A 287,443-nucleotide genomic window follows, 5' to 3' on the forward strand; every position below is an offset into this window, starting at 1 on the left:
AATGGAGAAGAACTGGAAAGCTATCTCCTTAAATCCAGTTCAGACCAGACGAAATGCAAAAATCTGGTAGGCAGAAAGGTAAGGCCATAGTAAGGCAGCAGGTTTTCGGGGGCACTGTCAGGGAAGAGATATTTGCAAATCAAATGTCCTTTGGTGAGGGCATAACCCCATCTTTATTAACATCCAGACCCCTTGATAATGAGCGGCGCCTGGTACACTGCAATCAGTGAAGAAATAGGGAAGGAATGAAAGAAAGCTTTTTCAAAGAGTTGGATTTTCTTTCTGGGGTGCACAGAAAGTGCTGAGTCTGCCCTGTATGGGACTATCCCACTGTCTTCATAATCATGGTTTTTAAGACCTCATAAACACCAACGTGCTGACACGTTGTAATTTACGTATTCACTGAAATGTGATTGCTTCTTCTGCTTTTCTGACTCAGGCCATGCCTACTGAACATTTTTGATACACAGCCTTTTTCTGCAAACATGCTGACAAACTGCATTCCCACAGCCTGGGTCTCAGTCCGTGTTGACTTAGTCATACTTGGGAAATCAGAACCAGACAGGAAGTTCTGACTAGGTTGGGTTGGGCCCATGTTCTGAATGAGAGCCTCAGAGAAGCTCGTTGTGCTTGTGCATGGATGGGTCACTGGATGCATAGTCTTTCTGAGGTCCTCTCAGACAACACTTACTGTTGTGCAGAAAACACAGAAAGGCATTCAGGAATTTTATGGTCTGAAGAGAGGCACACACTTGCATGAATGCTATGCTAGAGATGTTGTAAGTTCTTCCAGACTATAAGGTCACAGCATCCAGCCCTAACTTGAAGGAAAACCACAGAGATATCATATTATTTTAGGTTCCATAGACACTCCTTCTGCCTGACTTCCTGGGTCTCCGACCTTGATGAATTCTGCTAGGATGCACAACTACCCTCTCTGGGGCAATTCTCACTCCCTGTGGCCAGACGCATTCTGAAGTTTGTGTTTCCAACCCAACAGAGTCCTGAGGGTGCCTGACTTCAGACACAGGACCCCTTGTCTGCCATGTCTATGCTTTGCTAGGCACTGGCAAGTAACAGAATTAATTCCCTTTACTGAGGGAATTTCAAATACATTGGCAAATATCTGGTGGGATCTTAAATGGGCCTTGAGAGCTGATGCACAATTAAAGGCTGTTTAGGTTGCACTGAGGCATGATGCTTCCCAGGCAGGCAAGAGTGATGTAGAGAGAGGTGTTTACTTACAGATTTGGTTTTGGTGCTCGAGGCATCTGCAAGTGACTACTCGGCCTCAGCTGGCAAGTGGCTGAAGCCTGAGTCAGGAATCTTCCAGGAGGAAGGCAAGCTGAGAGTTGAGGAGTGTCCCTTAGAGAAGAAAAGAAGCAATAAACAAATGGTTAGACCAAAGAGAGTCCCAGGGAAGCCTTGCCCCAGCTCCTATCCTTGCACCCAAGGCTTGTCTGGGAGGCCAGAGCTTCAGTGGTCTGTAAGACTGAGCCCTGCTGTGATGGGGCTCAGGAGTAAGCCCCCAAGATGGGTTGACTGCCTTCTTGCTAGGCAACCAGTGTCATGAAACAGATATCCCTGGGCTGTCAGTGACCCCCTTCCCAGTGTCCTGTCATCCCTTCCCTGATACCACTCTCTGCTTCCTGTCCCTTTTCTTTCAACTTCATTGGGTTCCTTTGCAAACCAAACAGCCATAATCCCTGTTGCATTTCTAGCTTGGCCTCTTCAAGAATTTCCTGAAGATTCTGACACTGCCTCTCCATCTTTACCCCTTCCTCCATCTCTGCAATAAAATTCCTCCATCATCTGACAGATCCTTGGGCTACTGTGAGAGAATATGACAGTGGAGTAGGAAAAGTTTAAAAAGATGCATGCAGTTGCACAGGCAGGAGGAGTTGCAGGCTTGTGGGGGCCAAGTGAGCTGATTGGAAGTCAATGATGATCCAGCCTGATGCTATGAAGCCTGGCTGAGGTTGCCATGCCAACAACTGACTCAGATTCAGAATATCAAGCTCTGTATGGCCTGATGACCCACTTCTTCCAGGAAAGCACAAGAGCTGCATTCCAGGGCAAAAGCCAGAGGTAAAGGTGGCCCAGAATCAGCTGCAGGGGCTCCTGGGATTCCCCAAACCATGAGATCACTGTGGGACGCTCATTGGGGTGGGAGTAAAATGTAGGGGGTGGAATTCACCCGTTATGACAACTGCTACAATTTGCCTGACCAATGCCCATTACTGAGCCAAGCATTGGAGGCTCCTGAAGGCTAACACAAAACAAATGAAGACCAAGTCAGAAGAAGAGGCTGGGGATGTGTGTCGAATAGTCTCTGAGAGACTCACAAAGCAATTCACACCTCTACCTGCAGACTCCATGATGGTGCTTGGGTAGAAGGTGATGGAACAAAAATCTTAAGTTGCTGCACCCCCAGTTCTGCCCAAGCCCCTAGGACCTGTTTATCAAGCTGCATCTCAGTGGGGTCTGATTCCTTTCTTCCTGCTCTGCTACCGTGGTCACTGTTTCTTCCACTGAGAGCTTGGAGCTAGATGATGGAGATGGAAGGACTAGAGACCAAGGAAAGACCTTTAGGGATGACAGCACATGGATGGGTTCAAGGAGCTTTTAATGCCAAGCCCAGTGGAGCAGCAGCAGTGAAGACTATGGCATCTCCATAGACCATTCCTCCTCCATGGGCCTGAAGAAGTACAAGCAAAGAATGCAATTGTGTTGTGTGTGCTGCATTCCTTTTTTCCACAATATTGTTTTGGGGATAGAGTCGTGGTGGCTCAGGCTGGTGCCATGGCATAGTATGCTAACCTTCCACCTGTGGCGCTAGCTTCCCATATGGGTACCAGTTTCAATCTCAGCTGCTTTATTTCTAATACAGGTTCCTGCTAAAGTACCTAGGAGAACGGCAGAAGATGGCCCAAGTGCTTAGGCCACTGTGGCCATTAGGGGAATAAGTTGGTACCCATGTGGATGATCTAGAAGAAGCTCCTGGCTCCTGGGTTTGGACTAGACTGGCCCAGCTTCAGCTATTGTGGCCATCTGAGGAGTAAACGGCAGATGAAATATCTTTCTCAGATGCCCTTTCTGCTGTACCTACTCCCTCATACTATAAACAGAAGAGGCCTTCAAAAATATTTCAAGAAAAATGTGTGCTCCGAAGAAATGATACAAGGGTTTCAAATCTTTGCATTGAATTCATTTTTTAATGTTTCCTAAGATATTTTTTATTTGTTTGAAAAGTAGTTACAGAGAGGAACAAATATATAGAGATCCATTCACCACTGGTTCACTCCCCAAAGGATAACAATGGCCTGGAACCAAGAGCCTACTACTCCACCCAGCTCTCACACGTGGTTGGCAGGGGCCTAAACCCCTGAGTCATAGTTTGCTGCTCTCAAAGCTGGATTAGCAGATTGTCGGATTGGAGTCAAACAGGGCAGCCTAAACCACTGTACCACGACGTACCCCTTTAAAAAAACCACTCTGAAATTTGTTAGACACGCAAACAGAAAACAGTGGAGATGGACAAATGAGAGATCTTGTCTACTAACTTACTCCTCAAATGGCCACAGTGGACAAACCTGAAACAGGAAACTGGAGCTCAACTCAGGTCTCCCACGTGACTGCTTGAGTCATCACAGCTGGGCCCCCAGGTCTGTATTAGCAGTTAGCTGCAGGCAGAAGGCAGAGCCAAGAATCAAAACCAGTTCTCCCTAGTGGGATGCAAGCACCTTAGTCACTGGGTCAAACAGCTGCTAAACTTATTGTTTTATTTCATCTCCCCATCAATTATGTGAAAAATCCTCATTAGCAGATTCTTCTCATCCTTCCCCAAGGAAGAAAAAAAAAACAAAAACAAAAACAGTATTTGGCTTGAACCCCTGCTAAGGGTGAAGCCAAGCATCTCTCCTCTTCCTCCCTCAGCACCCTGTGTATCAACAGCTGGCCTTTGCCCACATGTGGCACCAGGGCTGTTCATGGCTTCCTGGCTTTCTATCAGCCTTTGATTGCCCTGAAGGCAGAGTCATGTGCTGGTTTCTCTGCAGGCCCTGCCCCATCCCAGCCCTGGGCCTCGACTGCAGTGGATGTTGGTGCTGCTGCACTGAACTCAGTGTCTAGGTTGGTCGCTGTGTGGCTTGCTCTCAGAACTCTCCCCACCAGGCCCACATCAAACCTCCCCATGGCTACCTCTTCAAAGGCACAGCCTTCCTTGCAGATGAAAGTCCCCGAGCCACTGTCACCAGCTCTTATCCTCTCTCGCAACACACAAGTTTCTACTTCTCTCATATGCTCCCCTAAGTGGGAGTGCTGCTCTGGTTTTCAATAAACTGAAAGTCACCTGACACCAGAAGTCATCGGGAATGACCTCTGTTTGATGGAAAAGGACTCAGTGGGAGTCAGGAGACTTGAGTGACAGCTGCTGAGCATCATATCAGGAAGGAGGTCAGGGTCCTTGCCTCACTTACACGAGGCCCACGTGGAGAAGCTCAGAGCTCAGCCACAGGTCTATCCTTGTCTCAGGTGTCAAGCACCTCTTTGATTTGTGATTTCCCTCTCCGGGACAAGCAGGAAAGTGCAGGGGAGAGTCTGGACATCAGAGGTTGATGAGGAGGGTACAGGAATGTGCAGCAGGACTCTGTCCTCACCTCTGGATGAGTCCCAGGGCAGGGAGGCTCCAAGGAGACGCCTGAGACTCCAGCTCGCATGGCTCCCCAGTGCACTTGAACCCTTGGATCCTGCCCAGCACAGAATCTCGTTGCCATGCCTCACCTCCTTTAAAAATGCTCTTTCCAAACACTGACTGTGAGGCCTTCACCGTACTGTTACCAAGGACCATGAACCAGAAGTGGTGCAGCCGTGGAAGTCACAGCCGCCCATATTCTCCCTCCGCGGGCCTGCACACTCCTCCCTCCCATAGTCAAACACCAAGACACATGACGGCCTAGAGGAGACCCTCCTCCTCATCTTCCTCTTCTTGCTGCTCCTCCTCCTCTTGGGGCCAAGGAAGGAAAGGGTATTTGCCCAGTGGAAGAACTTCCAGCAGCAGCAGCCATTCGGGAACTGATAGTGGAGGCAGAGGAGAACCTAGTCTCAGAGTAGTGGTAATCACAATTTTGCAAAACTCCTCATTCTGCACTGTTCCTGATCAGGAGCCAGAACATTCCCCACCCACAGCTGTCAGCTGTCCCACTCACACCCCAGACAGGCTGCTTGGAGGAACCAAGAGGATGGAGAACATACAGGACTGCACACAGAAACGCAGACAGGATTTGTGCATGCACTGGGAGCACAGAAATCCTGGGGCATCACTCCAGATCTGCAGTGAAATGCACAAAAGGAAACTAGTGTTCACTTACTTGAACCCACAACCCCAACCTGAGAACCACGGATGGTCAATTTCAGACTCAGGAACATGTGATGCCCAAACACCTGAGAGCATGTTTCCCTTGACACTCTACCTTTCCAATAAATTAATTAAATCTCCCTTTTAAAAAGTTTACATGCTAGCAGGCTGTCTCCAGTGCAGTGGTTTTGAGGGGTGGTAGAACTTTTTTAAGATACAATGGAACCAAAGTCAAGTCATCAGATCGCTGGGAGCCTCACCCCCAGCAGAAATGACTATAGATCTTGGCACCTGGTTAGTTTCCAAGACAGGGAATTACCATGGAAAGGACAAGCCTGTGCCTGGAATCCCTCCGTCCTCCCAGCTGGCCACGTGCTCTCCTCTGCACCTGCTCCCAACACTCCGATACCATCTGCCACGAGCCCCTCTCAAAGCACTGAACAGATGGGGCCACCTGATCCTGGCCTTTCAGCCCGCAGGACTGTGAGCCAAAGAAACTTCTCCTTCCATGTTTTTCAACTTCAGAATCTCTGATACTGCAACAACAAACAGTCTAAGACACCACGTTACTAGCACTGTTTAGCTATGAGTAATGTTTTTAAAAGTCACATATATCCATCTTTCTTTAAGAGTTCTGTGAAATCCTTTTAACTACTCTTTCCACTTTGAGCTTTTAAATTTCTCCTCTACCTGTTTGCTTCTAGTCCCTGCTAGTTTTCCATTTTTAAAAGGTTTTAGTATTCAATACGTTGAGAATTTTTTAAGATATAAAAAGTGAAGTAGAAACCCGACTTGATTTTTCCCAGGTTATTACCTGAGTCAGTTCCTTAATCATGAATGCTTTCAAAATTGACTCTGAAGCCTTATTGTGGGCTTTTTCTAAGGTGGCTTTATTAGACCCTTACAATGCTTCCTCATTGCTCTCGGCAACAAAGAACAGATTACGCCAACAGACAGCTCCAGACATCTGATGCTCTCTTCCACCTTTTGATAGCTGTTCTGAAAGGGACACCGCATGAAGGAAGTTGAGATGATACCTCGGGCAATCAGCCAGATGGTCAGAGACTGTCCACCAGCCAGAGGAAGGGGAAGAAGGATGGAATACCCGCCCACCCAATGCACCTTCCTAACAGGAGGAGGTTGTGCTGACCGCAGGGGAAGCCACACAGAGAGCAGCCACTGTCAGAGGGCTGCAGTGACAGACTCAGCTTGCTTCCTTGCCCCCACAGTGTCCTTGCAGTGTCTCAGCCATGTAAACCAGATGTCTGTATGGGTTTGGTGCTCAGTTGTTTACTGGTGTTACACCGGTCAGCAATGGATGTGGGCTGGGCTTTAAGAATACAGCAGATACAGAATTGATGCGCATGACTGCCAGAAGTGGGGCAGGAAGCAGCACCTGGATCCTCAGCTTCCAAAGGGAAAGGCAGGCAAGAAACACAGCTACCCAAAGGGAAAATGAAATCTCCAGTGTCCAGGTCCCTGGAAAACTGGTATTTTAAAAACCATATGCTTTTCTTTCTCATTTGAATTACAAGAAGCATAGGGTCCACAAGCCATGAAATGAAGCAACAGGGATCTGCTTAAAGGAAGAAAAATGTTGACAGACCATATTGGAATTTAATATTACCTTGAAGGTGGAAGAAGAGGAAATCTATGAAGAGGAAGAAAGGCTCAAGTGCCTGACCCTTGATGCAGAGAACAGCCAGGCAGATGGATGCTGTGAGTGCTACAGGATGAGGAGCACATGGCCAGACAGGAGCAGGTGCACCTGAGGGGATCAGGACCCAGGGAAGGTCAGCACCATCAGAGACACAAGAAAAGAGCCCTTTTCCACACAGAACCATAATGTTGAGATCTCTGGTCAGAGTTGCTCTCCAAAAACCAAGCACAAGTGAGATGTGCCTCCTTCAAGAGACTCTGAACGTAATAAGAACAAAGAGAATCCATTCACATGAATCAGGGGAAAGCTGATGGAACTGGCGCGGGGGCGGGGGGAGAAGCAATAAATATCAGGCTGACCCAAATTTTCCCTGTAAGCACGACTAGATGATGGGTATCTCCTTGGACCCACAGTCTCAAAACACTGGAGTTGATCTAGATACATAGAAAACTGGGATGTCTGAAAACAGACAAAGCAAGATACAGATATATAGGTATAGATATAGAGCAGTGGATAATGAGATTCTATACATACGTATTTGTCTGAATATGTGTTGTAGGGTCCAGAGTTGTGGTATAGTGGGACCAACTTTCACTTGTGATGTCAGCATCCATATGGCCTGAGCTGTGGCTGCTCCATTTCCCATCCAGATCCCTGTTAGTGCACATAAGAAGGCAGTAGAAGGTGGGTCAGGTGTTTTGTCTCCTGCCATCCGCATGGGAGACCTGGATGGAGTTCCAGGGTCCTAGTGTCAGCCTGACTCATCTGTGACTGTTGCAGCTATGTAGGAAGTAAATCAGGTGGACTGAAAATCTCTCTTTGCGGGCCCGGCGCGGTGGCGCAAGTGGTTAAAGGTCCTCGCCTTGCACGCCCGGGATCCCATATGGGCGCCGGTTCTATCCCCGGCAGCCCCACTTCCCTTCCAGCTCCCTGCCTGTGGCCTGGGAAAGCAGTCCAGGACGGCCCAAAACTTTGAGAACCTGCACCCATGTGGGAGACCCGGAAGAGGCTCCTGGCTTCGGATCGGCATAGTATCGGCCCGTTGCGCTCACTTGGGGAGTGAATCATTGGACAGAAGATCTTCCTCTCTGTCTCTCCTCTCTGTATATCCGCCTTTCCAATAAAAAAATAATAAAAATAAATCTTTAAAAAAATATTTTTGAAAAATATGAAGCTTAAGCAAAAGCACAAGTATGTTCCTCCTTTCTATTTAATTTTTCATGCTGATGAATAAAGCAACTACAGTGAGGAGTTATCTTTAAGGTTTGGGTATTTGATAAGTCTGCGCCAGGACAAGGCCAAGAGCCAGGAACCGCACCTTGGGCTTCTATGTGGATGGTAGGGTCCCAAGTACCTGTGTCCCCAAACTAGTGGGAAGGCTGAACAAAAGCAGAGGGAGGACTCTATCCTGGGCACTATAATATGAGTCAAAGGCATAAGACAGCCTGCCTCCCCATGAGGTGTTTCCAACTAAATACATTTAGTTGCAGAATTCGAAAGAAGTTATAGCATCTATAAATCACTATCAGGGAAAGAAAAAAAATCAAATAAAGCAAGTACATGCAGCAAAGGAATAGGCATGGTAAATCTTGGGGCAAAATGAAAATAAAACAGAAAGAAATTAGATTGGATGAGCCTCACAGCAAAGTAAAATCATTCCATTATTATCCTAAACCAACAAGACCAGCAAATCATTGCCAGGATGAAAGTGGAGCTATGAGCTGTTTTACAAACTCTACAACAAAGTTAACACAGAAGGACTAAGACTGGGAAACCAGCTAACAGTACTAGGATGTGTGGTGCTTATGTCGGGGCTGTGTGTCTGCCTTATTACAGCACAAATCCCAAGTACAAACTCCCAAGCAACAAACAGGTCAGTCACACTCCAGGCCAAAGCACCTGGTTCAGCTAAACCAAGATGAAGTGAATATAATGCACCTTGGATGTGATACATTACACAATGACACTGTATTTTTTTTAAAGTTTGTATACCAGATAACAGAATTAATTAAAACAAAGCACAAATCTACTAGAAATAAATATTATTGAAATGACATTAGATTCTATACCACTTAAAATCTTTGAAAGATAAAATAGAAAAATAAACAAGTGAAGCTGTCAATTCGTATCTTCAAAAAAAAAATGTATTGTAAAGGCAGATTTACAGAGGTAAGAAGAGACAGAGAGAAATATTTTTCATCCTCTGTTTCACTCCCGAATGGTTGCCATGGCCAGAGCTGAATCGACCTGAAGGCAGGAGCTGGCAGCTTCCTTCAGGTCTCCCACGGTTCATATCTCAAGGTTTTGGAACATCCTCCACTGCCTTTCCAGGTCAGAAGCATGGAGCTAAATGGGAAGTGGAACAGCCAGGACATGAACCAGCATCCATATTGGATCCCATCACTTAAAGGGCAGAAGATTAACCAGCAAAGCTATCTTTCTGTGCCCCTATTCATAGCTTTCAAACTAAAAGTAGCTGTGAATAAGGGCACTGGAAGAGGGCAAAAAGCAAATCTCAGACCTCCATCCTGCCCAGATCGCTCGACCCTGACCTTGCCTTTGAACAGCTGTGAGAAGGTAACATGGTCCAACTCTGCTTCCATTGTGTCCTATAAACCTCCCCAGTACTCCAAAAGCCAGGTCTAACCTCAGCATAGGTCACCACTGACCTTGGATAGTCCCGATGTCCATTCACAAGCCCTGAACACCACACAGGAGATCCATGTCACTGACTCCATGCTCAGAACCCACCATGCCAAGACTTCTGTGCTGAAATTCTGTTAGCAAATTTCCATCATCCAAGTTATCAGTCAGCAACTGATGTCAAATACTCAGAAGGTAATGTGTTCTGATTAAAAAAAAATAACCTGTAAAAATAAAAAATATTCTTAAAAATATTTATTTAATGATTTAAGGCTTATTTTGTTGTTCCCAGGGTTGGGGGATATGCATATGTGGGGAATATTCTAATAGGCATATATTGTTTTCAGTTGCAAAATCCTGGAAGGGTGGTACACATTTCATGCTCTTTTTAATTTTTTTTTAAATTTTCATTTTAAATTTAGAATTTTATGTTACAATTCTGTAGAGTCTGGGATTACTCCCTCAATTCCCACCGTCTGACTGATTTTTTCCATATTGCTACAATAGTATAGTCCTTCATAAGGAGCTACAATTCCATTAGTAAGTTATTTAAGTGTGCCCTGACATTGCTGGTACAGATAAAGTCGGACAGTCCAGCATCCCATTGTCTAGGTATGTCCAACATCTTCATTGGGAGTCCATCTTCAGTAGTGAAGATGCATGTTGCATTGTGTCTTCATATCTCTATTACTCCATCACTATACCTTCCAATTTGCTGTTTTCAAAATGTGCTTTCTTTAGCACATGATTTTTCAACAGTAACTATTTCCTCACTTGTTCAAATGTTACTTTTGCTTTAAGGAGACAGAGTAAATGTGTTCATTTCTTTAAAAAAAATACCTGCTTGGATTAAACCAAGGCATCAACATTGAATAATCTTGAAAAAAAAATGATTTATCTGACAGAGTTATAGGATGTGGAGAGGGAGAAAGAGAGAGAGAGAGAGAATCTTCCAGCCACTGGTTTGGTTTGAGTTGGTTGCAAGGATTGGATTCAGGCCAGCCCAAAGTCAAGAGCCAGAAGCTTCCTCCAGAGTTCCCCTGTGAGCGCAGGGGTCCATGCACCTGGGCAATTCTTGACTGCTTTCTCAGGCATTTTAATAGAAAGCAGGATTGGAAATGAAGCAGCCAGGACTTGAGCCTGTGATCATATGAAATATGAGCATCACAGGCTGTAGCTTAATCTAGTGTACCACATGCTGGTCCCCAGGTAACCTTTCCAGGTGGGAAAATACTGTGTTTCACTTGAAGCTGAGAATCTTTGTATCCCTTGCCAGAGATGTCCTTCTCTCTTCTGTTAGGGGAAACCTCTGGTCTCTACCATCTCAGTGGTCCTGCCTTCTTTTTAAACCATCCTGGTGGTCCTCCTAAACACACCTTAGAGCATGTCCTTTCCTGCAGTGGAGGTAATGGATGAGCTCCACGTGTGGCACAGCCCTTTCTGCTCCAGCTCCAGCTGTAACCAACACTTCCCTTGGAGCTTCACTGACACAGTTTCCCATTCTCCACCTCACATTGTAAAATAGCAGAGTTTTAACAGCGCAATGAAAGAAGTGATGCACTATAGACAAACGATCTCTCTAGAGCATTTAGAGCACGCAATGGAGTGACTCAACATGAATGTACAGAAGCACACACGTGCAAGCAAGCATGCATACACCTAAACACATATGCACACACATAAACACATATGTATATCCATACAAACATATGCACACATGTATACACAGGTATACAATGTGCATATGCATAAATGCAAACACACACCCACATGTATACACACAAGCATTTGCACAGATAGATGTGTGTACACATATGAACACATGCAAATACACCTGCTTACACACACATATACACACATGCAGTGCACTGGGCAATGAGCTGCTGAAAGGCTATCTTCCCTGGTTTAAAAAGAAACATCTCAGAGGCACCTGCACTTATGCCCAACAGCACAGCAAGCCTTCCCTACCAAAGAGCTTGTTCTTCAAAGGCATGACAGATTGACCTGTGTTCAAATATATTTTACTGACAAAGGAATGTCCTTTGACCTTCCCAACATATGACTTCCTATATCAATTCAAAGACTTTTGCCAAGAAAGGAAGATTGTGCTCCATATTACGGGGGCTGTTTGGGGGAGTTTTTGCTTTTTGTTTTTATTATACAAAAAAAAATCTCAAAATGCATTCCGTATTCTAATGTATCTGTGTTAATGCTCATGAGGCTTATGCATGGCACTAATACTAAGGGACACATCTCTTCAGGGTTGGTGGCTAGGTTCCCACAGCCTCTGCTGTCCTGAGGTTTCTCCCTGCCTGCAGCCGGCATTGCAAGGGCAGCAGGGTGCATGCTTAGGCATGTCACTGCTTGCACCTCTCACCTTGACTGAGGAAGACCCACCTGGGGGTGATGCAGGGTTGCCCTTGTATTTTACTTAGTTGACTTGTGTTTCTGTCCTTAGGATCAGCTTCCATCAGGGATCATTTTGCAGGAATCTTTATAATCCTCTTCTCCATTTGGGAGGATTGAGTTTTGTTAAAGCCAGAACATTATCTAAAAATCCACCAGCTGAGAGCAGGTAAACTGCAATGCATCACAACAGGTCAGAAGCTGATAAAGGCAGGGTGGAGATGTGTCAAAACCCCCTGCCTGGAAAAGTCCATGGAAAAGGGAAGATGTAAGATGGGTAGTGAAAACAGAGCAAGACAGGGCACCAGAATGATGTTAAAAATAGAAAAGATGACAAAGAAATGGAGGTTGTTTAAAAAAGAAGAGAGAATTACACCTTTTAAAGCCTATGTATACGTACTTAGAACTATTAAGGCATGAGAAAATTTGAAAAACAGACAGAAATGGGCAAAACTGACCCATGATTAAGTGAGAAAATTTGAAATGTTTCACATAAAGGAGAAAATGTAAAAATATCGCTAACAATTAAGTCCACTCACCATCGCTAATAATTAAGTCTGGACACAGATAATTTTCTTTTTTTTTTATTGATTACATTGCATTATGTGACACAGTTTTATAGGCACTGGGATTCCCCCCCACTTCCCAAACCACCCCCATGGTGGATTCCTCCACCTTGTTGCATTACCACAATTCAAATTCAGTTGAGATTCTTTCATTACAAGCATCTACCAAGCATAAAGTCCAGTATCTTATTGTCCAGATAACTTCAACTGTTTCTTGGGGAGACCATATGTGGTCTGAAGGTAGAGCTGGTAGAGGATCATTGTGATCAATTAAAAGCTCTGACATTACATCAATAACAATTTATAATGTTATGGAATTAGTTGACATGGTATTGAGTAACCAACATGTTAAAAGAGAGAGAGGGAAAAAAAAGAATGCAAGTTCTGAACCACATCCTGTGACTTCTACATTGACATTTCAATTATTAGTTTATATACAACTGGGTTCTATACACCTTAAAGTGGCTATTCAGCTGTCTCATGTCTATTTTAATTTTAGTATTTAGAAGTTTAAAGCGTTGAGGCATGATTTTGCAGAACCTGGCTGTTTTTCGGGTAGTCTAACTCTACAACTCTAGCAAGACATATGTCATCAGTTTAGGTGAACAGTTTTAGGTGAACAGTTTTATTGAAGATTCAGATAAATCTTCAATACCCTAGTGAGGAGTAACTAATCTTTGTGGACACAGATCATTTTCTGGATAAGTTCTTTCAAATCTCCCACTTTTTTGAAAGGCAAAATCTCTCTCTCTCTCCCTCTCTCTCTCTCTCTCTCTCTCTCTCTCACACACACACACACACACACACACACACACACACACAGTGAGACAGAGATCGTGATAGAGAAAAAAAAAAAACCTTCCATCTGTTGATTTCCCCCCAAATCCAGGAGCCAGGAGTTTCATCCAGGTCTTCCACATGGGTGACAGGAGTTGAAGTACTTCTGTATCTTCTTCTGCTCTCCCAGGTGCATCATCAGGCACCTGGATCAGATGCTGGCCTTGCAGGTACTGGCTTCAACATCTGCATAATTCTTTGAGGTGACAAACATGCTCTGCCTCAATCCCAGCTGAGAGAGTGTGCCTTACGACTCAATTTAAAGGAGTTTCTGCAAATTCAAGAGTAACATCTGCCACAATCACCATGCGTGTTCCAAGATACTTTATCTATGTGTTTGTTCGTTTGAAAGGCAGAGAGAGATGGAGTCTGAGAGAATCTTCCATCCAGTGGTTCACTCCTCAGATGGCCACAAAAGCTATGGCTGGGCCAGACTGCAGCAAAGAGCCAGGAGCTCCATGCTGGTCTCCCATGTGGGTGCAGAGGCCCAACCACTGGGGCCATCCTCTGCTGCTTTCCCAGGCTCAGCAGCAGGAAACTGGGTATGAAGCAGAATGGTTGGGACTCCAACCAGTTGTCCAATATGGCATGCTGGCATCACAAACAGTACCAATTGTTGTTGCTTTCAAAGAACAACCCCCAAAGAAGAAGAAGAAGAAGAAGAAGAAGGAAGAAAAAAGAAAGAAACTACCAAAACTGGAAAGAGAGCTCAATAAAATGGATAATTACAGGAAAAAAAAAGACATAAACCATTAGGGTTATTCTTATACACTAGAAAAAAAAGCAGATAATTTAGTGTTGGTGAGAGTCATTCATACCAGCAAATACAATGAAAAACACCAAATATTCAATTAATATGTGACAAAATTATGTGAAGAAAATTGCTTAATGTTCTATAAAAATTAAACCTGAAATAAAGAAGGCCATATCACAATCACATGGAAATTAGGTGCAAATGATTTCGTCTTTTAATAAAATTGTGGTGAAGTATTTGAAGAGCTCACTGAAATGTATTTCAGCATAAGAATTAAAAAAGAAAGGAAACTTACAAAGAAGAGAATCATAGGTATCTAGTCACATAAGGATAGCAATAACAAAGAATTAAGACATATTAGGGCAGGCAAAAACGAAAAAACTCAGAACATGACCCATGTATCTATAATACTGATTGCATGGTGAGAGAGACATTAGGGATCAGTGCAAAAGAGCTTTTAATTAATAAATGATGCTGGCATAATTGCTTCAATGGTTAAAAATAACACATCAAGCCCTACTTCATCCCACATCCCACATACTAAAACAAATGTCCTTCTTAGCTAAAGCTAATAAGGCAGAAGTGCCCACGGAGTCCAGAGTGTGGGGTTTAGCAAGGGGCCAGGGGCCCCAGAGCCAGGAGCAGGTTCCTGACAGATTACCACCCGAAGCTGGTTTTGCAGGGTATGCTGTAGGAAGCTGTTTATAACATTGTGTTCCTGGGATCCAGAACCCTACAGACAAAGAAAACAGCAAGCAGTGACCTACCTCTCAGCTGCCAGGGACAATGTGCTTTGCTTGAACCAAGAGGATCTGTCTTCTCCCACGGCTGCTCCATCCTGGACATTCCCCAACCCTTGCAACAAGCCTTGCTGCTCATCAGTGAATAAAGTTCTGACAGCTCTTGCTGGAGACTGATTGCTCTCAGGGACCCTGCAAGTGACCAGGCCATTGCATCTGCTAACAAATTGCTCCAAAAGCTCGTTGTCATCAAAAGAGGAAATGATAGAACCATAAAGTCTGGCTCATTGGCAGCATGGGACTGGAGTTCTACGTGATGCATTTTCTCCAGCTTGGATCTAGATGTTAAGTAGTGCCTTTCAAAACAGAATCAAATCCTTCATTGTTTCTACCGTTATGATCCATGATGATCTGTCTGTCAGCCAAGAGGAGCTGGAAGTTCTGAAATGGTCGTTCTGGACAGATGGCCACAGTCTGTCTAAATGAGTAATGGATTATATAGGAGTGTTGTGAAGGTGGTAACCATGAAGGACAATGTGCTTTAGAAAATGTTGTATGTTGTTTTTTCCCACTTGCATTTACAAATAAAATCTATATTCACTGTAAAAACTGAAGGGTAGAAAATGGAGCTTGGAATGAAAGTAAAATCGGGCATACTTTCTGTTTTGCTAAGTCAGCCTCTTTCTCCCTTCTTTCTCCTTTGGTAAGCCCACAAGAAACGGACAGGGCCACACATATGCAGTTACCTTCAGCGATTTAACATTATCCCTTGAAGCAGATCTGACCTCACTAAGTAACCTTCCACTGGTAACTATGTAGCTGTTCCAGCCCATAGCTGTGCCACCAGTGATTGAACCTGTCCCTCTCTGCTGTGCGTCCTGTTGCTGGGTATTTATGTTGTTGTTCTTGGCTTCAATGTTACAGACTGTGATGGGGTCCAACTGTTGATGGCTAGCACCCACTTGACAGGTTAATTGCCAGGTTAACAGCATACCAAAACAGTTTCCGTATCTTGTCCTTCTTACCTCCTCTCAGACCATTCAAGTTAATTGAAGGTGCGAAACCAGCTTCAGAGGCTCCTTGCATGCACCCCAACCCTCCTGCCTTCAGCATCATTCAGGACAACTGACAGCATGAAAATGACTGCAGGTACCATGACCTGGCACCTCCTGCCTCCTGTTGTACTAGATTTTTTTTTAACTATAGGAAAACTTTGGGCTCTGGCAGCTCCCTTCCTGCCTTCTGGTCACTTATTAATCAAATGGGAATTTTGTTCTGTATTGCTCTCAATCTGATTGGAGGATAAGAGCTTAAAACACCCTGACTTTGGTGGCTCAGTGCAGTGCCTCCTGGAGTGTAGCAGGAACTGCTGTCTCCAAGTTTGGACAATAAAGACTCCTGCTGACATCCTGCACTTGGGTCCAGTGTGATCTCTCTTGCACTGCACAACAATATATCCCTGCAATGAACGTGACTCACGAGTGTCTCTTGCACCCCTCTATTAGTTCCTTATGATCGTCCCTAGAGCATTGAGCCAGATGAGATGGGGGGCGGGCGGTGTGTCTGTGACTCCAAGTGCCTCCCAAAGAGGCAGCCCTGTCCAGCATCCTCCCCTCTCCACCAGAGACCCACAGTCCTTCTCAATGTCCACTAACCAGGATGCAAAACCACTAAAACAAGGCAAACAGATGCAGCAGCAACGGCAGCCCAGTGTTCAGGTTGGATCATCAAATTATCGCGTTGGGCTTTATTATTTTGATTTCACCAAAGTTGGATGTTTTATATAGTGCTTATTTTTCACTGACATTCTTATGAGTTGATTTCTGGTGCCCTTTGCCAGTCTGTCCATTGGCACATTCACTGCATCGCAGAGTGCCCTCTCATATATGGGAGAAGAAAATCCTGGAATGTTTGTGTAGGGGTCAGAGATCCAGATGGAGTTCCAGGCTCCGGGTTTTGGCATGGTCCCATCAACTATAGCATTTGGAGAGTGAACCATCAAGATGAAAAATGCATTCTCTCTCTTTAAACTATGCCTTTTAATTAAACACAATTTTTAAATTAAAAATAAGTAGTAAAATTGAGTCTTTCCTTTAGTCTGTTCAGGAGAATGTAATAGAACAAAATGAAATAGGCCACCAGGACCAACAGTCCCCAGCAGAACCATGGACATTTCCTCCACCAACTTGCCAGGGAGCCACAGGAAGCATGGGTGGAGGCAACTGCTCCTTTCTCCCAGCTTCCAACATCAGAGGGCAACTCCAGGCAAGGAACAATTAGTTTTGGGGGCAGCAGAGCTTCAGAACCAGGGAAGCAGTCATTGAGAATCCTCAAAGCTCCAATAGCCATTAGACCAAATGATCAAAAAGGAATAAACCAAATGGTGGAATATAGAGGGACAAGTGGAGATGACTGTAAAAAAGGACCCTGAGCTTACACCCAGAGGAATAAGCAAAGGGAATACCTGAATTTAGGCTGTGTACCAAAGGAAATAATACTTAACAAATTTATTTGTTTGTTTTGTTGGTCGTTTTGTTTGTTTTTTTACGTGACAGAGTGACAGACAGACAGAAGTACCCATTGGTTTTCTCCAAGAAAATGTAGCCACAACAGTCAGGACTGGGCAAAGCCAAAGCTGGGAGCCAGGACCTCCATCAAAGTCTCCCATATTAGTGGCAGGTGCCCAAGAACTTGAGTTATCCTTTGCTGCTTCCCAAATGCATCAGCATGAGCTGAATCGAAGACAGAGTACCTGGGATTAAATGAGCACTCTAACATGGGATATGGCTTAACCTGCTGAGCCAGAACATCTGCACTTTCCACAAACCTTTTTGCAGGACCCTCACTCAGTTCAGAACGTGAAGATGATGAACACGTGGATACAGCCACAGAAATAGAGGCCATCCTCTGAAAAGGAGGTAGCAAGAGCAGATGTATGTAAGAAACACCATCCTTAGATCCTCTTGACCATACAGATGAACGAGCCTACACGAGGGAGGCAAAGATTTCATCCACAAAGAATTATCTTCTTGTCCCAACTTCCTTTAAGCACCAGGGCCTCCTTATAGAATTTATTTTAACATCTCATGAAATCCTGGGAATACAGTCACCAGCTAAGGAGCATGAGTTGAGAAAGGCTGAATTCTATTCCTAGTGGTAGTATATGAGCATGCTAGTAGACGCCCCAAGAATTTGCCAACTCTGGCCATTTCCTTGCTCTCTCTTGTTTTTCAGTTGTCTGGTCAGCCTCTCCCCTAGCCCACATCAGGGCTGATCCTGGCCCCACCAACCAATGGACAGGGAGATGTGAACTTCAGCAGACACCAATTTATTTATCCATGTCAGGGAGGAGTCAGCAAACTTTCCTAGGCACAAGATTGCTTACCTGTCAAATGAATATGGTGATAATGCCTAAACCCATAACCCACCTGACACACCTAGACCTAAGGAATACAACTTCCTGAACACACAAGCACAATACACACTCTTCTCACCCACCTATCCTGGGCTGCTCTCCTCCATCAGGACTGTTACACTTCCTACTGTGAGACTTTATCCTCCATGTCTAAAATTAGTTCGAGTTCAGCCCTGCAAGCACTAACTCAGGCAAGTCTGAGTCGATTTCTTGAGCTATTTCCATTTTCCATTTGTTAGCACCAGATGCTTGCAATTACTGGAACTTCCTTCCAAAGCACTCTGCCAGTATCTTCCACAGACACCTCTGGTTTCTACAAAAGGGTGGAGGATTAGAGCTGTTGACGGTCCTACCTGTAAGAGAAGAGCTTCCGAGTGGAATTTTCCTAAAAACTTCCCTGCTTAAGATTTCAGTGCTCAGTGACTGAGTTCCATATCCTATCCCCATCCCTCCATTTCCCTACAGATTTGTTTAAAAGCTGCACCTCTTGCCTTGTGTTTGCCGTGCCTTCCTTTTGCAGCCAATACTCCCTGAGCACTTGCTCCCCTCAACAACAGCCTTGGCAGTGGTGAGCCACATTGCAAGGTGCAGTAGCTCATCTGCACTTTGATCTTGGAGAATACAACACTGTATGTCATGACCCAGAGTGCCCAGAACTTGGAGACAACAATTACATTTTCCTTGTTATAAATGAGAACAAATGAAACTTTATCTAGCTCTCTTCTGCACCCCAAGTCCTGACATTTCCACTCCAGCATGAATACCAAGACCCTAATCTCATCACCACGTGCTCTGGGGTGGGAAAACCCCACTCTCAACAGAAGCCCGGGTTTTGAAGCAAATGTGGAGGCCATAGACAAGTTTGAAGGGATGGAGGAGCAGGGGTTAAGGCAAACAAGACTTTTATGAGTGCACATGCCCCACTCTATTACCTGAAGGAACCCAATCTAAACAGGAGTTTTTAAATGACCAGATTCTTTCTTCCTCTTGAAACCACTCACTGGATCTCCATCACTCCCAGCCATCACCACCTCCACATGCAGATGTCTCAGAGTCCAAGGTGAGAGAAGCTCATTCCTTTATGCTGGGTACACTAGAAGCCTGGAGCAGGAGACAACCCTTCATGTCACATGGAGTTGACCCGCCTCCTTGTGCATTCCTGAAGCACACTCAGTGCTGGGCAGGTGAACAGAGCAACCAGCAGCTGCAAGAGAGACTGGTCCAACCCCTAGCTGACTATGCACATGGAAAGGGAGACTCCCATGAGCAACCACGGTCCTCCTTGGGGCTGGCTTCTGAGTTGTTCTCCAAGACCCACCCATTCCTTCCTCCCCACACTCACCATTGAAGCTGTGCATACAATTCACCCCGCCTGGATGTAGTTCCTTCCTCTCAGCCTCATGCTCCTGCAGGCCTTGCCTCACTGGCCCAGGCAGCATTTCAAGAACAAGAACCTGGTCTTGCTCACACTCACAGGGATGGATGCCCTAGTGTGCCCAGGCACATCCACCGTGCTATCCTTACTTCTTCTCTTGCCAAGCCTCATCTTCCATCCTCCACACAACAGAGATCAGATCTAACAGAAATGAGGTCCTATCACCATCTCCCAGCTTCAGCTCTCTCACAAGAGAATTCAGGTCAGAGGCCCTATGAAAGCTTCCTTTTGACCACTACATGGATGTTCCCTGCTCAGCTCTTGCCCCTGCCTTCCAACCACCTATGCCCGCTTTCTATTTGTGGCACCTATTCCATTCATCCCAAGACTTGAACTTGTTGCTTTTCCATACTGGAACCCACTTCTCAGGTACAGCATGGCAGATTTCCCTTCTCTCCAGCCTCTCGGTAGAGACCTTCCATGGATGCTGGAGGCCAGCTCCAGCCGAGGTCGGAACTCAAGAAGGGTGTGTGGCGTGGGCATAAAAGGAAAAGAACAGACCACAACAATTTCAGGATCATAATGGACCATGCAAGAAAGCTGTCCTCTATTTATACAGAAGCCCTCACAAACACTTGCACAACTTTTCACACCATGGTCAAGTGGGTGTTCCTAAAGATAATTCTGCCAATTGTTTCACCTTGAGGCAGGATATTATCCATCCTTACCTTGTGGTCAGGAAGTTCTCAATACACAGCAAATATCGATCAGTAACACATTCTTACTACAATCCTCATACTACAACTTAAATCAGTTAAGTGAGGAAACGCATCATCTAAGGGAGGAAACGTACACACTAAAGATCAAGGGAAAAAAGGAAAAAACCCTAAACATAGATTCCCACTACACCTATGCACTTAACATTCTAGATTAGCATGGTTTTCAATATTAGTGTAAACATTCTCAAGCACTTCCAGCCATATGGACAGTGGGGGCAGCTGAGACAGCAGGAATTGTTAAAGGCCCTTCTGTCAAGACGTTAGCAGCAACATCAACTTCTAAGCTCACATACATAGTAAAACCCAACTCCACGCTGGCAAACAATGCCTAAATAGATTACAGAACTCTCAGTGGGGTGGTCCGGTGTTGACGCAAAAGGGAATGGAAGTGCCTTAAGAGACATCTGCCTGGCCTGGCCTTGCAGCAGGGAGCTCCTAGGGCCTTGCCAGCAGGGGAGCGGCTCTTCTCACACCTTCATGTCTTCCACGCCCACTGCAGGGACCCCAGCACATGGACACTCTTAAGTTGACATCCCCAGGGAGGTGACACAGTGTATTTTTCCCTCCCCTAGTTACACACCTGTCTCATTCACCCTTCTGTTCATAACTCTGAGGTTAAGTCCTGGGCACATTCAATGAATATTTGATTGGACAGGTGGGTAGGTGGGTAGAAAGACAACTGAATGGACAGTTGAGTAGGTGAATGAGTGAGTGAGTGAGTGAATTAAGAAATGAATGCTATTTTGTCTAATCAAAACCAATCAGTGACTAGGATGAGGTCCACATTCCTTGGCACAGCACCTACACCAGCTCTGGCTACCTTACCAGTCTCACCTCTGCTACCAGTCTCTCCCTATCTATACCTTGCAATATCCATGGTATTTTTATAAGGTAAGTGTGCAAATAACTCTTCTGGTGTCTTCCATTGCCATGCTAGCTCACTGTCCAGCAAGTTCTCCCAAAGATCTCTTGATGTTCCATGGGAAAGCTATTTTATTTGAATTACCATGGACTACTGAGTAGGACTTTTTGTCAAGGTAGATGTTAATTTTAGCATATTGACAAATTACAGATGATTTTTATTGGGTGGGATGAATTTATCCTAGATGATCAAATAACCAAAGGTCACATTTCTGTCATCAGTCACAAGTTTGGATCCACACACTCCCGCTTCCAGCTTGTTTCCTTGACAACACATTTCAGGGTGTTAGACTCGCCTTCCCACTGGCTTTCTGGTTCTGCTGCTTTCTTGTCTAACATGTTAAATCAATCTATGACATGCGCTCACTGTGTGCTTTGGGATACAATGTATTCACCCGGAGTTACTCATATGCAACTGGTTTACTTCTTACAATTCTCAATTATTTGTTCCATTTGAGGACACAACACCTCACTCCCTAATCCCACCTTCTAACCCTGGCACTCAGCTTTACATCTGTTCTCTAAACATCTCTTATTCATCCCAACCAGCTAAGCTAAATGTCAGCTCACTGGCAGCCTTTTCCGAAACACCCTGGCGCGCACACACACACACACCCTATAAAACAAAGCCTTCTCTCTGGACGTTCTGGGATCAACTGGAAATGAAGAAATATAGGTTGGAAGACAGAGGACCCAGCAGGCAGGCATTGGGCCCTTCCCCTGTGATCCAGCTTCTTCTTGGCCATTGCACATCTTGCAGAAACAGACAGCTTGCTGGTTTCCCTTGAAAAATGTCTACTCTTCAGAGTCCCATTGCAGACCCATGTAGACAACAAGGTCTTACCACTCAAAATACTGCAGTGTCAGGTGCAAAGCTTCCAAAGCCACAGGCTCAACTCCGGGCTCTGCTGTTACCATGCCTACCACCTGTGTGATCTTGAGGAACTTTCTTTGTCTCTCTGAGCTGCAGTATTCCTCCCTAAAAAGTAGTGTGTAACCTTGTCCTTAGAGGCTATCACAAAACCAGATGTACAGGGACACCTCCAGGTCACAGAGGAAGGAGTGGCATGTGAGGGGGTGACTATCATGATGCTCTGGCTATATTCTAACACCAGGAAAACTCCCTCGGGCTTACCTCTGGGACTGCATGGACAACTGGTAATATGACTGACCAACTAAGTGGCAGAGTTAGGGTTATGCCATGGAGATGAGTCTGTGTAATCACATTTCAAGCACAGCATGAACAATTGAAGCCTGGAGCTTCTACTGCAGTCCCCAGCACAGTAAGCACTCAACAGATGTCACATCTACCTTTGTTGTCCCTGCCCCGCTCACTCCGGGGTCCAGTCTTAGCCATACAGGTAAGTAAACTCCCGGATGCTCTCAATGCTTTTGTGGACATTGACTCTGAAGCACAGGTTGTTCCTGATCATTACTCACTGTTTCATTACTGTCATATATTTCATTGATTTTGCAATGGAAGTGTTTTTTTCTAGGATTTTCCAATGAGACTCTGGCTTCAGCAAAGCCCATACCTTCATCTCTGGTGAATTACAAATGATTGTATATTCTTTCTCTCCTTAATTTTAATGTAGAAAAAAATCGATAAGTCATCTGAGATGCTTTTCAAAGATATTAACTAACATAATCAACCTAGAATTTATTGTAAAATTGGTATTTTTAACGGGATCTGCACATGAAACTATAGGATCAGTGAGACCTTGAGGGGTTGGGCTTTCTGGAAAATATCACATCAGGATACAGCATAAAACAAAAGATTCCCACAGATAGCATCCAGACCAGCAAAATTTTTCCTAAAAATAAATAAATGGAAGTTGAGATTTGCTGGGAACTAACTCTGCTAATCAAAATGGAAAAAAGCTTTCAGGGCAATTTTAGCTTTAAAAAGAAATATTTCTTTTAAAGACAAAGTACACAAATAAATCATCCATCTGCTACTTCACTTCCCCAATGCCTACAAAGGCCAGAGTTGTGCCAGGTGAAACCAAGAGCTAGAGACTCCATCCAGGTCTGCCACATACGTGCAAAGGCTCGAGCACTTCAACCACCTACCACTATTTCCCAGGTGCAGCAGCAGGGAAATTGATCAGAAGTAGAGCACCTGGGATGTGAAGCAGCACTCCCATGGGATGCTGATGTCTCAGGCAGCTGCTTAACCCATTATAGGACAACCCTTGCCCCCCAAACAACTCTGAGTTTACCCATGATTTAATGAATAGAAGAGCATCAGAGAGAATAATGATGCTGCTTCCAGCCATTGAAGTACTTTCAGCAAGTCAGGGGAGAAGAAGCACCTGTATGCAGCCCTGCAACAGATGGAGATCATAGGGCAGAGGCTGCAAACGGGGAGCAAGTAGTTCAGCATTCTTTGGGGGCAGCCCAGCCTGAGGAAATGTGAAATCTGAGGCTCAGAGTCTTGGAGAAGGCTGGGACATCCATGAACTTTCCTGCCCTCATGAGGCAGGGCCAGGACAGACCAAGCCTCTGCCATTTCCTGCCAGCAGCTTTCCTTCTTGCTGCAGATTAAGTATGAAGAAGCTCTGTCACTTGGCACCTGCAGGGAGGCAGCTCCTGGCAAGGAACTCAGGCTTTCTTGGGGCTTGTTCTGTAGCTGGAGGCCAAGGCTGAGGGCAGGGCTCCCCTGAGCTCCTTCAGAAAGACAGTTTCAAATTTGGAAGACCTGGGACAACTGAACAATGAATTCAGTGGCCCCTGCTCTACAAAGCTGCTGGCTTGCAGCTAGGACAAGAGATTATGCATGGATGCACAAACATTTTCTCTACATTTTTGGCTTGTGTAACCCACTGAATGACCCTTGCTGAACATATGGTACGTTCCCAGCCAGACAGAAGGCAGGATAAGTCTTTGTCTCTGTTCCAACTTTACTAACGCAACCTGGAGCCCAGCCTAAGACAATTCACTGGCTCAGGCATTACAGGGGGGACTCCTGATGGAATTCTAACCTCTGATTCTCTTCAGAGTGATGGTCTAACCCCATCAGCTCCTGGCAGCACCCAGCTCTATCAGCACCAGGCAACAAAAGCCAAGGGAGCCAGTCTTGGCCAGGTCTCTGTAGCCGAGACAATACTGACATCTTGTGGCTGGAATTCCACCTGCCCCAAACACCACAGGGCAGAGTGGAACCAACTGTCAGGATGGGGCAGTGTCTCCCAATCCTACAGGTGGGTGCATCCCTCCTATGTGGATCCTATCTGCAGGGGGTTCACAATACAGGTGGACACTCAGGTAACCACGACCTCCACAATTTTCTCTGCTCCCAAATCACACACATATCTAACAACAAATACTTAGATGTGATGTAGGGGATTCATAAGGCATGGAGCCCATGGTGTCAAGGTAAAGGCTGATGTAGGTTATTAATTCCACCTGAGGGAGGGAACTGTCCCACACCAAGATTTCCCTTTGATTTCCTCCAGCACTTCTCACACTGTGCTCCAGGGACCCAGGGGTGTCCCCCTGACCCTCTCAGGGAGCCTGGGAGGTCAAAATTCTTCCAACCAAACACCACAGGTCCAGCCTGCCTCCTTCACTCTCATTCTCACCTGAAGAGGTTTTCCAGGAGTGAAGCAGGTTGCAGGATAGAGGCAGATGCTGATAGGGCAGGTGCACAAATCTCTATCCTGTCAAATCTGCTCCAATGACTGCACAAGCAGAGGGGAGTGCTCCGCTGTCCCCCATCAAGCAAGGCTTTAGGGAAAAGTGTAAAACTATGACAAAACTCCTTTTTGCCTCTGAGAACAGTTATTTAAAAACATTAAAGGCATGGGCTTATTGTCTTAATGTTAGTGAGTTCATAAATAAGTACCTAGGAAAGGGCTCAGCTCTAATCTTTCACATGGCAAATATTAGCAGGTGGAACTCACATCAGCAGAAATTCAGTGGGCTCCAGTATTTTGTAAGACTCGATTGAGGTCCTTTTTCATGGAATGCCAATGAAGGACTAGGAGTGGACTAGGAGTGGAAGGGGAGCCCGGGGCGGAGCAAAGCCACGGTCCTTGCACATAGTCTCCTTCTCCCTGACCTTTCACCTCAGTTCTCGCAGAGTAGTCCTACCATACTCTAATTGGTCTGGCCAGTCAGACCTGTGGCCTATATCACAGACCAGTGCCCTCAGGGAGATGGAATTAACCTTCTTGGCATACCGGTGCCCAGGCCTGGAGAATGGGATGCACTGGGTGGCTTAGGTCAGCTTCTCTGGCAGGGCTGAGTCAGCAGAGCACCTGAGAAGCTCAGGTGGTGACACTTCCCATTTGCCCATCAGGGCAGGATTAATGGGTGACTGATGTCTGTGGCAACCTCGCCTTCCCGCCCTCATCTCCAAGTGTTTCTCTGTTCCTGCACCCAGCTTGCCTCACCTGCTCACAAGGGGCTCCTATGTTCACAGCACTGAAGATGAGGCTGGGAGTTCAGCTTGAAGCACCTTAGCTCTACCAGGGACTCCAGACACTCTAATTCCTGATTTACCTTTTTGGTCAGGTTGTGTGCAAGAAGCTGAGTGTTCTATCCACTCACCACTCAGCTTGTGGGCACCCAGCTCACACACACCTATTATGGGCAGCTCTCCTCAGAGAGGACCTGCTTCCCCTCCACTGGCTTCCCCCACTGCCACCTGGTACCCCATCCAACAAGATCCTGCTGGCTCCAGAATCCATCCTGGTCCAGCTGTCTCTCTCCCACAGTGCAACTCGCTGGGTCCCCATGGAAGCTGATGGGTTGTGCCCCCTGAGAAGTGCCAGATGGCTTTGTGCAAGGACAGATGCAAGAGTTACGGCATCATTTGTGGTCCTGGCCAACAGCAGTGGGCAAAGCAGGAGGAGCTTTCCCACACTCTGGGCCCTGGTCCTCTGGGAATCCTGCACCTAGCAATTTCTGGTGCCCAAGAGGTGGAGAGCAGTGGGCTCCTTTTTTGGCTGGATGGCCACTCAGAGGCTGCAGTTCCCAAGGAGAGGGAGTTGCAGACCGCCTGGTAAGGGAAGGCTCAGACTCTGGCTGCTGCAGTGCCAGGGGAATTCAGGTGAGCCAGGAAGCTGGAACAGAAAGGCAGGATAGCAGACACAGCTGCCCACAGTGGTCACCAAGGCTTTCCTTGTACTCATTCCTGTGTGGCAGACTCTGCAGTGTGACCACCCTGTGACCCCACTACCTTTGAAGTGCACAGGGAGCGGGCAGTGATGCTGGCTGCAAGCCACAAGCAAGCCTTAGGTCTTTTTGCTTTTTGCTGCAAAGCAATGCATGGCTATTGTGGAAAATTGTGAGATACAGCAAAGTCAAAAGAACAAAACAGGCAAGCAGGAACCCAATGTCCAGAAATAACCACTGTTTGCAGTGGTGACTTTCTGGCTTTTTCTCCATGGTCCTTTTATTTTTTCCACATTGCTGGTCTTGTGTCATGCACACAGAAATGGGTCCTTTATCATTTGCTTTACACACATGCGATTAATTCTATGGCAGTAAGATATGATTTTTAAAGCTCATATATTTTATTTCCAAACAAGCTACTGTTTGCTGAAGGTTGACCAACTGGAATTTTTCAGTGCGCCCTTGGTGCTGACAGGCCCTGAAGAACAGGGGAGTGTGTATGGGCAGGACGCACCGATTCGGGCATGGGAATTTGTGAGAGACTGGCCAACGTCCTGCAGCAGCTGGACAAGACCAGCCAGAAGCGCTGACACAGAGGACAGGGCACAGGCTGAGGGAGGCTGGCATTCTGTCTGTCACTGTGACAGGATGTAGGACTTTGGACAAACTACCCACACCTTCTGAGCCTCAGTATTGACATCTGAAATGTGGACTGACATCTGAAAATATGGGCTGATAAATAATTACGTGTAAGATTAACATCTAAGACATGTTCTAAAACCAGCAAATATGTAAGAGGCACCATGAAGCATATAACATTATTTAAATGAGTAAACAGATATAATATAAATTGTAAATATACCATATGTATGTATGTATGTATGTATATAAAAACTCTTGGACTGTCACGTAAACACACATGTGTACAAAATGCATACCATCACACACATGCCCCATACACACAATCTTGCATATCAGTGCCCAAATTCCACAGGTGCCCCCCCCACAGGCACATGTGTGTGCACACAGGCACACAGGCATTCAGTACATGTGAGCATATGCACCCATGAATGCAAATAAGAAGTTCTATAGAGTTTGTGAAACCAGGAAATAGAAAGTCAATTTTATTTTGGTGTAAAAAGTTTTCTTGATATTTTTATCACATACATTTTCCATGAACCTTTTGCAGATACCTCATAGACATGGATTCCAAACTTTTTGTCCCCCAAACAAATTCGTTGTTCAATTCAGTTTGTCATGAATTTTTCAAGCTCCTTCATACACATGCATGGGTGGCCATAGGTCTGTCCACAGATACACAGGCAAAGCCATAAGCTGCATATACAGGCAAGCACACATGCACACATGTGTATACCCACATACAAGCCCACATGTGTTCATACCCACACATGCACAATCTCATATATCCTATTAGCCTTTTCAGCTCCCTAATCATACTGTGTGTCTTGTCATTCCTGCACCTGGGAAGCCTCCCCCACCTTCCTAGGGAAACATCTCCAGTTCTTCACACAGTAAGCCTCTTCTCATCTTGCAGGATCCACGTAAAATGTCACATCATCTGTGGAGCATTTCCTGGCATCCCTAGGCAGAACTATTGCTTCTTCGTGTCCCTGGGAAACTGTGAGCAGGTCTGGGGGATTGTTCTTAGGCATTCTCACAGGTCTGGCATCTAAGGGCGGGAGCACCTGAGAGGGTTGCTCACTAGTAAAAGAGCAGGTGCAAACGGAGTTCTATCAGGCTCTGCAGTCTGCGATCGCTTTAAAGAGGGCTGGGGATCATTTCTCGGGAGAGAAAAACTTAAGAAGTATTTGGAAGGAAGGCAAACGGGATTTGAAGGAGGCAGATTCAAGTTTGTCCACAAGTGGAGAGAAGGCAGGGGAGAGGAAAGATCACATTCTACTTGTGTCTGGAATGTTCTCACATCAGCCCTGTAGCAGGGCGGATGGCAGAGCCTGAGTAGGAGGCTATGGGGAAAGGGAGGGAGTGGGAGAGCAGAGAGGAAGGGTAAGAGAAAGATCTGGTAAGGAGGAAATGCCACATGAGTGTCCTCAGAGTGTCAGGGGAAAATCTGTTTTTCTCTTTTCTCTCTCTCCTTTCTCTCCTAAAGCTGGGGTTAAGTTTCTGCTGCTCACAACAACAAAAAAAGTAGAGCCCCAGCTTTGTCTAGAAGCAGCTGGGAAAGTAGGTGGTGTTATGGGGCCAAGCACAAGGCAGCCAAGGATAGGAGTTCGATTGTGCTGCAGAAGCTCAGATGCTGCTCAGAGACAGTCCCTGCTGGGAGCCCCGTCATAACCTCTTCTTGCCAGAAGCTAAGGATGCCCCAGGTAGACTTCTTCCAGTCCCTGCTACTCTCCATTCCTTGACCCCTGTCATGGTCTGCCCGGGTGTTATTCATTGCTGTGTCTTTAGAAATCTGGATCTGCAGAGGATAGAACCCAGAAGTACAGCAGCTCATCTGACAATCCCTAAGTCCTCAGATCTTACTCCACCTTCCCATCACCTGCACACCCACCCCTGCATCCTCAGTTCCTTTCCCCTGAGCTCAGCGGTGTGGCAGGAAGAGACTCCTCCCCTCCAAGGTCTGGGATTCCTGAAACACCATCTGTGTTCTCATACCAGAACAGGGATTTTAGCAATAATGCAACATTTTTAGGTTGAGCGATTTTTTAAATTGTTTTTAAAAGGTCAGTAACCCTGGAGTAGTAACAAAAGCTCTGTGGGAAAATGACCTGGTCCCATGAACATCAAGTCTGGGGAGATGTGGATTTGACTGTCCCACAACGACAGCCAGGAACCCCAGAATCACAGCCCACAGCTTGCTGAGCCAGAGAAAGTTTATTTGTGGCCAGCACAGGGGAGATCTTGGTTTCTATATTCTTAATTAAAAAAAAAAAAGTGAGCGCTTCAGTGCCTGAAACTAAACTGGAACCTGATTTAAACAAAAAACCAGAAAAACCTGTTAGAAAGCTACTGGGAGCATCTGACTCTGACCTGTGGTTTAGATGATGTCGAGCGTGATTAATCTTCTTACGAGTGAGCGTGATGTTGTGGCCATGGGGGAGAAGCTACTTGTTTTTATTACATCCGTGCAGAAGTGTCCAGAGGTGAGGTTTTAGGATATCTGATATTTCTTTGAAATGGTTTAGGGGAAAAAAACAGAGGCAAATTCAGTGACATGTTCACAGCTGTTGAATCTAGGAGACATGCAGGTGCTCGCTGTACTCCTGAAACACTTCATTTGCTGAGTCCTGCGCAGATTGAGGAAGAAGACAGATCAGAGAAAGCCACGTGCCTAAGAATAGACATGGGAGAAAGGCTAGCCATTGCTACCCCAGATCTGCCTTTGACTCACCCCCGGGCAACATAAGGGGACCCTGTCCTGGGGAATAAGGAAACTGCAACGTTCAGTCCCACCCATGGACTGGCCTTTGAGTTCCTGGAATTCCCAAAGCTGTTTGAGTGTTAGTGTCTCCTCCAAGCTTCACATTCAAACTGAATCCCTGTTGCAATGCTATCAAGAGGCATGGTCTTCAAGGTCATGTGGCTGCACACTCAAAAATGGAGATACTGAACTTACAAGAAGGTGTGACGGAACCTGTTGGGTCCCCTGTCAATTCTGCCATTCTTTCTACATGTGACTGGAAGCAGACACCAAACCAGTACCTTGATTTTCATCTTGAGTCTCTCAGCCTGCACAATTCTCAGGTGGTGAAAGCCATGGCTTCTTGCATCCTGGAATCTCCTACAGACTGCGAGCTCAGCTCACTGAATTTTCTTTGCATTTCCAGCTCTTTCAAGATACAGCTGTAACTGCTATCACCTGGAAAGCCCACTGTTCCCAGCTCCTAGGCTGCTGCTAAACAAGACTCAGAGTACAGGGGTTGCTGAATGACATCTGCATGCCCATCCTCACTTCCCCGTCTGATAGCGGATGTCTTTGGGGAAAGAGATGATATGGATTTTACCCTGTACTACCTTTCAGCACCAAGGACAGTGGCCTGTCGACCATGAGACAAACATTACTTAGAGTAAATGCTATCCAATGTGTTCATGAATAGCCCAATGTATTGACCAGTGGATGGATACATGGATACATGGATACATGGATTCATGGATGAATGGGTAGATAGAGTGATCCTACAAATTAAAGTCAAGATTAGCTTTGCCTGACCTAACTTTTTTTTTTTTTGGACCCATGATGCATGAGGACTCAGCAGCAGCCTGATGCTACTGACACAGAAAGCCCAGGCCACAGGTTAAATGGGTTTGTCTGAGAGAGTGGCCTTTCAGCACATCCTGCACTGTGCTTCCAACACATTCCTGGATATCTAACAAAGAGTGGAAAAGGAGAACTTACAAATTCCACAGAGACCATAAAGCTGGTCACTCCCATTCTGTATGTGATAATTTCACTGACAGACATATCTGGGGACCGATGTTTGGTTTTCATGCAAGATTGATGTCACCATTTAGAATGCGTACATCCCACACATGGCTAGGTTCAGGTGCTGGATCTACTGTCCATTCCATCTTCCTGCTAAGGTACACCGTGGGAGACAGCAGGTGACAGCTCAAGTGATTGGGTCCCTGACACCCAGATGGGAGGGCTGGATAGAATTCCACGCTCCTCACTTTGGCCTGGTCCTGTGTCAGCTATTTTCAGCATCTGGGAAGAATCAATCAATGGGAAATCTCTGTGATATTCTTAGGTACTCTCTCTCTTAAATACATAAAATAAATCATTACAATATTTAAAAGTTAGAGTGTATCCATATCACTATGCACTATTTGGCCCTATTCAACTTCAAAAGGGGAAGCAGAGTGGAGAGGAGGAAGGGCTAGCAGAATCAACACTAGGAGAAAAAGGTAAAAATAGATGAGGAGAGGTGGTAACAGAGGGGAAGAGGGCTTTAAAATGTTTATTTTCATATACTTGAAAGTCAGAGAGAGAGATTGGACTTGTAGCCAATGGTTCATGCTCAAATGCATACAACAGCTAGGACTGAAGCCAGGATCCAGCAGTTTCACTGGGATCTTCCACATGGGTGGGAGGGGCCTAGGCACGTGAGCCATCAATTGCTGCTTCCCAGCATGCATAGGCAGTGAGTTAGAGCCAAAGCAGAAATGTTGGACTCAAGCCTACCCTCCAATATGTGACATGAACATCCCATGCAGTGTCTTATCCCACCACAACCAGAACACCCACCCAAACAGTCTTACACACCTGCCTCTGACTCTTCCACAGCTAGATCAGTGCTCTCTGGCTGGGCTCCTGGCTGTATTTAATAACTCAAAGACTTCCCATACTGATAAAAATTCATTGCTGCCGAGTGTCTTGCTGGGCGCTAAAAGCCATGAACCCCAAGGACTCTGTGAAGCAGATGACTTCCATGTCTGTAGATAAGGAACTGAGATATGGCAAGGTCAGTTGGTTTACCCTTAGTCGTCCAGCCAGAAGGGGGCAGTGTCAGAAGTCATATCCATTCTCAGTCCAAACCGCCACAGTAACACAGAGGTACCTTGTCCACAACTCATTATGGTCCAACCTATAAGACTTGATGTGATTAGATAACTGCTTTACCATTAAAACCTTGCTGCTTTTTAATATAAAAAGAAAGGTAAGGGCCAGAATCCTAATGTTCAACTGCTATCGGCTCACCAGCATCCAATGTGGGCTCTGGTTCATGTCTTAGTTGGTCCACTTCTAATCCAGTTCCCTGCTGTTGTTCCCAGGAATCCAGTAGAAGATCACCCAAATACTTTAACCCCCTGCCATCCATGTGAGAGACCCAGAAGAAATTCTTGGCTCCTGGCTTCACCCTGTTATAACCCCTGTTGTTGCAGACATTTGGGGATTGAACCCAAAGCTGGAAAATCTTTCTCTGTGTCATCCTCTCTTTCTGTGACTCGTTGTTCAAGATAAATAAATACCAAGATTGGTCATCGTTAATCATTGCCGAGGCTGAGTGGTGACCACACAGAATAGGAATGCTCTCTCCCTGCTTTTGTATGCACTCTGAAATTTTCATAATAAAAACTTTGCTAAAATTTACCAAAGCTCATCTCTTCCACTTTTCAATGTTTGCCTCTCCTAGTGTGTTGTTGACCTAGATATATTTGTCTGGTTCCGCTGAATTAATATTCTCGTTCTATACCCAAAAAATATAATGTACAAAGTGTTTCTAATTATAAGCACCTGACAAGATTATTTCCCATTCACTCACCTAACCTAGAATTCCCCTTATTTAAATTCCTTTTGTGATTAAGACTCCCATCACTTGCATGCCAACAGCTGCTACAGCTGCCTTCCCAAATGTCTGATCTTTCAGTCCCAGGCACCAAGTGCTGAACAGTGCCCCCTACCACTCTCCTGAGTGACAAGCCCTACAGCTAGAAGTGTCTCTCACAAAACAAACTTTTGGATAAACAGAGTCAGGAACAGGAGATAAAAGGGATAGCTCACAAGTTTGGTTCTCAGGCCCACCTGTGTCTCCACTCTGCCTCGCACCAGCAGGATCCCCTTGACGTGGGTCTACCAGCCAGACTCTGCTCTTCCACAGCACATCCTGCTTGCTGTTGCCGGCTCCCAGAACCCACCTGTTCTGCACTGCCTGGGCCTTCCCGGGATGCCATTGCCAGGCATACTTCCTTCTTCCCAGGAGGCAGGAATTCCAGGTAAGGACCCACAGGACTGCCAGGGTCCCTGAGGTTACTGACAATCCAGGGAGGTTTGTTTTGTGACAATGGCACTGAGCGGGAAGAGAATCGAGACATCTTGGGGACTTACTCATGAGTCCCAGCACAGCAGGGCTCAATCTCACAGACCACTGGGGCTCTGGCCTCCGGACGAGCCTGGAGTGCCGGGGCACAGCTTCCCTGTGGCTCTCTCTGGTCTCACCATTTGTTTACTTCTACCTTTCTGTCCCTCTCTGAGGGACACTCCTCAACCCCAGCCTGCCTTCCTTCTGGAAGCTTCCTGACTCAGGCTTTACCCATTTGCCAGCTGAGGCCTGGCAGTCACTTGCATATCCCTTGAGGACCCTAATCATATGTGTAAGTATGCACCTCCCTCTGCATCACTCTTGCCTGCCTGGGAAGCATCATGCCTCAGTGCAACCTAAACAGCCTTTAATTGTGCATCAGTTCTCAAGGCCCATTCAAGAACCCACCCGATATTTGCCAATGGATTCGAAATTTCCTCAATAAACGGAATTAATTCTGTTTCTTGACAACGCCTAGGAATGCAAACCAAGACAAGGCAGGTAGGGGGTCCTGTGTCTGAAGTCAGGCACCCTCAGGACTCTGCTGGGTTGGAAACACAAGCTTCAGAATGGCCACAGGGAGTGAGAATTGCCCCAGAGAGGGTAGTAGTGCATCCTAGCAGAATTCATCAGGATTGGAGACCCAGGGAGTTGGCCAGTGGGAATGTCCATGTCTGCCCTCTGCACCTGGGTGCTCAAAACAGAGACGTACTACTACAAGTTGAGCCCCTCAAGTCCTTGAGCCAGGCCAGTACCCATCCCACAGTGGCAGGTGCAGCTCAGAGCCATACTGGCACCAGTTATACCTTGCCCCCCTGACCTAGGCCAGTACCTATCTGAAGTGGCTCCCCAAACCAGGCTGGTACCCATCCCACATGGGCAGGCACAGCCTCAAGCCTGGATTGTACCTGCAGCACATGGCCAAGAGCAGCACCTGAACCAGGCAGGTACTCCATCCACCCACCTGGGACAGCCCATGAATCAAGCTCGTAACCATCCCACGGGGACAGGTACAGCTCATGAACCAGGCTGGTACCCATCCCACCTGGGGGCAACAGCTTCACAACCAAGCTAGCTGATACACATCCCACCTGGCAATGGGCAGCCACTGAGCCAGTACCCATCCCTAAAACGGACACAGCCCTTGGTCTAGGCTAGGAACCATAGAACCTGGCCATGTGTAACTCCCGAGCCAGGCTGGTACACTTCCCTCCTCACCAGGCACATCACCTGAGCCAGACCGAAAACAACCCTCCCTCATCACCAGGTGCAGCCCCAGAACTATGCTGATATAATTACCACCTGGCCAGGCAAGACCCATAGCAAGCGTAGCACCCAAACTACCTGGACAGGCACAGCCCTTTATCCAGGCTGGTACCCATTCCACCTGAGCGGCCACATTCCCTGACCAATCCGGAACTAATTCCACCTGTTTGATTGGAAAATCAGATATACAGAGAGAAGAGACAGAGGAAGATCTTTTATCCGATGATTCACTCTCCAAGTGGCTGCAACAGCCAGAGCTGCGCCGACCCAAGAGCAAGGAGCCCAGAGCCTCTTCCAGGTTTCTCACAAAGGTGCAGGGTCCCAAGGCTTTGGGCCATCTTCTACTGCTTCCCCAGGCCACTAGCAGGGAGTTAAATGGGAAGCAATGCTGCCGGGATTAGAACCAGCACTCATATGGGATCCCAGTGAGTACAAGGTATCCTAGTGTGTATAAGCTGAAGACTTTAGCTGCTAGGCTACTGCGCCAGGCTCCATCCTATACATTCTTTTTAAAAAGATTTTCTTTTTATTGGAAAGTCAGATATATGGAGAGAATTAGAGACAGAGAGGAGGATCTTCCATCTGATCACTCCCCAAGCAGCTGCAACAGCCAAAGCTGCTCCAATCTGAAGCTAGGAGCCAGGAGCTTCTTCCAAGTCTCACATGCGGGTGCAGGTCCCAAGGCTTTGGGGCATCCTCGACTGCTTGTGCAGGCCTCAAGCAGGGAGCTGGATGAGAGGTGGGGCTGCCAGGATTAGAACCGGCGCCCATATGAGAATCCAGCAGTGCAAAGCGACGACTTCAGCCACTAGGCTACCACTCAGGGCCCCATCCTATGTATTCTTAAGGGACCAGTGGGATCATGATATGGGATGTATGGCAAGAATTAAGTCTCTTGACATGAAGATACAATCTAAACTGTCCCTGCATTAAAATACGTAAGAACTGGAATGGTGCTGCACCCAGAGCTTCCAGTAATATTCATCTATCGCATGCTATCTCCTGAGCTTCTCCCTAACAGTCATTCTCTCATATGTTCAAATATTGCTTTCATCATGAACAATATGCTTAATAACCTTAAGAAATGATTGCTGTGGTGGAAACAATCCAGAAGCAGGGTACTGATTTTGATATATATAAATATTGCTTTTACATTTTAACAGCTTGGTATTATGAAGTCATGTACATCGATCTCTGTCCCTGGCTTCAGCTAACTCCCCGGGACAGGTTCTAGAGGCGGCCCGTGCTCGGCTGTGAGCGCATCGCAGCACACGACGCACGCAGTGGCACGTGAGGCTTCCCTTCCGTCACTGTGAACACTGAGAGACAGCCGTCTGTCCGCTTCTTAAACTTTTTTTTTTAATTTATTTTATTTTTTTATTTATTTTTATTGGAAAGGCGGATATACAGAGAGGAGAGACAGAGGGGAAGATCTTCCGTCCGATGATTCACTCCCCAAGTGAGCGCAACGGCCGATACTATGCCGATCTGAAGCCAGGAAATCTTTTATAAATACAATACCGTAAGCTCTGGGATTTCCCTTACCTCCTCTCCACAATCCCCCCCCCCACACACACAGACACACTAATTCCCCCCATAGTTTACAGTAGGATAGTGCTTCATGACCAGTCGGAAGTCCAGCATCCTGCCGTTTAAGAGCGTCCTGACATCGTGGGCACAGATTCTAACATCCTAGCATCGAGATACATTCAACAGTTTCATTGGGAATGCATCTTTGATTTGGAAGTAGAGATGCATACTGCATTGTATTTTCACATCTGGATATGGTTGTCTCTATTACACAGTTATTATACATGCCTTTAAATGAAAATCCATAAAACAAAATCAACAACAGGAATAAAGTTACACTGCTGAATGACCATTGTGTCCCTGAAGAAATAAAAAAAAAAATAGAAATAAAAAAGCCTTCTTGGAGAGAATGACTCTATGACTAGTGAATCTGTCTTTAAAAATAAATAAATAGGGCCCGGCGCCGTGGCCTAGTGGCTAAAGTCCTTGCCTTGAACGCGCCGAGATCCAATATGGGCACCGGTTCTCATCCCAGCAGCTCCACTTCCCATCCAGCTCCCTGCTTGTGGCCTGGGAAAGCAGTTGAGGACGGCCCAAAGCCTTGGGACCCTGCACCCGTGTGGGAGACCCGGAAGAAGTTCCTGGATCCTGGCTTCGAATCGGCATAGCACTGGCTGTAGCACTCACTTGGGGAGTGAATCATCGGATGTAAGATCTTCCTCTCTGTCTCTCCTCCTCTCTGTATATCTGACTTTCCAATAAATAAATCTTTTTTAAAAAATAAATGAATAAATAAAGTTATATCCATGGACAAATTTTTTATTACTGTATAATTTTGCATTTCTTTTTCATTTTCATTTATTTGAAAGGCACAGAAAGAGTTTTTCCATTGATGCATTCACCAACCCTCCCCAGGGTTGGCAATAACTGGGGTTAGGCCACATCAAAAGCCAAGAATTTGTTCTTTGTTTCCCGTGTGGGTGGCAGGAAGGCGAGGAGTTGAGAGCATCATGTGCTGCCTCCCAAGGGCACACAGTTAGGGGAAGCTGGATCAGAAACAAAAGCGGGCTCCTGCGGTGGCTTAGCCTGCTGTGCCACAATGCATGCCCCGTTACTTCTTGGATTTTTACCAGTGATGTTGAATGATGTTTTCCATTATTTAGGTCCTTTGTGTGTCTTATAAAATATACTTGCTATCCTGCAGGTAGTGTGGCCTTAGGGTGCAAAAGGCAAGATGAATGAAGTCACACGTGATGGAGAGGACCGCCCCCTGCTCCTCCTGCTCTGGCAAGCTGGCCTATCAAAAACCCTTTTACAACAGTTGGAGAGTATGCACCGAGGTGCTGTGCATGTAAGCTACAATACACACATGTGAATATGTGTAATCTACACACACCATTTTTAATCTTTATGAAAAGGTAGGATATTATAGATTGTTTTGAAACTTCCATATAAATTCAAATCGCTTTCCATATACTAGCATAAGGCAGATATGTCATTAATTTTTAACATTAGTACCACTCAGTTATTATGACTAATTTAATCAGTCAACTATTAATGGTCCTTTTAAGCTGGTTCTCATTATTATAAACCATACTGGAATCAATAACTTCATAATAATTAATTTCCCAAGACATGCATATTCCTAATGTAGATTTATGAAATTGTCAATGCTTAAGTGCAGGGAGTGTGGACTTTAAATTTCAGTACATGTGGCATTATGAGTATGTTTGGCAACCTTAATAAGAAAAATAATGCTTCATTCAGGAAGCCTAGTTTTCATAAAATTTCATATGATGTTTTCTAAGCAGTATTATTATATTTAGTTTATATCACAAAGTCTCTTGTGTTTGTAATGGGAGTAAAACAACTACCTACTTTCCCTGGGTTCATGCAAGGATCACAACCTGAGAATTATTCCAGTGGTGGCATCTGGGTATTCGGACTTGATCCTGGGATGCCTGTTTAAATATGATGTCCAGGATGTGTCTATGGGTGAAATTAGCATTAAACTCAGGGGTTCACAGACATAGGAGCCCTCCCTAGGGGAAGGGGGGCATCTTGATGGCCCAAACAGAGCAAAGCCCAAAGAGGGACTTTACCCCTGTTCTGCCTGGGGCAGCCAACCTCATTTTCTCCTGCCCTGAGCCTATAAGTGACACCACTGCTGCTGTGGTTCATGGGCCCTGTGCTCAGATTCCATCACAGCAGCTGGCTTTCTTGGACCCATGGCATACAGACAACACAAGGAGGGGGCTTCTTACCCTCATGTTGCTTGAGAACCAGCTCTCCATAGCAAATGCCCTTTCTTATAGGATGCTATTAAAATGAACTTTGTGGAAATCAGAATTAAAAGCTAATGTCATTTTGGTGTAAAAACTTGGGTTTTAAATCTTTGCCTAGGTAGACTCTTTGTTCAAAAAGCTCATGAAAATGTGTATGATGAAAGTTTTGAAAGTTTTTACACCTAAATGCATGTGTGGAGGCATTCTGTATCTCTTAAGGGCGGTTTCTTTGGAGAATCCTTACTCTCACCAATGATGGAAGATTATACAACTGACATGTCTGCTGATCAACACAATGAGAACATTACATGGAAATAAACACTGACTTGTTTTTGCAAGTCTGTGCATTGGGTCTAGATAAAAAAGACCTGCAGCTGGCTGGGCTTTGAGGGTCAGCCTCTTGTCTGAGCAGAATGTACCTGCGCGGTCCACTCAGGTCAGCCCAGGGCCCATGTGTTTCTGTCACTGAATCCTGTTCTATGAATCAGATACAGCACAGAATGGTTATCAGTTCCCAGGTCAACATCACCCAGGCTATTTCCATGTTTAATGATTGTGGACACAGCAGTGCACCCTGGCATGCAGGTTTCCTTTACAGTGATTTTCTCAATGGTTTGGGGGAGAGAGAGAGAGAGAGAGAGAGAGAGAGTGTGTGTGTGTATCTTTGTGGGAATCTGTCCTGCTGTGCTGCTGAATGCTGGAACCACTACACCCTCCTAGCAATGACCCAGCCTTGGGTCTGCATCCTATATTTCCTGGGAGCTATGGTCCACACTGGTTTTATTTCACCCTTTCTAACAGCATGCACTGGCAGCCCAAGTTGGTTCAGGCATTCAGCATGTGTTCATATGTTGAAGCAATGAATTGTCTGTGCTTTCCAGATATGTCCCTCTTGAACCCTGTGTCCCTGAGGTATTGAGGGCTGTGCATTGCTCTTGCATTGAGGTCAAGGATTCTTTTTATGTTCTGGAAGTAATGCCATTATTAGATGTGAGTGCAGATATATTTTCTTCCCTTGTTCTACTTTTCATTTCATTCTCTCCAAAATGTCTTTACAAAATATAATAATATAAATAAAGGCCTGTGGATCTGTTCTGTTTTTATCATAAATGGCCTGTGCTTTAGGTTTCTACCCATTCTCTGCTATGTAACTTGCTTCCCCCTACCCTCCATCTTCTGGGGTTTCAACAGCCCAGAGAGCTTACTTAATCTCATACTGTTCTCAGAACATCAAGTGATTTTAAAATGTCCCACACACCATAGAGTCAGTGTCATAGAATTTACTGGACTGCAACCTGGCCTGCTCCTTTAGCTCCTAAGGGGGGGGACACTGTGGTCAGCATCAGGCCAGGGGCTCCACCAAGGTCCCTCTGTAAACTCCCCTGCCTGCCCACAGCACTTCCCAGGAACAGCCTCAGCCTGGGCCCCAACCAGGCCTCAGATCCTTCCTCCTGGGGTCTCAGCCACACCCTCATCAACCTCAATGCTGCCCCTCTCCAGCAGGGCTTATCTCCATCCAGACACTGGGAGCCAGTTTTGGCTTTGACCTGACCCTGAGCAATCAGTTTCCCTAAGCCCAGCTTCCAAGAACAGCCCCAAATTCAACACTTAGGGAGGGCAGTATTGATATCCCCACGTGTGTGCTGTTTCATGATGGCAGTCTGGGACGGTAACAGTTGGTCATGTTGCCAACCCTTTGAAGTCCCAGATCCTGCATTGCCCTGTAGCAGCTGAGAGCAGTACATCAGCCACTTCAGAGAAGGACATTGTAGGGTGATATAAGGCCACATGAAGGCAGGCCCAGGTGAGAGCAGGCCATGCTGGTACAGATATTGTCAAAGATCAGGGTCTCATGTCCATGGCCTCCTGCCCATCACGGATGGACTCAGCCACTGCTCAGCACCTGTCCTGTGTCAAGCTGCCTCAGTGTACCGAATAGGGATAAGGGCAGGCCTTGGCCAGAAGCACAGATGTCCAGGCCTGGTTGAGTCTGGGATGAAGGCAGGATGATGAAGCAGCCCTGGATTCTAAAGCAGGACCACCAACCATGGAGGGTCCAGGCTCCTGATAAGACCTGAGCAGGTCAGGATGCTTGCAGCCTGGAGACACAGCCATACCTTAAATTTCCTTGGGTGCTGGGCCTTCATTGTACCCACATCAAGCATTAGCATCCACACTTCTCTCTGAACCTGGTTAGGGATGCCCTTAAAGAGAGAGATCTCCCATCTACTGGCTCATTCTCTGGATTGCCACAATACCAGGGGTTGGGCCAGGAAAGAACTCCATACATATCTCCCCTATGGGTTCAGGGCCGATGCTGGCATTGTAAGTACTCACTTAGCTACACTACAGCACCAGCTGTGGGAGTTTCTGAAACCCATCTCTGCCCAGAGATGAGCTGGGGTGTGAACAACCCACACAAAAGTATCCAAACTTGTCTGGGACAAGGTTATCTCTGTCTTTGTCCTCATCTTCAACATAAAAATGGAGTCCTCCGTGGGGTCCCTATAGCCAAGGCATAGGGGGAATACAAATAAGATGCCAGGGTGCTCAGAGTCAAGGACAGCTGAGCCATCCATCTCTCTTTTGTGTCCCAGGGATGCCAGAGTACAGAAATCACAGGCAGAACCAATGAGGCAAGAGACCCAACTCCTCCCCCAGCACCTGGTCTGTACCTCTTCATACCTGCAGAAGATCCTATCTCGCTCCTGGGCCCTCCGGATCCTCACAGTGGCCAATTAAAAACTAAAGCACACATGCAAACGTGACCCAGTGCAGGTAAATCAATAGGGATTGATGCCTCTTGGGATCTGTGCCCATGGTCAGAAAGGACAGTCCAACTGCCAGGCAGACAGGCAGGCACTTGGTGGCCAGTTCCCAGAGCATGGGGAAGAGTGATGGTGATTTAGGGACAGCCCCTGGCTTCCCAGGAAGGAAACTCACCCCTCATCAGGGTATCCAAAGCCAGGGGGTCATGGGCCAGGCTTAACTCTGGCCTTGTATATCTACGGAGCCCTCAAAGATCCCACCCCCCAATACATACATATAACCATTCCAAACAAATAGATAGCTGGTTGTGGGCTTAAATAAACAGACACATTCACACCTACTACAGAGAACAGTGTTAGAGTGAGACAGCTATATATGTACCCTGCCCACAGGTGCACTCTGAGAGCTCAGCGGTGTCACCCATGGGCACAGGTGTGGGTGACCAGGGCAATCCCATTGGGAGCGATTGTCCCCATGCCACAGCATAGGCAGAGAAAGTCCCACTCACCTCAAGTCAGAATCCATAACGTTTCCCAAAATGTCTCCTGCTCCCACTACCAACACACCTGTGCAGGTCAGTGGTCAGCAGGCTACTGGCCACTTGGGCCTAACCACCCAGAGGGTGCGCCTCCCAGTGACTGTGACATCATAGAATGCTGCCAGCCACTCACAAGTGGCGTCTCATGTGGCAGGAGGGTCAGAGTTCTAAGCCTGCATTTATGAAACACCGACAATGACTGGGCATGTGGCCTCTCCAAGGCCCAGGAAAAGACGACAGGGTTGGGTCTTGGATGCTGTAGATCCATAGGTTCCAGTGCCCTCTGTCACCTGCTGGAAAGGTCCCGTGTACTATTGACATGCGTCGGCTAGGTCTCCTCTGCTTCCTTCCCTGCAGTTCAATTCCAGAACAGCTTGGAAGGCCTCTTGACTTGAATAAAAGGCAGCACAGGGAGCCCACACATGGCTGTGCATTCAGCTGAGGTCCCCACACCCTGTACCTATTGCTCTAATGACCAGACCTGGGGACTCCAGGTCCTGTGAAAGGCCCCGCTATAGCACTGCCACCGCAACTTTTGTCCCCTCATGCTCTCTTCCTGCTCCTCCTCTACCCTGATGCTTTAGGCATTAGGCATTGGGATGGAGGGGAGGGGAGCAGCCAACTAAGCTCAGCCTGCCTGGACCTCAAGCTGGTTTGGCCTGACTATGCAGAGCAGGACCCAGGACCCAGCCCTGGTCTCTGATAGGGGCTCAGGCACCAATCACTAGGATTCCCCAGCACCAACCCTGATCCACAGGGCACTGGACAGCTGCTGACCACAAGGACAGGGCCAGCACATGTAGGCAGGAGAAGCCACAGGCCTCTAGCTCCTGGAGTGCTCACTGCCAGGATGGCCAGCCCCGGGGGATGCAGTGGTCACTGTCAGCAGCAGCTCAGCCCTGCCAGCACCAGAGACACCGTTACAGTCACCACTGGCTCCACAGAGGCCAGAGCCCCAGCAGGTTGGGCCCAGGCTCCTGGGCTCTGCCTTAGCCTGGCTGTCTGAGGCTTTCTCCCTGCCCTCTCTGTGAGCTGAGAGGGAGAGCTGCCTTCCATGTGGGATGCTCACATGTTCCTCTGTGTGCTGTGACACAGATGTGCCCAAGTGTTTACTAATTGGGCCTGGGGCTTCCCATCTAAGGTATCACAAGGAAAGTTCAGTGCTTTCTTTCCTCAACTTGGCATTGAAATAAAAATCCAGAAGGTAGGTGTGATACTAGTTGAAGATTGCTTTAAGTCAAAGTAGAAATGAACGTGAAGGCCCCTGGCATGACAGAGCTTGGAGGTGGAATCCTCTCTGGTAGACACGGGTGCTCCCTTCAGCACCTGCCAGCCGTGGTGAGCATTTTCCCTGCACTGTGAAAGCCTCGGGGGTTGTGCTTGGCAGGATTTGTTGCTCTGCTCCATGCTCAACTCTCCAGCACAGAATGTGCCATTTCTCCTGCTGTCTTAACTGCTGCCAGCGCCCCCCCAGGAGACCTTCCTGACCCAGCAGCAGGATGTGGGTGTCTCTCAGACCAAAGAGATCAGAGAGCCCTTCTTGATGGTCAGTCCCATGTGGGGGTCTGCTCCTAACCACAGTGCTTCTTGGCTCACAGGGCTCTCGACCTGCCCAGGGGCTGCTGGGAGGCTGGCACGACCCCTCTCTCTGAGCCTATCAAGTCTATACGAAAATGTCAAAGACCAAGGAAAGACACTTCTGAGGGCTGTACAGAAATCTCAGGGAGGTTTAAGAGGAAGACTTAAGTGGAACAACATGAGCTATTCAACATTAGAACTTAGAAAGCCAACATAGTTACAGCAGTGATTAAGCTGATGAAATAGGTTACAGAGCCTAGACGCACACCACACACCAGTACACAGACCAGTCAGTTTATAACAAGAGTTCTATTGTGCATAAGACGGAAAGCGATAATCTTTTAACAAGTATGATGCCAGGTTGAGTAGGTAAGCATTTGGAGAAAAAGAAAAAACTTCTTAACTTTGACTTCTTATCATCCACAAAAAACAAACATAGAACATGTGGATTATAGAATTAAACAGAAATACAAAATAATAAAACTCTGGGCAATAATACAGAATGACTTTTTACACTATCATGCGGTAAAGAAAAATTAAACGGAACGCAAGGGCCCAGCATGAAGGCTCAATTGTATAATCTTTTTATAAGAACCAGGATCCCATATGGGTACTGGTTCATGGCCCGGCTGCTCCACTTCCCATCTGCCTCCTGGTCATGGTCTGGAAAAGCAGTAGAGGATGGCCCAAAGCCGTAGGGCCCTGCGCCTTCATGGGAAACCCGGAAGAAGCTGCTACACTTGGCTTCACATTGGCTCAGCTCCAGCAGTTGTGGCCACTTGGGAGTGAAACAATTGGGGGTAGAAGATGTTTGTCTCTCCTTCTCTCTATAAATCTGCCTTTCAAATTAAAAAAAAAAAAACTGGTACTCAAAAAGCACTGCCTTTCAAATAAAAATTTAAACTGGCACCCCAAAATTTAAAAAAAAAAAAAACTGGTACCCAAAAGGCACTATCTATGAAGGAATTGTTAAATTAGATCTAATTAAAACTGAGGACTCTTGTGCTCCAGAAGATGCCACTGTGAGAATCATGGATTACACAATCAAAGAATCTTCTAAAAATGTTGCATGGGTAATTTTATAAGAGCTCGGGATCGAGCATATATAAAGATCTAACAGAAGTAAATAAGAATAATGGAACACAATTAGAAAATTGGGAATGATTTTTTTTTTGGCTATTTCATATAAACGAGAGAGACAGAGAAACACAAATGGTCAATAAATACGCGAAAATACACTGAACTACACTGGCCATTAAGAAATTGCACACTAGGGCCCAGCGCCGTGGCCTAGTGGCTAAAGTCCTCGCCTTGAATGCGCCGAGATCCAATATGGGCACCGGTTCTAATCCCGGCAGCCCCGCTTCCCTTCCAGCTCCCTGCCTGTGGCCTGGGAAAGCAGTCGAGGACGGCCCAAAGCTTTGGGACCCTGCACCCATGTGGGAGACCCGGAAGAGGCTCCTGGCTTCGGATTGGCATAGTATCGACCTGTTGCGCTCACTTGGGGAGTGAATCATCGGACGGAAGATCTTCCTCTCTGTCTCTCCTCTCTGTATATCCGCCTTTCCAATGAAAAAAATAATAATAATAAAAATAAATCTTTAAAAAAAAAATTGCACACTAGGGCCAAGCGCAATAGCTTAGAGGCTAAAGTCCTCACCTTGAACAAGCCAAGATCCCATATGAGTGGCAATTCGTGTCCTGCCAGCCCACCTTCCCATCCAGCTCCCTGCTTGTGGCCTGGAAAAGCAGTCGAGGACAGCCCAAGGCCTTGGGGCCCTGCACCCGTGTGAGAGACCAGGAAGAAGCTCCTGGCTCCTGGCTTCATATTGGTTCAGCTCCAGCCGTTGCGGCCACTTGGGGAGTGAATCATTGGACAGAAGATCTTCCTCTCTGTCTCTCCTCCTCTCTGTATAATTTTTTTTAAAGATTTATTTTTATTATTTTTTTTTATTGGAAAGGCGGATATACAGAGAGGAGAGACAGAGAGGAAGATCCTCCGTCCGATGATTCACTCCCCAAGTGAGCACAACGGGCCGAAACCACGCCAATCCGAAGCCAGGATAAATCTTTAAAAAATCAAACAAACAAACAAATTCCACACTAAAGCCACCGTTTTACACGCACCAGAATGTCTAAATGTAGGGAGTTTCGCAGCACGAGCTGCTGACAGGCACAGCGGTCAGGACTCCCTTCCGTGTCTAAGTCATGTGAGGTTCAGTAGAGTGACACCACTGAATAGCACGGGGCACTTCGGAGAGAATGAGGTATGTACGCGGGCTTATGCAGCAAGAACTCCAGTTGATGTTCCTAAATGGAAGGGGGAAAAGGGAGACCAGCCTGTGTCTCCCGTGGCTTTGAGAACAGACAACACAGAAGTCGGTGCTGTGGATCAGCAAGTTGAGGCGCAGCTTGACAGTAAGTCCTCCTGTCTGAGTGACGATCCGTGTCACAGGTGCTCTGCTTACCATTCAGCTCCCTGCTACTGCACCTAGAAGAGGGTGGCCCGAGGGCGCAGGCACCTGCCACCCGCAAGGGAGACCCACTTGTGGAATTCTGGCTCTTGACCTCTGCCTGGCCCAGCCCTGGTTACTGGGACTATTTCAGGAGTGAATCAGGAAGTGGAAGATTTTCTCTCTCTGTGTCACTATCCCACTCAGATAATTAAATACTTCAAAAAAGAAAATTGTACGGAGGTATACACACTCACACAGATTAATCACATAATTATGTAAACATTTTTAGAAATGTACTCAAGAAAATGATAGTGGCAGCTGATTTTAGGGCAGAATTCTGAGCATGCATTTATAGTGTTTGGATTTCCATATCCAGATACATCTGTACAGGTATTTGCTGAAATTATACTAATGAGTTCATATCAATTTAAAAATTTTTTATGCCAAAATTAAAATGTGATACGGTGTAGCAGTTGATGGCTAGCACCCACTTGTCGGGTTAACTGACAGTGACAGCACATGGTGGCAGAGTTTCCACACGCTGCCCTTCTTGCCTCCAATCACACCATTCAAGTCAACTGGATGCACAACAGTGGCTGCAGAAGCTCCTGGTGCGCCCTGCCCCTCCCCCCTCCAGCTTTCCGCACCATTTAGGACAATTGCAAGCATGGAAAGGACTCTGGAGGCTCCCACAGTTGGCCTCTCCTGCCTCCTATAGTGCTAGGGTTCGGTTAGTTAACTACAGGAAAACTTTGGGCTCTGATAACTCCCTTCCTGCCTCCTGCACATGGAAACTTGGTTCTGTATGGCTCTCGATCTGCTTAAAGGATGAGAGCTTAAAAAGCCCTGACCGGCCACTCAGTGCAGTGGCTCCTGGAGTGTACCGGGAGCCGCTGTCACCAAGCTTGGGCAATAAAGACTCCTCCTAACATCCTATGCCTGGGTCCAGTGTGATCTCTCTCACACTCATAAACAAAAGCTATCTTAATTGAATTTTCCATAAGCCTTTTCAAGTTTTCTAATATACTCAGAGAAATCCATATATACATGCACAATTCATGCACACACTCATTATTGCATTCCTTGCTTTAACATTAAAATGTTTAAACCTTTTTAAAGGGTTACTATGCACTCTTTGAAAATTGGTAGGCATTCATAAAAAGACGATGATAACCTAGGGTTTAGGAACCTGGGTCCCTACGACACTGACTGTGATCAGATAATGGGTCCAAAGTCCCACTGTGCCAGGCTTAGCTCCAGATGATGCAACATTTTACCCTGTGGGGTGTTGTCTTGCTCTGAGTAGGCCATCTGGCCCACAGAGGGAGTGAAGGTACTCCATAAACTGGACACCCACTGTGTGTCTAACAATCAGATACCTCTCCCCACCGCAGTCAGTACAGGTGAGCATCCTCGCGCCGCCTTGGTTTGATCTGAATTTTCTGCAATATCATGATTAAGTGAGTTCAGCACACAAATGCCCACACAGTTCTCTAGGACATGGCAGGTTTGCAATAAAGTCAGCTGGTAGTATTTATAACCATGTGGGCACATAATGACCTGACTTGATTTAGTGGATAAATGAATCTACATTTGAAGGCTTGAGCTTTCTTGTTCAATATGTGCACAGACGCCTGTCCCCAGCTTCTGCTGGTTCTGAATCGTTCAAAGTGGGAAAGGTGGAGCTAAAGAAGGACACTGCCCCATGGCCCTGTCCATCACCGTGAGTCCATGTCACATCCTCCAAGCTTCCGGAAATCCCATTCTTGGTAGCTGATGAAGTCGGTGATCTCTCTAGGCACTCCACCAAGAACAGGGAGCGATCACGGGGTGTCATTAATCTCACCACCATCCAAAGGTGCTGGCCATTGGGCTGACATGCAAAGGCAGGTCCACCATCCAAGGTCAGCCCTGTCTTCCTGAACCTTCCTAACTTCAGGACCAGCACACCTGAGGGTGGAGGCCACACGGCAGAAACAAGTAGCCTGAGTTACTGAAATTCAGAACCCATTTATGGGTGCCTGTGAGGCTGTTACTGAGAATTGATTTTTCCTTCCTTTCTTTCTCTCTTTCTTAAGGATTTATTTATTTTTCTTGCAAAGGCAGATATTCAGAGAAAAGGAGATACAGAGAGAAAGATCTTTCATCTGCTGTTTCACTCCCCAAGTAGCCAGAACAGCCAGAGCTAAGCCAATCCAAAGTCACGAGCCAGGAGCTTGAGTGACTATGAGGCTAAGTTACTAAGAACTGATTTTCTTTCTTTCTTTTTTAAGGATGTATTTTTCTTGCAAAGGCAAACATTCATAGAAAAGAAGATGCAGAGAGAAAGAGCTTCCATCTGTTGATTCACTCCCCACGTGGCCACAACAGCTGCAGCAAAGTGGATCCAAAGCAAGAGCCAGGAATTTCCTCAGGGTCCCCCACATGGGTGTAGGGTCCCAAGGCCTTGGGCCGTCCTCTGCTGCCACAAGTAGGGAACTAGATAGGAAGCAAAACAGCTGGAACATGAACTGTGCCCATAGGAGATTCCTGCGCAAGGTGAGGACTTAACGACTAAGATGTTGCACCGCCCAAGAACTGATTTTTCAACTAGTCATTTGAAAATCAGGATTATAGAGAAGGAGAATCTTATCTGATGGTTCACTCCCAAACGGCCACAAGGACCAGAACTGGGCCAGGACAAAGCTAGGAGTGAGGAATCTCTTCTGCGTCTCCCACATGGGTCCAGGGGCCAAGCACTTGGTATCATCCTGTCCTCCTTTTGTTTTGTTAACCAGGCTCATTAATACGGAGTTGGATCAGAACTGGAGCAGCCACAAATTCGAATTGGCTGCACCCGTATGGGATGCAGGCATTGCAGGCAGTGGCTCTACCTGCTATGCCACAGCGCCTGCTCCCATCTTCTTTATTCTTCAGAACATTTGATCTACTGTTAACCTTGGCTTCTTTACTTCCCCGGGTGTTCTTCCTCTGCCAGCCAAGGGCTGCAGCCAACACTCCCCCACCAGCCCCTACCCCCACACACGGGTGAGGGTATGACAATGTTCAATGGATTGTGTGGTGTGCTGGCTCAGCAAATTGATTTCCAGTGAAGTAACTCTCAGCAAGATGACTTTTGGCAAATTAGCCTTTCGATAAATTAGCTTTCATTGAATTGACCTAGATCCATGGGTGTTATAAGATCCCAAGTGATATTTTAGGATAGATTTACAGTGAGAGTCAAAGAATCACATTTTTCTTGCAGTGGAAGAAAAATAGGACTCACTAACCTAGTCAGTGTGTGTGTTACTATGTAAATGTGAGTCTGCTTTCTCTCTCTTTCTCTCTCTCTGAATCATGCAATGCTGTGCTGCAGGAGCCAGAGACTAATGGGATGATCTGGCAGCCCTGAGACAAAGAGGTGGGGATGACGGACTGAAGTCACCTGTTCTATGGCCACTGGAGACCAAGACTGGTAGAAGCTGAATGTATTAAAACTCAGGTTGCTACAGAAAAAAAAAATGCCTAAACCAAATGACAAGGCTGAGAATCAAATTCAGTGGTGTCACCCCAGATTACAACAGCCAACACACACTGTGCACCTGTGGCACAAGGGCACCACCTAAGGCTTACACCAATCCTGGAGGAAAACACAGCCGTGCCTGGGTATTGATTGGCAAACAGCACTCAAGTCTATTACACAACATGGCATGGTGTGTGTGTGTGTGTGTGTGTGTGTGTGTGTGTGTGTGTGTGTGTGTGTGTACGCATGCACTTGGTCTATGAACATCCTCCCATGAACTTGAAACTACCTCTTCATTGTTTACAATACTGCTTGTTATCCAGGTGCTGGGTAAGGAGAGGTTACACTGGTTAGGAAAGAAGACAAGGAGAGAAAGTCTCACATGCTTTCCGGTATTTTGCATGTGTGGCTGGAAGAATCCCCAGATGCAGCACCCAGAGATGTGCAAGATGGCTCTGTGACTATTCCCATGACACAGATGACAAACCCAAGAGAAACAGTCAGTGTCACACAGCTAAGGAATGGCAGAACCAGCATGTGGATCCCAGGCTCCCGGGGCTGGCACTGTGACACAGCAGGCTAAGCCATTTTGGCCATGTGAGGAGTAAACCAGTGGACAAAAGATATCTCTTTTTCTCTCTTTTCCTTTTTCTTTCCTATTTCCTTCCCTGCATCCCTCTCTATAACTCTATCTTCAAAATACGTATTTTAAAATCCCAAACTCAAGCCATGCTGCTTCTCCAATGGTCACAGACTCTCCAGACCCTGCCCCCTGGAGCCTTGGGAGAGGTGGTGCCACAGTCACATCCCCACAGATGGAGCAACCCCAAAGCCCAGGCCCAGGCAGAGGCCAGCAGCAGGGAAAGGTCCTGAAACACACTCAGCTCCTGCTCGCTGCAGGCACTGACCCAGCACGTCCCTCCCAACAGTCCTGAGACTCAGGCACTGTCCCTGCTGCACCAGGAAGGGAAAGGACAGCCGGTGACAGGGCTCACAGTGCCGAAGACTGGAGCTGGAAACAGTGATCGAGGCTGAGTGTGAATTGCATGGAAATGGGTCGAGAAGAGAGATGGAGAAGGGAGCATTGTCAGCATCCTCAGCAGGTGTCTGGGACATCAGGGCAATGATGTCTTTTCCCAGGAGGGAAAGACGGCCCCTGAAGGGTGGCAGGGAGCTGTCAGGAGCAGACAAGCCTTTTCTGAACCCCTGCCCAGCTGCCACACTCACACCACTGAAGTATTTAATTAGAGCAAACACTGCTTGCCATCAGAATGCCTATCAGATGTCAATTAGTTTGGCAGTCTGATTAGCATGCTTCTGCATCTGTGTCTAAACAGGCCTCTTTATGTTATGCTCACCCCACCCTCCCGCAAGACAATCACACATTTCCCAGCTCACTGACTTGGGAGTCAGTTGTACTGTGAGCCTCTGGGAATGAGGAAGCCCAGAGAGAATGCCTAGGTGGGTATTTAATTGACACACTTCTCTGATATGGCTAAAATATACCTAGTGCTTGTTCCTTTGCTGAGACATCAGAGTATTCATTTGTGGAAAGGTGAGACTCCAGAGGTGTGGGTTCCACGCTTGGCTGAACATGGACATCAGTGAAGAGCCAGACACAGGGAGTGTGGGAGGAAACGAAGCAGGGTCTAGGCTCTCCTCCCTCTGCCTAGACGGAGCATCACCTCGCTAAATGCCCAAGGGCTCGGTTTGCAGAATCCAGACATCAAGGCAGGTAGTGGTGGGTGTGTGCACATGTGCCCATTACGCCGAGTGGAAAGGATGGTACAGCTGGAAGAGGAACCGTGGCCATGTGCCATCGATGCTGCACAGGGCAAGCTACATGCAGTTCGGAGCCCTGAGAGCTGCCAGCGAGAGAATGGGGAATCATGAGAGATGAGGTGTCCACCATGGCCTTGGGAAAGCATGCCATGTGTCTTCACAGGACAACCCACCTCTGTCTCAGCTTAGGGTTGCTGAGGCTGGGATCAGGCCCAGCACAAACCCAGCTTTGCCAGTGGTTCCCTTGCTGTGCTACCAAGGGGCTCTGGAAGGAGATGGTGAGGCTGGAAGAGGGAGCAGGACTCGGTGCTTCCCATGAGCCCCAGGCTCCTGTGCAAAACCATCCCCTGCAAGACTGTTTCGCCTTCGGACAGGAGCTCCTTCTCAAGGCAGCCACTGAATTCACTCTGCAGTTTCTCTTCGAATGCGCCCCTGCCTCTTTCACTGGAGAGACCCAAACACCAGACTCTTACTGACCATCTGGATTCCAGCTCCAGCAGTCTCTCCTTAATTTCTTTCATTCATTCCTCCATTCCAGTGAGGAGCTGCTTCCCACAGCCAAGATCTCTTTAGTCCCTTTTCTGTCCCTGGAGCTAGAGCAGTAAGCAGTCTAGACCTAGTTCTTTATATCAGATGTTCTGCTCCAAGTACTGATGTGGTTTTGTGTCCTGAGGAGACCCTGTCTGGTAGGAAGGAATGGTCTGGGATGAGAAGGAAGCTTCATGAAGGATCATATGGTACACACTTGTACCAGGGGAGGACAGCAATGAGCGAGGATGACAGGGGAGGGGAGGATGGGGGTGGGAAGCCCGCCTGCATCAGTGGGCACCCGATGCAGTCAGAGTTCTGCTCTGACTTTTGTCCCCTGGGTGGCCTTGGGCACACTGCCTACCCTCTCTCTCTATGCTGTTTCTTCATCTATACAAGGGGTGACCCAGGCCCTAGCTCACAAATTTGCTCTGTGAATGTGAAGGCACATGACATAAAAGCACCTGCTAGTTCTCCATCACGATGCCTGATTGCAGGGCCACCACCACCATCTTCCCTAGACAAAGTAGGAGAAGAAGGGGGCGAGATGGATGCATACACAGCAAGACCACAGAGCAGGCACCTGCTAGATCTGGCCTTCCAAGTCAGGAAGAGATCTGCTCTCTATGCCTCACATACAGACCCTCTAACGTGATGGGGTGCAGCCACTGACTGTTCATACTTCCTTGTCAAGTTAACTGGTAACAGACAGAGCCCGGAAACAGTTTCCGCATCCAGCCTTCCTGCTTCCTCTCACCCCAGTCAAATGAACTGAAGGTGTGGAAAGCACACCCTGCCCCTCCTGCCTTCTGCACCATTCAGGACAACTGAGAGCATGGAAAGGACTCTGCAGGCTCTGTACACCCGGTCCCTCCGTCTGCTAGCGTACTAGATTAAGGTAACTACAAGAAAACTTTGGGCTCTGGTAATTCCCTTCCTGCCTGAAACTTTGTACTGCATGGCTCTCAATCTGATTGGAGGATGAGAGCTTAAAATCCCCTGACTTTCTCTGCTCAGTGAAGTGGCTCCTGGAGTGTAGCGGGAGCTGCCGTCACCAAGCCTGGGCAATCAAGACGCCTCCTAACATCCTACACTTGTTTCTGGCGTGATCTCTCTCTCACACTAACAAGGACTCGGAGTGTGGAGGAGCATGGGCAGCCACAGTGCACAGCCTTGGAAAGAGCCCCTTTTGCTCCCACAGCCCAATCACCTGCATTAGGAAGCTGAAGTGTGGTGACTGCTGGACCCCAACAGCCTGCTTAAGCTCTGTACCCTAAGCTCTTGCAAATACCCTGGAAGGAGCATCAGAGGCTTGAGAGTACGGCATGTTAGTGAAGGGAGATGTAGCTAAGACTCCGGGGGGAAATTCAGAGCATTGTGGCTACAATAAAGGCAAAACCTGCTCTGTGGAGAGAGACAGGGCAAAGAATAGAGATTGTATGGCGTGGCTCTTCTATGCTCATTATTTTAAATCCACTTCAGGAAGGGTTGAAGAAAAAGTCTTAAACTATAAAATGTGGCCTTGATATTTCAAACTGGAAATGCTCGGTGCGGACAAAGTCGGGCACAGCTGCTGTCTTTGTGTTTTTGTCCCAGGCCCCTTGTCTGTGTATTGGATAAATCATGTTGCAGGCCTCCCAGATGTCAGGTACTGAGACACTGGGCTGTGCCAGCTTTGACCGGTGCCCTTTGAATTCTATTTATCCAAAGGTGAGGGGGTTGAATGCTGGACACTACACTGCTGTGAGGATTTTTCTTTTTTTCTTGTTCTAATTAGGGAAATGAGCCCACAGGCTGAGTACCCAGGACTGTCCTCTCTCCAGCACCAATGTATGCTGCAATGGCAGGAGGGAGACTGGGCACCTGTTCCACAGCTCTGAGACATAGCAGGAGAGAAAGAAACCAAAATGAAACATCTGAGTCCCGAGCATGGTTGCTTAGGTGGAAGGGGCTGGATTCCCCTCTGAACACCAAGTTCAGGGAGGGCTGAGTTTCAGATTGCCCAACTGTGCTCCGAGATCCTTACTGTTCAAATCCCACACTTTGTGTTAAGGAGAGTGGCCCAGACAATAGCAAGCAGAAACCCAAGATCCAGGAGCTTCAACTCAAGACATTAATTGGAAGTGGGTGACATCTAGTGGTGCAGAAAGAAATGACAACCTGTGCTCTAGGGGCAACACTAGGACTCCCGGAGGAAAAGATGGTGCCTGGAACACTGGTTCCCCTCCAGGATGGCGCTCTGAATGCCTCCAATAAACAGGCCTAGTCTGGAAACGCCTTGTCCTTTCCCCAGCCCGCTTCATCCAGCAGACACGGAGACAGGAGCTGTTCCTCCCAGGGCAGGGAAGTCCCCACGCTCCCCAGGGACAGCGAAGCTGCCCAGGAGTTGGTGCTGTGACAGAGTTCTCCAGTAGCACCCCAGAGACCCAGGGTAGAGCTGCCACCCTGGCGGGATCAGACACTGAACCAGCTCAGCCTCCCTGCGTCTCCTCTTCCCTTGCAGCTGGACAATGGAAGAAAGAATGCATGACCGTGGAAGGGGCACAGAAGTGGGCTGGCTGGGCCTAGAGCAGGAGCGAGAGCAGTGAGAATCTCCCTTACTGTCTGCAGCCCTCTCAGGGGAGGAGCCAGCCTGCAATGTGGGAACCCTGGCTGTATCCCCCTAGCAGAGTGGGGCCTGGGGGTTCTTGGGGTGAGCATGGCCCTGTAAGACATACAGAGCAAGCTGTCCTCCACAAGTCCCGCAGAAGAGGCCCCACCTCCCTTCCTGCTCATTTCCTTCTTGCTGTGATCACAGGATTATTAGGGCTGAGAGAGCTCAAGGTCACATGACAGGCTTGACTTGTGGGCTCCAGCCTGATGTGGGGGTTGGGGGTCCCTCTCCACCTGGAACTTCGTGGCTGCCACCTCGACATCATTGGCTGGAATTCTTCCTTCTTGCTGTGATCACACAAATTATTGGGGCCACAAGAGAGTTCAAGGTCGTAGGATAGGCTTGACACATGGGCTATGGATCCAGAGCTCCAGCCTGATGTGGTAGGGGGAGTGGGGTTCCCTCTCCAGCTGGGACCTGCATCAAGCTGAGTCAGTCTACATCCAGGAGCCTTGATGGGCCAGGGGACTTAAGCAGCAGCCCTCACCAAGGTGTGCCAGTCCAGGCAGTGCCCCCAGGCCTCCTGAGCTCCCTGGGCAGCAGCATGACAAGCACACAGGTTTGTCCAAGACAAAGGGACTCCCTGCAGGTGGCGCTCTCAGTGCCAGATCCAGGAAAGTCTGGACTAGAATCAGGCTTAGAGCTAAGGACTTAGCCAGGGGCCTGGACTCCTGACTGTGTGCCCAGGACTGGGGCACTGGCCTGTGACTGGGTGGGCTCACTACACTGGCAAAGAGCCCTGACTTGCAGGGGTGCAGCGCATCCAGAGGCTCCTCCCTAGCCCCCAGCAGGAAGCACAGCTGGGACTCTGGCTGCACCTGCAGCTTCATACTGCCACCCCAACATCAGTGACTGGTACCCCTCCTGCCTTACACTAAAAGCATGTGGGGGCCAAGTGCAGGCTCTGCCACTTGCTCACCTGCTTTCAAGGGCTGTGCCCACTGGGTCTCTCACTGCCAAAGACATCACCATTGTGACCAGCGGCTCCTGGTGTTTCTGCAGATGCCAGTGCCAGGCTGCCCAAGGGCTCTTGCATCTGCATGGTCACCTGTGACTTTCTCTAGCCCTGGTGGTCATAGGTCTGTGGGTGAGGGAAGGATGCCAGGCTACTGTCCTCATACCATAGAGAGCACATACCATGCACCATACACATATATCAATATCAACACATATCAAATACCATAACCACACTCCACATATACCACACATGTCACATCACGAACCACATATACCATACATACAATGTACCATGCATGCACATATCAACATACCATGCGTACACATATAGTAACACACATCACACAGCACGCATTACACACACCACACGCAACATGCAACACACATATACACATCACACACACAGAGATGCACATTCATTGTCACACCCCATTTCCCCTCCATAGCATACATCACCATTCTCAAAGCCTTTACTGCCCTCACTCCCTGAGGTGCTTCAGGACTGTCCAGACACACGGCAGTAACAAGCACCAAGACAGGACATGGCCTGCTTGGCCCGTTCATGAACTTGCTGCTGCCCACCACTGGCCGGGCAACCTGAGACTCCAGGCTGTGCCCTCTCTAAGAGACTCTCCGGTTCAGCCCTAATGCTGGGGCCACCTACGCTACACAGCAGGGCCTGGGGGCCTTGGCAAGAATGGCCGCCACCTGAATACACCTGTAAGAAGGTGAGAGGGTCACTTGAAAGGAGACACACCCACTCTGCTAACATGGCTGTCACTGGCTGATCCAGGCATCCTGAAGGATGAGGCAACAAGAGGAAATGAGCCCTGCAAGGAAGCCCACCCCAGGCAGACCGCCGCCACGGTTTGGCTAGCTGTCCTGGAGCTGGAGGCTGCCTCTGGGATTTGGCCAGATGCTCCCACACTGATGGCGTGCTGTCCTGCAAGGACTCTGCAGCAATTCTGTCCTGTTTGGTCAAGACACAGAGCACAGGGTCCCGAGCATTGTTGCTCTTCAGCAGATATGGCCAAGAGAGTTGGTTCTGGATAGATTGGGGCAGCTGGAGAAATGTGACTGACAGACTGGGCACTAGAGCCCACGGTGCAAGGGGGAAGAAATTAGAGTCAGGTATATAACCCAGGGCTGGATGATGCGTGTGCCAGTATGCCTTGCAGTTCTATTTTGTTTCTTTGAAAGGCAGAGTGATGAGTGACAGGGCCATGGAAGGGGAGAGAAGGGAGGGAGGAAAAGAGAGGATCTTCCATCTGCTGATCTACTTCCCAGTTGCCTGCAACAGTTGTGGATGGGCCAAGCTGATGTCAGGAGATTAGAACTCTACTGGGGTCTCCCACATGGATGGAGGGGTTGGGCCATCTTCTACTGCTTCCCCACACACCTTCTCAGCGAACTGGATCAGAAGAGGAGACAGGACTGGAGCCCGGGGTGTCCAACCACCGGCTTAGCCCATGGCACCGCAACACCCACTTCTACGCCTGAGAGTTCGGCTTCATGCTTTCGTCTCCCAGTCTCAGACGCAGAAGGAAACCTGCAGGGAGAGCCCTCTGAAATCTATGCATAATGTAACTGCAAATCACAGCCTGCCTCACTCAGGGTAGTCTCTGGTTTAGCATGGTCCAAATTAGATTACTGAGCATCCCCTCCCAGGCCAGCCTGTGTCTCGAGGACCAGCCCCCCACCCACCACGTTAGTACAGAAGACTCTGGGGGCTCTTAGTCCCGCACAGTGCCGCCTCCTCCTTCTGTCCACAGCAAGGGAGAGGAAAGAGCTGTAGACCAGCACACTCAAATGGGGACATGGTGCCAGCTCTGTGGGCAACTTAAAATTCTTCACAAGCCACATTTCCAAAGGGAAGTTAGCTCTCCTGACAAATCTTACAATGGAATAATCTCAAAGGGTAATGGACGAAAGCCAGTGGATAACAGTCCCCTGAAGGCCTCTCAGGCAATTCCCATTCGTGAGTGACTGCCTGGGGACAGAAGGCTGAGACCAGGGTTCCGCTATAAGCAGCAGCACTGGGTGCTTTTCCAGGTAAATGAGCACCCCGGGGTTCTCAGCTTTGCTGTTGCTGACTTGCCAATGAAGCTCAGACCAGGAAATTTTCCATGAAAAACAGACCTGCTTTTGACTGGGCTGTGAGAACTGTGGAATTCCTGGGTTTACCTCTTTGCCTTGGCTGCCAGGAAACTCAGAGCCAAGTCAGCTTTGTTTCCAAATAGCTCTTCTTCTGGCACATTCATTATTACTTAAGTGCTCTTTTGTTCTTTAGTACTTGGAGAATTCTGCCAGGTTTCTGGCTTCTGGCATTTTAAGTAACTTCAACCAGTGTTAGAAATCAGCACGGTGGTGTACCTGTAGGAGAATTTGCCAGGCTGACCACTAGGTGGTAGTATAGCACTGTACAATATACCAGGTTCTGCCCTCACCAGGGGCTAGTCTGTATTTTAACAGCTGTGTGACACTGGGCCAGCTACGTTTAATACTCCAAGCCTTGGTTTTATGAAAAAGAGAGAGAGAAAGGAAAAATAAAATAAAAGAAAGAAAAGTGCTGTTGTACAAATGGGCTGAGGTGGATTACACCTAGAGAAGCGTAACGGCCTTACGATTAAGAGCATGGATGTTGACACACATGGCCTGTTCGCAAATTCTTTGGTACCGTTCTCTAGCTGTGAGCTCAGAGGAGCAACTTCTGCACCTTAGCTTCCTCTCTGAGAAAAGGAGCTGCGGCTGCCAGATCCCAGATCCCAGATCGTGGCAAGAATCAGAGGCCAGGGCATCAAGTCCTTACCCCAGCGTGTGGCTCACATCCAGCAAGCGCTGTTAGCTATCACGGTGGTGATTCACACACAGAACACCCGACTGCACCAAAAGCACAGGCACATGCAGACAGTTGCATCACACCACAGTGCTGTGGGTGCCTGTGATGCTTGTGTTGCTTTTAACTTTGAAAGAGAGAGAGAGAGAGAGAGAGAACGCTCCCCCATTCTCTGTTTACTTCCCAAATGCCTACAGCAGCTAGCTTTGGGCTGGTCGAAAACTGGGAGCCTGGAACTCATTCTGAGTTTCCCACCTGGGTTGCAGGGAGCCCACTACTGAAGCCACTGTCTCCTGTGTCCCAGGGGCACACTGGCAGGAAGCTGGATCCAGGAGCGCAACTGGAGCTTGCAGCCAAACACTGCTGGTGTTTGCAAGCACTGTCCTCCTCATTATGAAAGACAGCTGTTTTATTATTTTTTAGGAAGTGCCTATGTGCTTCAGTTCACAAGGTTTTCCTAAACTTCTAATTTTTAGCTAATTATAGGTTCACGTGCACTTCTAAGACCTAATTCATGGGAGTGGACCAGGTCTGGAGAACCTCAGTGGGTCTGGATTTTGGCCCAACACGTGTACCAGGAGCCTGAACTCTGGTGGGTGGGGAGAGCTTCAGATCAGCACACCACCTGCTGGGCTTCCAAAGGCTGGGCTGGAGAACCCATTCACCCCTGGGCACAAGGATCATTGACTGAACAGAGAAAGGAGCAAGGTGAAATGGGGTAGGGAGGACCACCATGGGAGGAATGACTCCTGAGACACTCCCAACGACAAGGCCACTATACTTGCAGGTGATCAAGGGGACTGAGACTTGGTGTTTTGGAAGCCAGAGACCAGAAGGCTTTTATGGGTCAGACCGGTGCACCAGCCCACATGGGAGACCTGAGCTGGGCTTGTTAGCATGGATCACTGCTGATCGCCACATGCCAGCACACACAAAAGCTAGGGCTGGGGACCTGTCTAGTAGGGCCAGATCTCAGCACCTGACAGTGTCATTCAGGGGACAGGTAACATTAGGCTGGGCCATGACACCAACCAGCACGCAAAAGAACCAGATCAGGGGGTAGAGTCTGTGGTGGATATGTGGACCCAATCCTATGGAACTATAAATCCCGCTGGTTAGCTTTAGAGTTGGAGTGGTGATGGGCCAAGTTAGGTATGATCATGAAACCTGCTGACACTCATGGGTACTGGGGCTGGAAACAGGCTGGGCAGGTCCAGGCTGCAGCACCCACATGCACATCCTAAAACTGTGTGAGGTGAGCTGCACCACAACATCCATCAGCTCATGCAAAGGCTGGGACAGAGGGACAGGCTATGCCAGGTAACGGACTAGCACCCACTGGCATGAGTGAGATCTGGGCCTGGGCCAAAATGGGAAACTTGGATAATTCCTTTGGTGGGCCACAGTTCCTGCTACTGAGTACATGGTCCAGGCCTAGGTGTTGGGCAAGCTAGGCAAGGTAGCTACATCCACTGATAAATGTGTGGGTTGGTTTTGGAGGGGCGGGGAAGACCAGGCAGGGCCAAGTAAATCTTAGCCCACTGACAAGTGCAGAAACCAGAATTGACTACAGGTCATTCATGCCAGGCTAGGCTATCACACCTACTGGTTTACACAAGCCAGGGATGGGAACAGAGTGAGCAAGGCCAGGTTGCAGCATCCACCAGTGAGAGATGGGACTGGGGGCCAGTCAGGTTAGGCCAGGCTGCAGCATCCAAACACAAAGGCCAAGACAGGTGAGGGGCTATGAAAAAGCTGGGTCAGAGCAACCACTGGCACATATGAGATCTGTGGATGGATACAGGCCTGGTTGGGGAGCAAAGGGGATGCCCTGGCTGGGTTCTAATCCCCATTGGAAAGTGCAAGGGCCAGGGTGAGGGCTGCAGTCTCCCCTAGCACAGGTATGGACTGGGTCTGGGATGCACCAGACTGGGCGAAACTTTAGTACCCACTGGTGCTCATGAGAACCAGGGTGGGCATGGGATGGGCTGCGCTAGATCTCTTTGACTGAGTTGCAGCTCCCACTGGTTTGCATAGAACACAGGGCTGTAGACAAAACTGACTCAGCAATTTCAACTACCAGTGTGGCATAGGCTGATTTGGGTGATGGACTGTGTCAGACCCTGTACTCGCAAGCACATAGCATACACAAGAATCAGGTCTGGGATCACCTCAGATGAGGTTTCTTTGGTGATTCTGCTCCAACTGAATCACTGGACTCAGAATTGCAACCATGGAGAGAGTTGCAGGTTCCATGGTCTAACCATGGAGTGCATGTGTCAGAGCAGGGCCTCCTCAGTGACTGAATATACAGTGGACAGCATACCCAGTTGTACATGGAGGACATGGCAGTACGCTGGAACCTGCTAGGACACCTGGCACCATAACAAAGGACAGAACAATTGATCAACCACCCCGGCCATGTGTTGACAGTGAATAACTGGGCAAATGGAGGCTCTAAGGTGGACATTGTCAACCAGTGGAGTCTGGAGAGATTTCATCATGACTGGAGGGGCAAGATGGCAGCAATTCAGAAATGTTGAACTATCAAACTTGAGCAGGACCCTAGAAGCATTCTCCACATTGGGGACCCTAGGATGGCTGGGAGTCTGAGCGTGGATTCTCCCCTTATCTCCTCCCCTCTCCCAGATGCAGGAAGGAAAAAAGAGAATGTGAAAACAATGGTCTCACACTTTGCTCTAGCCCTTGACCCTTCACACCCTCGTCCACTATGTGAAATCATTAAAAAAGTTTTTTTAAATAAACACTGATTCACACTACAACTTTAGTGCTAAGCAGAGGAAACCAGATTTAAGAAGACTACCTCCTGTATAATTCCATTAAAAACAATAGCAAGTAACCAAGAATGTCTCTGAGACTGTATCCAAGTGTGTTAGAGAGGAAGGGAAGGAAAGCCTGCACCTAAGGGTGAATGTCAAGGTCTAGATTAGGGCAGGCACCTGACCTTGGGGGGAGCCGAGATCCCACACTGAGTACCTGGGCTCAAGGGCTAGTTTGGGTTCCTGTTGCCAGCTTCCCAGCAATGTGTAATGGGGAAGGGAGCAGTTGAGGGTTCCTGCCACTCACAATGGGAGACCTGTATTGAGTTCCAGGCTCCAGGTTTTGGGCTAGTCCATCCTCAGCTATTGTGACTTTTGGGTAGTGAATCAGCAGATAGGAGGTATATGTGTTTCACATTAATAAGAATAAAACAGAAGACGTCAGAAAGATGGTATATCTTGTGGTGAGGGGTTCTAAAGGGCAAAGTAGCTTCCAATTGTTGAGAAACCTCAAAATTTAATTCAGAAAACCAAAGGCACAAAGCAGAGCATGTAATAATATTCTGTATGCCTAATGAGTTTATGAATATAATCTTATTATAAAAGACCAAGTGCTCCCAGGGAAATGAAGGCTTGCAATTCACCACAAGCAAATACAACACAGACCCAAAGAGGAGAATATGGAAGAGGAACTCACAGAAAGAGCTTTCCTGATACATGCAAAGGAAGAGGATGAACAGGGGACCCAGGGAAAAAGACTGAGGCCCAAGTGGAGGTTGTGTGCTGCTTAGGCAAGAACGTCAGCTTCCCTGAGCACAGGAGCAGCCAGTGCTGTGCCCCAGATCAGCTCAACCTGCTCTAAAGGAGGAACAAGACACAATTACTGAGCTCCACCTTAACTATCTTTCCTATGAGGAGGAAAGGTGTTCAGAATGGAAAATATATAACTGACAGTCAAATGATGAAGAAATGGATAAATAGAAATGACCAGTGACGACAAGAAAGGAAAATGTAGAGATACTCAAAAAAGAACTTGCTAATAACTCAGACAGCCCTATAGCTGCTACAGTTGGGAACATGCAGTAATCCCATCAGATTTATTGCTGGTGAAATTCCCTTCACACTGTCGGGCATCCCTGCAAGCATTTTGTTTCCACATGAACTAACACTTGACTCGCATTTTATATCTTACATGTTAGGTCTAACTCATTTGATTAAGTCCGAAAACAAAGTTACACATTCCTTATCTGTTCTGGTCTTACGTGAAATTCCATTCCACATTTCATCTTTTTGGTTTCAGGTGATTTTCTTTTTCTACACACAACATTTAGCACAATAAACAAATTCAAATCTCAATACTGTTTTCCTGCTCTGTATAGCATTCTAATACATAGCACTACTGTTTCTTCATTATCTGAATGCTCTTCCATGACAGATCAAATATTTTATTAAAATGGAAAATGGAGTATCAAACACTTACCAATCCAAGAAAATACAGCCCGATACTGCTCAACTGCTATTCAGTAATGCAGGTGTATGGGGAGGGGACCATGGGAAATTAAACAGCAAAGTTGAAAGAAAACAGGCGAACAGTATATTACAGCTTTGTGAAGAAAAATCAAATGTGGAAGTCAACGTGGAGAAGCACAAGAACATTTTATAATTATGAACTTTATTTGTATTTACTACGCCAACATTTTCAGGAAAGAGACTTTACATCTGGTTTTTATAATTCATTGTACAGGCGAGTTCTAATATACAGAATGTACTCCAGATGTATCTTAAAAATCAATGGGATAAACAATACTGGCAAATAGTACTTTTGTTTTTAGTTAGCAACAACTAAGAGATGTTAAATCCTTTGGATGTTAGTGTTACGGCATTGCTTGGCCAGGGGGAACATGGGTAGCTTTTCCCAAATAAGGTTCAAATATAGCAAATTAGTGACATACTTGTGGATTGTTGTCCACGGCCCACCATCAAAATCATTTATCCAAATATGTCTTTCTGGATTATTAGAGCAGGAAACATAAAGGGCAATGTGGAACAATCATCAGAAAATAATCAGCATCAGAATTAAGAAAAAACAGCAAGGCCATCATCCCAAGAGAAAGACCAGCTGTATGTACCACAGCTGTAACTTATTTTGGAATGTGTGCACAGCATGCAAATGTAACAACCCCAAAGAGCTCAGACAACAGCAGCAACAGAGTAAAGATGTAGAGCCAACCGAAAGGGGGTCACAGCCTTGCTGGACCTCATGGCAAACCTGCTGGCTGAGTCCCAGGTATGCCCCTAGGGCCTCAGAGACCAGCCACCAGTAGGCCAGCTCTGCTCAAGAACCAAGAGTGTACCTGTGTGCATTTGGAAGTGACTGCTAAGGGGGACCATGTGCTGACACACCAAGCCAAACGGGACGGATGCATAGGGGACTCTGAAACGTTCAAAGGAAATAGTGCCTTCCTGGGGGAAAAAAAGGACGTGTTGGGGATGTAATCTGGTGAAAGGATGTGCTGATCCCTTCCAACAGCAACCAGCAGAGAGGAAGTAATTCCAACAAACCTCACCCGGTAGGAGGCATTTGATATTTTAGGCACGACTCTAAGCAATTAAGCTCATTTAAAGTGCAGATCTGGCATTTTTCCTTCATTTGCAGATTTTTTACTTAGGACGTTCCCTAGTATTCATATAAATATCACAGACAGTAGTCTATATGCCTGAAAATATTGCACAACAACAAGACTCCAAAAGAAACAAACAAAAACCGAGGTGGTCCCAGTCATTGCAAACATTCTGAATGACCTAACTCTATAATCCTTTGTTAATGCCTTAAAATCATGTGCAACTACATTGATCAACTCCTCAGCCAAGCTTTTCCTTTATACAATTTGACATGCATCCCATTAGCCACCAGGTACATGCTTCTGCACACATTGATTTTCTCTCCCACAGACATGAAACTCAACCAACCCCATCAGAATTCTCCCTCAGGACTGAAAAAAATTCATGCATGTCAACAGCTTCCCCATCTCACAGGAACAGAGACAGTGAGCAGTGTGCGTTCCTGTGGAGGGGAAGTTGGGGCAGAGTTGACCTGTAGATAAAGGGGTGTGTGTGTGTGTGTGTGTGTGTGTGAGAGAGAGAGAGAGAGAGAGAGAGAGAGATCGATAAGGGCCAATCAGAGGAGTTCTGAGTGCTGAATCAGCAGAGCTTCCAGCTTCACGATCACTGTGTCACATACACATAAGGACCAACAGGAGAGTCCAGTCGTGTTCTGAGTCCAGAACACTATGGTGCTGCACAGGTGGTCTGGATGTTTTGCTCTTAGATATGTTACTCTTCATAATTACATTCATGAGCCTACCCTCTGCTAAGGCTCCTTCCAAAGGTACAGAAAAAGTTAAACTGATAGGCTTAACTTTTCTGCAAGTTCTTCAGGGAGGGGAAATAAAGAGCAAGAAAGATGTCAGGATAAATCAACTCCTGGAGTTTATGCAGCAGACAAAGAAGACATTTCCCTTGGCCTGAGGAGTTAACAACAAAGTTCGGTATTGAAACTTTTTGCAAGAGTCTATATCAATTTTGAAATCAACCAAAAGTCTACTAATTCACTAGGCTTTTACTTTGGGGAAATGGAGGATGATAGCATCATAGCTACATGCACTTTGGCATCAGTTTTCCTTCTCCACCAAAGTGGAAGACCACCATGCTGACTTTCAGCTGCAGCTGTTACGGCCCCCTCCATGGACAAAGGAGCAGGTGCTGCCATGTCTGACTCCCAGGATCTGCAGCACTGGAGGGACCAGCTGCACTGCAGGGCCTCACCTGCAGAAGTGCTGTCCTGCAAGGTCGAGATGCGGGTTTGGTGCTACCCATTGTTGCCCAAGCCCAACAAAGGCTCCTATCTACTGAATGGCTACTGAATGGCACGTTCACACAAGGAAGGGTGCTCTGACAGGCAGGAAGTGACTGTATCCAATTAAGACTGCAGCAGACACTCCCCCAGAAATTCCCACTAATGGACTTGGCTGCCATTCCTCTATTTAGCAAGGGACAGACAGAATCCCTAGACATCTGAATGACTCACTACCTTGGTTTAATTCTTTTTGGTATGTTTTGGTCCACGGGTCAAAACAGCACTTGACCTGGTTAGGTAATCTGCCTGCAAATGATTCACTCTGATGAAAGCAGCTGCAGAGGAGTGGCCTCCTCGTGGCGTGATTTGCGGGGACAGGAAGACAGGTGCACTGCCTGAGAAGTGGCCTAAAGCACAGACAGGGTCATACCCATGGCTGCCTGGCAGTTCCACAGCTCCCCTCTCTAGCACACTCGAATAAATAAGCAGATAGCCTTTGAAACACCTTTTAATAAAACACAACTCCTATCTCCAATTCTGTTTTCCTTTCCCAATGTATTCCCTAAGACATTGTCAAATATATACCAACCAAAAATGGGAAACCTAGAGAAATCCAGAACATATGAATTGTAGCTTCCTCAGATTTATAATTTAAATGTATAATTAAAATATTTTAACTTGTTTTGCTATAGAAAATAAATTTTAAATCCCTATCTCTCATCAAAGTTTTGTGCAAATACTTCAAGTCCATTATTCCAGTCTTCAGATATTAGCACAGTCAATAAATATAAATATTATAATAGATTTAATTTATGATACATACTGTGGAACCTTAAAAAAAAAACTACAATGAATCCGTAAGCATGAGGAGTTCAAAACCGAGTCAAACTCCGCTACTAACATATGTTACAAGTGGATACATCTGTAGGTAGAGATTTCAGGATGTAGTTCACTCTCCAAATTTCACCCAAGAGGCAATGTGAACACACAAAGGAGTGGAGGTGGGGCAGAACGTCTGTGTGTGTGAAAAACAAGATGTTAAAGCAACACAGAATTGCTTTGTATATACCATGAGCCAGTTTCAGTCTGTGGGAATTAGCTAAATGAATAAGCAGTAAAACTAGCTTGATGATCCTAATAGGCAAAGAATAAAACTTACATACACTTCCATGAAAAGCCCGTTCTCCTTTATTCATCACAAAGCTTTTGCATAGACCTTTGAAATATATAAAACACTGGCCAGAACTCTGTTTACACACGACCATCTTCCATGATCACCATGTCTTTAGTTCCAACGGGAGCCATATTCACAGGAGAAAGGTGGGGAGGGGTGAGGTTCCGACAAGCACAAGGAACACAGATCTTGACAGGACTCCATCACCGAAGCATACGCCTCCACCTGCTAAGTGGCGACTGTGATTGCTGAGGTGCAGGGGGTGGCGAACATGATTACAGCCTTTGGTGGACCTCTGGGATAGGGCAGCGAACTCGTGTTTACCTGAGACAAGATGCTCAAATGGTATGTACTTCAACCAGGCGATAAAATGGAAGAGCCAAGCTAGTAGAAACTTCCACATTTTAATTTTTAAGAGCTGCAGGCTTTCAATGGAACCTCCACCATGGTGGTATACTATATGTAAAGCTGTTACAGAAGACTGTGCTTCAAAACACAAAGTGGCAGATGATGGCTCTGTATTTAATGTATCTTTGGTTTAGGAAGACGAGAATATCGATTGGTGGCCAAACAGTCCCCGGAATGCAAGCTGCCATTTGGATTCTGCAGGATTTCTTTCTGTCGTGCGAGTGGCCTTGGGATGCTGGTCTTGGCCTGCAGGTTCTGAGGCTCGATTCGGGGGATACTTACTTGTTTCTGTTTGAAAGAGTAGGACGGGGGTCGGAGCTTAGACACTTTGGGATTATCTGCGAGATTTGTTTGACTAGATGTTGGCTGAACTTTCGCTGAATTACAAGGTGTGATTATTGGTGGCTTCTGAGATGGGGGAGGAGTCCTACTTGGAGATGGTTCCGAATCTGGAGGAGGTGCCAAAGAATTCAAGACGGATGGCTTTAAAAGCTGCAAGGACTTGAGATGTGGAGGGTTGCCCACTGGTGGAGATGGGTCTCGCCCCACTCTCCTAGCCTGGTCTACTGAACTTGACTGAGGAAGTGCCTGGAGAGAAGTAGGTGCCAATTGCCGGTCATTCATCTGATTCTTTGCGGAATGATGAGGCTCCTGAGCATTCACCATCACGTTCAAGTTTGCTTCAGGTGTCTTCCTAGCCACATCCACTGCCAACTGCGGGCTTGACGGAAAAGGCTGCTCTCCCACACCGGAGTTGCTTTCTTGCTGTTGTACGCTGTGTGAACAGGTGTCATCCAGAGCTGCGCTGCCCGGATGTGAGCCCCGGGTTGCACTTTCACTGCGGGCCTCGGGATGCTGTGGCTTTGTTAGCTTTCCCTGGGCGTGGTCTGTGGGTCTGGGAAGGCTGCTGGAAGGCTGTAGTACTTGAGGCTGTTAAAATTAAAGACATTAGCAACAATTTATCTGAAAAATAACACCCAGAGTTCATGCAAGTGAAGGTCTAATCAGGCTGTGTTGCACTTATGAACTGACACAGAAAGTATTTTTATTTTTCACAGTTAAAAAAAATGAACAATATTCAAGCAAATTTATGAGACAAATACAAGGATGATGCAAACAAAAAGTGATACAGGCAGTCAGCACTAAACAAGACTCAAAATTAAAGGGAGGACAAAAGAAAAACCATAGAAAACTGGTTTACTGTAAAAATAAAACCCAGCCTTAACACATATAATATTTACAACCTTATATTTTAAAAGAGTCTGACAAAATTTCTAAAGCACTTTGGTTTAATCTCAACAAAGCACTCAGGGGCATTAACCAGCGACTTTCAGAACAATGTCCATTAAATTTTTTTAACTTCTTAAACTAAAATTGTGTGCCACTGTTACCAAGTACTCTGCCTAAATGGAAAACTACCAGATCAATGCTGACATTCCAGAGAGCAGCCAATCCCCTCGCTCAGCTGCACTCCCTGTAACCTGCCTATGGGAAAGCCTTACAACGCTGCAAAGCTGACCCCGAGAGCCACCACGCCCAGCTCTGAGTGACCACTGCCTCCAAAGGGGACAAAAGCACAGAAAGACAGAAGAGCTCCTGAGCCAGTGTGTCTGCCTCTAAAGCCCACTGTGGGGCTCCAGAACAGACACCAGGAAGAACATGAAATTGCCATTAATGCCAGATATCCAGTTTAAAAAACAAACAAAAAAAGAATCTTAAAAGTTATTTATCACTCAGTAGCCCAGATAGTGACTATACGTAGAGTATGACATACAAACCCAACAGGGTGTGGTTGCTACAAATATTCTGGATGTGTTTATGTGCTTCTATTAAATAATGTGGGTGAAAATGTCACAGCGTTACACAAGGAGCTTCAAAATGAGATTTTTAAATGGCCATTTTTCACAAAGCTATAGTTCACTATGCTAATCCACGAATTACACAGCATCATGAGTTTCTTCGTTAGGAGGAGCACACAGCTCTGCACAGCATCATTTGTGTTTTTCCACTACTTTCACCTCCTTGACACCCCTGTGTAATGCCTTCCCAGGGCAGACAATCGGTAGTGAGACTGTGGCTGGGAAGGGAGTGACTGAGCACAGATTTACCACTTAGGGGAGCAAAATGGTCATGATGTCATGGGCTGACTCGCTATTAAAAAAAAAAATCAGGCCCAGCACATTGCCTCAGTTGGCTAATACTCCCCCTTCAAGTGCCAGGATCCCATATGGGGAACGGTTTGTGTCCCAGCTGCTCCACTTCCCTTCCAGCTCCCTGCTTGTGGCCTGGAAACCAGTAGAGGACGGCCCAAAGCCTTGAGCCCCACACCCCTGAAGGAGACCTGGCTGGCTCCAGTATTCACTGGGTTAAGCTTCCGCTCTTGCTGCCATTTGATTTAGATGAAAGATCTTTCTGTCTCTCCTTCTCTGTAAATCTGTCTTTCCAATAAAAACAAATCTTAAAAAAAGACAATAACTACTGAAAATTTGCAAACATACTTTACACATTGCCACTATGCATTGTCTTCCTGACAACATACCTGGGAAGGCAAAGGTCCAAGTACTTGAACCCAGCCACCCACCGGGGAGACCGAGATGGAGTTCCTGTGTCTTGGTTTTGATCTGGTCTACACCTGGCTATTGCAGCCAATTTGGGCAGTGAAAAACATTAATCTCTCTTTCTTGACTTTCAAACAAATAAATGATTTATCAGAAATAAAATCAAGAAGCAATAAGAGTGAAACTTAAAATTTTTCATTTTTTTTCCCTAAAATTTATCTCCAGCAAAGGAAAAAACGAAGGTCTAAACATGCTCTCACCTGATCTGAGCCAGAAGGTGGAGAAGCAATTAAATGTGCTATGTACACAAAGCATAAAAAGGTATGAGTTTCCAATTAAGATAAAGTAGTAAACTGATTATTAACTAAACCTCCAGAGAGGTTCATTGCAACCTCCAGCTAAGTGATCCCTCTGCGCTGTTCCGATTACTCACGTTACACAGCTTAGCACTGCTTGTTCGAGAAATAACCAGAAACACAGCAGTCAACAAGGTATGCTGATCACATTAAATGTAGAAACAAACTCTATTTCAAATATTAAAGAATTAAAAAGTGACCAATAACAAAATGCTAAGTCTATTAAAAGACACAAGTTCAACTGAATAGTCAAAGAAATAAAAAAGCCTTAACTACTCATTTAATTATATTAAATAAGTCAGTGCTTTGATACACTGAATAGAAAACATGGTTTTGTATCTTTATAACTTTAATGGTGTAACTTTCCTAGTCCTAAGTATATATATCTTGAGTTGTTATTTGAGAACTATGCTTTAGAAAAATCAATTCCTCTACTGTGAAGTGAAGGATCACTTTGAAGAATAAGAAAGGACCATGACGTAAGAACTAGGGAAATTACTTGATGATATGTACAAGGTTAACCATGGAGGAATGCACTGCCATTACTTAGTGGCAAGCTGAATAACATGCTCCCTCTTGAGCTCTACAAAGCAGATGTATGTTTCAATGGCTGCTACACTATGATCCAAAATTGTAGACTCCCACTGTGCAAATTTAAAGGTAAACAAGCCAATAATCAATCATAAGGTGTTCCTATCCACTACTGCTGCGGCCAGAATGGGATGTCTTTATACATCATAGAATATTAAATGTCAGAAAAAAATCTTCCATTGTCATGACCTAACAGGATGCAATAGCAAAGATGCTGAATTGCAGCAAGAGGTGTTTTGACACACAGACAGGGGAAGCACCTCTGGGTAGCAAGCCAGCATCTGCTAGGCAGAGGCCAAAAAGCCAACAGCACGTTCAAGGTCCTTCACATTGCTAGGCTGAACTGGGAGAGTCCAGTGCTGATGGGAAAAGCAATCCTGATCTTGTGCTATAAGTGATAGCTGACACAGGTGGATTTTAAGTGGAGAAACCGTAGCATCCGATGTGTTTTAGACTGATCCCTCTGGTACAGTCAGTGAGGGATGTGGGGCAACCACGTAGCAGCTTTTGCTAACAGCCCAGCCAACCAATCTGAAGGTTCTAATGCCCTGCAGGATACTGCATACAGAAAACAGGAGAGGACTGAAAGGAGTTTAGGTGTGGGGTAGGCAAGATGAGGTACTTGTCCTCTATCCCCAGAACAAAAGCCCTCTGCAGAAGTTGCCCACAAGCCCAGCACAGGCAGGCATTTCAAAGCCTCAGCAGCCCGCAATATCCAGGAGACAAAGGGATTACCCCCTTCACACACACACACACACACGCTCACACTCACACACACTCACACGGAGAGCTCCAGGAAACTCTGCAATCACAGATGAGGAGAGTTCTCAGTGCTTCTCTTGCAATCTAGGCACAAGCTGGTTACCAAGGCTTTGGGATTTACCCCCAGACAGCGAGGTGCCTCTTGCTGCACTCGGCCAGCTGAAGGCTTGTTTTAGTTACACACAGAACATCCTGAGAATTCTCAGGGTAACCTTGTCCAGGTCACAATGTGGATGTACAAAGGCCTGGTGCTCACCTTTAACGGGAACCCTCCATGTCCATTAGGGCTTGCTGACAAGGACCACTAGGGAACATGAGCTCCTCCCAGGCATGCTGCAGGCTTTACTCACTTTTTGTCTTGGTTGGTGTCCTTGCACATGTGGGTACTAAATATTTGCTATATAAACGAATGAGTGGGTGAACGGGTATTCTTTGCATATTGAATACTTTCCTGTTAGGCCTATTAGATCAATGATAATTAAACACTGAGCAGTTTAAAAACAATACTGATGAACAATCTGATAAGGAGGGGATTTTTTTCTCTGATAAGTTTGAGGTTAACTTAAATATTTCTGTACTTTAATCCTGGTAATTCATAGCACTGTGATTATGTGAGAGGTGGAGTCAGACTATAATCAGTTCTGCAAAGCAGAAAGCAGAAAATAAAGTGTAAAAGTGCTACAACAGACACAGGAATTCACGGAGTTCAATTTCTGGGGACATCTTCGGCTTATTATGAAATGTACTCTAAAGCCTCAAAGGATAAGGCAGAAATGGAGCCACCTCTCACATGCCTGAAATTTCATGCAGGCTCTGACATGCACCATGCAAACTGGAAGAAACAAAACAAGAACAAAAGTGACCACGAGGAAGGTGGTAGAGAGAATCTGAAATTGTACTGTACCACGCTTTGTCAGAGAAGTAATGGACTAACTTCTCAACTCCTTGCCAATGGCATAATGGGAGAGCAGAGACAAGAAAAAGACAGGACAACGGCATCAGAGACCACACTCAACACCAAGGACCGCCATGTCTGGGTGGCGGCTGCAGGCACTGGCTTTGCTGTGGTTGTGACTTCTAGGCAGTATTCATGATTTAATTTAACATGCTTGCATACAGCTAAAACATTTGTAATAATTTTCACTTCTTCTTCAAGTGGTTTCCAAGTAAGCAGAAGTTTCATGCCCACAGAAATGAAATTTTATGTGTAAAGGAACCATTTGAAGATTCCTGCCAAAAGAAACACTGAAATCTGACATAATTTTAAAAGGTTCATACTCTGGAGTCCTAAAATGGTTTTGGTCCTCTGTAATCTCTTATGAAGGATGTAGAAATTCCTTTCCTAATATTTTGGAATTTCCTGCATATCACAAAACTAAACTCCAGTATCTGTTAGTTTCATTGCTGTTACTGCACTGAATAGCATTAATGGTATAATCTGATCTTAAATATGGGATGAATTCTAATTGAGACTCCACATAGCACTCTACGGGTGGAAGACTTGATTAGTTCCATCTAGACTAAAACAGACTTCTCATATAGAGGTCACATGAACCCAATCACAGTCTCCAACAATTTTGAGAACCAGACTGTTCTTACTCTTCTAGCGCTTGGAAAACTTACAGAGAGTAGCTGAGTGAAAAGTGTAAATTATCTATAAAGAAATCCTGAAGGCAGGAGTTCAAAATGTTTTCTGAGTTGAAGACCAGTTAATTGCTTTCAAAAACTACCATAGCGATTAAGCGTAATTTAAATATTTACTACCAAGGCACATTCAGTGTGACCTCATTAAGTTCATGTGACTAGGTCTAAAAGAGACAGAATCCATTAGCATCTACCACACCAATGCAGAATATTTAAAAAGAAAGAAACTAAGTATCATAATAGTACAATTCCATTGCTGTAACAATATGCATGGTGTGTTTTTCCAGAGTAGTACCTTGCACACATTACAGCACAGTCACAAATACTAGCCTAAGGAACCAGGCCAACTTGCACAGCACACTGTTATAACAAACTTTATACAGAGAACACCAATCGCTGTATTTCTCATAATTGCAGTGAGAGAAACTGACCCATTTCTAGGTTTATGGGAAGGCCTACTGGACCATCAATTAGGTGCACATTTCCAGTAACAGTATCAGATAAGAATCAAAATTGGCTAGACAAACATACACATTTTCAATAATGTATTCTATACATTTTAATATTAACCGCATTTAAATAATAAATTAGCTTACTATAAAATTAGCTTTTACAGAGTTACTCTGTTTTCACTTCACTCAGGTATTTTACTTTTATGAAAAGTCACACCCAGAGAATATCTTTAAAGCACTGAAGCTAGAGCTATTCCTACAAATAAAACTGATTATACTCATATGCTTACATCAAGCAGAATGCCACTTTCTATCATATTAATTTGTACCTTACAAGCACACCTGACAATTCGCCAACACACATCAAGTGCCCATATAATATGTGTGTGTGTGTGTGTTACAATAAAACAAAATCCTTCTAGGAATCTGCCTAAGTAGAGAGAAGCTGACCCCAATTTACACTAACTGCTTTGTAAGAGAATCTCTACAAGCAGAAGTAACATCAGCGCCCAACAGGGCAAGGTTAAATTAGATGACACCTGCATAATAACATTATTGCTGCCATTAAAATGTGATTTTAAGGAGTTGTTTATGACATTTATAAACTAATACTATACATGGAAAAAACAAAACCAAAGGACTAAAATATGTGAGATTCCAACTTAACCAAATTTAAAAAGGCTAGGAGGAAATATTTTTTAAATGTTTCTAAGCTTCCAATTTCTTCATGAGACACTACATTAATGTTACAAATAGAAAAAAAACTGTAAATTTTAAAGAAAGAGTCAGAGTATTTACAAGAAATATTTAAGGCTCAGGCTCTGGGCTTAGAATGGAATTTAATTCTGGAAAGAAATGCTATTTGCCATTACCGTTATAGCATTCTACTTACCAAAATCAATTTGCCTCCCTTAAGGTAGGTTATTTATCACTGGAAATTGCAGTAGAAAGGTTAAACCAATGCCAGTTAAGTGAGCCTGGACAAAAATTGAAGTCCCTATCATAGCAGAAGGAAAAAAAATTCTTATATTCAAGTTTAAATGTAGATGTTTTCTGCCGATTTAGAGAAAAATTTAATTTGCGATCAGAACATAAACATAAAGCAGAGAACAGCAAATTGAAGCAAACAAAGGGAGGTCAAACATTAGAGAGAAAAAGAGGTAAAAAAAAGAAAATAAATAAGTAAATAAAATTCCACTAAATAACCTGGATCTTCTCTTTATCTACATCTTCCTGAAGCCACTTTTAAATTCCACATGAGCATTTTCTGGCCACTGCAGCTTTCTGGATGAGCCGAGTGAAGGACTCTTTGTAAATATTACCCATATTACTCTTGCATTTTTAGAGCATGTAACCTTTTTCCAGTGGCAGGGCAGCTTCTCTTTAACAGAAAAAAAATCTGCCCTTCCTGACCATCCATGGCCAAGCCAACCTGGGCGTGAATACAGCTGCCCAAGCGCATGCGGTGTCAGAAAGAACTGACGAAAAAGATGAACATGAAGAAGAAATCTCTCAACTAACCTACGTACACAATTAACACGATTAACCTCTACCTCACCAGGAACCACATGTAGACTGAATGTGAAGAAAAACACTAACTTGAATGAATCATCTGTGCAGAAAAATGGGAAGTCAACTCCCAAACACTCTTGAAAACCACTGGATTTACTCCTGTCACTGAATACTTTGAATTCAATGCAGGGGTGTCACTGGGTTAATCCTCCACCTGCAATTGTTGGCATCCCATATGGGTGCCAGTTCGTGTCCTGGATGCTCCACTTTCAATCCCACTCCCTGCTCGTGGCCTTGGAAAATGGAAGAGGGTGGCTCAAACCCCTGTACCCTCATGGGAGACCCAGAAGCTGCTCCTGGCTTTCAATTGGCTTCACTTCAATCAATGCGGCCACTTGGGAGAGTGAACCAGCAGATGGAAGGTCTTTCTGTCTCTCCTTCTCTATATAAAATCTGTCTTTCAAATAAAAATAATTAAATCATTTTTTTAAAAAGCCTTATAAACAAATCGCCTTGGAGTGAATACAAAGTACCATAGTCATTTACAGCATATTTTCCCCTCAAAAAAAAGAAAAAGTGCCAAAATCAGTACAAATGTTTGGTTATTACTGCCTACAAACCAGGCCCCACAAACCTCAATGATCAAGCTCCAGAGCCAGCTCTACTGGTTGCCTGGGCCACGAGAACCTCATCAGGAAAAGACGGAGGTGAACATGCTCTGCTACGCGGTAACACTTCCATCCCAACTATTGAGAAACAGAACTTTCTTCCTGCTAACCTAGGGATGCAAAACTTCACCCAGGAGAGTTAACAAGACAAGCCTACCACTGCGGCTGGCACACAGGCATTCCTTCATAGTTGGAAATGAGTGCTGAACCTGTGACGGAAGAAGGAAGCAGCCCTTGGAACTGGACACCCAGGGGCAGGGCTTGGCACAACAGTAACATCACCCCCTGGGAGGCCCACACTCTGTATATGAATTCCTGATTCCAGCTCTGGCTCCCACAGCTCCCATGCTTTCTGCTACTACGTACCCTGGAAAGCTGGAGATAAAAGGCTGAAGTACTGTCTCCCTGCTACTCAGGAAATACAGGTTTCCTGGTTTCTGCCTGACCCAGCCAAGGCTGCCGTGGGCAACTGCGAAATGAGCCAATGCATGGAAGATTCTCTCTATCTCTGTCTACCCTTCAAATAAAATAAAGTTAAATCAACAAATAAAAATAATTTAAAGAAGAAAACGATTCAAGGAAAGGACAAAAAAATGTAAAGCTATTAAAAAAATAGCAAAACAAATATTTCTAAATCTTAATATTTGTAATCCAAACAATTACCTCTAAACTGTAATTCCATATTCCAGCTGATGGAGAAGAAAGTGGAACTGGGGAGATACCGGCTGGGGAAAAGTAGAGGGGCTAGAGGCAGGGCTTCTGTAAATATAAAAATAGGCGTGCTGTCTTTCAAACCACGCAGGTCTACTATGCCAAAGACGACATGAGTGTTGGTTATTAGATCTGTCCTTTGAACTTTCAGATTGGCTCACTACCGTGTCTCTTCTGCACTTTGTACCAGGACTCTTCAAATAGAGGAGAAAGGCAAGCATTTCACACAAAGAAATGTCAGAGGCAGCGGGAGACAGAGGGGAACAACTTCTTACCACTTCCAACAAATGAAGCTGGTGCAAAAGCCTATCCAACTTCTCCATTTCTCACTGAAGTAAGTGCACAAGGGAAGGAGTTTGTCAAGCCCTCAGCTTCACCCCTCCCCCACTCCTAACTGCCTGACATTTCTTCCCCTTTGGGGCCTAAGATTCTTCACCCAGAGAGATTAGTGAGAACACAGATGGGTTACCCAAGGCAGGGCAAATCTATAGAAAAGGCAGAAAAATGACTCTGACTACACTTATGTATTTTTTCATTAACAATAGCTAGTTTGGGAGACTTTTCAAAAAAGATAAAATACAAGCAACTTACCAGGTACATTTAAGCACATAATATATAATATGTACTGTTTTAGACTTAATATAAGCAATAATTTTAGGATCAAACAATGACGAAATCATTACAATGTTAGTTAACCATGCATATTCATCTTTCTTGTGTGCTTTGAAGCAGCTGATAAATTACAAAAGACACATTAGTTTAAAAAAAGTTATAAAATGGTTTAAAAGAATTTCCTTTTAGACAAAAGTGAAATGCGATTAAAGCATCTGATTAGGAAGCATTTACAGAAATGTGCAATGGTCTAGTAAGCCTGCTCCCTAAACAGTATGCATCTGTCTGGCACACTGTGTAGAGTGTGTGCACACTTTCAAAAGGACTAAATTTTACCAAAAAAAAGAAAAAATGGAATTCATTTATCTCTCTATGTCTTGAAAAAAATGCATTTCGAGACAGATGCATGTCCAGTGGTCTAGGGTCACGGGCCTCAGCGTGAGGGTGGATTTAACGTGAGGCAGCTTTCTGGAGGCTGTAAGTAGAGGTGCGTTCACATGCATCACGGGAAGTGTTAAGAGACCACAGGCAGTGCCGGCTTAGCACAGGCTTGCAGCTCACTGAGGATGGGAGAGGGGGAGCCGGGAGTCATGCACTGGGGAAATACCATGAATGGGAAGCCAGAGCAGGAGAGGAGTGAGAGGCACAGACTCACTCTGTCTGCGGTGCAGCGGAACAGTCCGTGGGATCCCCTGGAAGGAGCCCTGCCAAGGAGAGAAGGAGGGAGCAGAATACCCACCCTGTGCAGAGAGAGACGGGAGAGGGAGGTATAGTAAAAAAAAAAAAAAAAAACCAAAAAAATAGAGAAACCAAAGTCATACAGTCATACTTTGTTGTTGTTGATTTTCTAATAACAGAGCAACAGTCTTCATGAGTAGACAAGATTTCATCTTATTTATCTAGGCAGCCCAAATTATTAAAAATACATCATAATCCAAACCTAGTTATTTTTCATAGTTTAAGAAAACATTTTTTCCCTAATATTTGTACTTAACATACGATAAGTATATATTTTTTCTTGCATACATTACATTCAGCATCACGTATCTCATTTGAGCAATAGTTTCTAGGCTTGGGCAAAAAGGGAGTGAGTTTAAAATGTGTTAAGCACACAGAAATTCCATTTATTTATTAATCAGGCAATTAAGAATTAACATATCAAAAAAGGTGTGTGTGGATGTTTATGTCACAGGTTTTCAAAGTGTTAGTAAGTAAAAATAAAGCCCATTAGCTGAAGTTAGTGGAACCAACGCAGCATAAAAACAGACTCGGGATATTGTGAGACTATATTCTTACAATATGACATGCAGGCTTTTCAATTTGAATAGCTTGTTCGTTTACGCAGCTTTACCTATTTCAACCACAAATTATCCTAAATTTTCTAACGTTTGAAATGTCATTTACTTCACTGGCCTCACTTCTCATAGAAGCCTGAGTCTTCCCAGAACGGTACACAAAGAGAACCTGACTGGTCTCCTGTCTGTTCCTAGCCTCCCGGAATGACTGACCGACTGACTGACTGATTGACTGACTGAAATATTCTTGTAAGTGGAACATCCCAAAGTAACTCTCAATGAACGTGAGCCTATAGCGTCATCACAGCCTATGGTGTCATCACAACTATGGGCAAAAGAAGCATGTATAACTTTCAGACCAATGATTCTGACACAGATATAACGTTGGATAAGAAATCTACTAACATAGGATATTGGCCTTCAGACACACTGTTAATAAATAACAATTTCCCTACCTCGGAATCCACATTTTTCAGCTCAGCTGCTTGCAATCAGATATCCCTTTAAACTTACAGAGTAACACTGGGGCTGGTGCTGTAGCATAGCAAAAAAAGCTCCTGACTGTTTTACTGGCAACCCATAGAGATGCCAGTTCATGTCCTGGCTGTCCCACTTTCAATGCAGCTCCCTGCTCACGGCCTGGCAAAGCAGCAGGGAAGGGCCCAAGTGCTTCAGTTCCCACCACCCACGTGAGACACCTGGATGAGGCTCCTGGCTTTGGCCTGGCACAGTCATGGCTACTGCAGGCATCTGAAGAGGAAACCAGTGGTTAGATAAATCTATTTCTTCCTCTGTCTTTAACTCCTTCAGATGAATAAATTTCTTTAAGAAATTAAAAAAAAAAACAGTAATTTCACACTGCTGAATATAAAGCAGAAACAAAAAAAATCCATTTTCTCTGTTGATAGGAAACACAGCTACAAGAAACAGAATTAATAATTTGAGCAAATAAAGATCTTGCTTTTTAATTATTATGCTTTCTTCGCTAATTTAGCCCCAGCTCTTTTACATCTTTTTTACCCCCTTACAGAGTAATGATCTCTGGACTCTCCTCAGATACTTCCTGCCACAACTCCAAGTTCACTGTTTGGGAAATGCTTTATTTCAAAGGCTTTATGCACAACAAGTCCTCAACTAAATCCCATCCCCTCCCCCCCAGAGTTTTACCTTAGAACTTTTGCACTGGAATAAGCAGAATTTCAGATGAGATGGGGACCACACAAGCTGAAAGGATAGCTAGTGACTGCATCATCAAAGAACACAGTGCGCGTGGAAAACAGTGCTGACTCGGAGCCAGCAGGCCTGTGTTTTTCCTTCCATCTGCCACAAGCCTCGAATTCTGAGAAAGCCAATGAACTGAGCCTCAGTCTGCTTACTTAGTAGATGCCAAGAGAAAGAATCAATGCACCTCTAGCTGTAATTCAGTTACTCACACATCCACCCTGTCCCCACTCCAGTCACTGCCATCTTTAAATTTTATATCTCTTTAAGACACTGAAAACAACCAAGCCTGCATTCAATTGCCTCTTTTGCTAAGTTTAAGGAAACCATCATCAGAGCACCTAGACCTTGGCAGCAACTTTAAAATATGTTGATGTTCTACCTTCTCCAGCCTCATGCACCTCAGCACATAATAAACTCGGGTGAATTTAGTAATTTAAACTGGATTAAGTTAGCACATTTGTCTAGAGGTGGAGTATATGTTAAACCCTGATCCTGTGTCACAATCACCTAAAAAACTTAGTGGGAAAACAGCAAACCATGAACACCATCTTCCTTTCCCCAAGACCGTCAAGACACCCTGTGCAGGGCAGACAGACACAAGCACCCAAGGAGGAAGGGGGCTGTCTGCATCTGAGCTTATGCCCAGAGAGGCAATGACAGCAACTGGCTTTATGTCTCCCCCTTACAAACCTTCCTCCACTTCTCCACCCACATGTCAAGCCTCCTAATCATTTCACTCTTTTCTAAGATCTTCCTGACCATAACTACATGAATTATGATCATCTCTGCTGATAAACATCCACAGCTCTTAATGAGTGCCTGTCTCAGGGAAGCTTTTTCACTTTTTTCCTGATGTTAACTGTAATATTTTTCAAAACTTCTGTGAAAGCAAATAATAGCTATTTGTTCCTGGCACCAACTATAGCTTCTTGCTGAGTGACTAACGAAGGAGTGGAAACAGCATACATAGTGGTAAAAAAAAGTCAAAATGGCTTCAGAGCAGAAAGAAAGAAAAAATTCTCTCCTGGGTCTCAGAGATGTTACTAACAGTGGTAAACGGTCAGAGACACCATGTCAGCAGCTGAGTCTGCCAAAGGCATGGCTGCCTGAAAGCAAAGACCATCTCAGGGCTTGAGAGGGATCACAGAGCAGGATCACTGGGCCTCTGGACTGGGAGGTTCCGATGGTGAAAGCTCAGCCCTCCTCATCTGCATCAGATCTGCCTCAATCCTGCCTAACACCCCCAAAGAATGCTAAACTCTGCAAACCCTCTTCTGGTTAAAAAAAATAATAAAAAATAATAATCAGTCTCTGCTGAAGCTTGCATTTTCCCAATGTGCAAAATTTGAGGGCATTTAGTTCTAAGATAGGACAGAGGAGACACACATCTCCTTTATTCTACAACTGGAAATCCCCGACATCGTTTATAAAACAAGCACAAAATTGAAAGGTGGAGATAAGAAAGTTGACTGGCGAGAGATCATGGAAATCTGAGGAAAACATGGTGCAGAGTTCCCGAAGTCTTTTTTTGTCTAATGTATTTTAAATAGGTAATGGAGACACTAAACTGCAAATGCCAATGAACACAAGGCCAAAAATGTGATCTTGAACTCAAGAAGAGTCAGGAATGAGCTAGCAATGTAGAAAATGTACCTAGTACCCTACCTAAAGTCACAAGTAACCTGCGCCCCAGCCCCTAAAACCATCAGAAAAGGTTCACTAAGTGGGGGGGCCCAGATTCTGCCATTGCCAAGGCTATGCTGTCATCTCACATAGCTCTTAAAACAGTTTCAGAAAATAAATGGGACAAAGAGATTTACAGAAAAACAAGGTTTCTATGTCATATATGGTTATGTATAGATAAGCAGTATTCAAAAGAAAAATTTACATCACCTGTCTAGAGCAATAACTCAAATATCTACATAAAAGAGATAAGCTTAAATGTTTTTGCATTAAAAATAGAACTCTTCGAAAAGTCCCATTTACACATAAAAACATATAAATGTTATGTTTATGTCTATTAAAATAGAATTCTTCAAAAAGTTCCACATAACATATAAACAAAAAATACAGCAGAAATCAAGCAAAATAATAAAATGATACTTAAAAATACTAACATGTAAATAAGCAAATAAACACCTGAAACATATCAACAGACTAGCAGAGTAGACCATGATACAGGTCTAAGAAACTCATCTTATGTGTAACATAAAACAACAGTGAAAGATGGGGAAAAAAAATCCTAAAGAAAACAGCAGTGTGAATAAGTAACTCCAACGACTGGCTTCCTGTGTGTGTTCCTGGCAGCCCCAGTTACCACACACTGACCTTCCCTTGCCCTGAAGAACCATCAGGGCAGCTGCATTTTTTTTTTTTAATTTGGGGACTGGGTAAGAGAAATGGTATTTCTTTGTAGTATCAGAAATATGAATGATAGTTTTTGAAGGAACCCTATGAGCATCCTCTAGGGGGGAAGAAACTGGTACAATTATCAAATAAAGAACAGTGAATACTTTTGGCATTTAAAATATGTGTCTTCTAAAACATCTATAGCCTTGTTTTTCTTAAAAAGGGAGAGAGAGAGGGCCTGGCATAATACCCTAGCAGCTAAAGCCCTAGCTTTGAACAAACCAGGATCCCATATGGGCACTGGTTCTAATCCCAGCGGCCCTCCTTCCCATCTAGCTCCCTGCCTGTTTAAAAAAAGAAAAAAAGGAAGCAATTGTTAGCGTTCTTTAGCCCTCCAGCTAATCAACAAGCAAAAAGCTTCAAGCATGCCACAAAGCCACTACTCCAACCCTTTGGACAGGTCCGTTGCTGCTTGAACTGGACTCCTTCCACTTCTTGGTACCCACTGTTCTGATTGCGCTTTGCCTTAAGGGTCACACTGGTAAAGCCACGCTTCCTCTCCTGGGAAAGCTTCTCTAAGTTGTGCTTCAGCATCTTGGTCCACTGTAACCTCCGCTTTGGACACTAGCAACACATGCAGCATTCACTGCACAGAACATCTGCTGCGCTTCCTTTTTTCACTCAGATCTGTGCAAACTGAGCCAGCAGAGATGCCTGTGTGCTAGCTACTTCTCCTACTCTTACTGGTCTTCTTCCGTTCAGTAGGACATGAACAAGAGTATCTTTTCTTCACAAACTGACGTGCATGGTGTACCACCGCAGGCTTCATCTTCAACATCACCTCATGTCTTAAAATGAGGTGCCAACTTCTACACTGCTGATTTCTTTGGGTACTGGCCTTACAAACTTTCTCTAAACTGTTAAGATGATGGCCACCGACCGCCCACCCACTGGTGGAATAATATCGGCAAGTTGTTCAGAGTTGAGATGGAAGCTTTATTGGAAAATCCGCTCCTGGGCCCCCTTCGCACAGAGGGGAAGGAAGAGGGAGGCGAAAAGGGCGTCTGAAATACGTGTTGAGGGGTTTTATATCCCTCTAGACACATGGGAGGGCAAAGGGGATGTCTGTGTCCCAACTATGCAAGGAATGTCCATTCAGGTGTGCCATTGGTCAACTGGAATCCCACCAGGTAGCTAACATAACTGGCTCCTGTGGCCCCTCCTCCTGTTCCAGGCTAGAGCCTAGGAAATCTGTCGGGGCGGGGCAGACCAGCCCCTATCTCCAGTGCCCTGGGCAGCCATCATAAACCATCAGTGATTTCGATGTTGTTCTACCCAGACTTTGCCAAAAAATTTGATGTGTACTTTGATTTTTAGCAGAGTTCAGGCTGCTTTCACAAACGCTCTTTACAAACTGATGCTTTATCATCTCTTTCTTAATGACTTAAACTAGATCCTGTTCAAACATGCTATTAGAATTTCGTATGAGTATATTTTGTTGCAAAAAATTCTGAGACTCAAGCAGAATTTTTAATAACACATTTCCCATGAGCTTCTTGCAAGAACCCATGTAGGTTTCTATCAGTTATGACAATGGACTGCTATTTCTATCATACAGGGTAAACCTGGGCGTGTGCTTTTCTACCTCAGAGGATGAAGTCCTTATCATGGCCACTCTCTAAATATCAAGCCACTCTCCTCCCTTCCTGATAGAGCCCTTTTTCTCTCTCTGTTCCTCCTTACCACCTCAGTTTTTCCTTCTTTTTCCACTTCTGCTGTTGATTTTGTCACTTTTACTTCCTTCTGGCTCTCTGCCTCACAGGTTCTCCACTCAAAGGTTTTATTTCTTACCCATTAAATGATAGCAAAATACCCTGGAATAAATGTATGAAGAAAATTTACCAAGGGCTAAATACATGGTTCAATCCCTATTGGCAGCCAACCACTCTGCTTCTGCTGGCAAACCCTGACTGGGGAGTCTTAATTTCTCTCTCAATATTTCTCTGAACCTCCTAAGAACACCCTTTCTTCCACCATCCGCCCCTATCTTCATGCACAGTTCAGAAGAAATGCTCCAATAGATATCATCAATCGCTAAGGTAGAGTCTACAATTATGTGACTAAGGCAGTATCAAGAAAGACATTTAAAATTTGCTATAATATACCACAAGGAATAGTGAAGAAAAAGACTCAGATACAGGCTTAGTTCGAGGTTAAACTTCTTTCACGTGTACTAGACAAGAGGATTTTTACTTTAACGTGTTTTTAACCACTACATTACTGCTTAAGAGTCAGAGTGTCACCAAAAAAGGAAGTACACTGCATTCCTTTATAGCCCTAATGAAAATTTCTTAACCATACTGGGTTTCAGGGTTGGCACTGTGGCATAGTACTTGCTATGTCAGCATCCCAGACAGGTGCCCATTTTTCCTGGCTGCTCCACTTCTGCTCCAGCTCCCAGCTAATGCTCTGAGCAAGCAGCAAATGATGGTCCACATAATATGGGCCTTATGTAACAGAGCCAATGAAGCTACTGGCTCCTGTCTTCAGCCTGGCTTCAGGTTGCAAGTCTGGTAATCTGGGGAAGTGAATCAGCAAAGCAAGATTTCTCTCTTTGTGTCACTCCTACTGCCTTTGTTACTCCGAGTTTCAAAATAAATTAATCATTAAAGGGATTTTTAAAAAGCAGAGTTTCAGCTCTAACAAAAAACACTATTGCAGTAATGTTTACATTAATAGCAAAAAAAAACTTTAACTTCTAGAGTGACATGATTCAAATGAATTCCACTGAGCCTAAAGAACAGAAAAATACGTAGAGAATAAGTTCAACATTTCATAACTATTAAGTAACTAAATATATTATTTGTTTGAATAAATACAACTCATTAGAACTATTTTCCAGTAATTCCTGAATATTTAAATGTTTACCTTAAAACAAATCTTAAATGAACTTTCACTCTCCCTAAATACATATCTGATTAGCGATAATCAAGTATCAACTATTGCCTAATTTCAAGTTCCAACCTGTTCTTAATTGTCCTGCTCTGTTTGACAAGGATATTCCTCCCTTCCTATCTGCAAGCCTGCCTTGCTATCAGGCTTCTTAGCAGGCTTAAGCAGAAGAGAACCTCAGACCAGCTGTCACGAGTCTTAAAATATGCGCTAAACTCCTTATTAGAGAAACTGCCTGCTGTTTAACCTCCCTGGATTTTATTGTCTCAAAGCCATTTACTAGGTGGCTCCTACAATATTAAACATCATGGACAGTCTGATTTTTTATGGGTGGTAAGCTGAAGAAATGATCTCCCAAGTCACAGTAAAACTGAGCATCATATTCCAGGCGCACTGGGTTTATTCTTTTCCTCTTACACCAGGTGTTTCGTCAGTGGGGAGGCACATTACCAAGCAGTGTCCAGAACAGCGAGGTTAGGGAAGCAGGGAAGGCACAAGGCCTTCCACAGAGCGTGGAAGCGGAACATCTCACAGCTCATGCAATCACCCATGACACTTCAGGACAGATCAAAAGGAGCAAACCAGTGTACAGGGAAAACGCAGACACCAGGAAAGGCCAAATCTTCATCTAGAACAGCACAAGTGGAAATGTCTGGCCTGCGGGTTATATGGGGAAATTGAAATCATTTGGTCTAGCCCTGCCAAGGCAACTGTGGGCAGGATGTAAATTTCAGCAAATCCACGGCAGTCTAATTTTTAAACTGGCAATGCTGTATGGCCTGCAAATGATGTTATACATATTCAGATGTTCCTTGGTGGAATCAAGGTTACCCATGCAGCCCTGGTCTGGAGGCAGCAGCCCAATCTTTCATTTCCCAACACCTCCGTAGAGATACTCTGCCACCTCCTTTGATATCACAGAAATAGTACGTCACGCCCATTGGTGTCGTTGCTTTCTCTGATTCACACTCTGCTTGCACCTTCTCACCGAGCTCCTGACTCCTCAACTAGACTTCCCCATCCTTTGAACCTGACACACACTTGCAGCGCTTCATGTCCATGAATGACTACCAGTTCTTTTAAAACTTTCTAAGTGGAACTCCCATTTGTCTGCATGGTTCTCTACCCTGTTCTACCTCAAGAGCCTATGATTTGGCCTGAGACAGGACCACTAAACTTCTGCTGAAAAATTCCTTACATTCCCACCTGACACACAGTACACAAGCAAGCACTTAATACATGAAAAGTGACAAGGTAACTTGTAAATTATAAATCGGTTTACTGATTGCACTGCTCATTATAGTTCCCTGTCCTTTGTGTTTCTAGGACTGTAGTGCTACATATACTGTGGAGCAAGGCACAGAGGCTGGCTTGTTAGGCATTCTCTTGCCAAGAAATACCTGTCCCTGACATTGTACAACAGAATGAGCTGACCAACCAGTTGCTGATTCTTTCGCACAAGCACATCTTGAGTTGAATTCAGACTAAATGATTCCCAGGGCATTTGTTATTCCTAAATTTGTCTTGAGATAGAGCATTACTTGAAAACACCAAACAAGCCTGGAATACAAGATTATTCTCCCCATTTTAGATCCTACTTTCTTAGCTCTTCATTATCTACAAGCTTTACACCCTCTACCTTTCCATGCAATATTTCCTGAAACCCTTAATAATAACTTGAGTGAATACATTAAAATGTACTTCAAAAACTTCTGCAGAAAAGCAACTCTATTGACATAATATATTTTCAAAATACTGTATATTGCTCAAGTGCAACTGCTGAACGTTGGCCTTCTGTTTCTTTGATGCCATGTGAAGATACTATTCTCATAGACACATGCAATGAGAGGAGAGCAGACATTCAAATAAAATGAGCTTCAGTGTGCACAGCGCAAGTTATTAGATACACATTCGCTTACAGAGAACACACAAGCAAAGCTTTAGAAAGCACATTAACACCTAAAAGACTATAAAAACAAACCCACCTCCCCTAAGAATAAAACTAGCAGCCATGGCAGATTCAAAATTATTAGTGATTAGGAGTAAGAGGAGCAGAAGAGAATATCCAACAGCAAATGGCAGGAAAGGAGGGCAGAGCAGGTGCTACTCACAGGGATTCTTCTCCAGGGAGTTTGGGTGTATTTGTCAGCAAATGTGCATTTCTCCTCCTTAGACTTCTGCTGGCACTCACAGCGAGTTGCCTGAACAAAAACACAAATTGTTACATTGCCTTCATTCTGCATACACACACAAATAAGAAAACCAGGAGCTCTCCTAGTGGATAGAGAAAAAACAAAACCAAGGACAAAGTTACACATTGCAAAATGATTCTAGCTATTTTTATGAAGAATAAAAACACTTATAGCAAACTTTTTTTAGTCAGTATTCGCTCATCTTATTCAAGGATTGGGTTTCAAAAGTTGGCCAGTTAGACTAGAATTTTCAAACAGTTCAAATTGCCCTTGGCAATCTCTTAAACTTTTCATAGGCACGTCACATACAATCAGTGTGTATTTAATGATAAAAGTATACAGTGTTAGGTATGCATATATCTATATAGAGAGGTATGGAGTATAGAAGGAATATAACTGCGAAACTCAGGCGTCATTTCCTAATGGTTATGCTGCTGCAGAGTGACCGTTGAACACTGGTTTTAGAGTGTCGGGGAGAGCCTCCTGGCTGCTGAGCGCCACAATGCACAAGTCCCGCTGTTTATTCACAGGATGTGTTCACGCTCCTGGATGGCAATATTTTGAAGAATCCCTGCCCTTTGTCAAGACCGACCGTCAATGTCGGTTCTCAAATGACTTCTCTACACACGATTCCTCTAAAGTATAATCAGTTACACAACGCAGCGTACCTTCTGTGTAAACTTTGGTACTTCCAAATCATCGCCAAATTCCAAAGCAGAATGAAACATGAAAGATTGGAGCTGATCAGTATAGAGCTGACACACCATCAAAGTATTTGTTGACCAGCCCCACTGAAGGTAAATATACTTCCATGAAGAAAATAACTAAGAAACCCTTGATTATTAAATTAAGTTGGAATTCCTAACTGAAAAAATTTACAAACGTAAAATTTTTTAACTGTACTCAGATTATCCCAATTTCCTTCAAAAAATAAAAATCCAGTTGAAAACAAAAAAGCTCTGTATTACATATTCTGCATTCCTAAGCGAAATCACATTACTACATAAGCAAGTCAACTGAGTCTCTTGAAATTCACTCTAATAGATTTAACTTTGAACATTCAAGGGAGGTGTGTAAAGAGGAGAAAATGAAATATTACTGATCACAGTGCAAGTATGTTACTTATGGCATCCAAATTATGGTTATTTCAGGTAAATTTCCTTTTGCCAGCACATGAAAAGTAACATTTGAAAAACACTATTTGAAGTCTGCCGTAACTGGAAAAGCCTAGTCTCTGGTGACACTTCCGCAGATGTAAACCAGCCAGCCAGATCACTCCCTCTCCACCTGCTTTCTGTATGGCTGACAGACTCGGTTCAGACGCTCATCTCTGGGGAAGTGTGTGTGTCCTCCCCGCTGTCCTAGGGGACAGAGCTGCATTAGTCTGCACCATTCTGTGCTGATGAAGGCACAAGTAATAAGGCATGAGGAAACAGCTGCGGCATTTCTTAGAAATCAGCTATGGAACTTAAGATCATCGAAAACGGGTTTTTCACCCACTTCTGAATATTGCTCTGTGAGACTGATAGCCATGAAACCACACTCTCTATGAAGGAAAGGATAGCCAGAAGCATTCAAGAAGAGCCAACCTAGAACTCCATTTATTAACCAAGCACCAGTAAGAAAGCACAGAACTGGATGGCACCTATACACTATCTTTTCTTAGAGTTTACAAATGTCCTTAGACTTCAAGTCACATAGTTAAGGACTTAAAACATCCTGAGGCATGTATTGATTTATGCTGGATCATTTCAAGCAAATCATTAAATATGAGTTACTATTTATCCCACATCCATGAGTCATCTATTAGGCCTATAAATTAAACACAAGTTTCATTAATTTCCACAACCATGTATCATCAGTATTTTTTTTTCATCATTATTTTTATTATTCCATTTACAGAAAAGCTTCAGGAGACATTATACAGCAACCCTAAGAGAATAGGGTCATTACATTTCAAAATCAAGATTTGAAACAAGATCTAACATGCATTTTCAAAGCCTGTGAAACCTAAGTTCCACTTTCTATGGATCCATAATTTAAATTCTACACTAGTAATATCACAAAATTTTTCTGGTTTCAGTGACCAAATATATATATATATATATTTATATATATATAAATTATTACTTTAAATATTAAATATAGATTTACTAATAATTATTAAAACCCTGTTGTGAGGTGAAAATAAATTGGCACTTTTTTGGGTTCAGATTTCAGTAGTCAGGTGGGTCTCAGGACGGGCATCTCATGCCTGGATCCCGGACGGCCGCCATGTGCACATGGTGAGCCGTTCCCTGGGCTGCCAGTGTGCCATTTGGTGCCAGGCTCCGCCTGCTGGCTGCCCAGCCAGGGAGCTCTGGGGATTTGGTTCTTTGAGTCACTGCTTAATTAGCTCCAGGTTGAACCCATTGTGCTTCTTGGACCTGAAGCAGGCAGTGACTCTTCCTTTGTAAAACTTGTAATCACTAATAATGCTGAGCACCAAATACCAGTCCATGCAGAAGCTATGGCTTGGGGCTTGTCCTGCAACAGACCCGGTTGGGGAGCAAAGGGAACAACCCTAGCTGGGCTGAGGTTCCCACCAAGAGGCGCGTGGCCTGGAAGGGGGGCTGCGTTCTGATCTGGAAACAGTTGTAGTCTCCCTTGGCACAAGTGTGGACTGGGATTGAATGCACCGAACCGGGCCGGACCCCGACCCCCTGGTGTCCTGGAGGACCAGGGCAGATGTGGGATGGACTAGGCTAGGTCTCAAACCCCTACTGAGCCATGTTGAGCCATACGTGGGTATGGACAAACCATGGCTGGGCTGGAACATCCAACAGCAAGAACCAGATTGGGTGGAAGGCCAGTCAGGAAAAGCCACAGTTCCTGCTATGACAGGAGGTGGACTGAGTAGGATTGGCTCATGGACTCACTGGTAAGCGTGAAACCTGGCATTGGCAGAGGTTCTGATGGAGGAGCCTGGGCAACTGCTCTGACAGGATACAGACCCGGAAGGTAAGCGCAAGAAACACGATAGGTAACAGCCCAGAAAAGGCCATGGAAAGCTACCCACTGGCATACAATTGGCAGACGTGGGGGCAAGACCAGGCTGAATCTGTCTACGTCATCCACTGGCAAATCCAGGCACCAGTGTGGGTCGACCCAGGGTCGGTCACAACAAAGACTAGTGCACAATATGGAATGCCGAGGTGAGGTTGCCTGTACCGGAGGGGACCGCAGCGCCCAACCAGCCTGAGAACAAGAAAGGAAGTGGACAGAGCTGGCAGGGGAATGAGGGAGGGTTCCTTTGCTGGACAGCCACTTCCGCAGGAGAGCATAGGCTGGGATGGGGACAGACCAGACTAGGCAGAGCTATCACACCTGTGCGCCTCATGTGGACTAGATCAGGGAAAAGCCGGGCCGGGTGGATTATTCCTACTGGTGCAAACAAAATTAAAGTGGCCGAGGGTTGTTTGGGCTTAGATGCAGCATCAACTGGAATCTGGGAGTGGGAGAGACCTGGGAGGGAAATAGTGGGCTCATCCCTCTTGGGTTACCACTTCCACAGGAGGACATAAAACTAAGATAGCGGCTTGGGTGGAATGGGGTGTGGGACAGACTGGATTACTGCTACGCTTACTGGCAAACCAGGGTAGGGGGTGGGCCTGGTGGGGGTTATTGTGGGTCGCTCCAACTAGGCTGCAGCTCCCACTGGTTTATGTGAGGGCCAAGTATGTGCTGGGCAGAACCAGGCTGGACTGCAACACCCATTGGTTCCAGTGGAAGTCGGGAGTGAAAACAGAACCAACCCAGCAATTACAACCACCAGCTGATTGGAGCAATGGACGGTGCCAGGCCCTGTACTTGTTAGCACATACAAGAAGTTTCTTTGGAGATCTTCCTAATCTAAATGCTGGACTCAGAACCCTAACGAAGAAAAGAGAGAAGACAGAACAGGTCAACCAACCATCTCAGCTATGATGGACTATGTCAATCAGTGGATTTTTCAAAGACCTCATAGTGCTTGGAGTGGCAAGATTAACAGCAATTCATAACTGTGGCAATATCAAAACCACTTGAGCAAGAACCTCAGAGCATGCCCTACATCCGGGACCTGGGGAGGGTGGGAAATTGGGTGGGCCTTCTCCCTTAATACCCCCCTTTAAACATGAAGGTAACAATATGGAAAACATACTAGTATTATCCACTTTCCTGTAGCCCTTGAACCTTCTTACCCTAATTAACTATGTAAAGAATGTCAAAATAAATTTTATTAAAAAAAAAAAAGATTTCAGTAGTCAAACCTGTACCCTTCATCTCAGAGCACTATCATCTAATTTAGACCAGCCTGCACTACATAAATATGAACACAATGTTTTATATTGTCATCTTTCTGAAAGTTTGCACGCAGACACAGGCTACGGTTGAAAGTATACCTTTTTTTCCTTTTAAAGTTTGTTTTTATTGAAAGAAAGATATACAGAGAGGAGAAGAGACAGAGAAGATCTTTCGTCCACTTCCCAAGAAACAAAAACAGCCAGTGCTGAGTCAATCTGAAGCCAGATGCCCAGAGCCTCTTTTGGGTCTGGGTCACCCATTAGGGTTCAGGAACCCAAGATCTGAGCCATCCTTGATTGCCTTCCCAGGTCACAAGCAGGGAGCTGGGTGGGAAGCGGGGCTGTCGGGATGAGAACTAGCGCCCATATGGGATCCCGGCACCTGCATGATGAGGACTTTAGATAGTAGGTTACTGCAAGGGGCCCTGAAAGTAAACCTTTTAAAATGTCAAGAAAGCACAAGAGGATAGAACTGGATGGACAAGAAAATTTTTGCATGCTGGACAAAGCAGTAAAGTGGTAATAGGATGTGCCAACGTCATTCAGCAAATTAATACTACAGACAAGAATAGCCACCTGGCTCCTAGCTTATGGCTTTTCACATGCCTTTCCTTCATTTATGGAAATTCGTCTAGAGAGCAAGGAAAAGACTTCTATATAGGAAGGCAACTGCAGTTTTGATACCACAAAAAACATCTTTTAAAATTCTATTCATTTGAATAAGTGACTTTCTACTCAGAGCTAAACATTACACCATTGTAACCATCCCGAGTAACTTCTAACACTCCCTAACACATGTGCTTCAGGCCATCACTGCTGTCTGTAGAGGCAGTGGACACTCCGCAGCCCTGTACCTTTACAGTGAGAACCTGCACCAGCGCTTTACCTATACATTCAAGATTGGGAACTACCAGGAGGTTTCACAAGGCTTGCTTGGTACAGGCCGCAATTTCCCTTCAATTCTTAAATGAGCTACATTGTTCTATGTTTCTTCAAACAACCTACTGGTAATTATCTTAAAGCATGTCATAAGTTTCACTATAATTTAAGCATAATAAAAAAAAAAGAATGATTTGGAGTTCATTTGTAGAAGGCAAAACATTCAATACTTCCAACTTCCTTCAGGATATTCCTCCTTACCTGCTTCCTTATGCTTTCTCCATTAAATCTAAATATTCTCAAAAATAGAAACTCGAATTCCTCAAAGTAAAAATTATTTCAATTTCAGAACCTAAAGTTATATAAATTCCCACATTCAAATGATAACATTTAATGCATAATTTGCATTAAATAATGAGCAGCAAGTTTTCACCAATTCTTTGCTCAGAAGTTTAACCTGCTCAGTCCCCCAGAGATGACTTCATTTATACTACTTACTCATTTTAATCTTCACTACCTTGCTTTGAGTTATTCTCCAATTTCAAATTCACATATTCAGAAGGCATCATTAAGTGATTTTTTGACAGTTAAAATATGGCCTATTTTATAAGACATTAAAGGCTGAAAAAGTACATCTGTACACAAATAAATGTCTAGAAATGAAATACAAGGATTATAATTCTTTTTCTGAAGTGCACCAAATTTAGTAACCTCTGGGATTCTGTAATAATTTACGTGCGCATACATGTGTGAAAACTGAGTTAATTTAATTGTCCAATACACATCTTTTTTTCTTCTCCCTAAAAACTGGCCTGCTGCTTAGCTTATACTGATTTTGGTTTTGTTTTCTGAACAACAGAGAGACATAGCCAAATGGACACATAGAGCAAGTTTCCACTCACTGGAGCACTCGCCAAATGTTTGCAGTGGTTAGGGATGGACTGGCCCAGACCTGGGAGAGGAGAACACTAAACAGGTCTCCACATTACAGGCAATGAACCAAATTATTTAAGCATGTTCACAGCTGCCTCCCATGGTGTATCTGACAGAAAGCTAAGTCCAGAATCCAACCATGCTGGACCATCATAAGATGCTAGGATTATCTTTAGGATTGAGAAACAAATGTGAGGTATTAGCCTTTTGCTCGTTAATTTTATGTTTGGTAGGACCTCAATTTCAAATATTCTTCAACTGGATTGATAGATTTTTTTCTATCTTTAGCTGATTTGTCTACTGTGACCACGTGACCTCATAGCTCTGGGATGAGTATGTTATATATTTCATATCCTGAGATTAACCTTTCATATTGCAGAATTGCTTGGTTCTACCAGAATGACTTCTAACAAAGATTTTCTGGACAGCTAGTTTGCTGAATTCTGCCTTTTTTTGTTTTTTAGCCTAGCCTTTTATATTATTGCAAGCTAAACCATATAATTAAATTCAAGACAGAACACATACTGGTTTCTTCTGGGATTATTACCTGACATCATAACAATTATAAAACTGCAAATATTCAAACATGACTCTAAGGGATCACTGAGTGTCATCCACTGGGACACATTTGACAGAGGCACCAGGTGCCCAAGCCTGAACTCCTAGTCTCGCTTTGCTCACAAAGGCAACGTCCTGTTCCAATTCGCCAGGCCTTGTTTCCTTATCTATGAAGCAAAGTCAATGAGAAAAGTGAATGCAAACCAGTTTATCTTAAATCCCCAAAACAAAGGCCACTGAAAATGAATTAACATATGGACAATATTTTAGAATAAAGATTAAATTACACACCTCTATTGGAAGGGGCATATAGTCAAAAAATAATATAATAGTGAAACTCTGAAACCCAACAGCAAGGCTTAATTCTGGATCAGGGTTTTACAAAAAAAGCAGTATTTTCCAGTTTGAAAAGCCTTCGTTTTTTATATTACATATTTCATACTTACAAGCTGATGTTCTAATAGTTGGATTTTTTCATCTTTTTTCTTTATTTCTTCTTTAAGTTGTTTTATTTCATTTAATAAATCTTCATTCTAAAATGTTAAAAAAAAATTATGATGAGGCCTTTAAAATACCCTAAGATATGCAGCATTATATCAATAATGATTCAATAATGAGCTATTTGATCATTAAAGGGAGAAACCATTATTATACAGAAAGTCATCCGAGGTCAGCATTGCGGTGCAGCTGGATAAGCCACCTTCTCAACACCAGCATTCCATATGGCACCAGTTCAAATCCCAGCTGCTTTACTTCCATTCCTATTCCCTGCTAATGTACCTGGGAACGAAGCAGAGCATGTCCCCAGTGCATGGGCCACTGCAGACACAAGGAGACCTGACTTTGGCCTGGGCCCCGTCGTGGACATTGTAACAATTTGGGAATGAACCATGTGATTCAAGATTCTGTTACTCTGCCTTTCATACAAATAAATCTTTTAGAAAAAAACGACTAAGTCATGTAAAATTTAACAGTCTACTAGGATATAATAACATGTAGATAATGAACAGTCACAGAAGCAACAGCAAACATGCACAAAGTGTTTTTATAAGTGTCAGAAACCAAGAACCTGAAGGCATTTAGGCATCTGACCCTGACTGTGTCTCATGTGCTATCAACCACACATAAGAATAAAATAAAATAAAAACAACTGCACACAAAAGAAACTTTGGATAAGATTTTAAGAGACACCTATCAGATAAAGAACATGGCATAATAAGCAGAGAATGTAGTACAATTAAAGCCACAAAGCTATTTCATACCTGGGTCAGGAATCAGCAAAGAGATAAATAGGCTTAAAAAGTAACAGAAAAGTTCTGGGTTGACCATGAACCACTTTTCGAAACTGCACTGCCCGAGTCAAAAGGGGGAGAAAATCCCATCAAGCTCAACTCTGAAAACTACCTAATCCCGTGAAAAGCAACCAACTACTGGTAGCAAATCTGGTCACATCTACAAGAGGTAAAGTATCATTAACCTACAGGCAGCTCGCTTGGACTATTTCTATTCACTTACTAAAAACACACACTGAAGTAGTTTAAGCATCATATAGATAATGCACCTTATCTTTTCAGAGAAACTTACAGGTTAACAATGCTGATGGAGTAGCTGCTGAGCAAAGTTACATTATCACTGTTAGATACACTGGCAATAACCAAAATATGAAGTCTCTACACAGACATCCTAAAAAGGTTTTATTGAACCTATCATATAAGCAACCCAAACAATGGGGAAGCAAAAATTTTAAAATGCTATTATGCACACTGTAATTGGAAAAGCCTGTCTTTTACATAATTTTTCAAATCTTACTCAAACTGTTTACAAAGGTGCATTGCAGAAAGATGCATTTTGAAAGATTTAGCTAAGCACATTTCTCAATGGCATAGCAAATGAAGTTATTAAAAAATCATAAATGTATTACATAAGACTTTCATCATATATACAATTAAGTTTTCTGATTAAATGTAAAGTCTCTAAAGCCTTTGTAAACATGGCAAAGGATTTATAGCTCAATGTTGTTTAAACATCATTTTCAATATACAAACAGTTCTCACAAACACAATCAAATGTTCCAGTTGATTCGTACTTAGAAAAACAAATTAAATATTGGAAATATTTATTTTGAAGATGTTAAATTGGAGGTGGAGTTGGCAATATGATTAATGAGATTACAGAAAAATGTAGCAACTCATTAGATGAAGCAATTAACCTTCTGGACAATCAAATGCCTTTAAAGTCGCAAAAATGGTTGCAACTCTGATCCAATTATCCCACTTCTAAGAAGCTATGCTGAAGAAATGATTCTAAGTATGAAAACGTAGACATTACCCAAACCTTTATACACTTAAAATTGTCCCATAATAGGACATATGAATTACAGTAATCTGATGGAACACTACAAGGCCAGGGGATTCCTATAGCTGTGGCTGGGTTCAACATATTACAGAAACAGACCCAAGATAGGAAAACCAAAATACAATGTTCTAAGAACATGAATGACCAACATGTATATAGTACATACTACTTGTAAGCACTGCTGCAAAGATTTTACACAAAAAGGCAGGCAATGGAGGACACTTTGGGAAATGCATGACTACTATGGGGTCTTACAGGACTAAGCAAAAGGTTCTGAGGATACAGCAACAAGGCAAACTCTGGATCTTAAGGTAAAGAATTCAAAGGGCTCTGCAAAAAATAGGGAGGGAGAGAGCAGAGCACATCTGGAGAAACAGAAGCAATGCAGTGCTCCGACAAAGGCTGCTGAAGGGTGAGGAACAAGCCAGTCTGCGAACAAGGCAATTGTCAGGCAGGCCAGACCTCCTACTGACTACCTGAGTCACCCAAAGAAATGGCAAGGTCAGGACAAAGATGTTCAAATAAATTGTTGGAGGCAGTTGTGGGGAGTGTAAAAATGTCTCATGGACAAATGAGTCACACAGTCAGAAAGACAGAAATGTTGTATACTATTAGAATGTATGTCTTGTTTAAAATCATGAAAGAAAAAAAAAAAAAAAAGAGGAGTGACCTGTGAAGTGGTACAGTAGCTAGTACCTTCCTGTGGCACCAGCAACCGATACAGGTACTGGTTCATGACTTGACTGCTCTACTTCTTTTTTGTTTTAGATTTTTTTTTTATTGGAAAGGCGGATATATAGAGGAGAGACAAGAGGAAGATCTTCCGTCCGATGATTCACTCCCCAAGTGAGCGCAACGGCCAGTGCTATGCTGATCTGAAGCCAGGAGCCTCTTCCGGGTCTCCCACGCGGGCGCAGGGTCCCAAAGCTTTGGGCCGTCCTTGACTGCTTTCCCAGGCCACAAGCAGGGAGCTGGATGGGAAGCGGGGCTGCCGGGATTAGAACCACTGCCCATATGGGATCCCGGGAATGCAAGGTGAGGACCTTAACCACTGCGCCACCGCGCTGGGCCTGACTGCTCTACTTTTCATCCAGCTTCCTGTTTGTGGCTTGGGAAAGCAGCAGAGATGGCTCAAATCCTTGGGCTTCTGTACCCATGTACGAGACCCAGAAGCAGCTACTGGTTACTGACTTCAGATTTGGGCTCACCTTTGGCCACTGTGGCCTTTTAGGAGCTGAGCCAGCATATGCAAGAGCTCTCTGTTTTTTCTCTCTCTCCTCTCTTCTTACTGTAATACTGCCCTTCAAATAGAACATAAGATAAATCTCTCTTTAAATAACACAGAAAGAACAGGAATGATCTACCTGGAGGGAAGAAAAAAGAGAAAACAAATACAACTCTTTAAAATATGCTTGTGAAATACTAACTATAGCCAAACAAGAAGGGAGTATGGGGAAGGAAGACTTCTCATGTAAATATCCTAGAATTAAAGTTTTGCTTTACAAATAAATCATTTATATGTAAGAAACTTTTTTACAGAAAAAAAAATCAAGCAAAAAGGTCAACTTTAAAAAGCATCAGTCACAAAACTTAAAATATGCAGAGGTTTCTCAGAGATTGCCACGCAGTGAGTGGGATTTCAACTAGAATTTTATGTTATACGTAACATAAGAAAGATTTTTATTTACGTTATTGGCCTGATGATGCATAATAATATTACACAGAAACTTGGGCGGAAGCTAACCAAGGAAAGAAATTTGGGAAAGGACATGTAGGCAAAAAAGTGGAAAATCAAGAGAGATAATAATCAGATGTGACTACTATGTCCATTCTTTTGATGTAACCATTTACATACACTTTTATCCCCAAAACGTTACTGTGCACCCTGTGACAAAGGCTCCTCTGCCCTTTCAGCATGATGCTGGGTCACCTGTTTCACCATTGGTTTTTAAGTTAGTTAGTTTGCTTGAAAGGCAGAGAAAGAGTTGTTTTCCATCAGCTGGTTTACTGCCCAAATGGCTGAGCCAGTGCCAGGAGTCAGGAGCCAGGAGCTTCATCATGGTTTCCAAGGTGGGTTTCAGGGCCCCAATACTTGAGCCATGATCTACTGCCTTTCCAGTCACGTTAGCAGAGAGCTGGATCAGAATTGAAACAGTCAGGGCTTAAATACCACTCTTATGGGATGCCAGTGTTATGGGTGATAGTCTTACCCAATTGTGCCATAAGCCAGCCCCATACCTGCATCGTCTTGGAAGTAACCAATGGCCACAGTGAAGCAGAAGTCACGTGTGGTTCTGACAAAGAAAGCTTTTTCCCGCTGGCACAACACATCCCCTTTGAAAAGTGCCAGCTGCCTCATAGGGTGTGCATTGGCAGAAGTTGGAATTAGAATTGGAGCCAAGACTCAACCAAGACATCCCATCCCACATGGGGTATTGGTATACCAAGAGTGTCATGACTGCTGCACCAAATCAGACCCTTATAACTACATAATCAAACATGAAAAAAAGGATAACCAAGTTGATCTCATATTTGAGTATCAATTTTCAACGTTGCAATAAATAACATGCTTAATTGCCTTACTCTTTCTTGCTAAAAACTGTTAAAAATTTTTTATTTTGTTAAAAAATTATTTTTGAAAGGATTTCACACCAGTACTGTTAACTGAAAAAAATCAAACAAACCAGGGATGTAATTTCAATTTAACAGTGTGTTAAAAGTTTAGGGCAGATCTGAGTAATACTTAAGTAAGCAAATCTCTAGACTTTTAATACACAAATTTAATGCAGTTCCATTGTTATAATTTCATTATTTCAGTCTTTAAAAATTTAAGAGCTTCAGCCTGACTACCTTATATATGTGATCACCATCTTCTGGTTCGGGACTGGATGGCGATGATAGTTGAATGTCATGTAACGAACCACTTCCGTCATGCTGTCAGAGAGAAAAGAAAAACATCCCATTAGTACCATAACTGCAGATATTCACTTCAATCTGAATTTGACTGCACACAAACTGCTAGTATGGGAAAGAACAAATGGGATCTAAGATTTCATTTCATTGCTTCCTTTTTCATCTCTCTTCTGGCAGAAGCAAACACAGAAGAGGGGAAAAGAAGTTGGGAGAACAATAACCTGTGCAAATAGTAAGAGATGCAGTATGCGTGAAGGAAGATACTCACTGAGCAAGTTAGAATGAGAAAAGAAAAGTGACAGATTTGAAAAAGTTTGACGACTTTAACAGCTAACAAGGATTTAGAAAATGGCCATTATGATGTGCAGAACAACACGAACGACAGCACTCCCTCTTTCTCCTTCTCTCCCTTTTCCTTTCTGCCTCTCAGAAACAGATACATCAGCTGCAGGAAAGCAGGAATCCTATAGAAGTGGAAACAATGCAAGCCCACACTGCTGTGTGTTAGACATGGGCACAGTTTTAGGAAGTACGTAATAGAAGACAAAAAATTGAGGGCACACACTGAGTAGCACGTACTTAGACTGAAACATAAATGAGGACCACAGCTGAGAGACTAAACTAGCATATAGAAGCCACACACAGAAAACAAGTTTTGAAAACAGAACTGCCACACTAAGCCCACTCCAAACGCAGCCAGTTAAAGCTTACAGACTGAATCCAACAATATTCTCCATTGGTTTCAAGAATGAGACGCTTCTAACACAATGTTGAAGCATAAGATACAATTCACTCAATCAACACAGAGGAAAAGTTACATTCACACACAACAGACACTAACACCAAACTCACAAAAAAATCACAAAATCACAAAACTATTCCAAGAGCTAAAACAACAACAACAACAACAAAAAACTTCCAAAATTAAGGGCAACCTGTTGGGCGGGGAAGGGAAGAGTCTTACTAAGAAAAAGAACATACAAAAGGGAAAGAAATGGAAATCTTAGAACTGCACGTTTAATAATCAAAATTTTTAAACATACTAGATGAACCTAAATATCAATATGAGATAGCAAAATCAACTTGAACACAGATCAACAGCAATCAATAAATCTGAAAAGAAAAAAAATGATAAAGAAAATGAACAGTCTATTTAATGATCTATGGGACAATCAACAGAATATTTTACATTCTTCCCATTGCTGTCACAGACGGAAGGATATGTACCAGAAAAGATAACTGAATAAATAAAACTGAAAATATTCCCAATCTGATGAAAGACATGGCGGCTATAGACCTGAGAATCTCAATTTAAAAGAACAGAAAAATAGGGCAGGTTGTGCTGGCTGCTGCCACAGTGATTAAGCCATTACTAGGGACACCTGCATGACATACACATGAGTGGCTGAGTTCAAGTCCCAGCTCTGCCTCTAATTTCACATTCCTGCAAATGATGACTCAGGGAGGCAGCAGGTGTTTGCTTGGGTACCTGAGTCCCTCCCACCCGCAGGAAGACTGAGTCCCTAATGACTGGCTTTGGCCTTGCCCCATCCCAGCAGTTTCAGACACTTGGGAAGTGGAACAGTGAATGGAAGATCTCTCTCTTTCTCTGTTTTTGCCCTTCCAATAAAGATAAATGCCCATATTCCATACAGGATCATATAAATTTGAGTTTTTGCTCCACCTTCAAGTTCAACCTCCCATTCATGTACAACCTGAATGACAGTTGGTAATGGCTTATAAATGGCTGGGTCCCTGCCACCCGTGCGGGAGACTTGAGAGTGAACCAGTAGATGACAGACTTCTGTATGTCTGTCTCCTTTTATCTTTGACTCTGCTTTTTAATTAAGTAAATAGAAATTCAAATAATAAAGAACATAGAATAACCAAAAAATGTTCTCCAAACTTAAGACAGTTCAACTAAAAATCAGTAACAATACGATAATCTCCAAACAGTTGAAAAGTGAACAGCAAACTTCTAAATCACCCATGGGTGAGAAAGAACATCCAAGTGAGCAAGAAAATATTTTGAACTACAAGAAAATAAGACATTATGTATGAAAATGTGCACAGAGCACTTTTGACAGCAGGGCTTAGAGGGAAAACTACGGCATACAGTGCTTTCATTGAAACACAAGAGTAAAAATCAGTAACTGGAGCAAGGCAAAGCTAGAATAAGCAGAAGGGAGATGACAGAGCAGAAATAAACAAAATTAAAAAAAAACAGAAAAATCAATGAAACCAAAAACAAATGCTGTGGAAATAGAGATGCAGCATTGCTAGAGTAACATTCCCATGCAAGCATACGATGTGTGTAAAACATCAGGGTAACTGGCACACCCACCATCTTATTTTTTTGTGTCACTGCCAGCTCTAAAAGAGGAAAAAGCATTTCTATCAGAGCACCAGAGTTTTAAAGATCATGACTATAACCATAAAATGGATCAATTAATAAACCTTTCCCACAAAGAACTCTGACATCAACAACTGGCAGTACTGTCTTTTGAACTTGAACTAAGACAGAAGTGGCTGTTCACATCAAAATTTCTTGAATTTAATGCTTCTATAAGTATTAAAGGGCAAAAAACAAACCCTAAAAATGAAAAGGATTTTTTCAGGATTATTGAAGAAATAACTTTCTGCATGTAATTTTCACGCTTCACATGACACTAAAGAGCTAACATTTATTCAGTGCCAAGCACTGTTTAAGCATTTTACATAATACATTTAATAAATGTGCAGCAGCAAAAGTAATACCCCCCCAAAAAACTCACACTAACCTAACAAAATACAAGATATTTATTGTTTTCTGATTCTCTAAATATCCTACAAATTTTACCTGAGTGAAGTGTCTTAGCAATATTTCAAGTCATACTTTTTGAACTTAAAATGCAGTTAGAATGCAAAAGCCTTCAGTACTTTCTTAAAGATGGATGGCCCTTCCTCTAGTCTGAGAGCTTTCTGGCATGGTAGAAAGGCAAACTTAGCATTCATGTGTTACCAACTTGTTGAAAGACCTTGTAACAAACTCTACCTTACCCAGGCAGCTCTTCCATTAATTTGCAAAAACTGAGATCTTCCTATGAGTTCCAGAGCAGCTGCAATGGACATGGACACTTGAAATGACTAAGAAAACAGTTTGGCAGTGAGGACCAATCCCTGCTGACAAGCATCATCAGTGATGTCAACAAAGCTGCCTTGTGTTTCAGAGAAGTGACCACACCATAGGAGGCCCACAGCAAGGTTAGCAGAGGGAGGGAGGGAGAGGACTTATCTTTTCAAAAAGCTATAATTACCAAAAAAAAAAATGAACAGTCACATTACCATCACAATACATACATTTCCCGAACGTGAACTAAGTGCAATTTTCCAGCAGCATTGTTATTTATCTGTGGGATTTTAAATTCAGTGAATTCAAGCTGCACTTGAGAGGAATTTAAAAATCAGATTTTATGTCATTAAGCCTGGTTTTTTGTAAGCACTTCATTTGAACAAAGGAATTTTAGAACACCGAACAATCTACTGACATACAAATTTATTGGAGTGTTGTTAAGGAAACACCCTTTGCAGAATTATTTGTTAGTAAACTTACTATTTGGTTTGCACAAATGCGAATGTGGACTCTCCTCCTTGAGATGGTCTTGTGTTTGATTTTGGTCATTTAACAGGAGGTTTCTAAGCCTAAATAGGTTGAGAAGCATAGCCCTGTGGCTAGGCAACTTACACACTGTCAGTCCCACAGAGAGGAACGTAAGCCACACAGGGCTGTGGAACAGCTTGATGAGAGCAGAGTCAAGCCTAAGAGGAAAGATGGCAGGATATGCAAAAAATGAGCAAGCCAGGATAAAGACAGGGTCCATGCAGGGCCATGTGTCAGATACAAACAGGGCCAAAAGGCTCTCTGAGTGTCCACAGCAACTAACATGTGGTGTTAGGGCCCAAGCATGGGAAAAATGCATCGATATGGAGAGGGAGACTGGTTAGGGACATCAGAGCCCAAGGGTTTGTGAGCAGTCAGCGCCTGTACGCAGAGTGCAGGCAGCCATGCATGGAGATTCCAACCTCAGTCGGGGGAGAACACACTCCAATATGCATGGCCCAGCACACATTATCAAGGTCCAAGGAAGCTGCACACCACAGAGGGAGTGACTGATATTAAGGAAACTGCTTACACCAAGAGCGGATCAAATGAGTAAACGTATTAACGTTTTCTGAGAAGTGATGTAGGGAAAAGCAAAAATGTTCCATTTAGACTAGAACTGAAGTTATAGGTTTGAATTCAGTTTCAACACATACAGATACAGAAATATGGTCACAAATAAGTATATAAATAGCCATAAATGCATACACACGTCATGCATACCTCAGAGAGCTTAAGGGCACCAAGCAGCAGCAAGCATCTAACTCCCAAATCTTGTTTGCAAACACCATTCTTCACTCAAACAAATCCAGGGTTCTTTGGGGAGAAAAAAAAAAATGGATGCCTACAACTTGGGGCAGGTAAAACAGTGATGTCTTGTATCACCAAAAAGCAAAGAAGTATTTAAGGAACGATGAGGACAGGGCAAGACAACGCAGAAGCCAGCCTGAAATGGTGCTCAACAGCCAAACATTAGATAAGTGTGAGTATCAAAATAAATTACAGTAACAGATGATGAATTATTCTGTAAAATTAGGAACCATGATACATACCAAATCAATCACTGATCTGAAAATTGAATGAGGAATCAGAAGTTATATAGTTATAAAATCCTTCCCTGCAGAATATAGCTACAGCAGACCAAACCAAACTGAGGGGCAGTCTGCACACAATGACCAGTCTATAATAATAACCCAGGTCAGTCGCAGACTGAGGCAAGTTACAGAGCACTATGCACTATGAGGTTCTAAAATAGACCTTTTCTCTATAAAGGATATTAGCAGAACAAGGGACGAAGCCTTAACAGTGTCTGAAGAGTACATGGTGACGATGCACCAGTGCTGACTTCCTGACTTCGATGACCTCCATGTGGTTATACACGGAATACTCTCACACCTAAGTGTTTGGAAGTGATGTGGGCAACTTACTTGCACATGCTGCACAAAAAAAAAAAGAAAAAAAATGGTATTGAAACTATGCTTGGGAGTTACTGTAAGAGTAAGAATGTTTCAAAAAACACAATACCAAACAATAAATAAAATGTTCTTGGTCTCACTGAAAGTATCAATAAAAAAGCATAGAAGCTATCACGTTTTAATCAAATATTGAAAGCATACCTGTTGAGCTTAGGAGCAAGACAGGACCAATTCAATACCTCACCTGAGTTCTAAGTCTTGAGTTCTAAGCCAAGAAAAATACCAACAGTGGAAAGGAAAAATCACTGTTATCATTACTATAGATGGTACGCTGATTTACATAAAAAACTCCCCCAAAAAGCTCTATGGATAAATTGCAAGAATAATTCTACCAACGATGCTATATTCAAATGGAATAAACAAGCCTATTCATGCTGCACATCAGAGCTATCCATTAGAAAACAGTAGTACTTAAAACAAAAAAACTGTAAAAAACCTTAGTGAAAAAAAAAATCCTTTAATGCCAGGAGATGGGCATCCCATGTTCCCATGTTCTTGGATATAAATCCTGAGTACCATAAATGACAACTTGCTGTAACTCTATTCATTGGCTGTAATGCCATCAAAAGTCCACAAGTTTGCATCACAGGAATCAACAATATAATTCCAACATTTAATGGAAAAGCAAAAGACTAACAATAGTGAAGATACTTCTGAGGAAGAGGAAGATAGGAGACTATGATGATGTACTAGTAAGCCACATTTACCCTGTGTGATTTGGCACCACAACATCATTACACGTAATCAATATCTAATTTTTTTTTAAAGAGCAGGCACTAAATATTACTGGGGGGAAAAAATGGACTCAATACTTTCAGCCCTGAACCCACTTATTATCAAACAAATGAAAGAAGATCTTTACATAGGCCAAGATCAGTTCCAAATTACCTGAGACTGAACTGCGGTCAAACCTTACAAGATCAAAATGTTTAGAATACACAACATTTTTTAAAACCTCAGAGAAAAGGAAGAATTTCTTAAAACAAGAATTCCTAAAAACACAAACCAACAAAAAACAGTCTGATAAATTCAACTACATTACAGGTAAGACCCTTGGGTCATCTGAAGAATACCAGAGTGAAAAAGGAGGGTCCACAACCAAAAAAGACATGTACAAGACACATACCCAACAAAACACCTACATTAGAATACACAAAAAACTCAAAATCTCTTGCACACAAGGATATGGCAAAATAACAAACATCCTAAAAGCATACAGACTCTCAGCTTTTCTGGTATTTAGAGAAATGGCAAACCAAAGCCACAATTAGATTTCCCTATATTCTAATCATACGACAAAAGTTATGTAGCAATAGAAAGTCTGTGCAGATGAGGAACAGTGGGAAACAACAGATTTTGATCTTTCTACAGTAGAATATTTCCACGCCTCATGACTCAGAAATTCCACTTCTAATTGGATACCGCAGAAGAACGTTTGCACAATGCTCTTAGCAACTGGATTTGTTAAGAGCAAACAAACAAGAAACAAACCAAAATAGACATCAAGACTGTAATTGACAAAGATCAAGCTTATTCACAGGATGGAATACCAACAAAAACTTATAATGAGGGAGAGCTACACCTACACATAAAATAAACTGTGAACAAAATGCTAAATGAAAGAAGTTGCAGAAAAATGTAGTATAATTTCATTTGTATGAAGTTCAGAGAGGCAAAACTGATCTATTCTTGTGATACAAGTAAAGATAGTAAAACTTGGAGAATAAGCAAAGAACACGCTAGGCTTCAGATAAAGAAGGCACTGCAGTAAGAAGGAACACACGTAAGGTGCTGATTTGTGTCTCATTTCTTAACTTGGGTGGCAAGTACAAAGTTGGTTCCCACTGCTCGTTAAGCCAAGCTCTCCCGCTGCATGGATGCTCTTCACGTCTATTTGAAAAGCTCTGCTTCTGGAGTGCTGACAAGACTGTGGGGACAGAGGAGTGTGAGTGTCCTGGGTTTTCTGTGGTTCTCTGTCACTACGTGGCAGTTACTGAGCAACTCCTAAATTTGGAGGGCTCCCACCCAAGAGGATATTGCTTTTAATCATCTCTCTCTCTCTCACACACACACACACACATACAGAGCAGGAGAACAGGACCATCAGCAAGGGGAATATCTTCCTGGTTTATTTTCATCATCCAATGTCAAAAACATGGATCGATGAAAACAAAATATTTACATACCACATCTGATTGTTCATAAAGCACTATTATATACACCCCCCATTTTTTGTTTTGTTTTGTTTTAATCTCCAAACCAAGTATCCTGAAGTAGACAGGGCCTGAATCAATCCAGAGATTCAGCATTCTGCAGCCTAAATAAAGTGATGGAAAGAGTTGTCACCATGCTTTCCCCTTACTGCATCTTAGGAGTGTTCATTTCCTACACCAAGGTCAAAATAGAATCTGAGCGACAACAGAATAAAAGAAAACAGATTCTGAAAAGAAATTACTTTGGAATACTGTTTTGTAATAGCTACTAAAGTTTGCTATTTACATACCTTAAGACAAACCAGCAATTCCACTGACACATACACACCAAAAAAAGCCATATACCAAAAGACATGCTAGATTATAACAGCAGTGCCATTCATGATAACAAGAAAGAAAGAAAGAAACAAAGGAAGAGAAAGAAAGAGAAGAAAAGAAAAAAGAAGAGCAGGAAGGAAGAAAACCTATGTGTCCAAATGCTGATCAACTGTAGAACAAATAAAATAGATTTTTGGTATATCCACACAATGTAATACTTCACAATTTGAGAATGAGTGTTAAAAACAAGTGGCATAAATAGTTGTTGAGTAAAGTTACATATGCATTTTTTTTTAAAGATTTATTTTTATTATTTTTTCATTGGAAAGGAGGATATACAGAGAGGAGAGACAGAGAGGAAGATCTTCCGTCCGATGATTCACTCCCCAAGTGAGCGCAACGGGCCGATACTATGCCGATCCGAAGCCAGGAGCCTCCTCCGGGTCTCCCACGTGGGTGCAGGTTCCCAAAGCTTTGGGCCGTCCTCGACTGCCTTCCCAGGCCACAGGCAGGAAGCTGGAAGGGAAGTGGGGCTGCCGGGATTAGAACCGGCGCCCATATGGAATCCCGGGGGTGCAAGGCGAGGACTTTAACCACTTGCGCCACCGTGCCGGGCCCAATATGCATTTCTATAGTATATGACTTCATCTCATTTCAAAGATCAGCTACAAGCACATTCACTTAAGTTTTCCAAAAGTCAGGTGGTCAGCATTTAACAACCAGTGGAATTCTGTTTTGATTCTTCCTGGGTGCTAGCCACCCAGGCATTTCACCCTGTGATAAGTCACTGAAACACTTTATTTCAAAATTGCATCCTTTGTATATACTTAGTGAAAACTGCCAGTCCCTAAAAGACAAATACTGTGTTTTTTCCGAAAAGTAGTATTTAATACAGGATGCCAAAAAAAAAAAAAAGCATAAGAATGAAACAACCATACTGTAATCTTGCTGTTGGCCATCATTTGTTCTGCTGCAGAACTGAGGTCTCCCTATATTTTATTTGTTGAATATTATGGTTAGTGGTGCAGTAAGCCTGTGTTTATAGAATGGATTGAAATTATGTTTTATAAAAATTGAAGAAAAAAATGAGGGAAGGACAGAAGGTGCATGGAGGAGGGAAACAAGAAGGAATGGTTATCTTCTCAGAATTGGACCTATGACACACATGAAATATATTCTCTTTATAATCACAAAGATTGTTTTAAATGAAGCCGGATCATAAATGGAAGCAGAACTCAATCCCAAACACTCCAATACCGGGACACATATGTCAAAAACACCTGCTTAACCAATGCAGTACAATACCTGCCCCTCAATATCCTTCAATAAATTCCTCTTCTGCATTATAAAAGGAGAACTGTATTTTCAGCATATATATTATGCTTCAAAATAAAATTTGTGAAACAGGGCATAAAAAAATAAAAGACATAAAATACCACTACAACACTGATTTGTTCACTATGGCCCCAAGTCTTCAAATCAGTATTTAAAAAGTTACCATGATTCTCTTAAAAATTTCTGCATATAAAATGTATTCCATATTGAGAATACAATTTAATTGAGAAACAAATTAAATCAGCCATAGTTTTCTGATCATTAAAATGTGACTGCCAGGGGGAGGGTACAGGGAGGGCTTGGGGGAATCCAAGAGCCTATGAAACTGTGCCATAAAATGAAATGTAATTAATTAAAGAATATATTACTTGTTTAAAAAAAACGTGATTGCTTGAAACTACTTCTGATTTCTGATATTATATCTATTTCTAACTTTCATCATTAAGATATGAAAACAACGTTATCAAAGCTATCTCAAGGAAGCCAACTTGAAAGTATGTCACCAGGTGAAAACGGATAAAGTCGCACATATTTACAACAGAATGTGATCCTGCAACAAAAGGATCTCTACTGTCATTCCTGTCCCATGCACAGCAGTGATGTGACAATGAGGAAATTAGTACCCCAAGGTACTAAACTGTGAAAGTATTACAACAGATAAAAAATAGAAACAAATGCCAAACAAAATAGCTGATAATTTCTTAAATTGTGTGCAATGATAACTTTGCTCAAGCATTATGCAAAACATAGATTCTGTAGCCTGGACTGGGTTGATGGCACACAAGTGATGGTTCAGTGTTGGAAACTACCCTGACACCCTACTCTCCCCACATCTTCTAGAATATCGCTGTGTGCACCAGGTCTTGGGGTCATACGGATAGGTATAAAAGAAAATTCCTAGTTAGTTAAGTCTCACCTTCCTCAACTATGACTCAAAGACAACAACAGCTACTTTACAAAGACCAGAGATGAACTTAGAAAAATGTCCCAAATGAAATACTTAACCACTATACAAAAATCTTGTATACAATTCTGCAAAAGCTAATGCAGGTAAATGAGGGAGGAAAGGGAGAAAGAGAGGATTGGTGATGATGAGAGACCCCAAGTTGAAACTGCTATTTACCTTCCACTTCATGGAAATTATAGCAGCACTCAATGCCATATATGTTTCATATCTTTGGATGCTCAATTTGCTATTTCTAATTCCCTCAACAACCTTACAATATAGTCACTGCAAAATTTAAGACAAGAAGCAGACTGGCTCACCAGGTATTGTGCATCTCATAAATGTCAGGGACCGTGTAATGGGACCAACATCCATAAATCCCATGGCTTTTCCTCCAATGAAAGTTTGTATTATGAACCACTTACAAGCACCATTTCTATGAAATCAAAATAAACACTAGAATCCCACAGCCTTCAAAAAAGTCAGTCCATTCTGTAATTTGAAGAGCAGCCCTGCGAATGGCAGCTGCGCACTCACCTGATGCAGCAGACGTTTCAGTTTGAGTAACTGGGTTTTCACAGCAGTGCAGTCCTGAACCATGTGCCGCAGGGTCATCTCATCAAGTATCACTGTATTTTCTGGGACGTCCACAAACATCTTCTGAGCCTGGAAAAAGGGGGTCCCTCCATAGCTTTCAAAATGACCCAAAGGAGATTCTCTGTAGGGAGAGCCTCTGCAGGGGCAGGAGAAGAAGGTGGAGGGAGAAAATGTACAATTTCAGAAAACAAATAAATAAATGCTAATGAAATTACTACATAAATCACTGTAACTCATTAAACAATACCACAAAAAAGCTTCTGACTTACACTCACTTCCGCTAGTAATTCTTTCCACTGGCACGTGCAACAAATGCACACTGTCAACTCAAACAATCACCTCCTGCAACCACTACCTTCCTCCTCAACTAATCTTTCTGGGTACTTCACTTACAAACTGAAGTAAAGTTTCCTCCTTAGGAACCAGAATGTAAACAAACAAACAAATATCCAGAAAGGCCATAGATGTGAATGAATAATTACACTCACTTTTCCCTTTCTGCGGGGAGCACCTGGCATCTCAGCTGCACACCTCAACAGTCCCCACCCATGACACACTGATGTGGGATGCTCATTCGGTCTCCCACTTACTTGGTTCCAATAGGCAGCTAACAGCTATCACTCTTTCCTTTTTATGCAAAGGTGTTACAAACATCTCATATGTCACATATTTTGGAGTAATTAACAGCAGCCAAAACAAAAAATATTTTTAAAAATATTTACTCTTCCCTTCAATTTCTTGCCATAATATACACACTAAATAAGAAAGTTAGAGATAACATGCTTCATGGAAGTGTAAAATATAATGCTGTAAACAGAAGTCACAGCTACAGCAACTTAAACATTTTTATTCATTCACATTACAATTCTATTTAATTTTTTCATTTGTTTCTTAAAGTAGAAAAGGAACTGAAGATAGCTTCAAACAAAATGTCAAGAGTCCTACCATGAACAACCATAAAACGTTCATTTATATTTACTAACTGTGAAAATACTGACACAAAGTTAAGTAACAAAAGCTTCATTAGAGGGGTCTGGCACAATGGCTCAACTAGCTAATCCTCCCCCTCCAAGCTCTGGGATCCCACAGTGGCACCGGTTCCTGTCCCAGCTGTTCCACTTCCCATTCGGCTCCCTGCTTGTGCCTGAGAAAGCAGTAGAAGATGGCCCAAAGCCCTGCTACCATGCACCCACGTGGGAGACCCATAAGAAGCTCCTAGCTCATGGCTTCAGATCAACTCAGCTCCAGGCACTGCAGCCACTTGGAGAGTTAAACAGCAGATGCCTGATTCTGTCATTCCCTCTCTCTGTAAATCTGCCTTTCCAATAAAAATAAACAAATCTTAAAAAAAAAAAAAAAAACCTTCATTACAGGAAAGCCTTGAATTTGGTGGAGCAAGACTGAAAAATGCTAACGGGCAGAAAGGCAAAGATGGGGAAGAAAGCAACTACAAAAGGAAGGAGAGGGGGTTACACAGGACAGAAAGGCAAGACAGAGATTTTGTGATTTTTTTAATTAAATGATACAGTTCACACATAAGAAACTGTAGGTTAGAACAGGAGGTAAAATCACTTGCCAAGATTGCAGGCAAAAATCCGGGAAGAAAAACAGAAAACAGTGGGGGAAAAAACGAAACAAAAGACAAAAAGGAATGACTCACCATACATAACACCTGCATTCAGTTGACAGACACAAATGAGGACTTGTGTATAAAGTTTAATAATCACAATTTTCCTGCCGAAAAATCTGATGGTGAAATCAAGAGAAGACTGTAGGGGCTTTGATGGGAGGACAGTGGGATATGGGCCCTGTGGCAGTGCGGGAGGCACTGTCCAACCACTCACAGTCTAGGGAAGCGAGCATGCAGGACAACTGAACTAGTCAGATACATGTGAAGGCCAAAGTGAGTTACAGCAGTGTAAGAAGAAAATGCTGACAATCACTCATGTTACCTAACGGTGGTTCTCTAATACAATCAGCAAGTAAACAAGTCAGGATGCAGGTAAGATCCAGGACAGAATCATTGACAAGTGTTGTGGGTTTGTTTTTTTTCTTAAGCTATTTAAATTAAATCCATAGCAATTGACATTCAACCCACAAACCTAAAAGTGTCACTGTTGAATGATAATTCATTAGTTTTAAAGTAATCTTTCCAAATCTTAGGTATAGTCATGTATTTACAGATAGCTTTACTCTTCCCTAATCCCAGCAGAACTCAATGTCTAAGATCTATTATTTTGTGCTAAGGTTTGTAATTCAGAGTAGATGGTCAGTACTGTGTGTGTGTGTGTGTGTGTGTGTGTGTGTGTCCTTGAGACACAGATACAGCAGAAAGGAAACTGTTCTGAATTTTTCACTTACAATGAGATTTTGACTTCATAAGATCTTTACTGCTTCGTTTCTCACCATTAAAAAAATTTCACATGAAAAATGAAATGTAAGGGTGGGTATTTCAGCTGGCATTTAAGATGCCTGCAGTCTGTACCACAGTTCCTGGATCCAGTTCTTGGTTTTTTTTTTTAAAGATTTATTTTATTTTTATTGGAAAGACAGATATACAGAGAAGAGAGACAGAGAGGAAGATCTTCCATCCAATGATTCACTCCCCAAGTGAGTGCAATGGCCAGTGCTATGCCGATCCGAAGCCAGGAGCCTTTCCGGGTCTCCCACGCACGTGCAGGGTCCCAAAGCTTTGGGCCGTCCTCGACTGTTTTCCCGGGCCACAGGCAGGGAGTTGGAAGGGAAGCGGGGCTGCCGGGATTAGAACCGGTGCCCATATGGGATCCCGGGCGTGCAAGGCGAGGACCTTAACCACTTGCGCCACGGCGCCGGGCCCAGTTCTTGGTTTTCAAGTCCTGCTTCCTGGCAATGAAGACCTAGCAGGCAGAAGATGATGGCCTGGGAACCAAGGAGCCCATGCTACACATCTGGGAGACAGGGATGGAGTTCCAGGCTCTTGCCTGGCTCAGCACTGCCTGTTGTAAACATCTAGGGGGTGAAACAGTGGGCAGGAGCTCTCTGTTGGACTCTCTTTGTGCATTTAAAAATAAAACTAATTAAACAAATGTAACACAGGTTTACAATACTCAACAAGCCAGGAATAGAAATAAAATCCTTCCAACAAAAAAAGCTCTTCAAAAACTCACAGTTTATATAATGTTTAAAGGTAAAGGACTCAGTGGTTTCCCACTAGTTTCAAAAGATGCAGCTACTGGCTCTCACAACTCCTACCAGGCGTATCCAGCCATAGCAATCAAGCAAGAGGGGGGAAAGTATCTAGATCAGTAAAGGACAAGTTAGCCTAGTCTCAGATGATACATCTTATGTATAGAAAATCCTAAAGAACTGAGGAGTCGGGGAGTTAAGTGAATCATGAAGGTGAACACTGGAGCCTTTAGGATTGCAGGAGGCTCATTATGAAGATGGAGAGTGAGCATGAGAGCCAAGATCTCTGCACTATCGGCAGGGACCAGAAAGGAGGAGCTTGGGCAGCCACACGCCCTTCATAGTAAGGGACTTACAAATACATCATTAGGAGTGACAAAGAGCTTTGAGAACACAAATCCCATCTCTGAACAGTAAACTATGAAAGTGACTGGAACCTAAGAAGCCAAGTAAAAATGCTGAGAAAGGAGACAGGAAGTTTACAGCATATAAGACCCCTGTATGCAGACTGTTTCTCAGAAAGCAACACTGGGCACCTGCCAGAGCTGGGTTCTCAGAAAGCAAAAGGATGCTGTTTGCAAAGGTGCTCATGGAAGTGCTGAATTCCTCACAGCAGAAGGCACCTGCTTACTGCCAAAGATGCTTCATTTCCAAAAAAAAAAAAAAAAGGCTTTGAAGCCTGATGAGTGGCTGATATACAAAAAGTTACCCATTGAGGCCAGCACAGTGATATAGCAAGCTAATCCTCCACCTGCTAGGGCTGGCATCCCCTGTGGGTGCCAATTTGTGCCCTACCTGCTCAACTTCCAACCCAGCTCTGTGCTTACAGCCTGGGAAAGCAGAGGAGGATGGTTCAAGTCCTTGAACCCCTGCACCCACATGGGAGACCTGGCAAAAGCTCCTGACTCCTAGCTTTGGATCAACTCATTTCTGCCTGCTGCAGCCATTTGGTGAACAAATCAGCATTGATAAAGACCTCTCTCTCTCTGTCTAGCCTCCTCTCTGTAAAATCTACCTTTAAAAATAAATAAATCTTTAAAAGAAAGAAAAAGAAAAAGAAAGAGGAGGAGGACAAGGAGGACAACCACTGTGCATTACCAAAAAATCTCCAGTCTTCTAAAATACACCACAACCAACAACGGTTTTGAGAATGCCTTTTAAGCCTTTTAAACAACCATGGTGCTACAACTAACTATATGTTAAAGGAACAATGAGGTCTATTTTTTAAAATGGACATTAATTTGTCAATTCTCACACATACTTAACCAGATAGCCCTTCCTCTCTACACCTGTTCACATCCAAGAAACAGTTTTTTGACAGATTGTTAGAATCAGCCTTGATCATGCCCAAAGACACAGAAGAGATGACGAGCTCCAGATAACTTATTCCATTTTGAACAATCTGACAAAACGCCTCCGTTTAACCGAAATGTGCCACCCTTGAACTTAAACCATAGAAGCTACACTTGGGCTCTCCTGAGTTAGAGAGTGTGTCTACTCATTCCTCCAAATGATCATGGACTACAGTTCATTCACCTGAACTTAGCAGCAGTTCTCCGAAATGCCATGCCTCTTCCTACCGACTTGGGTACATGCCATTTGTCCACTAGGGATGTCCAGCCTTCTCCTGTTAGAATCACACCTCTACTATCTCTGCACTCACACTCTGAGACTCAGTTCAACAGTAACTTCTTTTACACTGCTCTGTTCTAGAAAAAAACACCAGCTACTATGTAAGTCCCTAGAGTCCCCGAAGGCTGACTATATGTTTGTCTTTTAGACTGTCTTACAGCAGGAAGTACAACTAACCATTTGTTGTGTAGGCACAAAAATCTCATCCTGACTAGTCAGTGCTAAGAGTTCCACTGAGTTCACCCACTGCAGAATTTTTCTTTCTCATCTTCAACTCAGTGTTCCTAGACATTACCAATCCACACAGCCTTCAGCTCTCAGATCATCTCCAAACTCATCCCAGCTTGTCAACTCAGTGCCGTATCCAACATACAGACTGGCTACCAAATGGGTATCTGTTAAGCAGATGAGTGAATCTTAAGAATTTGGAACCATTCACATTTTAGTCGGGCTATTAAAGTTCTATAAACCTGCCTTCGATTTATCTTTTACAAAGTACTAATGATTAAGGAAGGATTACACATGTTATGCGCAATGAGGGCTATCTGTTTATCAAACTTTTGCCTGTTAACACCAACTCTCTGAGGTCCACTCCTTACGAAAAGCCCAGAGGTGAGAAACAGAATAGTCCACATAAGGCCTGGACCAACGTCTCCCGGGTCATCTCAATGAGAGTCTTGCCTTGGCTACCACCCGCAGCAGGACGTGAGCTAGACCCCACTGTTTCCTGACCCACGGAGGGGCTGCCTCTTCCCGTTTGGACTAGAATTTGTCCCAGTTGCATTGACGAGTGCAGCTAAGAGTAAGTTCATCACTCTTCCTTCCCTGGGAAGCTGTCTGGAGCCTGCCCATCGTATCATAGGGTATTCGCCTCCTAAGAACTCACATAAGCGGCCTCTCATGCCTTGTTCTCTTGAGAGCAAACAAATTCAGCATATCCTTTACCTCACACACACACTGTATAACTTGGAACATGGCTATGTTCTCTGCTTTTCAGATGAAGGATCTTAAAACACAATTTTTTCCCCAGTTTAGGGACTATCCTAGATGATTCCCAGTCAATATTTCTTTATCCCAAATTTATTATTTATTTATAAACATGATCTAAAACGACCTCAAGTACCTTGTGGAATGATATGAGGGAGAGAAAAGGAAAAAGAAAGGGAATGATAACTTTCACTGTGTGCCTAATGCAAACTAACTATCAGCGCTGATCCTTGCACAGGAAGAGGAGGGGTGTTAATCAGCTATGATTTACAGGGAGTAAACCCATACAGGCGGGGGGGCGGGGTCAGACAAATTATCAACCTTGCAAAGTTTGTGCCAGGTCAGGCTTGAATGACTATGGAGTCCCGCTACAAATAAAGGTGGATTGAGTTAGAAACCATGCCACACTGCAGGACAGAAAAGCTTCTAGCATTTTGAAGTGCCTTACTCTCTTTCTAATGATATTTGTTAAAAAAAAAAAAATCTTAAATTTCAAACTATAAATCACTTGGCACTTTCATACATTATAATTTAGAGCCCATGTAAACCTGAACAAGGTCAACACGTAATCACTCCCAAACAAGCACTACTAAGCCATGAGACAAGTTCCAAGTTTAAATACTAGATATCAAAGTTTATATTTATAATAAAGCTAATGAAAGACAGAGCTGGATGGTATTACGATGCACATCACACATAATTTTAAATGTTTTGGGGTACCTGCAAAAACCAGAGGAACTTCATTGAAGGGTGGAAAAATCATAATTCAAAGTTAATCAGAAAAATGCCCTCCAAGTTGGAATGGCACTTACCTGCTCAAGTCACTTTTTGCATGGTGACAGTGCTCGGTGTGGCTGAGGTGGTAATGTTCCTGCCCACTCCACCGCTGGGGCGGCCTCTTCCAAAACCCTTCCTGAGGCGGCCGGATATTTCTGTCTGATCGGTCAAAACGGTTCATATTGTCACACTCCACTAGACAGATTCAAAAGCAGAAGACTATAAACATGTACCGATGCTATCAAAGTTAACTACATCTCACATGATTAACGAATGCGGCACAAAGTCCAAAACAGAAAAACAACATTTTAAACATACTAGCCACGTATGCTTGGTGTTTGCTATCACCAAACCAAAGTTCCAAACAAAAAATAATCAGATCTTCTGGTGAAAATGAAAGCTTACATTCTTTATACTGAAGTACAGTACATTTATATCACAGCCAATCACATAAACAATTGAGTGCCACTTGGCTTTAGGAACAGGCAGATGATCCTGCGAACCATCACTCTCTATTTTAAACAGCAAGCAAGAGTTTCTTCCCTATCAAAAAAAAAAAAAATGGTTCTGATTTCAGAGGGAAAATACAAATGAAAAGATTCTTAGGAGAACTTATTCCCACAAATGACTGCCACTGATTTCAAGAAGCAAACCTTAACTTTCCATCATAAGCAATCCGTTTCGTCACTAAACCAGGCTCACATTTTCCAAAGGCAAGACGCTACAGAGGCTGCCTGCAGTAAAAGCTTGTCAGCAAAGTCTAAAGCGCTGCTGAAAACAAAGCCGGCACTTTGCAGCAACAAACAGCACACTCCCACTGACTGAAATCCAAATGCCACAAAAAATGCGCAAAGAATCTCTCTGGAACAGCCCAAGCTTCTCTTTGACTTACCCAAACACTTTTTCCTCACATATCGGAGCACTCACTGAGAGAGTTACTTTGTACAAGGGAGACATTGTGTTGCGGCTGCCTACTCACACATAGTTGCATCGAAGGCCCTGCTGGACAGGCCTTCCTTCCTGCTCAGCCTCCCCGGCCCTCCCTGTGGGAAGCAAGCCCAGTTCGCCCTGTGACTCCATCTTCGCGCCCGCTCACATAGCGACTGAGTTAGGGCTGTTGCTAAAAATACAGCTGAACGCTAACCCAAGCCACGGAACAGGAAAGGTTTCTCCAGTCTGAAAATTACTCTGCCAGAAAGTTCAAGTCCTGCATGCTCAGAATTCCCCGTGATTAAAAGGCCTTGGAAATCAATGTAATCCCCATGTTTATTTGTTTCTACAAAATCACTAAGTAAAAAATTCTTATTTAGCCAAAAACAAAGTTGGAATAAATATGCTACATGTTCCATTTTAGTATACAAGTGAAAATGAAGTTCCCATTCAAGAGAAGGATTTCCCTTATGCACAGAATTGCTTTTAATTCATTTCCTCTTATTGCACAGCAATTGAAATAACTTTTGGCAGGAACACTGAATTTGTCTCCACTTGTTGCAGAAGTCCATGGTTGGGGGCGGGGCAGGGATACACATTTAACAGCTTAATAATAAAAATCAGTTTTAGAAAAAACATTTTAAAAGAAGCCTTGCATTTGAAATTATTTCAGACATTTTCTGAAAATGCAAGCTTTCATACTGAGAAGTGTCAAGATTTTTTTACATTCACTTACACAAAATCTGACAGTTAAAGGCATGTATGGTGAACTTACTTTTTTTTAAAGACTGTAGAAAATTCAACTAGAAAGTAAAATAAAATGCTTATGGTTTATTTATTTATGTGAAAGGCAGGAGACAGAGGCACAGGCACTGCTTCACTCTCAGCCACAGCCAGGGCTGGACCTGGGTAACACCCAAAGCCAGGAGTTCAATCCTGCTCTCGCACATGGTGGAAGGTACCCACGCCCTGAGCAGCCACTGCGTTCCCAGGCACTGAGCAGGAAGCTGGATCAGAGGCAGAGGAGGCAGCACCAGAAATGGAAATGCAAAAACAATAACCCGTTGTGCCAAAATGCAGTCCCAAGAAAATCTTTAAAATAATCTTAAGAAAAGCTAAAACTGCTTTGAGCTTAGTCCATTTGGTAGCATTTTTTTTTTTTTAAAGAATTCACATTTATTTCAATTCATGGAACTCAGTTAAGTCCCACAAGTTTTTCTCTGTGGCTTAAGGTCACTTCACTTAGAACTATATGACAATATGTATCTACCTTTAAATGTTCTGATTTATGTCTCCTTAATCGAGGCAGGAGAAATCCTACTCACCGCCAAGGCAAGCAACCTGGCCCTAAGAACCACCTGGTACATTGTCCAGCAGGAGAAGGCAGCGGGCACGGACAGCAGGCAGCAAAGGGACCAGGCACAGTCAGGAGACGTTAGATGCTGTAGGAACTACACCACAGTAACTGCCAGACACTCTGTGCTCCCCGGAGGGAGGTCGCCTGCACCACATGCAGACTCCAAAACTGAGGGGTATTTACTGAAACTTTAACTCCACCAAGAGAGCATAACGGCATGTAACATTTATCTGACACTAAGACACTAAAAGATTAACGCTAAAATTGAAACAGTAGCTAAAACAAGAAATGACCGCTGCCATACTGGAGGAGCACACCAGGCAGACTCTCATGTAATGTTTAAATACTTTAAAATGTCATGTGGGAGGGAGGCTGGGTGGGCCTTCCCCTTTATTTCTACCCTGACCCCAGATATTAGTGTGAAAACAATGGTATTACCCACTTCCCAGTAGCCCTTGACCCTTTGTACCCTAAGTAACTAAGATTATCAAAAAACTAAAGTAAAATGAAAAAAATAAATAAATAAAATGTCATGAACATTATGTGAAATAATGTTAGCAGTGGTTTCTCTGAAAGAGACCAGAAGAAGAATGAAAGCAATAATATTGAAAAGAAGAGAGAATGCAAAGGAATTGCAATCAGGATGAAGCCATTCACAGAGCAGTTGCAATTCTACTTGGGACACCTGCATCCCTTTCTCAGAGGGTCTGGGTGCAAGTTACTCTCCAAAATACGTTAATTGGGATGGCTCAGATCTTCACTCTGCCTCATCTCTGGGATTCTATATTTCTTTTCTTTTTTTTTTCCTAAAATGTTTATTTTTATTTGAAAGGCAGATTTACAGAGATAGAAGAGGAAACAGAGAAAGATAGTTTTGCTCACTCCCCAAATGACCACAATGGCCTCAGCTGAGATGTTCTGAAGCCAGGAGCCAGGAGCTCTTCCAGGTCTCCCACATGGGTGAAGGATCCCAAGGCTTTGGGCTGTCCTCGACTGCTTTCCCAGGTCACAAGCAGGGAGCTAGATGGGAAGCGGGGCTGTTGGGACTAGAACCGGCGCCCATATGGGATCCTGGCGTTTTCAGGGCAAGTACTTAAGCCGTTAGGCCACAGCGCCGGACCCTCCAAGGACTTTCTAAGGAAGTAGTTTGGGAATTTCTCTGCTTCTTTTGGTCTAAGCTCTCTGCTTAACTGTTACGTAAGAAGCATAGCTGTGTTTCTTTATCCCTTTGGTCAGGAATTTGTACCAGCCACTCCTTGCCATCAGAGGGAAGCCTGAGATTTGGCACTTTGTCAGGGCCCTGACTTTCCATGGCATGCACCCTTGTAGCTTTTCTGTTAGTCGTTTAGGTATTTGGTTTGAACTTTTCTTTATTGAAATGTAAGGCCACATTTTTGCTAAAATTTTGTTAAGATCCATGAGAAAAATAATGGCCTTGACTGCTTCCAACCACCGTGTTTTCTTCTGGAGATTAATCTTTCTCTTCCAACACTAACTGTGTTCAATAATAACTAAGTTTAAACACTTTTTTTTTCTTCTTTTAAACTACGTTGTAATTAAAGCTTTTGCTCAGCTGTGGCACTTCCTACGGTCTGTGCTCTGCACAGTCTCTGTGGGTCGGCCTCTCTTCCTGCCGTCTTTCAGATGGAAGTACTGCCTGTGTCCTCACCTTCTCGGCACTAGAAGGTTTATAGCAGAAGCAGCTGGGGAGCCTTTTGGGACAATGTTCCGTTCCCTTATGAAATCAGAAGACTGGTTTGATGAGTATTAGACGAAGGCACTCTTCCATCGCCTACGTCTCAGTTACACAGAAGTCCTGTGTTAGCTCTCTGACCTGATACAAGAGCTTCTCGCTCTGCTGTCTTGTCATCCCAGAGCCAAAGACCCTGAACTTGTCTTTCAATGGGGAATCCTCAGCTCATGGTTAGGGCCAAACCTGGCCTGCAGAGCAACACATGGGCTTAACTGGGATGCCTCTGGATTCACTTTCATCGCTGACACCATCATACTCCATGTATGGTATTACCTGCTGAGGAGGGCTTATTTTCTATTAGTTTTATTGTCCTGTTCTTCATTTATCTGACTGAAAACATGTGAGTGTTTGTGCTATTTGTTTGAAAGACAGACACACCTAAATGCTCAGTGTTCAAGTGTGAGACAGACACATGCAGAGTGGGCAGAAGACAGAGAGAGAGAGAGAGAGAGAGAGAGAGAGAGAAGGAGGGAGGAAGAGAGATCTTCTGTTGTTAGTTCACTTCCCACCCACATCCATACCAGCCAGGCTCGGCCAGGCCAAATCCAAATGCCAGAGACTCAATGCAGGTCTCCCACAAGGGCAGCAAGAACCAAACCACTTGAACCATCGCCTGCTGTCTTTCCTGGTGCATATTAGCAGGGAACTGAAATCAGGACCTGGGGCTTGCACCCAGGCCCTCTGAAAAAGGGATGCAGGTGTCCCAAATAGCACTGCAACCGCTCTGTGAACAGCTGCATCTTGGAAACTTATTTTGATTTATTTCCCGATTGATGACGAGGAAAAGGATGTTACTGGAGAGGGCAAAAAAAATAGATCGCCCGACTTGGAAATATCTGGCATTTTCCCAGCACCATGGTTAGGAAGGACTCCATGTACCCTTAGTAGTTTATCCCTGACCCACGTGAAGCTCAGCAAACTAGACAAACATGATTGGCAGAGAATCCTCAGATCTCCAAGGACATTTCTCTTCTCAGAAGAATTTCCATTGCAAGCCTTGCTCCAGGGGCTCCCATGTTGATCTCTGGCTCTCTACCAGTCTCTACGAGAGAAAGCCCTACACACACTGTGCCACTGGAGCAAGAGAAGCGGGCCCATCTTGTACACAGATCATCTAAAGCCTTGCTCCAGCAATTACTGAGATCTAGAAGGAAGACAGATGAGAATCAGAAGTGGAAAGAAACAGAATGATTTATTCAGAAGGTCACCACTGGGTAGAAAAGGTAGACAGAGGCAGCACACAGGTTAAAAGCAGCACTCTACAACTTACAACCACGGTTCAAATCCACCACTATTCCCCAAGAACTGACTCATAAAATATATTTGTATATAAATGTATATATTCAAATAATATATATTTATCATATGAAATCATACTTTATATGATATATAATTTATTACATGAATATATTTTATAATAAAAATGCTCTTTTAAATACATTAAATTAATACATTATATAAATCAAACGATGCTTCTCTAAATATATTCTTAAAATGTAAATGAGATAAGAGGAGGGCAAACAGTGTGCACATGGCCAAATAAGCAAATTTAATCTTCTACTTTACGGTATAGAAATTATATCCAAAACTCACAGAATCCGGTTTTAAGTACTGGGGGTATTCTGAAAACGAACCTATCTTGCAGAATTTGGAAACCATCTGCATGGCTCCTTTGCGATGAAGAATCCTGTCAGTTCCTGAGAACATGAGCCTGGCTCAAGCACAGGGCCCAACTCACCATCTTCCAGCGGTGCATCCTCAGGTAGGTCCACATCAAGCATGAGATCATCATCCTCGAGGTCGCAGGAGTCAAGGTTATTCAGAATATCCTGTGAACCAAGCAGCAAAGAACGCTAGAGCCCAGCTCACAGGAAGAGTTACCAATCTAGACGGCAGTTCTGAAGCATCAACGTATGACACCCCGGAAAAATGTAAAATCTATACATTTCAAAAACAGAAGATCAATTGGTTTCTGTGAAGCCACTGGTTAACATCCTTCTCCTCATCATCTTTCCTCTGGTTATTTTACCCCAACAGATTCGTGTTTCACTACAAATCCAGAACAAGACAAAGTAAATCAAAACAAAACACACCAGGCTAATATGCCAGCTATTGTTCCAAGCATTTTACAAACGTTTAGTTCACTTGTTTAAGCATTAAAATAATCCTGAGTCAGGTATTAATATGATTTTGGTATTATATTTGATCAAACTTGGCCAGAACAGCCTCTGAGTTCACACTTTTCAACTACTTTATTGATACAACAAATGGCCAAACATAGTGAATCACTCAACATGTACTCATATTTGGTGGAGAACAATGTGTTCTTAGCAACTGAACCACTTACACAAAATAATGCAACAAGCCTTTGAAGACGAGACTATTCCATGTCTTCCATGTGCCAAACCCACCTCCAACCGAGCACCATTAGCACCCTAGCATGCCTTGGTTTGACTCAACAGGTTCTTTTTCTATGGAAGGACTAGACTAATCAAATCAATGCATACACTCCCTACCATGTTCTATTTCCAACTTTACTATCCAGATCATCTTTCCTAAGAAAGAGAAGCGCTTTATTTCACTCTTGTTCTAATGCCTAATGTCAAATAAAGGCTGGGGAAGATAACTGATGCAGCAATGAAGGCACCACCTGGACCCCTGGATCCGCCAGCTGCGAGCCTGGGTCAAGCCCTGCCTCCGCTCCATGAGAATCCTGCCAGGTAGGTGACAGCTCCCTGCCACCGGCAGGGAGACGCTGACTGGGTCCTTCGGCCTGGCCCAGCCTTGGCTACTGTGAACATATAGACAATGAATCGACCGATGAAAAATCCCTCTCTAGCTGCCTGTCTACCTCCTCTCTCTTTAGAACCCTCTCAAACAAGTATAAATATGTTTTTTTTTAATATGTGGATTATTAAAAAGGAAAAAAAAGCCACTAAGTTGGAGATAATGTCCTCAGTTTTACCTGCAGCTCGCTGGTGAATCTTTCAGTCTAGAAACTCACACCACTTAAGACCTTTCTTTAAATGTTTCTGGTAAACAGAACACAAGTTCTCAAATTTTTAAAATACCCAGCTATTACATTATGGTATTTTTAAAAAAGAAAGAAAAGAAGCTCTTGTAAGAGGAGGACCTGTTCCAGCATCCCCTGCTTGACTGCTAGTTCAGTCTGTGTCAGCAGCCAGAGTCCCAGCATGCACCTGAGAAGCAGCAAATGACGGCTCAGATGCTTGAGTAAGTGCCACGTACACAGGAGACTCAGGTCAAGGCCGAGCCCCAGGATCTGGGGATAACCCAGCAAACAAAAGCAATTCCTCTTCCCTCCTTCCCCCCCGCCCCCAGTCCATGATCTTCAAATAAATTAGCATTTTAGCTTGTGGGCAAGCATATTATGAAAAAACTCCACATTTATTTGAAACTTTCTGTTAAAAAGACTACTCATGTGGTCTTTAAAACTGAAGAAAATTCACAAGCATGGCAATATAAGAAAAACATAACAAGCTGGCAGAGTATAAGAACAATTCACAGGCATACAATAAGTGATCAGCGAATACAATACAGGAGAATGGTAATACAATGCTGATTGTTTACAAATGAGAAGAACCTATACAGTGGACAGGAACACATCCATACATTTTCTAGACATCAGATTATTAAAACTCAGCCGAAGCATTCTTTAAAAAAACAATTTTTTTCCTGCCTAAGAAGTCCTCTTTTGGAAACAAATGGACACGATGTGTAAGGATGGTCACTGCAGAATGGCAAAATTTGGAAATACTTTAAGTGTCCAACAACAAAAAAATGGCCATGGGCCCAGTGCGATAGCGTAGTGGTTAGGGTCTTTGACTTGCACGCACCAGGATCCCATGTGGTTGCCGGTTCTAGTCCCGGCGGCCCCACTTCCCATCCAGCTCCCTGCTTGTGGCCTGAGAAAGCAGTTGAGGACGACACAAAGCCTTGGGACTCTGCACCCACATGAGAGACCCCAAGGAGCTTCTGGCTCCTGGCTTTGGATTGGCTCAGCTCCAGCCATTGCGCTCACTTGAGAAGTGAACCATCGGACGGAAGATCTTCCGCTCTGTCTCTCCTCCTCTCTGTATGTCCGCCTTTCCAATAAAAATGAATAAATTTAGAAAAAAAAAAAGGCCACACAGAAAGTAATGGCATGGTCATACAATAGAATAGTCAGTTCTTTAAAAAGACATTGAAAAGATTCGTAAGTACATGGGAAGGTGTTAGCTTGGGGGGAAAAACACTGGGTTTTTCTGGTGATTTTCTCTTTAAAAGAATGCTTCACTAAAAAAGCTTATAGAAGTAGAGGTTAGAACACTGGTTACTAGAGGCTTCAGAAAGGAGGGAATGCAAAGGGGAAAATGTGAACAGGTTCAGAGTGCAGAAGGACAGAAAACAACTTCCAATCTCCTACTTCACCGCAAGTGCGCGCGGCCGGCAGTAATTAATCACGTATGCCACAGTGTCTACAGAGAGAGGATTCTGAATGCTGTCATCACAAAGACACGATAAGTACTTACAGACTTACTAAGAAAGCCCACTCAACAGTAAAAACAACCTCAGCAAGTTAAGAATGGGGGAAAAGTGGGAAGGATGAGGGAAAACACCCAAATTTGTGCCTCAAGTTGATTCTCACAATAAAGCCATACACATGCCATTTCAGACACCTATCTCACTGTACACAAGGACACTCCGTGAGACAGAGGGTGGAGCAGCAGATCGCCTACACACAGCTCGATGACATCTGCAAGGTGATATGCCAAAGGGGTGTTAGCATCTTCCTTACATTTCTGCTCATTATGCTATTCTAACCTGTTCTCCAACAAGGACATATCACTTCTACAATAAGTAAAATTTCATGTTAGATAAAGTTGACTTTCCTGGGCAGCCTCAGATCATTCTGAATCAGGTAAACTGAGACTGCCTGTGGGAACTCTCAACCTGGCCCACCCACAACAAAAACCAGAGGCATCTCTCCTCCCTTCACACAACCCATTCTGGACCAGCTTGCATGCCTGCTCTGTTCTCCTCTCCACAGTTTCATCATATGAATAATACATCTTTTCCAACACTCTTACCACACATGTGGCACCACCAGTCTTGGTAATTGAAAACTCTTGGAAGAAGGTGATTTGTCTCTCCTTCTACATGGCAAATTCTCAAATCTTGATAAATGAAAATATGAAAACTGGGACCAGTGCAATGGGTCAAATGGCTAACCTACCACCTACAAGTGCAAGCATCCCATATGGATGCCCATTTGTGTCCTGTCTGCTCCACTTCCCATCCAGCTCCCTGCCTGTGGCCTGGGAAGGCAGCTGACAATGGCCCACATCCTTGGACTACTGTAACCACGTGGAAGGGAGACCCAGAAGAGACTCTTGGCCCTGGGTTAAGATCAGCTCATTTCTGTGCACGGCAGCCATTTGGGGAGTGAATCAGCATGTGGAGGTCTTTTTCTGTCTCTCCTTCTCTCTATAAATCTGTCTACCCAATAAAAATAAATAAATCTTTATACACACACACACATAAGAAAAGCACAATTCCAAACACAGGCTATACAAAAACAGATTAAATGAAAAAAAAATTTAAGAAATAACAAATTGAGGTTTCTATTTAATATTATTGTGGCTACAGGATAGGAACTGGATTTAAGGAACAAGGAAAGCAGGTTGGAGGCTCCAACAGAATCCACGTAGCATACCATAGCAACCTGATCAATGTGAGTGAGGAAAAAGACTTGGCAGTACACAGTACACTGATCGGTTGAGAAGCTACAGGACCCAAAGGGGCTGGCATGGTGGCACAGTGAATTAATCTGCCTACGATGCCAGCATGCCATAGGAGCACTGTTCTAACCCTGACAACGTACCGAGGAAAGCAGTAGATTAGAAGATGGCCCCTGCTGCCCACATGGGAGACCTCAGCCTGGCCCAGCCCCAGCCACGGGAGCCATCTCAGGAATGAACCAGGAAACATTAATCCGTGTCTAAATCTTTCCCTTCCTCTAACTCTGCCTTGCAAGTAAAGCTTTAAAAAAAACTAAAGTATAAATTCTTACATTTTTACAGTTTTAGACTAGTGCCAGAAGAGACAGTTACCACACCTTCCTCTGGACACCCAACTGAAGATGCAAACAAGAAGTACAAAAAAAAGTTACGCCAGGAACAGCGAAGGAAGGGAGTCACTGGCGGGCCGCAGACTGGACCATTCTGAGAGCACAGGGAAGACAGAAGCATAACGAAAGAAAAGTCAAGGAAAGTTTCCACCGTCAGCCAGAGTATGAGGGGAGGAACAGCACGTGGGCACGAAAGCTGATCTTTGCAAGAATTCAAGTCAACAGGACTGAAAAGGAATCTGAACAGGACAAGTCACAGGTGTCAGTTGGCCTTTACCTTCCGCATCCCACACGTTCTCCTTCTTAAAGAGACACGCACATTAGCATCTATCTTCTGCCAAAAGGCCAGTATGAGTTTTTCTAAAGAACTTAACAATTTATCTAAGAACTTCTAAAGCATTGACATCTGAGGAAAAAAAAAAATCAATTTATTTTATCATTCGACAGCCTCTTTATCTAGCCAACCTCCAAAAGCCAGGAAGGTCTCTGCGAACCTTCACAGCCACCAGCAAACTGCCTCCCAAACTCTGAAGGGAAGCCACACTGTCATGTCTGCCTGGCCCTTCCTTCCTAAAAACAGGAAAACGGAAACAAAGATGTTTACAAAAGAAAAGAGGAGCAGACATCTGAGGAAAGGTATGACCCAAAGGACCAAGACAAACCAACTGACTGTTCCGACTTAAAGACAAGCTTTTAAAGCACTTACAACTTCTTCAGAAATCTGAGACAATATTTTAATAAAACAAGATGTTATTTTTTTAAGATGATTTTTATTATTGGAAAAGAGGATTTATAGGGAGAGGGAAAGAGAAAGATTTTTCATCCTCTGGCTACTCCCCAGGTGGCCACAATTGCGAGAACTGAACACATCCCAAGCCAGGAGCCAAAAGCTTCTTCTGCGTCTCCCATAGGGACCCAGGGTCCCAAGGCTTGGGCCATCCTCTGCTGCTTTCCCAGGCCACAAGCAAGGAGCTAGGTGGGAAGTAGAGCAGCCAGAATAAGAACCATATTTCATCCACTATGTAGCATTCAAAAATGCCACTCCTAAATTAAATGAGGTAAGCCTCACAATCCATTTTCATAAATCTTTTTCCAGACACTGATGAGACAGATCAACAAAAACAGATAACACCTTTGCACTGGGCCTCCTGGCTGAGGTCATTTCTTGGTTTTGCCCTCCTTCCAAACATTCTTCCTAGCAACTACAGGCCATAATAATCAGTATTTATTATTTCCTCTAGAACATATATATAATTTTTTTTAGATAGGGGCTTAGGCTGGCCAGCTTTGAGGCCAGACTGCTCTGTTTCCTTTTTTTTTTTTTTTTTCAATTTAGTTATTTTTCCTGGAAAGGCAGGTTTATACAGAAAGCAGAGAAAGACCTATATGCTGATTCACTCCCTAAGTGGTTACAACAGCCAAAACTGAGCTAATCTGAAGCCAGAAGCCAAGAGTGTCTTACAAGTCTCCCACACTGGTGCAGGCTCTCATGGCTGTCCAGCTGACTACTTTCCCAGGTCACAAGCAGGGAGCTGGATGGGAAGTGGGGTAGCTGGGACACAAACCAACATCCATATGGGATCCCAGCACATGCAAGACAAGAACTTTAGCCACTAGGCTACTGTGCGGGGCCCAATTACTTTCATCTTCACAATTATAGGCAACAATGACAATGGCCGTATATTTAGCTTTTTAAAAAAATTATTTTGTATTGTCCAATGTATCCAATAAATAATCACCTCTGAATCTACTACCTTTTAAATTCCATCCCATATTATTTACATTTAGTAATAAATTATGGCATAGCTGCAATTTCTTACAAGCAAGCAGGAAGCTAGCCAAAAATGAAATTTTACTCATCTCTTGCCTTTTCAGCCCTACTCTTCCCAAATCACATTTCAACCAGTTATGGTCATTCTAGCAAATTCAACTTTCTAAACACTAATTCCAATAATTTCTCGTATTAACTATCCAGAGTTAGGCTTACGGGCACATCTTCCACAAGAACAGCTTTACTCCACGTCTCAGTCACAGACTCTGACCAACTGCCTGCGAGCTCACAAGTCCCCGCTACTCTCTTCACTTTTGTCACGACCTACACGTTAGCCATTCTGAAACTGTGAGTATGCACACAAATACTACACATTATGCCAACAATACGTACTTTGTGTTACATTTCCTCGTGTGCATTGTATACTACATTCCTAATACACACATACACTAGCATCAAACAACTAAGTCAATACTCGGGTGGATAGCCAGGTTTCTCACTCGCTAAGAGAACGGCTAGCATGAGCTCTCGGGCACTGTGCCCAAGGTATCAGGATGAACTCTTGGAACGCACAGACAGACTCAGAAGTAAGCAGATCTGTGTTGACACATATAATATCTGTGTCGCCTCTGAATACCTAGCCACACGAGCTTCATTTCTAAATCTCAACGATGATTTGGGGCTGGAACAGAGAAAACACACGATGAGCCTCTAATACTCAAGGTCCCAGAAACGAATAAGAAAGTGGTCAAAACACAAGAAAGCAAAACCTGAAGCAAGGCAGAAAAAGTCGAAGGGACATCAAAAATCCAAATATTGAACCTTTTCAGATGTCCAAAATTCAGGCTAATAATGAACAAATTAAGAGTAATAAGGGATTACACATACAGAATAAAAAGAAATACCCACATACACATTCTGATTTGGACCATTTAGATACAGCTCTTCCTTACAGAGTTCTAGTAAAATGCTAAAGTTAAATGTACAAAGGAATGCTTCAAAATCTCAACGCCTCTGGCTCCAGCACAGTAATCCATTATTAAAGGGAAATACAGAATAACTTTGTATTAGAGAAACTTGGTAAATACCACGTTAATCAAGTGTCAAAGTTAACATCATTGAAAGCGACACGAACCCAGATCATGAGCTTCTTAAAAACGGAGCACTGAAAATGGAATAGCATCATCCTTGTGGCAGTTAGCCAAGGACAAATGATCACAGTCTCAGTGTGAAAAGCACATTCATGCCACCCCAACCGGGCATCACTTTACAAACTCATGGGTTAACCCTCTTCACAACAACTATCCTCCTGGGGTTACTACAATACAGACAACCAAATCTGACTGTGGGCCAGGCAATTCAGATGTTAGCGGAGGAAATGGCCAAACTTAAATACTATTTGTGGATTAGTTAATACGTCTAACTGAATCTCTTGGTTTTGATCACTGTACTATGGTTATACAATATATAAACATTAGGGGATATGGATGAGATCTTTACAGGAACTCCATTCCTTAAAATTTCCCTATATGTAAAATCAGTTCAAAAACACACACACACAAAAAAAAACTAAAAAAAAACTGCAACCTATATTATATGTCCTATCTGATAAGCAGAAAAATTATTTTAACATGCTAACGTTAGCCAAGAAGGCTACTAAGCACCAAGAAAGAGAACCACAACAAATATATATATATATAATTTTAAAAATGAGAAATTTTTGGGCAGAAGAAATATGTTTTCAAAATAGCTCTTCTCATTTCTTCCAGCACCAAAATTAAGGAAAGCAATACCAAGTTCAGCCCCAGAAGGGAAAAAAAAAAATCAGAATTTCAGAGCTGAGAAAAATCCCAACTGACTTGCTATAAGGATCCTCTAGGTTCCCTATCCAAGACTCATTACACATCTAGGGCTAAAACGCAGGTTTCACAGTAGCTGGCCTGATGTTCTGCTATCTTCTGCTGCATCACATTCTGAAGGTAGGCAAGGTACCATGCACTCTCCATCAGTACCTCTCTGCAACACTACCACGCTCAGCTGCTGCTGTAAATGCAGACGATCTCACTGCTAAAACCAAGGGAGAAAGCTCGGGGGAGGATTGCCTAACCCATACAACACTCTGATCAACACTCAACAGAGTAGTTTGCAGGCTCACAGGATAGCCTGAGTTTTTAAATGTTTAATTTTCTAGGGTTTACATAGTTTAATTTCTAGGGTTTAAATGTTTAATTTCTAGGGTTTACATAGTGGCTTAACAAGTTAACTCCTTGTTAAGCCACTACCTACAATGTCGACATCCCATATGGGCAATGATTCAAGTCCTGGCTGTTCCTCTTCCAACCCAGCTCTCTGCTAATGTGCCTGGGAAAGCAGCAGGGAATGGCTCAAGAGCTTGGGTCCCCGTACTCCTGTGAGACATGGGGAAGAAACAGCCAGCTTCGAACTTCCCAGGGCCCAGCCCCAGACACTGTAACCATTTGAGGAGTCAAGCAGCAGATGGAAGATTTCTCTCCCTGCCTTTCAAAACAAAAACAAAAAAAGTTTAAGTATTCACTAAGGATAAAACAGCAACTTCTACAATTCTTACAATTCAGCCAGTTGATAAAAGACATTGAAATGCTTATCTTCAGTATTCTCAATAACTATAACAAGCTTATCACGTGTATGTAATCCAACTCACAGAATTCTGTATTTTCTCCACAAATATTACTAATTATGCATCTGTTCTATGCAAGGTATCATGACAGGTTTCTCTTGTTTTATTAGCAAATTACTTTAAAACTCATTAACTCTCTAAAACAAAAGGTTTGACTTAGATGGTTATCAATGCTAAATGTACGAAGCAAAAATTGCTCAGAAAAAGTAAGTTTATGGTGTCATATACAAATGAAAACAAATGAAGATTTGAAATAAAAATATTGGTATACTTAACACTGTATCTGTCTTACACTTTAAATTTTTTAATTTATAATTAATATTTACATTTTCAGTTTGAGATACAAATTTTTTCTTCCTTTTCTCTGCATTCCCCAGCTTAGCCTCTACCCACTCGTCACGGCACACCTGGTACTCTTAGCAATCCATGACTTGGGTGAAGGCAGGACTCTGCACAGGCACAGCGGCTGCCTGGGATGCCAGGAACCCATACGGGCACCAGCTGGCATTCTTGCTGCTCTGCTTCTGACCCCTCTTCCTGGTAGTCTGCCTGTGAAACCACCAGAAACTGAGCCGAGTGCCCAAGCCCAAGGCACCTAGGCACAAGGTCTGGCAGGAGTTCTAGATTTCTGGTTTCAGCCTGGCCAGCCCTAGTCCATGTATACTTTTTCATAATATACATTTTACCCATTAAATTTTTGAAAAAAAAATCCTTCTATACCTGCCTGTTACACAAGACTGTGAACCCACTAAGGACAGACAACCTCTTCTATCTTGGTGTCCTTACAAGTTAGTGTCTGGAATAGAGCAAATGCTCAAGAAATAATTACTGAGTTAAACTTCATAGCGAAATATACTTAATCTACAACATCCTTAGATCTATTTGTTTTCATTCAATATTAATGTTTCTAAATAACAGCTAAATACGGTAAACTTAAACTCTTTTTCAAACATAAAAGTTATGCTAATAATATAAAAATCCCTATGCTGTTAATTAAATGTACAGGAAAGATTCTCAGGGAGTGGGAGGGGGAGGAGACACCTGTTGAGAAACATTTAGTTTCCTTGTCTGGTCCTGTCCCCCTATCGGTAACAACTTAGTTGGAGCAGACCCCTGCCAGCTTCTCACACCCCGTGATTCCTTGCCAGAATGTAGGCGAAAGCAAGAACTGCCAGTTTCAAATGTCCATTTACCTATCTTAAGACTGTCTCGGCTTTCTGTAAGCTGCCCCTCCTCCGTCACAGCCATGCCAGCATCACATTGAGTTACCTGCAGCTTGCTATTATGACATGTGACTCCTGAGACACTTCCTTGGTAAACGGGCTACGTCACAATGTGCATGAAAAAAAGACCAAATGGTATCTTCTCATTTTCAGTGTTTCTACTTTTAATTAAATGGCAAAATTTATCATGTGTCATCATGGCTTCCATGTTTCAACAAGGAAATAATGAGTCCTTACTTCATGCCACAAACAAAATGATGAGAGAGATAACTCAGTATCAGCTACCTTCAAGGTTTACAGTAGACATAGAGCTTAGAAGTGACTAGACAGACTGGAACAAGGTGTGAGCAGGTTGTGGAGAGAAGAAAGCCCAGCAGTGTTTACGTTTCACATCAGAAGGAATGTGGAAGCTGACAAAAAAGTAACACTGGCTATGATCTCAAACACGAGCAAATGATGTCTTCTCTTTTACGTTCAATCAGGAATGGAACCTGGGCAATAATATCCTCCAACCAGTATTGGAAACAAGGCCTTCCTTCTGTATCTCCACTAGTCACTGCTTGGAGCACAAGCCACTATCATGTCTACAGAACAGTAGCATCTAACACCCTGACTAGCTCCCTTCCAACCAACCTTCACACAGAGAGCATCTGAAAAATGCAACTCAAATTATATTTTCCCTTCCAGGTGAAAATCATCCAATAGCTAAGCTTCTGATTTGAGAACAAGTATGGAAATCCTTGGAGCATCACAGAAACTCTCCATACTGACAAGGAAACTACGATGTATCTCAAACGGAACACAAAGGGAAGGAAGACAACTGAAATAATCAAGGCCGTGAAAACAACCCACAGGAAAAAGACAAATATACAAACAGATGTCTTCTTCCTCCACCAGAAAGAATCCAAACCTGTAATTTTAAGTAGCTATCAATATAAGACAATCAATAATAAAAGCTAATAGATGCGTTCATCATTCACTTATGGGTAAATGAAGGATATGCCATTATACTGTGTGATCAGAGTGCTCATCAGCTGAAAACATTACACAATGTTATGTATATCATAGATTTAAAAGGGACCGAAGTGTGACACAGAGCTCCCATGACAATGGAATTCCACACTGCAGCACTGGTTTGAGTTCTGGCTGTTTTTTCTTTTCTTTTTTTTTTTTTAGATTTACTTATTATTTTTTTTATTGGAAAGGCAGATATACAGAGAGAAGGACAGAAAGGAAGATCTTCTCTCCAATGGTTCACTCCAAGTGACCACAATGGCTGAAGCCGAGCCAATCCGAAGCCAGGAGACTCTTCCGGGTCTCCCATGTGGTGCAGGGTCCCAAGACTTTGAGCCGTCCTCCACTGATTTCTCAGGCCACAGGCAAGGAGCTGCATGGGAAGCGGGGCTGCTGGGATTGGAACCGAGACACATATGGGATCCTGGCGCGTTCAAGGAGAGGACTTTAACTGCTACGTTATCACACTGGGCCCTAGTTCTGGCTGTTTTATTTCTAATTCAGCCCCCTGCTAATGTGTCTGGGAAGCAGCAGATGACAGCCCAGGAAGTTGGGACCCTTGAAACTGAGATGGAGTTCTAAGTAGCTGGCCTAAATTCTTCCCCCAGCGTCTCCATCTGTGCTTTGCCACCTTGGCTGTGGCTCAGTGAGATTCTTTTTGTTTGTTTTTTTTTTTAAGATTTATTTTTATTATTATTTTTTTTATTGGAAAGGCGGATATACAGAGAGGAGAGACAGAGAGGAAGATCTTCCGTCCGATGATTCACTCCCCAAGTGAGCGCAACGGCCAGTGCTATGCCGATCCGAAGCCAGGAGCCTCTTCCGGGTCTCCCACGCGGGTGCAGGGTCCCAAAGCTTTGGGCCGTCCTCAACTGCTTTCCCGGGCCACAGGCAGGGAGCTGGATGGGAAGCGGGGCTGCCGGGATAGAACTGGCACCCATATGGGATCCCGGGCGTGCAAGGTGAGGACCTTAAACACTTGCGCCACCGCGCCGGGCCCGACAACAAATTCTTTATAACTCACAACAAACATAGCATCATGAGTTCTATATTTTCCCAAATACACATAATTTTCCCAAATTTCCCATAAATTTCCCAAAATTAGGTAATTCCCCTCTTCGAATCAATTTTATAATGGATTTTTTGAATCCTTAGGACTAAGCTGACCCCAGAATTCTTACAAATTCTTCCAAAACAAGATACTGTGTACCTTCCTGATTAATTTTATAATTTAAACATGCACTTATCAATGCAGTGACAATAAAGTAATTTAACTTACATTCTCCTAAAAAAAAAAATCCAAAAAATGTAGAGATGTATAACAAATTCTAAACTGAACCGAGATTTGAAGAAATGCAGTTTTTGATGGCTCTTGGGTACTTTTAGACCTAAGCATGCACATAATCATATAAAATGATCCGTATTCTATAAAACTGACTATACAGAGAAGTATCTTTCATGATTCTTAGGTCATGCACTTTGATAGTAAACAGATACATATAAAGTTAGTAGGATATTTATACTCTATATTGTTAAGATTAGGATGTCAACAACTCCATGGGGAAAGGCATACACAGAGTAGCAGATGAACAAGGGAACCCAAAAAATGCTAAACAGCGTCAGTGCTCACCCGGGCAGGGCGGAGCAGGCCCAGGCACGTGAGGACAGCGATCCCACGCTCCGAGGAGAAGGGAGAGTCCTGGAGGCAGGCAGTGCTGGGTGAGCAGAACACCTGAGGGCAATGGCCTACCGTGGAAGGTAATCAGAGCCGAAGAGGCTAGGGAAGTCACTCAGGCAAGCGTGGCCCAAGGCAGGAGCTTCCGGGCCAGAGGAAGAAACAGTGACTGCAGCTGAAGGCCTGTACTGTTATATGGGGGCTGAGGGGAGGGAAATACGGGGGGAAACAGGGATGGAAGAAGGGGAGGGAGTAAGGGGAAGGAAAGTATGAAGCCCTAACCTACCAGCTGTATCACGGCTAAGAATAGTAACAACAATAAAAACAAGAGAAGGTGGCAAAGAAGGGAAATTAAGATTATTCACAAAAGTAAACATTTTACAGATAACAGATGGCAGGGTTATCACCATCAGAGATGGGAAATACAAATACAGAAAGAAATTAAAAAACACTAGGAGACTTGTTTCACTGATAAAGAATTACACTTGCCTACTAATGAAGACAAAGCAAAGAGTGGGTAAAAAACAAAACAGAAAAAGATACCTGCAGAGACCATCTGATTCAAACGCTTCCTTAGGATTCCTATAAAAATCGTTCCAAAAATAAAAGTACTACACGTGATGATTCAAAATTATCACTTTCTAAATATTTTAGTGTTAGCAAGTCATCACTGTGTCATTCTAGTTCAAGTTCAATTCCTTTTCGATGACAGCTCTCAGACTGGCCAAAGCACTGTAACAAAAAGGATTCTGAGGTGGGCTACTGAAACTGACAAAAAGAAAAAATGTTTTTGCCTAATATTGTGCACATGAAATTATAATATCTACCAAGGAAAAAGAAACTGTATTTTATATTCAAAAAAGTTAAATGCCAACTAAGTTTTTATTTCAAAAATGTTCAGTCATCCCAAGTAGGCTAAACATTAATAACATCAGACTGAGACTAACCAGTGAACTAGTTCCTAACCTATCAGTTAGCAATTTACTCCATTTCTCTGGAATTTTTCTCGGTCTGAAACAGAAGGTACTAGTAACTGGTCCATAGATATTTCAAAGGAGGATGATGAAAATACGAGAACATTGCCAGCACAGTGATGCAGAAGGCTAGTCCCCCAGCTGCAGCATTGGCACTCCGTATGGACACAGGTGGCCATCCCAGCTGTCCCACTCCAATCCAGCTCCCTGCCTAATACCTGGAAAAGCAGCTGAGGAAGGCCTGAGCCCTTGGGCCCCTGCACCATGTGGGAGATCTGGAAGAAGCTCCTGGCTCCGGGCTTCAGAAAGGCTCAGCTCCAGCTGTTACAGTCAATTGGGGAGTGAACCAGTAAAGATTTCTCTTTCCCTCGTGTGTGTGTGTGTGTGTGTGTGTGTGTGTGTGTGTGTGTAACTTTGACTTTCAAGTAAAATAAACGTCTTTTAAAATTATACCCACATACACATATATGAAGACGACCAAAAGAAGGTAATATCCTTTGTGTACCTGTGTTAGAGGTCCCTGGGAACATCTCAGGGGAGAAGATTCATTAAGACGACTCACAATCATATTAATGGATAAAACATATGCCAGTAAAATGAAACAAAACAAGCAAAGAAAAAGACACAGGAGAAAAAGCTGAAGAGAACCAGCAGTGAGTTCCCCATGGGGTCACACAGGATATTAACTCCTCCAGCAACAAGCTGTGATGACTTACCCAACATGTTATCCTCCATGGATTCCTAAGAAACCAGTGTTGGGATTTTACTGGAGACTGGTCATGCAGAAATTCCAGACTCCCGGAAGAAAAATGAATGTTCACCATAAATCACATTGTTTCTACTGTTTATGCACGGCAAATTTAACATTCAGAACAACACATTTCCAGAATGTTCACTGTACTGTCTGAAGGTATGTAGAGGTACAATCACCGTGGAAAACCGGCAATTCTCGCATATATAACCACATGTAAAGGAGCCTTTGCCTGCCTATCTTATCAATGGAAATGAATGAATGTTCACAACAGAACATAACAGCAAAATCTCTGTAACAATACAATCCGCTAATTGCCAAAAAAAAACTGGACACGAAGTATGAAATGACATGAACAATCTGCATACTAACAAATACCTAATGTTGACAAAGAGAAGCTAAATATAGGGCCCAGTGTGAAGACTCAATTGGTTAATCCTCCCCTTGCCAGTGCGAGGATCCCATATGGGTGCCAGTTTATAAACCAGCTGCTTGTGGCCTAGGAAAGCAGCAAAGATTAGCCCAAAGCCTTGGGCTCCTGCACCCACTTCGGAGGCCAGAAGGAAGCTCCTGGCTCCTAGCTTCAGCTCTGGTCAGCTCCAGCCATCGTGGAGTGAACCAGCAGATGGAGAATCTTCCTCTCTGCCTCTCCTTCTCTTTGTAAATCTGCCTTTCCAATAAAAAGAAATAAATCTTTAGGAAGCTATAATAAAATTGTAGCAGGGTACAACTTGACTTACAGGGAGTTTAAGAATAGACAAGCCTAATCAGCAGTGACTGTTCCTCTCCAGGAGAGAATGGCTGGAAGGAACAGCGAGGGAGTGCTCTGGCGGACAGGACTAGAACATACAGGATGTATGCTGATACTGGTGATTAGCAATAGCAGCATGAAAATTTCTCCAGTGTATCTGTCAGATCTGTGCATTTTATCACACGCAAATTACAAAGACCTGGGATTCCAGCGTAGTGTTATGCAGTGTAATCAATGTACAATGGCTTGTTGAGGACACCGATGAGATAAAATGCTTGAACCAGAATGTCCAATAATAGTCCACTTCCTTTAGAAAAAAGCCCTTCTACGAAAACAACATAACAGGCTGGTGTGAAGAGCTGCCTACCCTTAACTGTGCCAGTGACACAGTTGTCACAGAGTTGGGTCACAGTTTTTCACGTGACCTGGCTTGCAATGCTTACTGTCACAGTGAACAAGAAAAGTGAGAACACGCTAAACTCCTTGTCAATTTAATTAGACAGTAACACGTAATTTGTTTTAGAAAAAGAAAGGCAAAAGGAAAAAATACAGATATTGGGATACAATACAAACAAAACTAGGAAGAGTGCAAGTATATCAATAAATGCAAATGTAACCGGACTAAACGCACTGGTTAAAAGAGAAAGACAAATTATAATATTAAAAAATAATGAACTATTTGCTATGCATTCAAAAGGCTGATCATGAAAGGAGGGAAAATACAAAAAATAAAACTGGTAAATAAAACTGGAATTGTAAGAATATCTGAAAAAGGTTTTAGGACAAAAAGCAGGAAGAAAAAAATCACTAAATAATGATTGAAAAGTCCAATTCACCAAGAAAAGCAGTTCTAAGAAGGTTATCTAACAACATAAGCTCAACAGACAAATCAAACAATTAATGGAACTCTAGGAAAAAAATTACAAATGCACCACCACATTAGGCGAGCTCGGCACATTTCGTTAGCCATGGTCTTCTTTTGGAGCTGAAATCATCTAGTGAAAGCACAGAAAACAGCACTTTCGTCACTTCCTATTCCATATTCAGAACCCTGCTGACCAAGAAGAAACTCATGAACTGTACACAGCAAAGAGCAATATACCCATTCTGAACTCTTTGTAGAGGAAGCTATTTTGTTGTCAGTTGTAGAACAGAGAAATAAAGACAGTACATCATTAAAAAGTGTCAAGTACCGAGTGGTTTGTTGCTGCCATCTGCTGGACATACTTTCTTTTGCACATCACCCACACTTTAAAAGGATTTCAATTGTAAGACACAATTGTAATCTTTGCTGCACCTCATCTGTCTGAGATGAAGATACTCCCTCTAAATATGTTCTGTCTTGGACTCAGGAGAGGAGCTTCCTCTGGTCCTTACCTGGTTTCAGCCTTAGCTCCCAGGCCTCTCGCATACCAACCAACAGGGTTGCTTCTGAGCCCCAAAATTAGTTCAGATAGACAGAGACTAATAAAAGTCAGCCAGCTGATAATCAGGCAGCTTGTACCTTACTGATCAGGCTTCCCATTTGGCTTTTCAGATAGACAGAGAGACATAGATACAGATATAGAAAAGCTGAAACAGCCAGGGAAAAGGCCAACTAGCCTATAATCGCTCAGCCTGTGCTTACTGGTCAGGCTATTTGCTTCTCCTGGACTTTACTAGGTAGGATGTAGAGTTAAATTCTTCCTCACTCACTGGGTTGTTGGGGATTTCCCTGCTCACCTGCCTAAACGTTTTCTATTCTTTAATTGTTAAAATGCAAAGTTCTGTAAAACCATGCTTAATTACTATATATTGCAAAGTTTAAATTTTGGCTTAATTTTCTCCCCTCCCCCCCCCAAAAAAACTGTATCAATTTATGACTGTTAATGTTAAACAAGATGTAACTGCACAGAAACTCTGATGTTAAGTTTGTACTCAGCTGTTATATATAGGATGGATGTTAATGCTGATGCTTCCACTGTTCCTGTGCCACTCTGATTCAGGTTAAACTCAAAAACATGTTAGCTTGGGAGAAAAAAGAAAAAAAAAATTTATAGCAGCAGGTTTTGTATATACTAAAATTGAGATGTCAAGGAAGTGGTTACAGGATGTGGTTAAGAACTTGTATTTTCTAACATACTGGTCACTCAATGCCATGTTAAATTAACTTGAAAATAAATAAATGTTTTCTGTCTTTGTACAACAAATTGCAGTAACAATGTCCATTATTTCCAAGTCACAGGTGTATAAAGTACAGAAAATTACAACACCTAAAAACCATTTGGAATTTAATATATCTACCGAGGCTACCATTAAGATTTTCTGGAAAATCACATACTGAATTATATGACTACATTTTATACTGAACTACATTTAGTCATTTTAAACACAATTATACTTTATTCATATGCTGGTATATTAGCTGTACTACTTGTAATAGATGTCTCCTTCGCTTCCCTAAGTGAGAAAGAATGGCCCAAGCTTAACTAAATAAATGTATGTATTCATGATGAATGTGCGTGCATCCGTTTAAGTCACCCAGCACATTCTCCATACTGCATTATGTTTCAGGGTCAGACACTTGACCTTGACAGACATCAATTCCTATTTTCCTAGCTGGGAAAGTTCATTCAAAAATTTTTTAAGTTAGTTAGTACCACCAGTTCATACAGTAAGGCAACCAAAGTATTCCCAAAAGTGGATACAAACTCATACATACTATGCTGTTCATTTCCGAGGAGTCATAGCTGCCAACGGGATGGACGTTTCCGATGGGCTCCAAGCCCTCCTCATCCCACATGTAGGTGCCGTCAGAGCTGTCAGATGGAGAGAGCTCGAATGAAGAACCAGCTCTGTAATCAGCATCTGGTGAAATCAGGTTACTCCCAGAAGTGTGTTTGGTACATTCACTCTTATCTTTGGTTTAGAGAGAGAGAGAACGAGAACGATTAATTCACAGAGATGTAATTACAATTCATGCTCTAGAAAAGTCTAATAATTTGACTATATTGCAACCAAAATATTGGTCAGTCCCCAAAAAACATAACTACAACTTTTTCTAGCTCCTAAGAAAACCTCAAGAGGTAAAAGTCTCGAATTAGGGACTGAAATATTTGATTTTATAACTGACACAAAGGAAGCTCATTTAAGGCATCTGTCATTTCTACATTTCTAAAACTATAAACAAAACCTTGTATTCCTTTACTATTTCCCCAATGTTTATTTTTTTTAAATCCTGGTAAGAAAACTCCCTTCCTCTGTATATATTATTTAGTCTCACATCTACTTCCTTATAAGGAAAAAGAATTTGTTCGGACAGTTTTAGAAGACTGGAAAACAGAAGCAATGAGGTATGCACAATACTCAACTCTGATCATTACGCAACGTACATGCCTACCGAAAGGCCACAGTGCATCCCAAAAATATGTACAATCACTGTGTGTTAACCAAAAAGCTTTAAATGAAGACCAGCAAACAACCAAGGAATAAGTGCATCTCCAGGCTTAGCTTGGTCTCTTGATTAGAACATGCGCTGGTATCCCATCCCTTCATTTTGCTCTTGTAATAAGCTATATGGCCACACAGAAGTATTTTCTCAACACTTCTGGGAGGAAACAGCAGGTACTACCTCTCTTTCTTCAATTAAGAAAAAAAAACTTTAGGGGCCCACTGGCAGTAGCCTAGCGATTCCACTTCCTATGATCCCTACTTGTGGCCTGTGGGGGCAGTCGAGGACAGCCTGAAGCCTAGGGACCCTGCACCCGCATGGAAGACCCAGAGGAGGCTCCTGGCTCCTGGCTGTGGATCAGCGCAGCTCCAGCAGTTGTGGTCGCTTGGGGAGTGAATCAACGGACAGATGATCTTCCTCTCTGTCTCCTCCTCTCTGTATATCTGACTTTCTAAAGAAAAGAAAATAAATCTTAAAAAAAAAAAAAACTTTAATTGAAGAATATACTCTGGAAGCATAATTATAGAAATTGCCAAACAAAAGAGACTTGTTTTTATGATAAAGAATCCATTGTAATGGCCATAACCTATTTATCTCACGAGCACTCCGGCACGGCTTCACTCCTAACAGCTATGACCTATTACCCTAGCGGACTACGTGGTCTGTTGTATGGGTATGCCATTAATTGGACATGTAGGGGGAAAACAGCTCTGATATTAAGAAGGCACAGGCTCACATGTGACAGCTAAAGAACAGCACGGGCAGAAATGTCCACAGTGATGTTCTATCAGCCACGGGGAGAAACAGGGAAGGCACCAAGTGACAGGGAGGACAGGTACATGTTGCCTCACTCCAACTCTAACCAGGACTATCCCCTGTATGAAATTCACAGCATCTGGGAATATATCAGGAAATAATCCTAAACAGAAGCTCTCTTACACTCTTTAAGAGAAAACAAATAAATGTAAGGTTATTCCGTATTTACCAGAGACACTTATATCAATCCACTCATCAGTTTTACTGAAGGGTTTTTCATTTTCCTTGGAGGGATCAAATCTATCCTTGGGTGGTACATCTTCCTGTTTTTCTTCTTTAAGAGAAATTTCCTCTGGAGTTATTCTAGTTCTGTTGGAGTCTTCTAGGTCAATGAAATCATCACTCAAGTCTTCACTTAAATCATTCTTATCAGAAGATGACAAAGAAGACAAGGAAATGTCATCCGCGTCGTCACTCAGGTATCTGATTTTCGCATCATGTTTCACAGTCTGGTCATTGTCTGTTCTGTAACTTTGATTTTCATTTAGTTCTTGGTCCTTCTCAGTAGCCCCAGCCTTGGCCAACGCTGTAGTATCTTCCTCTATACACGTGTCAGCAGTTGGATTTTTATTACCATCTACTGTGATAGTCCCGGAAAACGGAAGTCGACCAGGTTTCAGTAGAGAGGGATGAACCATTCTATAACCCAAAGTGGAAGTGACACTTGGGCCATTTGGTAAAGCCAACTTCTTCCCAGCAGCAGCGTAAGACCTATTAAATCCATATCCTAAGTGTTCATTGCCGTTGAGGATTTGTGATTGCCGGGAACTTCTGGTTAGCATACTTGACCGCAGAGGCACTCGAGCGGGTAGCTGTTGGTTCCGATAAGGCTTTGTAAGATCTACAGCTCGATTGAAGGAATGTGATCTGGTTATAGATGAGGGTGGAAGGAATGAATTCTGAATGGAATGTGAAAAACTTTGTGACCTTACCATTTTTTCACAAGTAAGAGACTTAATATTGTCTGGGGACTGGGCTAGGCTTTCTCCAGAACTGCTTCTGGTGGCACAAGAGTTAGCTCTGGGCCTTTGCATGGTACCAACTGATCGGTTTCCATAAAACCCATTCAACTGGGATTTTGGAGCACTGGCTGAAGAATACGAAGTCCTTCCCAGTAACGTGCCTCTGGTGAATTTTCCCAAATTAGACGGTCCGGACAAAGACTTTTGGTTCAACTCCTCTGCAGATGACACAAACATAGTGGGTGGCTTTGCTAACTTTGACGAAAGTAAAGAAACACTTCTCAACCCTCCCTTTAGCCCATTTGTATCAAACACCCCTTGAGTAGGAGCATGCTTTTCAGGCTCGATTAATTTGTCTTGTGAACTCTGAGTGTTGGTAGGATTTTTAGGATCTTCAGTACTTTGTGTGCTAAGCTGGTACTTATTTGTTTTTCTCCAGTTAAATGAGTGGGACAAGGGACAATCAGAGCCATTATTTCTGATGTAGCTTTTAACAGGACTACTCTTGGCTGTTCCTAATAAGTTCACAGGTGTCCCATTTGGCAATGGTTGCAGTGTACTTCTAACAGATTTTGTTCCATACTTCGGCAACTTGGAACCCAAAAATGCCTTGATTTGTGTTTTTTCTTCCATGAGCTAAAAGGTGCATTTGTTCTTAAAATCTGACAGAATCTGAGGGGAGAAAAAAAAGAGAAGAGATTAAACATTTCTAAGTGAGGGCAACTGCGTATATTATCACATAGTGTGAATGCCTACCTAATTCACTCAGAAAAGCTCAAAAGCTACCCAGGATTCTTACAAAACTCAACTAACAGTCAGTGTACTAAGTAAAATAATAACTTCCAGGATGGGAGGGAATAACACTGACTTTAAAATTTGCATAATAAATTTGGACTGTGAATGACAGCAATAATCAGAAACTATCAGGTTTACCAACTGGAAACAAAAATAATACTTGTGGAGCACAACTTTCAATTTCCAATCCAAGAATTATTTTTTTAAACTTTGTAACATTCTCACCTGTAAAAGTAACAAAATAACTATTTTGCTTTAAACAGAAAAAAAAAAAGGCCATGATTTTACACAACCTGGAATACATTTTAACAGCCTTAATTACTAAAATCCTGGGAAGGATTAGGCAAATAATGCAACACTGCCAAAAAGAATTCCTTTGGTATTAAGGGTTGAAGATCCCAGCTGTCACATTAAGCCACCAACTCCAAAGAATTTCTACCCAGGAACATAGACAGACACCACAGTTAGTGCAGGAGTGAAAAGGATTAAGATTTAATAAAGCTGATTCCTTCATTCATCCAATCCACATAGTTATTTTAATGATCATGAAAAAGTACAAACACAAGTTTCAATGCAGATGCAAGAGCATAAAACTAGAAAAAAAATGGGAGGTAAGTTATGGCATGGTTTGTGATGAGATAATAATGGATTAAAACGTGTGCTAACACAAACAGAAATATAGTCACTAACTAATAGCAATGACTCTACAAAATTTCTATACAAACACAAAAAATGGCAAAATGCAAATAAAAGAAAAATGTGTCCCTCAGGGTCAGTGAATGTTTACATTTCTAAAGATTGTTGCTAACTTGCTAACTTATTTAAAAAGTTAATTTCCATTCAAACTGGATTAAGAATGAGTTTCTAACAGTTGAATTTATCTGGACAATAAGATGCTGGACTCTGTGCATGGTACATGCCTGCAATGAAAGAAGCATGACTGGATTCGAACTGTAATACTGCAATAAAGGTGGAGTAATCCAGCATGGGGTGAGGCCACAGGAAAGGGTTGGGGGAACCTCAGAGCCTATGAAATAATGTCATAAAATGAAATGCAATAGGGCCCGGCACCGTGGCCTAGCAGCTAAAGTCCTCACCTTAAACACGCCAAGATCCCTTATGGACACTGGTTCTAATCCTGGTAGCTTCACTTCCCATCCAGCTCCCTGCTTGTTGCCTGGGAAAGCAGTCAAGGACAGCCCAAAACCTTGGGACCCTGCAACCATGTGGGATACCCGGAAGAAGTTCCTGGATCCTGGCTTCTGATCAGCACAGCACTAGCCATTGCAGTCACTTGGGGAGTGAATCATTGGATGGAAGATCTTCCTCTCTGTCTCTCTTGCTTTCTATATGCCTAAATTTGCGATAAAAATGAATAAATCTTTAAAAAAAACTAGTTCCATAATTTTGGCTTATTAAAACCAGCTCTATTCTTTGATGCTTTTTCTAATAAGAGGTGAATGTAAACATGTGTATATATTCTGTTAGGGTGTTATTTTCTTTTTTTTTTTTTCCTTTTAAGATTGATTCCATTTTCATTGAAAAGGTCGATTTACAAAGAGTAGGAGAGACAGAAATATCCTCCATCCACTGGCCCACTCCCCAAGTGGACAAGATAGCTGAAGCTGAGCTTATCTGAAGAGTCAGGAGCTTCTTGGGGCATGAACCTTCGCCCATATGGGATCCCAGCACATGCAAGGAAAGGACTTCAGCCACAAGGCTACCATGCTCAGCCAAGCGTACATTTTTCTAAAATTTCAACAGGCTTACCAATCCAATAAGCTAACACTACATATAGTATCTATAAAAGGTGCAAATCTGTGTTCAAATTGATTATTTTGCTAAATATTTCAAGAGTGACTATTTTGTGACAATGTCACAACTTAAAGATAATTCCCAAGAACTTAAAGGTACCCTAAAAATCTTTAACTAATATTATCCTGAATTAATGGATAATCGTTGGCTTATTAGATCATTTCTCTGAGAGAACACTAAATATTGATTACTGAGCCTAATTCTGTATTTATCTGCTTTTCATTTTTGCTATTGTTTGACTCAGGAAGAATGTAACAATGGACACATACATGAGCGTGCCTATTTTTATATGTTGAGAAATCATGCAATGGATTCCCCTTTCAGAAAACATTAACACTACATTATAAAAAATAAGCATGTTTGTACACATGTGTTTAAATATAACTTAACAGTGGTTAAAGGAAGAGATGATTTCTTTGTCTTTAAATCACTGAGTATTTCAAATTCACCTACACTTTTGCAGTCAAGTTTTAACAAAGATTAGATTCAGTAAGTCTATATAACAGTCTAACCTAAGTCTCCATAAAAATTATTTAATATCGTATCAGTTGTACATAAAAAGACATAAAAATAAAAGTTCTTCAGATAAAGAACAAAAAGGATTTTTTAAATTTCAATTATCATCACTTCTTCAAAAATGATCATTTCAACAATTCCAGATCTCAATGTAGCAGATATCTTTTATTAATTTTACCTTTAAATGTCTGAATTTATTCCAAACTTGTGACTTCTATTCCACAATTATTCCTGTACTACTACTGCCAGGGCTTCTAATGTTATCTCAAGATTTCCATTTCACTTTTATTCCAACTGCCAACAATTACCCTCTTAAAGCACAAATCTGATCCTTGTCACCCTACTGATTATAAACCGCATGTTAGGGTGGGCATTTAGCCTAAGCGGGCATACCCACTACGATGCTGGCATCGCCTTTCTGCCTTGTGCTACTTTGTCCTGATTATATACATACCCCAAGATGCACCACTTGTCACTCCCTAAAGCTCATCGGGTGCTTTCTGCCTTTTGATGGACCACCCTGAAGGCCCTACTCTCAAAGTCCTCAGTCACCACATCCACAAACCCTGCCGGTGAGAACTAACCTTGCATCCTTCTCCATTCCTTTCACATGAATAATGTAGTGTGTCTAACTGCTAATCATCCATGTATCTATTTGACCCATAGGGAAGTAAACCTGTTTAGGACACACACTGGGTTTTATATTCTTTCAAGCCTATTAAAGAACCATCAATGTAATAGAGCTTCAAGTCTTAAATTAACTCAGCCTCTTAAGGCAAATAAATGCAATCAATTCAGAGCTGTGTTTTAAGGGGCCGATGAACAACTGGTAGTTACTTACAACATAAGAAAAATGACTGGAGATCAAATGTAGACTCCATAGTAGTGTCATGATCAAGCAGCTGTGAGCGGGACAGTGGCGGACTCCATGCCAGGGAACTGCCTTTCCCATCTCGGACAATCATCTTCACCGCTAAACATACTCACACCCTCAGATACGCTCAGAAAACTGGTTACCAAATGACATGTGTCAGTCTGCAAATCACTGAATGACACATATTAAAGATTCAGTCCTCTGGGTGTTCACCTCTAAATAAGAAATCTTTAACATCTCCCTGACTGCCACCAGCATGAGAACAGTCTACAGTTTTGTTCTCTGTGCTTTTATTTTTCACTCTAAGATGAGGGTAATACAGGTTGTCTCCCAGGAGAACCTGAGTACATTAGAGACACAAGGTAAACAAGAAAAAAAAAGATATCCACACTGTTTCTGAAAAAAAACTAAATAAATAAATAAAAAGTCTGAGTACTTCCACTTGCAAGGGATGAGAAAATAATTTGAATGCACTATTTCCTATGGAGAATACTAACTTCTTCTAAATGTGTAAGTGACTGCAACACAAATTCTATCAGTTATTGGGGCTCGGCGCTATAGCGTAGTGGTTAAAGCTCTCGCCTTGCATGCCCGGGATCCCGTTTGAGCGCTGTTTTTAGTCTCAGCAGCCCCGCTTCCCATCCAGCTCCCTGCTTCTGGCCTGGGAAAGCAGTCGAGGACAGCCCAAAGCTTTGAGACCCTGCACCAGCGTGGGAGACCAGGAAGAAGCTCCTGGCTCCTGGCTTCAGATTGGCTCAGTTCCAGCCGTTGTGGCCACTTGGGGAGTGAATCATCGGACGAAAGATCTTCCTCTCTGTCTCTCCTCTCTGTATGTCTGACTTTGCAATAAAAATAAAATAAATCTTTTTTTAAAAATCTATGAGGTACTTTGAATTGGGATCTGAAGACCACTCTGATCACTCAACATGAAAGATCCTGTATCTGTTTACATTACTTGTACTGTCACTGCATTTGTTTCTGAGCTACCGTGTAAGCATTTCTGGAGACTTCTCCATTTGCTCTAATATAAAATGAAACAATGAGTCTCCCTCATATTGGTAGCTTCCTAAATGGGCAATCAACAATTTGAGAAAGTGTATCTTGGCTAAAACATCTGAGGACACAATATTCTCTTACACACTTTAACGTTGTCCATGAACTTTAGGTGCAAGATCAGCTAAGACTACCTGGGGTGGGGGCTTGGCAATGTCTCAGATTTTCTCAGCTAAGTTACTGTAAGAAAATTTCTGAAAGAACAGCACACACATGGACAAAATTGTAATTTCACATTTGAAAGAATTTTCTAGGCTACCTATAAATTCTTACAAAGCAAAACAGTAACTGACACCTTCTTCCTTCTTAAAGAAATCTACAGTGAGATGAAAAGAAAAAAAAGGAGCAAACATTACAAAGTGCTTACGTGAGAGCTACTAAGCTTGCCACTTTTTTTCTGTACTGTTCAATGACCACATTATAAAGGAGTGAATTTCATCCCATTTTAAATGGCTACGTGAAGATTTGGAAAAGCTAAAATACTTGTCCAAAGTCACTACTTCGCAGGTTGCCACAGAGGAACTGTGATCAAGCCAGCCTGGACATAAGGCCAATGCAGCTTGCCCTCAGGACAAAAATCACAAAATATTCTGAGAGGCTCACCCAGGGCCAGCGAGCAGCATGAAGGAAGGGGAGACACACAGAGCCTGCCAAGAGCCTAGGTACTAATCAAGGGAGACATTCCACAGAGCAACAGTAAGAGCTGTCCTTTTTTCAAGCTCTTTTCATATCCATTAGCTTATCACCTGAGGAACCACCCACTCATTTCCTTTTTTTAGTTTCCAAACAGAAAGTATGAATTTAGCTTCCAATTTTAGAGTGTACGGAATTGCTTTGTACTTTAAGCAGGAAAAGGGCATAAATTCACTATTGAGTCCTCAAGCAATTAACTGAGCAGCAACAGTGACAACTACACATTAAGCAGTCGCTGCCAAAGAAACTGGCCTTCACATTCAGATACTGATACCACAGCTTGAAAGATTTATTGTATAGGTGATTGTTTTGTTTATTGGGTTTTTTTTATCCTGTATTATCCACTTACTTCCCCTGTAATCCCTTTTCTTGTTTATCCTGGCTGTTCCCTGTGGCATAAAGTAGTTCAAAGCCTTGAATGAAACCAATTAAATAAGCAAAAAAAAAAAAAAAAAACAAAAAGACACTTTAGGCCAAAGTAAAGTTTAAAACAGTGCAATCTCGGGTTCCTCACAGTTTAAAAAGTGTCCATCGAGCCAACACAAAGCCCCATTTTTGAATCAGTTTGGCCTTTCTGTCCTCTGGCTCCAACTCCATTTGTACTCAGTCTGGTCAGGCTCAAACATAACTTGCACATTTCATGCTTAAATACATAATGCTAATTTTGACTTAACACCAAAGAACACTAGTAAATGTAGATCCAAAGCTTATTACTTCCTGCAATTTTCTCTTACAAAGAGAACAACATAGATAAAAGAGGCATCAGAAGTTCCCCTAGTCATTAAACGGAAAAATCTTATCTGTGATGCAGGGTAAGCCACAGATCCTGATGCCTGCACCTAGTATCAGAGCTGGTTCCCATCCAGTTGGACCACGTCCAACCAGCTCCCCGACAGTGTACACGGCAGAGCTGCAGTTGAGAGCCCAAGTGCTTGGGTCCCTGCCGTCCGCGTGAGAGATCTGGATGGAGGTCCTCTGTACCAAACTCCACCTGATCCAGCCCTGGATGCTGCAGACATCTGGGGAGTGAACCAGCAAGCAAAAGCACTCATTCCTCTCAATCAATCTCTCTCTCTCTCCGTCTCTCTGCGTGTGTCAGAGACGAGAGTAAGGGGAGTAACGTTAACACAGACAGGTGATTAGCAGGCTCTTTCACACCAGGCATTTAGTGGGACCGACTGGCCGGCATCCATTACCCACCCCCCAGGTTTGCTCAAATATGTAACCAAACATGAAGCATTCTGTAAAAATGAAACTCCACTGATATTAAAGTATCAGAAAAAATTAATAGTAGTTTTGACCTAATACTCAAAGACTACAATATGATGATAAAGAGGGGAAAAAACAACTATTATTTAACAGAACAATACAGATGAAACCAACAGTATTCTGAAAAAAAATCAATTTATTGAAGACTACAAATAGTATGGTTCCATTTAGCACTGGATGTAAAGAGCTGCAATGAATATCATCCCTACCTAACAACCTGGCAAATCTAGAGAAATCCTCAAAAATGTAACCCTTCATGAACTCGTCAGAGTAAGGCAGGCAAGTATATCAAATGCCAAACCATTCATAACTGCCTGGCATTCAACATGAATGCATGTAGGTAGGCAGGAGTCTCTTCTTCCTTAGTAGGACTCAGTGAACACCTGGATGTCACCCAAGGACACGCCCAAGATGAGATACCACCACTGAACACACTCTTTCTGATATAAGCTAACCACCTGAACTGGAGCTCACGAAGCCATAAGGAACAGTGGCCAAGTTAACCACAGGCCACCTTCGGATTGTTTAAGGGAAATCTGGACCATGTAAGATGTTTAACCTCCGCGCTAAGGACAGACTCTAACTTTGCACAAGATGCCCTATTTTGGAGTTGTATATGTCATTGGAGGCAGGGACAATAACGGCAAGCAACTCAAGAAACAAGTGTGTTCTCTACAAAGACCAGAAAACCAACTCCACCTGGCAGGAAAGGAAAGAATCTGGTAAAAACCCATACCTTAAAATGTACATGAAACCACACCCCAAGGAGACAGGCAGCCTAGCAGTTAGGACACTGGTTAAGGTTCCTGAGTCACAGAGTGCCTGGGTTGGAGTCGCACCTCTGGCTTCTGCTTCTGGCTTCCCATTAATGCACACTTTGAAGGAGATGTGATGCCTCAAAGGGCTGAGTTCCTGCTACCCACGAGAGGGACCTAAAATCAGTCCCCAGCTCCTGAAGTTGGCCTGGAGAGCTCTGGCAGTTACAGACATTTGGCAGGTAAGCCAGCAGAATGCACTCTCCTCGGTCCTCAGATTAATGAAGATATGCACTGAGAATCAAGTCGGGGTCCAGTCAGAATGAAGCAGTGTATTTTCAAAGGTATATATGGGTGTGTAACTAACAATCAGCCCAGGATTCTTTCACTAATTCCTTATAAAGCATGTGCCAGATTTGTTGAGGCCTATTACGGGTCAGTTTCCATAGCAGACCACAGGCTCACCAACATGTAAATGTATATATTGTCCCTTGTGGCTAGAAGGCACAACACCTCACTCTTTCACACTGTTCAAATTGTCAAGGTGCCTCTGCCTCTGGTGTCAAGGTCCACCAGGCTAGGTTCCAGGTCAACACACTGACAAAACACTTAGCCCACTCCAGGCTTGGGCCCCACTCACTGGAGAGCCACAGTCTATGAAAACACAGACCCAGATTTTCATTCATATGTTTTCTATTCAATCCCTGGAATAGAAAATAGAATACAAGTGATGACCTATAAATTAAGGCTGAAGCAAGAAACAACAATGTAAGAATGTATTAAATTTTTACCACAAATCCACAGCTTAACACACACATGAACAAACACAAAGCATAATGGTTTAACATACAGTTGGAAGCATGTTTTAATTAATATCTGAATTCCCACAGAACTGGTTTCTAATTTCTACTTTACACTGTTGCTGGTGTAGTGGCAAAGTCAGTTAAGCTGCTTGCCATGTTGGCATTCCAGGCAAGCGTTGGTTCCATTCCAGCCAGTCCATTTTTGTTCTAGATCCCTGCTGATGTGCCTAGGAAAGCAACAGAAGATAGCTCAAGTACTTGGAACTCTGCTTTACCTGTGAGAGACCTGGCTAAAATCCCTGTCCCTGACTTCGGCCTGACTCAATACAGTACCCCTAGGGGAATGAACCAGCAGTTGGAACAGCCAGCGGTCTCTCTCTGGCTCTCTCTCTCTAGCTCTGCTTTGAAAATAAATACATCTTCAGGACAGGCATGATGGCTCAAATGACTGATTCTCCATCTGAAAGCACCAACATGCCATACTGGCACCATTGCTTGTTCCAACTGTTCTACTTCCTATTCAGCTCTCTCCTTATGGTGGAAAAGCAGAAGGCAGCCCACGTCCTTGGGCCCCTGCACCCACATGAGAAACCTAGAAGCTCCTGGCTCCTGGCTTTGGATCAGCCCAGCACAGGCATTGCAATCACTTGGGGAGTGAACCAGTGGATAGAAGATCTTTCTGTCTATCCTATTCTTTGTAAATCTGCCTTTCCAATAAAAATGGTGAAATCGTTTTTAAAAAGGATGTAAGACATGATGACTCAAAAAAGGAACTATCTTGTGCTTACAATTCAAATATCCATAATCTTCTTTTGAGGGAGTCCACATTTAATCCCCTGCATACTCCCAGATAAGATTAACACAATTTTTTTTCCATTAAGTAACTATGGCAGAAAATCCCAAAAAACCACGTGGCATTATAAAATACTTGTTATAAAGTTTATAATCTGATATGGAGGGAAAGTTCTTAGAACACCAATACCTTCCTTCAGGGGCCAATGCAGGGGCATAGCAAACTAATCCTCCTCTTTCAATGCTGGCATCCCATATGGACACCGGTTCATTCAATCCCAGCTGTTCTACTACCCATCCAGCTCCTTGCTAATGGACTGAGAAAGCAGTGAAGGATGGCCCAAGGCTTTGGGGCTCTGTGCCCACCTGGAAGAAGCTCTTGTCATTGGATTGTTCAGCTCCAGTCATTGTGGCCATTTGAAGAGTAAGCCAGTGAATGGGAGAGATCCTTCTGTCTCTATTATTTTTCCTCTGCATCTCTTACAAAATAAATAAGCCTTAGTAAAAAAAGGTTTCATTTAATCACTAAATACTTTTTGAAGGCCTGGAGGCTACAGATGAAGTAAGATGTCCCATGTTACTTTTGTGGGGGGTAAGGAAAAAAACACGGCAAGGAAGAACTATAGCTAACATACAGAGTAGCACAAAATATAGTGCTAAATTGGGAGAGGACGATATCATACACGGCTTCATATGGAAAGCAACGTTTGATCCGAGGCTCAGAGATACGTAGTTAATTATTAAACAACAAACACAGTGAATTGGGAAGGCAATACTACCTAGGTCATAAAACCAAAAGCAAAGCACAGAATAGCACAGCATGTTCAGAAAACTGTTATTAATGGAACAAAGGTGGGTCAAAGAAATGCATTAGAGACAGAGAACCCAGGAGAAAACACAGCCAGCAGAGGTCCAACCTTTCTAGGGGCAGTTAGGAAACCAGAGGGTGGTAAGCCCAATAGGAAAAAAGATTTAGCCCAAATTTTGAAAAGGCACTCTGATTTCAGTAAGGAGGAGGGATTAGAGGAAATAAAGAGATGGACTAAAAGGTTACCACATAATACCACAGATGCTAAATTGCAAGGATTTTGCCACAATAGTGGGCATAAAATAAGGGAGCATACTATTTAGAGAATAAATAGATGAAAAACTGACACATGAAATAAGAAGCAAAAGGTTAGGATTCCAGGCTTACCAACTGTACACAGGGTTGTATCTTTCACCGAGGACAAGCGGGGAGAGGAGGGCTTATGGAGATGTTCACAGATCAAATGAAAGAATCAAACGCATGGGCAATGTCTGAATGGGAGAGGAAGATTCGGAAACTGTCAGTGCAGGCAAGAGGGTCAAAGGTTTAGAAACAGTTGTCACTAGAAAAACAGAGAACAGAGACAGAAAGGCTGAGCATACTGCCAAGGAAGCATCAACATTTCAGGAACAAATGGAGGCAGAGGGACAACGGGAAAGGCCAAGGAGGTAAGATCCAAGAGGAAGGACACAAACCAAAAGAAACAGTTTGGGAGAGAATTTCAAGGTCAGGCAGTATAGTCAAATTCTACAGGGAAGCAAAGAAAAAATGAACCTTGAAAAACAATGACTGAACTTGAGCATCGACAAATTTAATCTCCTTTTCAGGAAAGAAGATAAGGAACACAAATCTTACTACAGTGGACTCCAGCATAAAAAAAGAGGAGATAAGGACCTGGTGGCGTGGCCTAGCGGCTAAAGTCCTCACCTTGCACGCACCGGGATCCCATATGGGTGCCTAATCCCGGCAGCTCCACTTCCCATCCAGCTCCCTGCTTGTGGCCTGGGAAAGCAGCTGAGGACAGCCCAAAGCCTTGGGACCCTGCACCCACATGGGAGACCCAGAAGAAGTTCCTGGCTCCTGGCACCAGACTGGCACACCAGCCGCTGTGGTCACCTGGAGAGGTAATCATCAGACGGATGATCTTCCTCTTTGTCTCTCCTCCTCTCTGTATATGTGACTTTCCAATAAAAAAAATAAATAAATTTTTTTTAAAAAGGTGATGAAATGGAGTCAGGAACAATCCATTGTTTTTCGATGACAAGCAAAAGGCAGCAACTTGAGGGAATACAAAAGTAAGAGCATTTTGTTCTGTGTTGCTTTTGTAAATTTGTGTCCTCTTTTCTACGGCAGCAGAACTCAAAAAAAAAAAAAAACTTGGAACAAGATCCTACTGGACATGAAATTTTTGTGGGTTTTCACATCCATGATGAGACCTAAAACATTAGACAGGAAATCAAGGCAGAGGTGTCAGCTTGAAAGCAAACTGCCCAGGGTTCTGGTCTTCTAAGCAGGAGCACTGAGCAGGCAACAGCCAGGGTAGGTAAAGGCCCTGCCCACCCTCCTTGGACAGCACTGCCTGAACCCAGCAGGGCGTGAGAATCGTGCCTGGGGAGGGAGGGATTAGCTCTTACTAATGTGTATGCACAACCCAACCAGAAAGAACAGAAGAAACTCTGAGTGACAGAAATACCTTCAAAAATATAAGCATGATGCAAATGTCACTAACAATACATACTCAATGGCTTAATCAAAACACTCATTTTAAATTCTCACCATCTAGTCTATTACGTGACCAACAGTAGTGCACACAAATGAATGGTGTCCCCAGGGCAGGCACAGAAACAGAAACACCTGTGGGTGACAGGCTCTGCAGTGCCTCCCCAATCTACACAAGAAATATTTCCTGAGCCCAGCGCGCTAAACCCTCACCTTGCAAGTGCTGGGATCCCAGAAGAGTGCTGGCTCATGTCCCAGCTGCTCCACTTCCCACCCAGCTCCCTGCTTATGCCCTAGGAAAGCAGTGGAGGATATCCCAAAGCCAGGAGCCAGATACAGGCTCCCACATGGGAGACCCTGAACTGAAGAGGCTCCTGGTTCCTGGTTTTGGATCAGCTCAGCTCCAGCCACTTGGGAAGTAAACCAGCAGATGCAAGATCTTTCTCTCTGGCTCGCCTCTCTATAAATCTGCCTTTCCAATAAAAATAAATAAATCTTTTAAAAAGGAAAGAAACATTTCTCCTATGCAAGCACAGTCCTTAAAAACAGCTAATTTTTATTAATTACAGTAGATATGTGACACTGTGCTAAGCAACTTACAAGAATTATATTAGCTGCATAATAACAAGATCGGAATATGAGAACTTTCATTTTCCAGAACAGGAATCTGAGTTGTGGCCATGTTAAGTAACTTGTCCAAATTCACACACAGAGTAAGGGGCTTCGCCCCTGGTCCCAACAGTAAGATGGGAGGTAACAGTACGGCTAGTGGTAAGAAGATAGCAATAGCAGTAGCAGTACCCATTAACACTTTCTTAATTCTTACTCTATGCTGGACAACATTCTACAGATTTCATACATGCTAACTCATTTAACTGTTGCAACTACTCCATGAGGTATATATAATTTTGTCACACAGCTAATAAGTGATGGAGTTGAGATTCAAATTTAAGCATAGAGCCTCATTCTCACTTTTCTTTTTTAAAGATTTATTTATTTTATTACAAATTCAGATATACAGAGAAGAGGAGAGACAGAGAGGAAGATCTTCTGTCCGATGATTCACTCCCCAAGTGACAACAACAGCCGATGCTATGCCGATCTGAAGCTGGGAACCAGGAACCTCTTCCTGGTCTCCCACGTGGGTGCAGGGTTCCAAGGCTTTGGGCTGTCCTCTACTGCTTTCCCAGGCCACCAGCAGGGAGCTGGATAGGAAGTGGAGCTACCGGGATTAGAACTGGTGCCCATATGGGATTCCGGCAGCGTTCAAGGTGAGGACTTTAGCCGCTAGGCCACGCCGCCAGGCCCCATTCTCACTTTCTTAAACCATTTAGCATACCAGTTTTTCAAATAGCATATCATGACATCAACTTATGGATCTATGACAAGTAAATTTTGCTGGAGAAAAAAAGAAGAAGGTATTTTTCAATACCTTCACTGGTACACAAGGAGGAGGCCAAGATACTGAAGTGCAAACGTTGCAGACTGGCATAGGTCATGGTTGCCTGTGTTGCCAGATAGGCAGAGGAGGGAAAAATCAGATTTCACAGCATGAAACATCCAAGAGCTTATTCACACAGCAGAAATCAGAGCACCTGTTCCCTCTTTGAAGGTACAATAAAGCTGTATATAACACAGAAAATATTTTTAAGAATCAGTCAAAGCCATCTTATATTGTTAGTTTCAATACAAAAACCCAAAGAATAAGCAATTTTTCTGAAGTAGTCAACATTCCTGGAAACAGGTAGAAAAAAAAAAAAACAAGAAAGGCAAAGAGATAAAGCAACAGATGCTGAAGAAAAATACTTCCATTTACTGTGATAAGATAAACCCGTGTTTAGCCAACAAACATAAGCTTGTAAAAAATGGGGCGGAGCACTGTGGACCAGCCCATCAGCCTTCGGGGTGACTGCAGCCCACGTGCCAGTGCCAGGTCTAAGTCCAGCTCCTGCTTCCAGTCTGGCTGAAGTGCACCCTGGGAAGCAGCAGTCCACAGCTCACCCAAGCCTGGCAGTAGCAGTCACTTGGGGAGTGAACTAGCAGATGGAGGATCTCTCTTTCTTTGCCTCTTTTTGTCTTTTCAAATAAAACTGAAATAATTCTTAAACAGAAAAAGCTTTGATGCAAATCCCTATAACTTTTTTTTTTTTGCATAGCAACACTTAAAATAATAAAAACCCTAAGGACAAACTCTTGCACTACCAGAAGCCTTGCCTACTGTTTCCTATGAACCTAGAAGATTTATCCCCACATTCTTTCCTCTCCCTCAGCACTTTTCCAATCAGCAGCCACAGTCACCTGACATCCAGTCCAAAGAACTTCATGCCCTGTGCTCCTGCTCACACACAATGTCTCCCAGAACCTATTTCAGTCATTTAGCCTCTCTGGCCTAAGAACTACACACACACAGTCACCATTTTGCAGGTCTTTGCACACATGAATAACCCCTGCCCACACAACATCTCACTACAGCACCACCCATGGTATTGGGTGCTATTGTAAGAATATTCTGCATTTGCACTGCTCATACAGCTGCCTTGTCAAAAGACTATCCACTAGCCACACACAGCTATCACTGTGTGACAAAACCAAACAGGGCCCAGCCATTGGTTCAACTGGCTAATCCTCACACTGCAAGTGCTGAGATCCCATATGGGCACGGGTTTGTGTCCCAACTTCTCAATCCAGCTCCCTGCTTATGACCTAGGAAAGCAGTGCAGGATGGCCCACAGCCTTTGGACCCTATTCTCATGTGAGAGACCTGGAAAAAGCTCCTGGCTCCTGGCTTTGGATTGGCTCAGCTATTTGGGGAGTGAATCAGCAGATAGATTTAAGATCTTTCTCTGGCTCTTGTTCTCTCTGTAAATCTTCCTTTTCAATAAAAATTGATAAATCTTAAAAAAGAAGAACAATGATACTATATAGAGAAAGTGATGGACTGGGCATCAAGAAGGTCAGGAGAGTATGTCAGCTGTGAGCAAGCAAGGCAGAACGCCCTCCAGCCTGGGGAGCTGTAAAGGCAGGACAGAGACAGGATCTGATCCGCACTCCTAAAAGATCATTCTGGGTGTAATACAGAAAATGAATCTGCAGGGGGGAAATACAGAAATAGGGAAATGAGGTAGGAAATAAGGTAGGAATATACAGATGAGAAGTGATGGTGGCCCAGGCAGACTGGAATGGGCGGGCAGACAGATGGCTTTCAAGATAAATGGGAGAGATACCAGTCCCATGACTGTGATGCCTTAAACAAAAAAGAGAAAGAGAAAAATCAAGAACGACTCTCAGGCATTTGGCTTCAACAGTTACTCTGACAGCACTGTCATTTTCAGAGATGGGAAAGACAAGGCGGGGGACAGATGAGGGGCAGAAAGGAACCCGACTTAAAGACTCTGATTTTCTTTAGACTCTTAATAGAAAATGTCTGCCACAAATCACTCATGAGTCATTCTTTGCGCTTTAAAAAGCAGTCTGTAGAGGGATTATTGCTATAAAGGAGACTGGGTCAATTGAAATACCAGTGGTAGATTAGACTATTATATCAGTGCCAAATTTAGTGAAGGACATAACTGCACAATGGGAAAAAAAACTCCACTCTTAGGCAAGACATGCTACAGTATTTAAGGGCTAAAGGGCCATGATATAAAGATAGATAGATATATACAGACATGCTTGTATAGATGTGAAACAGCAAATGGTAAACAGCATAAAATATTAATGACTGGTCAATCTAGATAAGGAGTAGTCAGAGACTCCTTACACTATTCTCAGTCTTGAAACATGGCTATGAATACGAAACTCCTGTTGAACAATAAAACAGAAAAAGGAAAAAGAGTCAGTCCCAGATTTCCCTTATTCTTGCTAAGTCATTCCTATTCTCGCCAACTCGTCTCCTCTGTATCTTCCTCCTACCCACTTCAGCCGTCTTGTCACGTCCATTACACAGAATATCGCCCCTGTCAGGAAGACAAGAAGCTTACACAACGTAGTCTATAAAAAGGCGTAAGCGGTAAGGTCTCCACGAGGCTGCCTTCAATCCACTTATGCCAATCAGTCTGCTCTCTGCGATGTACCAAGTCCAATGTCTTGACTTGTATTAGACTGCTAGGTCAGATGTGTCCCCTACATATCAGCCAGGGGTCCTGAGGTCAGCATTCACAGTAAAGATGTTGAAAACCATGTCTTCCTCTGTTCTCTTTCTCTACTAGACAGGGAGCTCCTTAAAAATAAATGCCACCAAAAAAACGTATATTTCTACAAATATAAATAGCGTAAAATGTAGGAAAGGCATTCAAGACAATAAAAACTACTGAATGAGGAAATAAAGATTACTGAAGAATCAAAATATGTTAAGGTCACAGCTGTACTGAAAGGCACTTTTCTTGGCCTTGGACACTGCAGTAGGTAGTCTTACTCTAAATTCAAAAACAAAAAAGTTATAACATCTATAATTTCGTGCACAATCTCAAAATCTCATTTACTTCAACAGCTCAAAGAACCATAATTTTATAAAATATAATAAATATAAAGTAAAATAACATCTTGGGCAGGTGCCTAAGCATTAATCACATGTTAAAGATCAAAGTAAAACTGCTTCCAGGCCTTTCGGCTAAAATTAAGTGTAAAAACCAAAGTACCTTCTATTTAACTCAGTAACTGGTCAATATAATGCAAGAAACATTCCTGAAATAAAGGACAGAAGTTTGTCCCCTATTATCCAAGAATCTTTAATTAATACTACAGCAGAAAGGTAGAAGCATTCAACTTAGTTATACATGAAAACAAATCATTTCACCATGAAAGGCAGTTTTCCAAACACCACAAACGAACTTGCCAAGGAAACAGCACTCAAGGAAAACATATATACATTAGTACAAAAACATAGCTGTAAGGTAGAAATATATTTTTATCCAAAATGATTATAGAGTAACACTTCAAAGTGTTCCACTACAAAATGTCAAAATACCAAATGCTTTTATGGATGCTTCTGAGCTTTTAAATGAACCAAAACTAACTAAGCTCTCAAGTCTTGAGCAAGTGGGAACTTTCAAAAGGACAGCATCTAGAGATCCAAGTCCAAGTGAGTCTTAACCCTTGCAACCCCTTAGGAACTTGTTCCTACTGATTCAGACCAGGTACTGCAGGTTCAGGCCTCAGCTTCCCAATGCTTGGAATCCACGTGTGATATCCAAAGTTACTGCTCTACACCCACCTCCTCAAGTTATCCAAATGTTCCAAGGAAGTCCAGCTCGGCTCTAGGTCCTATGCAGTGACGCGCAGGGGCCTCCAACCATCCTCTTCAGCCCTCTCCTATTACAATCAGGCAAATACAATGATGATTTCTATATCCTGGCAGTCTCTAGAACTTGCTCCCTGGAATGCAATACTTCAACAACGGGAAATGATTCTCAGCTCCACCCTGTTCCCTCTCATTATCACTTGATTTCTTACCCCATCCTCTCACCACCTGTAGTCAGTACCCTAGCACAGGCCTCCTTAATTCCTGCCTTCCACTCTTTCCTCATCAACCTGTTTTTCAACCCATTCCCAGAGCTAACATTTAAAAGTATAAACCTGATTTTAGCCTTCTTTAATTTAAAAATCCTTCAGTGGCTCTCCAAAATACAAATGTCTCAAAGCAGCACTAAAACCAGCTGACAGGTATTAAATACTAGTGTACCAAGTACTTACATTACCTCATTTACATCTCACAATAATCCTATGATACAGATTTTTATTACTCTCATTTTGCAAATTATGGAAATCGCAACTTGGAGAAATCTCAAAGCCTGTCACAGACACACAGCTGATGAATAAGTGCGCCCAAGATGACAAAATTCTTCAAACTCCGGCTTTGGTATTCCTCTCCAACTGGTGCCTCCCCTGCCTTCCAGCCACACGCAGCTGCCTAAGGGCCCACGCCACACTACACTCTTTCAGAACTCTCCCAAAAGTGCTCGTTGCCCCCTCAGCTCAAATTGCCACTCACCTAAATAGCAAGACCTTGGCAGTGCCCTCTGACACTTTGCTCCTTGCTCTCTTCAGAGACCATCCAGGCCTGCTGAGGTCTTGGCCACACCTTCAGGTGGGAGCAGCACAAGTGTTGCCCACCCATTTCTTAATTGGTTAAGAGACCACCAATGGCAAGCATCTTACCTGTAGGTTCCCGCCCAACAAGGAGGGGTCAGCGAAGGCTTAAAGTCCCAAGACCCTTCCTCAAACCTTTGGTGTCTCTGTCTCCCTCCCCCTTTGGAGAGGCACCCCACCTCCTGGCTTCCTCCTGCAGGTGTTTCCCCCTCCCCTTCCCTTCCCTGCTCACCTGGTCCCTTCGAAAATAAACTTTTCTGTCTGCAACAGATTTCCAGATTTTTTTTTAAGATTTATTTTTTATTATTTTTTTTTTTATTGGAAAGGCGGATATACAGAGAGGAGAGACAGAGAGGAAGATCTTCCGTCCGATGGTTCACTCCCCAAGTGAGCGCAACGGCCAATGCTATGCCAATCCGAAGCCAGGAGCCTCTTCCGGGTCTCCCACGCGGGTGCAGGGTCCCAAAGCCTTGGGCCGTCCTTGACTGCTCTCCCGGGCCACAAGCAGGGAGCTGGAAGGGAAGCGGGGCTGCCGGGATAGAACCGGCGCCCATATGGGATCCCAGGCGTGCAAGGCGAGGACCTTAACCACTTGCGCCACCGCGCCGGGCCCCAGATTCCCAGATTTTTATTTCTATACTAAGCCGAGCAGAGAGCCCACCGGGCATTTCTGGTAACATCTTCCTTCCCGAAGAGGCAAAACAGTAAAAACCAAAACGACACTCAGCCTTCAAATACTATAGTACAAAAAGCCCAAACCGATTCTCCAAATAACATCCAGGTACGAATACAGGGTCAGGCTCCAAAAACACTAACTTCATCAGAAACTGAGTAATAAAAATGCTTGTAACACTTAACACAATACAAATTCAACTATTTTTGAAATATGTATGCCATATCGTTCAAAACATAAAGGACTCAAATTTTAAAGCACTTCCTTCTGTAAATCTATATTCTTTGTTAATGCCGCAATGGGACAAATCAAAGCCCATTGTGAGCAAACCAAGAAAAATTTCCAGAAGCTCAAGAGCTCTTCTGTGACTAGGCCTGGGTGTGGAGAACAGTCCTTGCCGGCAAACAGTGTGCTTGCGAAACCCCCCAGCTGGTGCAGAGGCCAGGTGATTGGGCTTCCATTCAGGCACAGCACACTCCACCAGCACCTTCCAGAACAGGCAACAATGACATCACGACTTTCTCCTGGATATTAACTGGCAGTCAAAAAGCATCACTTCAAAGAACGACTGTACTGTATTAGCTTACAATTCCCCACACTGAAGATCAAGTTCCTATTTGCAGAGTCTAAGAAAACGTAATACAAAACCGTCTGCATGCATCCCAGCCAGCTCCCTGCTTCCTCACATCTTCTCTTGCTTTCCCTGTAATCCTAACCATCTTCCGTATCCTTAAGTAAATTTCTTATAAAACCTAAAATTATTTCATAACTCCCTCTAAAGATAATTAAGAAATCAACACTTTATGTATATTAAAGGTTTAGTCGATGGTCCAAGCACTATTCCAGAGGGACCAACACAAAACTAGTTTGCCCTTATTCATTCTTACTGCCTATAACCAACAGGCTACAGGGAATACCAACGGCAACAAGAGTCACTCAAAAAGGGTATTTTATATTACTCTTCTCAGGATACAACATCGAGCCCAAAGGGATAGTAAAGGAAAGAGGAGAGAGCTAATCCACTAACAAAAACTGCCAAGAACAAGAAGGCAGGATGAGTCCCACATTTATACCCTGTGTAACTGGCAGCATCATTAACCACACAGGAAGGTGGGGTGAATACTTAAGAGGCAGTAAAGACAACCAAGAAAGAACGGGTATGAAAAAGAAACAGGCGAGAGTGAGTATGTTAGAATGCAAAGAGAGGAGGGTTCAAGAAAGTCAGCAGGACCTAGCAGGCTCCCACCAGACTTCACAATGAGGAGCCATGCCAAAGGATAAGCACAATTTCACTAAGTAGAGGAAGCAGGAATAAAACACTGTTGAGCAGGGGATGACTGAACAATCAAAGCAGTAAATGTGAGAATGTGTTTAAAGGGAATTTAGGCAAAAAAAAAAAACCTGGATGGGAGGTTCGTGTGGGAGAAGACGAGAAAGGGAAATCTGGGACAAAGATGTTGAATTCCAGGCTTTATTTTTGGGTTTCATTCTGTGAACAGGAGGAGGAAAAACATGTTTTTTTTTTTTCTTAACTATTATGATGACAGGATGCGTGACGAATCACGCAACAGAAGAGAGTTCAGGCAGGGTAAGCTACTGGACAGTCTTAAAATTATCTTCAAATGATAGTGAGGACACAAAGGAGGCTGGTGGTCGCCAAAGTAAAAACTGGGGAATATATGAAAGAGATATTCTCTAGTGCCTGTGACTGTGTGAAATAACAGGAAATAGATATGTGGTTCTCTGCCCCTGGTTCCCAGCACCAATCTAACACTCTTGGACTTTCTGCAGTGACACAAGTTGTGTATTGCATGCTAACAAAACGGCATTCCTAGATAGGGGCTGATCGCCAAGAAGGTCAAGGTGTGATTAAAGGGTTAAGATTTCCAATCTCTAGGGAGGTCACAGGGGTTGGAGGCTGCTGGGCTGATCACCAAGGCCCAGCAATGTAATCAAACATACCAACATAATGGGTCTCCATTAAAATAATAATTAAAAAAAAAAAGGTCAAGGTTTCTTCAGACAGTTTACAAATTGCAAAATACACAGATACCTGCACCAGAGATTCCAATGTCCTGTCCTACCCTCTCTTCCATTTGGCTATTCACCTGTTACCTCCTGTAACCTGTTATAAATACAGAAATCTAAGTCAAGCATTTCCCTGAGTTCTGTGAGATGCTCAAGGTAATGAACTGAACCTGAGGAGAGGGGCCCAGGAATCGTGGTTCACAGCTGGTCACTCCTAAGTACAAGTCACAACCTGGGGCTTACCACTGGCACCTTATTGTGTGGGACCCAGCCTTCAGGCTCTGGGATCTGGGCAGACAGTTTAGCTCCTTGAGTTAGGGCATTCAGTTGCTGTCTGGTGTCAGAATTGCCTGATGTCTGGAGAAGCAAACCCCAACACCTTCAGTCAGAGGGTTGCGTTGAGTGGTTTTCAGGTTTCAACTTGGTTTCTTTCCTGTCTCCTAATGGTGATATTTCACTATGACACTGTTACTATGCTGATCACATTTATCATAACCAAGTGTGGACTGGGATATTCCCTTATTAGCCTCTCTATATTAGTACTTATAACTCAGGAACATAGGAAAGAGCCAAAAGATGTTTGTGGTCTTATAATAAAACAAACTTATTAAGTGATTAGAGACCAAAGTGACATTTACGGATACTGCAGAGAAAACTAATCAATAGCCATGATAATACCATAGAAAACACTACATGGGAAGGCAGGAGGGGCATCAACTTTAAGAACTGAGTTCTAAAACAAGTTGAGCTTTAGGATGGAGGAGCCTTACACCCCAAGAGGCAACAACTAAATAAAACTGTCAAAACGGGAAAAACAATGAAGCTAAAAGGGAGAAAAAAATACAAGCAAAACCAGAGATTTCAGATATATAAAAAAGCCATCAATGCATCTCTTGCCAGCAAGAATACTTAATAGATAAAATACAATAAATAATCCCCTAAAACATCTTGGGATATGACTCTGTCTTTAGCAATGCTATTTGAATTACTCATTTGTATATTCTATATATATAAACCAAATTATGTAAAAAAAAAAAAAACAGGTAAATAACCAATCAAATAGACCAATCAAAACTAGGTCAACGCTGAGTCATTTATTTTTCTCTCCTCAATCATTCATTCAGTGAAAATGTACTGACTGCCTCCAAGCTTAGGGCAAAGGAGAACAAACTACAACAAATACTATAAGATACTAACCACAAAAACGTGAGAGCAACACAAGTAACAAGATGAGGGATGAGCGGGAGAGGCGTACCTTTCCTGCATGAAGAGATAATGCTGGGCTCTTCAAAAGATACAGTAGTTTAAGGAGATTGATAAAATGAATGGGCTGCAGAGAGGACAGAGTGGAGCAGCAGGTACAAGAGCATGGAGGTAGTCCCTTCAGACTGTGGCCTGCCCTTCTCCTCTTCCTCCTCTCAGTAGTACCAACAAATCAGGAACATGGAGAGTGGCCAAAACACTTCGGCTGGATTATAATGGAATTGAGTAACTGATCAGATGTACAAGTGACAGATACTGCACATAAACACAGGTAACCCACAAGATGGTGACAGAGAAAACAGGAAGGGTGAACCTAGAAGAGAGATCAAATTTAGGGGCTGAGTTTTAATGGGACTGGGGCCATTCACAGAAGACTTTGTGTAACCTGATCAGGAATTTGACCTTTACTCTGTAGTCCTATGCAAGAATCCTCAGCTGTTCCTTAGAATCCCTGAGGGAACATTCCCACTACCATCAGGCAGAGGGCAAGTGCAGGCAGGAAGTGAGTAAAAAGCAGAAAGAGAGCCGACTAACTTCTATGGAAAGCAGGCAGCTACAGATTCCCTTAGCAGTGACAGCACCTGAGCAGATCCTCTGCAGAAACTCAAAAGTCAGGAGCACAAACCAGCAGCTAAGGGAGGATGATCAGCAAAGGCCAATTAAGCGGAAAAATAAATCAAAATGATGCTCCAGTGCTCAATATTGATTACTACTTAGTCCAAACATAAATGAGCCACAGAAAGTGCTGTAACTGTAATAAGTGCTTTCAACAGAGTTTCTGGATCCATCTCAGATACTAATTCAATAATCACAAGCAATTATAGGAAAAAACTTGGCCAGGTACATTAAAAAAGAAAGAGGAGGTGAGAAACAGTAGCTATCAAAAGTCCCTCAAAAAGCTAACCTACATTTCAATTTAAACTTTTCTTTTTGGATTTCTAGAAATCCAAAAACAAAAAGTTGAAAAAACAAAAGGTATTTCAGAGGTGAGTGTTTAGGCTGGCAGTGAAGACACCCACATCCTGGGTGCTAGTGTGCCTTGATGGCTTAACTACCACCTGCCACGCCTGTATCGCAGAAGGCCGCCGATTCGTGTGCCAGCTGCTCACTTCCAATCCAGCTCCCTGCTAACACGCCTGGGAAAGCAGCTTCACGTGCCTGGGCTCCTGCACCCACGTGGCAGACTTGGAAGAAGATCCTGGCTCCTGGTTTTGGGTTGGCCCAGCCCCAGTCACTGCAGCCCAGACTGAATCATCAGGTAAAAGATCTATCTCTCTTTCTCTCTTAATTCTTGACTTTCAAGTAAAAAATAAATATACATTTTTTTAGAAAAAAACTTAGATGCAAAAAAAAAAAAAAGATACCCATGTCCCAAGGGAGGGCAAACCTGGGTGTGATGTCAAGGTCTGGTTCCTGACTCCAGCTTCCTGCTAATGCACCTGCTGGGAGGCAGCAGGTGACACCTCAAGTGCCTCTGCTCCCCATGTGCTACAGCCAGACTGAGTTCTGGGCTGGCGCAGGGTCTGCTGGAATGAACCAGCACAGAGAAGACAGATCTTGTTTGTCCATCTCTCAAGTAAATAAAAATTTAAAAATAAATGAATAAATAAAAGCTACCATTTTGAACTTAGGAAGATTCACTTACTCGTTACTATAAATGGGCTGGGTAGGGTGTGTTGGAGTCACTTCCTGTTAGTCACTGTCTTGAGAGAGGGAAATACACAGGTATGTACACATATATGCACCCTGTATTATATATGTACACAGATTAGGCTAAAATAGATGTTGCTCATGTTCCAAATGAATGATCCTTCATAAGAAAAAGCAGATCAAAACCAGACAGCTATCCTGGTTTCCTCACCATTTAAGCAATCCCACCTGGTTGATCCCTTATAAACTGGCCCACCAACTAAGCCAAAATGTCACCCATCCATTCCACACACTTCAATAGCTATTTTGAGTAGTTCCTGCTTTTCTAAGCAATGCCCTTCTGAGAAAACTGTTAGCTCTCAATCTATCACTGGCTGCCAAGACATAATGGTCAGAGAAAGCTCTCAAATTTCCCCCAAAGCACTCAAGTTGCAACCAAGTATCATTAATACGATGACAACAACAATTCTAAGTACCTTCTGGTGTCTGCCTCTCTTCACTGTCCCCAGAGTATATGCTAGCCACTCAGTGATCAAAGATTTTTACATCATGGAGAGGTGGGTAGGGGGACGGTGTCTACAGGGCTGGAGGAGCAAGCTATTCAAAGAAACAAGACTGGGATTTTTTTTTTGCACGTTATTTTTTAAAGATTTGCTTAAAGAGTGAGAGACACAGGGAGCCTTCTATCGGCTGATTTTGTCCCAGGGCCACAAGAGCGAGGAGAGAACGCCACCCAGGTTCCCAATGCTGGTAGGGCAGAGATTCAAACACTTGGGCCATGATCCGCTGCTTCCCCAGGAACAGAGAGCTGAATCAGAAGCACAGCAGCTGCGATCTGAACCATGGAAGCAGCACTCTGCGTATGAGATGACTGCATTGCCAGGGGAGGCTTAACCCACTGCACTGTGACCACAAAGCCAGCTTCTAATCTTTGCATTAAAAGAGAGAGAGAGAGAATGCCAGAGACAAAGAGCACTTGCTAACCCACACAATTATCACCTGAGTTTTTCAATATTCACCAAAACAAAAAATCACAGAAGGATCAAAACCCTAAGATATCACATGTTTCTCAGCTTAAAAGCCACATCCTGCACGTCCCATTCTCTCAGAGCTGAAGCTATGGAACAGCAGCCCATGCTCACTGTCATGGCTAGGGACAGTGACGACTGGGAGGACAGGGTGTTGTCAGCAGCCACTGAAAGGAAGGGAAGCTCAAAGCAAGGGATTCTGCCTTTCCTCTTTCTCCACACCTATTTTTGCTTACCACATACCATGGAAGCCGGTGAAAATTGGACACAGAGTACAAGGTAAGGACAATCTAAAGCAAATGGAAACAGAAAAAAATAAGACAAATTCCTTTCCTAAATAATTCTGAAAAGCAGACCTGAGAGGTAAGGAACTTACCAAGGAAATTTAAAATCAGCCACTACATCTTGTGCAACTATAGAATAACAGAGTCTAAACCATTTGGAACAATCTAGGGCATTAAGACCAACCATCCTCAAAGATGATCCAACTACATTCAAATTTGGCTACTGACCAACATGGAAAATGGAACAACACGTCAGGTCTCCTAAAACCAGTTGATGAGAATCAAGACTCCCTGATGGCCCCAAACATCAATTTAACCAACCACAAGCTCCTAAGGCCGTAAAAAGCAATTGGTGCAACAAGGAAGAGCTCAAAACCAAGGTTAGACCTAATATACTCCAGCTGAGTCACTTTAAAAAGTGATCACCTGACGTGGTCTCCACAGACTGAGTCACACAGCTCAGCATCAGCACCTGCAGCAAGCAGAAGTTAGAGACGCAAAGAGGAAGCCCCAGGATACTCATCAAGGGGCTGGGGAAGAGGAGTCATTCATCACCAAGGAAAAACAAACTTCATTCTAGACACCACTGGCCACCAGCAAGTCAAAACCAGCGCCTTGGAGTCAGAATTGTCCCTGGTAGTCTACTGGGGGTGCTCTGCAGGCTGACATCTTTGCTTCCTTTCCTCGCAATGGCTGTGCATTGTAGACTGCAGCTTCCTCCACTCCGAGTTCTGTAACTAGGTGCTTCTAAGTCCAATATCTAGCTTTCCTCTGGCAGCATCTTATCATGCCTTCCCTTCATGCCTGCCCCTAGGCCCTGCCCTTAACAAGCACACAAGTCGCTGGGGGAGGCAAATGTGTCACTAGCTTAGGTAAAACACATCAGCGCAGCCACGCATTGATGGAAATAGAACCCAGTGCTGCCGGCACACCCTCCTGTGTCATAGTCCCACTCGATACCTTGCAAATCAGCACTCCAACTACCCACCTTCTTACAAATCAGTTACCAAGGTCTGTACCTTTGCAAGGATTTCCTGATCTCCATTTCACCTCACAATTTAGGCTTCATTTCTCTTGACCCACCTAGCTCAGCCACTTCTTCTCAGAAACACAATGAGACCATCCAGGCCTGCTGAGGTCTTGGCCATACCTTCAGGTGGGAGCAGCACAAGTGTTGCCCACCCATTTCTTAATTGGTTAAGAGACCACCAATGGCAAGCATCTTACCTGTAAGTTCCCGCCCAACAAGGAGGGGTCAGCGAAGGCTTAAAGTCCCAAAACTCTTCCTCAAACCTTTGGTGTCTCTGTCTCCCTCCCCCTTTGGAGAGGCACCCCACCTCCTGGCTTCCTCCTGCAGGTGTCTTCCCCTCCCCTTCCCTTCCCTGCTCACCTGGTCCCTTCGAAAATAAACTTTTCTGTCTGCAACAGATTCCCAGATTTTTATTATTATACTAAGCCGAGGAGAGAACCCACCAGGCATTTCTGGTAACACCAAAGTGTTGCACCTCACCAAAAGAGACCCCATCTCCTCACTCTGACGCAAGAAGTATCTTCCCAATGTCAACAGTATGACATCCAAATCCTTAGCACAGCAAAGTATACATTTCAAAACAATGCTTTCTGAAGGTTTTATGCATGTGAGAAGCTCTGCTCCCTCGAGAGCAAGGGAACCCACACATCCGCATCTACCAATTCAATCCCCACAAGCCCACCAAGGCTAAGACTGCATGAGGACAAAACCAGGAGGTGCAAACTTAACCCAGGTCTCCCACGTAGGTGACAAAAACCCAATAACCACTGCCTCCCAGGAGGTGCATCAGGAGGAGGCCAGAGGCACAGCCAGAGCCAAACCCAGACTGTCCAAAACGGGGCAATGTGGCCGCCAGGCTAGGCTAAATGCATACTCTTAAAATGGTACAGACCATCAGAGTTCCAGCTCTGTCACTTACTGGTCCTGTTTCCTTAACCAGATCACCTTAGCTAAAATTTTCTCACAAAACAAAGAGGGGGGGGGGGGAAGAAAGTAAAGAACTTAACCGTCTGGTGGTACACTGAGGCTTAAGAAAGAATCTCCATGCCAAGTACCAGGATAGAATCTGGCCTTGTTTCACATCAACTATGAAGCAGAACTGTCACATCCACAATGCCTCACTCCTCAAATCTTTTTTTTTTTTTTAAATAATGATTAACAGTAAGAGTTAGATTTAAAAAACCAACCTTCTGGTTAATGGTGAACCAACAGATATGTCAATTAACCACTATTTCATTTTCAGGAAAATTCTGATTTGTATCAAATTTACCATAGTTTATCAGAAAGAAAAAAGGATTCATTTATTAAAGGAAAAAAAAAAAAAGGAGGGGAGAGAGGAAGGTGATTCTCTTTGGTTTACCTAGTCCTGTAAATGAATCTTTTTAAAAACAAAAGCCTATAACACTATCACAAAACCTATCAAGTGCTGCAAGCAGTGTCAATAAACGCCTTTGAGAAGTGAATCCAGCCATTTTCTTTGAAAACTGATACAAGCCCTCTCCATCCCCTCTGATCCTGTAATCCCCCCTCTGGGGCCGTTAGCCCAAAGGAAAGAAGCAGAAAATGATGAACAGCTACAGACTAACAGCCAGCACCTTAGATGTCCTGTTGCTAAGAAATAAGTAACTCGCACCAACTGTGTACAGTATCGTACAGCCATAAAAACTACGACAAAAGGGAAACCCATTCAGTATGAAAGCAAATGCTAAACACTACACTTATGCTTTGGCTATGTCAGTTATGATAACAAATTAATACAAAAGATTCAAAGCTCATGTTGATTTTTTTTCTTTTTATTTCTAAGGCCACTAGGTTATTTATAGAATAGAAGGCTTGCTGGAATTCAGCAGAGTCACCACAGTAAATACAAATTTCAAAACTGACTTTTCCAAAAGTATGAAACTATATAACCACCCATTTTTTTCCCTCCAAATCTATCACAAAGGAGTAATCAGATAGGCTCTTCTCACATACAGACCAGCCATGCATGTAATTTTAGCCATGCTATTAGCCAGCTGGAACCTTATTATATTAAAATCTCATTTTACCATCAAAGCCTAACTGTATGTGGGCGCTCCATCTGGCCATCAGAAGCCACTTGTTATGGGGCTGTGGAGAGAGGCCCACCAGCACTGCAGCGCCAACCACCCGGCTGAGCGGGACGGGGACGATGTGATGTCCCAGTATCCCCAAATACATGATCCTGTTGCTTGGCCAATGAAGGGCTGTCACAGCCTTTGGGTGGCAGCTGCTGACTCAAAGAGGGGGAAAAAGTGCAAGCAGATTTCCTCTTCCTCCAAAAGGCTGACAACTTGCTTCACCCAAAACGCCACGAAGGAATGAAAAACATACCTGCAAGAGGCTAGGGGATGAGAGACAGACTGCCTAACAGAACCAAATAACCTAGTTGCGTTCATTCAATTCCTGTAGGTACCCAGATTTTGTAAAACAATTAAGATGTAGAATTAGGAGACTGGGGGCAAAGCTGAAATCCAAGGCAAATCAACAGATGTAGACTGTATCCCCAGCTCCTTCCCTTTCCACCCACCAGGCCTTGGACAAATGCCTGCCTCTTCAAGCCCCAGGACCAGTCACTAGCCGCCAGGCCCGTCTGACCTCTGTACCACTATACATTGTTTTTTGTTTCCTGTCCTGAAATTTTATTCCTGACCAGCAGCAATTTTTACTGCACCCTTAGATATTTGCAAGTTTCTTGTGCAATTATTTTCTGCTAGGTTTTCTCACATTCCAAGTCAGTGTACATTCAAACTGGGACCACTCCTCACAAATGCATTCCGTAAACTTTCCAAGGCTACATGCACACAACAGTTATGTGCCAATGTTACAAAGCTACCAAGCACCTAGCAAAGACAGACATACAAATAAACTCCCAGCTACCACCTAGCAAATGCCAACTGCAGAGGGGCAGTGGGTTCACGGGTCAGTCGATGAAGAAGGATGCAATGTCTGGACAAGGCTCAGGTGATAGGTCAGCAAGGTGTTTACAAGGCAGAGAGCAAAGAATTCTGAACTGAGGGAGTGGCGTCAAACCACAAAGGATGTCATTTTCTGCGAACTGCAAGGAGTCCTACAGTGGCAGGGCCAGCATCACATCACGACAGAAGGCAAAACCCACAGTGTTGGCAAGTATCAGAAATAAAGACCACGGGCACGTGTGGCAAAGCTTGACTTCTAAGCACAGAATCACAGCCCCCACGTCCCCCATCCGCTAAGAGGTGCCAGTCAGGATCAGGATGTGAAAGGGCATGGTTTTCTAAAACATTTCCTGGAGATTTCCTGCAATAAGGGTGGCTTCTAGCACCTTCTTCCTCAGCATGTTCATCCAAGACTAAAGGAAGACAGTACCAATGACAGGTAAAGCAAGTGTGTATTTTTAACCCAAAAGGTTAAATTTTTAATTTAGTGTTGTTGAGCACAGAAAATGGTAACGTTGTGATTTAACAAATTAAGACAAGCAAACAGTAGTAAAAATCTGAGACTGACTTCAGGCAAAAACATCCTTACCCAGATCACAGGCAAGATGCTTCATAACCATTTGCCAAAGACAGATCTTAAATTCCCTTCCCTTCAAGAGCCCCTATCCTACAGGCTCTTTGCACTAGCCTGCCAACATGATATATATTTTTTTAATGACCCAAGGAAAAGATGCCACCAATATTTCAATGCCCAGAGAAAAGGGGACCCCTTTGTCAATGTCTGTATGTGAAACACCACCATTTCAATCTGGGGCCACGAAGACTCCCGTGCAGCAGTAATTTCCACACTGCGAAGGCCTAGTCTGGGGACAGCAAGCCTAATTGGCCGGGCAGCCTACAAAGATGAATTGGCAATTATTGAGATCCGAACTCAAGTCGACCATCTCAAAGAAGTCATTCCTGCTTGTACTTGTTCAAAAAAAAGCAGGTGCATTTAAAAAGAAAAAAACATATATGTATATATATACATATATATGTAGCAGATGTCTAAGAAGGATGGTGGGATGATGGGATTCCACCTGCCACATTTCCCCACCCCAAAGTTTTATCTCAGGATTAAGATTTTTTTAGGGCGTGTCACGGTTTTTGCTTCTGGGCACCCCGGGTACTTGCCCCGTCAACCTTCCCCGAGCATCCTGGCACCGAAATCACGGCCTCGCAGCCTCGCTGTCATTCCCTCACCCGCCGTGGAGTAAGCCCCAAGCAGCCCCAGGCCCCGGGCACTGCCACCCAGCGCCCGCCGCGGGCCTCCCCGGTCCACGCCCGCCCGCCGTCCACAGGCGGCTCGCAGGGGGCTCCCCGGGCAGGGTCGCGCTGCAGAGCCGGAGGCCCTCAGGACGCCCGGGGAGCCTGCACCCCGCCGCAGGACGGACGGCACCCCCAGGGCCCCCCGAGGGGGTGGCTGCCTCCGACCCCTCCTCCAGCCCCGAGCCCTGCCCGGCTCTCACCGTGCGGAGATCACGCTACCCTCTCGGCTCGCCCAGCGCTCGGCCGGTCCGAGGACGGAGAGGCCGGGAGCGCGGGGAGAGGGGAGAGCCGCCGGGTCGCCCGTCACATGGCCGCCGAGCCCGCCGCCCGAGCCGCAGCGGCCAGCATCGCATCCGCGGCCTGAGGCAGCGCCGGACCCCGGAGCCGCCGCGCCCCCTCCCGCGGCCTGCGCCCGCCTCGGACTCCGCCCTCCGGGGCCCGCGCAGCGCGCGCGCGCGGTCCCGCCCCCCCGGGCAGAGCTGCGCACGCGCGGGCCCACTGCGGCCTTCAGCCCGCCTACAGCCCCGCCCCGTGCTCTCGCCAAGCCCCACGCCCCTGGGGAGCGCTGCGCACGCGCGGGCCCGCCGCGGCCGTCAGCCCGCCTGCAGCCCCGCCCCGCTTTCTCGCTAGGCCCCGCCCCCGCCCCAGGCCCCGCCCCGGGGAGCGCTGCGAATGCGCGAGCCTGGCGCGGTCTGCAGCCCGCCTCCGGCCCCGCCCCGCGCCCCCAGGCCCCGCCCCCGCGTTCTCGCCAGGCTGTTCCACCCCGCCGGGAGCGCTGCGCACGCGCCAGCCCGGCTGCGGCCCCGCCCCGCGCTCTCCTCAGGCCCCGCCCCGCCCCGCTGACCTTGCCTTCCGCGGCTACCCTGACGCAAGGTGCTTGCTTCTTTTCTTCACTTGGCCCCAGCCCCGACGGCCTGCCCTTGCATGATGCTGACTTCATCTGGGGGCAGCTCCTGGGACAAAAACACTGGCTGTCTGAGGGCCGTGAAACCTGTCGGCTCTTGCTCCAGGCCCCGAAGCGGCCTGCGCCATGGGACTGCTGACAGGTGTCCTTAGCATTTTCTGCTGGCAAGTACGTACCTGTCCGCTCTCTTCCGTGCTCCAAAGCAGGCGCAAACTACTAGGGGCCAGACTAAGGCCCCAGAAAGAGGGGAGCCCCGCACCCCCGAAGGCTGAGACACACAGCCATCCCGTGACACCTGGGTTCCTTTGGCCAGGACCCCAGTCCTCATCCTCTTTGGAATTTGCGTGATGCAAAGGCCATCTCTTCGACTTTCTTTCCCTCCTTCTGGGTCACACTTAATTTTTAAGAGCTCTCATGAGTTCTGGGGGCCTTACTCGTCAAGCCGGATATGAAAACCTTAGAAATACCTTTTCTTTGTCAACCCCAACAGCTCACTGCAATAAATAATACTTAAGGAGGAGTTCTTGACAAGTATCCACCTCTTCCACATGTCTAGATCCGTGGTACTGGAGAAGAGGGGGCAGGAGCCTGTACAGTGATTGCATGTAACAATATACTTTTATATTTAGGAAATAGCTTTTTTTAGATCACCTCCAAATGTAAATATTGCATTTCTTGGGATAGTAATAGTGAGTATAAATAGTTTACAATTTCTCTTCAGATGAAGTGGGGTCACTAGAACAGCAGACAACCGACAGGACTTGAACTCACCCCCTTAGAACAACACTCAAGGAACTCAGGGGCTGACGTGTGTTTGGGAGTTAAGTCACCTGTTCAATGGAGAAATGGTAAGCAAATGCCTGGCCACTGCCCGTGGGCTCCCATCGCAGTAGTCTCCCTAGGAAGTGGCAAAGATTCAGCCACAAAGGTCAAAGGCGACCGACATGCAGGCAGTGTGGAGGTGACCCCCCCAGCTGCATCTCATTTTCCCCTACTTGTGTTTTACCTCTGTCATCATTTCCTCGGTTGTCATTATGTTGCATCGATGCCATTTCTATTAGCCGCCGGTCTCCACTCACAGGATTCTAATGGAGATGGAAGCATTGGAAGGACATCTTTGTGCCAGTGTCCTTCCCTGGGACCTGGGCGTGTGCAGAAGAAGCAGGAGAGAGGGGAAGTGCGAGGCTGAGACCAAGCAGGAAAGGGGAAACAGCTTGGGGTTGGCTGGTTTGAATAGTGCCCAAACAACATCCAGTCAATACATGTGCTTGGGTGATTAGCACCACAAGGGTTACAGGTGCGAGTCTAATCAAAGGAATGTTGTGTGTGGGGGGGTCTAGAATTGGGATTTGCTATGTGATTTTCACATACCTACAAAAGATGGATTGTAGGTGAGGTGTGGATGAATCCAGCTATTCGTTAGGCCCTGTGATTAAGGGATGCCAAATAGACAATCACAGAATCTAAGAGGGCAGATGGCGACTTAACCAACAGAGAAGCAAGTGTTTAGCCTAAAGGTCAAGGTGCTTGTGTCCCATATCAAAATTCCCAGGTTCGATACCCAGCTCCAACTCTAACACAGCCCTGGGAGCAGCAGCAATGGCTCAAGTCATTGTATTTCCCATCACCTACCTGGAAGAGCTGGATTACTTCCCCAGTTCCTATCCTGGGTCTCCAGTAGGATCTGACCCATGGGAGTATGAAGCCTGCTTTAGCTAAAGTTAAGGAGGAAAAAGGCAGCCCAAGTCTGGTGGCAGCGCACACATTTTAGCATGCTTCAGAATCCCCTTGAAGGGCATGGTACAACAGATTGCCAAGCTCCACCCCCAGGGTTTCCAATACAGCTGGCCTGGGGTGAGGTCAGGAATGTGCATTTTAATACGTTCTCATGAAATGCCGGTGCCTAGGAACCACTGGTAATGGAATGCCTCCTCAACAGAAGTCCAAACCAGGAGGGAAAGACCTTCTAGAAATGAGTCTTCCAAGAACTCTTAGTAGGATTAGTGAGAAATAAAGATCTCAGTGTCACAGACTGTCCTGGACAGACAAGGTGCCAGCTGAGAAAGCCAGAGTGTGACCTTAGTCCTTGAGCTGGGAAAGCAGGACAGAAGATGAAGAGTCAGAGGCAGGTGATATAGGATGCCGTGAGAGGAATGCACAAGTCACACAAGGTTTGGCCAGCTTTCTCGTGTTTCTTTTTTTCCAGATGAGTGTGGTGATTAGAGCATAAAGACAAGGGGTTGGGTGATCTTACAGGATCACAGCCTAGCACCTGTGGTTAAGACGTGGCACAGCAGTTCAGCCTCTATAACTCTGGCAGTCTGTATGAACACTGGCTTAATTCCCAGCTGCACCACTTCTGACCCAGCTTCCTGCTAATGCGCCTGGGAAAGCAATGGGACATGTTTCAACCACCATTGCCCCTGCCGCCTCTGTGGGATTCTCAAATGGAGCTACTGGTTTCTGGCTTTGACCTAGCCCAGCTCCGGCCGTTGTGGCCATTTGGGGATGGGCTACCAAACAGAAGATTCTCTCTCTCTGTCCTCTCTCTCTTTATCTAATTCTGCCTTTCAAATATATAACTTTTAAAAAGAGAAGAAAAGAGGGAGAAAGTGAGGGAGGGAGAGAAAAAGAACAAAAGACACAATATGATTGTTCAGAGTGTGTGTGCACAGGGAAGGGAGGGTGGGGGCAGTCGGAAAGTGTCTGGTTTGCAGACAACCGTATGGATAAACATGAAGATCATCCCAGAGAAAGGTCTGCACATCTACTGTATTTTGTGATTGAAACAAGTATATGGGGCAGGCATTTGGTGCACTACCTAGAGTCTGGAAAGCCCCAATCCCCCAGTGGAGCACCTATGTTTAAGTCCTGGATCCACTAGTGCAAACCCCAAGAGACATAAAAATAGCTTAAGTTCTTAAGGCCCTGCCACCCACATAGAGACTAGGATGGAGTTCCCAGATCATGGCTTCATCTGTTGTCCTCTGGGGAGTGAACCAAAGGGTGGAAGATTTCTGTCTCCCTCCCTCTTACCTTCTCTCCCTGAGTCTGTCTCTGTGTGTCTGCCAGCCTTTCATGTAAAATGAAAATAGATGTTCAGTATCTGTGTGTTATAGACTGAACATCCCCTGCCCATTCATGTGTTGAAATCATGATGCTCTTTGGAGGCAAGACCTTAGGAAAGCAAGCAGGTCTGATAAGGTCACGAAGGTGGAGCCCTCATGATGGGATCAGCATCTTTATGAGAAGAGGGATCTGTTTGCTCTTCAAAAGCTGAGCATCCACAGTCATGTGTTCCCCAGGACACAGGCCCTACCAGACATTGACCATAGTCACACAGCTTCACAAAACTGAGACAAATAGACAAGTGCAGTTTCAGCTGCTCAGTCTACAGTGATTTGTTATCACAGCCCCACATAAGACACCACAGTTTAAAGTTGGTAGAAAAGACCTTGGGAATAACCTTTCCCATAATTCTAATGCAGCTACATACTTAGCACTGCTACCATAGCCTTTTATTTTTCTGCTTTGACAGACATCCTGAGTATGTATTATTTATTTTGAGTTACTCAGAGCTCCATTTTTCATTAGGCAATAATATTGTTTTTTAGTTTATAATTTTGCTGGTCTCAAGCCTAAAATGATTCTTGCTGGCCTACCGATCAGCATGTCAGCAGGGCTGGCTCCTTCTGCAGGACCCAGCACAGAATGGGTCTGTCGTTTTCCAGCAGCCGGGCCTTGGCTCATTGCCCCTTCGTCCATCTTCCAAGCCAGCAACAGTGGTTTGAATCTTTCTCACATTGCATCTTTCTGACCTCTTCTGTCCCAGTTCTCTTCCTTTAAGGCCCCTTATGATTCTATTGGGTCTAACCAAATGATCTATTGTAAGGTCAGCCAATGCGCAAGCTTCATTTCATCAGCAAACTGAATTTCCCATCGCTGAGGCTCTCCTGTGAAAGTGGGGCTTTCTTTAAAAAAAATATTTATTTTTCCTTGAAAGGCAGATTTTACAGAGAGAAGGGGTGGGGGGGAGAGAGTATGTCTTCTATCTGTTGGCTCACTCCCCGAGATGGTTGCAACACCCACAACTCAGTGGGTCAGAAGTTGGAAACCAGGAGCTTCTTCTGGGTCCCCACGTGGGTACCGAGTTCCAAGTGCCTGGGCCATCCTCTGCTACCTCTCCACACCATAAGCAGGGAGCTGGGTCAGACGTAGAGCAGCTGTGACACAAATCAACACCCATATGGGGTGATGGCACCACAGGGCAGAGGATTTACCTGATGCACAATCGTGCCGGCCCCAAGAGATCTTTGATGGAAGTTTTGGGGCTCCCTGACAAAAAGCAGAATGAAATCTTCCACGGGAGCACCAGCAGGAGTTGGTTCTAACTATTATTCAAGATACAGCAGACAACAGACCTTCCTTTTCCCTCCCCCAAGTGTTTACTGAGCACCTACTATGCACCAACCACTACTCTTCAGACATGAGATTAAGTCATGAGCAAGGAGACAGTGAGGATTGAATTCCAAGAATGTTCTAATGTGAACTTTTAGTTTCCATTGTTACAGAGGAGTTTGTTGGTGTAAATTTCTCTGCCTTTGGATGACTCAGTGGTTTCTGGCACCTAGAATCTGGCAACATGAGGTAGCTCACGCCATAAAGGATGCAGTAGTGTCTCTAGAGAGGGCTTTTCAGGTGAAGATGGACAAAGCCTGCCTGTCAGCCACGAAGGTGACAGAATGGAACACAGGAAGGTGGACCCCTTTTTCTCATCACTCAGGAAGCCTGGCCAAGACCCAGGAAGGCGAGCGTGCCACAACTGGCAGGATGCCCCTCCACGGGCATCCTTTCCCTCCTCTCTGGTAGAAATCACAAAACAACAGCTGCAGTTACACTCAGCCAACAAAATGCACTTTGGCCCACATGGTGATTTTAAAATCACTGAACGAACTACTGGCATCTAAACATAAATACATGTCACATGAGATTCATCTTTCTGGTTCTCTCCAATCGACCAGACATCACAGCAAACCCTGTCGATTCCCACTGTCCCCATTCAAGACTCAATGAGCTCAGCTTACCACTTCAAGGAACTTTCACGTTGATTCTATGTTTTCCTGTCATGTGCCGGGAAATTAAGCCAACCTGACCGTAAACCTGGCATGCACTTGGATTTTCTCTTTAAAAATGTATAGTGATAAAATAACCATAACATGAAATTTACCCTCCTGATCGTTTTTTTAATTGCATAATGAGTTTTAAGTACAGTCATATTGCTTCACAACATTTAGTTTCATCTGTCTCCAAAATATTTTTCATGTTGTAAAAATGAAACGCTGTCCCCATTCATTAAACAGTAACTCCATTCTCCCCTCTGGAGTCCCTGTCAGTCGACTTGCTATCTCATTATACTTGACTATTTTAAGAATTTTATATAAAATGAGTTATTTTAAAGATTCATTTACTTTTTATTGGAAAGGCAGATGTACAGAGAAAGGGAGAGAGAGAAGAATCTTCCATCTGCTAGTTTACTCCTCAAGTGGCCACAATGGCCAGAACTGAGCCGATCCAAAGCCAAGACCCTCATGGGTCTCCCACATGGGTCTCTTCTGGGTCTCCCACATGGATGCAGGGTCCCAAGGCTTTGGGCCATCCTCCAGTGCTTTCCCAGGCCACAGTCAGGGAGCTGGATGGGAAGTAGGACAGTAGTAGGTTTATGAACCAGAACACATATGGGATTCCAGTGCATGCAAGGTGAGGACTTTAGCCACTAGGCTACCACGCCGGGATCATGTGTGGTCTTTGTGGCTGGTTTATTCTATTTTGCATAATATTTTCAAGGTTTCTTCATGCTGTCACATGTGCCAGAATTTCTCTGAAGCCTGGATCACATTTCATGGGATGCATAAACCATATTTTGTTTATCCATTTATCCATGAATAGACATTTGGTTGCTTCTATCTTTTGTCTATTGTAGACAAGTGCTTCTGTGAACCAAGGGCATGAAAATATCAAGACTGTTCTTTCTATTCTTTTTCTTCCTTTGGATATTGACCCAGTAGTCGAATTGTTGAATCATATGGTAATTCTTTTTTTAATTGCTTGAACTGTCATGCTTTCCACAGTAGCTTAGATTTTGTGCTAAGTGCAGTCACATAGATTAAGCAACTTGTTTTTGCCAAAGGTGACTTGGAGGTCAGCTAAACTAAGAAATAATTTTCCTTATGAGAATTGAATTAATAAAATATCACTTAACTAAAAACAATGAGTTAATCATTGATGTTAAAATGTGGGCTAGCATTAGATTCATAAGAGATTTAATTATTATTTCCATCTCCAAATTATCAAATTTACAGTCACTCGGAAGAGATCTGGACTATCCGAACAAACTGCAAAAGTTATTCAAAAAGTTGATACAATGACAGAAATTTAGCCTTGGATAACTTATTTTAATATTTAAATGTGTTTTCATTATATCTTTATTTTATTTGACAGAGAAACAGAGAAGCAGAGAAAGATCTTCCATTTATTGGTTAACTTCCCAAAAATACCCACGGCAAGGGCCCGGCGCGGTGGCGCAAGTGGTTAAAGGTCCTCACCTCGCACGCCCGGGATCCCATATGGGCGCCGGTTCTAATCCCGGCAGCCCCGCTTCCCTTCCAGCTCCCTGCCTGTGGCCCGGGAAAGCAGTCGAGGACGGCCCAAAGCTTTGGGAACCTGCACCCGCGCGCATGGGAGACCCGGAAGAGGCTCCTGGCTTCGGATTGGCATAGTATCGGCCCGTTGCGCTCACTTGGGGAGTGAATCATCGGACGGAAGATCTTCCTCTCTGTCTCTCCTCTCTGTATATCCGCCTTTCCAATGAAAAAATAATAAAAAATAAATCTTTAAAAAAAAAAAAAATACCCACGGCAACCAGTGTGGACCAGGCTGGGCCAGGAGCTGAGGATGCCTGCTGCAGCACCTGGCAACAGAAGCGGGCGATGGCCCAGGTCTCTGTCCCTGCCAGCTGTGTGGGAGACTTGGCTGAAGTTTCTGTTCGTGGCTCTGGCCCAGCCAATTACTTGTCCATTGCAGCCATCTGGAGAGTGAACCAGTGGATGAAATCTCTCTCTTTCTGTCTCTCTTTCTCTTTGGGTCTCCCCCTCTCTGGATCTCTGACTTTCACATAAATAAATAAATCTTAGAAATAGAGAGAGAGGGGGCGCTTCTTGATACCCTAGCAGCTAAAGTCCTTGCCTCACAAGGACTGGGATCCGATATGGGCACCAGTTCTCAGCCCAGCGGCCCTGCTTCCCATCCAGTTCCCTGCTTGTGGCCTGGGAAAGCAGTCGAGGATGGCCCAAATCCTTGGGACCCTGCACCCACGTGGGAGACCTGGAAAAGCTCCTGGCTCCTGGCTTCAGATTAGTCCATGTCCAGCCATTGCAGCTGCTTGGGAATAAATCAACGGACAGAAGATCTTCTTTGTCTCTCCTTCTTTCTGTATATCTGACTGTCCAATAAAAATGAATCTTTTTAAAAATTAAAAAAAGGGCCTGGCGCAGTGGCGCAGTGGTTAAAGGTCCTCACCTTGCACGCCCGGGATCCCATATGGGCGCCGGTTCTAATGCCGGCAGCCCCGCTCCCTTCCAGCTCCCTGCCTGTGGCCCAGGAAAGCAGTCGAGGACGGCCCAAAGCTTTGGGACCCTGCACCCACGTGGGAGACCCGGAAGAGGCTCCTGGCTTCGGATTGGCATAGCATCGGCCGTTGCGCTCACTTGGGGAGTGAATCATTGGACGGAAGATCTTCCTCTCTGTCTCTCCTCTCTGTATATCCACCTTTCCAATAAAAAAATAAATCTTTAAAAAAAATTTTTAAAAAAGAGAAAGAGAGGGAGAGGAAGAGAGAAAGTAAATAAGGAAAGAAAAAGTGTAGCCAGGACTTGATGTAAACTCTGATACAGGGTGCGCTCAAGAAATGAATGAACTGCTATTCCCTTTGGGAAAAAAATGTGTATATATAGACATACATGTGTATATATATGTGTGTGTATATACATGTATGTATATATGATGTATTACTTTTATTGGAAAGGCAGATCAGATTTATGGAGTTAAGGAGAGACAGAAAGATCCTCCATCAACTGGTTCACTCCACAAATGGCTGCAATGGCCAGAGCTGAGCTGATCTGAAGCCAGGAGCCAAGAGCTTCTTCTGGGTCTCCCATACAGTTGAGAGTCCCAAGGCTCTGGGCCATCCTCTGCTGTCCTCCCAGGCCACAACCAGGGAGCTGGATGGGAAATGGAGCGTCTGGGACACAAACTGGCACCTCTATGGGATGCTGGTCTTACAAGGGGAGGATACAGCCATTGAGCATGGTACCAGGCCCCCTCTTGAATATCTAAAAATAAGTTTTTACATGTTTCCAAGAAAAAAGCAAATTATCACAAATTATGAAGCTGAAAAAATAAAGTACTAGAATATTTAAATGACTCTCAGATTGATGCTAAAAAGATAAAAGCGCAAATTTTGAAGTGGCAGGCAGTCCTAAATAGACACTCTACAAAAGATATGTATATAAGCATATGGGAAGGTGTTTCATGCTAGGAATTAGAAAGAAATGTCAATAAAAATCCAATGACTTGTCACTTTATTGTCGTCGCCCAGCAGCGACACTAAAAAGATGAGGCACACTCTTGAGGGTCTGGGAAAAGCCAGAACTGTAACCGGACCCCTCAAGGCCAAAAGCGGCCATGTTTAAACCCATTTCTCCGCTGCCCCTTTCCCCATTGGCCTTAGCTTTCCTCTGCCGCTTCTCCAGCCCTCTCTCCGCCACCCTTCTTCGTTCTTGTCCCCATTTTCTGCTGCATTTCTCCGTTCTTGTCCCCGAACTTAGGTCATACTACTTCTCTATTGCTTTTGCAGCCCTCTCTCCACCACCCTTCTTCCCGCCCGTCCTTCTTCTCCCCGTCCTGTCTTTCTCCGTAGTAGTCTCTCTGTCTTTCTCATCATCGTCATCTATCCGTTCCGTTCCATCGTCTGCCCCACCTAGCTTTTACCAGCTACTTTTATATCGTTCTCCACCAATCACTTCTCCCAGTGGGTCCTCTTGGCGCTAATAGGCCAATAGCAATGCCAATCGCAGCGAGGGCATTAGCCTATCCCTGCGACTTCCTGTTTACCTGCAGGAGAGACCAACTCTGCCTCCTGGCCCTGGGCCAGCCGCCATCTTGCAACGGCTCCTACCAATCTGAGAAGCGGCTTTAGCACCCCACTCCCCACACTTTATACCCATTATAATGATTGCTATGGTTTGAATAGCCCCTCCCAAATTCCATGCTGGAATGTTTAGTGCCAGGGTGGGTGTTGTAGCATTTCATGCTAAGCTGCCACCTGAGGCACTAGAATTCCATATGAGCACCCATTGGAGTCCTCATGGTTTCATTTCTGAGATAGCTCCCTGTTCATGTGGCTGGTAAAGCAATGGAAGATGTGCTTGGGCCCCTGCACCCATGTGAGAGACCCACATGCAGTTCCAAGTTTTTGGTTTTTGGCCTGTGCCCAGTTCTGGCAGTTATAGCCATTTGAGGAGTAAACCAGCAGGTGGAAGGCCTATCTGGATCTGTCTCTCCCTTTGTAACTCTGACTTCCAAGCAAATAAATAAGGAAAGTAGAGAAAGAGTGAGGCTAGGAAGCCTCCGCCCTGGTGAATTAGGGTTAATTGTCAGCATGCTGACTGCCTCAAGGCCTAACAGAAAGGATGAGTCCTGCCTGCCTCCTCACTTGCTTTCCTCAGCGTGTTCCGACCCAGCCAGAAGGCTGTCACCAGTTGCATCCCTTTGATCCCGGACTTCCCAGCCTTAGGAACTGTGAGATGTAAAAGCTCTTTCCTTTACACAATCCTTTTAGACTCCCCAGGGTGATATGCCCCACAGCAGTGGAAAGCAGGCTGAGGCAAAGGACTCAGGCGCATAGGATGGACAGCACTGATGTGGAGAAAAACGGGGGCAACCTCACTCTCTCTCTCATCTGCTTCAGTGGAAAACTGACAGTGGCAAAACAATTTTCTGATTTGAGAGAGAGTGAGAGAAAACACTTTTCTTCATTGGTTCACTATTTTTAAAAATCAATTTATTTTGATAATCTTTACATAGTTGATTAGGGCACAAAGCGTCAAGGGCAACAGGAAAGTGGGTTAAGATCATTGTTTCCACATTATTATTATTTTTTTCTGTATCTGGTGTAAGGGAGGGAGATAAAGGGAGAAGCCCCATCCAGCCTACCATCCATCCCAGGTCCCCGACGTGGAGCATGCCCCAAGGATCCTACTCATGTCGTTTTGATAATTCAGTAGTTCTGAATTGCTGCCAATCTTACCATCCCAAGCACAATGAAATCTCTCCAGAATCTACTGGTTGACATCATTCGCTGTTGACTCTCACAGTTTACTGTTTTATATAAAAAGGAAATAAATATTGAGTCTTATCAGCTGCCTTTGGTGGATCTGTAGAGATATCATGCACTAACAGATTTCTTGATGTTGGACCATTTTTCATTCTTTACAGTAAACCTCACTTGATCACAATCTATCTTTTAAGTTTGCTATTCAATTATATGTTTTTTTAGACTTAGAATTCTTCTCAATTATAAATGGCATGTAGTTTTTATTTATAGGAATGAAAATCTTTGCAAACTCATTCTAAATAAGTGGGAAATCTATTGAAACAAAAAACATGCAATCTTTGTCAGCTTGGAGGACCAATACTATATATGTTTTGTGGAATGAAATGCTTTGCTGGAGGTAGGCATGGCTAGACGAGCAGTGGCACCCGCAGGCATGAGTGTGGGCTGGGCAGAGGACACTCCTTCTGAAAACTAGAAGTAATAAGAAAGAAAATTACACCCCTGGAAAAGCAAATTCTCTCTCTCTCCCTCTCTCTCTCTCTCCCTCTCTCTCTCTCTCTCTCTCTCTCTCTCTCTCTCTCTCTCTCTCTCTCTCACACACACACACACACACACCCTGATTTCTGAAAAGATGGAGGGACTCATTAGAAGGACTGGAAAATAATGAGGAAATCTGCAAATTGGCGCAAGCCGAAAGAGAGGGAGTAGGAGCAGGAAAGAGAATACTGATTTAATTAGATCTGAAGGGTTGCCAAAGTCCTGGGTTGCCACAAGGAAGCCGGTCACTGACAGATGAGTTGTTAGAAGATCCACAGTGGGACAAGGGCTTAAGGGGCTCCCCTGCCAGGCTGGGCAGACGGGAATGTGCCCAACGCCATAGCCTCATCACCTGGCTGCTCCAGCCCGCCCTGGCCATCTGACAGTGGCACATGCTGCCAGTCCTTCTCTGATCTGCTAACCATTAAGGACACTCCACCCACAGCCCTGGGGTCCTCTCCCAGCCAGCTCTCTTCCCCGATCAGACCACCAACGACACCATCCAATGATGAGCCAGGCTCCAGCCCTTCTTTAGGAAGGTGCCAGTAGCCAATTTGTGTGCCCCCACCCCCAACCAGCACCCCTTTTGCTTATTATTACCCCTTATGCCTATCAGGATAAGGTTTGCGCCCCCCCCCCTCCAAATGGAGCACTGTTTAAGGAGTAGGACCCGCCACTCCTTAGGAGTGGAAGCAAATGCTTTCTTTCTGTCCAGGAGAGGGGAAGAGGCAGCTTGCAAAGACAATCCTGCAGGGTTGTTTTTACACCTAACTATAAAGCACAGAACCACACTTGGCCCTTGAAACAAATGAAGCAGGTGCACATGTCCCGACAGAGGAAACAACCAGGGTTTGTTTTGGGGTGTGGCGGGGAGCTGTGAAAGAGGCTCAGAATCCTGGCTGGGGACATGCCATTTATCCTGTGAGACTTGGGCGTGTTACTTTGTGTCTCTGGCCTCCAGTTTTCACACATCTGTAAAAGAGAATTCAGTGGGGCTGTTGTAAGTATTAGACACGTCTTTTTAAAAAGTATTTTTCATGATACAGATGCTTAGGCTCAGGGATTTCCCTGTCTACACTCCTCATCTCCTCCTCCCAGCCCCACAACATGAATTTTTATGTATATTAAAGGCTTAGAACAATGCCAGGCACATAGACAAGGGAGATCCCACTAGATACTATTTTAACATGCCCCCACTTCTAGGAAAGTGTAAGCGACAAGGGGGGTGTAAATGTATCCACATTATCATTTAGATATACAGATATGTTTTAGCAGTGTCTTGCACTGGGGAACACAAGGGCCCTGTTTTCTTTGGGGTGTTACCCAGTCATTAGCTCCAGCTAGGAGTTGTTTAAGGGAAAGCTTTATTTCCTTGGGGCAAGTCAAAGAGACAGTGGGAAGGTAGAGCTGCTTGGAGACACTGCTTTCCTGAGAAGCAGTTTGCTGGGGCTTTCACAGCACGGATGAGGGGGTTTTGGAGAAGGAGGCGCGGAGCGGTACATGCTGCCCGGGCAGCACACAGCTGCACACTTTGGGCACTGGGGTTACTTTCTTGGCACCTTCCTAGTCTGCCCTTTCTGAGGACAGCATTGTCAGATGAGCTTGTGGAAAACAGCTCTAATGAGAAACTGCCTCCAGTTTCCTCCACCTGCTCCTGTGCCCCTCTCTTGTTTTAAATCCCACATTCCTGGTTCCCTGGGAGGATAACAAAGCAAAGCATCCCCTACTGGAGCTGCATAGTTGAAGCAACAGTCATTTCTGTGAAGGTTCTGGAAGCCAGAAGTTCAAGACCAGATATCCACAGTGTTGGTTTCCTCTGGGACATCTTCGACTGTGAATGTCATGTTCAATGCCCGTCTTCACGCTGTCTTCTCTGTGTGTGTCTGGGTCCTAGTGCTGTCTTCTCACAAGGACATCACTCAGCTTGGATCAGGGCCCACGCTCATTTTAACCTTATTACTTCTTCAAAAGTAATTATATCCAGATATAATCCCACCTTGAGGCACTACATGTTAGAATTTCAGTACACATATTAGGGGTCAAACTCAACCCAAACACGGTTCTGAGGCTCGGACTTTAAGTACTCATCTCAGAATTGTCTCATTTTAGCGAGAGTCCTGCCGTGTTGGTTTTGCTAGAATCTCCCATTCTCTGTACCTGATCACCCTCAACAGTCATTCAGGTTCTTCTGCCTCCACTCACCGCCTCCGCCCCAGGTGATGTCTGTGCAGCTTGCCTGTGTTCTGCAAGAAAGAGTTCTATGGGTTAGGCCTGGCCAGACTCCTCTTTAGCTCAAATGTTTCTTCTTGATTTTCTGGGCATTGGCCCAAGCCCTGGTCCCTGGCTTTAAATCCCCTGGTGTCCTTGATGCCTTTAGATAATGATGGTCCTAAGTAAAGCCTTGGCACAAATTTTTAATATCCTCATTTTTAAAAAGATTTACTTATTTTTATTGGGAAGGCAGATATACAGAGAGAAGGAGATACAAAGAAAAAAATCTACTGTCTGCTGGTTTACTCCCCAAGTGGCTGTAAGGGCCAGAGCTGAGCTGATCCGAATCCAGGAGCCAGGAACTTCTTCTGCCTCTCCCATGTGGGTGCAGGGTCCCAAGGCTTTGGGCTGTCCTCAGCTGCTTTCCCAGGCCACAAGCAAGGAGCTAGAAGGGAGAGGAGCAACTAGGATTAGAATCAGAGCCTATATGGAATCCTGACTTGTGCAAGGCAAGGACCTTAGCCACTAGGCCCCTGTATCGGGCCCAACATCCTTGTTTTCAAAACAGATTTCTTCATTTTCAAAGGCAGAGTTACCAAGAGAAATACACAGAACGAGCAAGAGAAACAGCTCTCCAATCTGTTGGTTCATTCGGGAGAACTCCCTGAATGGCTACACCTTTGGAGCAGGGTGAATCCAGGAGGCAAGAGTTGCATCTGAGTTTCTCCAGTGAGTGGCAAGAACCCAAGTAGTGGGGTCATTATCTGCTACCTTCCCAGGTATATTAGCAGGAAGCTGAACTGGAATCAGAGTAGCTGGGACTCAAACTGTACACTTGGATATAGAATGTGGGTGCCCCAAGCAGTCGTTTAACCTACTGGGTGATAATGCTCACCCTTCCCACCCTCAAACTTAAGATCTAAGTCAGCAGAGACAAAGAGGTTTCTGCCAAGTGGCCACAGGTCACTTCCTCTTATGTTTCCTCCATCAAACTTAAGTTCATGGCTACCTTTCATTGTAGGGGGGCTGGCAGAGCATTCTTTCTTTTCTGCAGCAGTGTCATACAGAGATGACCAGTGGTAGAGAAAGGCGGAGGGGCCACTGCTATGGCATAATAGGTTGAGGCTGCTGCCCATGATGCCTGCATCCCATATGGCTGTCCATTCATGTCCCAGCTGTTCCATTTCCGATCCAATTCCCTACCAGTGTCCTGGGAAAAGTCGTGGAACATGGCCCAAATGTTTGGGCTTCTGCCACCCACATAAGGAGACCTGAATGAAGCTCCTGGTTCCTGGCTTTGATCCGGCTCTGTTCCGGCCATTGTGGCCATCTGGGTAATGAATCAGTGGGTGGAAGATCTTTCTCTTTTTGTCTTTGCAGCTCTTTCAAATAAATAAACACATCTTTTTTTTTTTTTAAGAATAGGCTTCAAAAATTGGATTAAAAAGCGTTTTTGTGAAAAATGTTGAAATCCCACACATATAAGGGATCTTCAAAAGGTTCATATGCATATGATGAAAAAGTATGCATGCATTTGCATTTTTTGCACCCAAAACAGTGTATCTTTTAGTTTTCCTTTCTGAAGGAGCCCCACCTTTTCAGGACAGCGTTTGCCCCCGAAGAATGTCTGATTCCTCTCCTTTCCTCTTCTTTGCATTCTGAAGCAGGTCTCCCACGAGGGCAAGGGCCCATGCAGTTAGGCCATCCTCTGCTGAGGACCCAGATTGAATGTGGAGCAGCCTGGATTCAAACAGGTACCCATACTGGATATCAGTTCCACAGGTGCCAGTCCCCTGTATGTTTTTTTTTTAATGAGATGAAAATAAAGAAATACAAATTAGAAAAGAAAGAAGACTAGAGAAGAAAAGTTTCAAGCAGGACCGAGGTCAGGAAGGATGACTTCTTTCTCTCACAGTGAGGGTTTGGTGGTGCGGGGAACATGATCTGTCATGAAGCAGCCATTCATGAGTTAGGCTGCAGATAGAAGTAACAACATCACTCACTGCTGGAGGGCCCATGCTTGAAGCTCATATTCTTGATCAGCAGGGGAGGAAAGTAGAGTAGCTGGGCCCTCAGAAGGATGTTTAGTGTCCCTTGGATAAAGTGACCCGCTGTTTATCTAAAAGAAGCATGCGACTAAAGCCAGAAAAGACTACTGACTTGCCAACACCTGGTTCTCCTCGTCTAAGTGCCGTTTGTCAGATATGACTGGGAAGGTTTTGTGAATCTGGGCTCCTTGCCACAGGTCAGCATGTCATCAGAGATCCAGACTTCTTTCCAGAAAGAGCCACTTCCCCTTCTAGCTCAGCTCTTCTATGGGAGAAATGGCAGCACTGTGGCTAATTCTGCTTTTTTCCCGCACCACTGGTATGAGGGCCAAGGAAAGCTACGGGGGTGGCACGTCCCTTAGGGCAGGGTGGTTGGCAGCAATATTTCCTACCAGACACTGCAGGACAGGGAGCAGAGCTGTTCCCAGGATGGCCCAAAATGTCCATCCGAGAGTTGAAGCTGGGGCCCAGTGCAATGGCTCAATTGGTTAATCCTTACCTTGCAAATGCTGAGATCCCATATGGTGCTGATTCTTGTCCCAGCTGCTCCACTTTCCACCCAGGTCCGTGATTATGGCCTGGGAAAGCACCCTAAGATGGCCCTGCATCCGAATGAGAGAGCCAGAAGAAGCTCCTGATTCCTGGCTTTGTATCAGCTCACCTCTGGCTGTTGCAGCCAATTGGGGAGTGAGCTGTGTGCTGATACAGAGCTCGCTCCAGGTCATGTCACAGGGAGTAAGCATGATGGAACAGTGCATGTATAGTGCTAAACATTGTATAGAGGGAAAGGCCAGCATCCCACTTGAGTGCCAGTTCCAGACCTGGTAGCTCAGCCTACGAACCAGCTCCCTGTTGATGTATGTGGCAAAGCAGTGGATAATGACACAAAGTGAGCCCCTAACATCCATGGGAAACCAGGTTGGAGTTGTTGGCTCTTGACCTCAGCCTGGCCTAACCACAAGCATTGCAGATATTTGGGGAGCAGACCAGCAGATAGAAGATATCTCTTGTGGCCGATGTCATGGTGTAGTAGGCTAAGTTTCTACCTGTGGTACCAGGATCTTATCTGGGTACTAATTTATGTCCTGACTGTCCCACTTCTGATCCAGCTCCTTGCTTATGGCCTGGGAAAGCAGCAGAGGTTGAATCAAGTCCTTGGGCCCCTGCACCCATGTGGGAGACCCCAAGGAGGCTCTTGGCTCCTGGCTTCAGATTGGCTCAGCTGTAGCCAGTGTGATCATTTGAGAAATGATGAATGTGTTCCTGGCCTTGATATTGTTAATAGTTTCATGTATACATACTTATCCCTGAACTTGCTGAACTGTATACAACAACTTTCTTCATGTCGATCATACTCCAATCAATAAAGCATTGTTATTTTAAAGGATCCTGTTGCGTTGCTTTAGCAAGAATTCCTTTCACTTTGGCATTTCCTTGTGGGACCTTCCCATCCACAGACACCCAACCTTCTCCATCACTGTAAATTTTCACTTGTGCTATGGTCTTTGGAGCGGCACTTGGTCTCGCTTCCCTACTGCATTCTCTATTGCAGTGGGTCCCCTTGAATCAAATCTTCCTTGCCATCTGGAACAGATGCCACAAATAAAATTTATTTAACACCTCCTAGCAGATCGCTGTGCCAGCTCAAATGTGCATGGAAATGTTTGGGGGCTCCCAGACTGACTCAGAAACTGAAGGAGCAGTAATGCAGAAATTGCTTGACTTCTTAATTGCAAACTGACCTGACGAGAAGGGGCCAGGAGAACCTGGAATTAGTAGCCATGATCTGATCAATTCTACCATCCAGTCTCACTTGTGTCTCACTTCCTCCAAGGAAGATAAGCACTTGAGCTAGCCGCATTTGCACAGGAAGGCAAGGATAAGATGAGAAGGGTGAAGGGGCCAGCATCATGGTGCAGCACCAGCATCCCCTGTGGGCATCAGTTCTTGTGCTGACTGCTCCACTTCTGCTCCAGTTCCCTGCTTATGGCCTGAGAAAAGCAGAGGAGATGACCCAAATCCTTGGGCCCCTGCACTTATGTAGGAGACTTGGAAGAAGCTCCTGTCTCCTGGCTTTGGTTTGACCCAGTCCTGACCACTGCAGCCATTGGGGAGTGAACCAGCAGATGGAAGCTCTTTGTCTCTCACTCTCCTTCGCTTTCTGTGTGTGTAACTCATTAAAAAAAAATAAATGAAAAACATGACATTAGGGACCAGAATATGCCACCCCAAATAAACTTCTTTGGCATAAGGATTATCTTAGTAAACAGCAGGCATGGGAGAAACTCTAGGATTGAGCATAAGCCACTGTTTTAAACAGAAAAATTATATTTATAAGAGAATTCCTCCTCTGTGTCAGGAGGGAAAGGGAGTGCCAAACCACAGGAACCCTAGTTTGGGCTCCATAACCACACTTTTCCTGAACACCTATCCATACCGTGGTTTTATCTGAAGATAGCATCCAAACCCAGGTTCCAACTGACCTTGGAGTTCCAGATCCCAGAGTTTCCCCAATGCCTACCTGAGTTACATATGTTCATACATTTCTGTTGGCCAATCTGTCTTTTGTCAAAGGATCCAGAGAAAATACTAGAAGGATGGAAGAAAGATTCTGTGTCCTCATAAAAAAAGCAATAAAGTGATTGAATCTGAAGAAAAATAGAATAAATGAAAAACCAAATAAAGAAGCAGATGCAAAAAGACAAATGTCTGGCAGATAGCATGAAGAAGGAAGATAACATGATTACTCCCTGTATCAGGGACGATGTTTTGAAAATATGAGAGCACATGTTCATAATGTTCCCTAAAATGGTGTTCCCAGAAGCCACGCCAATTATTGTGGTCCCAGGAAAGCAGCCAAACGTTCCCCACAGGAAGACAAAGACATTAATGATGGGTAAACAACTTCCAGGCAAGACAGGAAATGAAAGGAAGTCTTGTGTGTCTGGGAAGAAATGTGAGATAGACACCCAGGATGTCAGAGTCCTCGAGTAGGCCCACTCTGCCTCTGGGGTTGCATGTGAAGAGGGAGGAAGCCAGGACTGACCAGTTATCCCATCTGGGGTGGAAGTCTATTGTGAAGGGACCCTATGGTCCTCTCCCCATGTGTGACTTCAGAGAACCTTTCTCATGGGAGCACCCGCATCCAGAAAGGAGGATGGTAAGGCCATGGGGATGCCCCCTGATGGAGAGCTGCCTTCTCTTTGGAACACAAGGAACCCAGAACATGGTTACAGCTCCAGGTGATGGGTAAGGGTGTCCAACTTGGCTGAGAACTGGTGAGCCAGCCCTGATACCCGTTGGTTGGAGCTGCTGACTGAAAGCAAAGCAGTGGAGGAGATGGAGGTAATACTCCAGGTATGGTTGTGGATTCTGGCTCTTCGTGGGAGCTTGATAGACGTTCAAACTCACCCCTTCACCCCAGCATCTTCGGGTAGGGTGCCTGGGAGACTGTCAGATAAGCCCTTCAAAGGTGAAGAGTACGCTGTAGTTTGGAAAGTTCTGATGTAAGCAGCCTAGGCAGGAGGTGGATGGATAAGGCATCTACACACAGACATCCACAGCAGTCAGCCCAGCAGCTGCCAGCAGGCCTAAGGGGCTTGCCGCACCCCATGGCCAGCTGCAGCAGGGCACACAGCCGAAGGTCCCTAGCCTGCCCTGCCCGCCCCCGACCCTGAGGCAGAGACTGGCTTTAGAAGCAAAGGACTGACGACTGATGGAATATTTAGCTTTGTGGAGAGCTGTGACCTGGAACACAGATCTGCACTTGTAAATGAGGAGTTGCCTCTCTTCACTGTCCATCAACAGAGCAAGCAGCTTGTCACCCTCATGGGGAAACGTGAAAGCTGTATTCCTTTGTACTGCCAAAATGTGCCTACTTTTTATCCCAATACACACACACACAATCTGGGAGAACAAACGCTACTGTTATTGAAAAATGGGCCCCAAGGAAGAATGATGTAAACATAAAAAGAAATACCAGGCAGCTACTGAAAATTATCCTTGATTATTTCTCTGACAAATATTTAAGACTTATTCTTAGTTGAGGAAATTATAAAATGGAGTTGTGTGAATGTTTGTGGGTGTTAATATATACACACATGAAAGAAACATAGTTTGCATATGTATATTTTTGTAAAACAGAATGCTTCAAAAACTTCATGGGAAATAGATTTAAAAGGTAAATTCATTTTGTTGCAAAAATTTAAGAGTCCATGTATAGGTTTTTCATAGCATGCATTTTCCATGAGCTTGTTGAAGATGTCATATATTTGTACGAATTATATACACTACACATATGGAAAAAGAATTTTAAATATGTACACTGAATATTATAGTTATCTTTGGAGAGTAATACACAGATTACAAACAGCTTTTGTTTGCTTTATCTTGCCCTATTTTTCTTTAATGAGTATGAATGATTATAGGGACCAGTGTGGTGGCAAGTGCCTGTACCTGCAAGTGCCAGCATCTCGTATGGGTGCTTGTTATGTCTCAGCAGCCCAACTTCCAATGTAGCTCCCTACTTATAACCTAGAAAGCAACAGGGACTGGCTTAAGACCTTGGATCCCTGTACTCACATGGAAGACCTGGAAGAAGCTTCTGGCTCCTGGCTGCCAGCTCCTGGCTGCTGGCTGCTGGCTGCTGGCTCCTGGTTCCTGGCTGCTGGCTCCTGGCTCCTGGTTCCTGGCTCCTGGTTTTGGATTGGCCCAGCTCCACCCATGGCAGCTGTTTTAGGAGTAAACCAGTGGGTGAAAGACATTTTCTCTTTAGCTTTCCTCTCTCTCTGTGAATCTTTCAAATTAAAAATAAATAGATCTTAAAAGTATTAATTGCATAATTAAATTTCACCTAAATGTATACAAGGAATTAGGGGAAAAAATTCTATATTTAAGGTGAAGATGGCTGAATTTTTTTTTTAAAAAAAGGCAGTTATAGCTGCATTTTTTGGAATACCTATTAAGTGGCAGGTTCTGTTTTGAAGACTTCGCACATACTTGTTTATTTAAAACCTCACATCTGCCCTATGCAGTAGATGAGAATGGAAGCGCCAAGTATCCCAACGTTACATCACTGAAAAATGCAGGGCTTGGCTTCTAGCTAAAGCCTGGGTTGATGCACTCATAACTCACTCATGTTCAAGGTTTCGAATTGCCTTAAACATGGCATAGTCACACAGAGAGATTCGATGGAGTTAGCTTGGATTTTCAGATGCACACCGCATTTTAGAAAGCTCATAGAGAGGCAGCCATAAGGACTGAGTGCTTGGAGTCTGGCCGTCCTTGCGGCAGAGCTGGATTGGGTCTGGCCCAGCTCTAGCTGTTTTGAGTATTTGAGGAGGAGATTGGCAGATGGGAGCTATCTGTATGTCTGTATTCCTCTGTCTCTTTGCCTTTTTAAAATCTTTTATTTTTATTAGTAATTTGAAATGTAGAGTTAGATAGAGAAACAGCGCTATCTTCCCTCTGGCTTCACTCCCCAAATAACCACAATGGTTGAACCTGGGCTAGTCTAAAGGTGGGAATCAGGAGCTTTCAGGTCTTCTGCATGCTGTGGGGGCCCAAGGACTTGGGCTATCCTCCACTGCTTTCCCAGGGCATTAACTGGATTGGAAGTGGAGCAGCTGGAACATGAACTGCTATGCAACCACAGGCAGAAACTTAACTTGATATGCTACCGTGCTGCTGCCCCCTCCATCTCTTTGCCTTTTAAATAAATAAAATTTTCATGCCCACAAGAAGATGTTAAGTGGAAAAGGTCCCTCCCCTCCCACCCCCCCAGCTCTTTGGTGGTGGGGCAGGGAGGGGCTGAGTATCAGCTGGGCTTGTCTGAGTCAGGGATAATTTCCAGTTGCTAATAGAAGAGGGTTCCGCCCAGGGGTTCTCAGCAGCAGTAGCTGTTCTCTGATATGAACTGCTGGATGACTGGTCACGTCTGGGTCACCTGGACCCTGGCAGCTGCTTCTCCTCTGCAGGAAGACACACTTCCACTCTGCAAATGGCCAGGACAGTGGTGTTTTTTTTTGGTTGTTTTTTTTTTTCACAGATGTAGTGAAAGTTCTATAGAAGCATTGAAATGATAGATGAAACAACCTTGCTGATGAAGATTAAAAAAAAAAAACCTATTCTTCATCAAGTGACCACTTAAAATTGCAATTTATTCATTTTAGACCTTATCTCTTTACCTCCTGCTATGATTGAGATGTGATTTGTCCTACCAAAATTAACGCTGTAATTAACTTGCCAATGTCCTGCTATGGAGAGGTGGTGGGACCTTCCAACAGTGAAGAGATGGAAGGGAGTGCATTAATACTCTGAAGCCTGATTTAACTCCCACCAGAGTGGTTGCTACAAAGTAAGGCTTGCTTGTACTGTGTCTAAACTCCCTGACTTGCCCTGCCCTCTCCAACTCCGGGGGAAGGACGGGACTGAGACACCTGTTACTGATGCTTGCATCACCCTCCCCTCCCTTCCTGCTCCTATTGAGCTCCGTTACTATTGTTGGCAATGTCAATAAAAAAAGGCTACCTGATTCTGTCCACATCAACAGGGTTCTTTGTAGAGTGAGGAGTTGTGTTTTGACTCATTTCCTTCTTTGTATAACTTTGTGTCTTTGAGCCCTAACATTCTTTCCCTTCTTCCGTGAAACAATCACTACACAAGCAGGGTCTCCGTGGTTAACTTCTTCCCAGTGGCATTTGGGCCCTGTGATCTGAGCCTGCTGCCTCAGTCCTATTCTCCAGTGATAATCAGGGATAATCAGGGTAATTGAGGGAGAAGACTGGCCCTGTAGAAGGTGCTCATTAGCATTCTCCTTGGACTCCAAAGGGACTGCTCTACTATGAGTTCCCAGTGATGGGTGCCCAGAGATGTGGATCATAACCAGGCTTTTTTGGCTTCCTACTTATACCTACTGTCCGTGGTGATGTCTCTTAAACCTGCATCTACCTTTTCAGCAACACAGCCCCTAACTGATAAACAGGATCCCACCCCACCCCTCACCAACCTGAATTTTTTCTTTTATCCAAAGCAGAATGAGTTTGAACAGGGTGGTAGGGAAACAATCAGCCACTTGGTGTTGAGGTCCCTAGATTGTGAAACAATGATTTAAACCACATGCTACATCAGCATCCCATATGAATGCCGGTGGAGTCTTGGCTGCTTCACCTCCTATCCAGCTCCCTGATAGTGCACCTGGGAAGGCACAGAATATGACCCAAGTATTTGAACCCCTGAACCCATGAAAAGAACCTGGAAGGAATTGTTTGATCTTGAATTCAGCCTGGCCCAGCCCTGCTGTACTGGCTATTTGGGGGAAGATTCTCTTTCTCTCTGTGACTCTACCATCTCAATAAATAAGTAAACCTTAACAAAAACAATAGAGGGACTTTGGTGCTCGGATGCCAGTGTACAGTGTACTGGATCAGCTCTCCTTTGCAGCATCCCCACCAGTGAGAGCCCTGGGCTCGTCCTTAAATTCTTCACCAGTTCCATCAGGGTCAGCACCCACAGGAACTGAGAACCCATGTTAGCATGAATGGCCAGGGCAGTATCCCAGCCTGCAAGGGGAATGCACTCTTTCCTGAACAGCCCCCTGCTTCAGAGTGCCCCCCTGTTCTCCCCAGGAGCCAGTGCACTGTGCTGTGATGCCATGTCCAGTGGGGTTATTTCCTGCCCTTCTTTGGGATTGACCTGGGAAATAAAGGAGTCCCATTATGCATCATGGAGGACTCCCAGGATTACCCCCAAGAGGGGCTGCACAAAGTCTTCTGAAAAGGCTCTCATTTCATTCTCCACCAAGCCTTTGTATCCCCAAGTCTTTCTGAAAGGAAGAGATTATGGCCAATTCTTCCCATTACAAGAAAATGTGTGTGCGCAATTCCAATTTTATGTACATTGGAGAAAAGAAAGGCCGGAGAAGAATTGGCTAAGGTAGCTATTGCTATCTCTGGATATGGGAAGAGATTGTTTTTGTTTTGCAGACTTTTCTTATTTTTCAGAATATGTTATTTGGCAAATGTTTAAAAACATATAACATGTAGGGTAAAAAGGTGCAGCTTGGGCTTGAACTGGCATCAGGCCTATTTGGACTCATCTGCCTGGGGTCAAGGAGCTGTCTTTCTTTGCAAAGCTGGATCTGACACTTGCAGCCCCAGGAACTACAGCAGTAGGTGCTCAGAAACATGTTTCTAAAGTCCATCAGGGCATACCCGGGGGAGAGGAGGAGGAATTCCTGCATGCCGATCCAGTTCTAGCCAGAAACTTGGTCATCAGGGAACAGACGTCTCAGTTCCGTCAAGCAGCCCAGCCATCCATGTCCAAGTTCCAGGAGAACAGGCTGCTGTGAGTAAAAGCGAAAAGAGCTGTCATTCTCACAGCAAACTGCTTTAGAACAGCACCAGGAAAAGGCACGACAGAAGGTGGGAGAAGCAGAGATTCACTCACCCGTGTCTGTGCGGACCACCCACCACCTTTGGCAAGGGGGATTTTGCAGAAAAACACAGAGACGAAGCCTGTCCCTGGGAGGTCAGGTCTGCGTCAGGCAGCAGGAGCGCCCAGCAATCTGAACTTGGTTCTGACCGTGCTGGGCTTCTGTGATTAAAATTCACTTGGACACAGATACTCTCTTAAGATTTCCTGTTTGTAGGGAGAGTGGGCTCAGTTTCTATCCCGTCTCCCCTAGCTTGTCAAAGCTCATTTTTCAGAGACCGGAGGCAGGAACACAACAGGAACTGTGGTCATCCTGGAGACCTGGGGCCATTGCCAATCATTCCACATCCTCACTTCCAATTAGCATTGCAAAGTGTGCATTATTAGCATTTTTGCCAAACCTCAGCTTTTCCAGACCTCAGACGGTTCCCCCTTTCCTGTTTCAGGTTATTTTTTTTTTCCTATTTTTTAAAATATCTATTTTCACTGGGAAAGCAGGTCAGATTTATGGAGAGGAGGATAGACAGAGAGAAAGATCTTCCATCCTCTGGTTCACTCGCTAAGTGACCACGATGGCCAGAACTGAGCCAATCTGAAGCCAGGAGCCAGGAGCTACTTCCATGTAGGAGGGCATTGTGACCCTAGAAGGTCAGGGAACACAGGATTATAATTGATTGGATAATATTTGTATGATAACAACCAAATGGATACCTTTTGTATAACTGATTGGATATCATTTGTATGAGAACAGTTGAGTATATGAATGAGAACACTTGGCAGAATATGTAAAACAAAAGAAATTCCAAACAAAAGCATAGAAACCATTGATGGGTTTGTTGATAAGCTCAATACCTCCTCCCTTATCCCATATGACCCTAAGTGTATAAAGTCAGATGCCACTGATAAACTTCGGCTTTTGACCATCAGTCAAGAGTTCATGTGTGTTATTATTGGCTCCGTGCACCAAGTCCATCACTGTGGGACAGCGACACTTCCAGGTCTACCATGTGGTTGTAGGTGCCCAAGCATTCAGGCCATGCTCTGCTGCTTTGCCAGGCCATAATCAGGGAGCTGGGTGGGAAATGGAACAACCAGTTCATGAACTGGCACCCATATGGAATCACGGAGCTTGCAAAGTGAGAATTTAGCCATTGCACTGGACCCGTTTCCTTTTTTTCCTTTCTTGGTGATACATTTGAGTGAAAAGCCCCAGACCATCGCTGCTCAGTAGGCAGATGGAGGGAGGCCGGTGTTGCCTGTCCAGGTATTCTCAGCATAAGTTGTCTACATGAGGTAGAAGAACGAAGCATTTCAACTCCATTCTCATCTCTGGGTTATGGGAGAGGTGCTGTGTGTGTGTGTGTGGTGTGTGTGTGTGTGGTGTGTGTGTGTTCTCTGCATTGCCTCCTCTATGCTTAGTCAGCTTGGGACAGCCAGTGAGAAAGCCCAGAAGCAGAAATGAACTGGGACTGTCCTGTGAACTGTTCTATGCCCTGTTCTGACCAGGCAGGCTGTTGTCTCAGTGTGGCTCTGAAGGTGTTGTGTTGATGTGATTAAAGATGATCCATGATGCTCCCTGGTGCAAATGGGCCTCAATCAGTGGAAGGTCTTCAGAGCATCCCATATGATTACCAGTTCAAGTCCTGGGGCTGCTCCACGTCTGATCCAACTCCCTGCTAAATGGCCTAAGAGAGCAGTAGAGGATGGCCCAAATATTTGATCCTTTGCATGCATGGGGGAGATACAGTTCCTGGTTTTGTCCTGGCCCGGGCCTGGCCTGGTCGTTGAAGTCATCTGGAAGTGAACTAGTAGATAAAAGATCTCCCTCTGTCCCCTTTCTCCATATTTGTATTTGTAGCTAAGTTTAGCCTCTCTTCTTGCCACATTCCCTTTTGACTAAGGTAACAAAACACTAGTGGAGTGGTTTGAAACTATAGAGATTTCTCTCACACAGTTCTTGAGTGTCCCAAGGCCAAGGCACCAGCAGGTTGGTGTCTGGTGGGGACCAGTATTCTGGTTTATGGAAGGCGTCTTCTCTCTGTGTCCTTTGGAATCTTACAATAACTCAAATCCATAACTCATGATCCCATGCCTGTAAAATACCCTTTCTGCCTTTTTAATAACATCACCTTGGAGGAACTACTGGTTTGTACATGAATTTAGAGAAGCACAAGCATTCAGACCAGAATGCTTCCTTAGTATGATAGATTTCAATAACATGTTTTTGCTATTGCCTGGTGAGTAGCGTCCCCAGCCCAACTCAAAAGTTAGCACCACAGGGGGTTTATAATAGTCTGGAGGAAATCTCGCTCTTGTATGACTTCTGTTCCCTGGGTCTTACAGCCATCAGAAATGTAAGGTCCTCGCCTTGAATGTGCTGGGATCCCATATGGGCACTGGTTCTCATCCTAGCAGCTCCACTTCCCATCCAGCTCCCTGCTTGTGGCCTGGGAAGGCAGTCGAGGACTGTCCAAAGCCTTGGGATCCTGCACCCGCGTGGGAGACCCGGAAAGAAGTTCCTGGATCCTGACTTTGGATTGACGCAGCACAGGCCATTGCTGCCGTTTGGGGAGTGAATCATCAGGTGGAAGATCTTCCTCTCTGTCTCTCCTGCTCTCTGTATATCTGCTTTTCCAATAATACACACACACACACACACATACATACATCTTTAAAAAAAAAAAAAAGAAATACTGAAACCGTGGATAATATATCAGAAATACTGAAACCCCCTTGCCTGGGTTGGGGGGAGGCAGAGTTTTCCCGTGCTCCACTCCAGAATCGGAAACAGAACGCTGGTGGGAAGCCCCAATGCACGGGACAGCTTCCGAGTGTCTTAGTTCTAAGAGAGAAACCAGGGGTCTGGGGTGGGCTAGGGCCCAGAAGGAGCTGAAGGTCAAGGATGACAATGAGCTGCTTTTGTGTGTACCGTGTCCTGTAGGGTAGGTCGGGAAGCTAGATTAGGTCATTACAGGACTGGAGCTTCTCGTTAAGCAGCCAGCTGGTGATCCACAGGGGTGTGACAAGTGCTCGTCTGGGTGAAGAAGTCACAATGACAACTGACACATGAAACAGATTGTGCCATCACTCTCCTGATAGCACAGGCGCAAAGGACTGAGCTCAGCTGTCATCTCAGTGGATGGAAACTGCTTTTCCCAGCTCCTGGGCAAGAGGCCACAAGATCTAGGTGGTGGTGGGGGGGAGGGTCAACCCTCAGACCAGAGTCTTGTGGGAAAAAAAAAACCCATCAGATGCAAGGTCAGATGGATAGGGACAACAGGGAAGGTGAGGGGAGACCTGGTACTCAGTGGGCACAGCTGCTGGGAGGAGGGTGTGATGTCATGCTGTCCTGGTTAGGTGAGGTGCGGGATATGGGTGGGGGTGCTTCTGCAGAGGAATGTCACCCAGACTCCAGCAGGGAGGGCCTCGGGCAGCAAGGCCGAGTCCATCCTGTCATTCCAGCTCCCCTTAAGGGAGGATGGAGTCACCCTCTTCAGTGTCTCCCTCTTATTGTTGAAGACCTGCAGTCTTTCCTGAGTGACCTGTATCACTGCCTAATGATGATAATAACAGACCCAGCTACAGTTGATTGAATACTTTCATAAGGCCAAGCATGTAATATGCATAATTGCATACAGTCAACCCTATTATTCATCTTTTAAATATGGGGAAACTGAGATTTTGAAATGAAATAAACGCACTGTGTAGACAGTGGAAACTTCATGAGTTGACCCTTGACCACCATGCTATTATATTAGCATAAATGCTCACCCCGAAGCATGGCTATTGCCAAAGCAACCACCTCTCAGGCTTAGCATCCAGACGGGGGCTTCTGGTCAGAGAGGGACCACTCTGTTTCCTGGGGACTTAGCCAGGCCCAGAAGACATTCTAGGTTGCTGCCAAACCTTAGCATTTATGGGCTCCAGGGCATTGTTAGACCAAGTCTCTGTCTTCCAGATGGTCTCACTTTCTTCCACTTGTAGGACTCCAGCTCTTTGCAGCTTTTTGGAGCACAGAGGAGAGCACGTGTGAAAGCTGGAGGAGGAGCGATGAAGGGAGCTGTGTCCTCTGAATTCAACAAAAGGTCTCACCATCTTCTATTGCCAGCAGTGTTTGTTATCGACAATAAACACGGTAGTTCTCAGGGTGAGGGATCTGCAGTGTTGCTGATTCTTTGGAATGGCAGCATCCAACGTGCAAGGGTCTGGGCCACTGGATGGAGAGAAGTTGAATTCAAGCAGCCTTTTCCCACCGCTGACTGTCTGGGTGACCTGCATCAACTTAAATTCTCTGCGATCTCTGGTCCTTCATCCTTAGGGAAAATGCTGCTGAGAGTGGTGAGGACCAAATGCAATTATGTTTATAAAGCAGCATGCTGCGTGAGTGTAGAGTATACCTTCTATCAATGCCATTCTCAGTGCAAACCCAGCTCACCCAAGCTGGGAGACTTCAGCTGATTTGACTTTCATTTCATCTTGCTTTGTGAGACTTCTTGATCCTCGGGATCTCTGGCTATGCTGGGCTGTGGTCCCTGGGAGGGAACTAGATCCATGTGCAGCAAGCAGGTGCAAGTCAGGTCCCCTTGAAGGGACCACTGGGATCCTTCAGCACTGAGGGCAGGGACAACATCAGCTCCCTGGGTTCCCTTACTCCAACTCTGGGACACAATTTCTGACCATGGTGCTGAAGGACACTTATTTATTTATTTTTCCAGACTCCTTGACTAGTCTCCCTTCTGTCCATTTCCTTGGCTCACGCGGTGACCCACAGGTTGTGTGGCAGCCTATGCCTGGTCCCTAGTCTGTCCCCGCAGTCTGTCTGTCTGTCTATCACAGATATTCACTGGAGTCATTTGCCCGACTCAGAGAGATGCTGAATCATGTTGGAAATCAGGAAACAAAGCATTTCCGATGACTTCTGATTCAGCATTCATCATGATGGCCAGCTCCCTGCTCAGGAAAGTAGTGAGAACAGTGATGCCGACAACGTTCATTGAACCCTTCCTACTTTACCATATTAATAAATCAAGTAAAGATATATAAGCTTGGGCTCTGGCCTGATATACAGTAAGCAATCAATAACTGGTCTTTGCAACTTGTGGCAGCTGCATGCAGCAACTGCTTTTGGTATTTTTTCATTTAATGTTTTGAAAACTCTGATGAGAAGACATTTTATTTATTTATTTATTTTATTTCTATTATAAGCATGGACACAGAGAGAAAGATGGAGATCTCCCATTCACTGATTCACCCCTCCACAATGGCTGTCAGCTGGGTCAGGCCAGAGCCAGCAGAGCCAAGAACTCAACCAGGTCTTCCACATGTGTGGCAGATAACCTTAACCCTGCTGTCTAAAAAACCTCCGCAGAGTCAGATGCTCTGATACAGGATGCAAGTGTATCCCCCGTGTTTTGACTGCTAGTGTACCTGTCTGCCCCATCTCTACTTCGGGTACAGAATAGGGCACATGATTGTCAATAAGTAGTACAGATCCAGCACATTCTTTCAGAAGACAGCAGAAAGCAAAATTAAACAACAGATCATTTGCATGGAAACATTGTGTGCAGGGCTGGCACCGCGCCACTGCAGGTTAGTCTACTACTTGGGATCCCCACATCCCGTGTTTTTGCCTGACATGGCTCTGCTCCTCTGTGACTCTGACCCAGTTTCCTGCGCATGTACCCAGGAGACCCTAGGTGTTGGCTCAAGGGCTTGACTTCCTGGCACTCACCTGGGCGATCCTGATGGAATTCCTGGCTCCTGGATTCAGCCTGGCCCATGCCCAGCTGTTGTGGGCCCTTGAGAGGAAGGAACCAACAGATGTGATCTCTCTTTTCACTGTGTCTGTCAAAACCATCTTCTTAACAAGCCCCTGATATGTGGACAGAGGTCGGCGTGACTACTTAGCCCCATCTGTGTTGTCTGCTCAGTCAGTGGTGAACAAGAGCTGACTCAGCCGACAAAATCATGTGCATCTCTTCTCCTGTCCCCGGTCAGTGACACCATGAGATAACTAGGATGGGGATAGTCATACCACAGACACTACAATTAGAGACTTTCTGAAGAACGGCACGTATGCTGCTCCCTGACTCGTCTGAAATGAGACATGAGCAATGTCAAATGCTGTTATTTAAACCTGTGGTTTTCAGTCTGTGGTTTCCTAACTATGCACATACTACGACAGAGAAAAAGGATACAGCATGGTTGCTGTATTAGTTACCCGTGTTTGCATGATAGATGATTCTGAAGTTGAGTGGCTTAAATCCAGAACCCACATATACTGTATGATAGCCTCCTGGGGCCAGGACTTTGGCAGACACATGGACGGTTCTGGTCTGTCTTCTCTTTTTGAAATTCTAATTAGGCTTGCTCAGAAGAGCAAAGGTGTCAGAGGGTCAATGGGCTCCCTCTGGCTGTCATCAGGAGGCCTCTGTCCTGACCATGGGGACTTTATCCTCATGACTGGAAGGTTCTCCTGACCACACCGCGGGCTTGCTTCCTCCAGAGCGAGTCACCCAGGAGAGGCAGGCAAAGCTGGCTCACTTTTTTAACGATCTGTGAAAGTTGAATTCTGCCACCGCCGTAATACCCTACTAATCACGCATCAGCCCTGATCAGTGTAGGGAAGACTGCGCAAGGGTGTGGGTTCCAGGAGGTGGGAAGGGAATCTGTGGAACCATCTTGCAGGCAGGCTGCCACACGCCGTAAAGAGAAATGGCCATTTGTCTGTCTTTCACAGGAACAGTAAATCATTCACTCCTAAAATGCCATGGCCACCTGCCTGATACCTGTCACAGACCGTTTCTTTCCAGGCAATAAAGAAGGGGTGGCTGTTGGGTAACAACTAGTGGCTTCGGTGTAATGTTGTACTCCCCCAAGTCAAGAAGTTCTTCTTGTCCCCACCAGACAATTGGTCTCTCCACAGTTTATTAACCAGAATAAATCGCTCCTTTGTCTTGGATGTGGCTTTGCACAAGCCAACTTTGTGTTTCTCTGATTAAATAGACATCCTTTTACATGAGTTCAGGCTGCAGATAAGCATCAGTCTCTGGTTAGCGAGTAGCGGGGAAGGAATGAGGTTCATGCGGAGTTGCTCTGGCTCTGAAGAGACACGGGTCGGTAATGTCCTCACTGCAATTGGTCTGGACACAAGTGCACGAGTTGGAGTCTGCTGGAGAACTGCGCGACTGCTCCCAATTCACTTGTCTCTGCGAGAATATACAGTATTTTAAAAACCTTGTGGGGAAAAAGAGAGAGGAAGAAAAGAGAGAAGTTTTTCTTCTAACAAAGTATTTATGGTTGTTCACATTGAATTCTTTCATAACATAGTAGAGACTTTCAAAAGGTCATGGAAAATGAACACGCATGACACAAACAGTTCCAACAAAGGAAATGTCACTGTTGGCATCACAGACTACTTTTCATTGGAACTTTCATAAGGAAAGCTCAGAACAATGTAAGTTATTGGTGGACGTTTGGCTTAGCATCTAAGACGCCCACATCTCATCTCAGAGTGCCTGGGTTTGAACTCTAGCTCTGCTCCCGACTCAAGCTCCCAGCTAAAGTGCAGGTGACAGCTCAAGGCATTAGGTCGCTGCCACCCATGTGGCAAGGTCCCAGCGTTGGCCTGGCCCAGCTCCAGCTACTGCAGGCATTTGGAGGGAGTATCAGCGGATGGGAACACTCAATCTCCTTCTCTGTGTCGTAAATAAATACTTTAAAACAAGCTATGTCACAGACGTAATAAGCTTTCACCTTGTCAAACGGATAGAGGGCACAGACTTAGCTCTGTATTCCCTCCAATGCTTATATCCCAAATTGAAGGCTTACATTCAAGGGTCCTCAAACAGGAAACACATTTTCCTTTCATCTGAGAAAGCTGCATCTAGAGCAAAACACTTTGAACACAACCCTCCCTATTACCTGAAATGTGTCTTTTGTGTAGAAAATTGCAGTAAGCACAAGGCGTGCCTAACTCAGTTGAGTCATGTGTGATGGGATCACTAGACAGGCAGATTAAAGAACTGCTCAGACGGTGGTATCCAAGCTTTAGTGAGTCACATGGCTAATGACTTACAACCACGGAGACAGAAGTGAGAGGTGGGGAGGTTGGTGGTTCTATCACAGGCAGCCACAATTGGTTGTTTGAAAACGTTCCCAAGGTACAACTCTATTGCCCGTAGAACTCCTAGAGGCCGTTACATATGTTTTTGTCGAATTTCCCATTATGTCAGTCAGGATTCAACCAGGGAAGCTGACTGCTGGGATATTGTATGTGACGGTGATGTACTGTAGGACCTAACCTCAGGTAGCCTGTAAGGTATTTCTACCATAGAAACCAGCTAAATAGTTTCTATAAGGCTATCATCTTCATAGCTGGTGCTGAATTTGGAGACCAGGAAGGGGTCTGGGAAAGAGAGGAAATGAGAAGAGAAGGAAGATGAATGTAAAGTGAGAGAGGAACTGGTGCCACAGCATAGCACATTAGTCCACTACTGCTAGACTCAAAGTAGCAGGGGACCCCAGGGTGGAGCAGGTGGACAGGAAGAGGCTTGTATCCCAATCCTGGGGACTCCCGGATCCTCACCAAGGACTATCAGTATGGGCACCAAGGACTACATCCCAACTGCCAAGCAGACCATGGGGAACTGGAATGCCTTTGGAGGCCAAGAACTCTGAGGTCATCCACCCCCATTTGGATCTACCACATGGGATGGAAGAAGCCCAAACCCTTCCTTGCAGGATTCAAGGTCATCGGAACAGTAAGCTTCCTTCAGGACTAGGGAGAGAGCTTTCTCTGGTCCTTAACTTAGTTCCAACTTTGGATCCCCACCCTATCTTGCAATGACCATCAGGGTCGCTCCAAAGTCCCCCACCCCAACACACACACACACACACACACACACACACACACACACACACACACACACACACTGGAATAGATAGAGAACAACAAGGAAAGCTTGGAACCAGACAGGAAATGGTAAGCATGGACTCACACATGCCTTACTAGGCAGGACACAAAGATCAGTTGCTCCTCACTAAAGTGTTGATGATTTCTCTGCACACCCCTCCTAAAACTGTTCTGCACTTCAACTGTTGACATATGCCTTGTTAGAGTTATAAGCCAGTTTAGACTATCCCAAAATCTGCCATGTTCAGCAAAATTAAGCTCCAACACTATAAACTGCTAAATGCTAAAATGAAAATAGTCATGAGACAGCTGAATGGTACCCTATAGCCATTTTAAGGTGTATAGCAGCCAGTTCTGTGTGTAAACTAAAATTAAAATGTCAATGAAGTAGTCAGAGGATTCGGTTAAGAACTTGCATGTTTTAACATATTTGTTACTCAATACCATGTCAATTAATTCCATAATGTTGTAAATTGATGTTGATGCTATGTTGTGGCTTTTAATTGATTGGGATGATAGTCTGCCTGCTTTCAGACCAGAGATGGTCTCCCCAAGAAACCGTTGAATTTTTCTGGACAATAAGATGCTGGACTCTATGTTTGCAATGAATGAATCTTAACTGAACTTGAACTGTACTACTGCAACAAGGTGGAGGAATTTACCATGGGGGGAGGGTCTGGGGAGGGGTTGGGGGAATCCCAGAGCCTATGAGACAGTGTCACATAATGCAATGTAATCAATAAAAAATAATATAGCAAAAAAAAATCCACTACTGCTAGACTGACGTCCCATGCTAGAGGGCTAGGTCAGGTCCCAGATGCTCTGTTTCACAATGCAACTGGGAAGGAAAGCCAACAAAGTCCAAGGGGTTGGTCTCTTGCCACCCATGTGAGAGACCTGGATGGATTTCAAAGCTTCTAACTTCACCTGGCCCAGCCGTGGACATTGTAGGTCACAGCCTCTGGAAGAGTGCAACAGCAGATGGAAGATCTTAGCCTCTCTCTCTCTTTCTCTCTTTCTCCCTCTCTCTCCCTTTCAAATAAATATATTTTTTGCTTTGTTTTACAAAAAGGACTGGAACCCATGTTAGCACTGCACTTCTTCCAAATCTGAATATAGTGTCCTATGTAACAAAAAATGGTTGCCATCTTTTAAAAATATTTATTCATTTTTATTGGAAAGGCAGATTTACAGAGAGTGGTGTTTGGAGGTTCCAGTGTCTCCGTAACTTTGCAATACTTGTTGTTATTGATTTTGTCTCAGCCATCCTAGTGCATGGGAGATCGCATCTCACCATGGCTCAGGCACCTAGGTCTGCCACCCCTCAGCTTCAGCCCGGCTGTTATGGCCGTGGCATGTGTGTGTGTGTGGGGGGTGGGTGCGGTGAACCAACAGATGGAGAACTGCATGTGTGGACACACGTGAAGTCCACATTACAAGTGTGCATTCTTGTCTTTCTGAACTTCAGGTAGGCCTTGATTCACTTGCTGTTTAACCAGAGCAAATATTTGTCAGATGCACCTGCCAATGGTGACCGATGAACAGGGGTATCCACAGCGTTCTGACGTCTGGACTTGTGCAACAGCTCTTGCACGGAGGGAGCTGTGAGCAGAGAACACCTGTTGCCTTGTGACGTTGCCTCAGGTGGGAGAGGCTGCTTTCCTAGAGAAGCTGAGGTCTTAGAGCTGGGAGAGGGGAGGAAACTCCAGGATTCAACCAGGAAAGAAAGCAGCCCACCAACCCCTGGAAAGCAAAGCAGAGGGGCCTGAGAACTTCCGGATGGGGATCCTGGTGGAAAGGGCGCCTCCCCTCGGCCCGCCTTAAACATGTGCCAGAAAAATTTATGCTGGCATCTCTCCAACTGCTTCTTTTTCTGGAAGACTTCTTTTTTTCTCTCCACCCGACTGCCTTATTCTCATTCTTACACAGCGCTGATACCATCTACACAAAGGAATTTGTCTTGATCATGTCTCCTGGCAACTTGCTAGTTCGTAGATTTGCAACGATCTTGGAAACACACTTGCTTATTGTCCCTAACATGTAAGGCCCTGAGCCCCTCTGTCTTGCTCAGACACTCCCTCAGCAGGCGTTTGGCTTGACCATGAAGATGTTGCTCGGGACACTCCCAGCCCTTTCTCAGAGGCCTGAGTTTGACTCCTGATTCCAGCCTCCAGCTTCGGCCTCTGATATCCACGTGGGAGACCATGATGGAGTTCCTGTTCCCTGTTTGTATCTGGCCAAGACCTGACTGTTGAAACCATCAGCGGCCAGTGAGAGGAGTGGGGAGCAAACTGGAGTATGGCACAATTCTCAGTTTTCCACTTTGCGTTTCAAACAAATAAGTACATCCTTACAGACCGGAATGCTGACAGGCACTGGGAAAGCCTTATTCTCATTCTTACACTGGTCCTCCTGGGCCAGGACCCCAGTGCAGCCAACAGGTTGGGTCCCCGCCAGGTTCCTGACCTAACTAGAGCAGTTGTGAGCATTTGGTGAATAAGCCAAGAAATGGGAAATCTCTCTCTTTCCTCTATCTGCAGTTCAAATAGATAAACTTTTTTTTTTTTTTTAAAAAAATAGGATAAATTGAGTTCCCGGTTTACATAAATATTTGTTCAGTTGTGGAAAAATCAATGTTGGTCAGTAATTCCCGGTGCAAGGTGTTCCCGGGCGCCACCCAGTGGTGAGTGGAGGCCTGGCAGGGGTCCGTCACCTCACCTGAATGGGAAGCTGGACAGGGAAGGTGTGGCTGGGGGATTCTGGTCTGTTGTTCTGGCCATAGCCACTACGACGGCCTGAAAGATTCTGGGCACCTTAGGGCCTGGCTCCTCTCTACCTGGGCATGTGCAGCTGGCGCTGAGGGCTGAAGGTCCCTGGGTCAGGAGCAATGTTTTCTCAATGACTGCAGGCCTCTGTATTTGTATAACTTGTTTGAAAGGCAGTATGACAGACTGTGATGTCTTCCATCCTCCACTTCATGACCCAAATGGCTGCAGCAGCGAGGTCTGAGCCGGTCTGAAAGCAGGATCCAGGAGCTCCATTCTGATCCCTCCTGTGGGTCCACCTGGGTCCCTCACATGGGTGTCAGGGACCCAAGCGCTTAGACCATCTTCTGTTGCTTTCCCAGACATGTTAGCAGGAAGTTGGATGGGAAGTAGAGCAGCTGGGACTTACCGTGCTGTGCCACAAGGCGGCGCCACTTCAGCAGCACTTGAGCCTCTTGATGCCTTAGTCTCTGAGCTAAGAAACCTGGCCTTTGTCCCCTTGTCAATGACCCCATGGATAGAGCCTGCCCTGCTCTGACGCAGCCCAGCGGGGCTGACCTTGGGACTCTGGGGAGTGAGTAAGAGAAAGGTGAACACAAATCAATTACAGGAAGAGAGGAGATGAAAGGAACTTTTTTTTGCACCAAGATATACAAATGTTCACATACCATTTCTAATGTGCATTTGTTTTTATTTGCAATACAGAAAAAAAAAACTCTCATCTCCTGGTTCACTCCCCACATATATGGGAGCTGGACACGCAAGCCAGGTCTGGCAAGGACCTGAGGGCTGGAGTCCTCACCGGCTGCCTCTCAGAGTTCATGCTATATATTCGTGGATTCGTATAAAATGCATTTGTGAGAATGGCCTCAGAGCTAATCTCACATAAAATTGCAGCTAAAAAAAAAAACCTTCATGAGAATGGACGTGTTTAACATTCACTTCATCCCGTTAAAGAAGAAAAAGTGGTGCATGGTCCTGGGGTCACTGAAAAGCAGTAGGGGCAGTCAGTCCTTCCTGTCCACTCTTACCCCAGAATCCCACTGGGAAGGTGCCGGGTATCCGTGACCTGTGCAGCTTTGCTTTCCCAGCTATGGCACCAGGGGTGGCCGGGGCTTGCCTTGATCGCTTGAATTATAGCATTGAATTATAGTATTGAAACAAAGCAATGTAGAAGGAATTAAGCAAAAGTCTATTGGAATGCATTCCAAGGGATGGGCCAGTCCAGAAGGCAGCCTTTCTTCCAGCTTTGGGGCTTTGATCTCTGAAGGATGATGGACCTTGACATGTCATATGGCTATGATATTCTTGACTGGCATTTGTGATTGACAAATGGGAGCTGCCTGCCTTTGGATTCTGCACACGTGGCTACAAACCAGACCTTCCTAGCCTGGCTGAGCTCCCAGTTGATCAAGATACAGGTGGAAGGTCTCGCGGGATCCCCACCGACAGCAGGTTCCTTGGTTCTTTCCCTGGAGTTGAACATGCCCGATGGTCTACCTGACAGGTGCAGGGCCGCACCAACCACCTGGGGTGAGTGAGCCTGCAGGAGCCCCCTGGGGCAGGGCCTGGGCAGGTGCGCTGGAAAACACAGGACAGCAAGGAGACGAGCAGAGTCTCTGCGAGCGGGAGCTGTCACATGAAGCGAGCGAGGCTGATGCTGCAGCGTGGTGAGATGACTGGACCAGCAGTAGAAAAGAAAAAAATCAGCAGCTTTCCACTCAGTAAAATACCCTGCGAGGGAGCCGTGGGCAGGCCGGGCGGCTGGGTGTTGACCGCAACTCTTCAGGAGCGCAACGTTCAGGAGCACCGCAGTGGCTTCAGGGTGAGTGCAGCAGGGGCGAGACTGGGCTCGGATCTGAAGGCAGCTGAGCGAGTGTAAACCTAAGAGCCAACCCAGGAAGGGCCGGCAGGTGGAAGAACTGCTAAGAAGAGACTCCGAGGATGGAGAGCTTGTGACTAAGCAGGAATTTTGCTGAAGACAAGCCAGGGTGACCAGACACATGCCGGGGCAGGGCAGACGGGGAGAGGGAGCAGCGAGGGTGCAGCTGAGGGTCCCATCAGGGAAGGTGGCAGGGGTTCTGGCCGGTCTGCTTGCTAGAGCCGGGGGGGGGGCGTTGCCAAGAGCCTGACCTCCGTCTGGCTCAGCAGAGAGCAAGCGACAATCGCTGGATTCTTGCCCAGGTCCTGAGTGCTGACCCAGCCGCCAAGCTGCCTCCTACCCAGCAAAGGGGAGGCGACAGCTGCATAGGGCAGGGCAGCTGGACCGAGGGTACCCGCACTGGGACACAACGGAACCCTTGTCTGAGCCGTGGCAGGGAAGGACAGGTGTGTGGTGCTGGGGCCAGCCAGCTAGGCCAAGTGCACAGGGCTGGAAGCTTTAAGGCTTATGTCTTGGCTGTCACCCAGGGCCTTTCTGGCTCTCATTGCCTTGGAAACATGGCTGTCCATTGGCAGTGGCCATTTATCTTGCCTCGGCCCCAGGCACAGATGCTTCTCTGGGGCTCTGGGCCCTGGTATCCTTCTGCCTTGCTCCCCATACCTTTCAACAACCTACCACATGTAGGCTTAAGATGAGAGAGCCCAGACAGGGGACTGACACACTGGGGCACACTGGGTTAACCCGCTGCCTCAACACCTGCATCCCACATTGCTGGAAGTCCTGGTTACTCCATTGTTGACTTGCTCCCTGCTGATGTGCTTGGAAAGCAGCTGAAGATGGCCCAAGCTCTTGGGCCTCTGCCACCGACAGGGGAGACCCAGATGGAGACTCAAGCTTCCGGCTTCAGCCTTGGTGGCTGCAGCTATTTGGGAATGAACAATGGATGGAAGGTCTCTCTCTGCCTCTCCTCTCTCCCTTTCTGTCTCTCCTCTTTGTACTTTTGCCTTTCCAAGAAACACATTTTGAAGAAAAGCAACCAATACCCAGAGAAACCCAGGAACCGCCCCAGCACCTCTTGGTCAGACGAAGGTGAATCCCAGGCTCCTGACCGAATCCCACCAACGATCAATCAGTAGGCAGAGGAACGAAAGCTCCACGGCGGAGCCATCAGGCGCTGCTCTGGGCAACAGGCATGCAATTCAGTTTCTTTTAAGAATGAGGGATGTGGAACTCTCTTCCTGGTAAAAACCGCTGGACACGAGGCTTCCATGCCAAGACAGGGCAGAAGCAAGATGGTTGCAGCTCTCAGTAACCTGCGCTGCGACCTCACCTGGAGTCTCCCGGCTGTGCACAAAGGCAGATGCCTGCAGCACTGGTGACCCAGGAGGGATTTATCATTGAGAAGGCACTGCCATCTGGTGGTACACAGTAGACATTGCACCACTTGACCTGTCAGGAAATGGTGTGTATCAGACCTTCTTTCCTTTTATCTTTGTTTGGCTTATGCGACAAGAGCGATGAGTGATGCTTACTTGGGAGACACAAGAGGGGAGGATGTTGTGGTGAGAGGGAAAGTGAGTTTGTATTTGAACCGACCGAACCAAGATTGCCGCTGACGAAGTCGAAAGTTGAGACCTCTCAATTTCTTGGCGAGAAGAAATACATAAATAATCCAGGCCAAGTTCCTTGTTATTGGATTTATTTATGGATGTGAAAACATTCAAAATCCCCCTTACTTTTAAGGGGGAAAATAGATTTAATGTAGGTGATGTCTAATTGACATTGATTATTATTTTTAAATTTAATTAACACAGTCCCTTCCCACCCCAGGAGGATTGTCCCAGTAGAGGTCTTGGGTTTGTTTTTTTTTTTTTCATATTTTATTTTTATTGCAAAGCAGATTTACAGAGAAAAGGAGAGACAGAGAAAGGTCTTCCATCCACTGGATCACTTGCCTAGTGGCTGCAAGAACTGGAACCGAGCCAATCCAAAGCCAGGAGCCAGGAGCTTCTTTAGGGGTCTCCCACGTGGGTGCAGGGTCCCAAGGCTTTGGACCGTCCTTGACTGATTTTCCAGGCCACAGGCGGGGAGCTGGATGGGAAGTGGAGCAGCCATGACATGAACAGACCCTGATATGGGATCCTGGTACGTGCAAGGAGAGGATTTAGCCACCGAGCCATTGTGTCAGGAGGCCTGAGGTCTCGGTTCTTAGTGCGGGAGATGACCTTGCTGGTTGGTTAATGGTGTCAGTGGACAGCCTGAGTCCAGCTGTCACAAGCCAACCTTGGCCCTTGTGTCCATGAGACTCTGTAAGCCTGGAGGGCGTGGCCAAGGCTGGTGACAGTACCTTTTTTTCATGAGCATCTTCTTTTATTGTTATTTTAGAGACTTACTTGAAAAGCAGTGTGACACACACACACAGAGTGAAACAGAAAGACAAGAGAATTTTTTCATTTTCTATTTCATTCCCTAAATGGTGGTGACAGTTGGGGCTGGGCCAGGCTTGAAGCCAGGAGCCAGGAACTCCATGTGAGGGGCCCACGTACCTGCTGCTCTCCCAGGCACATGAGCAGGGAACTGGATCAGAAGTGGAGCAGCTGGGACTTGAACCAGCGCCCACGGCGGATGCTGGCATTGAAGGTGGCAGCTAAACTTGACCTTACCACGAGCTGCTTGTTTGAGCTTGGTGAATATATGTGATCTTGTTTGTGCTTCGCTTTGATGCTGGGAGTCCACAGTCACGTCCTGGGCTCAGGTGGCTCAGTGTGGACACAGCCACTATCCCGATGTCTCCAAGCCTTCATGTGGAGGGCTGTACCCTCACTCCACCCAGGCCCATCCCGCCCCAGAGTCCCAGCTCTTCCCGGGCTGGTCTGTGGCTCTGAACCCATATATCCAGCCTGGGTCCAGTTCAATGGGTCCACTGGGGCTGGTGGGTGACAGCCGGGGCTTGGCTGAGCCTAGGGACTGCCTCCTGGTGTGGCGCTCAGCCTAGAGTGGCAGAGACAGGCCGGAGCTGAGCAGCCCCAGGCCAAGGCAGGGGGATGGAGCAGGGTGGTCACTGGGCTCGGTCCCGCACGCTCCTCTGTGGCAGGAGGCACTGCCAGATGCCCCTGCGGATCACCTCACTGCCCAGGGCGTAGTTGATGGCGTTGACTGTGGGCACGGCTTTGGCAATGAGGGCAGGCACCTGTTGCGGCAGGAAAGAAATTTCGAAGTCTGTGTTCCCTCACAGAAGCCTGGCCCCCCTTCCCCTGCAGCTGCCGGTCATCTGCCCTCAGCTCCATTCCCTGACTGGGGTAGTACAGCCCAACTCCTGGAGCTCCATGGAGACCCACTCCTCTCCTGCACACTCAACTCCCTGCACCCCTGGGCATCGATCTCAAGCCCTGGGCACCGAGTGCGGATTCACCCTTTGGCTGCCTCGCTGTCATCTCATGGGAGGCTTTAGCTGCAACCTCTGTGGACGGCTGCATATTGTGGCTCGCCCAGTGTGTGGGCTGGATAAGCTCCCTGTGCACTCGCAGTGTTGAGGGACAGAGAAGCACCAAGAATGTAAAGCCAGAGAGAGAGAGCTGGCTGCTGAGACAGAGGAGGAGGTCCCTGGGGTGAGCGTGGGGCGTACCATCAGCAGTTTGGGGGAGACGGTGCTCATATCCATGACGGTTGCGCACAGGCACAGGATGGCGTAGGGGCCCCAGCAGAAGAGCAGCGTCCTGGCCGGCAGGGTGGTGTTCACCTGAGGAGAGAGCATCACGGGAGGCCTGCTGTGCTCCTGGTGCCCACACCCCCCACAATGGGGGGAGGGAAGAGGGGGCGCTGGGCAGCAGGGACCCTGGGCTCCAGGAGGGAGGGCAAGGCTGCCGAGCTGGTGCCTAAGGCCGTGCGTCCCTAAGCCTGTCACTTCGGCTTACTCAACGCTGGGGAAGCCGGGAGCTAACTGAGCAGTAAGTGTCTTTCAAGGTCTCTAGCCCTGAAGAGACATCCTGGGCCCAGCGACAAGGGTCCTGGGGCTGAGCGGTCCTCCAGCCTTGGCTGTCCCTGAACCACTTGGCTCCCAGCTGCTGCAGCCACCTGGTGAGACCAACCGGCCTAGGGTCAGGTGTGTGATACAAGAGCTGGGATAGAGTCGGTCTGTGTGGGTGATGATGGGTGGCAGCTGTGCTGCCAGCAGGGGGCGCCTTTCTCAACAGACAATGCCATCTGCAGAAACTTCCCAGCCTGCAGCTGAGCACCCATGGCATTCTCCAGGAAATGCCACCAGACCCGATGGCTTAAAACGCGCCTTCCATGGTGCTAACTTTGTCTCCTGGCTGTAGTAGGTGTGGTGACAGGGCTTAGGAGGAAAGCCTGGAGGACTGCCTGGGGGTAGTATCTAGGCCAGTCAGCATTTTGCTTGGAAGCCAGCAAAGGGGATTCCGGTCCCCACGCAGCCCTGGTCCTCGTTCCGAGTCCACCAGAGGACCGTGCAGCTGTTTTCCAATTCACAGGACACAGCACATAATAATGAAGGGACCAACAGCGTTTTTCAGTGAGTCACGTGTATGAATGCTCCCAGACCTGGCTCAGATCCAGCTCTGCTCTCAGCCAACCGCCTAGTGAACCCCTCTCTGCATCAGTGCATACTGGGGCACAGGAGCCACCCACAACTTCCTTAGAGAGCGGGATGCAAAGCTGAAACAGCATTGCACCCAGAACAATGCAACCATCTCGTTTTATAACTCATTGGCTCCATTGTCCATGTGACTAACTTAAAAGAAAAAGGTGGCGAGAGGATATTCATGTGGAAAGTCAGAAGTGGCCAGGGAGGGACTTCTGCTTTCCTTGGGTGAATGTGGTTTTCTGTGCTGGGTAATGGCCTGTGACTGTGATCAAATCAGACGCCTTGGAGCAATTGCACAATGTCATATACGAGGCCTGTGGTTGGGTGCTGAGTCTTGGGGCCTTGGTATGAATGAAAGGTGGGCTGGGGGCACTGTCCTTCAGGCTGACCCTTGCTCCCCGGGACGCTGGCTGGCTGTCCCTGCAAGGGAGGCTGGTTAACATCCTGTGTGTTATAGTGCCTTACCTGTAGGCGGCCGCTCTTGGCCAACTTCTGCTCCATGAGGCTGTAGGAGGTCAGCATGATGAAGAGGGGCATGACGAAGTTGAAGAAAGCCATGGTGACGAGGAAGCTGATGAAGTTTCTAGGGGTGGGGGCAGGGGGCAGAGGAGTTGTTGGGGGGGCAGGGTCAGCTCTCTGGACTGGGCAGCTGCTCCTGCAGGCCCACCAGCCTGTGAGTTACACAGTCAGAGGAGGGGAGCTGCCACCATCAGATAAGCACTCGGATGTGGCTGCTCTCCCATCCTGCGTGAACTCTGCTCTGGGACCAGGGAGCTGCGAGGTCTTCCTGGAGCTGAGACGACGAGGAAGAGAAGGAGGAGGAAGAGGAGGAGGAGGAAGGAGGAGATCTCCATCTTCATGTGCTGAGCCTTGCTGTCCTAGTGGTTCCCCAGGTACAGAACAGGAGGTATAAGGGTGGGTGGTATGACCATCTTGTGGCAACGATGCCAATGGTCCAAAGTGAGGAGACAGGTCAGGGGTGTTCTGGGCACAAGGACTTGAAAGGGGCCTTAGGTTGACACTGAGGCTGAAGCAATCACTGAAAGAACACAGGAGAGCCTGGGAGTGGTCATGGGGAGGTGGGCAGGTGGCCTGGGAACAGGTGGCAGTCACAAGAAGACATATTCCCACTCGGTAAAGGGAAGACTGTGCCACCTTGGAGCTGCCCACCAGGAAAGGTAGAGACCTTCACGTTCTTGGGATCTCTCAAACCAAGAGGATGGCTCTTTCTAGAAACCGATGCTGTCAGAACCAGGATGGTACCATCCTTGGGGATGGCAAAGGAGAGAGAGGCTCGGTGGCTGCTGTGACCCACACACGGGCCACCACTCATGACACGACACCCCTGCTTAGACTCAACTCTGTGCCCCAGTCCCACCACCGACCCCAGTTGTGATTGTCAATCATGAGTTGAGGTTGTCAGGCGTGGGCTGTGATTGCTTGGCAAATGTGGACATCTGTCTTCATTTGGATTTTTGGCTGGAACATCATTGTCACAGGGAGTAAAGATCCCCTCGAAGCCACCCCTCTCTCCGTACCTGTCCCCCTTGGAGTAATCCAGGGTGCAGCATGTCCCCAGAGGCTCATAGTCATAGTGGCCCCAGCCCAGGAGGGGCAGGGCTGCCCAGAAGACAGAAGACAGCCACACAAAGAGTACCAGCAAAACGGACGTGTTCCACGCCAGCTGGCTGCCTGCACGGGACAGAGGAGGAAAGGCAGGCCTGAGGAGGGGAACGCTGGGTACAGGAAACAGGAATGCGCCTTCTGTCGCCAGGCTCCAGCTCCAAGCTGCAAGTTCTATCCCGTCCCTCCCCATGCGTGACCGTTCCTGCTGCAAAGGATTGCTGTGCAGATAGAAGATCAGGATGCTGAAGGTCTGCTAGTGGACATTCCACACCAGTTTCTTTCCAAGGACGAGAGGCAAAGAGACAGCTGTGCTTCCCAGGACCAAAGTGAGGGGAGAAGACCGAGAGCCAGCTGGCAGCCTGGACCTGCCACTCCCCACCGCCTAGCTCTTGCTCAGAAGCCCCTGGGGTGTGAGCCAAGCGCATGGAACTGACGTCTTCTGGCCCCCTGGGTTGCAGCTTCATCCAGTCTGTCCCATTGGGAGCTTCCTTCTGGACCTGGCTTTGCAACGTCTGAATACGCATGTGTGTGTGTGTGTGTGTGTGTGTGTGTGTGTGTGTGTGTGTGAGCATGCCTGTGCATGCGTGGGTGTCTGGGGGAGCTCTAGGGGGCAGGGGCTGCCTAGTGAGTGGGGAGATGTGCTCCTGGGCCCTGGGAGTGGGTGCATGAAGGGCTCATGCATTACCACTGAAGAACTCCACGGAGGTCATTTGCTGGGGTCTGGAGACTGTGCCCCACACCGGGCTGGCCCAGATACCCCACCGCTGCCAGTCTGCCAGGCAAATCCGCAGCTCAGGAGGCAGAGGGAAGCGCCCCGCAACCACGCTCAGTCCCAGCTCTAGCCCCTTGTGACCCTGGGCAAGCTGCTTAACTTCTCTCGGCTTCTGTCTTCCCCGCTTCAGGCTGGGCTTTGCTGTGAGGATTAGAGCTTGTTGACGTGCCTCTGGTGGCGACTTTTTTTTTTATAATGTTAATCTGAGCTAAAATCACAAAAATGGAGCGTCACACATGCTGTTTGGGGATGAGACTGGAGCTGGTGTTTGGAGCGAGTCACTTAAAAAAAAAAAAGCTCAGTAGGGAGCCAGGGGCGTGATGTCCACTGCCCATGCATTGGCAATGAGACTTGGAATTGCAGAGCTGGACTGGCCTGCCTAGTGGACGTGCCATGTGCTGGGGAACATGTTCAGCTCCTAGCCGCCCCCTCTGCTTCCCTCCCACGCCCCTCCCAGCAGCGTCTATTGAGAGGATGGTTTCTCTATTCACAATCTCATTGTATTTTCTGAATAAAACTGCGAGATAGGTGATGAAAATCATCTTGCAGAGGAACAGGCTGAAGCTCACAGAGGATTCCTGTTGCCCGAGGCTGCAGCCTAGGCAGGAGCAGCCGGTGCAGCGCAGCGTGCAACCATGCACACGCGTCCCCCTTCGCTCAGCACTTGCTGAGCGCGCTACATGCCCATACTCCTCCCTCCTGCTGGGATGTTACTGGGGATGCTTCTTCTCCACCCCACCTCCCTTCCGGAGAGGCCCTCCCTCCCCCTGGCAGCCCACAGAGATCACACACACACACACACACACACACACACACGTACGGGTGCAGTAGTGGTGGTAGCGCCCCCAGGCGATGGCCGCGCTGCCGCAGATGCTGGCCAGTGCCGTGGCGAAGCCTTGGAAGCCATGAGCCTGGCAGCCGTCGGAGCCATAGGGCCAGCGCCTGCAGGAAACACTGAGTGTGGGCCCCTCCCCTCTGGCCCTCTCACCTCCCAGGCCCTTCACGGTGGGCCGTGCTCTCCACCAGGCCCCTGGAAGCGTAGAGCCGGAGTGCCCTGGGTTTAAGTGGTGGTGCCTAATACGGTCTCCCGGCAGGTGTTTCACTGGGCCACATTTGGGACCATGCAGGAGAGATGCTGAGCGAAGGTTGCACAGCGAGGGAGGCCGGGTCTGAGGGTGGACCTGGGCCTCTCTCCCAGCTTCAGTCCATGGGTCAAGCAGAGGAGGCAGCTTCTGGTCACCACAGAAGGAACCTCCTCATTGCTCAGACCCCATGGACTGGGCAACCCTGCACTTTCACACCCAGGTGCTCCAGCCTCTGTGGGTAGTGCCTACACTGGCTCAGGAATGTTCTGACTGCCTTGGAAGGCAGCCAGAGGTGCCTGGGAAGACTCCGTGGTGGGTAAAGAGACTCAGGCACTCATCCATTCCTTTTTGCCTTCACCAATACTGAGGGTTCCCCCAGGCACCCCACACTGTTTTAAATTACTTCCCATGAAGCAAGTGCAATACTTTCAACTGCCCTTGTGACTTAAATAATAACATGTGATTTTAGAAGAAGCCCAGAGCTAGGATGGAGGCAGCCAGGATTCAGACCTGGCTGAATCCCAGGCCTACAACGTTACCAATTACTGTTACCACGAGTTGACTATGGTCTTTGAAAGAGGATCTAGGATTGGGAACTAGCTTGTTTCAGCCAGCCCAGCCTCTGCCCTTGAGCCACTTTCTTAAATGGCAGAAAGAAGGTCTCTCTCTGGGTGCCCAGTGCCTGTAGGCCAGGTCCCAGAGCCTGTAGACTGGGGACAGGGTTGGTACCGGAGGAGGCTGGCCACAGCTGCTACCAGAGCATTCAGGCTGATCCCACTGTCTGCCAGAGCCAAGCTCAGCACCAGCAGGTGGCTGGGGGTCCTCAGCTCCGGGGTCTTGCAGAAGGAGAAGATGGTGAGGCCATTGAGGCTGAGGCCGGAGAGCGCTGCAAGGGAAGGGAAGGCAGAGGTGGCGTTAGAACTGGTGACACCTGCTTGGCTCATGGGCCCTAAGGTGGAGCTGGGGCCAAGGGTAGGGGCAGGAGCTCAGGGTCTTTCTGATGCCACAAAGCCTTCCCCAATGGCTATGAAGTGATACTGGGGAGAGCCCAGAGGGAAGGCTGACAGCAGACCTGAGAGTTGCCCAGGATGCTGGGTTTCCCTGGTGGAAAGAGCTGACCTTGTATTTATGGCTTGGTCTGTCACTTGCTGTCCCTTGAGCCATCTGAACTTGAGATTCCTCTGCCTCCCCAGCGTGTGTGTGCATTCTGCTCTGAAAATTGTTGGCATGTTCCGAGAGACAGAACATGGAAGAACATTCCAGAAAGAGGGAAGACATGGAAAGATACGGTTTCACAGCACGTTTGAGGGCCCAGAGTTATGCCCGATTGTAGGAGGTGTCAGAAGAGCGAGAAACAATCAATCACAACCACCCACTGAAGCACTGACCAGAGAGCTTGGGTACAGTCACCCAAGCAGCAGGTGGCAGAGCCGGGGGTCTGGACTCCTATAGAATTCAAGAGGGATTTCCATAGAGTAAATTAAATGTCCACTTGGCTTGGAGGACATGGAAAGCCAACACCTGCCCCGCTGTGCTAAGCTTGGCAGGTGTCTCCCTCCCATAGTCTCTGTCTCCCCAACTTTATCTGACTTCTCTCTCTGCACCCCATGGGCCCAGGTATAGAGGGCCTGGCAGCCAAGAGGGAGGCTTGGGGGGCTACCTCTCCTTGCCAGCTCCACCCCAAGAGTCTTCCGGCTCACCTTCCACCAGCAGCACCGTGCCTACAGCCAGCACTTCGAGCTCCTCAAAGCCAGGGGGTAGGGTCCCAGGTTCTGCCATGGCTGACCGCCCTCCCTGCCGGCAGCTCAACGTTTCTCTAATTCCCCCAAACCGGGCTCCTACTTTTTAAAGGGCTCTTCCACGTGCAAGCACATGCAGGGTATTATGCTAGACCTTGGACCCCTACTTGTCGCCTCCTCCCCCTCCTTCTCAATTGTCCTCCTGGCCCAAGCAGAGGAATCCATTGAGCAGCTGGACAGAGCAGCCTTTGTGAGGCCATAGTGGAGCTGTGTTTCATTCACTTCAGCCCCGTCAGGCAGGATTAAGGTCCAGGGATCCAGATGGCGTATGGCTGAGAGATGGCTTGGAGGAGAGTTGCATAACCAAGGCTGCGGGGAGCCAGGGGAGGATTTGAGCTGCAGCTGTTCCTGTGCTCCAGAGAGGAGTCAGGCTTGCTTAGGCTTGTAGGTGCTGACAAGCTGAACCCCTGTGGGCCTGTGTGTGTGAGTGTGTGCGTGCCTGCAGGCTCACATGGCAAAGAATGAAGCTTGGGAAGGCTCTTGCTGTTATAGAAACCACCCTGGTGAAAACCAGAGACTAGGGCCCAGTTCTGAATCCCTTCACTCCACTAAGCTGCCTGCTCTGCAGCAGGACCATGGGGGTCTTCCAGTTCCTTCCCTTGAAGGGTAAATGTCTTGTGACTGTGACCTGTGTGAGTCCTCGGTGGAAGCATGCAGCCTGGGTCCAGGTGCCAGGGCTGCGTTTCTGGTCTTACACAGAGGGCTACACAAGGGCTAAAAAGAACTCTTCCAGGACACTGACTTTGAACAGGGGACTGCTGTGTTCTTGTCACTGGCCCCATGATCTGCTCGGACCCTTGGCATCTGCAAGTATGGTTTTGCTATGAATGTTGCACTGGCTTCCTCAGGGAACACAGATCTGCTGCTTCCCAGCTCATCCACAGGTGCCTACAACCAAGCCCAGGGTGGGGTTCACCCCACAGCTAGTGTCTACTGAGGTCAGCATCGAATGACTCCAGCCATGATTTCAATCCGTTATCCTTGTCATGTCAGATGAACAGGCTGTGGCTCAAAGCAGTTAAGAGTCAGCCTGAGGGACCACGTGCTCAGCCTGCTGGGTGAGGAGCCTGTGCCTCTGGCTTCGATGCCTGGCTCCATCTATGTGCCAGTGCAGCCCAGGCAAATCACTGGGTTCCTTTCCTCCAACGGGAGACCTGGGCTGTTGCTGGCTGCTGGCTTTGTGGTCTTGGCTGGGGGACAGGGGGCATTTGAGGAATGAACCTGCAGATGATGAGTTATATTTTTGCTTGTCACATTGATTCTTTTGCCACCAATATTTATTTAGAAAAAGGTGTGTGCGTGTGTGTGGTGGGGGGCAATGAGGCCTGAGTGAAGGCATACAGGGTAACCCTGTGCCTACAAGTGCTGGCATCCCAAATGGGTGCTGGTTCATGTCCCAGCTGCTCCACTTTTGATCCAGCTCCATACTTAGGAACTGGGAAAGCAACAGAGGATAGCTTAAGAGGCTCCTTGGGGCCCTGCACCTTTCTGGGGAGGCCCAGAAAGAAGCTCCTGGCTCATGGCTTCAGATCAGATCAGCTCTGGCCATTGTGGCCATTTAGGGAGTGAATGAATAGATGGCAGACCTCTCTCTGTGTCTCTCTGTAATATCTGCCTTTCAACTAAAAATAAATAAGTCTTTAAAATAAAGAAACAAGTCTTAAAACTATATGTATGTGAAAAGGGTGGGAGATCAGTCTGGGGTCTTACAGGAACGGATGGACAGTGTTGGGACAAGAGTCGTGGCAGAAACACTTTGCATTGTCACCGCCGTGTTCTCCTCAACCTTCAGCTCTGCTCTGCACACACCCATTTCCCAGACTTTCCCTTCCACCCAAGCCAGGCGACTCTTCCAGGCTGAGCTCATGGTCAGAGTCTGACTTGGGTTGCTGGTCGTACATATGCTGCTCTCTTGCCCATATTTGCAAGATCAGAAAGATTTCACAACGGAAGAGAAAGAAAGGTTGAGGTAGGGAAAAGAGGGCACAGCGCGGTTGAGTGAACATACAAAGGTGAGGGGATCTGGGACAAGGAGGAGGGAAAGGCAGAGGTGTGGGAAGGAGCAGCAGGGCTCCGAGAGTTTAGGGAGGAGGAGGTGGAGGTACAAGGGGTAAGCATTGAGAAAATCCTGTTGGCCGAATTATAAGAGGGGAAGGGTTGGGGGCCGGCACCTGCTGGTCCAAAGCCAGGTATGTTGTGTGTGCATGCGAGCCTCAGGTGTCTTTCTTCATCAGACCTTGCTGGGTTGGCATGCCTAGGCCCACAAGCATAACGCATGGTGGCTACCCATCTGCTCTGAAGGCTTGGTCCTGGCCCCTCCGGACCTGAGGCTGCCGCTCTGGAGGGGCCCCTGCCCCCACTCTGAGGCTGGGCGAATCAGGAAGCAATAAGCTGCTGAGTGTGATGGCTGGGACTCCCTTCCCTAATCCCCAGCCTGCCCGTGCTTATCCGATGGTTCCAGGCGTGTGTATGTGTGTGTGTGTGTGTGTGTGTGTGTGTGTGTGTGTGTGTGTGTAGGGGATCCTAGGAGTGAGCAAGTGGGCAGCTGTCGGTCTTGCTGGGTTGGCAGGACGGAGTTGACCAGGGACAGGGGCCCTGCCTGGGGCCAGAGAGGAGCCAGGAGTCATGTGGGTGGTGGCAGTGGGCATGCTCTGGCTCCTGGTCCTTGCAGGGCCCCCCCAGGTCAGGGGCTCCTGCCCTTCTCAATGCAGCTGCAGCCTCCATATCCTGAGTGATGGCAGCAAGGCCAGGTATGGCAGTGGGTGGGGAGTGTGTGTGAAAGGAGGGGACGGGAGTCTCTCTGCCTGCTGCACTGGGATGGGAGGGTTGGATGTCCAGCAGTTTGTTGGGCCCCCATAGCCCACTTGAGGCTATGAGCAAACTGTGTGACTGGGAGAGACCCTGGGACTTTGCTCTGCATGATCTCTGGGCTGGGGATGTTCTAGGTACCTCTACATGGCTGGGGCAGGTGTGCCAGTGCCCATCCAGGCATGTCCAGGAAGATCCCCGTCCCCTCCTCCCTCGCCTCCCTCTTGCTTTGCTGATTTCCTCTCCTTACTCCTTTCCATTCCTTCCATCTCCCCAGCCTTTTCTGGCCAGACTCAGCCCCTCTCGATGGGGGTGCCCATCCTTCTGCACGCTCGCTTCCTTCTTCCTTGACATTTCGCTGTTTTCCTTGTCTCCAGCTGCTCCCCTCTGCTCCTCATCCCTTTCCTTGCACCTGCCATCTGGGACCCTTGCTCTGTCTCCGACTGTAGCTCCTGGTCTTCTCTTGTCCTTTCATGACCTCTGCATGGCCTGCCTTCTTCAGGCATCTCCGCCTGGGTTCAGGGCTTTTTCCATTCTCTTCCACACCTCCTGAACTCCATCTCTCGCCATCTCTCCCTTCATCCTTGTCTCCCATGGATACTGGGGAGACTTTGACAGTTTCTGATGAGTAGAACAAGGTCACCCAGGGCTACCCTTTCACAGAACTTAGCAGTGGGTATTGGGTTGATGAGAGGACAAGGAAAGGCAGAGGCGGGGGAAGAGTCCCCAGGGAAGGAACAAGAAGAGTTCTGTTTATGGCTAGTGAGTTTGATGCCCTAATGCATATACAGAATAGAAGGCTCCATGAAGGGGAGCCCTCAGGAGGCTGAGGTGTAGCCAGTGACCAGACAGTGTGATCAGAGCGACAAAAAGGGCCTCTTCTCACCCAGAGCATGGGGCTCGGTCACACAGTCTCACTTGTGGATCTGGTCCTGGATCTCAGCTTTCCCTTGGTGTCTCCCAGACCATTCCCCTCTGGGACCAGGGAGGCACTCCAGGCAACCGAGTGATGTTTAAGGTGGACAGTGATATTCCGAGATCAGTTTCCAGGGTCCCAGTCTGGAACAAGTTTCAGTGTGGAACTCAGAGCTCTCAGAATTGATTCTACTTGCCTGGCAGGCTTGTGGTCTTTGTGTACCAGTCCATCTGTGCAGATTGTCCTACGAAGGCTGCAGGGGTGCCCTCTTGAGTTGGCTGGGGTGTGGACCCTGCTCAGACTCCTGCACTGCTAGGCCTCTACTCAGGTGCTCACATCTGAGCCACCTGGGCAAGCTGTCCTTGCTCCACACTCCTACCAGCAGGGTGGGCCTCCTGGTGGGTAATGGGGTTGCTGGCACAGCTTTAATTGGGTCCCTTGCACGCGTGTCCCCATGCTCTGTCCAGCCTGTGCTGTGGGGACTTGTGCAGTGGGATTCTTTCCTGTTCACTTTCATCCTTCCCTTGGCTCCCTTTAATTTCCCCGTCACCCAGGATCATTCTCCCAGCAACCCTGCCTCTCACCTATACTCAGATCTTTCTCCTGGCAATATCATTGCCTTTAAACCCTCTACTTCCTTAACTAGATGAAGGACTGTTTGGAGACAGGAGCTATGTATGTGATAGCCTTACATGTCATCCTTCACTTAGTAGAGGTCTGGTATGCATCCAGGAGTGTGGGTGCCACTGGGAGCATGTTTTATAAGAAACAACCCAGCACAGCACAGCACAGCACAGCACAGACTAGCACAGACTAGCACAGCCTAGCCCAGCACAGCCCAGTACAGCCCAGCCCAGCACAGCACAGCACAGCACAGCACAGCACAGCACAGCACAGCACAGCCCAAAACAGCAAAGTAAATCCCAGCCCAGCACAGTCCAGTTCAGCACAGCACAGCATAGCCCACCACAATCCAGCACAGCCACCCATCCCAGCATAGCACAATCCAGCCCAGCCCAGTACGCACGCACAGGACACACAAAGAGATGGATATCTTCCACCTGCTGGTTCACTCCTCAGAAGGTCACAATTTAGAGCTGAGTTAGCAGAAATCAGGAGCCTGGAACTTCATGGGTCTCCCATGTGGGTGGCAGGGGCCCAAGCATTTGGCCATCTTTTGTTGCTTTCCCAGGTGCATTAGCAGGGAGCTGGATCAGAAGTGGAACAGCCAGGAAGAGACTCCTGCAAATATGGGATATTGGCATCCCAGGGGGCAGGTTAGCTTGACAAACCATAATGCAAGCCTCCACAAATTCTTCTATTATTTATTTATTTATTTGAAAAGTAGAGTTAGAGTTAGTAATAGAATGAGAGAGAGAAGGAGCGTTTTCCTTTGCTGCGTCACTTCCCAAATGGCGGCAACAGCCACGGTTGGGCCAGTCCAAAGCCAGGAGCATCTTGCTAGTCTCCCATAAAAATTTTTATTGGAAAGGCAGATTTACAGAGAAGGAGAGACAGAAAGAAAGATCTTCCATCTGTTGGTTCACTCCTCAAATGGCTGCAATGGCCAGAGCTGAGCCAGGAGCCAGGAGCTTCTTCTGGGTCTCTCACGTGGTGCAGGGTCTCAGGGTTGGGGTCGTTCTCTGATGCTTTCCCAGTTCCTAAGCAGGGAACTGCACAAGACGTATAGCAACCAGGACATGGACTGGCACCCATATGATATCCCAGCACTTTTTTAAAAAAAATTTTTACATTTTTGATTATGTTTACATAGTTGATCAGGGTGGGAAGGATCAAGGATAAGAGAAAAGTGGGTGTGATCATTGTTTCCAAATTTGTAATTTCTTCTTCCTCTTTATGGGGGAAGGGGAGAGGTAAAGGGAGAAGTCACACCCAGCCTTCCACATGCCTCAGTACCCAGGGCATCTGATATCAACACAGGGCTCTGCTGTGATGCACGCTCCAAGGGTTCTGCCAAAGCGCTTTGGGTAGATCTGAAATGCTGTCGATCTGGTCAAGGATTCTGGAGCCCTCCCAATGTCCATTGGCTGACCTGGTCGACCTCAAGTCTCCCAGATTTTTGCTGTGACTGGGGTAGTAGTCTAATATGTTCTGTTTCTTTTCCTGCTATGGTACCACATGTCCTCTGCAGGCCCCATCGAGCTGCTATATCCTCCACGTGCATCAGGGTCTGTGTTCACTGCTTTGCCTTTTCCACTGGGGAGAATGTGTTCATGCAGGAAGGCCTAATGCCCTGGGAAACGTGACCTGGGCCCCACCAGATCCCCGCTGCCTGTGTTCATGAACTGGGCACCCACTGCACAGGTGGGCCAGGAGACCCAGGCCAGGGGACCTGAGCCTCACTAAACTTCCCTCTCCTGGGGCTCAAAGACCGGGCACCCAACACACAAGGTGTGCACAGGGACCCAGGCCAGGGGACCCAGGCCCCACTGGGTCCCCTGCCCATGGGGCACTCATGAGGATCCCAGCACTTGTAAGAGAAGGATTAGTCAATTGAGTCATCATGCCGGGGCCATCGTGCCGGGCTCCAAACAAACCCTTTTGTCACAGGGGTAATGCCACCGGGGACTGGGCGGTTGCAGGACTGCTCAGTAGCTTCTGCTCTTAGTGCATGGCAGCAGGTACTTCAGGTTGGAATGGGACATGGTTCAACTGGGAGGTCCTTCAGACCAGCGAGGACCAAATGGCCCTCTCGGGAACGCCTTCCCCTCTGCCGGGTAAAGCCCATGCAAGGAAGAACCTCTCCTCACCCCACACCACCAAGGTGGAAAATGCGAGGTTATGTGCTCTGGGCATGCCCCCTTTGAAGTCCAGCATGACCTGCACGCTGCGATTGGCATCCCCTGTTAACCTGAGGATGGTCTCGGGGAGGGAGTTGGCTGCGGTGGGGTGGTGTTTGGACGCTTGCTCCAAGAGCCCTCATTTCTGTGAGCAGAACGGTGGTGTGCAGCGACGCCGATATGACCCTGCCCCCCGCGAACGTCCCGCTGGACACCTGCAGACTACGCCTGGAGCGGACAGCCCTACGCAGGGTGCCCGGCGAGGCCTTCCGGCTGCTGGGCCGCCTGGAGCAGCTGTGGATGCCATACAACGCCCTCAGCGAGCTCAGCGCCCTCATGCTGCGGGGCTTGCGGCGCTTGCGGGAGCTGCGGCTGCCCGGGAACCGCCTGGCCAACTTCCCCTGGGCAGCTCTCACCGACACCCCCCAGCTGCGGCTGCTGGACCTGCAAGCCAACCGCCTCTCGGCTGTGCCACCCGAGGCGGTGCGCTTCCTGGGGAACCTCACCTTCCTGGATCTCTCCAGCAACCAGCTGCTGAGGCTGCCTCAGGAGCTGCTGCTCGCCTGGGCTGCCCTGAAGGCCGAGCCCTTCCTGCCCAGCCATCGCGCCAGGCTGGTCCTAGGTAAGAGGTGCCATCTTTCAGCTGGAGCTAAGCTGGTGGGCCTTCATCAGCACTATGGCAACCAGCGATGTGGCTTGGAGATATTTCTGTTTTTAGGGAATCAATATATACATTTTTTAACATTTAAAAGGCATATTTTACAGAGAGAAGAGAGAGACAGACAGAGGGGGCCTCCAGCTGCTGGCTCACTTCCCACGTGACTGCAATCACCAGGGTTGAGCTGATCCAAAGCCAGGTGCCTCTTTCAGGTCTCCCACATGGGTTCAGGGACCTAAGGCTTTGGGCTGTCCTCCACTGCTTTCCCAGGCCATAAGCAGAGAGCTGAATGGGAAGTGGAGCAGCTGGCACATGCGCTGGTGCCAGCCATGGGATGCCAGTGCTGCAGGTGAAGATTGACCAGATATACCATCATGTTAGCCCCTGGGGATAGTTCTTAATCACTACAAATAATTCAAGTTCGTTTTCAAAGTTCAGCACAGCTGGGCTGTGGTTTATGTAGCCATGTGCTTTCAGAGGACTTCAGATCGTTCCCATTGCTTTGTTAACACATTTAATGTCCCAGAAAGCATTCTTAGTGCTGCAACCCTGTGAGTGTGTCCAAATATTTCAGAAGAAGAGGAACTGGAAAGTGGAATTGTTTGATCATGGATTGTGTGTATGACACAGTTTAAAATCAGATTGTTTCCAAAGGGGTTGGGTCAATTGTCATTCCCATTTACTGGTGTGTGAGGTCAGTCAATCGTATGTTCACTCCACAAGTGGCTTTTCAAAAGGCAGACTGAAAGAGAGGGGGAATGGGGGAGAGAGAAAGAGAGAATCATTCATCCTTGATGCATGTTCCAAGTGGCTACCATGGTCCAGGCCAGCCAGGAATTCCATCCTGGTCTCCCACATGGGTGGCAGGAGCCCAAGCATTTGAGCTCTCTTTGGCTACTTTCCCCTGCACGTTAGCAGGGAGATGGATTGCAAACAGAGTGGCTGGGACTCAGAGCCACAGCCCAACACCTGATGCTAGCATCGCAAGTGGTAGCTTCATGTGCTGTCCTACTTGCAAGCACATTTGACTGCTTTCTAATGCAGAGAATAATATTAGGAACATGGCAGTGAACAGTACAGATGACATCTGCTCCTTTGTAGAGCTGACAGTTAAAATACCCAAAACATTTCACTTGTGCCAGCCAGGTGGGTGAAAAAATCTTCATGGTGGTTTAAATTTGCCTTTGTTAATTCTTTGGGGAGTCTTTTGTAACAGGATATGGCCAGGTAGCTCACTATTAAAGAATGAGGTAACAGTGATTATTGGGCTGCAGGTGCATCATTCAATGTATTTAACCAAGGCAACAGTCACTGGTGTGTGTGTGTGTATCTGTGTGTGTGTGTGAAGGCTCATCCTCATTTCCAGATGTACAGATATGTCACTGATCTTGAACTCACTGTCAAATTTACCAAGTCTTTGGGAAGGGGCTGGGGGAGAGTGCCGAAAAGGGTTTCAGGTTAGATGTATTCACCTTGCATTTCAGAAACGTAAGAACTCTGCCCACAGAAATTCTACCTTCCTTAGCATGGAGGGCACATTGCACTTTGGCGGGGTGAGTGCAGTGAGCTATTCTGAGTTCTTCTGAAGACTTCAGTGTGAGCGTAGAGAAGGGAGGGGATGCAATCCCAGGAGTTGGAGTCACAGCATCCTCACCCTCCTTGGAAGCCCCAAGTCAAGCCCATGTCAAAGGACTCAGAGCCCAACGCAGCTCCCGTCACGGTTAGGATGCAACTGAAAATGCTACTTGCATTGGGAGGCTTGTGGTGAGAGTTCAGGGATGGGAGTGTTTCTAGACATGGGTTTGGGCGTATTGCAATGATTGCAGAAATACTTAGTGCAGTGAGCTGAAAGAATCAGTCTCAGAGTGGCAGCAGTGCCTGCCTTGCTGTGTGGCCTACTCAGGGCCTGAGACTTTATTTTCATCCTTACTGCAGCCTGGGGTAGGGAGAGGCAGATGCTAGCATTCATGCTAGCATTCAAACAGCAGGTGTGTCTGGAGCCTGTGTAGTTGACTCCCAAGGTGGAAGGGGTGTGGTGCCTGGGACTCTGAATAGCCAGGGCTTAACCTCTTACCTTATCATCCCCCCAAACCCTGGCAGGGCTGCAGGACAATCCCTGGCTGTGTGACTGCCGACTCTACGACCTGGCTCGCCTCCTGGATGACTGTGCCCCAACCTTGATCTTCATCGAGGCCAGGCTGAGGTGTGCCAGCCCTCGAAACCTGGCTGGAGTGGCCTTCAGCCAGCTGGAACTACAGAAGTGCCAGGGCCCGGAGCTCCGTCCAGGGGTGGCCAGTGTCAGGTCCCCTCTGGGCAGCACAGTCTTTCTACGTTGTGGGGCCACTGGGGTTCCTGGGCCTGAAATGAGCTGGAGGAGAGCTAATGGACGCCCGCTCAATGGCACAGGTAGGCAATCCCTTGGGGCTGTCAGACTGAACCTCCAGATTGGGTCTGCATCTTAAGGAGGAGTGCGAGCAGGGTCAGAGGGCGTTTGTCAAAGCAAGGCTGGGTGCCTGGGTATCTGAGCAGAGTCATATGGGATCTGCACAGAGGTGGGGCATGGGGCAGTGGACTGAATGTGGGCAAGGATTCTCAGCCTCCTTTGTGCCATCCTATTAACCCTTTTGTCAGAGTCTTGGGGTCCTCTCTGAGAGGTATCAGAAGCTGAGTATGTTTAATGTTGGCAGTAAGTTTCCCAGGTGTAGGTTCTAAGCCAGTGTCACAGGAATGATTAATGACATGAATTATCATTGTTGAATTCCCCATGGGGGCATCTGTGAATTCTGTGCATAAATTCCATGTATCACTTTGAATTCTGTGTGTCACCTTGAACTCTGTGGCTCATGGATGGAGGCTGGGCTTTACGGGGCAACCCAGTTATCCATCTTTGTTCATGCATAAGTAAACCAAGGATCTCACTGGCTCCTGGATTGGCGCACTAGGAGGAGATGGGCCTCCCACACACATCGTCAGGGGCTCTGTACTGCTGTGGCTAGGCTGCATGGGCAGGCTGGGTGGGGGCTGCCGTGGTCCAACAGACAGGAAGTGGGTGATAGGGTACCTGATCAGGTGACCTCATGTCCCTCCCAGCTGTCTTCAGAGTCTCTGGAGGCTAGTTTGGCAACTGTTGCTGTGTAGCAGTGAGTGTAAAACCAACTGGCAGGTGACATGCCATCAGCAGCTCCCTCATGCAAAGCAGGAAGGTGAGGATGGGTAAGGCAATGCCAGTGGAGGTTCACCCTCCACCCTGACCCACTTATTCCTGATGCACCTGCCTGCCCTGCCCTGGTGGGAGGCTTGGAGTGGTGAGGAGCACCACCCAAACCTGGGGTTCTGATGGAGTCTGAACGTCCTCAGTTGAGGTCCTGGGATGGAGTGGGGGGCTTCCATAGGTTGAGCCTAGGCCATCACGATCTCTTTAAGCAGTCTGTTTTCTCAGTCTGCCAGGATCTTCGGGAAAGCAAGTGCAACCCAGGGCCTGTAGATTTGGCCCTGGAAGGGAGCTTGGCGCTGACTGTTGGGTCCACGCATTCTGTCTCCTGTGGCTTTCTCTCCACAGTGCATGAGGAGTTCTCTGGTGATGGCACAAGCTGGACCTTGCTGGGCTTGCCTGAAGTGACCCACTCCGACTCAGGAGACTACATCTGCCAGGCCCAGAACTTTCTGGGAGCCTCGGAGACCCTCATCTCCCTGCTGGTCACGGAGCCTCAGACCTCCACTGAGGACGCAGGGAGCCTGGGGGCGCTGTGGGCACGGAGGCCCAAAGGTTCCCAAGCTGCCGCTGCTGCCTACAACAACAAGCTGGTGGCCAGGCACGTGTCCCACCTGGCTGAGCCCACCATCCTGGCCACAACAGCTGGGCCAGGTGTGAGAGAGGAACTCCCACTCCAGCACCTCCACCTGGGTGTCCCGGGAGAACCCTGGGAGGCGCATGCAGGACCCCAGCCCGTGAGGGCCCTCAAGGTGGTAGGGGACACCTACCACAGCGCATCCTTGGTATGGAAGGTCCCTCAGACTGCGAACGCAACTGCCCTCAATGTCCTCTATGCCGTCTTCGGACAGCGCAATATGCGGCGCGTGATGGTGGGGCCGGGGAAGACCAGCATCACCATCGAGGGCCTGGCGCCCAAGACCAAGTACATAGCTTGTGTGTGCGCGCGGGGCCTACTGCCCCGCCGAGAGGAGTGTGTCATCTTCTCCACTGACGAGGTGGTGGACGCTGAGGACACCCAGCGGCTCATCAACGTCGTGGTGATCAGCGTGGCCGCCATCGTTGCGCTGCCGCCCACGCTGCTCGTGTGCTGCGGGGCGCTCCGCCGGCGCTGCCGCAAGTGCCGCTCTGCGCGCCCCACCGATGCCACGGGTGCATACGTCAACCTGGAGAGGCTGGGCCACAGCGATGACGGCTCTGAAGAGCTGTCCAGGAACAGCCTTAGCGAAGCCGACAGGCTCCTCTCTGCCCGATCCAGCCTGGACTCGCAGGCCTTTGGGACCGGGGTGGGAAGACGGTTCAATGAGTACTTCTGCTGAGGAGTGCCAGCCCTTTGCTGCTTACATACCTGCTGAGTCTGCTCTCTGTCTTCAATTCTCACAGTACTCTCACGGAGATCATGCCTGGGCGCAGGCTGGCCCCTCGGGTCTGCTGGGGGACCTGCCTCACTAATACCTCTGACAACAGCATTGCTAGCAGCAACCGCTGACACTTAGGAAGCAAGGGGCTGTCCTAAGGGCTTGGATACATCCACTCATCTACTCATCACACGTATTTGAAGCAGGGCCCATCCTTCTCCCCATTCTCCTGGAGAGAAACAGAGAGAGAGAGAGAGAGAAGGGAGGCTATCAGTACCTTTCCTGCATCTGTGAGTGTTTGCTGTATGACAAACAAATACAAAATGCCCGTGGTCACCTGCACGCACAGCACTGTTGGGTGACCAGGGCCACTGTGCTCGGTGTGTCTCCTTAGAGTCCTGGGCTGAAGAGTGGCAGTGGCTGCTGGGACAGGCTGATGCCGTCAGCGGCTGCTGGGACAGGCTGATGCCGTCAGCGGGATGGCAGCTATTGTGGGATGCCTCTTCAGATCTTGGTTCAGAATTGGCACACTGTCGCTTCTGCCTGGTCTCTCTGCCAAAGCAAGTTGCATGGCCAAACTCAGCTTTCCTGAACCCAGGAAGGGTGCCTCTCCCATGGAGGTCAACCTGGAGCAGGAAATATTGGCTGCATCAGGGCTGAAGGAACTCCGCATGCCAAAAATGCACAGCCAGGGTGTGGTGGCACTGGAGTTTGGACCGGGGACTTTGGATCCACCGTCAGTAGTTCCCTACTGCATCTGTGTTACATGGTTGTGCATTCATAGGCACACACAGAAGCCTCACTATGGATTTGTTGTGTTTGTAGGTGTGCATGCACACACATGCACACTTACTGTGCTCCCATTGAATTCTAACTTTTATTCTCTAGGGTCTATCCTTCCTAGAGCTAATCCTTCGATTTTTGAATAAAGACTAGAGACAGGTGACATCCAAGAGTCCACTGTTGATTTGCTCTCCAAATGGTGTCAGGTTGGAGAGATCTGAGAGAGCTTCCAGGGGATGAGGGGGTGGGACTTCATCAAACTTGCAATGTCTGCCACATGGCTCACCCCTGCCCACATGGCAGTCTGTGTGACTTACTGAAGCCCACTTTGGTTTCTGCCGGTGTCTCTGGGCCTTCCCGGTCACCAGGCAAGGCACCTTCAAGCAGGATTCCTGTGCAGTCATGTTAAGGCGGGGGATCCACTGAGGCATTATCTCCATATCAGAACAAGGAAACATTCCCTACAGAAGGCTCAGTCTGTTCTGTGTCTACTGGGCTGAGCTGAGCACCAGTGAGAGGAGCGCCAGGGCAGCTGGTTCCAAGCCTTCTGGGTAATAGCTGTGGAAATACTGATACACTAAATGACCCAAGAAAGTTAGTCTGCTAGTGTCAGGCGAGAGGGCCTCCTGTATCATGTTGAACATTGACGCGAAATAAACTGATGATTTCTAAAGTTGCTATGTTGCACCTCACATCTCACATTGACTAAAATGTTAACAATGTATTTATGCCAGTTCTCTCACATTTGGTCCATTTGACAACCCGTGGAGGGAGGGGATGGCGGCAGGGCTGGCTTTGATGTTACAGATGAGAAGCCGAGGACCAAAGGAATGTTTGGTTTATATAGGTGAGTGGTGAACAATTTTCTGGCTGGACTCAGGATCTGTGTTCAGCGTGGATCTCTGAAGTGCAGCCGGTTCACCATGGAAATAGGTTGCTTTTGACTCGCTGGAAACAGAACCTTAACGCTCATGAACTTGGAGCTTCATATTTTAGAATCTAGCATCACCTGGAAGGTGTATCTGGCTACAACATGTGGGCCACAGCTATCGGTAAGAGAAATTATTTGGTTGGATTTTATGAGAACATTGTTTACATAAGGTGTCAGCACATTTTTTTTTCCTAGAAAGAACACCAGATAGTAAATATTTAGGCTCTGTGGCTATGACAACTCTGCTGATGGAATCTAAAAATAACCATAAACTGTATGCTTGGCTAAGGTGCATGGCTATGTTCCAACAAAATGCTATTTACAAAACAAGTAATCAGAGAAAATGGACCCGTGGGATATGGTTTGTTTACCCCTTATCCTAGATTTGGGGTATTTCTGCTCTGTCTTTAGAGACCGAACACTGCAATCTAATTGTTTAACATTTGAGAGTACAGATACCCCCAAATTAGAAGAAATATCAATGCAATAAATAAACGTAGCCATCTATTGAAATGACCCCCAAGTGCTATCTTTAAATGATTATCTGAGCCAAACAGCATGGAACCATTACTAACCTTAAGACAACTATTATCCAGTCAGTTTTTTTTAAACTTTGAGAAAATTCAGCAATGTGAAAGTATGAATTTGTTTCAATTTATCCAATATTGACTAAGCAGGAGAAAGGGATGGGAGGAAACTTAGATTTTCTGATGACTCATTAGTGTGATATCTATGGGTGGAGCCACATATTCCCATTAACCCTGACAAGCCTGACAGGCCCTGACAGCTTCCCACCCTCAGTCCCTGGATTTGGGGTACCACTCCTTGCCGAGCCTCAACCCCTTCCTTAAACAGGAGTCTGGGGAAAACATCTCCATGTCAGCCACACATCATGTGACCACGGCATGCTCATTGCTTTGTATTTTTAGCTTGAAAGGAACTTCAAATTTCACCTAAACTGTAGGGGATACCCAGCAAATGCAGCTGATGAGGATGGAAAGTCTGGATTATAATCAGCTTAGCTGGTGATCCATTCCCCCTGCCCCTGTCACTGGTTGGCCTCTAAGCTGATTGTTTCAAACTGAGGCCTTTCATCGGGTAAAATGTATACCATGAGTCTCATGGGAACCCATGGAATTTCAGTATTCACTTGGAAATAAATAGGGGATTTTCTATTAATTTCCAGTTAATAGGGAAGGAGGAGGTCTCTGGTCTTTCACTGTCTGTGGGTATGGCAGGTGAATTCTTAGGCTCCTACTGTATACCAGGTGCTTTGCTTTATGTCACTTAAGAATTCTGAGAAGCAATAAGAGCTTTTTTTTTTTTTTAATATTCTCACTCTTTAGAGGAGAAATTAGGGTTTACAAACTCTACATTGCGGTGCAGCTGCTTAAACTGCCACTTGGGACACCTAACAACCCATGCTCAAGTGCCAGTTTCAGTCCCACCACCTCAGCTTCTGATCCAACTTCCTGCTAAGGTGCCCTGGAAAATAGCAGATGATGGCTCAGGTGTGTGGGCCCCTGACATCCACATGCAACACCCAGATGGAATTCTAGCTTTCTGGCTTCAGCCTAGGTCAAGCCTGGATGTTGTGGGCATCTGGGGAGTATGCAAAGGATGCAAGATTCTCCTTTCCTTCCTCCCTCATTCCTTCCCTCCATCCCTCCATCCCTTCCTTACCCTTCTCCGTCTGTCTTTCTTTTGTCTGTGCAGGAGAAGCAGAGCTACAGCATGATAGGTGCTAAGGAAGAACTGACAACAGTGATTATAGAGTAATTTGTAAGTCACCATCAGCTTTCATGTTGAGGAGACAGCTGCAAACATGGGTATCAGGAGCCAGTTGTGCATGATAAAGCATCTTGAATGCTGGTGTTTAGAACAGCATGACTTATTTGGGTCTCAGATTCCTTTTTCAGAGACCAAGAGCAGGCAGAACCAGGGTGGAATTGGACATATGACTCAGAGCATGCCTTCCAGGCTCAAGAACAAGAAAAAGGGAGCTGGTACCACTTTCGATGCTGGCATCCCAAACCACAGGGCTGGTTCATGTCCTGGCTGCTCTGCTTCTAATTCAGCTGCCTGCTGTTGCAGCTGGTAAGGCAACAGAAAATGGTTCAAGAATTTGAGCTCCTACTACCAATGTGGGAAACCATAACGCAGTTCCTGGCCCAGGCCTGGCTATTGCAGCTCTTTGGAGAAACCAGCCAGAAGACAGAAGACTCTCTCTCTCTTTCTTTCTCCTACTGCTGTTTTGCATAAATACATCTTTAAAAATAACCAGATGAAGGGTGAATTTTCTGACCTTAGTTAGGAGACATAGCTTTCTCTGCATGAATTCCTCCTGAACCAGTGATCAGGGCCAGCACAGTCCTCAAAGCCTTCCAGTGCTTTGCCGCTGGTGCTGACCTATATCCCCAAGGATTATTCATAATAGGCTTTGCCACTTAGAAGCTGGGACTAAACTTACTCAAAACACACAGGGCAGTTTCTTGCAGAGAAATATGGCTCCAGTTTTTCACCATGTCCTGCTAGTTCTTGTTTGGTTGGAGACACAAGCAGCTCAACCTCTCTGTTTGCAAGGATGCACCTGCTCAGAGGAAAATTTTGGCAGGTGCGCTATGTGGGCAAGAAACCAGAAGGTTAGAGGGGCTTGGGATTCATTTGGGGGTGATGTGGAGTGGAATCAGGCCTAGGATTAATGGGAAGTCAATAAAGTATCTATGAGGGTCCTTCCAAACATTGCTGGGATTCAGTGAACTGTGTATTTCTGTTTAAACCAAAGCATGTTTAACCCTTCTATTTCAAGTGAATATTTCACTCTCTAATTTGCATATCTGAAGCTAGGATTGGTCAGATCCATTTCTTGGCTTCTGAGTGTTCTTCTGAAAGCTTTTCTGGTTTCTCACACAGGACTCTGCAGTGCATGTCTCTCTCTTTGAGAAAGATACCGGGAAACCTTCCTGAAGAATTCAAACGAGTGAGAATTGAAAACTCACCCTTATTTGAACTGCCCCGGGGGTCTTTCACCAACATGAGCGCCTTGGAGTATCTTTGGCTGAACTTTAACAACCTCACTGTGATGCACTTGGGAGCCCTGGAATACCTGCCTCTGCTGAGAGAGCTGAGGCTGGAGGGGAACAAGCTGAGCTCAGTACCATGGACGGTGTTCCACGCCACGCCTCTCTTGCGTGTCCTGGATCTCAAACACAACAGGATCGATGTCCTCCCCGAGCTGGCTCTTCAGTTTTTGGTCAGCCTGACCTTCCTTGACCTGTCCTACAATAGACTCACCGTGGTATCCAAGAGCGTTTTCTTGAACTGGCCAGCTTACCAGAAATGCCAACAACCTGGATGCAGAGGCCAAGTTGTCTCTAGCATGGTGCTGGCCCTCCATGACAACCCCTGGGTTTGTGACTGTCGCCTCAGGGGGCTTGTCCAGTTTTTCAAGTCTGTTATCCTCCCATTCATACTGGTGAATTCCTACCTGATATGCCAGGGTCCTCCTTCCAAAGCAGGGCAGCTTTTTCATGAAATTGAGCTCAGTGCTTGCATGAAGCCACAAATCTCAACTTCTAGCATCAATGTCACCATCCAGGTGGGACAGAATGTGACCCTGAGCTGCTTGGCCCAGGCCCGACCCTCACCAACCATTGCATGGACTTACCCTCTAAGCACGTGGAGGGAATTTGATGGTAAGTCACACACGCCAGTTCAGCATGTCTGGGGGCCAGAGAGAGCTCTATTGTGACCCAATGGGAGAAATTCTACATCGGCTTGGCCACGAAAGATAGTTTAGGTGAGATTGAGTAAAACCTAAATTATACTCACTGCATCACAAAAGATGCCAAAACAGTATTTCATCGTTAGCATTATTTTATTTTTATTTGCTTTGTGTGAAAGACAGAGAGAGAGAGAGAAAGATCCCATCTTTTGGCTCACTCCCTAAATTCCCTGAAGCCAGGGGCTCATAGGTGGTAAGAACTCAGCTAGCTGCCGTCTTTGAAGTTATGCATTATCAGGAAAGCAGAATCAGGAACAAAGCTAGGACTTGGACCTAGGCGCTCTGATATAAGAGCTGTCTTAACCAGTACCTCAAATACGTGTTCATGTCAGGATTGTTGTAAGTGATTGCACATAGATCTCACTAGAACATACACATAGACATGCAGATAAACAGGCTAGGCTGCTTCAGCACATTTTTAAATACTACAAATTTGCATATGGACAAATATCTTTTTGAGTGCTTTCAAAACACTATGCCAAACATTTTAGAATTTTAGAACGGATTCTAGAGGTTTACCTGTCATCTATTTGCTAACATCATCCAGGTGAATATTGAGATGGCCTGTTTGAAGTCAGATTCGGAGGTCTCTCTGGGAGACTTGGACCCCGGGAATCGAGGGTAGGAACTGAGAATACATATTTAAATGAGTGTCTCCTCCCTGCCTTGGTTACTTCCTAGCAAAAGGCCTGGGAGTGCTGCATAGTGACTACATCTTGCTTCTTGAATTTCTGTTGGTCTGATCTTACTGGCTTGGAGTTGCAACACTTAGGGCTTAAGGGGGAGGAGTGGGGGACAGGGAGTGGATGCCTCAGGAGCGGAACTCAAGCCCACCTGTCCTGTCCCCATCAGAGCCAACATCTTCAAGCAAACACTGTAGAGGAAGCACATCCCACAAAACCAGGGGTGGCCTCCCAAGGGATGCCTTGAAGCTGCTGAAACCAGCACGGATTTTTTTTTTGGTGCCCCATCTAGGAGACCAGGCCAAAAATGTAGGAATTATAGTTGGCTGACCAAACAGTTGATATACCTGGTTAGAAGAAAACTAAAAGAATCACTTTTTCCCACTTTTACCCATTATCTGATCATCTCTTGTTGACTTGAGAGTAAATACTGAAAAAGGAGAAATACAGCTTTTTTTTTCTCCTGTAGCCTCTTTGAACACCACTCAGAAACTGACTGTTTTTGACACCGATAAAATCTACCCCCTCCTACTCCCACCACCTCTAGTTATAACAGCAGCTAAACTTTCTGGAAGCTTATCACCAAGTTTATGGAGTAAAGGCTATAGCATCCCACTTTATTGGCAAGGAGATTAATGCCAAGAAAATTTAAGCAACTTGCCAGGACCCTATACAAATGTATAGGCAAATGAAACTGAAATAATAAGCCTATGTGGGTGCAAACACTTTTTTTTTTAAATCCAGGTAGAGATTTTTCTCAATGCATGTTTCTCGTGAATGAATTGCTATCAACCTCACCCTCCCAATGTGTGAGCTGAGGACTTGCTCGGAGGCCAACACCTGGCATCCACCGAGTGGTTATTAGCACCTGGTATGGCTGGACACATCCCAGCTGCCCACCAACTGTTTCGCTCTTCTTTCCCCCAGTGTTGACCTCCTCCACTGCAGCCGATGCAGTTCTGTCGCAGCTGACCATCCCGGCCGCCCACCTTGTAGACAGTGGCAACTATACCTGCCTGGCCTCCAACTCCATGGGTAGGAGCAAGCTCATCATCCCCCTCCATGTCCAACCCGCCCAGGCCCTGCCCGCCCCTCTCTCTCCCTCCAGCCCCTCGGAGGGCCATGCCTACGTGGATCTGCGGGTCGTCAAGCCCACGGCGCATGGGATCTTACTGCAATGGCTAGCCGTGGCCACTGGCCCTGAGGAGGAGTGGTTCACCTTGTACGTGGCATCGGATGCGGCTCTCCAGAAGGAGGTGGTCCACATTGGCCCTGGCATCGACACGTACGCCGTAGAAGACCTGCTCCCTGGCACAAAGTACGAGGCATGCATCAGCCTGGGCAGCCAGCCCCCACACCATGGCCAATGTGTGATCTTTGTGACCGGCAGAGATGGCAGTGGACTGGAGGGTCGAGAGCGACTTCTGCACATCACGGTGGTCCTATGTGTTGTGCTGCTGGCAGTGCCCGTGGCCATTTATGCCTGGGTGGCCCAGGGCCTCTGCAGCTGCCGCCAATGGGGCCTCTTCTGCTGTCCTCGTCACAGGAAAGTCCCCAGGTGTCCCCATGCAGCCCCACAGGACAGGGACAGCTCCTTCAGAGAGCATTCGATCATCTGGGAGGACCCTGAGGGCCACAGAGACACTGAAGTGGACAAGGAGAAAGGGGAAGGAGATGGCAGCTGAATCCCGCAGGGTTGGGGTGCAAACTGGGTGAGCCTCTGGCCGTAGAAGCCAACCCTGCCCAGAAGCTCGTCATGTCCCCACTGATGTACTCAACACGTATTGGTCTAGTTTCTCTTGTGTTTTAGGCACTGAACTTGACCCGGGGAGCCTAATAGAGGAAAGGAGATCACAGTCCTTGTCCTCATGGAGCAAAACCATTGGGACTTTGTTCTGTTCAATTGATTGTTTTGAGGGCAAATGTGGTGCAGCTGGTTAATGCTGCTCCTGCAATGCCAGCATCGCATATGCACACTGGGTTCAGTCCCAGCTGCTTTGCTTCCCATCCAGGTCCCTGCTAATGTGCCCAGGGGTGCAGCACAAGATGGTCCGGATCCGTGAGCCCCTTCCACCCAGAGAGGGACATAGCTAGAGTTCCAGAATTTGGGCTTTCACCCAGGTCCAGCCTTGGCCGTCATGGCCATTTGGGGATAAATCGGCATGTGGAAAATATCTATGTGTGTCTGTTACTATCTCTGTGTAACTCTGCCTTTCAAATAAATAATAAAAACAATCTTTAAATACTGATAACTGTGCTTTATTTTGATTAGTTATCTCTTCATCTATTTTATTTTGATCATTAGGAGAAATTATTCTTAATAAAATAAAAATTAAAGGACTGCTTTTTTTAAAAAAAAAGTTTTATTTGTTTTTATTTCAAAGTCAGATATACAGAGAGGAGGAGAGACAGAAAGATCTTCTGTCTGCTGATTTACTCCCCAAATGGACACAAGGGTTGGGAGCTGAGTTGATCTAAAGCCAGGAACCAAGAGCTTCTTCCAGGTCTCCCACACAGGTGCAGAGTCCCAAGGCTTTGGGCTGTCCCAGGCCACAAGCAGGGAGCTGGATGGGAAGTGGAGCTGCCGGGATTAGAACCAGTGCCCACAGGGGATCCCTGCGCATTCAAGGAGAGGACTTTAGTGGCTGGGCTAATAAAAAGACTGCTAAAGAAGCATCACTGCCTTGCCATTAGAGGCCAATCTCCATGTCAGGTCTGCTGGTCCAGGATTCTCTCCAGCTTTCTAGTCATCAGAGAGACAGAATTCCTGGAGTTTTTAGAGATACGGGGGCCTGTGACTCCCCTGCCCCACCCCACTCTGCCAGCATGGTCCCAGAAGGACAGCTGCTTGAGCACAGAGTCCCATAGGTTCCCCTAGGGACATCCTGTCACTTCCTTGCACCCACAGAGTGAAGATTCCCAAGCTCAGACTGCAAGCTGCACAGGTCCCAGACGGGTATTGTGACATCTGCCCTATTGTCCTAGACCACTCTGCCCTCTTCTTGCACACAGGTGCCCAGGGCTGTAGATGGATGACAGCATAATGAGGCAGCTCTGTGGGCCAGCCATCCTCAAAGGAACTCTAACCCAATTAAGGTTAGTAACTGCCCGAGGCCTTATCAGTAGCTACAAGGCTCCATGGTAGGTGCTTTGCATATATTAGCACTTGTCATCCACCCAGCAACAATCCTTTGCACCCTGGATAAAAAGAGACTCCATCTCTTATCTAAAGTCACACTCCAGTGGCTGAATCCAGAATCAGCCCTGGGGCTGTGAAGCTGTAAAGCACTTCCTCAGTTGTTCTGATTAGAAAGTTTGAGCTCAGCCACCAGTGTGGAGGCTGATTGTTCTGGGCTAATTCACTGCTGGTCCACAGGCTGCTGTTCTAGAATCAGAGAGGGAGGCCTGCCCAGGTTGCAGTTTTTGTCTCAGCAGCTCACCTGGGCTTCTAACGCTGTTTCGGCGTGTAGTTGCAGGCCTGAAATCGTGTGACTGAGGAGGCAGCCCCGTAACCCAGTTATCCCTGAATGCAGTGGGACTTGGCTGCCTGTCCCCGTCCCTGCACTCCACTCCATGGGTAGCGTCCCTCCACATCTGACCACATCTGCTGGGCCCTCCTCCCTTCTCCAGTGTGACTCACACTGGCCACTAGATTTCCAAGCGTGGCTCTGCTTTAAGTCCCTGGGGCTTGTCCTGCCCTTGCAGGATGGCATGGGGAGGCAGTTGATTCTAATTCCTGATCCCATCCCCTTGCGTGGGGCTGTGCTTTGATAAACAGGCCACACTGGACACCTACGGGTGACAATTCGGACACAACTTAGCAGGCTTTTGGAGAGTAGAATCTGGCAGTCGGGATGGCTCCGGCCACCAGAGGAGCCAGATGGAAGGCTGAGCTTGGCACTGTGTCAGGAAGGCTGAGTGGAGAGTCAGAAAACAAACACAAGAGGGGAGCGGGCATACGGCTTGGCCTTTGGGGAACAGATTTTATTTGCCATTTCTAAGAGGTGGACCGCATGCGATTGTGTTCCTGGTGAAAGACTTCGACAATCCACTGCAGCCTGTCTGGCACCTCTCAGTCAATACTGTCTGGGTTGAGGACCGCAGTCATCCAGTGAGGAGCCTGCGTACTGGCACACTGAGTAACACCTCAACACACAGGCTCAGAATCCAGCAAAAACTCACGTGCAAGTGTGATCTCCCAACAGCAGGGTCCCGGAAGTGGGGCAGGACCATTCTGTTCTCCATGGGGGCTTAGTGTGATGTCAGTCCGCGGGAAGACTCAGCAGGTGTGCCCTGGCTCGAGCAACACCCAGGATCCAGGACCACTCAGACTTGATCCCTGCGACCCACCTACTGTACATCCTCAGGCCAATCACTCCCATCCTGGGAACTCAGTGAAACACAAATGTGGACTGGGTGCTGCCGCCCAGCTCCAGTCCTCTCTGGCAGTGGCAGGGGAGAACAGAGAGGGCGACGTGTGGTCCCAGCCAAGCCAGTATCCAGCTCTGATGGCTGAGGACAGATAAGTGACAGCTCCCCAAATCCTGCACAGTGCCTCCTGGGGTGCTCGGGAGAGCAGCAATGAGGCTTCTGCTTTCCTGGAGGAGGCTGCTCTGTGAAAAAGCACAAGCCTTATACCTGGCTCTGGTTCTTACCACCACTGTCCACTTGCATCCAGTGGGGCAGGAGGGGATTACTAAGTTTCACAGATGGAAATAAGACAACAGGGAGTTTCTGTGGTTTCCCTGAGGCTGATGGGTGCAGAAGAGCCAGATAACCAGAGGGAGGCCTCGCCATCTCTCAGTCCTGACACCCATCGACCACCCTGCACTACCTCTTTAAGGTGCACTGGGAGGCTCCTCTCAAGGGGTACTTTGACCCTTGTGTGGATGTTTCTGGGGCTACCCTTGTGGTTCCAGCTCGGATCTTTCCGGACCAAGGTTCTTTGCAACTTGGAGTACCTGCAAGACCCATGCTAGGCTTCTGTGCTCCTAGTTACAATGGAAGCCCACAATCTCTTCCCACATAGCCCAAAGCCCAAGGCTTCAGAGGCACAGTGCTGCAGCCAGCACACATGGGTCTTGCTCCCTCTTCCTCCTCTTGCCTGCATTTGCTTTTCTGCAGCTCAGGGGCTCACTCACCTCCAGGGCTAAACACGCATTTCTTCCTGCACCTGCTCTTAGCTGCGGGTTTCAAAATCTAGGTTGCTGACTAGTCGGTCTTGTCCCGAGGGTCCCTGGATACTCAGAATCCAGCAGAACACAAGGGACTGTGAGGTCTGGGGTTGGTGAGTGACTACAAGAGGCTCTCTGTTTATCCCCAGGCTCTAAGGAATAGGGAGAATCACAGCTGTGTCCAGGGTTTAGGATATCAGTCTGTCAAGCAGATCCCACTGCCCAAGAAATCCCTTGCCCAGGACTCTGGGGCCGTGTGTGTGTGTGTGTGTGTGTGTGAGAGAGAGAGAGAGAGAGAGAGAGAGAGAGAGAGAGAGAGAAGGGGCTCACATCATTGTACAAACCAGGGGCAACTTTGTGGAGCAGGCTGTGGGGAACGCTGGGGGTAACAGAGTGGGCAGAGTTGGATAATAGAGTGACAGAGTCTAGAAGTAAGCCTTGTTGTCTCTGCTTTTCTTCTCAAACTTCTGCTTGAGCTCAGAAACCAGAGTTGACTGGACAGGGGTCTCTGAGGTTTTGGCTTCTGACAACTCTTGGGGCTCCGGGGAAGAGAGGGATCCCGAGATGGTGGGCACTGTCCAGTGGGCTGCGGCTGTGTTGGGTGGAGAGCTGGCGGGTGGAGAGCTGGCAGGTGGAGGCAGAGCTGGAGCCGTGGGGGGCAGTGGGTTCACTGGGTTGTGGTTGTTGTAGTTCTCGTTGGGAGGATCCTCCTTGAGCATGAACTTGGTGGCAGCCTTGGCCTTCCTGGACTTGAGCCACTCAATGCGGACGGCACGGGGCGCAGGGCTAGGGCGCTTGCGGATCACCCGTCGCACGGGCAAGACCTTGTTGGATTTCTTGTTGCGCCAGAAGGTGGCAGTGGAGATGATGATGGTAATGGCCACCACAGTGGCCATGATGCCAGCCAGCACACCCACAGCCTTCATGGGGTTGTCCTTGGTGTGAATCAGGAAGGCAGCCATGGGGTCTCGGGACAGCGTCTACAAGACAAGGAGCCCTGTTGTGCCTTCAGTTGCTTCTGGGTGGTCTCAGAGGGGTGGGGGTTGGGGTACCAGCTGCCTGCAGCCAGATGGTTTTTAAAGCCTGCTGGAAGCAGGTACCCCAGGAGCATGTGGTGAGCACCAGAGGCTTCTCTCCAGAAAGAACCACACACAGGGAGAGTGTGGCCCAAACCACCCATCCAGAACAGTATACTCCTAGAGAACAAGAGGTCAACAGCCTCTGTTGGAATCAAAACTCCTGCCTTCCCAGGCTCTGGCCTTGTGGTACAGAATATTACCTGCCTTTGATTCTGGGGGATGAGACGCCTGCCCAAAGGTACCAGGGGTCCTTTAAGGGATGACTTCCTGAGATTGTTAGGAAGGAAGTTCAAGTTCAATCTATTTATGTGATGGGTGCGTAAGGAAAATGAAGCTGCGGCAGAAGGCATGGGACAGCCTTGGATGCAGCTCAGGATTTTACAGTGCAAAGAGCTACCCGGACGCTGATAACATTATAGGTGGTCCCAGCCTTTACCTTGCCTCCAAAGAAAGCCCCCTCCCTTCCCAGCATCAAATGGACTACCCAGCCTGATAACAGTGGCCAATAAAGCTTTGTAGCCTTCCTCCAATGAAGGTACCCTAGGGGAATTTCCTTTGCCCCAGTGCCAGCCAGCCCTGGAACACTGCATTAAGATCTTGGGCGGAATTTTACCTGTTCCGTCCAGAAGAGGGAGACAGAGAAGAGAAACCCCTTAAGTTTAGTGTCTGACTTAAGTTTAGTGTCTCCCTCAGACTGTGCCTGGAGAGGTGCCCATCTGAAAAGGAGGCGTCATTGCTCCTGGTGCATGGGAAAGGTAATGGGAGCCTTAAGAGCAGAGGGCTGGGCTGAAGGAGGCATTGAGGGAGCAATAGGGTGGACAGGAAGTCCAGCCAAAGTCACATCACTACTAGGCACTGATGCAAAGCCATCAGCCTGATTCCAACATGTGTCTTGCAGGCACAGGCCACCTTGGGAGCAGACAGCATCTTCAGGAGCAAGCCTGGAGACAGCTGTCTTTCCCTGTCTGTCTGTGCTATGGGAGCCCTCTGCTCGCTTGCCATGTCCAGGCCTTGGCACCCACCTTAGCATCTGTGATATCAATCTTGAGTAAGGCCGTGGTGCTGAAGGACGGTGAGCCACGGTCCTTGGCCTGCACCTGGAGGGACCACGTGCAGTCCTCCCCACTGGGAGTGATATTGTGCAGGACTTCCAAGGAGCTGATGGAGTTCTTGAGCCGGATCTCCCCGGTGTGAGCATCGATGTCAAACACATTGACTGGCTCAGCATGGGTGATGGAGTAGTCCACCAGGTTGTTGGGCTCCTCGGCATCCTGGTCCGTAGCCTGTGTACAGGGAGCGACAGACAGCACTGGGCTCTGGGGCAACATCTGTGTAAACCAGGTCATGTGGGGACTTGCTGGGGGGTGGGGTAGGGAATGATCCAAATCCCATGTGGAGTGGGTTGAATGGAAAAAGCAAAGGAATGTATGTGCTAGTACGGGTCGGGGTCTATGCTGGACCCTGTCTGTCTGCTGCATGTGGACTAGAAAATCCAAAGTCTAGGAGCCAGTGCCATGGCACAGCAGGCTAAGAATCTGCCTACAGTGGCAGCATGCCATCTGGATGCCCGTTTATGTCCTGGCTGCTCCACTTCCAATCCAGTGATCTGTTGATGGCCTGGGAAAGCAATAAAGGATGCCCATGTCCTGCACCCGTGTGGGAGAACCAGAAGCTCAACTCTGGCCATTGCAGCCCCATGGGGCATGAACCAACAGATGAAAGAACTCCGCTCTCTCTGTAACTTTGTCTTTCAAATTAAAATAAAACAAATGTTAAAGGAAAAAAAAAAAAAAAGAACAAGCCATAGTATAGATGCAAAAATGAGAGCTTTGGTGCCACGTGACTCGGCCAAGGACACAGAGGTAGAAGCCGGGATTCAAGGTCAAGTCTGTGAGGTGTCAGGGTTTAGGCTTCTCTCCAAACTAGGAAGAGAGTTAACTGCAGTGGGCCAAGCATTGCATTGGCAGCAGGAGGGAGAGCTGCATGAACTATGGCAAGCCAAGCACGCACGGAGCCTGTCTGAACCTCAGGGTTTGCCTTCGTAAATTTCCGATGCCATCTTTCTCAGAGCTACTGAGCTACAGAGCTGAGGTGGCAATGGGAATAAAGAACCTCCAAGTCCTTTGCCCATGCTAAGACTACAGTCCACTGTATTCTAAATTAAATTTCCATGCCCCATTGTTTGTAGCAGCTGCAACCAGAGCTTCAGGGGATGCCGGCTGCCTCTAAAACCCACCTCAATCCTCACTGGGATCCCCAGCACCATCGTCTTCTCCTCGATGCTCTTTCCAAACTGGGGGTAGTGGTCATTGACATCCAACACTATGACACACACCTCGGCCAGACCGGACCTTCCCTCCATGTCCTCCGCCTTCACATAGAAGTTGTACCTGGATGTGACCTCAGCGTCCAGGCTGGCCCAGGGCTGGGTGTAGATGAGCCCAGTGGCTGAGTGGATCAGGAACCTGCCAGGCATAGAGAGCAGAGGTGTGGTGTGGGGAGCACATACATTTAGATAGGCATGCATCTGTATTTACACGTATACTCAACTGGCACACACACAGGCACACATATGCACACACACACACACATACATACACACACACGTGCCTGCAGTGACAAGCTGCCTCTGGGGAGCAGCAAGGAGGCATTGTGCAGGTTCCCCAAGGTGTCCTTCCTATGCAGGCTCCTAGTCTGATGAGAAAGGGAGGCAGAGCTAGCCACCAGCTCATCCACCAATCACCACTGAACTCAACAGCCCAAACCACAGCCCTTGCCTCCTCCCCAGCGCAGCCCTGCTCTCCCGGTTCTCCCGGGCTCCTAAGGCTGAGCGTCCTAGCTCCATGCCATGACCATGTCCTCTCCAGCACCTCTGCCCCAGCCTCACCGCTGCCTCCCTGCACAGCCTCCTCTCATCCCTGCCTTGCACTCTGGTTATGAGGATTATCTGCCTCTTCCACCCAGCCTCCCATCCTTTCCGAGTGCCTCCTGACTTCGGCAAAGACTCTCTCCTCCCACAGCGCCCCACATCCCACAAGGTTCTGTTTGGGGTTTTACGTACAGGTTGGCTTCGCTCCCAGAGATAGAATATTTGACTTCACCCCAGGATCCTGTGTCTGGATCCAGAGCCTGGAAGAGAGAAACTCCTTGTGGCACCTGCCCAGGGCACCCTGCAGTCCCTGTGTCTGGGGGCTGCTTTCAGTGGTCCAGCAAGGGGAATCTAGGGTTTGTCCAACACCGGGGATGTGCTGACCTGAAGGTTGCAGGGAAGCCCAAGCTTTCCTCCAAGGCCTTAAGTTTTAGAGGAACTAGAAAGCTTGAGAACCGGAATGTCTCTATTGCCCCTTGATGCGTGAGGCAGGGAGAGAGACTGGGTCTTGTGTCCTAGGCTTGTCATAACTGCAAACCTGTGAGGCTTGTTATCCCCACTGTACAGGTGAGGAAACTGAGGCAAAGAGAGAGCACGGAGCTTGTGCAAGGACATGGCCGATGCAGGCTGTGCAGCTGAAACGGGGCCCAGTCCTTTCAAGGTTCCCCCAACTCACTGTGACAGCCACCACGTGGGTGCCCCCCGGGGCGTTCTCAGGGATCCTGGCAATGTAGTAGTGGGAGGTGAAAGTGGGGTCATTGTCATTGGTGTCCTGGAGCTGGATCACAACGTCTGCTGTGGAGCTGAACTTCTCAGGGGTGCTCACTTCCACGGCCAGCAGCTGCGCACGGCAAGAATGCAAGGTCCGGTCAGGGCGGGTGGTCGCCTGATCCAGACCTGCCCCCCTCTGTCTTCCCACAACAGCTCCAGCACCTGCCTGCTGCTCCTCCACCATCTGCCAGGGTCACCTCCTAGCCCCGCATTGTTCCCAGTGGGTTTGCAATGACAGTTTTCTTATCATTGATGCCAGAAAACGTATATTACAGGACAAAAAAAAAAACACGCATGGTTCTAAAAAAAAAATATTTTCTTCAACTTGAAAAGCAGAGCAGGAGACAATTTCCGTGTGCTGGTTCATTTATCTAGCGCAGTAACAGCCAAGGCTGGCCAGGCCCAAGCTAGGAACCCATCCTGGTTTTCCGCCTGGGTCACGGGGGCCCAAGTGCTTAGCCCCTCACCTGCTGTCCTCTTAGGTGTGTCAGCAGCAGGCTGGATTGGGAGAGAGTCAACTGGGACTCAAACTGACACTCATAAGGGGTGCTGGCATCACAGACGGTGCCTTAACCCACTGTGCCGCCAGGGCGGTCCCTCAATCCTCTTTCCTGATGCTTGTACCTCTTGCTTCCTTTTTCATCACAGCAATAGTGTTATTTTGGAAATTATGTTCCATAAGTGTTGGTAGCAGGCACCTTCCGCTGTTCCTGGCATTGCATGTTGTATTAATCCATTTTTCAAAAAAAAAATTGAATATTATGGCACAATTCCATAGGGCCTGGGATTTCCCTACCCATTTTTAAGCGTGATACTAGATATAAGTGTGTCTGTGCTTGTTTAGATAATATCAGTGAAATATCTATTTCTTATTTCTATTCACATATAAATTGTATACTATTATATGGAAAGATTTCCAAAAGTTCATGGGAAATGTGATGACTTTTACTTCAATTTTCTACAAACGTTCTAGAGGTCCTTTGTGCAATATGTATTATTTATGTACATTGATAATTCTATAGTATTATAAACTATATCAAACGAGCATTTGCCTCTTCTGCTAAGGTTGCTACAAGATCAGGTGTCAGGTGTCAATGGCAGGTAAGAAAAACCTCTGTCTTAATCATCAAATAGTTTCTACAAACAAGACAAACCATCCAGATCATTTTCTTCTGATAATCTCACTCCACTCCTTCATGTTCCTGGGTCTAGTTATAGTTTAGAAGCCGGAGCTAAGCGACCAAGTGCTCAGGAAAGGCGAGATCCCACCAGGAATGGCCATGACTCCCGTCACGGTGCCTTGGTTCACGCACTGGCTCTGCGCCCGAATCAGCTGCCTGCACCTGCACTCCCAGGAAGGCAGCCGGTGACGGCTCAAGGACTTCAGCTCTCTGTCATCCTCGTGGGGAACCCCGATTGAACTGCAGATTCTCAGCTTCTGCCTAGCCCTGCCCCGACTCCTGGCATTTGGGGAGTAACCAGCAAGTGGGAGCCACCTCTATCTCTTTGCCTCTCTGCCTTTTAAGTAAATAGCTTCAAGAATCAGAATGGTGCACAGCAGGTCTGAGAATCACTGCTTCTCCCTGCTGGCCTGCCACCTGCTCCCCCGTGCTAGCAGGAAGGCCAGGGGGTGAGAGAGCCTGTCAGTGAATGGGTGTTGGTGTGAGTCTGGGAGGATCCTGGCCAGGGCACAGCACCACCTACCTTGAAGGCCAGCACGTTGTACTTCTCAAAGTCAATGGCGGCAGAGTTCTCCACGATGATGGTGACCTGGGCCTCGTTCAGGACGGTCTGTGGCACCACCCGGAAGATACCCCCTGGTCCTACCAGCCGCAAGTTGAACTTGGCATTGGCTCCCTGGTTGGTAGAGTTTGAACAAAGGAAAGAGGGTAGACAGGTGAGAATAGAAATGTTATCTAGAATGGCCTTTCTCTTCATGGGAGTATGTTCCAAGACCTCCACAGATGCCTGCCTCTTCAGAGAACAGCCAATTCTGCAAAGCTACGTCCATAGCTGTGCCAAAGTTCAGTTTAGGCATGGCAGAAATGAGTAACAAAAGCTAATAATAAAATAGAACAACCATAACAATGGGTTCTAATAAAAATGCTCAAAGCTTATGAATGGTTTATTTCTAGAGTTTTTCACTTAATATTTTGGGATGATGTTTGATTTCAGAAACTGTGGACAATGAAATAACATATAAGGGAATGGACTATAGGAGTTAGTGTCGCAGTGCAGAGAGCTAAGCTGCCACCTGCAATAAGGCCAGCATTCCATAGGGGCACAGGTCGCAATCCTGGCTGCTCCACCTGTTCCTGTGCCTGGGAAAGCAGCGGCAGATGGTACACGTGCCTGGGGGGAGACCAGGATGGAGTTCCAGGCTTCAGATTTTGCCCAGGCCCAGGCATTGCAGCCATCTGGGGAGTGAACCCGTGGGTAAAGCACCTCTCTCCCTTTCAAATAAATAAAATAAATCTTTAGGGAATAGAAACGACAGAATTCGTGTTAAACGAGGAGCCTCCGTATGCCTCTCGCCCTGGCAGCTGGGCAGTCACACTTTTCCCCCGCACAACTGCTGCTTGAGGCTCAGGAGGAATTAGCAAATTGTGGGGGATTAAGTCAGGCCACACACACGTGATGCCTGGTCCTGTGTTGGGTGTGGGCTCCCAAATGCTTGTTTGATTGACTTTTACTATTTCATTTCTTAATGTATTTATTTGAAAGGCAAAAAGAAGGAACAGAGAGAGAGAGAGAGAAGAGAAACCGCCCCCTCTTGGCTCACTCCCCAGGTGCCCACATGGCCAGGATCGGGTACGATGCATGAAGCTGGGACCTCAATCCAAACAGGTGGCAGAGGACAGTGAGCTGGCCTGTTGACTAATTGGTTCTAGGCTCTGCATTGGCAGGGAGACGGAGTCAGCAGCTCAAGATGGGAGCTGAACTCAGGTGCTCTGACCTTGGAGGTGCACGTCTTAACGGCCCAGGGTCTCAACGGCTCGACCAAAAGTCTGCCCTGGCTTTTCCTTTTAGGTGGATTTATTACTTTCATCTCAGCTGATTTGCCTTTCGAGTGGCTAAGGCATGGAGACAGCTATTCCCTCTCCTCTCCCTTTCACCTCGATCCTCTGGTCCCATTCCTTCTGACATCTGCCTGGCTCCCAGCGAGGGTGCATGCACACACCGGTGGTTTAGAAGGGAGGGCCACACACCTGATCGGAGTCATTGACGGTGATCTTGAGGCCTCGCAGGATCTCCCCCTGCGGCGGGTGCTCGTACATGGTCAGCTCAAACCTGTTCTGGGGCCCGCTCTCTCCATAGAACGTCGGGGGATGGTTGTTCAGGTCCACGACCCTGATGGTGATGGGGGCCACGGCTTGGTCCCCTGCGCTCCCTGCAGAACTGATCTCAGTCACCTGGGGAGGAGACAGGGTGTCTGGCTGCATGGCAGGTGGACACTCATTAGTCCCAGCGTGCCAAGCTCCTGACGTTCCTGCCTTTACAGAATCTCATCTCCTTCAGGGAGCTGTGGTCTGGCAAAGACCATGAGATCTCACTTCATGACCAGATCACAGGAATTTGTAACTTCTGTCTGGCTAGAAGATGCTCTCCCTTGCTGACCTGGAGGAAGCAGGTGGCTGTGCTGGAGGAAGCAGGTCCATGTGACCAGGAACTTGGGGTGATCTCTAGCCAACACCCAGCAAGGACTAAAGGTTCTCCTCGTCTAACATCCCAGGAAGAACTGCATTGCACCAATGAGCTCGTGAGCAAGACAGCTGAGTCAATTTGGAGACGCCAGTCCTGGCACCTCACAAGTACCACAGGAAGCTCTCCAGGTCTCCTTTCCTCTGGTTCTAGAAGGCTGCTCTCCTCAAATGAGCCTCCCAGGAGCCGATTCCTACACACACTGGCTGCTGTCCTTATTTTCTGTCTTCTCAGAAGCCAACACCTGCTGGCTGTACTTCTGGTTGCACACTCACTTCTCATCACGTCTACCTGGGCACCTCACATTGGCCTCTGTGCCAAGGCACGGGGCCACCCTTTCTGCTGCACAAGGGCCCTGTCCTCTCAGTTCTTGTGACTCTGCTCCCCAACAGCCTCTCCTGGGCCTCTCCGATGCCTCCCCTGGTCCTCCCCTGCCCCCAACCAACCAGTGGCCGTATTATGTGCAATCTGCCTCCATCCTACTTTGCAGTTCGTTCCTTTCTGTCATCCCACCTCCCTGCATCCCCACAGACCCTGCTTCACCATCACTGTCGTCCATCTTCCTGCCTCCCTCCCACACAGGTCCCTCTACACAAAAGTTGAGATGAGAGTTCTCGGATGCCAGGCTGGACCTGGTTGCCATGGTAACACGCACACTCCTGGGTAGACCCTGCACATGTGGAGTTTCCATTTCTAGGATTGAGTCTTGGAAAGCTTTGCGAGCCACGCTGTCCAGATTCGAGAATCCCAGTGAGGTAGGAAGACAGCAGAGCAAGCTTTCCCACAGCAACTTGCGGGCCTGCTCACAACCTGATCTATACTCTCATGGCTCCTGGGCAGGGCTGGCTCCATGGTTTGCAGGTGCAGGGGACCATGAAAACCATGACCAAGTGCAAGGAAGTGAGCAGTGAAGTGTTCAGCATGGAGCCTTTTAAATGCAGCTCCCGGGTGATTGCACGTGGCACACGCCCTGCTCTAGGAAAAACTCTTGCCTCACATCCAGGGCCTGTGTCGGCTCCTCTGGCCCAGCCTAGGGTTCCAACTCTTCTCCTTAACACATGCCTGTGAGCTTTTGGCTTTCGGTCTCACTTGTTTCCTGAATGCCCTGCCTACTCCCACCTCCAGGCTGCCCCGGGGTGCTTGCCCACTTGGAAGTCTTCACTTGGCTCCTATTCATTGCTTCTCTCTACCATCCTCTACCCTTGGAGTAGGAGCCCACACTTGGTGGAGGTCATTGCTGCTTCAGTCCTACCTGCTCCTGCATTTCCAAGACTCTGCTTGCGAATTCATCAGGGGCTGTGTGTCTGTCTGCTGCAGCCTCGTGGAGTAGGAGCTCCAGGGAGCAGCTCCCAGCTCACTTCTCAGACAGTGAATCCCAGGGGGAGGAAGGCCTGGGTCCCATCACCTCTGTCGCCTTCCAGAGCTAGAGGAGCAGACCAGTCTAGGAGGGACATTACCTGCACATGCAGCTCATACATTTCCCTCTGCAGCTGGGCAGGGCTCTGTGTGACGAAGATGGTTCCGGATGTCTCATTGATTTCAAAGGCTCCATCACTCCCTGGAATAGACATGTGACCTGCGATTCTGCAAAGGGCCACAAGGGGGCGCGCAGGGGAGTCGGGCTTCTGTCTGGCTCCCAGCTTCCATGCCTGGTACTACATGCGTGCAAGTGTGTGAGCAAATGCAGAGGGAGAAAGGAGGAGGCTGGAGAGTGAGAATGGCGAGCAGAGAGGGTGAGTGGCTCTTTAACGGGGCACAGGGCTGTAGGGGTGGAGGTAGAGGAGGCAGCCCAGGCTCCGTGTGCCCCTGCGTGATGGCAGCACATCCGCTCACCCACAGTGGAGCTGCTGCGGGGCAGGTGTGCCAGGTGAGTCCTGGGGTGAGGCACATGTGGGAAGTGCATGCATCTGGGCTTGGGCACCAGGGGTGAGGACCTGGCCTCCCCAGGACTGCAGAGCCCACCCAGGACCCCAACCCAAGCTAGAGCCAGTCAGGTTAGCAAGGCGGGCTGTCCATTTAGTGTCTCTGAGTAATGTCACCCCCTTATTGTAGTTTCATTCGCTCAACTCAACTGTTTCCTCTGGGCCAAAAGATGTAAAAAGAATAAGAGAGAGAGAAAAAAAGATAACCCAGCATTTTAATGAGCGTAAGGGATATTGCCATTGAGTGGCTGTCCAGGCTGAGGGGAGCTGAAACAGGGCCACCTGTGTGGCTTCTGTGCCCAAGAAGGACCACCTTCTGATGGGGAGGGCCACATCAGCCTCCCCGTGACTCTGGTGCTGCTGGTCTTGAGCGGAAGAGAACAGGGACCCAGTGCATTCTTGAACCTTGCCGTGGTCATGCCAAGAGTCGGAGCTGCAGCCCCCAAGCTGCCCAGACTCACCATTCACGAGGTTGTAGAGGATGCGGTTGGGGTTACCTCGGTCACCATCCATGGCCACCACTGTAAGTACCTCCGAGCCCTGGGGGGCGGGGAGAGAGCAGGGAGCAGGAGCAGCTGCCTGAAGCTCAAGGATCATTCTGGGGCTCCCTAACCCCAAAGCCGACCCCCCTCACAGGAGGAAGGTGCTTGTGCCCCGTCTCCACCCTGTACCCCAGGAAAAGAGCCAGGCCTCTGCGTGGGCCTGTAGCGAGTGTCTGGCGTGCAGTGCTGGAAGCCCTCCTCCTGCCTCCTAAATGAAGACTAGGGACCTTGAAGGAGAGGCGGGGTCTCCCACCCAGGCCGGCCAGGCCAGGTCTGTGACTTGTGGGGACTTATTGAGGAGCTGGGACACGAGGGATGGAGATTTGGTTGAGTGAGGAGTGATGCCAGCCCGTGAGCTGCGCCCTGTGGGATGTGTGAGGAAGGTCACGGTGCTCCAGGCTGATGGCCTGGGCCTGGGGTGGCACCCTCTAGGCCAGCTGCCAGAGGAGCCCTGCCTGGACCACACATGTCAGCCTCCTGCTGGCTACTTCCTTCTCTCACACGGGCTGCACCTGCACTCATGTAGATTGGAATAAAGACATGCCTGGCACAGGCTGGGCACCTAGAAGATACCCTCTGCTCCCCAACACATGAGCATGGGCTTGCTCTACTTTGCCATTTTCAAGGTTAAAGGACCTCCTTACAGCCAGGGCCTGGGAAAATCTAGAGCCAGCTTGTGTGTGTGCACGTGTGTGTGGAGTGACTCAGTGGGGAACAGCTTGGCATGCCTTGCCAGTGTGCTCAGGGCAATCACCCCGGTAGGGCTGGAGGCACGTGCAGGGGCTGCCGGCGGAGGGGTGCAGCCACCCACCGGGAGGGTGTCCTCGTACACGTAGCCGTAGTAGGGTGTGCCCACGAAGACGGGGGGCATGTCCTGGACGTCCTCCACGGTGACGGTGACAGTGGCAGTGGCTGAGAATACCACGTCGGCCCCGCGAAGCCTGCCCCCGCCATCCTGGGGAAGAATTTGGGGGCCACAGAAGCAGCATGAAGGCCTGCTCCCCGTACCTCGCAGCTGTGAGAACAGCTGTACTCTCTGGTTTTCTGCTTGCCCCTGTGCCATCTGGACTGCTTCTGCACTCCACAGATGGGTCAGGGGAGAGTTAAGCGAAGGATACACAAGGACCAGTGAGTGCCCACCGTCCCGGTAGGATAGGTGGACTTTCCAGGGCAGCACAACAGGCAGAGGCCAGAGTCAGGGTCAAAGTGCCCCTCCCCCCAGGGAACCAGGCTCAACCCCGACCCCCGCATCCCCCACAATATGCTCAGCCTGTGCTGGGGGCTGCGTGGCCAACGAGGTTAAGAGGGGCTGGTGCTGTGGCATAGTGAGCAAAGCAGCTGTCTGTAGTGCTGGCATTCCAAATAGGTGCAGGTTCTAGTCCCAGTTACTCTACTTCCCATCCAGCTCCCTGTTTATGGCCTGGGAAAGCAGTGGAGGACGGCCTAAAGCCTTGGACTCCTGCACCTGCGTGGGAGACCTGAAAAGCTCCTAGCTTCAACCTGGCTCAGCCCTGGCTATTGTGGCCATTTGGGGAGTGAACCAGTGGATGGAAGATTCTCTCTCTGACACTGCCTTTCAAATAAATAAAATTTAAACCCTGCCTCCCCCCCCAAAAAAAAAAAAGAGTATGACTTGGGACCCTGTCTTGGCATGTACTCGGTATACAGCAAGCCAGGCTTCAGTGTTGCCAGCAGGTGGGGCTGTGGCCAGCCTCCTGGTACAGACGGGTGTGGGAGGATCTGAAGCCACTTCCAGTCCTGTAACAGAAACTTCTTGGGTCTAGAGGGGAAGACGGCTGGCTCGCAGACTGGTGTCATCTGCACTCCATGACAGGAGAACCTGCTGAGCTCAAGCGCTAAGTGAACAGGTCAGGCTGAAGAGGTAACATGTGCCCCTGTGGCCGTACTGAAAGGGGTGTGTGGGACCCACAAATGCCCATGCGACAGGCACCTGGAACCGCCTAGAAGACTCTGGTTCTTTAGCCTCGAGGTCAGAGGAGGCTGTGTCTTCTGCAGTCCCTGGATGTCAGCTCTCTGGCACTCCATCCTCCTCCCCTCTATTTTCAGCTCTCCACCTTTCCACCCGTTCCCTTGTCCGCCCTGGTCCCACCCCGCCCCGGTCCCACCCCAAGATTGCTTCCCCAACAAGGGTTCAGGAAAGACCTGAAGCACCCTGATTCCTCCCTCTCTGTTACCTTGGCAACCACGGTGATGAAATGGGCCTGGCACTTCTCATAGTCCAGGGTGGCCCCAGCCTGCAGGCGCAGCACACCGCTGTGATGGTCCACAGCAAACTTGCCGGGGTACAGGTTCTGTAAGGATGGGGTGCAGCTGGGTCTTGGGCAAGAGCCCAGGCCAACCCTGAGAGTGTCCACCTGCTCCCCCAGCCCCTCCTCCCAAGGTCAAACTTCAGGGTCTCCTAGACCCTCAGGTCAACCTGAGTGTTCCCTTCCCCAAAGACCTTGGCATTTTTTGTCTTGGCTGGTTGTTGGTGGTGGGGCTGGGGGGACCAGGCTGAACTCTGGCTGCAGGTGGCAGTGGCAGAGGCACCTGCAGAGTGCTCTCTCCCACAGGGAGTGTGGCTCAAAGGCCATCTTGAGAGAGGGCAGTGTTGTGGTGCAGTCGGTTAAGCTGCTCTTTGCCATATTGCCAGCTTCCCATATGAGAGCACGGGTTCCAGCTCTGGCTGATCCAGCTCCCTGCTAGTGCACCTGGAAAGGCAGTGGAGGATGCCCCGAGTGCTTGGACCCCTGCCACTCCAGTGGAGTTCCCGGCTCCTGGTCTCGGCCAGCCCAGCCCGTGCGGCCATTTGGGGAGTAAACCAACACATGCAAGCTGTCTCTGTCTCTCCCTTTCATTCTGCTACTCTGTGTTCAAATAAACAAATGGGGGGATAAAATGAGAGCCATCCTAAGGGAGACAGGCAGGGGGACCTCACAACCTTCATCAAGCAAATGGCTGTGGGCCAACCCCAGGCAGCACCTGGCCGGGGTGGGGAGAGCAGCAGGAACTTGCCACTGCCTGAACGGGGCTGGCTGGACCTCACGGGGCCACCTGCAGGTGGGAGGCAGCAGGCGGCAGGTGCCAGGTGAGTTCTTCAGGGATTTGAGTCTCACCGCAACCCATATGCTTTTCTCTTTCTTGTCTCACATTCAGGCAAACTGAGAGCGAGACAAGGCAGGGAAGGTATTGCACGTCACACAGGGTACTGAGCCAGGGGTCTCCCGGGGCCTGTGGTCTTATCCATCGAGCTGCACTTCTCAGTGGGTGCAGGTGAAGAGAAGGGCAAAAGCAGCAGAGGGGTGCGTGCGTGTGTGTGTGTGTGTGTGTGTGTGTGTGTGTCTCCACTGTGGGGAGACCAGAAGGGGTAGCAGGTGTCTTTGTCTGGGGTGGGGTGCTGCCTCTGAGAAGTGTTCCTCCCATCACCTGTTCTTGGCCACTGTGGATCCAAACAGGTTTCCTCAAACCCACCCCCCCCGCCCGTGTACCCCCTGTGTACCTCACCCCCTGTGGACCTGGGGAGTTCCTGGGGAAACAGACTCTGTTGACCTGGAACCCGGGCACCCTCAGAGGAAGCCAGGCTGGGTCAAGCTGGGGCAAGAAAGATCTGTCCCTTTCCAATCCGCACCTGCTGGGCCCACCCTGCTGCCCTCTGCGGAGGAGAGGACTCAGGCATGGACCCAAGGACATCGGTGATGGGGTGGGAGTGGGGAGGCTGCTCAGAGTTCCCTCCAGCCAAGGTCCCTGGCTGTATCCTGTGTGTGCTGCCTTACCTGCAGGAAGTAGGTGACACTCCCTCCAGAGCCTGTGTCCTTGTCCACTGCACGGACGGTAAAGATGCTGCTCCCGGGAAGTATGTCCTGAGGGGGTCACGGTGTGTTTAGTGACAGCTCAGGGAGTCAGAGGCACAGGGACCCACGGGGCAAAAGGGACAGGAGGGTGAAGGGCTAAACAGTGGGGGAGGGGCTGTGGAATGAGGGGACAGGGACAGCAAGAAGGTGGCCCAGAGGCTCCACTGAGGGACCAGAAAAGAAAACCAAGGCCCCAGGTAGGAAACAGCGCAAATGAGGACAGGTTTCAGGATCTCCAGGAGTCACACACACACATGCACACATAGTATGTCAGAATCAGCAGAATCCTGTACCCATGATGTTGAGGCAGCCTTAGCATGTTTCTCCTACTTGGCACATATCTGGCACACAGGGAAGACAGATTCTCCCCCTTTTTGCAGCGCAGGGTTTTATAAGGTTCTAGCACAGCCCTCGGCAAACACAGGCCTTCATGCTGCCGCCTGCTGATTATATCACACCCCGGATTGAACCTAAGCAAATGCTCTCAATCACTGAAAAAATATTCCTGTGCTCCGGAGTCAGCGTTTCTCAAAACAGCAAATGTTGTTAGACACCATTAAAATAGTAGCTGTCCAAACTCCAGCATTCATGAGCTAAACTCCTACGTTACATATGAAGTGAAAGGATTCAGAATGCGTGTGCTTAGTATGATCACAACGGTGGCAAACGAACAACCGTCATATCATCACAGGAAATTCACTGACACAGAGCAAGTTCTAAAGATGGCGGGTGACTCAAGACACTCTTTTCCCCTTACTTCCCTGTGGTATACATGAGCTATGATCATAGCACAAACCCGTAAATGGGTCATACAAATAACCTGTAACAAAAAAGCATGTGGGGCAGGCATGCAGGGTAGGGAGCAGCAGAGAGATGCCTGGACAGCCCCAAAGAGCAGGCTATAGGCCGGAGGGGAAGTCTTGCCTTGCTCATCAGCCCCTTACTCACCTCGGGAACCAAGACGACATAAGGCTCCTGGATGAACTGGGGTGCCTCATCATTAGCATCTGTCACCAGGATCGTGACTTTTTCTGCCACCTGAAGAGAGCCAGAGGGCTTAGGACCTGGGCCATTGAGACCTCCCTCCTCTTCTCTCTTCTCTTGTTTTCATGTGTTCAGGTAACACATATTCTTAGGCAACCATGTGGTGCCATGTGGTGGGTTATTTTGCAGTGATCTGCTAAGGGTCATATCATTCGTGTGACATTACACCTGCCGCCTCCCAACCAGGGGTAGCATGGGCAACCTGCGTGATGCATCCCCCGAGGCTTGGGTGTGCTGCATCCGGAGGTGCTGAGAACCACCCTGCCTGGGCCATGCAGAGCACAGCAAGGACACTGCTCAGAGGAGGAAGCACAAACCCCTGTGGGAGGTGGGCCAGGCAGAAGGGACAACATGTGCATAAAGTGAGATGCCTGGTGAGTTCTAAAGATTGCAGAAAGTTTATGGCTGGATGCACGGTGGGGTAGAAGTGGGAGGAAAGCTGGATGAGGCAGATGGTGACCGACGGGGAGGCTGCGGATGCCAGCTGGAAGCTTGGATTTCATCCTGAGGGTGGTGAAGGCTGGATCCGGGCGCTTTGTGAGCCTGGGGAGTAGCAAGACCAATGCTCCACAGTGCGATGTGGGGGGGTGGGGTGGAGGGATGGAGGTGGCCAGAGAGCCCACAGAGTCTGTTGTAGCTCTCCCGAATCCATGGATGAGGGCTACACAGGAGGACAGGCAAGACACCTGCGTGTGCAGGTGTTCAGCTTTCATAGTCTGGGCAAGGGGCCAAGACCCAGGAGCGAGGAGGCAGAGGGAGAGTGCGGGACTGAGACTCTGCAGAACATCCCTTCAACACATGACAGGTTGCTTGGCCTCTGTCCCCTGACCCTCCTTTCCCCACTACCTTTGGCCTTCCTGCAGCTCTCCCCTGTAGGCCTTGCTGGGCCCCTGGCTTTGTCAGGGAGGCCCCAAGGAGTTGGGAGGTGGGGGAAGGCTGGGGGAGAGGTTGGTGGTGATGGGAGGAAAGGCTGCCAGCTTTGCCCTGGCAGGCTTCCGAGGGCTGCTGTGGGTGTCAGCTCACCAGATTCAGGCCGTCAGAAATGCTGATGATGGCTTCAATCTCATCTTCCCTCTGTGGAGCACAGGGACCGGGTGAGTGTCTGGGGACACCACGGGGACCCCCGAGGCTGGGGAAGCCCACCTGGGCACATTAGGACAGCTCAGGAACAGGGCAGGATGGTGACCTTGGTGGGCCTGGCACAGCTGGAACCTGCCTTCCAAAGTGCCTGAGACCTTATGTACCAAAAGTTCTCTGAGGGCCCGCCACAATGGCTCAGTGGCTAAAGTCTTCATCTTGCAATCACCAGGATCCCATTTGGGTGTTGGTTGGTATCCTGGCTACTCTGCTTCCCATCCAGCTCCCTGCTTGTGACCTGGGAAAGCAGTCAAGGACACCCAAAACCTTGGGACTCTGCATCCATGTGGGGGATCCAGAGGAGGCTCCTGACTCCTGGATTTGGATCAGCTCAGCTCCCACTGTTGAGGCCATTTGGGGAAAGTACCAGTGGAAAGAAGATCTTTCTTTCTGTCTCCTTCTTGCTCTGTAAATCTGACTTTCTGAAAAAAGTAAATACATCTTTTTTTTTAAGGGATCACTAAGACCTTCCACAGTCCGGGTTACTGCAGGGCCCATGTCTATGGTGGCTCAAGTTCAAGTGCTCCCCAGGACCTAGTGTTGTCAGATCCCTGAATACCAGGAAGGCTGTGCTTCCAGTCTCCACTGCCCTGTCCCAGTGGCTGACTCAGAACTCCCTTACTTCCTCTACCCTGGTCTGTGGTGGCACCACAGGACCAGAGTCAGGGCCAGCTGGGGTCCAGTTACATGACCAGCTATGGCCAATCAGGCTGCTGTGGGGGTCTCCCAGGGAAAGCAGAGTCTGTGCCCTGCTGCCTGCAGGTTCAGGAGGGTGCAGATGGAAGGACTTAGAGCAAACTTACATTCTTGCTTTCAACGACTCTTTCCAACCCTGATCTGCTCTGAGTTTTCTGGGGGCTTCCAGGACCTGTCCATGGATTGGCATGCAAAACCCCCTTTGGGAGGTTTCTTCAGGACGCCTCAGAGTACATGCGGATTTAGTTTTAATTGAATGTGCTTAAAAGATTAGCAGAGCTGGCAGGAGCTCACTAAAGGAGCCCTGACTACTCAGCCTGCTGGAGCAAAACCTCCGGGAAGCAACCCAAGGTCTCGGGGGTGAGTGTGCCAGGGCAGTCCACATTGTTGTTCTCTCCTCCGCAGGGAGAGTGTCCAGCCCTGCCAGCGACCTTCCAGCCCTCACAGGTGAGCGTGCATGGCCATGCGTTGCTCCCAGCATCTCCCATACCTCTCTGTCCAGTTCCTGCACCAGCGTGATGTTCCCAAGTGTGGGGTCCACAGAAAAGACACTCCTTGCGCTGGGGTCAAAGCTGATGTGATAGGAGACCGGCTCGCCCTCAGGATCAGTTCCATTCAGGGTGTACACGTGAGAGCCTGCGAGGAGACACAGGGGGAAGACCTGGAACTCGAGGCCCAGCTTCTCCTCCAAGTGGCAGCTGCTTCAGCCCAGGGAGTCAGCTATCTAGACACTGAGTACGCAGTTTAATGCCAAAGGGAGGGTCCTGGATGGGGCTCTCGCTGCTGCCCCCTGAGCTACTGCTGCCCACTTTTTAAGTGCCACTCTTCAAAGCTGTCAGGGGGTTGCTGTCAGCCAGCCACAGGCTGTAACCCGTGCAAATGACTGACTGAGTTGTGCCACCTAGCTTTGTGTTGTTCCTCCACCTGGTGGTGACTCCTCTGTCAGGAGCCAGAACTGGGTAGGGGGTAGGAGGGGTGGCCCTTGGCGCAGCCCTGATGGACCCCTCTGGGGATTCTTCACTCAGTAGATTTTGCATCTCCCTCTTCCCCAACCCCAGCTTCCCACTTCCACAGGAGAGAGAGACCAGACTGACTTGAGCCTCTCCTCTCTCCCTGCCTATCTCAGCCAGCTGGATGTTCTTGAGGCTTTTTGAAGTCCCAAGGTTAGGGATGAAAATGCACCTGCTCATGGCAAAGCAGGGCCAGCAGTGCCTTCCTGCTGGGCTGGCAGTGCTGCAAGACCAGGTGCGCTGGTTTCCAGCCCCTCTGCACCCTGGGCTCCAGGTCTGGTCCTGCTGAGGTTGCCACGGCAGCCGCGACCTTTTTTCCTGTCTTTGCCTCCCCCTGGGAATCCTACGTACAAACAGGGCGCCCCTGGGAGCACGTGTGGCCTGCTGCTTGGTGTCTCCACGGGTTCTGAGGAGTCACGGGTTCCATCCCAGCGTCCGAGGAACCCAAACCTCTCTCTCCCTGGGGGTCGCTGGTGCAGAGGCTCCTCACCTACAGGTGTGTCCTCTGGGAGGCTAAACAGTGCCATGTTCCCATTGGTGCTGCCGACCCCGTTGTCGAAGAAGTGGGGAGCAAAGTTGGCCAGGGCTAGGAAGAGAACGAAAACAGAAGGACACTCATACAACCGGGGACAACTTCTCACCTGCTGAGTGCCGGGTGAGGACATAGACAAGAAAAGGCTCAGTCTCCCTAACCAGAGCGCGCTCAGAGGCACGCTTCCCTGTGGGCTCAGGCTTATTAGGGACACAGATCACCCAGGCGCTTAGACCACACGAAACGGGTCGTTCCACCCGAGGGGAGCGCAAGCCCGGAGAGCAGGTGCTGCTAGTGAGGCCGTGCCCCTGCCTGCAACCTGTCCTCAGCTCCGTGCAGCTCTGGGAGCAACCAACCGGCGCCTGGAGAAGCAGAGTGGTGCCATTGGGGCTCCAACTGCGGGGTCCCCAGGGTACAGGTATCTAGGGAAGTGCTGGGGAATGCCCAGGCTCCCAGACAGGTTCCCACTCTGGATGAGGATCCGATACCCAGCCCCCAGCGCGCACCCCATGCGCCTCGCGGTGGCCACTTACCCAGGCAGAGGAACAGCTGCCCCAAGGCCAGGGCGGCCCACGGGTTACGCCTCATGTCTCCGCGGGCGGGTGGTGTCCCTTGCCGCTGCCGAGGCCAAGAGCAAGAGCCCGGAGCATGCCCTGGGCGTGTGAGCGGAACGGAGACCACTGCGGGAGATGCGCGGATCGGTGCGCGGGCGCCAAGCCAATGACACTGCTGGGCTGTACACAGCTGAAGCACTCGAGCGCCACCGCCTAAGGAGACCAATTAGTGGGCACCAGAGCTCGGGGACCGGTACGCCGGCTCAGGGTGGGGGCAGAGGGCGTGGCGAGAATGCGCCTACCACGCCTCCTTTGCCTAAGCCTGGAGCTCCGTAGCCAACCAAAGCCGCCCCAGGATCCAGCAAGACGCTGGAAAGTCGAATCCCGAAGTCCTGATGGTGTCCGCGCCTCCCCGGAGTCTCACAAACTTCCCCTGGGATGTTAAAAGAAACTTCGCTCTCCTTTCTCTGAGCCGAATTCCTGGAAGCAAAACAGAGGTTGGCGAAGTGGCCAGTCTGAGACGAGAGCTCATTCTCAGGCGAAATAAGAAGAGCCTAGAGGAAAGGGGCTTGACCGCCATGGCTCCAGGGAGGGTATCGCCATAGCAATCCGAGTACCTGTTCCCTAGAGGCTGAGATGCTACAGAAAGACTAACAGCCGGGGAACGAGTGAGGAGAGCAGGTGGGTGTAACCATCGGCACTCCTCTAAGATCTCATTCCGCTCTTGCCCTGTCCCCCAACCTAGGCTGCCCAACAGTCCCAGAGGGTCTGACCCAATGTGTGAGGCAGCTGACCCACTTTCCAGCTACCCAATCATCGGAAGGCAGATTTAAGCCCCTTCTTGGGACAGACTTGTTAACAGAGCTGGCCAGTGCAAGTCTGGATTCTGCCCAGGAGGGCGGGAGTACCCAACCCGCGGGAGATGGTTAGGCAACGCAAACATTGGTGACAGAGGCCTCAAGTTCCCTGCGCTGGCCTCTGCAGTCTCCTGCTTTGACACTGCTGTGCGCTTGGAAATGCAGCCTGCCCTTTTTGTGGCTGGGATTACAGAGTGGTCACTCCAAGTTCAATCCAGGGCACTTCTCAGAATTCCTTTGTGAAGGTGTATTCCCCAATAGAGGCGATCTCTTTAATGCTCCCCTCCTTCTCCCAGGATGGCCCACAGCTGAGGGGCTCAGCACTCCTCCCCATTGGCCTGGAAGGAGCACAACTTCTCCCAGCTCCTGGGCCAATCTTTCCTAGACAGCTATTTAGCAAGGAGCAGGGACTCAGAGGGTAGGAAAACATGAATCAGGGGTCCCAACATGCCACCCACTTTTCAGAGATAACGATGCAAGCCCTTGTTTGTTGCATGTTTCTGCACACAGCATGCCATAGAGCTGGCACATCTATTTCTGCATCCTGGCTTTGCAAGATGCTGGGGAGACACCAAAGCAAGCACCCCCACAAGCTTATTGTGGATCCCTACTAGAGCTGGAGGCAGGGCTGTGGCATCCTAGCATGTGTGCCCTCTCAGGGTGTAGAGAAGGAGCCAGCTCCCCGAGGTAGCCAGTTCCTCTGCTCCTCTTCTCACTTTCACTCTGCAGTGCCCTCAGTGGACAGACTTGCCCTGGCTAGCATGGATTCACTCCCATCCTTGTTATCTCACGAGACCCTTGCACAGCCCTCCTGTGGCATGCTTGTCCCTGCTTTGCAGAGAAGAGAGTTCAAGCTCAGGAAAGATAAGTCACTTGCTCAGGCTCTCACACAGCTGGTGTGTGTGTGTGTGTGTGTGTGTGTGTGTGTGTGTGTGGAGAGGTGAGAGTAGAGCTTGGATTCAAATCCAGTTAGGGCAGACTTCCAAGCTGGAGCTGTCCCCACGGCACACGCAGGTGACTCTGAAGTTACTGAAGCTGCATCCTCCCTGGGCCTGGCTCACACATCCCTCCCATGCCTTCTGTAGTCCTAATTTCATGTTTGTGTGTTATATCCTTGTTCTTAAGGAGACTGCTTGTCCCTTCATTTGTAGGAGGCTCAGATCTGCTGGAGCAATCTGTGACACAACTTGGCAAGTCCAAAGTCCAGAGTAACCTGGAATGGAACCCTCACCTTTGGCAAAGCACCCAAGAGCCTGGAACAACAGCAGCTCTTCCAGCCCGACTTTGACCTTGACTCTGCAATGTGTAGGATCTGGAAACTGCCAGAAGTCTTACTAGGATACAGCTGGGAAAGGCTTGCTGTGACATGAGGCGTGTCTCCGCCTGCAGACCCTGGGCAGTCTTGGGTATACCAGTCAGCCCTGCAGGGTGACAAGTGCCCTTTCTCTTGGGACCTCCCAGCCACAGCACACTGCAGTGTGTTATCAGATGAAATCCTCTCTCAGCTATGTGCTGACAGCTGCTCCCCTGTGGAGTTACATCAGCTAGGGCAGCTATAAAGAAGTGAGAATTTGCGTGTCAGCTGCCAGCCTGGGCATGCATATGTGTCCTGCCTGGTCTGCCAGCATGCCAACCCAGCTCTTGTGTATGTCCTCACCTTTGCCTTTATCGCCAGCCCATGTATACACACACACACCCCTATACACAGCTGCCCATACACATACATGTGGTATCTACTCCCATTTTCAGACGCATTTGACCGTATGCACATTCCCACTGACTAGTGAATCTGCTCATATCTTTCCTTTGTGTGTAAATAAGTGTGCTGAAGAGATGCATACACACCTGTGTGGAGACAGACTCGGCAAGGTGCTCCCCATGCCGCTGGCAGGCTGGCGCTAAGGATGGAAGTAGTCAGCAGGTGACTGCTATTCTGGCTCCTCTTCAAGGGCAGGGAGATGGTCTCACGGCAGGTTTCCACGGCCCCTGATCCAAGTCTGGGATCAGTGTCTGGATCTGGTGATGCTAAGCCCTGGGAACCTGGCATCTTGCACTCTGCCACCCGTTTGCTGAGTTCCAACCAAATGATTACTCTTGATGAGGAACCTAGAGTGCGATTGGACACTGAATGTGATGCAATAAGGCCAGGTGGTCTGGGTGGGCCTGGATGTGTTGTCTGTGTGCTTGAATGCACCCTCCTGGACGTGACTCTATCAAGGACTGTCCGTCTCAGTCCAGAGGAGATCCTGAGGACTGTCCTCTGAGGACAACAAGGTGTACTCGGAAGTCCCTCCCAACAGCACTGGGCTCGGGGCGAGTGGCTCAGCCCTGGTTTGTGTGCCAAGGGAGCCCTGAAATGTGACCAGCCTCTGATCCTTATGTGCACCAAGCTAGGTGTAAGGTCACAGTCTTTGTTCTGACATGAGCTTGAGATCCCTCCATGCCTGTTTGCTTCATGGAAGGGGTCTAGGTGCCATGTCACCTAAGTTCGTTTGCACAGGTGGGTAAAATTTTCAGTTCTGGCTGCGCCTATTGTCACCCTACAGTAGGTCCTTGGCTTGCCTGCTGCATGGCTGAGTCTCATTAAGGAGGACCTCAAAGAACGTCTCTTCCTCTAGTATTCTGTCCCCCTCCCCATTGCCTCTGCCCTGGAGCCTCTGTTGGAAACCTCTGTTAGACAGTAAGAAGCATTGGTGCTGTAATCTGTCTGCTGGGGTGTCTGCAGGTGGAGACATGCCTCCTGTCACAGCAGCCAAGCCTTTCCAAGCTGGGGGAGCATCCAGGGGAGAAGCTGTGTTTATTTTTAGGTCATTTTAGTACACGCACAGGACCTGTACATCCTCAATGGGAAATTGTTGACTAAGTGACTGAATGCAGAGGCATGTGACAGTGCCCCAAGTCGTAGACCTTGTCAGCAATTGACACTCTGTGTGCCTTTGGCTCACATCTTCCCTGTCTGCCCAAAAATTACCTAAGTGGAGTAGCCAGTGCATATGAGTCGGGCAGGAAATGGATATGCGTGCCATGGCTGGGTGGAAGGCAGCCGGGAGTGGTGGAGACAGGGGCTCATAGGTCAGAATTTTTATTTGTTGGTGTATTTAAATCTTAAACCGAATGCACAGGCATGGCCACATTTGGATGTGTGGAGGAACTTGTCAGAACAGACAAGCTTGTAATTCAATTTCGCCTCATGCTTTCAGTGCTTTCCTAGTGTGTCCTGGTGGATAGTTAGCTGGCGTTAACAGCAGGTGTATGCCAATGGCTTATTCCAAGGATGCAGCCGTGATAGCTGGGTCTGTGCACGTGTCACCAGGCTGCTAACTGACAGATCAGCTGCAGCCACCAAGGGCTGACTGAACTAAGACACTAGACACCCCCACATTCTGGAAGCCTGTTGGGGCTTGCAGAAGGAGAAATAACTGGGTATATGTGAGCCAGGAGCTGATCTCTGCAGGCCCCAGAAGATGGGCTACCGTGGACCACTAGTCCAGGGAAGAGTTGGGAGAGGTGATGGGTACCCATCTGGGATGCTGCAAGGTCACCTGACTCCTTATTGTGACATGGCAGGTGCACGGCAGAGCTGTTACTTGAACCCCAAATTAGTCATCAAAGCTCACGTTTCAGCAACTATACCCAATGTCCCACACCCCTTTCCAAAAGTGGGGTGCCCCTGTGGCCACCATGGAGACTGTACACTTTGTCTAGCGATGCTACTATAATTTCCACCATCGTTGGACTCTTCATAGGGTTTCTGAGGGTGATGTATGAATTCCAGTTCTTTTTCTGGGTTTTCTCCCCAAGCCTGAATCACCTTGTTCACAAGGCTTGCCCTGTGGACTCACTGGAACAAGACAAAGAGGAGGCAGATTGCAAACAGCCAGAACAGGTTTATTCCAAGACAAACCCGAGAGGGACTCGCTATTCACGCCTCCCAAGGCTGCACCGTTTCACTGGGCTCCATCCAGAGCAACAGCGCTACAGTCCCTGTCACTCCTTCTCCTCCTTTCCCCTCCCCTCACTCGCTCTTCTCCACTTCTGGGCTAGGCCCAGACCTTTTATCTGTGGACCTTGATTATCTGTCTCCCCACCTGCAGCCATTAAAGGGCTGAGGCGCCTGGCATTGTGTTTGCCTTGCCTCTCCCTGTCTCCAAGAGGAGATGGGTTCAGTGACCAGGCATGTGGCCTCAGGATTGTCCCTCCTGGTTAACTCCCAGCACATGGCGTGCAGGAGTGTGTATGCGTGGGTGTGTGCATGGTCTCTTCCACATTTGGGTGAGGGGTTGGCAAGGGAAAGGTGGAGAGACAAGTGTGTGGGAGCAGCCTGTTGTCCCAGTGCTGGCAGCAAAGAGTCCATCCTCGTGAGGGTCTACCAATACAGGGGCATTTGCTGTGAACTTGGCTCCAACAGCCCACCCAGCCAGTGAGTTTCTGAGGCCATGTCACAGCTGCTCAGGCCCTTGCACCTCATCCCACCCCGTCTCAGCTCCAGCCCTTTATCCCCTGACCCCAACCCACCACATGCAGTATCCCCTGCCTACACTTTTCTGGATCCTCATTGCTCTCAAGAGAGACCCCACACACCTGGTACCCTACTCATTCTACTTCTAATTCTAGGCTCTCCACAAACTCATTGGAGCCCTCCAGCAGAGAACTTCTGGCCATCAGCCTTGTACCTGCTGATGTCATGCACAACTGTGTGGGAAGCAGGAATTAAGTTTGTCTCCTTGCTGGGAGAAACGGCTCAGAAGGAAGCTGTGTGGAAAGATAAGCCTCTTAGACCTGAGCCATCTGTCCCCTGGGAGCCTCGGCTAAGCTGCTCATTGCTCACCATGGCTTGAACAAGTCGCTAACCGTGCCACACCTCTGTCCACCCTGGGATCTGTCACTTCCCTTGGCTCTCTGGTGAGGTCCTGAGATGCCCTCTTGGTAGAGAAGGAACTGTCATGCTAAGAGGACGCAGCATCCTGAGCAGGCTGGGTTTTGTACCCTGCTGTGTGGGACTCAGATGCCTGGCTGCTGCCCTTGGCCCGTGCTCTGAGGAGGGAGTGGACTGCTGGTGAGGTGTCGGGACTGGTTTTCTTGAGCAGAATGTCACGCTCAGGTTTCATCACCCACTCTCTCAAACAAGGATGCTCCATGCATTTTGTTTGCGTGTTTATTTTTTGTTTGTTAGGAAGCAGTTTCTTCATGGGCGCTTGGATGCAGGGTTTGAAATACCAGGAGATATGACAGTTCTGGTCGTCCATGTTGGGTGTACACTACCCAGCACGCTGGAGGGTTTGGAAGTATCTGGTTTTCCAGCGGACACAGGTCCTGGTCATCCCCACTCAGCACGGCAGGGGTCACGGGGAGTCTAGCTCAGGATAATTCCAAAGGTTGGTGGCAGGTCGGGGTTAGGGCCTGGAGTGCCAGAACTTGCCCAGGGCTGTTGCTGCTGCTGCTGTTAGAGATGACAAGACCCCCCAACTTCACAACACATGGCTGTGATGGTTGGAAGGGGTCATTGAGGCTGCTGGGTGAGTCATGCACAAGCTGGGAGGGTCTCACCTGCATGGAGCATTGCATTGGGAGCTCTATACCTGTGGGAGTGCCCCAGGTACCACCCAGTGGTGAGGGTTATTTGGCTTAGGCTTGCACGGTCTGCAGGGCCTCACATAGTGACCTGGAAGGAACAACGGGCAGATAAGAGGGTGGGGGTGGAAGGCAGGGACATGGGCAGAAAGGGAATAGAGAGAGGGAGGAAAACGGAATTAAAATGAATTTGCAAACCCTGGGGTTATTGTCTTTTTTAAGTTAAAGCAAGAGTCAGATCTGATCCTTGCTTCTGAAGGCCATGGCCAACACAATCAGCCCGAGTGATGGCAGTCCATTGGGAGAACCTGATGTGCTGGCAGAAGAACTGCTTGTCCCAGGCAGGGCCACTTGAGTTGATTTGGGTCTCAGGGAGAGCCCCTGTTTCTGGGAGCTGAGGTAGGAGAGGCTCCTACAGGGTGTGTGTGCAGACCCCCCAGAACTCCACACCCCTGCCAGGCTTCTGCAGACACTGTGTACCCCAAAGCAACATTTACATCCCTGACCAAACAAGTCTTACTGGAGGGAGGTCCATGAGAAAGAGAAAAAAAAACTGTGTGTATTCTTCTGCTTTTTCTATGGTTTCTATTTTATTTACTTAAGAACTATTGGAAAGATAGAGATAGAGAGAGAGAGAGATCTTCCATTCACTGGTTCAGTCTTTGAATGGCTGTAATAACTGGTGCCGTTCCAGGCTGAAGTGAGGAGTCAGGAGCTTCATCTGGGTCCTCACAGGGGTGCAGGCTCTCAGGCCCTTAAGCCGTCCTCTGCTGCTTTTCTAGGTTCATTTGCAGAGAGCTGGATCAGACACGGAGTATCAGGGTCTGAAATCAGTACTCATCCGGGAAGGGAATTAACCTGCTACACCACAACGCCAGCCCCCTTTTCCTGCTGTTTTTAGTGGAAGAAGCAACATCCTGGAGCAGGTGCTGTACCAGATCTTTGGGATGCCCGCATCCCATATTCGAGTGCTGATTTGAATTCTACCTACTCCACTCCTGACCTGGCTCCCTGCTCTTGCTCTTTGGGAACAGAAGAATATGGCTTGAGTACTTGAGTTCCTGCCATCCACAGGCAGGACCTGGATGGACGTTCTGGCTCCTGGCTGCTGGCTCAAGCCGTTGTGAGTGAACCATTTGTGAGCCATTTGGTGAGTGAACTTGTGGGTGAAAAATTCCTCGCAGGGCTGATGTGGTGGTCCAACAGGCTAATCCTCTACCTGCAAGTGCCAACATCTCATATGGGCACTGGTTTGTGTCCTGGCTGCTCCACTTCCCATCAAGCTCCCTGTTTGTGGCCTGGGAAAGCAGCAGAGGATGGCCCAAAGCCTTGGGACCCTGAACCCACATGAGAGACCTAGAAGAAGCTCCTGGCTCCTGGTTTTGGATTGACTCAGCTCTGATCATTGTGCCCATTTGGGGAATGAATTAGTGGATATGGAAGATGTCTCTCTCTCTCCATCTGTCCTTTTCTCTGTAAATCTACCTACCAAATTAAAAAAAAATCTCCAAAAAATACAATGAAATTTGAAATGCATCAGTATGTTTGAATGGGGAACCAAAGAAGCCCAAATGAATCAGAAGGGTCATTAAGAGATGGTGATGAGATTATTGTTGTTGTTGTGTGCAGTATGATGTGGCAGTTAACAGCACAGAACCTAAAGCTAGGTGATCTGGATGCAACCTACCATTTACTGTGGGACAGTCCCCAGATGGCTTAGCCTCTCTGTGCTTTGGCCCCTCAGCTATAAGAGGGAATGGGGGAAGGTACCAGTAGTGCTAACTCTTAGGGATATTATAAGGATTCAACGGGGTAATGCTGCACCCACAAATTTCTATATACGCATTAGCAACACAAAACATAAATATAACAATCACAATTTATCCACAGTCTCACACCTTCATCCTAAATAAGAAATGTTGGCAATGGTGTGGTTTCCTTCTATTTCTTCTCCCCACTTGAAAGTGCTTTCTAACTTCCTGTGGTGATAATCGTGGTAATTTTCAGCACAGCTGACCCTCTGCCCTTCGCACCATGTCATGAGAATCTCCCACTCGCATTTTTGCTGCAGGTTCATGATTCCCCAACTGTCCCTTCCCACTCTCAGGTCTCAACACTTGTTTCTGGCTCCTACAATGCAAGCTGTGGTGCACGGGTTGCAAGAATGACTTCAGTTCTCTGCCCCTCTTTCGTAGTCTCTCCCATCAGGACCTGAGGGCCGGTGTCTCTGATTCCTGGTCTGAGCTGCTCTTTTGATCCCTTTGGCCAGTTGCAACATATGGTGGAGATGAAGGTGGGCCAGTTCTGCGCCAATATCTTAAGAAGGCCTTATGTACCCACTGATAGGTGTGTGAACGGGTCTGGGCTGGCCCTATACGGAGGGGGGAAGACCACACTGGGGAGACTCTGGTTGTTCCCTACTGACCTGCTGAGACCATCCTAAACTTACAGATCCTCGACCCCCCAAACTTACAAGAGACCCCACCTAGGACTAGGCTCATGGAAACTAACAATCTCCCACTGCTCTAGGACCCTGGAGTCGAGGGTTGTTTATCATGAAGCTAGCAGGCAGGTGAGGGTTCTTCAGAAAGTCCATGGGAAAAACAATGCATAGATCTCAATTTTGCACCAAAATAAACTTACCAGTAAAATGTTCCTTTTCTATTAACTCTGTCAAGATCCTCATAATTATAAGGAGCAAAAGGCCATGATGTGAGGCCCTTCTGATTGGCCCACGGGGCAGTATGGGCTACTAGTCCCTGAACGCCCTCTTCTGCAGGGACTGTTATTCCAGGCTTCCTTGTCCACCCTAGCACCATTATGGCCAAAATTATGGGTCATTTCCCCGCCATCAAAGCCACTTTCTGAGGACAGAGGATCTCCTGGTAAGGGCAAAATCTCTCTGGATAACTACTCTGAGTTTCCCACTATGACTTCTTGCTGGCCTTGGAAGCAAGGGAGGGTGGCATAGGGTTCTCAGGACTTGAGTGGTCTTTGCGCCCATATTCCTCAAGGCCCTTCTTGATGGTAGCCTCAGGACATACTGCAGGAAGGTGACCCAATACAAGCTCCTACAGGGCCACAGACTTTTCTTGCTGGGAGGAGGACTCAAACAGCCCCCCTGTGTGAGCCTGGGCAACCTCCAGGCTCAAAGTTAATATCTGACACCCTTGAAGAGGCAATTGGGTCAGCTGATCGAACACTCATTAGCAAAAAGCTGCTTGTACAGTGTTGCTACAGATTGCTACAGACTCGGTTAACACTTTAGAGGAAGCCCTTTGTTAAAAAGTAGATGGCTAAGGGTAGCTAATCGACCCTTCATGCACATGAATTTTTGAGGATGTTTTTGTCATATTGATCCAAAGCCCTGAGCTGCCTTCCACACACTGTCACCCTGTCATCCTCACAGTTCTCCAGCATTGCTCGGAGGAAAAGCAAAGTGAAAGTCCGAAGGAGGAGGTGTTACTCAGCCTGTGTGTGTCACTGCTCGCGCTGGCAGCTCAGAATGGCCCTGCTTCAGGCAGGTCTCTGTGCACAGACGCAGGCCTGGGGACCCTCCCATGTTGGGAAGCTGCAGCCCATGAGGCTGGTTGGACTTGCACAACCCCGCAGTCCTGCTGTTGATGACACCCCCCCACTTGGGAAGGCCAATGCATCTCCTCCATGTTTGCCCAGGGTCATTCCTGGGGGATGACAAGCCTCACCCCACGGAAACCTAGGCAAGTACTACTCCTCCCACTCTCCTGCCCCACCAACTGGTTTTAGTTTCCGGGGTTGGGATTGCTGGTCCTCTGCCCCAGTAAGCCCTTATAAGGGACAGTTTTGGTCCATGGTGACAGTGGGGCAAATGGAAACAGGGTCCCACCTGCCCATTTGCTGTTGCCGAGTGCTTCCAGACACAACCCCATGCCACGATGGGCGAGGGAGGTTTTATGATCAAACCCTTTTCCCAGATGAGTACATTAAGGTTTAGCAACCTTGCCTAGTGGCCTACGCAGGGGCACACAGCTCCTGGGGGTGGAGCTGAGATCCTACCTAGAAAGTGCCATCCATGGGGAAGTTGGCTTGGCACACCTGTTGCAGAGGCTGTTTACCCAAGTAGCTGTTTGTTGCCTGGGAAAGCGGCTGGTGAATCCGGGTCTCTGGCTCTGCCTCAGTTTCTCTTTCTGAGCCTGATCCCAAGGTAGAATAAGAACCAACCTATTTCTCAGGTGGAGTAAGGACCAAGTCTCCCCAGGATGGTTTCAAGGAGTGAGATGAGATTGCACAGGGAGACACGATCAGCTGCCCTCCTTGCCTCACGCGTTTCATTCTGCATTGTGGATAGATCTCTGTAAGGGATTTTCTTAAAGGCAGAAAGGAATAGAAATCCCTTCTTGACACAGAATCCGTGGCCTAGATGATTCTCCCAAAGCAGAACATGCCTAACACAAGGGCTATTGTCACACCCTGCACAGAGCTGGCCTGGCTGTATCTCCTCTGGGCTGTATGCGCTGAGTGTGGGTGCATTTGTGTGTGGGGCTACCTATGTTTATGTTCGTAGTGTGTGTCTGTGTGTGGTTGTGTGTTGCTATGTGAGACACTATGCCTGTGTGTTGGCTCGATGTATGTCGTGTTTATCTATGTAGTATATTTTGGTATGTAGTATGTGTTTCTGTGTACAGCATGTAGCATTGTGTCACATAGGTAGCATGTAGTGTATATATTGTGCTACATGTATAATATGTGTATTTCTATGTGTATGTTGTGTGTTATACGTATGTATACACACAGCAATGTGTGTATGTAATTTGTGCGTGTAGCGTGTATATGGTGTGTGCCTATATAGCATGCATGTGCATGGTATATATCTCTGCATAGTGTGTCTGTATGGGTAATGTGTCTGTGTGGTGTGTGTATTTCTGTGTATAGTATGTGTGTGTCTGTGTGGTCTGTGTGTGTGTAGTGTGCACACATAGTGTGTGTCTATGGGTAGTGAGTGTGTGCTGTGTGTGTAGTGTGTTTCTATGTGGTGTGTGTGGGTGGTGTGAGTACACACACATCTTCAATTCCCTCTAGCCCCGCCGAGCTGTGCAGCTGGAGCCAGGCAGAGTTGAAGGGGATGGAGGGCGTTGGGCCTTGAGGATTGGAGCCGGCCTGAGCAGCTCCCCTCCATCTCAGGGCTCACACCTCTCAGCCTCTGTGCCGGGCCTGTGTCACAGGTGGCTATTTTTACCCCGGCGCAGATGGGTGTGATGCCACTTGGGGGAGAGGTGCTGCCAGCCTCTCAGGGCAGCGGGGCTGAGGCTGGAGCTGCCAGGTCCTGCTGCCTCCCTCCGCCCCTCCTTGTTCTGCGCACCTGGGCGTGCTCTCTGCTGGGCAAGACTCTCAGAGACCAGGGAGGGCATCACGGCTCTGTGCTTTGTTGCTGGTCTTCTGGTCCACAGCTCCGGAGGGACAAGCAGTGCTGGGGTCTTCTGGGACTCCCGAGAGAGGCTTGGAGCTGCAGAGAGGCCGGGGGGGGGGCGGATGTTGAGGGTTGGGGTGCAGGGAGGGAGCGTGTCAGGTTCTCCAGCCTTGTCCTGGGGACTCTCTGCCTGCCCATGTGCCCCACCCTCTGCCACGCCATCAAAGCCTTACAACCCAGTGAATCATCTCCACGCAACTTCTGACTCCGGCTTGCTGCCCGAGTTTTGGGGTGGTTGGGGTCCCCCACAGCCTTCTCTGGGATTTGGGATAGTACTTTTTCACTACCCACCCCCACTCCCAAACAGGGCTTTGGGAGAGGGGAACTTTGACCTTCTGGGCCTGCCCCAGGAGCCTGGACACTAGTCTGCATCTTTATGGGTCACCTTATCCCTCACCAGCTGAGCCCTTGCTGGCAACCTCTACTGCTGGCCTAGGCTTCGGCGGCCGGAGCTCTTGTTGGGTTCTGTGTCTCCCTTCAGTGTGTGGCCTCCTCCTCTGTCTCCCCCGCCCACCTCCGTGCCTGCAGGCCCTTCCTCAGGTCTCCTCGCTGTCACCTCCCACCTGCCTACCGAGGGGTGACCATCCCCCGGTGCTGTTTCACAACTGCATCTTGCTCTTCTCCTTAATGGCATGTACTTAACTCAAAATGAGCAAGCTGCTGCCTCAGTTTCCACCCCATTCCTCCAGACCCTCAGCTCCATGAGGCTGAGATGCCACTGCTTGTGGCCCACTGCAATGCCAGCAGTTGATGCCTGGTACTGGCAGGGGTTCATGGTCCCATCTGGCCTGTCCCACAACCCACCCGAGGCTGGCAGGATGTGGCCGCTCACCTTTCAGGGGTCTCCCGTGAAGGGTGGACCTTGGGCAGCAGAGCCTCAGTCTCCAGGGCTTGGCAGTAGGTCTTCTCCCTGAGGGCACACACAGAGGAGATGAGAACTTCCCTTAGGTGCTTGGGGACATGCTGGGGATGCTCTGTGCAGGAGTGACCTGAGGGAACGTCCGCTCCTAGGACTCAGGGTTCCAGAATAGCCAACCAAGAAAATCCAAGCCAAGCCTGGAATCAGGATCAAGAGAAACAGTGGAACTTTTGGTCACTTAGTTTCCAAGAACAAGGAAATAAATCTTGTGATAATCAGGCAATCCGATGAGAAGCCACCACTGGGGTTCCCATGTCCCTTTATCAGAGGGTCTGGGTTTGAGTCCCAGCTCTGCTTCCGAGTCTAGCATCCTGCTCATGAGCCTTTTGCTTCTTGGGAGACAATCCACAGCTGGGAGCCAGGTCTCCCACCTTGCATGGTCTTGAGCCACCTTCCTCTGCTTTCCCAGGCTGTAATGAAGGAGCTGGACTGGAAGTAGAGCTGGTGGGACTTGAACTTGTACTCATATGGGAAGTTGGTGCCACAGGTGGAGGCCTAGCATGCTACACTATGGTGCTGGCCTCCAATAAACTTTTTCAATTCCATTTTCCATGAACTTTTTGAAGTACTGCCTGCCCTGTTGCTCCCTGAAAAAGCATTCGGGTCTGCGGTTTGGAGACATCCATGCCCTTTGGCACAGTAATGCTCCACTTCATGATCTAATCTAAGAATCCTGCAGAGAGAAACTGTTTCATTTGGGTGTGTGCCTTTTGCCACATCCTTGTGAACCTCCTAAATGTTGAAGTGCCAGCATTTGTGACAGCCTAAAACAGCACCTGATGCCAAATTAGACCCAATAATACTGGATGAATAATGCTATTTCAGGAATCTGCCAGAAATAATTGCAAATGGGCAAGAAATTTCATCCTCCCTATCTTGTCAAGGTAACATTGACAACCTTGAACACATCCCCGAACAGAGACCTGGTCAATTGTGTGTTGTGGGCTGTGTTTATAAGGACTTCCCTTTAGTGTTTTCCTTGGTGACGTGGGGCACAGGATCATGGCAGGCCCTTCAGAGAACAGAAATGTCCCATAATCCATCAGCCCACCTTGCTTGCAGTTCCAGTGGAAATGCTTCCAGAATAACTCTAACCGTAAGTGTATCAGATGACAATAAATGGCTCAATGTGGAACATACAGGAACATAGCAACTGGAAGTGTGAAATGGCACCTGAGACACTAGAAAAAACTAAACAAGATGTTGCAGAAAGAGAAGGGGAGAGAGAGAGAGAAAGAGAGAGAGAGAGAGAGAGAGAGAGAGAGAGAGAGAGACCTTCCATCCACCGGTATACTCCCCAGAACCTAAATGGCCAGTACTGGGGCAGGTCTAAGCCAGGAGCCAAGAACTCCAACTCCATCTGCCACCTGGGGTACAAGGGCCTAAGTACTTGAGCCGTTATCTGATACTTTCCAGGTGCACTTACAGCTGGGATGCTGATGCTGCAGGTGGTGATGGCTTAGCGCACAAGGCACAGCACCAGCTCCTTTCTCTCCTCTCCTCTCCTCTCCTCTCCTCTCCTCTCCTCTCCTCTCCTCTCCTCTCCTCTCCTCTCCTCTCCTCTCCTCTCCTCTCCTCTCCTCTCCTCTCCTCTCCTCTCCTCTCCTCTCCTCTCCTCTCCTCTCCTTTCTCTCCTCTCCTCTCCTCTCTTCTCCTCTCCTCTCCTCTCCTCTCCTTTCTCTCCTCTCCTCTCCTCTCCTTTCTCTCCTCTCCTCTCCTCTCTTCTCCTTTCCTCTCCTCTCCTCTCCTCTCCTCTCCTCTCCTCTCCTCTCCTCTCCTCTCCTCTCCTCTCCTCTCCTCTCCTCTCCTCTCCTCTCCTCTCTTCTCCTTTCCTCTCCTCTCCTCTCCTCTCCTCTCCTCTCCTCTCCTCTCCTCTCCTCTCCTCTCCTCTCCTCTCCTCTCCTCTCCTCTCCTCTCCTCTCCTCTCCTCTCCTCTCCTCTCCTCTCCTCTCCTCTCCTCTCCTCTCCTCTCCTCTCCTCTCCTCTCCTCTCCTCTCCTCTCCTCTCTCTAAATGCCCACAATGTCTGGGTCTGGGAACTAAGTCTCCCACACTCAGCTATCTGTGTCATTCCCTGCTACTTCCCAGGACCTGGACTGACATGAAGTCAGAGCCAGTTCCCATGAGGACGCTGGCTGTTAGGTCAAATGCCCACATCAGAACGGTAAATGTTAATGATGAAACAATAGATGCTTCCCTCCCGCCCCTTAACATCTGGATCCACAGATCCAATCCATGTTACAATAACCATAACTACTAAAACAAACAAAATACAGGTAGGCAGTTTCTAGAGGTTTAGGTAAGAGCAAAAGCTCAGGGTTCTGATTGAAGAAAGACAGCTAAGACCTCACACACACAGAGGAGAAGATCATGGTTTCCTCCTCTTTAAAGCTCTGTTTATTTATTTGAAAGGCAGAGTCGCAGAGAAAGGGAAGGAGAGCCAGAGGGAGAGATATTCCATCTACTGTTTTCACTCCTCAAATGGCCGTAACAAGCGGGGCTGGGCCAAGCGCCAGAAGGCAGAAGCTAGGATCCTGGAATTTCTTCCAGCTCTCCCACATAAGTGTAGGGGCCCAAGCTCTGGAACTATCCTCCATTAATTTCCCAAGCACATTAACAGGGAGCTGGCTTAGAAGTGCAACAGCTGGGACTCGAACTGGCATAAAAACACAGTGAGCGGTAGCATAAAGCAGTATGCCACAGCGCCAGCCCCCATGACTTCCTCTTCTAAACATGCATAAACAATGGCCTCACCCAGCCACACACGCTGCGCACCCCCGCCTCACGTGCCCATGGGTGTTTTCTGTGCATGCGGCTTAGGGACATACAGGTGAGTCCACTCCTTGATCACTGCATCCACAGCTGCACTGGCTCTGCTGCAAGCTTGAAGCAGGAACAGCAGAGTGGCTCTAGAAGGCGTACAGTGTCCAGCCTCAGGGGCCTGCGGGAAGCAGCAGTCTAGCTAGCCAAGGGATCATGGCTTTGTGTGCTAAGCACACAGCTCCACTTAGTGTGTCCATGCATTTGGGAAGGGAGCCTCGAGTTCTTGAGCTACCTGTTGGGACCACCCTTGAGGACAGGGGTGCTGTGTAGGGCCAGGAGTGACAGCCTGACTTTGCAGGTTTCAGGGCTGTCCTCAGGCCCTGTCCCCCAAACAACTTCTGATTGGAACCTTCCTGGATCCTGGTATCCCTGCTTTAAAGGCTCACACCCAAGGCTGAGGGTTGAGGGATGGGGGGGTAGGACAGGGGAGGACGGCTTACCTTCCACAGAGAAGATGAGAAGTAGGATGCAGAGCAGGCTGGAAAGGACTAGAAACTTCATGATGAGGTGGTTGGTATCTCTCAGGTCCTAGGAGAATGCTGGGCTACGTCTGTCTTTCTCAGAGCCACCGGGGACATATATAGTGTGACATGGTGAGGTGTGTCCCATGGGTAGGGCTGCAGCAGCCTTAGAATTCTTCCCAGAGTAGGATCAGCCGCTCCCAACAGAAAAAAACAAACCAGCTTTTCCAGAAGTGGAGAACATTTAGTGACCTGCACAAGATAGCTGTTAAGACCCAGTCCCACAGTACCTGGTGCAGCCTGATCTCTCAGCCGTCCGATCAGGAAACACCTGCCACAGGGAAGGCACTGCGTTTATGGTTAACTTTTAGTGTCAGTAATCATGCCATCAAATGCAGATCTCTCGGCTTGTTCTTTAGATATGGCTGAAAGAAGGGGCCATAAAATGCATTGCAAAGCCCAGGGGACTCTGTGCAGCACCCTGTGCCACGCAAGGGGGGCCCTGGGGTTCAATGACCTGCTGTGGAGTCCTTGCTTTGTCCCTGAACTTGGGTGCCAACCTTGAACTTGACATTGGCAGTCTCTGTGTCTGGGAAATGGGCACAGGGCAACTCTTCCTTCAAGGTGCCAGAGGACAGGTTGGAGAAGCCGTGAGCACCAAGGTGAACAATCATGGGGCTCTTAAAGAGGTGGGGCAGTTGCTGGACCTTGAAGGGTTCTTCAGCTGGTGTGGAGGTGAAAGGGCACTTGAGGGGCAGGGACAGCCGAGAGAGCCCTGGAGGAGGCATGAGGTGGGAGGTGGTGGTGGTGGGCATCCATCTTAAGGTAGGCACAGTGAAGGGAAGTCCATGCAAACTACCGGCCCTGGGGTCAGCAGGCCTCGGTGTCTGGAGGCACCTGTGCAGGGCTATCTGAGCTGAAGGTCACTGATATACATCGTCCATGGCCTTGACAGAGATGGCCAAGGCTAGGCAGGATGCAGGCACAGAGGCTGTCATGGTGAGCCAGGTCATGGCGGGCTTCCTGGACGAGCAGGGCAGTTAGACAGGCTATGGTAAGAAAGAAGGTGATGGGTCTTGCAGCCCAGTGGACACTGATGTTGTGGGTGCTTTGGGCTCGCCCTTTGTATGAGGGAGGGTCTCTGGGGTGTCTTTTTTATTTTTAAGATTTATTTATTTTTATTAAAAAGTCATATTCACAGTGAGGAGAGACAGAAAGATCTTCTGTCCACTAATCCACTCACCAAGTGGTTGTAACAGCCGGAACTGAGCTGCTCTGAAGCCAGGAGCCAGAAACGTCCACACAGGTGCAGGGTCCCAAGGCTTTGGACCATCCTTGACTGCTTTCCCAGACCACAAGTGTGGAGCTGGATGGGAAGTGGAACAGCTGGGACACAAAACAGTGCCCGTATGGGATCCTGGAGCATTCAAGGAGAGGATTTTAGCCATTAGGCTACTGCGCTGGGCCCTCTGGGGTGTCTTTGATAACAGAGCACGGGGTCTCTGAGCAAGGTGTACCACGGGATCCAGTGTCCCCCGAGGAAGTGGTGAGGATGGGTGGTGGTGGTGTGGGGTGTTCCCAGCCTTTGCTTGGGACTCTTCTCCAAGCCCCATTCTTAAACTGACTCCTGCGCATCCCTCCAAATCCAGCTCCGGAATCCTGTGCATGCACGCACACAGGAGCCCTGTGGCCCCTCTGCATGCTCTTTCCGTGTGTGGCCAGCTCCATGAAGCATGAAGCTGGGGCCCAGGGCGGTGAGCAGTAGGCAGGATCTTTGAGGATGGCGCAGGCCCTGCAGACCTGTCACCCTTTTATGTTCAGCAGGATGTCTCCTGTCAGGTGGGGGCAGTCTGGATGTTTTTACCACGCATTGTAGGACCCGTCCATCTGGCCCAGGAAGCTGCCATCCAGGAGGTAGACAAGGGGAGATATGACCGAGACCAGAGGAGGCAACCACTGAATCAGAACTGATGTCACATGCGCGCTTTTCTGATGCCAAGAGCAAAAAGGGGCCGAGGGACAGGCGACCACCCTGCTGGCATTGAAAACAAAGGGACAATGTGTGTGTGTGGGGGGGCATGGGGGCTGCATACGGTTAAGCATGGGTCCCTGGCTGTCCCTGGCTGGAAAGAAAGGTGAGTCTTTTTTTTTTTTATTTTTTTGACAATCTTTACATGGTTAATTAAGGCACGAAGGTTCAAGGGCTACAGGAAAGTGGTAAGACTATTATTTCCACATTCTCTCTCTTTTTTTTTTTTTCTGTATCTGGGGTAAAGGGGGAGATAAAGGGAGAAGCCCCACCCAGCCTCCCACCCACCCCAGGTCCCTGGTGTGGGGCATGCTCCAAGGGTCTTGCTCAAGTGATTTTGATGGTTCAACAGTTATGAATTGCTGCCAGTCTCGCCATTCCAAGCACGATGAAGTTGTTGCAGAATCCACTGATTGACATAGTCCATCTTAGAGTCTCCGTTTGCCCAGTTTTTCACTGCCAACATATGGCTGGGGTAGTTGATTGATTTGTTCTGTCCTCTGTTGTGGTGCCAGGTATCCTCTGCCAGTTCTGATAGACTGCCACATTCTCCATGTGCACCTGATTGTGCTGCCCACTGCTCCGTCTGAGCCTCTGAGGAGGCTCGGCTCTGGCATTTGCATTCCATGGCAGACCATGGAACCTGTACTTCTCTTGCTGGTTGGGAAGAACGCTGAGTCTTATGTAAGCAGGAGCAGCAAGATGGGTCAGCCTGCAGAAGTGCCTGTCTGGAATCCAGCAAGCAAAGACACTTGTGTACACTCATATACAGAGTTTGCATGAGTCCTTGCAATGGGGTGACCATCTGTCCTTTCCTTGAATAGCCCAGCCCTCCAGCCAAGGAGCTGCTGTGACTCTCAGCCTTGAAGTTCTCATGGAAGACCCAGGACCTGACTCAGCTCTCCAGGATCGCTTGGCCGCAGTGCCCTTCCCTTTCTGGCCCTTGCTGTGTGCTGCGGGTTCCAGAAGCAATGTAGGCCCACATGTGCTGTCAGCCAGGTGTGTGAGTCCACGGCCAGGGGCTGCTTTCTCAGCCAGCCTGTATGCTTGTACAAACGTGCATACACCGTTCAGCTAATCCACACCATGAAACTGGGTGGGGTGGCTGGGCTTAAGGATCCCTTATCAGGCTCTGTGTGTCTCCTTTGTAGCCTGATTCCTCCCTTGGCAGGAATCAGGTCATGCTAAGTGGGCAGCGGCCAGGACGCAGGGTGTGAGAAGGAAGACCTCAGAGTTTACCAGGGGACAGCTGCAGAGCTGGTGCCTGGCGGAGGCTTGGGGCGGCCATTGTTGGAAGGAGGGTGAGGCAGAGGTGGCCTTAGGACACAGGCCACCAAACGCAAGTGTTCTTCCCTTCGGTTGCATGCTCCGGGCCAATCAACCGGGCAGAGCTGGTGCTTCCCGAGCGTAGGAGTCCACCCGTGGTCTAATCACCGGCTGGAGCCACTCCTGGATTTACGGTTGTCTGGGGTCATTTGGGAGTGCCACTGCTGAGTTCTTGGAGCAGTAGCTGCTCACCTGTCACTTATTGTTACAGCCCAGGGACTTTTTGTATTAGCATGGCTCCTTGTTACTTTTGGCAATCGCTGTCACAGGGGAAAATAACCATCTAGCTGGCCTGGGAAGCAGGGACAAGGTCAGCTCTCAGAGCTGCATGTGGGCAGGGACACACTCGGGCTTAGCTGCGAAGCAAGAGTTGGAGCAGTCTCCCAGCTGGTGAGCAGAAAGATTTATCTACGGAAGTGGCTGAATCAACTGCAGTGCCTCAGCCTTCAGCCAGAATGTCAGAAATAGGCTTCTCCTTCTCAACACAGCTGCTTTCTCCTTACAGAACAGAGCTGCAGGGGCACTTCCTGGTCAAGAGCCAAGAGCGAGAGGAATCTGCTATTGTGGGGCTCTAGGCCTTTACACATGTACACATGATTGCATTTGTAGGTTTTCACAAGAATAGGATCATAGGTCAGAATTTTACCTGCTTTTAATTTTTAATTGGATTTTAACATTTCCTTGTTTAAATCTAAATTTGTATTTTCTGAACTGTGCTTATTTATTTGAAAGGCAGAGTCAGACAGAGATCTGTCTGTTGATTCACTCTGCAAATAACACCAACGGCCAGGGCTGGGCCAAGAAGAAGCCAGAATTCAGGAGCTTCTGGATCTCCCACATGGGTGCAGTGGCCCAAGGGCCATCCCCTGCAGGAGTGTTAGCAGGGAGCAGGATCAAAAGTGGGGCAGCTGGGTCTCTAATTGGTGTCCTTAAGGGGCACCAGCACTGCAGGTAGCAGTTTTACCCACCATGCCATTGAACCAGCTCCTATTTTTATTTGAAAAGCAGACAGACACATAAATACAGATCACCCACCTCCTGGCTCATTTCCCTCAAATGCCCACAACAGCCAGGGCTTGGTCAGACTAAAGCCAGGAGCCCAGAACCCAGTCACGGTCTGCCCCATGAGTGGCAGAGATGCAAGCACTCCGCCAACATCTGCTGCCCCCCAGAATGTGCATGAAACTGGAGTCAGAGGTAGAGCTAGGACTGAGACCCGGGTGCCCAGACATGAGATGTAGATATCCCAAGCTACGTCTTAACTCTCCTAAAAGCTGTGCCAAAGGCCTGGCCCCACCTGCTTCTTAAATGCTAGCAATGATGAGACTAATGTGACTCAGGCTCACACCAACACTGGGTAGGAAGTGTAAGCTCCAGCTCAGCCCCACTCCCCAAGTTTAATCGCTGTTCACAGATTTGCACCTGCTTTGAGCATTTCAAAGATAGCTGTCAACTTCTTACTGTTAAAAAAAGGAAGAAAAACACCTCTAACTCTTTATTCACCATCTCATGTGGAGCCGGGCAGGGAGAGGGAGAGGTGAAAATGAGAGGCGTTTTCACAGGAACAACTGTTATACACAATTTGCGGGTGAAACATGTTCACAGAACAAGCTTCCCACGGCTTCCAAAGGTGATCTGGATAACCTGGCAGCCTTCCTAAGCCGGAAGTCGCCAGGAACACGCTCGGGACACCAGGGAATTCACACGGAAGAGATAGGTTCCAGCTCAACTTGGTCATTTTGAAAGCCAGTTGTGAACCTGCCTAAGGTGCCCCCACTCTTTATGGTTAGAGCAGTTTGGGGCTGCATCAAATACTTCCGTCTTCTTTTATGGGCCCAGGAATTCAGTAATCCATCAGACGTGGCTCTACCTCCTTGCTCTGCTTGGCATACCACAGACCCGTATATGCTGGGAAAAGGCGGTGTGCATGCCATGTGGGGCACCAGCTTTTTGTTCTTGAATTCTTGGTTCACTTGAGAGAAGTGTGCATTTACATTTTTAATTTACTTAACCGGGAAACGTAAAATTTCCTTTCATAGCACCATAAAAAGGCTGTAGGGATTTCTCCACTAGAACCAAGTTTATCTGACTCAAAAACTGGGATTTCTTTACAGAGTTTGTTGAGAGTTCACAAGTAGCTGAAAAAAAAAAAAAAAAAAGCCCAAGCCTTGCAGTGGGCTAAGCTACTGCTTGCTGCTCTGGCAGCCCATGTCTCAGCACTGGTTTGGGTCCTGGCTGCTCCACTTCTGATCCTGCTCCCTGCTAAGTGTATCTGTAAAAGCAGCAGAAGATGGCCCAAGGGCTTGTGTCCCTGATACTCATGTGAGAGACCAAATAAAGCTTCTGACCTTCGGCTTTGATCTGGTCCAGCCCTGGTCACTGTAACCTTTTGGGGAAGTGAACCAATACATCAAAGACATTTGTCTCTCTCTGGAACTCTGAATTTCAAGTAAAATAAATACATGTGGATATATAAATCTACTTCAAGGGGAAAGGAGAAAGAGAAAGAGAAAGAGAGAGACAGACTCTGACTTCTGTTTGGTTCCCTCCCTGCTGTTTAACAGCTAGGGATGGGCCAGGCAGCAGTCACGAGCTCCATCTGTGGGTGGCAAGCACCAGTCACTTGAGCCAGTTTGCCATCTCCCAGGTTACATAAGCAGGAAATCTGTTAGGAAGTGAAGTAGTTGGGATGCCACTGAGTTCTCAGACCTGGGATCCAGAGGTCCAAATAGCATTGAACTCCCTGTGCCACAATGCCTGCCTCTGGAATTCTGTTCTTTTCCCACGCTGAATAATATTTCACCACATCCTCTTTATTCGCTCACCCACGCACAGGTGGACACTGGGGCTGCTTCCATATCTTGGCTATGTGACTAGCTGGTGCTGCAACGAGCACGGGAATACACATATCTCTTGGACAAACTGCTAGGACACACACCGGAAACGGGACCACTGGGTTGCCTCTGCCTTGTCCAGCCTCAGGCCCTCACTTGTACGCAAGGCTTATCTCAGGCTTCTTTGATGGGAAGTGAACTTTCTTGCTACAGTCTGGATTAAGCAAACACAAAAGCCCAAGCAGACACACACCTTGAATCTATGGTCTAAAGGACCGGCAGAGGGATTCGTTTTCAAAGACAGATTTTGGTGGAGAAAGGTGAGAGGACCAACGGAGCCTACGTGTAAGTGAGAGTAAGGAAGTGCGAGGAAGGAAGGAGCAGGTTGTGCAGCCAGGGGCCGGAATGCCAAAGTGTCCTTGCTTTGCCACTGGGAGGGTTGGGATGGGTCCTGTGTGCCAGCCTCTGTTCCACGCCTTGCAATTTGGCAGCGCTTTCCCACAAGTGTCACCTTGCTTCCTTATTCTCACCCCGACCAGGGGAGGCAGGGAGCTGTGCCATTCTGAGATGAACGTCCACCCAGCTGGGGAGTCACGATTCCCACCGCTGACCCTGTCAGGCCAGGGGGACCTGGAGGACCCTGGACCCAGTCCGGCAGAACAGGGAGATGGTGTGTTTTCCCCCTAGGTCTTTCCATTCGTTTCTAAAAATGGTAAAGGCTTCCTGGCAAATGTTTCAGTTTGTCCGTTTTCAAGGAATTACTTGGAGGTGATTCAAATACACTGAAAAAGACACTCAACATGCCATTTTCCCTGCCACCTGCTCATTTTCCTTCAGAATTTTAACCATGGCAGACTTTGTTCTAATTTCCCCTTGCTTCTTCCCGAACGATTCTACTTTAGCGAGGCAGGTGACCATCTTGCATCCAGAGTGACATCATTTGAGTATCTTGGAGGACAGTGTATAGCTGCTCAAGGCACATTTTGCCCAGGGACCAGTGGGCAGAGGTTGGATTCTCTGCACAGCACCTCAAGTCCTTCCCACAATGCCGCCCACGGGCTGGGCCAGACACGCCCCTTCCCACAGGAGCACCAACCCTTCTGGATTTGTGAGGACAATTACTCTGGCCAGGCCTTTTCCTTTTCCTAGTTTCAGAATGACTTTATAATTGCTTTGAGTCACTGCTGCTTTTTCTTCCGATTTAAAGACTATTTATGGAGAACCCGACAGGTATGCTGGTCTCTCCAAGCGTGACACACATGAGGGTGCACACCATTGTTAGGGAGCTGGATCCTGCCCCTGCTGTACAGGCTGCTGTCTCCAGCTCTTCCTGCTCCAAAGCCAGCAGGGAACACCTGTTCTCTCCGAGCTAGGTCCCTCCTCTGGTCGTCCACTGCACACCAGATGCTCTTTTGGATCAACGTGTCTTTAGTTCTTCATCCTGTGCTAACTCCTTTATGAGTCCCGAACAGGACAAAACCCGAGATCCCTATGCTTGGTGACCAGGCAGCAGTGAACCCATAATGCATGTTCCTAGCTTTGTTCTCATTGCTGGGGGAGCCCCTGCATTGTGGAAATGTGCATCCACCCTGTGACAGCTTACATCAGCGGCGAGCTGGAGCCAGCTTGTCTGTACTTTCTCAGGAAAGCTCTCCCGAGCCATCACTCAGGTGCCCTTCATGGCCACTGGGCTCACTGGCACAACACTCACACACAACCATCAGGGGCTACTACAGTTTGGTCTCTAGCTAGTGGGGTGCCTGCTACACCCTGTAAGTATTTCTATGTTAGTCACCTTTCTAAGCTATCATCAATGGATCTATAACTGTGTGACTATCCTTAATCCATGTTATCCTTTTTTTGGATGGCATTCTGGAAAAAAACAGAATGGCTCTTTCTTAGCCTAAAGGATTTCAGTTGAAAGATCTTTACTCTTCCTCGAGAATGTGTAGAAAAAAAATCACAGTATGTTAACAGGGGCCAAGAAACTACTATTACTAGCTTTTTGTTGCGTTAGAATTATAGTTAATTGGGGGTAGGCATCCTAGTGTAGTGTAGGTTAATCTCTCACCTGCAGCATCAGCACCTCTACAGACTCTAGTTCAAGCCCCCATGTGCTGTACTCGCGATCCAGCTCCCGGCTTACAGCCTGGGAAAGCAGCAGAGGATGGCTCAAGCCTTTGGGCCCCTGCATCCATCCACATGGGAGACCTGGAAGAAATTCCTAGTTCCTGGCTTTAGTTGGACTCACTGTTGCTATTTGAGGAGTGACCCAGCCAATGGATCGCCTAATTCTGCTTTTCAAATAAACTATTATCACATTTTTTACATTGAGATTTAAGGGTCGACACTCAGGGGATATCTTCCGCCTGCTGCTTTGGCCCTATGATGGCTGGGAGGCAGGAAGTCAACTGTCTCCATGCTGATGGCAGGAACCCAACTATCCAGCACGGCTGCTTCTCAAACACAGGCATCCAAGCCGTGTCTCAACGGTTGTGCCATATGTCTACCTCTCAACACTTAGAAATTACTTTTATTTGAAACTCAGACTTTACGGAGAAGTTGACAGAATTATCTTCTGTCTGCCGATTCACTCCCCAAGTGGCCACAACAGCCAGAGCAGAGCTGATTTGAAACCAGGAGCCAGGAGCTTCTTCCAGGTCTCCCACGCAGGTGCAGGGTCCCAGGCTTTGGGCCATCCTCTACTGCCTTCCCAGGCCACAAGCAGGCAGCTGGATGGGAAAAAGAGCAACTAAGATCCTGGTATATGCAAGGCAAGGACTTTAGCCACTAGGCTAGCGTGCCGGGTCCCTCTCATCAACTGACTTTTACATCTCAGTCTTTATTG

The 287,443-nt window shown here is 46.7% G+C and overlaps 6 protein-coding genes across 11 annotated transcripts; 2 read left to right on the forward strand and 4 right to left on the reverse strand.

Annotated features, from left to right (window-relative positions):
- Positions 1–62,470: 62,470 nt before the first annotated feature.
- CCSER2 (coiled-coil serine rich protein 2) lies at positions 62,471–171,930 on the reverse strand. 4 transcript variants are annotated; one of them, XM_040970478.1, is made up of 10 exons: positions 171,749–171,930; positions 140,577–142,041; positions 138,863–139,059; positions 120,955–121,045; positions 115,212–115,371; positions 108,556–108,751; positions 98,029–98,112; positions 93,270–93,356; positions 86,051–86,140; positions 62,471–67,183 (listed from the first exon to the last, which is right to left on the reverse strand). In XM_040970478.1, exons 2-10 carry the CDS (start codon positions 142,000–142,002, stop codon positions 66,368–66,370), a joined length of 3,147 nt encoding a protein of 1,048 aa, XP_040826412.1. In that variant the 5' UTR covers positions 142,003–142,041; positions 171,749–171,930; the 3' UTR covers positions 62,471–66,367. The 4 variants fall into 4 exon arrangements, with proteins under 4 accessions (XP_040826412.1, XP_040826413.1, XP_040826414.1 ...); XM_040970479.1 differs by lacking the exon at positions 171,749–171,930 and having other exon boundaries at positions 140,577–142,046; XM_040970480.1 differs by lacking the exons at positions 138,863–139,059; positions 140,577–142,041; positions 171,749–171,930 and adding an exon at positions 130,967–132,144.
- Positions 171,931–212,687: 40,757 nt separating this feature from the next.
- On the reverse strand, positions 212,688–219,494 carry RGR (retinal G protein coupled receptor). 3 transcript variants are annotated; one of them, XM_040970469.1, is made up of 7 exons: positions 219,416–219,494; positions 218,445–218,601; positions 217,451–217,572; positions 215,771–215,924; positions 214,698–214,815; positions 213,255–213,368; positions 212,688–212,819 (listed from the first exon to the last, which is right to left on the reverse strand). In XM_040970469.1, exons 1-7 carry the CDS (start codon positions 219,492–219,494, stop codon positions 212,688–212,690), a joined length of 876 nt encoding a protein of 291 aa, XP_040826403.1. The 3 variants fall into 3 exon arrangements, with proteins under 3 accessions (XP_040826403.1, XP_040826402.1, XP_040826404.1); XM_040970468.1 differs by having other exon boundaries at positions 217,451–217,584; XM_040970470.1 differs by lacking the exon at positions 213,255–213,368.
- Positions 219,495–222,139: 2,645 nt separating this feature from the next.
- LRIT1 (leucine rich repeat, Ig-like and transmembrane domains 1) lies at positions 222,140–231,227 on the forward strand. The gene is made up of 4 exons (XM_040970489.1): positions 222,140–222,264; positions 226,195–226,661; positions 228,798–229,103; positions 230,257–231,227. The coding sequence occupies exons 1-4, from the start codon at positions 222,140–222,142 to the stop codon at positions 231,225–231,227; spliced, it is 1,869 nt and encodes a 622-aa protein (XP_040826423.1).
- Positions 231,228–235,484: 4,257 nt separating this feature from the next.
- LRIT2 (leucine rich repeat, Ig-like and transmembrane domains 2) lies at positions 235,485–239,132 on the forward strand. Its single transcript, XM_040970397.1, has 3 exons — positions 235,485–235,594; positions 235,894–236,675; positions 238,375–239,132. The coding sequence occupies exons 1-3, from the start codon at positions 235,485–235,487 to the stop codon at positions 239,130–239,132; spliced, it is 1,650 nt and encodes a 549-aa protein (XP_040826331.1).
- A 3,914-nt stretch (positions 239,133–243,046) lies between these two features.
- Positions 243,047–262,457, reverse strand: CDHR1 (cadherin related family member 1). The gene is made up of 17 exons (XM_040970404.1): positions 262,310–262,457; positions 261,735–261,830; positions 260,725–260,870; positions 259,425–259,475; positions 258,306–258,395; positions 257,280–257,366; positions 255,702–255,818; positions 254,318–254,461; positions 253,426–253,504; positions 252,500–252,600; positions 250,550–250,753; positions 249,045–249,197; positions 247,246–247,410; positions 246,762–246,829; positions 245,937–246,165; positions 244,723–244,983; positions 243,047–243,601 (listed from the first exon to the last, which is right to left on the reverse strand). Exons 1-17 carry the CDS (start codon positions 262,362–262,364, stop codon positions 243,047–243,049), a joined length of 2,601 nt encoding a protein of 866 aa, XP_040826338.1. The 5' UTR covers positions 262,365–262,457.
- Positions 262,458–268,760: 6,303 nt separating this feature from the next.
- On the reverse strand, positions 268,761–278,446 carry CUNH10orf99 (chromosome unknown C10orf99 homolog). The gene is made up of 2 exons (XM_040970399.1): positions 278,386–278,446; positions 268,761–268,849 (listed from the first exon to the last, which is right to left on the reverse strand). Exons 1-2 carry the CDS (start codon positions 278,444–278,446, stop codon positions 268,761–268,763), a joined length of 150 nt encoding a protein of 49 aa, XP_040826333.1.
- Positions 278,447–287,443: the final 8,997 nt, after the last annotated feature.

This window comes from Ochotona curzoniae, unplaced genomic scaffold (genome assembly GCF_017591425.1).
Source record: "Ochotona curzoniae isolate NIBS_2020 unplaced genomic scaffold, NIBS_Ocur_1.0 scaffold_4763, whole genome shotgun sequence".
Lineage (NCBI taxonomy): Eukaryota > Metazoa > Chordata > Mammalia > Lagomorpha > Ochotonidae > Ochotona > Ochotona curzoniae.

What these genes read in the sequence shown, in the direction of transcription:
- LRIT2 (XM_040970397.1), top strand. Translation starts at nt 235,485, where the DNA reads ATGGCTCCAGTTTTTCACCATGTCCTGCTAGTTCTTGTTTGGTTGGAG. An exon ending in TCAGAGGAAAATTTTGGCAG is followed by an intron (nt 235,595 to 235,893) that starts GTGCGCTATGTG and finishes TTTCTCACACAG; the next exon opens with GACTCTGCAGTGCATGTCTC. An exon ending in CACGTGGAGGGAATTTGATG is followed by an intron (nt 236,676 to 238,374) that starts GTAAGTCACACA and finishes TCTTTCCCCCAG; the next exon opens with TGTTGACCTCCTCCACTGCA.
- RGR (XM_040970468.1), bottom strand. Translation starts at nt 219,494, where the DNA reads ATGGCAGAACCTGGGACCCTACCCCCTGGCTTTGAGGAGCTCGAAGTG. An exon ending in GCTGTGGCCAGCCTCCTCCG is followed by an intron (nt 217,585 to 218,444) that starts GTACCAACCCTG and finishes GCCCACACTCAG; the next exon opens with TGTTTCCTGCAGGCGCTGGC. An exon ending in CTACCACCACTACTGCACCC is followed by an intron (nt 215,925 to 217,450) that starts GTACGTGTGTGT and finishes TGTCCCGTGCAG; the next exon opens with GCAGCCAGCTGGCGTGGAAC.
- CUNH10orf99 (XM_040970399.1), bottom strand. Translation starts at nt 278,446, where the DNA reads ATGAAGTTTCTAGTCCTTTCCAGCCTGCTCTGCATCCTACTTCTCATC. An exon ending in TCTCATCTTCTCTGTGGAAG is followed by an intron (nt 268,850 to 278,385) that starts GTAAGCCGTCCT and finishes TGTTCCTTCCAG; the next exon opens with GTCACTATGTGAGGCCCTGC.
- CDHR1 (XM_040970404.1), bottom strand. Translation starts at nt 262,364, where the DNA reads ATGAGGCGTAACCCGTGGGCCGCCCTGGCCTTGGGGCAGCTGTTCCTC. An exon ending in TTTCTGACGGCCTGAATCTG is followed by an intron (nt 258,396 to 259,424) that starts GTGAGCTGACAC and finishes GGCTCTCTTCAG; the next exon opens with GTGGCAGAAAAAGTCACGAT. An exon ending in TGTATGAGCTGCATGTGCAG is followed by an intron (nt 250,754 to 252,499) that starts GTAATGTCCCTC and finishes TCTCCTCCCCAG; the next exon opens with GTGACTGAGATCAGTTCTGC.
- LRIT1 (XM_040970489.1), top strand. Translation starts at nt 222,140, where the DNA reads ATGTGGGTGGTGGCAGTGGGCATGCTCTGGCTCCTGGTCCTTGCAGGG. An exon ending in AGTGATGGCAGCAAGGCCAG is followed by an intron (nt 222,265 to 226,194) that starts GTATGGCAGTGG and finishes TTCTGTGAGCAG; the next exon opens with AACGGTGGTGTGCAGCGACG. An exon ending in ACGCCCGCTCAATGGCACAG is followed by an intron (nt 229,104 to 230,256) that starts GTAGGCAATCCC and finishes TTCTCTCCACAG; the next exon opens with TGCATGAGGAGTTCTCTGGT.
- CCSER2 (XM_040970478.1), bottom strand. Translation starts at nt 142,002, where the DNA reads ATGGAAGAAAAAACACAAATCAAGGCATTTTTGGGTTCCAAGTTGCCG. An exon ending in CCTCGGAAATGAACAGCATA is followed by an intron (nt 121,046 to 138,862) that starts GTATGTATGAGT and finishes CTTGGTTCACAG; the next exon opens with GATATTCTGAATAACCTTGA. An exon ending in ATGGTGATCACATATATAAG is followed by an intron (nt 93,357 to 98,028) that starts GTAGTCAGGCTG and finishes TTAACATTTTAG; the next exon opens with AATGAAGATTTATTAAATGA.